This window comes from Ambystoma mexicanum, unplaced genomic scaffold, assembly GCF_040938575.1.
Source record: "Ambystoma mexicanum isolate Mex_15411 unplaced genomic scaffold, UKY_AmexF1_1 Mex_scaf38, whole genome shotgun sequence".
NCBI classification, from domain to species: domain Eukaryota; kingdom Metazoa; phylum Chordata; class Amphibia; order Caudata; family Ambystomatidae; genus Ambystoma; species Ambystoma mexicanum.
The window spans coordinates 2,324-290,681 of NW_027182453.1; the positions used below are offsets into that span (position 1 = coordinate 2,324).

At 46.5% G+C, this 288,358-nt stretch overlaps 1 pseudogene; it reads left to right on the top strand.

Annotated features, from left to right (window-relative positions):
- Positions 1-37,884: 37,884 nt before the first annotated feature.
- LOC138559112 (zinc finger protein 585A-like) lies at positions 37,885-182,930 on the top strand (annotated as a pseudogene).
- Positions 182,931-288,358: the final 105,428 nt, after the last annotated feature.

Below are 288,358 nucleotides of genomic sequence, written 5' to 3' on the forward strand. Positions count from 1 at the left end.
CAGGAGAAAAAAATAAACCCCAAAAATCCAGCAAAGCTGCTGGGGGACTCACTAGGTTTAGGAAATTAGCCTATACAGAGAATTCTCCCTAACCCTGAGGGAGGAAACAGGGCGCCACAGATCCCTCTATCAAAGCATGGACCTTTCCTCACTAAGGAGAGCTGCAGGGCGGCATCCACTGCTATTCTTGGTTATAGTTTCCAGCCGGTGTCTTGCTGTGCCGACACGCCACAGAATGAAATATCCCAGGCCACCCTGGCGGTGAATATGAGAATGCATAGTCATCAGAGCTGCAGGAAAGGAATGAGAGGCCCGGCTGCATCCAGTGAGTCCCAGGGCCGTCAGGCGGTGATTCTAATAGTAAGAGAGCACATTGGAAGACATAAAATGCAGTGCTCTGTGTCGGAGCAAAGATGGAAAGATCCCGGGCCTGATCAGTGGCGAAATAACCAGAAGCGATCCAGGTCGGTGAAATGCCAGTAAATTGATAATGGCCCTCTGCAGATCCCGTGTCCACCGGCAGTGAGTTGTGTGAAATGAGCAGCGCTCCATGCTGGCACAATGCAACCGTCTGTATATGGCCCTCTAACGATCCCAGGCCACCCAGCAGTGAATTAAGCTGGGCTCCAACAGAGAAAGTGAGCGCAGCATGCAGGAGCATGTCTAGTTTCCCCCAACAGAGAAGGTGAGCGCAGCATGCAGGAGCATGTCTAGTTACCACCAACAGAGAAAGTGAGCGCAGCATGCAGGAGCCTGTCTAGTTTCCCCCAAATAGAAAGTGAGCGCAGCATGCAGGAGCATGTCTACTTTCCCCCAACTGAGAGAGTGAGCGCAGCATGCAGGAGCATGTCTAGTTTCCCCCAACAGAGAAAGTGAGCGCATCATGCCGGAGCATGTCTAGTTTCCCCCAAATAGAAAGTGAGCGCAGCATGCAGGAGCATGTCTAGTTTCCCCCAACACAGAAAGTGAGCGCAGCATGCAGGAGCATGTCTAGTTTCCCCCAATAGAGAAAGTGAGCGCAGCATGCAGGAGCATGTCTAGTTTCCCCCAATAGAGAAAGTGAGCGCAGCATGCAGGAGCATGTCTAGTTTCCCCCAACAGAGAAAGTGAGCGCAGCATGCAGGAGCATGTCTAGTTTCCCCCCAATAGAGAAAGTGAGCGCAGCATGCAGGAGCATGTCTAGTTTCCCCCCAATAGAGAAAGTGAGCGCAGCATGCAGGAGCATGTCTAGTTTCCCCCAACAGAGAAAGTGAGCGCAGCATGCAGGAGCATGTCTAGTTTCCCCCAACAGAGAAAGTGAGCGCAGCATGCAGGAGCATGTCTAGTTTCCCCCAACAGAGAAAGTGAGCGCAGCATGCAGGAGCATGTCTAGTTTCCCCCAACAGAGAAAGTGAGCGCAGCATGCAGGAGCATGTCTAGTTTCCCCGAACAGAGAAAGTGAGCGCAGCATGCAGGAGCATGTCTAGTTTCCATCAACAGAGAAAGTGAGCGCAGCATGCAGGAGCATGTCTAGTTTCCCCCAACAGAGAAAGTGAGCGCAGCATGCAGGAGCAAGTGAGCGCAGCATGCAGGAGCATGTCTAGTTTCCCCCAACAGAGAAAGTGAGCGCAGCATGCAGGAGCATGTCTAGTTTCCATTAACAGAGAAAGTGAGCGCAGCATGCAGGAGCATGTCTAGTTTCCCCCAACGGAGAAAGTGAGCGCAGCATGCAGGAGCATGTCTAGTTTCCCCCCAATAGAGAAAGTGAGCGCAGCATGCAGGAGCATGTCTAGTTTCCCCCAATAGAGAAAGTGAGCGTAGCATGCAGGAGCATGTCTAGTTTCCCCCAATAGCGATAGGGAGCGCAGCATGCAGGAGCATGTCTAGTTTCCCCCAACAGAGAAAGTGAGCGCAGCATGCAGGAGCATGTCTAGTTTCCCCCAACAGAGAAAGTGAGCGCAGCATGCAGGAGCATGTCTAGTTTCCCCCAACAGAGAAAGTGAGCGCAGCATGCAGGAGCATGTCTAGTTTCCCCCAACAGAGAAAGTGATCGCCGCATGCAGGAGCATGTCTAGTTTCCCCCAACAGAGAAAGTGAGCGCAGCATGCAGGAGCATGTCTAGCTTCCCCCAATAGCGATAGTGGGCGCAGCATGCAGGAGCATGTCTAGTTTCCCCCAACAGAGAAAGTGAGCGCAGCATGCAGGAGCATGTCTAGTTTCCCCCAACTGAGAAAGTGAGCGCAGCATGCAGGAGCATGTCTAGTTTCCCTCAACGGAGAAAGTGAGCGCAGCATGCAGGAGCATGTCTAGTTTCCCCCAACAGAGAAAGTGAGCGCAGCATGCAGGAGCATGTCTAGTTTCCCCCCAACAGAGAAAGTGAGTGCAGCATGCAGGAGCATGTCTAGTTTCCCCAATAGAGAAAGTGATCGCCGCACGCAGGAGCATGTCTAGTTTCCCCATCCATTCAGCCCATAGCCCTCTGACCGTGGCCATGGGTGGTGAACCTACCAGAATTGAAAGCATCTACACAGCTGGGCATCGATAATGCTATAAGACTATTGCGTCACCAATACACACCAGACAGATGTGCCAGAGCTGAAGTGCCACCCCCTCACACCCTGAATGTCCAGGATAGAGAAACAGAAAGCGCTCTTGAATCAGAACCTACGAAAGAAAAGGAATGCATGTAACATACATTCTGGATGCAGCATTCTCAGCCCAGCAGTAAACGAGCAAACCACCTCCAGGTATACTGAGCACGCCAGACAAAGGTTCCCGGGGCAGGTTGGCGGTGTGAAACGGACCCTACCCCAAGATAGGAGTGGGAAATAGGCAATGGAAGAACTGAACTGGCACATGCCAAATGCAAAAGCGCATGAGGATTGCAGCTCAGGGTGTGAGTGATTGTGGCCCTCCGATGCTTGCAGTGTTATACCAACAGCCCCTGCCTGGGGGAGAGCAAGTAAATGTTGTGCACCTGTACTTGGAGCAAGTATAACAGAAGAAGCAACAACTTTGCTGTGCCACTGCACAAAGGCATTCAAATGTTATGCTCGAGTTGTCAAAAGCCATTGTGCCGATCAACTGACAACTGATCAATGTTTTGCAACGATATCTGTAGAAATGACCGAATCCCAAAAACATGAGGAAGAAATGACCACATTTTTTTGAACGTTTAAAAAAAAATGTTGGGTCTTTAAATTAAAATATAGGTGTAGAGTGGGTAAGGGTATTAGTTAAGGTAGGGGAGTGAGCAGGGGGTGGGCAGGAAGGCTCCCCCCCACATTATTATTATTTTTTTTTTAAAGTGCAAAAGCAAGTAGGAATTTTGTTTTTAGAAAACTAAACAGTAATTTCTTTTGTTTTTTCAAATTCGGTTAAATCATGGACAACCTTTTGCAAACTGCAGTGTTTTCTGACTCTCAGTGTCCTCGGATTCTGCTCAAACATCAAGTGATGAGAATGTGGACAGAAAAGATGGCCAGAAAGAAGTTTGAAAGATCGAGCTCTGCTCAGGATGGTATCAGGTAATATTATCCCCATATATAAGGTCGCCGTATATAATATCGCCGGGAAAAGGTTGTGGCAATATTATATGGGTAACATATATATATTGAGAGAGGGGCAGCAAAAAAACTTTTTTTTAAAAGAAAAGAAAAAAAAAAGGGTTTGGGGGTTGCAGGGGTGTCCCCCGCATGTTCCATGCAATAATGTCCCCACAAAAAACGGCAATTTTTCGGCGGCATTTTTGCATGGCGATATTTTTGAGGGGACATTATTACATGGAACCCTCAGGATAGTACCCAATAATCATCCAATTCAGTAGAGGATGAGAGATGTAGAAGGCACATTTATTGCCGGTGGCAGTATTCTTTCTACATCCAGGGTATTCCTGCCAGGGGGAAGCAGAAGAGTGGCTGGTGGTACTCCAGCAAGGAGACCCAGCAGATGGGTAATTTGAGGGTTGCAGCTCCACAGGAGTGCTTGTGCGCCCTTTGATGCTGGCTTTTTCTTGCCAATTTACCCTTCCTGGTGGAGTATAAGCAGTGGCCCAGACACCCTGTCAACTGTCTCCTGCCAAAGACTCCTGCCTAGGGGATGGAGAGACTGAGGACGGCCTACTGCTGCAGTGGGAAGACACATGACTCCTGCATTGGGGAGTGTGGCCCATACACCATGCCACCATTGTTTCACTACCCCACACCAGCGGCAAGGATGTGACTCCTGCTTGCGGCATGGTTCGGCTTCTATGAGGGCGGCATACCAACATGCCGGCACGGACATTGGTGCGGCCCTCCACCAAGAGGGTGCTTGTGTGGCCAAGTATGGGGGGTGAATAACATGCTGCCACCCCATGCCCTGTCAACATCCAGAGGCATTCCCGCCTGGGGAGCCGGAATATGGAATAGCCTAGACACTGATCTACCAGTTTCTAACTGCCTGCCCCAAAATCAAGGGACTATGCCAATGTGGCCCCCGGTGCGTCTTTGCTCGCCGATGAACTGTGCTATCGACTCTCCTGAGCTGATACTAGTGCAAGTTTGAACTGGTTTCCTGCAGCCCTGCAGATGCTTAAAGAGGACTCAGTAAACATGTATTTAGATGCTGTGATCCTGAACATTGCTTATATGCTTAAAGTGATCCCAGTTAAAATGTATGCAAAGCTGTGCTCCCGCAGTGCGTCGGTATGCTGTGTATGGTGCCAGTAGCTGACAATGGTATTATTTGGTGGTTGAAGTTCTGTTTATCCCATGTGTAATAAAGTGTTTAGACCATCATAGAGATGCCAACAGACTTTCAGCAGTCCACCAACCCTGACTGGCACACGCCAAATGTTTTGCAGCATGCTTGATATGATATATGTTTGCAACTATGTGAGTCCCAATCTATGTGGTCATTCTTTTTCTACAATTCCCAAGTGGTCTAAGTATTGTCATTTTGTAATGGGGGGTAATCAGTTAATAGTCAGTTATATTTGTTTTTGTTCGTTATGAAAAAGGAGGAGTTTTGTGTGGCCCTCCTAAGTGTATAGCCCTTTTAAGAGGTGTCATGACGCAGACATGCTAATAAAAGGAGCTCCTGCACGGACGTGCATAAGAACGGTGGCAGACACCAACAATGGAACTCATGTCTCTGTATCTCATTCATGGGCCTGCAGGCCTCACCATGAGACCACAGTCCTGTGGTCCTAGCCTGCAGGCCAACACCGTGTGATCAGCATGGTGCCCTGGGTCCACACAGACCACTCCACAATCATGGATGCTCCCGGCATCCACAGCGCCTGGGCACTCCAGGCCCGTGCCTGCATGTCCTAGCAGGGTCATCCCAGCAACCAACCAAGGTGCTGGCTCCCCAGCACTGTGGGCCGGCTCCTGTGAGCACGTCATGCCCCACACCTCTGGGAGGGTATAGTGCATGTGCGAAAAATGAGCAAAAAGAACATGGTGCTGATGCGCGGCCATTATGGACACTCACTTCCATTACCGCAATGAAAGCAATGGGACAACATTCAATCCAAAGGAGGTGGTTTAGCATTTATATTTAAGAGTTCTCTCAATCTAAGAGTTGCTAACAATCACCAGCTGCCATCTGCTGAACTACTCACAATTAAACTCCCAATCTCACCCAATCATACCGCCCTTGTGTACCTCATCTATCGGCCACCTGGTCCCACGTCCACATTCATAGAAGACATCTCTTCCATCCTAGCCTCTAGCACCAAGCCTAAATCCCAAATTATCCTACTTGGAGACCTTAACCTAGGATATCTCGACACAAACGACACTAAAGCTTGTGACCTTGCCAACGTTCTATCCGACTTTGGCCTAACCCAGCATGTCAAGGTACCCACCCATATCAAAGGCCGCACATTAGACTGGGTCTCAGACTTGAATTGCGCACTAAACATAACCTCTGTGCTACCATGTGCTTGGTCTGACCATCACAAAATAACATTCTCCCTCAATTCTTGCCCACCTGTGCACAAACCTTGTACTGTGCCACCCACACTTACTCGCAACAAGAAGGATATTACAACTGAGAAACTACTCCCACTCATCCTCCCACTTTTAAACTCTGTCTCCACAACTTGTGCGGACCCTACCGTCCTTGTGGACACTTACAATCGTGCTATGTTAAAAGCACTGGACACCATTGCACCTCTCAAACAGCGCAAAGAAAAACCACGCAACCACCTCAACTCCTGGTTCACCCCACACCTACGTGAACTTAGGAAAGACAAGCGTAAAGCCGAGACCCTCTGGAGAAATTCACCCACACCAGCAAATAAAATCAACCTTCTAACCATCACCCTCTCGTATAAAGAAGCCATACTAGCAGCAAAAAAAGAAGTTTACAATAATAGAATCATGCAGGCTCATTCCAATACCAAGGAACTCTTTAAAATTCTTAAGGAATTAGAGTCCCCAGCTGCTCCCCTTGACACTTGCACCCCGGACACCGAATGGTGCGCCAACATTCAAAAAGCTCTACTCAACAAAATCACCACTCTCCAAACCAAAATCAACACAAAGAAAAACTATCTCCTTGACTCAGTAGGTAATTCCCTTCCCGCCAATCTCTCCTCCCACAATCACCACCTCAAACCTTTCAGTTTCTCTCCACTAACCATTAAGGAAGTGGAAATTATCATCAAGAAGTTAAAGCCATCTAATTGTCAAGGCGATGCCTGCCCAGCTCCGATCGTACAAGAAGCAGCGCTTGAGCTCGCCCCCTTTATCACCACCCTTATCAACTCCTCCTTTAAATCTGGCATAGTACCAGATAACCTCAAGGATGCTTGGGTAATCCCCCTAATCAAAAAACCTAACCTAGACCCTAACATTCCTACCAACTATAGGCCCATCACCACGGTACCATACCTTCTAAAAATTTTGGACCGGGCGGCATACATCCAAATTCAAAGCTATCTTGACAAGAACAACCTACTACGACTTAGGCAATCCGGTTTTCGGCCGAGACACGGCACAGAGACCGCTCTTATAGACCTAAAAACACAAATTGAGGATCTGAAAGACAAGGGCAAACAAGCGATCCTACTCCTCCTAGATTTATCAGCCGCTTTTGATCTGGTAGATCACCAAATCCTTTGCCAGCACCTTATAACGGCTGCCCATTTCTCTGAAGCAGCTACCTCCTGGATCAGTTCATTCCTTGCAAACAGATCCATGAGAGTCTTCTCATCTCATGCCGCCGCTGACCCAGCACATGTTCCTTGCGGTGTCCCACAAGGCTCATGCGTATCACCCACGCTTTATAATATCTTTACGAAACCACTCTTTGATATTCTTGACCATCTGGGTGTCACCTATACAAATTATGCGGATGACACCCAGATACTCATTCCTATAACGGGTGACTACGTAACTGACGTTAAAGCTCTCAATGCAGTTTACACCGTCATCCAGGCGTGGATGGCCCACCACGGTCTCTGCCTCAACGACGAGAAGACTGAGCTACTCATCTTAGGCTCCCAATCTAAACTTGCAAAACTTGGCAGCAAATATGAGGCTTTCAACATTGATGGCAACATTATTAAGGTCTCCAACGTTACTAAAACACTGGGAATCTACCTAGACTCCACCCTCTCACTCACCAGACAAACTAACTCAGTAGCCTCAGCATCGGCTTACACGTGCAAACTAATCACTGCCTGCCGTCCTTTCCTAACTCTGGGCCAACTGCCTGATCCTTGCCAGAACCCTTATTTTATCCAAAATTGATTACTGTAATGCCCTGTACCTCGGAACTAATCAAAGAAACATCGACAAACTTCAGGTAACCCAGAATAACGCCATTAGGGCTGCTCTCAACATTCCTAGGCGCACCCACATCTCTTCCACGAGACGGAACTTGCGATGGCTTTCTATCCCACAGCGTATTGCCTTCAAAACTCTTATCTTAAGTTACAAAGCACAGAACAACGCAGCACCAGCGTACTTGTCAGAGCGCTTTACACAACACACAGCCCACAGACCACTAAGAGCTGCGCAAGCACATACACTAATTATTCCCTGCTTTAAACTACAGACTGCCAGAGGCTCAAGCTTCCCGGTACTGGCCGCTAAGCTCTGGAACTCACTACCCAATGACCTCAGGAACGTCCCCTCCCTCCAATCCTTCAAACACAGAACAAAACAATGGCTCTATGAGCAAGACGAAGAGCTGACCACCATGTGGTAATCATCCATTGCATGCTCTACAACCCCATCCACTGTTGTATTTATTGTGACTACTCTCTATGTATGCTTATTTACTATGCAATTTGTAATCTATCTTTCTGTAAAACTTTGTAACCCTTCTAAACATGCGCCCTGATGCCTTTGGGCTGGTTGCGCAATATAAATAAAATAAATACAAATACAAATACGTTCTCGTGGGCCCAATAAATAGATGTGCATTTCTGCAACAGAGGCAAGGTCACATAATAATGTTAGTTGAATTAACCGTGGAAAATAGTTCTTGTATTGTCTGCTGAAGGACGAGCCAGGAGGGGGGTAGGAGCATTCTGCAGGTGCAGTGATAATGGGACTGGGAAAGAAGGTAAGGGAAAGAAGCCAGGTTTCTCCACTACTAGCTGGAAATGTCCACTCTTGGCACCTCATGCTTATAGTCTGCTCTTTGGCCGAGGGCAGCCTGGTAACCATTGCCGGGCAGGGATTCCCCCATAAAAAGAAGAGGTATTCCTCTTGGGAAAGCAGATAGAATTGGACCCCCAGGTGATGCAGTCTCGCTGAGAGGGAGGACGCTCCACACCAGATCCCGTTAGTACGATTGATCTCTCTGCCTACCTGCTCTGGGACTAAGCAGTGTTGTGCGGGTTGAGATGACGGTGTCTTCTGCAACCATTATAACAGTGTTGCTCTTTTTCTATTCTTATATGTAATAGAGGATATGTTATGTGTGTATGTATAAAGAGTGAATAAAGGGCCTATATCGAGCCACTTTATATTCATATAACCGGTGATTCATGTGTGCTCTGTTTGGCTGTCGGAGTCCAATAATTGTCTTGTTGGGTTCGGGGAGAGCGAGGGGTGCATTTTTGAGGCCCCTACATGTGCCCAGAAGAGTAAAGCCAAAAGCAAGACAGAGGGACATTTTCTCACAGAAATCAGGAGAATGAATGTTTCTGATGGTTTTGCATTGGGGTATGAATTCTTTTAGGAGGGAGAAAGTAAATAATAGCAACATTGTCGTTTACAAAAATCATGTGTCTCCCGCCTAAATTGGGATGCCTGTATTTGGTGAACGTATGCTTTAGCTAAGTAACGTACATGTCAAACCCTCCCGAGTTAGGCGCGAGACTCCCGATTTTTCTATACAAAATATTGCTCTACTTCCTTTTCTCCTGCCTAATATAATTCCTAACCCTGATGCAAGACTATGGGGAAACTCATTTCTCCCAATTTCCATTGCAAAATCTCCCATGCTTTAGAATGTTGGCACATATGAAGTAAGGGTAGCGTCTATTGCAGTTTGGGCCAAACCGTCTTAATCTGCATACTCCACCATTTCAGAGCCCATGCAGGTGAAATCATATTTAGAGGAAACCCGGCCATTGAAATCTATGGGCAGGCACGAGACTGGCCTACAGTTGACCACTGCCCTGTATTTTGCGGGACTGCCCCGATGTACAGGGGTATGTCCCGCATCCTGCACGCAATCCGTGTGGGACAGTAAAAAGTCACGACCGTGTGAGGTGAGAGGTATGGTTAACATCCTGTAAGAGATGCAAATGGTTGTTGAATGAATGGCAAGGGATCATACGACTGCATATTGTGTGAAATAATCACTTGAGCAATTGGCCCCATATTGTGTTGCATTTACTTTCACTGAAGTAAGATTTGTTTAGGTTTATGTGTGTATTCAGGCTGCAGCCATATGTTTCCTTTCAGGATAGGGGCAGGTCATCTATACACATATTCATTGTGCCCGACATGTGCATAGGTTTGCAGGATTTTACCATGATGTTCCTTTCAGGATAGGGACAGTGCATTGTAAGAAACTCTGGAGCAAAGGGCAATGTCCAAACATAAAATGAACTGAGAAAAGCCAATCACAATTCATGTCTCCTGTTGAACTGCACATCTTACTAGATGCCTTGATGAAGTCTTGCCTCTGTAAGATGCGAGGTGCAAATAACGGCGTGCGGACTCAAGACATTTTTTTAAAAGTGAATTTCAAAAGACTGAGAATCCAGAGGGTGTCTAACCTGCTAGTGCCTGGAGATCTCTCTCAGGTGGCCAGGCCACGATCATCGCCTTTGGATCCAGGCCCTGGGGTTGGACCACCAGTGCAGGAGGATCACCTAGGTGAGGGGTCGTCAGGGAGTGGGGGGAGGCAACCGCTGGTGAGACGCGGTATTCCCCCCTTTTTTGTTCATCTACCCCATCCTATTTTGTAGGATTTTCCAAAGTCCCAACTCCCCCCCTTTTTTTACACAAACACTGGACTGAGGAAGAGGGTGACTGAGAGTAACCAGACTAAGGGCCTCAATACACGGAAGGCGGTAAGGGTTAACGGTCACCGGTAATGGTACCGGTGACCGTTAACCCTTACCGCCTTTCTACGAGGTCCATTAGCGGGCTGCGTTAAAAACCAACCCGCTAAGGGACCTTGGTGCTAATTACGGCACCGCAAATTTGCGGTACCATAATTAGCACCTTCCCCATTCGCATTATGCCCTATGGGGCAAAAATGGGAATGGGGAAGGGCAATGGTGGAAGGGGGAATTACCGCCCCGCCAACCTTGGAATAGGGTGGTAATTCCCCTTTCCACCAAGGCGATGCCGTTTTTTTACCGGCATGGACCAAGGTGCTATTAGCACCTTGGTCCACCACCTACCGTGTAATGAGGCCCTAACTCTCTCACATCGTACTGGACATGTCCCATTAATTGGGTCAAGCAAAGTCAGGCACTTTACGCTAAGTGCATACACCTGATACCAGTTAGCTCTTCTCACAAGAATCCAAGGCAACACCTAAAGACACACTATGAGCAAGGCGGAACACAGGTACGAGCAGAACTTTTGGGGTGGAGCAGAGCATCGGACCAAGGGAATAGAGCAGTGGGCTGAAAACCCCAAGGGTTCCCTACTGGAGGTCGTTGCCTCCAACAGACCACGAAAGACACGTGGAGAAGGCCAGATCCCACAAGTGAAGATTTCATTGTGTTTCAAGGATGCCAGCGACCCCCAAGGTGAATGCCAGAGTTGGGGAGGCACAGCCAAGCCTGTGGCACTAACCTTGACACTTGAATTGGAAATAGCAAAACAAGAAAGAAGCACACACAGCCAGTGAGTTGGCAAGTGACATGAGAGACTGGTGTGTGTTAAAACGAATGTAGTAGCAATATTATTTTTTATTTTTTATTTTATATAAACATACAGTTTTAACACTAAAACTTGGGTTTCTTTACCCATGTCCCAACATTATATTACAAGTGAAAGCTGCACGCATGTGGATGAGATGCGAAGAAAGGCAGACCTATGAATGAACTTTGAAGTAAAAGGCAGCTGTGAGATCAGCGATACTAAGTAACAGAGTGGTCCGGCAAAGGGAAGTAGTCTGTTCGAAAGTCTCAGTGAAAGGTACATTGTTTGAAGCTATAAAGTGAACAAAATGCAAAAGAGAATTAAGCAAGAGTAAATGTGAACCTTGAGTCGAAGTGGTCCTCCGGTGGTCTGTAAAAAGAGCCACACACATTTGAAAGTCTTCGACATCCATAAGGGGTCCGAGCCTGATTGAAGGTAAACCGAAGTACAAGCTTGGGGAGGGGAGCCGGCCTGTCAAGTTTGTGTTTAACTGTGATGTGAGAGGTCTGAGCCATCCAGAGGGGGACCAACGTGATCTGTGTGCTGTAAGGTCTGAGCCGGGCAAAGAGGGACCGTTGTGAACTTTTACTTGACTTTCAAAATTGAATTGCAAGGTAGAGACTTTGGGCCTCATTACGAGCCAGGCGGAGGACCATGGTGCTATTAGCACCATGTTCCATGCCGGTGTCCGCCATGGCGGAATGGGGAATTACCACCCCATTCCGAGGTTGGTGGGGCGGTAATTCCCCATGCCGCCATGGCCTTTCCCCATTCCCATTTTTGGAATGGGGAAATGCACTTTCCATGTTAAACATAGCATGTCGTAGCTTTTGATTTCAAAACTTTTGTTTCAAAACTTTGGCTATTTGAAATCTTTTGATTCGAACAAATGACCATAAATCCTTAAATAGAGGAGTAGAAAGGCAAAGCTTATTTAGAATATGTACAGAAAAGATCACAAGTATTCTTAGACAGTGCAGATACTTTGAGTTCACCAGAAGAGTCAATGCAATTCAATAGTTTACGAACAAAAGAAACACATGAGGGGTCACAAGATGATCAGGCATGAAAGTTGCAAAAGTTGTATGAAATTTTGTCGAATGAGATAATTTATCTCGATCGGGTTTTCACAGTACCTTTTAAATGAAGAAAAGGTGCAGCTGAAGATTATTGTTCTTGGCAGTTCCTGCAGATCTCGCTGTTCCTGAGCCTCAGTCGTGGGGACAAGAGGGAGGGCGTCGGGGGACTCCAGCACTGCACAGGGACAAGTCCACAAGCTGGAAAACTGATTCCGGGTAGCTTTTCCTTAAAGCCCACAAGCTGGTGTCCTTCTCCCTGGTTAATCTTAACCAGCCTTGAGAACGGTATCCAGGTGGCTTACGAGTTGATTGGTCCTACCAACTCAAAGGAAAAAGTTGTCCTTGAAGGGGCTTCTCTGTCGAGGGAGTTTCAGGCTATTCGGACCTGCAGCAGGGCTTCACCGGGCAAACCAAAGGTCCAGGAGTTGCAGCAGTCATCTTCCTTCAGCTCGTCTTTGGTTTCTTTCATTCCAGTGGTCGACTGCCTTCCAGGCCTTGAGAATCGCCTTTTATCCAGTTTCCTCCCATTAATTCCAGCCTAGAAGCCTCTCCCCCAGCAGGGTGGCTGTCCTTGCAGGACAGTGAGCCAGCCAATCACGCCAGAGTACATTCGGGTCTCCTAGGAGACTAAGCACAGGGAGTTTCGGGCACCTCCCTCACTTCCTGCCCACCCCAGACACTCCGGCACCAGAGGCGGTCTTCAGTACTGAAGCCCGCCAAAGGCGATGGAACAAAGGGACCAACCCTGGTTTGGCACGCAGAGTCAAACACTAGAAGGACCTTTCCAAAAAGAAATGATTAAAAAAGAAGACCAGGACCTGTTTAGACAAAGGGGGCTCAGACGCCATCTTGAAAAACATGGCTCTGGTGGATTTTAGCTACCGGAGCTACGAATAGTTCGCAGTCGGAAAAAATCATTGTAATACCACTGCCACCAGCCATTCTGAGAGGAAAGGGTAGCATTTGATTGCTACATGAGTTTCTAGACTCGGGGGACAATAGGTACCCCCTCCAGCACTCTGTTGTAGGACAGGGTGTGCTGGATCTAGGAATTTAAAAAGACTAGTAATGCCAATTTAACTTTACATTCTCTGGGAAACAGTAGTTGATCCCAGAGAAGGTATCTAAACCTTGGGAGAGCCTGTAAGGCTTCCCTGTGTCACTGCAATGAGGGTGCTGAGTGACACATGAAGAGATGATGCTTATGGAGTTGTCTAAAACGCCACAATCAAAGAACACACAAATAAAAACACATCAAAATACATGAGAGAGTGGGAAAAGAAGGGTCACACACTCTCCAGGTAAAAAATGAAACCCCATAAAATCCAACAAAGTTGCTGAGGGACTCTAAGGTGAAGGGAATTAGCACATTTTTGAGAATTATCCCAACAATATCTAGTTACAATAATAGTGCTAATGCCTTTTTGTGACTTATTTCTCATAATAGAAATAATTTCACTTTACAGGAGAGTGTGAGAGCATTCATTGAGTTTTCGTAATTTACAATCAAGTCAGAAGCATTAATGAATGCGCGTTAAGGGTTATGTATCTATATACATTATTGTATATTGCCTTAATGTACATGGTGCATGTTATGATAAGGAATGGTTTGGGAGGTGTTTGAACAGTAGACCATCAATAAATTACATGACATTAGTAAATCAGCCCTGTGTAGATGGTGAGGGTCTAACCCACTACTGCAGAGGTTTGTTGCCAACTCTCTTTTGATGCATAGTGACGGGTAAATACTTTCCTCTACCTCTATTCCTACCAGGGCCCCTGCTGAGGGACAGGGGGTCTAGCACACTCCCCTTGGGGTGGACGAAAGGCTCTGTGAGGAAGAGGTGATAAGACTCGCGTCAGAAAGCCATCGCAGAGTTCGCATGAAGGGACCACCTGGGTCCATGTTTTGTAGAAAAAGTGGGCTCCTTTATTGTGTGCAGCCAAATCCAAAGGGCATTGGTAAGGATTGTCATCAAGTGCTGATGCATAACACGTTTCAGAAAGTAGTGATGGAACCCGTGCATGTGCAAATGTGACCACTGGATATCAGGGTATAGCAAAAACACAAGAACATGAGCCTCATTACGAGTTGGGCGGTAAGTACCGGTCATTACCGGCATGGAGCAAATACTGTGTCCGTGCTGGCAATAGACTGCTAAAAGCGGCCTATTACGAGTACGCGGGCACAAACTTTGCGCTATGCCGGTAATGACCCCACCGCCATGCCGTAAAAGGGCGAAAAATCTCCCTTTCCGGCATAGTACAAAGTGCAAATAGCTCTACCGGCATCCAAGCCATCGGCATTAGCGGTGACCGTTAATAGCAGTCACCGCTAATAAGCGGAACCGGAAGTAGCGTCATCGCACAGGAACAGGAAAGAGCACGGCGGCCATCTTTAAAAACACAATCCATTGCCATTCACCACAACTAGGAGCCATCTGACCCCCAGAACTCTACCACACCTCCAGCACTACCTGCTGGATCCTACCATGCCGAAATCAGTGACAAAAAAAAACAGATTGCCTGCGCAAGGAGCGCTTCTCCCGAGAGGAGTTGACCATGCTAGCGGAGACACTGCAGGAACATGCAGATATGGTCTTCTCCACCGACATGTCCCGACCAGCTCTGCAGCGCAAGAAGCAGATTTGGGCTGAAGTTGCCAAAAAGTAAGTGCCGTTGGCACTACACCTCGCACTCCCAAAGATGTCCGTAAGCGCTGGGACGATCTGCGTTTACGCATGCGGAGCATCCTCTCTGCCAACCGCAACCTGGGGATGGCGACAGGCGGAGGTGCGGACTGCCCCATCAAGTTGCAACCATGGGAGGAGATATGCACCAGCACCATAGGGACGGAGGCAATTGAGGGAGTGGGGGGACATGGAGCGAGGAGCCCCGTCATCAGCAGATGCAGGTAGGTGTCCCAAATGAAACAATGCTAATACCAACACGATGTCCACCTGAACTGACAGTGCAATGATGTAGAGCAGGGTCCACCAGACACATATGTACAAGACTGCCTACAGGCAGTGCATAGCATCATCTTGTCCACATGCATAATGTACCCCATTATGTGTCTCAACCCATGCGCTTCCATGCATCACCCACCCAAAAGCCAAGCAACCCATATGACACTACCCCAATGTCAATCAACTGCCATTTCAGATGAATGCAGCCACACCAATGCATGCCTGGTGCCTATAGACCCATCACTAACCTTCTCGCTCTATTGGTCCCCCACAGGCACGCATTCAGACAGTGGTGACGAGGACACTAGGGAGGATGATGCCACACCACGAAAGAAGGCCAGGGGCAAGGAGGGACAACACCGCCCCTCGACTTCAAGGGGTAGAGGCCAACCTGCAACACTGCGGAAGCGCAAGAAAACCCCAGAGGCCACAGTACCAGTGTGCACTACAGCCCCCACAACAGCACCCACACCAGCCACAAGCACCCAGGAGCCAGTGGCAGAAGGCACTGCATCGGCTGCCAGCAGCACAGTGGGGGAGACAGCTGCCACAGCAGCCATGTCAGACGATGAGGGAGATGTTCAGCCGCATGCCGCAACTGCCGCCACAGGCCCCCTGCATTCTCCACAACATTCCCTGTGCAGCATGCACGGGCTGTCTCCTGGGGATTCATGGCCCGGCAGTTTCAGCCCCACACCACCTAGCCATGAGGAACAAACCCAGTTGGAAACCGCTCACACACCCACCACTGTTCCAACCATACAAGAGGGGATCAGGGCTATACAGAAGCGCCAGGAGGAGCTGACAGGGCTGTTGACACAGCATATCATGGAATGTGGCCGGGCAAAGGATGACATTAGGGAATGTGCTGCATCCTTGAAAACAGCAATGGAGACCACCTCGAAGGACATTTGCGCCGAATTGGCTGCAGTGCGGCAGGTCCTTTCCGAAAGGGTGGCAGCAATGCAGGCCATGCGTGCGCCACAGTTGCCAGAACAACCTGGGACATCTTCAAACACAAGGTCAACTAGGACCAGCCCCGTGCGTAGGTCTGGCCAGAACCTGCACAGATCTGACAGGGGTGCTCCTGGTGCAGGAAGAGGGGGAGGGCTATAGGTACGGCCAGGCATACTGGTCCCATGTGGACGAATGGAGCACGTCAGTGCACACCATGTGTGGGGAAGTCAAGGGGGGAGGGGAAGGGGGGAAGAGGGCGTGTGGGTGAGTTGAGGGGGGAGGGGGGAGAGGGTGTGGGGGGGAGTTGAGGGGGAGAGGGTGTGTGGGGGAGTTGAGGGGGAAGGGGGGGAAGAGGGTGTGTGGGGTGGAGGGCTTGTGCACTTTGTTATATTTCTTAAATACACCTGTTGGGAAATCAAAACACATGTGCGGACATTGCTTAGTGTGTACGTGTGCTTGATTGGTGAACAGTCTACAGTGTCCATGTCCCTGACACACCCAGTGCTCTGAGTGCCACCTCCATGTCACACTCCCCATCCATGTGTGCTAGAAACATTGGTTGATCAGAGTCTGACGCATGGCACGTCCCTCCTGTGCATCGCTGCCTCCCTGAACTGCAGCCCCATCTCCACCTTCCTCATCCTCATCGTCAGGTGGTTGCAGTTCAGCATCAGGGGGCAGAGGCACATTCCGTCTGATGCACATATTGTGTAGCATGACACATGCCATGACGATCTTGGCCACCTTCTCATGGCCGTACAGGAGTTCCCCACCAGATCTGCTAAGGAGGCGAAACCGTGCCTTCAAGAGGCCAAATGTCTGCTCAATCACCACACGGGTACGTGTATGCGCACAATTGTAGTCCTCCTCATGCCTGTTCTGTGGGTTATGGACTGGGGTAAGAAGCCACCTCTTCAAGGGATAGCCTGAATCACCTGCATGTGGGCAACAATGTATATGTAATATGGGACCTGTATTAATGACACCATAGCATGCATTTATTTCCTGAATGCAACCACATATCCATGGATGAATGGCGACACACGATGTGACTGCTATGTGTGTATTCCTCTTATGGACAGGGGTGCGTGCCATCGTCTAGTGGGCGCAGGGGGGTTCCTATTCCTTGTGAGTGCTCATGCACTGTGTTAGTCCACGCCGGTTGTTCCCATGATCTGGCTGATGTGCAGTCATTTGTATGCTTTCCTCCTGTCACCGTTGATGGCAGCCCCATGATGATCTCACTATGCACAACAAATGGTGACATGCATTTTTGTTGGACCTCGGTTTGAGTGTAGTGGTGTATTAATGTATTTGGCCCTCATGTGACTCCTTTGTACGCAGTAATGGTATTTGGTGCTGTGTATTGGCCATACTAATAGCTTGTAGCTGCATTGTGTTGCGGGGGATATGGTCTACTTGAGTACAGTGCATATGTTGATGGCTATGGAATGGTTGTAACACTGCATCATTTACATGGTAGGGCAGCTTACATCTTGCATTATGGGGTCAGGTGTCAGGTCTGGGCTGCTTTGAGGTATGAGCATGGTCCATTCTCTAAGGCACTCTCAGCCAGGTGAAGTATGCATCTTCCCCCGGCCCCCATCTCAGCCAGGTGAAGCATGCATCTCTCCCCCCCCCCCATCTCAGCCAGGTGAAGCATGCACCCCCCCATCTCAGCCAGGTGAAGCATGCATCTCTCCCCCCCCCATCTCAGCCAGGTGAAGCATGCATCTCTCCCCCCCCCATCTCAGCCAGGTGAAGCATGCATCTCTCCCCCCCCCCATCTCAGCCAGGTGAAGCATGCATCTCTCCCCCCCCCCATCTCAGCCAGGTGAAGCATGCATCTCTCCCCCCCCCCATCTCAGCCAGGTGAAGCATGCATCTCCCCCCCCCCATCTCAGCCAGGTGAAGCATGCATCTCTCCCCCCCATCTCAGCCAGGTGAAGTATGCATCTCCCCCCCCCCATCTCAGCCAGGTGAAGCATGCATCCCCCCCCCATCTCAGCCAGGTGAAGCATGCATCTCCCCCCTCCATCTCAGCCAGGAGAAGCATGCATCTCCCCCCCCCCCCCATCTCAGTCAGGTGAAGCATGCATCTCTCCCCCCATCTCAGCCAGGTGAAGCATGCATCTCTACCCCCCATCTCAGCCAGGTGAAGCATGCATCCCCCCATCTCAGCCAGGTGAAGCATGCATCTCTCCCCCCATCTCAGCCAGGTGAAGCATGCATCTCTCCCCCCCATCTCAGCCAGGTGAAGCATGCATTCCCCCATCTCAGCCAGGTGAAGCATGCATCTCCCCCCCCCCATCTCAGCCAGGTGAAGCATGCATCTCCCCCCCTCCATCTCAGCCAGGTGAAGCATGCATCTCTCCCCCCGCATCTCAGCCAGGTGACGCATGCATCTCCCCCCCCCCCATCTCAGCCAGGTGAAGCATGCATCTCCTCCCCCCATCTCAGCCAGGTGAAGCATGCATCTCACCCCCCCATCTCAGCCAGGTGAAGCATGCATCTCACCCCCCCATCTCAGCCAGGTGAAGCATGCATCTCCCCCCCCCCATCTCAGCCAGGTGAAGCATGCATCTCTCCCCCCATCTCAGCCAGGTGAAGCATGCATCTCTCCCCCCCATCTCAGCCAGGTGAAGCATGCATCTCCCCCCCCCCCCATCTCAGCCAGGTGAAGCATGCATCCCCCCCCGCATCTCAGCCAGGTGAAGCATGCATCTCCCCCCCATCTCAGCCAGGTGAAGCATGCATCTCTCCCCCCCCCCCATCTCAGCCAGGTGAAGCATGCATCTCCCCCCCCCCATCTCAGCCAGGTGAAGCATGCATCTCTCCCCCCCCCCATCTCAGCCAGGTGAAGCATGCATCTCCCCCCCCCATCTCAGCCAGGTGAAGCATGCATCTCCCCCCCATCTCAGCCAGGTGAAGCATGCATCTCTCCCCCAATCACCTACCCACATCGCATTTCCATGAGGCTGACATGCAACTCACCGAGAAGCCATGATCTCTGCCCTGCATGTCGCTCCATGTATCGTGGAGTTCCGCATGACGATAGAATCATGGGTTGATCCGGGTTATTGGGCACAACAATGTGTGATGATCTTGTTTGAGTCGCATACCATTTGCACATTGATGGAGTGGTATAACTTGCGGTTGCGGTACGCTACCTCCATGGCATGTGGTACCACCAATTCCACATGGGTGCAGTCGATGGCGCCAATGCAACTAGGGATGCCGGCCAGTGAATGGAAACCAACTTTGGTGTTTGAGATCTCCTGGGCTGTCCGTGGTAAGAAAATGTGGTTGCCTGTGTGCTTCAGGACGGCATCAAGCACTTGGTTCAGCGTACGTAAGAATAATGGTTGTGATATGCCATGCATGTGCCCCACTGTGTGCTGGTAGATGCCTGTGCCCAGGAAGTGGAGCACAGACACTACCTTCAGTAAGGGTGGAATGGCGGTGCGTATTTTAATCAGGCTGACAATGTTGTCATGTATCATGTCCACAATGGTGGTGATGGTGTCCCGGTACAGACGGTACAGGGTGTGGATCTGCTCTGGGGTTAGATTGAATGGACTGGCTCTGATGCGAGGGATTGGGGGCTGTCAGCGTGGTACCACTGGCTGCACGGGTGGGGCATGCTGGGCCTGCCTCAACCCCATTCTCCTCCTGCGTCTCCTCTGTGCTGCCTGTTGCTGCTGTTGTTGTTGTTGTTGTAGCAGGAGTTGCACTGCAATCATGTCATCCATCCTCAGCATTGATAGTAGTATGGGAATCATTCTGGTGTGTGACTGGGTGTGGGAAGGGGTGGGGTGTGCTCCTTTTGTGCTGGCCCAGTCTTTATTTACTCCACCTGTGCTGATTGTGTGCACCTGTGGCAGTTGGGATCACTGCACATGGCAGTTTACGGGTGGTCCGCGATGCCGGTATTTGCTCCACGGCGGTAAGGTACTTATCGGCCTTCAGTAGGCCGTTATTTGCATGGCCGCCTGACTTGTGATGTCCTCCTGTTTATGCCATGCCGGTATTGCCGACATGACGGGTCGCGTGCCCGCACCCATGTCGCTATTAGAGTCACTGTTAATTACGGTGGCGCTAATAGCGGATTGGCGGGTCATGATCGCCCGGAGCGGTAAGCGATGCCGGTAATCCTTTACCGGCATCGTTATTCACTTACCACCTGGGTCGTAATGAGGCCCATGTCCTTTCCCGATTTCACATGCCCAGAGCCTTCCTCAATAAAAGGAAAAGCCTCATTGCTGAAATAAGCAGCCCCCTTTTGTCGTAGGTGTGATTCACGCTCTCGCCTTAACCGCAGAAGTTGCATGTGCATGACCCTCCCCCCTTGGTTGGTCAGAGTGGCCATAGATTCACAGGCCACATCTATTCAACCAATGGTGGGAAAGAGGGTTAGAAAGAAGTTGTGGATAGCCACAAGGAAATAGGGGAACAGGAAAGAGGTTGTGGGAAAGTACATTGGATAGGTATGGGAGACTGCAGGGAAAGCACCACATTCACACAAACCTAACTCGCTATCCCTAGACCATCTCTACAAGCCTGTCACCTGATACTCTGAATGCATAGCTCATACTCTTGTAATGATACTTTGAATGCCACCTGTGAAACGAATCAAATCTTATACTCTCAGGACTCCTGCATACATGATGTTGCTTATGCGCTGGTGTAGGTTGGTATACAGATAAACAACACCATCACCCACAACATACCATATGTAACACATCATGGAGCCTCATTACGAGTTTGGCGATGTAGTCGTTAATACTGTACCACCACCTTTTTTGGCAGTAAGAGTTACCAACATTTTTTACCACATCACTGAATTCAGAGTTTGAAGGAAAAGTGAAGGATTACCTCCAGCATCAGGCTAGAGGTAGACGTTCCTCCAAAAATTGCCTGAATTATTGTGGCGGAAATACAGCTTGAAGTAATTCCATCGGAATCTCTATGGAGCCATATGGGCTAAAAACATGGTGAATTACACCGCCCTACCACCACTTGTACTCCTGTGGTAACCCAGCACGACCAAGTGGCAGTAACAGTAAACGATGTTGGTGGCCATTCAGCAGATTTACCACTGAATTACCACCTAACTCGTAATGATGCAGCATATCCCTCATAAGTTAGCGAAACCATGATCCGCAAAGTTTAATCTAAGAAAAGAATGGAAAATACAACAAAAACACAAGGTCATTTTCTCGCTCTTCTTATCTCCCACATATTACTGTACATGGGAAAACACACAATACTTGTAACTGCACTTATCTGTGGCACCTGAACCCACAGACGAGCCCAGAGGCAAACGGTCATGGAAGACTGCAAAACGGGCCAGCAGATTTTCATCTGTGCTTGTCACCAGTTATCACCACTGCGGACTAGGTGGGGACGCGTTGACAATTATCAGGTGTTTCCATCACACCATGGCCGGAGCCCTCAGCTTGTTAATTCACTGCCCGACCGAGGTGGGTGCACAAACAGGCAGGGGAATCTGTGATGGGTCAAGAATGCGAGGCAGCCAACTGCAGGGTTTTCGTTTTGGAACAAGCCATTTGAAAAGGATGGATAAGTGCCCCAGTATCCCTACCCTAACAACAATTCCCTACCTAACATAAACTAACAGAAATGATCTAACAAAAAGGATTCTATCCCCAAACACAACAAGCAATACATGGCATTTAACATAAAATCTTAACACTGATTTTCTCCAACAGTTTGTCGTCCCCAAGTCTGGATCTAGGGATTCAATTGAAATGAAGATAAAGTCTTTACATTGTTCCACAAATAACTCCCTGCAGCCAGCAAGGGTAAGGTTTCAATCAGTTCTTCCAATATGGCAACAACACAAAGGTTTGTCAGGGTGGTCTTTCCCCTTTAGTGGTTCCACAAAACAACTTCTTGCTACCAGCGAGACAACGTTTTTTCATTAATTCTTTCAACGATGTAACACAAAGGTCAGTCAGGATGATCTTTCCTTGATTTCTCAAGTTCACAGTAACAGGAATGTATTTTCACAGTTCAGCAAACTCCTTAGCAATAGTTGATTCTCAATTCAACAATTTCCACAGCAGCAGCTTGTGTTTAGTGTGAGGAATTCAACAACAAAGGTTCCAATGTGACTTGGCTTCAATTACGATATCTGTCTGGTTTACTCCCATGCCTGACCTACTCTAAAGTTCCCTTGCCCTGGTCCACTTCCCTGCCAGGACTGATCTAACACTACAACCAACAATTCAAGCAGCTTGTCTTTCAAAAACGCTTTTCTGCTTCACTCCATAAGACTTCTAATATCCTCTTGGCTTAGCCAATAAAGGTTCATCCTCTGCTTCTGTATAACCCATTGACCTTGCCAACACGTCCCCAGCACTTCTGGATAAAGGCCACAGTACCCTCTTGGCTTGTATAGTTATTTCCCTTCTGTCAGTGACTTTCAGCTCAGACAGTCTTAGATACAATGATTCATTCGATTGTGAATGGGGAAGATTACTCGCGAGTGATTCTGCTTATGAGGGCCACCTTAATTGATTAAACAATGGCCCACTACTTTATTTCAACACGCATATGCGATTCTCAGGTACATATTGCTTTAACAAATGTTTAGCTGCAGATAGAATAGTTTCCTTGACTATTCGTGTTCACGGCACAGGGTTTGCCTCTTTATTGAAACTCACTGGTCCTTCAGCTCAACTCCGCTGGACATGCAAATCCTCGAGCTGCACGCTTCGGTAGGGTTCTGATCCCTGCTGCTTCCAGTGCTACGAAGGGGTTTCAGGCTGCCTCTCAGACACTCTGGTGTCTGCACAACACCCGGAGGTAAGTCCTTTTGGGAACGGCCCAGTTCGGCAGCACTTCCTGCTGCACAATCTTTGTAGAAAGAAGCAAGAGCCCCGTTGCCACTCACAAGGCCTCACAGGGCCAGACCCAGGCCCCACAGGGCCAGATCCCAGCCCCACAGGAACAGACCCCAGCCCCACAGGAACAGACCCCAGCCCCACAGGGCTCTCGGTCTTGGCGCACTCCGCTTCCGCTAAGGGTCTGCCACAGCTGCCTCCACTACCACTCCTGCTGCTGATCTGCTACACCTGCCGCTGCATCACATGACTCTCCTGATTCTCCTGCTTCTCTTCTAGCCTTTAACTGAGGAGGCCTTTTATCCTCCTCAAGTCTCTTCAGGCGTAACTTGTTTACTCCTAAAAGGCATCTTTGTGCCTCTGCCCAACTCCTTCTTGTCATAGTAACACTAGGATTATGGGTCTTGAAGTCTGTTAACAGGAAACTTAGTCTTGTTCACCATTGTAGTTGTGCAATAGCCCATTAATACCTTAGGGTCATCCGGGAAGTTGTTCTCCCACTCCCCCTGGTAGGATTTCCCCCCCCATGCGATTCGCCTCCACAGCGCCACCCCCAGGGACTGGATCAGGATGGGGCTGCCGTGCCCTGGCCACATGAGAGGCATTTTAGAACAGATTCTCTGTGAGAATCAGGTTTGATTCATCAACTCCCTGCACACGGTTTCTTCCTACAGCATGTCTCCACTTGTATACACGGTCTGGAAACGGGTCAGTCTCAATCACATGCACTGGTGAAACTGCAAAACTTCCTTTTCACTGCCTGCGTACTCCTTAACCTGATGCCTAGCCTTCTGCTTACCGTAGTCCCCTTCTTGGTCTTGTGAGAAACCTGAGGGTATTCTCCCAATTAGATCCTGGGAATCCCTTATTCAGGTGGCCAGTGAAGAACTGGCCCTCTCTTATCGAAACCCTGAAGGCAGATGTGCAGGGAAATATCACCTGGGTAGGGGAGCCCAGGGTTATACTGCCCAAAGGGAGACGCGGTATCATACCGGGGAAGAAGGAGAGGAGGGTGAGATCCCTGATACATTTGTGGGCTGTACCACATCTACCCCCTTTCACCCATAGAATTTCTCCTACCCAAATCCATCATCACCTTCGTATATAACCAATCCCCTAGGATGCCACACCCTGTTGCATTAAGAAACCATCTCTCTCAGAATCCCTGCCTCCCGGTCCCCTATCTGAATACTCCCAATCATTCTCCTCCGCATGCCTCTGGTCATTCTGTCGCCAACACCCAGTCTACTTGGACTAAAAACTACTGTTCCTACAATCCGCCCAGTTTCTTTCACAATAACAATTCCGGTCATTTCTATCAACCTCCCCCCTCTAAGGTCATCAACTCTCCTAATACGAGGAGGATACTCTGACGCTCCAACCCTTCCCTTTCCCGAACTAAACACTTATTCACACCATAGAAAAAAAATGGACTAACCCCAAAGCCATTTATCTGATATGCCCCGACACAAGGGTCAGGCAAAGTCAGAAAATTAATCTGAATCACACACATCCGACGGCCCTTTCCTTTCCCTACAGGGATAAAAGGTGGAGCAAGAGAGCACAGTACGAGCAAGGCAGACCGCACTACGAGTAGACAAAATATAAGGGGCGCCTGCTTTTAAGTCTGTGGTCTATCAGGCAAAACAATAAAGCTAATGAAAATTAGACAATCCAGACCAGAGATAACAACTGATTACTCTTTCAATTTGTAATCATTAGCTATTTATATTGCAACAATCCATATATCAAATTACACAATGACAAATGTATTCATATAAAATGGCTCTTTGAACTTAGAACAAACACATCCCTCCAAACAAACTTCATTCACAACTTCTTCATGCATTCATCACATTCACAAACGATAGAAAAATGATATTTTGTTCATATCACAATAACAATAGCAGTTAGGGCATTTCTTAGTTCAACACTTGATCGATTTACAATGTGTCCATCTGTCAACATTCAGAGGATTGAAAAACTGTTTGTCGACATGTTTCGGTTGAGTTCTTAACGTGGGCAATGAATTCCCTTTGTGTATTATATTCAACCTTCTTCAGGACAAGAGACGATCGCCAAATCTGCGTGGTCACATAGAAAAGTGGGGGTGTATAAGGCAAAGAGGCCTTGGGTCTATAAAATAAGGAAAATACAAAAAAGATGTCATCTCTGTTTAATAAAAACCCATTTATTGAATAACAGCTCACTAATAGGGTTGCTGGTCACCATGGACGTGGAAGCATTATACACGTCGATTCCTCAAATGGCATGTCTAGAAGTACTAGCCGAAGTACTTGACACACGTAGTAAACCACATAAACCACCAACAGGGTTTATACTAGAGTGTTCGAGACTAGCAATGACAGAGAACTTCTTTCTCTTCAAAAAACAGCTTTTTAAACAACAAAAAGGGGTAAGCATGGGTGCCACCTTTGCCCCACACGTAGCCAATTTATACATGGCCAATTTTGAATCAAGAAACATCGACGACATCCTACAACGTATAATCCTATCAGCAATGCTATCAAGAAAATCATCAATAAGAATTGGGATTTAATCAAGAACCCGGGTACATTATCAAAGAAACCCATGTTTGCATTCAAACGAAATTGCAATTTGCGACAAAAGTTGGTGCACACCTACTATGAAAAACCCAAAGAGAACTCGATTTTGAACCAATGGGGACTTCCACCCATTATTGGACATTACAAATTGTATGTCCCTTTACCAAGACCAAACATACTTTTCAATATGGGACCAACACATGGACGATGAAGAATCACACTAACTGCCATACAAAAAATGCAATCTATGTCATCTCATGTCCGTGTCACTTACTATACGTTGGAAAAACCACAAGAGAGTTTAAAATACGTATTGTGGAACTCCGCTCGTTTATTAGAAACCATACAGCTGACAATCCTCTGGTAGACCACTTTGACAGACTTCACCATAAAGATACAGACATCAAGTGGTTCGTACTACAAACCATTTGCACCAAGTCAAGAGGCGGGGATATGGCTAGTGCTCTACATCGCCTGGAACAGAAATGGATCTATTCTTTAGATACGGTCCGCCATGGGTTAAATATTTCGGTGGAATGGAATGTCCTGAATAGATTTGGCAATCGTCTCCTGTCCTGAAGAAGGTTGAATATAATACACAAAGGGAATTCATTGCCCACGTTAAGAACTCAACCGAAACATGTCGACAAACAGTTTTTCTATCCTCTGAATGTTGACAGATGGACACATTGTAAATCAATCAAGTGTTGAACTAAGAACTGCCCTAACTGCTATTGTTATTGTGATATGAACAAAATATCATTTTTCTATCGTTTGTGAATGTGATGAATGCATGAAGAAGTTGTGAATGAAGTTTGTTTGGAGGGATGTGTTTGTTCTAAGTTCAAAGAGCCATTTTATATGAATATATTTGTCATTGTGTAATTTGATATATGGATTGTTGCAAAATAAATAGCTAATGATTACAAATTGAAAGAGTAATCATTTGTTATCTCTGGTCTGGATGGTCTAATTTTCATTAGACCGCACTACGAGACAGCTAGCCAGACCCGGCAGTTGAAGAGGAGGAGAAAAGCAGCAAATGTTGAGAGGCCCACGAAGCAAGACACGACCTTGCCCTTCTCGACAGAACCCTGGGAACCCTCCGCTGAAGGAATCGTAAGACCGAGGACAATATCCCAAGTGAGCTGCAGCAGAAGGCAAAGGTACACGGAGCGTATCGACACTGATACGCCGGAGCAAGGGAGACTCCTGCTTCTGTGGGACCAGCCTCGACTCCGGTTAATAAGAAAGCCAAGCGGTTCATCACAGCCTATGAGCCGAGGCGGGAGCCAATAAGAACCAGGCTGTGGTGAATGAAAGTCTCAAAGTGGCAAAATGAGAAAAGTTTAAAGAACTATAAGATTGTAGAGGGGAGAGCAGCTGCAGAAGGGGACCTACCCACGTGGGTGCTGCTCTGAGAGACTCTGATCAATCCCTGTCGGAGTGGAACTACAGATTCCAGAAGGCCCTAGGAGAGCTGCCAAGATAGGTCAAAGTGGCCATACAGTTCTCAGGCTAAGCCTTTGACAAAAGAACTGTAAAGAAAGCAAGGGAAGTGAATCCCGCCACATGAGAAAGCAAGGAAAGTGAATCCCATGAACATTGAAAGTAAATGTGAAGTTGGCAAGAGTAAACCCGGAAGAGGGATGCTGATGAGAGGGGGCAGAGTCTAAAGTCCCATGAAACAGCGGGCCTCATTACGAGTATGGAGGTAGCCATGCCGCTTTCAGCGGCATGGCTACCCCCATACCAGGTACCAGGTCCCGCAAAAGGGGACTTACCGTGCCATTCCGACCTTGGAGGGCCCGGTAAATCCCTTTCGCGGTACCCGGACCCAGTACATCCCCATTCCCATTTGAGCCCCCATAGGGCTCAATGGGAATGGGGAGGATGCTAACAATGGGCCCGTTAATGACGGGCCTGTTAGCATCCTGGCCTGCTAGCGGCGTTCCAGAGCAGGACCCGCTGCAGACCTCATAATAGGGCGGCCCGGAATGAACGGTTCTGGTCTGATTAAGGTTGTGATGAAGGGGGCTAGGTCCCTAGCCGCCTCTTTGATAATGGAAGCCGGGCAGGTGTCACCCTGACAAGTGGATGGTTTGAGGGAGGTTATGATGTTCTCCACCTCCCGGGTAGAGACAGGTGAAAATTTGAGTCGAATAGCTGACTTGATCAGGTCTGGCAGAGTTGCGTGCGGACGAAGCGAGAGTCGGAGGTTTTATTTTTTGTTTTTAATTTCATCTTGTAGAAAGGATATTTTATTGAACAATGCTGACTGAATATTGGTGCACCAGGTCTTGTCATTGATGCATATTTCAGTTATGGGAGTAGGAGACTGCCATCTCACAAACCAAGATAATTTTACACCGATATGGCAAATTCACACTGAACCCAGTTTTATCTTACTGGAATCAGAAAGCTTTTCCATGCATTCTTTATGGCCTTGAAACGCAGCCGATCAGGACTCAACTCGCTCTTGAGAAATTGGAAGCCAAATTTTGGCGAAGCATCTTCTCTTTGCCACAATGTATCCCGGGCTGATGGCTTCGCTATGAACTTGGTTTAGTTTCACTCCATGCTGTCTATCTGTGGCGCCTTTGTGCTCTTTTCCATAAATGTTTGATTTCGACTGATTGTCCTAACATCCTACAAATTTTGTCGTCATACTTGTTTTCGACTACTCATGCCTTTGTACAAAAATGGATGAGGGAAGTTCACTTTGCTCTAGCCAGAGCTGATATCACCATAGATATCTTGGTCACAAATCCAGACAAAGCTAAACATATGTTATACAGCCACACCTGGATTGCGACCCAGACCAGATGTCTAAAATATAAGACCCATTGTAATCTACTTTTCTACCCTAAACACATGAAAATTATGGAATCGTACTTGGTAAAATCCCCTTCATCTGCAATGCGAAGTGCCATCCTAAGGCTGCGTTTCAACCTTTGGCCCACACGTCATTCAAGAAGGACACAACATCATAGATACACAAATTATTTTTTTTTCATTTTTGTGTGAATAGATCCTTGCCTGAATCACTTGAGCATCTTATTTCAGTTTGTCCTGCATTAGCAGAGTTGCAACGCATTTATTTTGGAGACCATGGTTCCTACTTGGGCTCTTTGGAAATGCAGCTATGATGGCCTTATATATTATGTGCCGGCAAAATGCTTATATCCAAGAAGCTTCTGTTAATGTTTTTAAAGCCCTCAAATTGGACTCATAATTTGTCCAGAAGTGTTGTTTCATAATGAATTGGTGTTATTCTTTTTAATTATGAAGTGTTACAAGAGCATACCCATTAATATCCAAAGACAGGTAGAGGAGGAGATTAATAAACTTCTAAAGCAACAGGCCATCAAGCTGGCAACAGGGCCCACCCGATGGGTATCCCCCATAGTACACGTTCCGAAGAAGTCCCTGGACGGCTCCATCAGACTATGTGTGGACATGAGGAGGGCTAATGAAGCAATAGAGTACAGCACCAGGCACCCTGAATAACGGACATGATACACCTACTGCATGGTGCCAGGTTCTTCTCCAAAGTTGGACATCACAAAAGGTTACCACCAGATTGAAATCACGCCAGACTCACGATATATCACCACCTTTGTCACTCACATGGGCCTATTCCAATACAAATGGCTCAGTTTTGGCACCTCGTCTGCTGCAGAGATCTTTCAGGAGGAAATCCACAAGGTAATTCGCCATGTTCCAAACTGTCTGAATTATTTGCATGACGTGCTGGTCTTTGGCAAGTCTAAAGAAGAACACAATGCGGCCCTGCACAAAGTCTGCTCAGCACTGGAGGCAGTGGGACTAACACTTAACAGAGCAAAATGAAAGTTCAGAAAGGGCTTGCTTAGATTCTTTGGAGAAGGACATGAGGCCAAACCAGGACTAAGTAGCAGCACTGAACACGGCCCAGCCACCCCAGAATGTCTCTGAGTTGCGGTCCTTTCTTTGTTTAGCGAGTTACTGCTCGAGGTACTTGCAAGACTACGCCACCGTCAGCAATCCCCTCTGCGTACTAACCCGGAAGGACCAGCCATTCGAAAGGTCATCAGACTGCCACTGTGCTCTTCAGAGCATAAGGAACAACATTTCCAAGGCAGAGGACATGGCTTATCCCGACGAAGACCGGAAGACTGAAGTAATTGTGCCCTTCTGACGCAGAGGGACCCTTCAAACCCGAACGCCCGGTTCATAGTGGCCTATGCAAGCAGAAGCCTCATGATCACTGAAGAGACATAGGGCCTCATTACACAGTAGGCGGTAAGGGTTAACGGTCACCGGTAATGGTACTGGTGACCGTTAACCCTTACCGCCTTACTACGAAGTCCCTTTGCGGGTTGGTACTTTAACGCTGCTTTTAGCAGGCGTTAAAAAACGAACCCGCAAAGGGACCAGGGTGCTAATTACGGTACCGCAATTTGCGGTCCTTTATTAGCACCTTCCCCATTTCCATTATGCCCTATGGGGCAAAAATGGGAATGGGGAAGGGCAATGGAGGAAGGGGGAATTACCGCCTTCCCAACCTTGGAATAGGGCGGTTTTTCCCCTTTCTTCCATGGCGGTACCAGTAATTCACCGGCATGGACCAAGGTGCTATTAGCACCTTGGTTTACCGCCTACCGTGTAATGAGGCCCAAACTCTCAGGCCGAAAAAGTGAGCCTGGCAGTGGTGTGGGCCTGCAAGAACATTCACCTCTTCCATTTTGAGAAGGCATTCACAGTCATCACTGACCATTAGGCCCGCCCTCCTGACGATATTCAACAACACCAAGGTGAGAATTCCCCCGGAATAACCAGGTGTGGACTGCGGCTACAGGACTATACGTTTGAGATAGTGCATCGCCCGGTCAAGGAGCACAACCCCGCCAACTACCTGTCCAGGCACCCCACAGTCTCCCCACATGTGGGCCCCTCCATTGCCGATTCTTACATTAAGTATGTTATCCACCACCTGCAACCCCTGCCAGTGGACTGGGCCACTGTGGGAAAAGCATGCGAAAGCATGCGAAAATGACCCGGGTTTGAAAATCGTGACCCACTGCATCAGAACAGGCAGGATGGCGCATATCAATAATAAAGCCAGACTGGAGCAAGACTCGGTGAGGGAAGACATAAGATCCTTGGAGCAAGTAAAAAACAAAACTGACAGTGGTGGACGATCACATCGTCATGAAGGGCTGCAAGGTTGTCCTCCCTTCAGCCCTGTGAGAACAGACAGTCATGCTGGCACACGAAGGCCACCGGGGAGGTGGTGTCCACAAAAGGGGCCTTGCATCAAAAGATGTGGTTCTCTAAGCTGGATTCCCTAGTAGACGAGGTTGTGGGCAGGTGCGACATCTGCATGCTGGTGGCGCAACCGGCGCTCCCCAACCCACTGCAGATGTCCCTGCTCCCAGAAGGTGTCTGGGAAGAAGTGGCCGTAGACTTCTTTGGACCCCTGCGCAATGGTACCTATGCATTGGTGATAATTGATTAACATTCTCGCTTCCCGGATGTACAGCTGATTGAGTCTACAGTCGTGACACGCGTCACCCACGCCCAAGACTGCATGTTGTTGACCTATGGTATACCAAAGATCATAAAGTCTGATAACGGTCCACCATTCGAGAACTTCACACGGTACATGGAGTTCCAAAAGATAACTCTGCAATAGCCCCAAGCCAATGGCATAGTGAAACTTTTTATAGCTAACATCAAGAAACCCCTGCAGACAGCCAACCTCATCAATAAACTGTTTGAGCAGGCGCTATACCAACTTCTATGGGAATACCGGCACACGCCGCACAGCACCAACAGGGACAGCCCATTGGACCTCATGTTTCGTCGAGTCATCAGAACGAGACTGCCTGAAGCCCCCGTTCCCACTCAGACCACACCCCAAGAACAACTGGTCAAGGCTCGAGATCAGGCAGGAACAGAAAGAATGAATGAATGAATGAATGAAAGCGCTGACGCGCGGCAGGGATCGAAAGACTGCAAAAATGTAACCTGAGACAAAGTGGTGGTATGCCAGCTGATGTCGAGAAAAGAGGACCAACATTCGTGCCTGAACGGCTGGTAGTAACCAGCCGAAAAGGCACCATGATAACTGCCAGTGGAGAACACCAGCACTCCATAACAAGGAAAACAAGAGTGCGGGATAACTAGACAGTGTGTGCGCTGAGATTACAAATTACCACATGTGTAAATTAGACTGATGACTCAATATCCCCTGTAAAAAACAGCTGCAGTAGGTGTGGAACTGAAAGGCTTACCCAGCCAGTCGCAGAAGATGAATTTGTTAAAATGTTGCATTAGTCCACGCTGAACTCTAAATGATATTTCAAACTGAGCACTCTTAAAAAAAAAAAAAATGAAAACATATCTGGTATATGCCTGGAGAATGTTGTAATTTAATGAATATCAGTACATATTAGAGCATTCACTTTAATGTTCAAGAAACACAAGAACTAAAGTATGTCTAAAAGTCAGCCATATTCAAGAACCACCGAGATCAGCCCGGACTAGTGGAACATTTTAAAAAAATTCTCCAAAATAAGTAACTCACCCCAATTCAAAAAACTGGCAGGCACCCCGACACAGAGGTGGGAGCAATGGCCACCATGACAGATGGCCTGTTTTTCGATGATCCTTATCAAGGTGATGACGAGCAGTCAGAAGAAGAAGAGACAAATAGAGGCGACGGGGCATGTGTCCAGGAACTCCCTCTCCCCATAAGGCCTCAACGTTGCTGCATAAAACCCCAGAGACTAATTGAAGAAATGGGGTGAAGGCAGCAGTGACGCTGCATGTAAAAAAGGGGGGGAGGAGTCACGTTGTGACGTACCAAGCCTGCATGCGCTCCCGCATCATTGTGGGGGCGGCCCCAAGTTGGGGCCCGATTGTTGGGGAAGTGACGTTGGGCTGGGGAGGGTAAAGGAAGGGAAGTTAAGTCACAGCTACGGAGAGAAACAATAAAGAAGGTTCTCCATATCATGCTGCGTGTGTTGCCTTTATTGAAGTAGGCGTGTGTTCTGCGGTGGAAGCCCCACTTGTGGGTGAGCGAGGTCCGCTCACACCACAACAGACCCTAAACCTGGATCAGGACACCACTTCCAGGAAGAGGCAGGAGGAATGGAGATAGGACAGGAGAGAAGAGGGGCATGAAGGGTCCAGGAACAGAGGGTGGAAGACAGGCGATCTCAAAAGCAAAGAACAACCTGTGCAGAGAAACAAACTACAGCAGTTATTTACCTTTCAGTGCCTGTGCTTCTTACGTTTTGCAGAGTAGGATGACACAATAGTCTAGAAATGGAAGACATGTGTTATTAATTAAATAGTATAAACACAATACATCATATGATATGGCATTTATAACGTGCCTATACACAAGTGTTTCAAGGCGCGACGAGGCAAGGGAGGAGAACAGAGGGAAGACAGACAATGATCCTACTAGGTCAGGTGTCCGTCAGATCACGCAAGTGCAAGGGAAGGGGGAAAAGGGGAAGGTGCAGGAGGGAAGGGGGTGGGGACAGTGCAGTACATGGGATAAAAAAAGAATAAATAAAAAAATAACAAAAAGTAAAGTACAGCCAGAAAGTGGCAAGTGCAAGGGTAAGTGCGGACATCAGGTTTCAAGTGCTGGTAGTGGGGCTCTAGGGAAACAGAAAACAGTCCCCAAGTGTCGGGGTTGCCAGGAAGGCAGTGCAGGTGTGCTACTGGCGGGGGCAGGGTCCTGGGCCCGAGATCAGAGGGTGGCCAGGTAACCAGTGCAGTATCAGTTTCAGCCAGGAAGTCAGGAGAGGAGAAAAAGCAGAAGCAAAGCGAAAGGTTTTGAGGAGCTTCCGGAACCAGAGAGGATTCTCCTCAAGTTTCAGGGTGGCAGAGAGGCTGTTCCAGAGGGAGGCCCCAGCCGAAGAAAGAGATCTACCACCAACTCGTTGCTTGGAGAAGCGACTGACCCAGAGGGAGTTGGAGGTGGAAGAGCGAAGAGCTTGAGAAGGAAGATTCTTAGGAAGAGAGAGTTGAATGTATTGAGGCCCCAGGCCCCAGAAGGCCTTGTGGACAATGCAGAGGGTTTTGTACTTAATCCTCGCAGCCCTGGGAGCTGGTGTAGAGATTTCAGTCTGGAGAGATACGATCCCTGGGCTTGAGGCCAAGGGCAAGTCTCGCAGTCCTGTTCTGGATGAGTTGCAGAGGGCGGAGAGTAGGAGCAGGCAGATTTAGAAAGAGGCTGTTGCAATAGTCCAGCTTAGAGAGAACCAGAGCTCTGGAGACAGTGAGCTTCTGGGGGAAGGGGAGGAAAGGAAGAATACCTCTGAGGAGGTGCAGCTGGTAGTGTGACTTCTTAGAGATATCAGAGATGTGAGGAGAGAAGGGACGTGTGGAGTCGAAGATGACCCTGAGGTTTTTAACCTCACAGGTGGGAGCAGGAAGAGGGCCAAGAGAGGCCGGCCAGAGAGTGACAGGAAAGGAGGGAGCGGGTGTGCCAATGAGAATCTCTGTCTTACTGGCATTAAGGCAGAGATCATTGGTGGCACACCACTCCTGGATGGCAGACAGACAGTCAGAGATGGGAGAGGGAGAAGAGGTAACTGAGGGTAGCCTGAAAATGAGCTGAGTGTCATCTGCATTGCACTGGAAGTTGGGGCAGACTCAGAGCGCGGCAATGCGGTTGGCAAGAAGTGCCAGGTATTGGTTGAACAGCCAGGGAGTGAGGTTAGACCCCTGGGGAACACCACAGGTGAGCTAAAGATAGAGGAGAGGAAGGATTCAAGTTGAACCTGGGAGGATCGATCAGAGAGGAAAGAACTCGGCCACGGCAGGGCCTGGTCTGTGATCGCCAGGTTATCACAGAGATGGTTGAGCAGGATGGCATGGTTAACCGTGTCAAAGGCAGAAGAGAGAGATCAACTAAGATGAGGACACAGGGGGTGTTCGAATCAAGGTTGGAGAGCAGGTGTTCACGGATGTTCTGGAGAGCAGTTTCCGTGCTTCTGGCGGCTCTCAAGCCATACTGACGATTGATCAAGGAGACAACCAACAGATTCAGTGTGAATATTGAGCTGGGAGATGGCCAGCATTTCCAAGAGTTTGCCCAGGAAAGGAGTGATGCAGATTGGGCAATAGTTAGCCGGGCAGGATCGGTGGGCAGAGGGTTTCTTAAGAAGAGGTTGCCCAAGGGCGTGCTTCAGGGCGGAAGCAAAGACTCCCATGGCGAAGGAGTGGTTGCAGAAGTCAGCCAGGGCAGGGGCCAGGGAGTCAATGTGGTCCTTGATGGTTTTTCAGGAACAGGGGTGGACCTGTAGACAAGACTTTCATAAATTAGACTTGTCTATAGACTGCATCTGGGGAGAACAGGGGAAAGGCAGAGAAGGAGGGGGGCGGGGGAGAGGTGGCCGAAGAGGGGCCAGAGGAGGAGAGAGAGGTGTCCTGAGTTTTAGAGATGAAATGAGAAGCCAGTGCAGTGCAGCGGGACTGGGAAGGGAGAGCAGAGGTAGAGACTGACGCAGGATTGCCCAGTTCCTTGCAGATTTTAAAGAGTTCAGCCGAGTTGTTAGATGCTGCAGAGACGCGGGCTTGGATGTGAGCTCTCTTCTTGGTGAGGACAGAGAGCCGGTATTGCCTTTGGAGTAGGCGGCAGCCCAGTTTGTCAGAGGATGTACATGAAGCACGCCATTTCCTCTCAGCCACCCTGCACTTGTGTTTAAGGGTGACGAGGTCTGAGTCATATCAAGAGTTGCACTTGACTGTGGGCTTCAGGCGAATTCTCATGACAGGGGCAAGAACATTGAGAGTGTCAGATATAGCAGAGTGGAGCATGGAAAGGGCTGTGTCAGGGTGTGAGTTAGCCAAAGGGGGCGGGGGGTGAGAAAATGGCAGCGGAAGCCTCAACTGACACGCGCTTCATGGGTCGGATGACCGAGAAGGTGGGTGGCAGCGATTGAGTTGGCTTGAGATAGTGATCACTCCAGGAGAGAGGAGTGGTGAGAGGGATAGAAAGGGGGAGGTCTGAGGAGAGCAGAACATTCAGAGTGTGTCCTGCAGAGTGAGTCGGGCCAGATGGGAGAATAGAGAGTGAGAGAGAGTCGCAAATGTCACGAAAGAATCCAGAGTAAGGACATGGAGCCTCAAGGTGGATGTTGAAGTATCCGAGAAGGGGGAGTTGACTGGTCGAGACCGGGAGGGTAGAGGAGAGGTCCGCCCACTCAGAGAGGAAGGAGGGGATCTGACCAGTTGGCCGATAGATGGTAGCCACAGTAAGGGAATGGCTAGGAGAGAGAGAGCCTGCAGACGAGTTATTCGAACGAGGAATAGGCCTGCGTAGGAATGACAGAGGAAGGGATCTACTCAGGGAAGATCCAGAGTTGGACCTGGGTGCAGAGAGGATCTTGTAGCCGTCAGGGAGCAGACGGTCAAAGCTCATGACAGAGCTGGCAGTGAACCATGTCTCGGTGAGACCGAGGACATCGAGGTCAAGTTCCTCCAGAAGGCAGCAGATGTCGGAGGAGTGTTCGACAGCGAAGCTAAGAGTGGCAATATGAAGAAGGTTGCCTCCTTGAAAAACTTCCGGGGAGGGGTACAGATCAGAAGTATGCCCTGCGGAGTTGTAAAAGAAGCCCGATGGGGGCGCAGAAAGGGAAGGAGGTGAGGGTAAGGTAGCCAAGGAGGAGGCAAGGAAGCCGTGGATGGGGGAGAGGAGACAGCAGGTGAAGAACATAAATTGATAAGGCGTGGGAAGCCTCTATCGAAGAGGAGAAGGTTGGCCTGAGGGCCTTGGATCAAGACGGTACCATTCAACAAAAAATGTAATGATGACCTTAGAAGAGTGGAAGGAGGACAGGAAGGCCTCCCACCGGTGCTACCATTAATGGGAGAGGAAAAGAAGGGAGAGAGCACAGAGACCATATTTAGAGTCCATAGGTCTGGTGAGGGAACGACAAAGAGGATGTCGGTGAAAGTTTGCCTGGTGGAGGCACTGGTATAGGTGTCAACGATAGGGAGGCCTGGGTTGGAGACCAGGATGTCCTTTTTAAACGTCTTCCTACCAGATTTAGTGAGGAGAGCAGGATAGTCGATAGAGCGCCATAGAATAGGTAGGGAGAGGAGAGAAGAGAAGAGGAAGGGAAGTGGAAAACACAGTGCAGGGTGCAGGCAGACGAGACAGAGAGAGGCGAGACAAGTTGATCAATTGGACAAGGCGGCAGTTACTCAGAGTAAAAGACTATCCCAATCAATATTGAAAGCAGGGGAAAAAAATACACCCAAGTTTGTGAGTCCTAAATAGAGGGGAAAAAAGGCCTAGGTTTCACAGTGCCATTTTAAAAACGTTCACAGTGCAATTTTAAAACTGGTAAAAACACATCAAGGGCAGCCCATCAGGGTGGGGGGCAGGCGGGATCAAGCACAAGGAGGCACAGAGGGGGAATGGAACCGGTTGCAAGCCTCAGGGGAGGCTATATAAAGATATATCAACGAAACAGCCAAAGAGGAGTTGCTGATCCCCTCTCGCCGGCCAGGAATGCATCCTCCAACCCATACACAAGAAGGATTAACTGGAGGTTTATGAAGAACAAGCAGAGACAACTCAACACAAAAAGAGATGTTCACTTTCTCACCAAAAGAGGAGTGATTAGTCGCCGGTCACTCACCTACAGCAAATGATTCCCCAAAAAGATTGGGATGTATTTCACATTTAAAAAAGTAGCGTTTGTGGTCCTCGGAGAGTGACTGCATATCGGGGGACGAAATATAAGCCTCAGCAAAGCCAGTCGCCAACATGAAGAACAGACATGCGCAGTGCTGAGATACAGATCTCCAGAGCATGCGCAGTGCTGAGATACTGATCGCCGAGTTTGCAGTGCTGAGATACGACCTCCAGAGCATGCGCAGTAAAAATATGATGAGTGGGCAGAACAACTAGGCATGAACTGCGCATGCTCAGTGAATGTTCTACGTCGCCCTACTAAACAGCCGGGTCACAAACACATTGTGAAGCACGCGAAAAAAAAAGGCATGAGCCGGGCATGGTTACAACTCAGAACGCCATGCGCATGCGCTGTATTCACGTCCCGTGCAAATGTCATAAACATGGCGGGCGCTAAGAGACTAATTTCCAAAGTATGCGCAGGCATGGCACGTGCAAATGGGAGGTCCAATCCAATAATCGGACCATAGCGACGGCCCGCCCACTCTTTTCCACGTGACTTCCTAGTGGCTGATCCCATCAGAGAAAAGGACCATAGCAACAGCCCGCCCACTCTCCTCCATGTGACATCGACGTCAGTGTGCTTTTCGGAGCAATGACGCATTTCCGGGTTAATTTCACTGAGTGCAACTGACCCGCACTCTGGAACTCCTGGAGGCCCTGGCTGCCGGTGCAAGTGACCCGGACTCTGTGTCCCTCTGGCTGCAGGTGGAAGGAACTCCTGGAGGCCCTGGCTGCCGGTGCAAGTGACCCGGACTCTGCGTGCCTCTGGCTGCAGCTGGACCTCCTGGAGGCCCCGGCTGTCGGTGCAAGTGACCCGGACTCTGCGTCCCTCTGGCTGCAGCTGGAACTCCTGGAGGCCCTGGCTGCCGGTGCAAGTGACCCGGACTCTGGAACTCCTGGAGGCCCCGGCTGCCGGTGCAAGTGACCCGGACTCTGCGTCCCTCTGGCTGCAGCTGGAACTCCTGGAGGCTCTGGCTGCCGGTGCAAGTGACCCGGACTCTGGAACTCCTGGAGGCCCTGGCTGCCGGTGCAAGTGACCAGGACTCTGCGTCCCTCTGGCTCCAGCTGGAACTCCTGGAGGCTCTGGCTGCCGGTGCAAGTGACCCGGACTCTGGAACTCCTGGAGGCTCTGGCTGCCGGTGCAAGTGACCCGGACTCTGCGTCCCTCTGGCTCCAGCTGGAACTCCTGGAAGCCCCGGCTGCCGGTGCAAGTGACCCGGACTCTGCGTCCCTCTGGCTGCAGGTGGAACTCCTGGAGGCCCTGGCTGCCGGTGCAAGTGACCCGGACTCTGCGTCCCTCTGGCTGCAGCTGGAACTCCTGGAGGCCCCGGGTGCCGGTGCAAGTGACCCGGACTCTGCGTCCCTCTGGCTGCAGCTGGAACTCCTGGAGGCCCCGGCTGCCGGTGCAAGTGACCCGGACTCTGCGTCCCTCTGGCTGCAGCTGGAACTCCTGGAGGCCCCGGCTGCCGGTGCAAGTGACCCGGACTCTGCGTCCCTCTGGCTGCAGCTGGAACTCCTGGAGGCTCTGGCTGCCGGTGCAAGTCACCCGGACTCTGCGAGCCTCTGGCTGCAGCTGGAACTCCTGGAGGCTCCGGCTGCCGGTGCATGTGACCCGGACTCTGCGTGCCTCTGGCTCCAGCTGGAACTCCTGGAGGCTCTGGTTGCCAGAGTAGCAGGAATTGCGAGAAGGAAGGCTCCGTGCGCGGCCAAAAGCAGGTGAGAAGCCACGTCTCGCTGCGTAGAACCAACATCCGGCCTGTGGTGCTTTGTCCTTTCATAGAGTCCTACAGTTCTAATTGCCCCTGCAGGCCTGACTGGTGCCTGGGCCTGGACAGCCCACTGCCCCGGCCTCTCCTTCTTCCTATCATACATTCATGCGTTGCATTGTCCTTTCATGGGGTACTACAGCTCTACATGGGACTGTGCTGTGGGCGTCTGTACCCACCCACTTGTGAGGTCCCCAGGAGGCCTGCATGGGCCTGGCTACTGCACTGGCCTCTAATGCATCCGATCATTTTTTTCGCGCACAGTGCTCCCACCATCTGCATCTGCTCTGCTGGGAATACAACCTCAGAAGCTGACAGGGGTGTCTGTACTGTGGGCGTCTGCAAGGGAAGGGGGCAATATGCAGGTCTACATGGGGCTGTGCAGTGGGCGCCTGTGCAGAGGTCTGTTATGTAGGCTTCTGCAAGGGAGCAATATGCAGTGGGCATCTGCGGGTGCTGTACAGTGGGCTTCTGCAAAGGGGGTATGCCGTGGGCAGTTCTGTATGGGGGGCTGTGCAGTGTGCATCTATATGGGGGGCTGTGCGGTGGATGTCTGCAAGGGTGGTATGCGGTGGGTAGCTCTATGTGGGGCTGTACAGGGGGCTGTGAGATGGGGCATTTGCAGCACCCACCTGTGTGGACCCCGGGAGGGCTGAATGATACCTGGACCCGGCCAGGCTACTGCCCCGGCCTCTCCGGCTTCCTATCATTTTTCTCCGATTACTTTTTTGCACACAGTGCTCCCCACCATCCGCACCTGCCCATGGAATACAAACTCAATGGCTCCCCTTTCTAAGCCACCAGGGTCGGACTGGGGCATAATATTGGCTCGGCCACCAATGAAAAAGTGGCCCGTAGTTGCAAATGGCAATTCATTATTTTTGTGACAGGCTGTTTGAATAGTACAGGCTGTTTGAATAGTACCCAATGAGTAGGGTGGGGAGGGGGCTGTTCAAACGTAATGCTTTAAAGGATATTTATTCAGTAACACTGGTCAAAACTAGTAGTTGCATAAAAAAGTAACTCATGAAAGTGACACACTTTGACCAGAAAAACTGGCACACACTAGCATTTAGCGTTTTTGCGAAGTTCTTGAGTCACAATGTAATAAAACCTGTTTAATTTGTATAGCAGTGATTAATTGACATTAGGTAGGAGTTACTTAACCATGGCGTGTAGTTTGGGAGTGACGCGCATGCCGAGAGTGGGGGGGAAGGGTGGCGCATTGTAGTGTTTCGCCCTGGGCACCCAATGGACTAGAAACTGCCCTGGGTGGATGGGATGTGGGCGTTTCCCCTCTGTAGTCTTTTGGGTTCAGCCTCTGGGACAATTTCCAAGTATGGGTGCAGCTGTCCAGCCCAATGTCTATATTACATGCTTGATTCCCCCCCCCACCCCCCTGCTGAAGTGTCGGTATTACTGGTTTCAACTGCTCAGTCTGTGACCCTCCAGCGGTTTTTGAGTACCACAGTCTGGTGTGCTCTTTTATCGCCTTCCCACCTCTGATCACTGACATCTTATTGCTCAGACACTTGGTGCATTGGGCCACAGAGAGGTGACCAGTGCATTGTCGCACGTGGGATGTGTCAATACAGCTCCGATATATCACCTTTTGGGGGGCAAGGATTAGTATTCATGATCAGTTTCTCATCCTTCAGTCCCTATTGGGATTGGCAGGTTCTGCGTTCTCAAAGCACACCAGGGGTCGGTGGCCCTCCACTTCACTCCTTGCCTGGATATTTTAGAGGATAGAGGTGCTCAGCAGGTTCCGGTTGGTTCCTCTTGTAGCCAGTGCCTAGTCTCACAGGTCAATACTGCTCCGATGCGTTGCCTTGGGGCATGGGGGGCCGGGGGCGAGTTAGCATCCATGATCTGCATCCCCTTCTCCTGTCCCCATTGTAATCGGTGGGTCAACACGTTCTTAGCCTTCATAGCAGATGTGCCTCTAGATGCCATTTGCAAGGCTGCCACTTGGAGTTCAGTACACACCTTCACCCAACACTTCTGTCTGGACACAGTCTAGTGGTGACACACAGGTGGGACAAGCGGTGCTGAAACATCTCTTTTTTTTGCAGCACTACCTTCTAATAACCCACCTCCTTCTAGTAGTGCTTGCTAATCTACGCAAAGCATGTGATTTGAAGCAGATCTGCAAGCCTCAGAAGGGATACAGAGTAATCATATTTCTGAGGCTTGGATCTGCTTAGATTCACATGCACCCGCCCTTCTCCCCTCTTGGAGTAGAAGGTGCCTGGGTATTAGAACCATGGGTCTTTTACACCTCATGGTTCTTCTTACACTTCATGCTTACACTTCCCTCTTGTCAGGAACAATCTGAGGGACTTCGACGCGTGGGGGAATCATGGGTACTAGGGATGGTATTAGTCACGCCCTGCCGATGTCCCTTTTCGAACTTTGAAAAACCTCATGTGCATTACTCCACAGCTTCCACTAGATGTCGGCCTATGGAAAGCATGTGCATCTAAGCAGATACAAGCATCAGAAATACAATTACGGCGAGTAATGTATCCCATATATATTTATTTTCACCTACTCGGCCACTGGTGTTCTCCTCCTACCAGGTCCATTGCTCAGGGAGGCAGTATTTACTTGCAGCTCACAGCCAGAGCAGTTGTTGTCTTTCGGTGATGATTATGCTACAAGGACATCTGGCCGCTGTAATTCTCAGGTTTGCAAGCAACCCGCTAACATCCAGACCCACAGTGGGGGTTGGGAGGGTGGGGGCAGTAGCCCACAGTCTGGCACTCCAAAGCAGGGCATTTTGCCTTGGTGCAGCACCCTATAGGACTCTGACGCTTCCACCCTTGTCTTTGGAGGTGGTGCCCCAGGTCGAGTCTCCATTAGAGTGCATCACCTCAACCCCCCCAGCCCCCCTCCCCCTGCTGTCCCACCAGAGGCCCCCAGACAGCCCCTGTTACCACTAACCTGCACACCTCCTGGTCCGCATCCAGTCCTATAAATATTTGTTCTAATTGCAGACATGTGTAGTATCTTTTTAAGAGAAGCATGAATTGCGCAAAGCCTGGTCCCTGTAAAAAAAAAAGAAAAGGTATCCGCACCCCAGAAGGCAGCTCGGTGGGCTAATAGAAATACAAATAAATACTTTCCCGGGGGCGTAGAGCTGAAATGCTGCACTTGGGCCTTCCTGACTTGGGTTTGAGCGCCATTACCAGATCTTCCTTCACCCAAATGTGGTATTTAATGCTGAATTGAAAATAGTTGAGATCAATTACAGGCAAGAGCCCTCTTGTCTACCTGAAGTTGACAATTACCATGCCTACTGCAACACCATACTACATACTTCACTGGTTCTCGTCAGTGCTTCCCAGAGGGGAGCCCTTCCCTGTGAGTTGTGGCCGCCACCTAATAGTCCATTTGTGGGGTTAAGGGCCCCTGTTCTGTGAAGGAAGTCCCTAAACCCTTTTATCCAGGATCTTTTGAATACCTCTGAAACTCAACCTAAGAATACTGTTATTGTAAGATCTCTTCACTTAGATTTGATATAACTGAGACGAGAGAGAGCCAAGAAAACATGCAGAGTAATAACAGGTTGACTGGCAATGTACAGTAATGAGTTGGCCCAAGGAGGCATGAATTACATCAAAGGCACTAAAAGACTTTGACGTTAAGCTGGGGAGGACCCAGCTACACATCATAACTGATGGACTTAGGAGAGAGTAGGGACGGCCTCGCGAGAAGGCAGCGTCTGTCCAGCACAGCCCAGGAGAATCAAACCCAGAGCAGAGTCCTCAGAGGCAGTCTGTCCTCAGACGAGAGGACCTCGTACAGGGCATTGAGAAGCCTTCCCTGAGTGGGTACGGACCCATCTCCACTAGCAGCTGCCAGAAACCAGGTGGTTGAGCAACCTCAAGCAGATGGACTTTGTGGTCCATGAACTGTACTGTGTTTGCCGAAGCAGCAACGAGAAGCTGAAAAAAGACACACTGACGCATGCAGAAGAAAAGCCAACCCTGGAACCGGTGACGTGCCCCAGCCACAATCAAGGTAACGGAAGCCGCAGGTAACCCGAGTCGGTTCTTGTGAGGTACTCTAGTCAAACCAAGAGCCAAGAAGTACTCTGGAGTCATCTCCCTCGTCCTAGTGATAATCTACAAAACTGCGAAAGGCGAGAGTGGGTCAGGAGTCCTCTCCCTTGTCACAGTGGGTACCTAAACAAAGTTGAAAAGTGTTAAAGGACAATAACTGTTGGAGTAATCTTCCAAACAATAAGACTACTACTAAACGGACAAGAAACCCTAATGTATCAGTGCCAATGAAGAGAAGATTGGAAAGGACAGTGAAACAAGGGACTCTTTCAAATGACTCTACAAAGACGGCCCTCAAGGTTGATCCAGACAGACCAGAAGAAGGGAGTAATTCTCCTGGCCGTACCTGTTTTGTCGAGTCAGAACTTACATCAAGACTGTTGCAGAATCCAATAGAAATGATGCACTTTGCTGGGAAAAGAGGAATCTCATCCAGAGGAGAGGCTGATTTTTAGACCAACACAGCGTTTACTGCTGTAGGGGGCCAATAAGATGAAAAGACTCAGACTTAAAAGTACCACAACCTTTGGAAGGAGGTACAGAAGGTTGCATCAGTTTCTGATGTTATCCTTATTTGGAGTATTGGCAGCTTGTTGTATAATGCTGCCAAAGTAAGACTTTGTTCAGCCTTTATCCAAAGATCTGAGGCTAACTATTTCTTAAAGTTACAATGCAAGATCAAAATGTATGCACCATTTCCACTCAGCTCTGCGGACAGTTGCCCACCATGCCCAGAGTTTCGGCGAGAACCAGGGAGCTGAGACGTGCAGTTTTCTTTAACAATTTTAAAGGTGTCAATTCATTTGCAGCTGCTGAGCAAGTAGTAATACGTTGAGACCATGGTAGAGGCAGGGGTAATTTTGAAGTGTTCTGTTGTGCAAGCACCAACTGTTCGATTATGGTGCCAATCTCTGCAATACTTTGGGCTGAGCCTGCCTTTTACTAGGTGAAGTAATCTTAAAAGGGATCAACAAATTATCCAAGAAATGCCCCGAAGAAACAGCATAAATCTGGAGAAGGAAAAATTAGATCAGGAGTATGTCCCTTTATATGTGTAGAGCCTATCCCTAATTAAGGCAGTGATGAACTGTCCATATAAGATAAAATGGAGTCAGCCCAGAAATTGAAATGTCCTAAAATACAGATTGTTATGGGAAAGAGCCAAAGCCGATAAGTTTGGAAAAAAAAAGCCTTTTCAAAGGTCGTCCAGCTAAATGAAGGTGGGCTATATGTAATCAAAAAGTGAAGTGTAAAAGAGTGAGTGGCCAAACTTCTCCTTAACAGATTCCATTTCTATATCCGGAGTCTCAGGGTAAAATCAAACAAATGAGGTAATTTCTTAAAAATTAAGGTGACACCCCCCCCCCCCCCCATCACCAGGTTGGTTGGTGTTGCGATCAATGTGTAAAATGGAGTAGCCTGCAGGTAAAATGTGCACCATATCAGTGCCAGATGGTAAACCATGTTTCTGTTAACCAAATCGGGTGCATAGTCTTGCAGAAATGTATGTTATATACACCCTAACATGTCCATGCAACCTAAGATACATAAGGATACCAGTCAAAAGAATCATCAAGCAATAACCTGTATCGGAACAAAAACTTGTCACCACTGGTAGACCATTTTGTAAAAAGACACACAAGACCAGTTAAAATGGACTTTTTCTGGAAAAGATCCAGATATCAAAGAGGGCGGTAACTTTGGAACCATTCTTCTTAAGGAGGAGCAGAAGTGGATTTTTTCACTGCATACTGACACGCAGGGTCTGACTAATTAATTGGCATGACTTGGCGGCGATCCTACCCACTTAGGATGATGCCTATCTGAGACTAGGGCCCTGCATCTGGAATTCACCCTGTGCTCTCCTGATTCTATCCAGGAACCAGGTGATGGCCCACATAGCCACCTATACTAGATCATGAATTTGATAAGTTCAAACAGATAGACAACAGGAGGCAGTGCACGGTACTGTCTGAACATAGGTCTCCCTACAAGAAAACACAATTGTACTTACTGGAGGACTTTACCTATGATCCTACATCCAGATTTAGACTGGAGGGCATTTTCAACCACCCAAACATGCTCGACCTCATCCATATTCTAGACTGCGGCATTTGCCACTTCCCAGATTACTCGACCGCATGGGATATACTTTGGACATCACAGTAATGGAGCAATATAGAAACTGGTCTGAACTGTTTTATCACTACTGGATTCCACTCCAAGATGGTAAGGCCTCTATGGAAGCTTTTCCAGCGCCTTTGTGAGGCGTGCAAGGGATATACAATATGAAAGCATGACATCCGTCACGTGATCTGTACATCAACCAGGCAACAGCAGACTATTAAACTGAGAGTGGCTTCTTAACTCACACAAGGAGATGCGCACAGTAGGAAGACTAGAATGATGAATTGATGAGGTAATTTTGGGGGTATTTAATGAACCATTGAGCAAAGAGATGTAGCAAAGCTTTCAACTATCTGCTATACACCGGAGATAACCGCAGTAATAAACGTACTTGCAGTGTTTTTTTCATTTTTAATACAGAAATTGCATCGGGTGAAGCAGGTGACTCCTGTCCCCTGTATAAATGATATTCTTGGACACACAAGACTGTTAGGTTAGATTTTCATTTCTATGCTAAATCTCCCTCCACTGTGAGACCCCCAGCACTTCTTGCTGGACTTGGGATTCTTTTTCTATGTTCCCCACTCACCCTTTTACTTTTTACTGGTGCCGTTTTTCTGGCTCTCCATAGTGGTTTTGGATCTATCCTTTCCTATAACTTTGTTGGGCATCTGCAATGTAGTATTGCAGCACACAGCACTTCTGTACAGTGTTGGTGGGCGGCCCCGTGGGCATCCATTTTTATTTTCTCTTGACTTACCTTGCAAAACACATGCTCTCAAGGTAGAGAGATTTCCATCCCAATTACATTTTATTTTGAGAGCAGCACACCCCAGATACACAGTATACCCTTTCTTACTGTTTCTGTAACATTTATGTTAGTGACAAGCTTACTGTTAAAGCTGGTGGCACTGAACATACTTTAGTGACTTTTTGGAATTATTACACACAGGCTGTCAAACCAGCCACGGTAATGCACAGAAAGGTCACCATTCTGCTAGAATGGTGGCTTCTTGGTTTGTTCACTTTCTTTTTTTTTTTTTTGGTGGCATTTTTAATGTGCTTGTCCTTTCTTGGTCCTTATGTTGTCTGCCTGCAGGGTGGGGTTGGGGGTGAGGAGGGCTGGGCTCTCCCATGTGGATGGGGGTGCTTACAGGGTGTGGGTCACGGGTTCTCCCATGTTGAAGGGGCTGCCTGCAGGGTGGGGTCAGTGGTGATGGGGAGGTGGGAGGGTCCTGGGTTTTGCCATGTGGAGGGGGGGGTTGCCTGCAGGGTGGGCTCAGGGGTGATTGGGGCAGGGTTCTGCCATGTGTAGGGGGCTGCCTGCAGGGTGTCACTCCAATCTGTTGTGTTGGGTGCGGGTGCTGATGTGGTGCACCATGCGACTGGCCAGATTGCCCATGCCTGAACCCAGGTCTGCTTGAAAACACATTGGATAGTGGTTCCTTTGGGAGCATTGCCATTTGGTGACAGCTTTACCTGTCATCAGGCCCATCTTTGCTGAGAGCCACATGCTTGTTATGGTCGTTTGGCCAGTGCGTTGTGAGGGGAAGGGTTGGAGGATGCATTCAAACTCATCAGATTTAACTTGGCAGCTGGCTCTAGGGTTCGGTGCTCCCTTGATCCACTCCATGTTGAGGATGGAGCTGGCCTTCTCCCACGAGGGTCAGGTCAAGGGGGGTCCACGGTGCCGCCTCTGGTGTCTAATGATTACTGCTGGTGTTTGGACAGGAGGCCGCAGACGCTGCCCTTTAGGTCATTCTACCACTTCCTACAATCCTCAGCGTCCTGTGGGACGGTGCCCTCAGCTGTGGCATTGTTTCAGATAACTGACCAGATGGCTGCATTCCATTGCACTGATGTTTAAGGTGCCGGGAGCCAAATAGCTCCTCGGCATGGGCCTTCACCTCGCCATCATGGACCTGCAGCTCCACCTCATAAAATGTTTGCTGCCTCTGACCAGTAACGTAATTCCACCAAATATGGGGAGACTTACTGCCATGGACTCGGTTTCGGCGCTAATTCAGCTGGACTGAATTACCGTTGCTGCTAATGGTGAGTGGCCGCTCCCACCACTATTTAATGCAGCAGTGATCTGTTATGCAATGGACACACCTTGTTAACAGGGCACGGTACTGTGCTGTTCTATTATAATTTATGGTGATGTTCCGTGAGTGTATAGACCAGTGCTGTGAGGCAGTATCTTGTAGCACTGTCAGTCGCTTTCCTGCGCCCACACCGTAGTTATGTCCCAAAGACTCTCCCTAAGCTGTACCAGGTCACGGCAGTGCCCAGTAGAAGGCCGCCCACTGAGGGGGGGGGGGGCGGCGCCGCCTTTGTGCACTTTAGCCCTGGTGGCCCTCATGCTAACTTGTGGCATGTGGGTACCAGCACTCTCAGCCTGTTGTTGTCATCTTCACGTGCGTTTTATGAGTTCTTGCGAGAAACAAAAAATTGCTTATTCCTGACACCTCAGGGCCATCCCATTCTCGCATCGTGCCCCGCCTCTCAGCACTGGTGACCATGACTAGGTAAAGGGCGAGAGGCATCCAAACGTGGGAAGGAGTTTCAAGGCACCAGCGAACAAAACGCATGCCAAATTGTGTGAGTACCTCACACATACTAGCAATACCTGATAATGATTTCAGTGCCTTCTATTTGAATTGACCGCCTGATGTCTAACTTTCCATTTGATACCAATACCTGGAAAAAGAATTGTACTACGCAAAAGCTGTTGGCCTTTCTGTACTTGCGATTGGCACACCAAGAATGTCACCCTGCCCTTTTATAGCCCGCCTCAGTCACATCTCGTGCAACGATCATCTTTGACTAATCAATAGTTGTACAACTGAACCGAACCTTAAAGGTTTAGCACCTCATTAGCAAACTATGGATACCATGTTAATTATTGACCAGCTCTCTCCTCCTAAGAAAAATATATAATTTCTCTTTCTTTACCTATATTGAACAATCATGAAGTGAAAACCGACCATCTTATTTCCCCTTATTACTAAAGGAGGGTGACCAGATGATTGCATATTATCTGCACACCCCTTCTTAGATTTGGGGATTAGCTGGTGCTAGAGGTCAAATGTTTTGCCTTAGAATATCGATAAGGGAGATCAGATAGGAGAGAGGGGACAGGCAGCTTGTCTGTGTTTGGCATTTTACCGACCCAATTGACTGCCTATTTCCAGGCCAATCTCTATGGCCATTATCACTCACTACCAGATTCCCATGGTATTTAAATGATATTGTTGGGATTTTGTATTTTTACATTGTTTTGTTCTAAATAAAATATGTATTTTTGTAATAGAGGTGTGCTGAGATATTGGGCATTATTTGATTAGCCTTAAGTGTGTGTGTTTTTGGGAAAGTTAGAGTTGATCTAGCTCATTCTAGAGTGATGGATTAAGGGAGGCTTTCGGGCTGCTCTATTAAAGAAAGATCATTGAATCATTCAGTAAAAATGCAGGTGTCTTGACTTTGTTTTACGAGTGGTTGGACCTGTGGCTTCGAGGTACTTCGAGCTTTGTTCTGAGTTTACCTTTTCTAGTGCATATCAATTAACATGGGTGATTTAGACAGTGAGGTAATGTGGGTTTTTAGGTTACAGGAAATAAGTGTATTTGTTATCTTACATACTTCTAATGTAAACACACAACAGTAATAGATTGTATGCAATCACCCGACAATTTGGTCTTAACAGAGCCAACGGAGAAGGTTTTGCAAATGGGGTCCATCTAATTTGCATAAGAATACATTAATTTGAGACCAACATTAATATGATATGCTCATTAATGTCACCCCAGTTTGGTTTTTAGTTTCTCAAGTAACGTTAGTGCTTGCCACCTATTGTATACTCTGATAGGTTCATCATATACACAGTCTTTTAGACCATATGCTTGCCAAAATGGCATCTGGTGTGTGTCTGCACAGACTCCCACACTTTCCAACACTACCCAGCAGGTGCATGTCGGAAAGGCAAGTGAACATGGTTCATCTGGACTGGAGAGGAGTATGCCTTGTGCCTCACGCATACCCCATGCAGAGGAGGAGGGCGTGTGGAAGGCAACAGAACAATACAACACCTTCGAGGCAGAGGAAAGAACCAAGAAGCAATCCATGTCTGGCCTTCTTGAGTCCTCCCACCAACCAGTTGCTCGGGCCTCCTGCAGGTTCAGCCCTACTATGGTGGGATGGTCCATTGGGCAGACCACCAAGGAAAGGGAAGCATTGAGGATGATAGCCAGGTACTAGAGTACAGAGACATGGGCATGGCTGAAGGCAGCAGCAAGGTGTGGTTTAATAGACCAAGCACGGCAGGCAAAGTCATTCACAGTATCATGGCAGGCTGATGCAATATTAATGATGCAGGGAAGTGGATGGCCTTGGCCATGCACAGCCTTTACTCCTACTAGAATTACATTGCCAACGTGTGGTAGTGTTCAGCTGTAAGGTTCCTGACAGCCCAGCTGAAACAGTTCACCAACTTGTGAAACAATGCAAGGGTCTAGGAAAACCTGTGCATTACATTTGTGGTAGACAAAGATGTCTCATGAATGAGTCTATGGTCTTTGCTATGTCGGGAGGGGTACTGGGTCAAGGGCAGGAATCTGGCTCATTCTGCTTCTTAGTAAAGAACCTGAATGATGGAGTTTTTAATTAGTTTTCACTAAGCGAGTTCCGAAGCGTGCATGTAGAGACTAGGATGGAGGGTGTTGAGGTACAGCAGGGCATTCTACTTTTTATTGCAATCGCTTATTATAGTACATTGTGGCAAAATAAATGGATCAACTTTTGGGGAGCACGGACATTGGATTCAAAGGGGACTCTAGATCGATATGCGCCACACAAGGATATGGTTAGGCCAAGATTGTTAAATATTGTGGGCCTTGAAATCCTAAAAAAGAGTTGTTGCTTCTGGAGGGTGGTTAAGCTCACACAGCCTATGGTGGTGGCTGCACAGATGACGCACCTGAGAACTGTTGAGGGGAGCTTGTCTTCTAAGGATTACCCCCTCAGAACATGGAGCACTCCCAAAAAATGTGTTAATTGTGTCACCTCAAACTGGTATTTTTCCCCCCATACTGGACCGATGAAAGGTACTCTCATATACTGTTGTGATAGCTACCTACACTAGACACACAATAAATGTAGGACTGACGGATGAACAGGTGGACAGTTGCGCATTGTGGTGGGTTTATGCATACTATTCACACGTAAATGCATCTTATTCCAGGGTCGCTGCCATATGGGTTGCAAGAGATGCTGGCAATGAAATTCTCACCCTTTCTGATCATGGATGTGCAGGATTATGTTGAGCGGATTCCCCTGGAGTAGGGTGAGTAGAATCTCCACAGTAGATCATTGGGAATCATGTGTTATCACTAAATGGCAGCATCAATTTGTGGATGTTTGTAGAGATGGGGCAACATCCCCATTGGTTACTAGGGATGTGACGAGAGTAGTTCTTGGTCACAGTGCAGAGGGTACAGGGGCGCGCTAGATTCAACCTAAGGTGCAAGGATCAGAATCCTCAAAAAGGTGTCATGTTATGGAGTTTGGTAAGTAACAGACCCATTTACACCCACTCCTTAACAGTAAAACCTAGGGTGTGCCACCTCCTGAAAACTGCACTGTGGTATTTTGAACAGGGAAACAGAAGTGAAGTGGGATCCCTCTGGCCAATTAAATTTAGTACCTGGAGATGGGGCACTTATGTAAAAAATTAGGAAGGCAAATGGGGTGATGTGGAGTTTGTGGAGTCTCTCCTACACTTTATTCTTTTGGTCTCTTGACACAAAGTCCAAACTCATCCATCATCTACAGGATTGACAGAAAAACAAGCTTATCTAGGTTTAAAGTCGATGTTTGAATGTAGTGGCAGCATGGCCTGTGCCGTTCTCACCATGGGAAGAGATTGGCGCTTTCCCTTTAAATCACAGTTCTGTCCCGGTTTCCTCAATGGTGCTGTTAATTATATTGTTCATATTTTGGCCAATACACCCGTCATCAGTGATTACACAATGGACTGGTCAAGCAGGCACCCGATTGGTGGCAAACTCCTGCCTTTATCAGTTGTGTCTGGAAATTGGGAGCATCCGTGTGCTATTTAGTCATTTCAGAATAGATATATTGGTAGAACATATATACATGTTCCTGATGATTAAAATATGCATTTAAAATGTTTGTTCCTAGTGTTTTGAATGCAAAACATTTCTAAATAAAAATGAATCCCATTATTCCTGCTGCATGTTACCTCTGTTCCACTAAATGTTCACATTGGAGCCCCACTTCTCTGCCCCCTATTAGGGTGCCTTTCCCCAATAGATGGCACTTCAAAGTCAAATAAGTTACTATATGAGGAGTTACTACTGAGTAGTCTTATGACGTGTGCTGCCTGTGATTGTGAACACGTTGAAACTAATAATGTGCGTCTCCTTTTATCTCAGTAGGTGACTGATGCCCCAGAAATGCAACAGTGATTTAGATTCCCTGGACTATCGCAGGGAAAAGCTTCATTGTTAGAATATATTTCCAAGCATCTTAGAAGAGTGCAAGTTTGGTGTCCAGTTGCCTTTTCAGAGTATTCAGGAACTCGGATTGCGAAGCCTGTTGATACATGATGCCTTCCGTCCATGCAACCTCTTTGTGGTAGCATCCAGTAACCAAGCATGTTGATGCTGTAAATCCTGGGTGAGGGGGATATCTAGCATGAAAATGACAATGTGTTATGTGCAGTAAGAAAAGCATTTCTCGTTTGTGCTCTGAATTTGGGAAAAGGTTAATTGAAAAGGCTTCTCTTAAGTCAAGGCACCAACAATAAACTGGCAAGAGACTTTACACGTGAACAACATGTGGGAACAATTGCCATCTTTCAAACATACTTCTTGCCCACATGAGGACATGGGTGACAACACATATCAGTGCACTGAATTTGATGTCATCCATTTGCATGATAAAGTTATCAGTCACCAGCAAATGAATAAAGGTGAGAAACCTTATGAGTGCACTGAATGTGGTAAAGGGTTTGCTGCAAAGGGTGAGCTTACTATCCACCACCAGAGAACACATACAGGTGAGACGCCTTATGAGTGCACTGAATGTGGGAAAGGGTTTGCTCGGAAGGGAGCTCTTATTATCCACCAGCGCACACATACAGGTGAGAAACCTTATGAGTGCACTGAGTGTGGCAAAGGGTTTGCTACAAAGCAAGATCTTACTATCCACAGGAGAACACATACAGGTGAGACGCCTTATGAGTGCACTGAATGTGGGAAAGGGTTTGTTCAGAAGGGAGCTCTTATTATCCACCAGCGCACACATACAGGTGAAAAACCTTATGAGTGCACTGAATGTGGGAAAGGGTTTGTTCAGAAGGGAGCTCTTATTATCCACCAGCGCACACATACAGGTGAAAAACCTTATGAGTGCACTGAATGTGGGAAAGGTTTTGCTCGGAAGGGAGCTCTTATTATCCACCAGCGCAGACATACAGGTGAGAAACCTTATGAGTGCACTGAGTGTGGCAAAGGGTTTGCTACAAAGCAAGAGCTTACTATCCACAGGAGAACACATACAGGTGAGAAACCTTATGAGTGCACTGAATGTGGGAATGGGTTTGCTACAAAGCGAAAGCTTACTATCCACAGGAGAAGACATACAGGTCAGAAGCCTTATGAGTGCACTGAATGTGGGAAAGGGTTTGCTACAAAGGGAGAGCTTACTAGCCACCAGAGAACACATACAGGTGAGAAACCTTATGAGTGCACTGAATGTGGGAATGGGTTTGCTACAAAGCGAGAGCTTACTATCCACAGGAGAAGACATACAGGTGAGAAGCCTTATGAGTGCACTGAATGTGGGAAAGGGTTTGCTACAAAGGGAGATCTTACTAGCCACCAAAGAACACATACAGGTGAGAAACCTTATGAGTGCACTGAGTGTGGGAAAGGGTTTGTTCAGAAGGGACATCTTACACGCCACCAGAGAGCACATACAGGTGAGAAACCTTATGAGTGCACTGAATGTGGGAAAGGGTTTGTTGAGAAGGAACATCTTACACACCACCAGAGAAAACATACAGGTGAGAAACCTTATGAGTGCACTGAATGTGGGAAAGGGTTTGTTCAGAAGGGACAGCTTACAGACCACCAGAGCACACATACAGGTGAGAAACCTTATGAGTGCACTGAGTGTGGGAAAGGGTTTGCTCGGAAGGGACAATTTATTTGCCACCAGAGAAAACATACAGGTGAGAAACCTTATGAGTGCACTCAATGTGGGAAAGGGTTTGTTCAGAAGGGACATCTTACACGCCACCAGAGAGCACATACAGGTGAGAAACCTTATGAGTGCACTGAATGTGGGAAAGGGTTTGTTGAGAAGGAACATCTTACACACCACCAGAGAAAACATACAGGTGAGAAACCTTATGAGTGCACTGAATGTGGGAAAGGGTTTGTTCAGAAGGGACATCTTACACGCCACCAGAGAGCACATACAGGTGAGAAACCTCATGCATGCACTGAATGTGGGAAAGTGTTTGCAACAAAGGGGGAGCTTGCTATCCACCAGAGAAAACATACAGGTGTGAACCCTTATGAGTGCACGGAGTGTGGGAAAGGGTTTTCTACAAAGCAAGAGTTTACTAGCCACCGGAGCACACATACATGCTTTCCGTAAAGCTATGAAAACCATCCTCTTCACATAAGGTTCCACGCAGCACCATGAATACTAATGAAATGTCCCACTGCATAAGCTGCATTGTAATGATCAAATGCATAAACTGTAATGACAACTATGTTTGTAGCAATCATAATGTGCCAACGACTGCTACCATTCCTGTACCCATGTTACTAAGCTCCTGCAAGTAACAGTGCCTCAATGCCCCTGGGCTGTTTGCGCGCTATATAAATAAAATACATACCTGGAACGCCCTCTGTCTAAGCTCACTGGTTTGTCTTTCCTTCATTTTTCTAGATTCTTATGTTTCAATGCCCACTTGCTGTTAGAACCCATAAACCTTTAGGTGAATAAGTGCCATAGGGAAAGATGCTTAATAAAAAAAATAAAAGGCAACTTGTAATGCAACCCTACAGATAAGCAGTGTATTAACCATTTACTCCCCAAGAATTAGCAAACACTCCCTTCAAAAAAGTAGCCAAACTCCCAACTGTAAAATTGGAAGCAATGGACAAATTGGTGCCAACCTTCCTGCTTTCTCCCACTCAGGTTCATGAATATGTTCATCCCAGTGATACCAGCCAGGCAGTACCAGTGGATGGTGGTTTACAGGGATTTCTGCCTGATATGTAGAGAAACTATAAAGTCATGTATATTTTATTTTACATTAATTGCTAGTCATAAAGAAGTGTGAATTAAAAAGTTGCAATTTCTTTCTACTTAAGTAAAAAGAACAAATGACTTGCCTCTCTGTAATGTTTTGTCTGATGGTTATGCCTGTCATAGATTCCTCATCTTTGATATCCATATCCTTGTGCAGCTGTTATCCAGAAACCATTCTGCCAATAGGGGGCGATGCACAGCTCTGTATCAGTCCAACCCTCTTTTCACCTCGCACCAAAATGATATCTGGGCCAGTATAAGTAGCGGTGCTGTGCCCCAGACCTCAGTTCCACCCTCCTTTCCTAGCATTCTTGATGCTGAGGGACTGTAGAACTGATGGTGTACTAGCTTCCCAGAAGAGGGGCAGGAAGGAAGTGCAATGAGGAATCTGTGGCAGGAACATCCATCAGAAGGAGCATTACTGAGAGGAAAGTAGTGTTCTACTAATGGATTCCTTCCTGCATGGATTTCTCATCTATGATGGACTCCCAAAGCAGTACGTAATCTGGAGGAGGGAGGAAAGTTAGCACACAACCTAAACTACAAAATTCTGAAGGACTGCCCTATCCAAACTGGCATCCTGGCCGCAAGGGAATCCAAGCAGTAATTTTTACTGAGCATGTGGAGAGACGCCAATGTTGCTGCCTGCCAAATGTCCAGGACAAGGGACCCCCCCCTCTGCAGGGCAAAGGTGGCAGCCCCTCCTGGTAAAATGAGCCCAGATACCCTCGCCCACATCCTTCACAACCAGATCATAGCATTCTGAGATGCAGAGAATGATCCAACTGGACAGGGTCCGTTTGGTCACAGCCCTGCCCGCACCATCGCAGCGGGGGCAAATATGAAAATGTGGAAAGGTCTGTCGGAATTTGAGGATTTAATTCCCGCTGACAAGCTGGACGATTTTAAGGCTGCCATGTCAGATGCCAGAGTCCTGGCGCAGGATATGCTTGAGGCTGCAGCGCATCATGTTGACACCCCGGCTCGGGGCCTCATGCTTGGCTTGGACACCTCTCGTCAGACTTCGCTTCATGACACACAGTTTTCCAAGGATGTTCAGGATAAAGTTTGGGACCTGCCTTTTGACGACAAAGAACTGTTCCATTCGTCAACGGATGTAGAGCTGACCAAGACTAAGGACAGCACTCAGACAGCCAAGTCCCTGTCCGTTCTGGTGAAACCACCTTTCAGGGCTCAGAGAACGCACTCACATCCTCGGCCCTCCTCTGGTTTTCGGGGGTTTCTGAATCGAAAGACACGTAGAGTCGATCCTGCAGCTGGAAACTCCCATCGGCATCAGCAGCGAGGCCGGTTTTCCTCTTGACCCTCTGCCTCCTCCTCAGGATCAGGTGGTCCCGCCACCAAGAAACCTGCTAAATGAGGGTTTTCGGCGCTCGCATGAGACCCCGGTGGGAGGGCACATTTAATCTCACTGGGAGGCGTGGCAGACTATCACTGAGGACCGGTGGGTCTTGTCCGTTGCTCGGGCAGGCTTCCGCTTGCCTCTTCCCACCCCACCCCACCCCCCCACCTCACCCATCAATCCTCCCTTTCAACAGTCTGGGACGCCCTCCCTCAGAGCCGAGGTCCAGAAGCTTCTGGATCTCAAGGCGGTGCAACCTGTTCCCATAGGGGAGCGAGGGGAGGGCTTCTACTCCCGTCTGTTTACGGTGCCCAAACCCAACCAGGCTGGCCTGCGCACCATCCTAGACCTTTCCCAGTTCAACCTTTCTCTTCCCCAAGAGAAATTCAAGATGATCACCCCCTGTCAGATAAAGTCCTCTCTACAGAAGGGTGACTGGCTCAGCGTGGTGGACCTTCAGGATGCTTATATGCATATCCTCATTTGGAGCCTGCATCGGTGTTAGGCAGAAACCTGTGCAGTTCCCTTTGGGAACACTGCAAAAGATTTAGGACTACAGGTGTTGGCAGTAAACCCACTTGGTAGCAGTCTGTACCACCCAGATTTACCTGGTAGCTGTGGCTGAGCAGTCAGACTTCCCTCAAGAAGAGTTAGGCAGTATGCAAAGTATACAAAATAGGCACTCAGACACAATAATACAATCAAAAACTGACCAGAGCTTTGGTATCAAAGTATATAATTATTTTTTTTAAAACACACTGTTTGAAACACTCCAGCACTCTTATTGTAAAACACTCTAAACACAGTTACTATTATAATATATACAACCCTTATTCCTTATCAGATGAGTCTTAGTTAACACCACTTATTTCTATACAGAGGTGGGCGCTTAACTATAGATGGCACTCCAATAAGTTCATGAAGAAGGGAGGGGAAAAAGACAGAATATGGAACGATACACCACTAAGAATTTAGGAACACTATTAGCAAGGCAGAAGAGCAAAAGTCACTTGTGAGCCAAAGTCCATAGGCTGGGCCCACTCTTAGAGAGAGCAGAGCACAAATGCACCCAAGATCACACAGTTACACTAGGCTTAGAAAGTCTTGCAGAGAGTTCGAAAAGAGTTTAGAGAGGCTCAGAAAAGTTTAGCCAGGGTGTCCCAGGCTAACCCAGGTTCGAAAGCCGGGGGCTAAATCTACCCCGTACAGTCGGTGGCAAGGGAAGCCAGGTGGGACACGGTACCTTAAGTGGGAAGGATCCTCCAGGGTGGCAGTTGTTCCTGGCAGCGGGTGCAAGTCTCGTCGTCCAGGGGAAGAGAAGATTTCGACTTGGAGGAAAGATGAATTCGTTGCACTGCCAGGGAAGAAACCAGCCGCAGAGTTTTCTGGTTAAGGGTATTACCCTTAATTTCGCGGTCGTGGTAAAACGTGGTATTCCGGTTGCCGGGGTGCTTGGCACAGGCAAGGCGGCCACGAGATGCGTCGGGAAGGCGAAAAGACGGTGAAACTGGTTATCCCCACCAGTCAAAGGAAGAAGACTCTCTGGCGGGAGATCTCCTCTGTCGTTGGGAAAAGTGGTGAGACGGTCCAGCAGGGCTCCACCGGTGGTGTCGTCGTGGCAGGTCGGCTCAGCTTCTCCCTCTTCGGATTCTTAGGTCCTGTGGCGACTTCTGAAGTTCCAGTCCCCAAAGCCCTGCTTTTATGCAGAAAACCCCCATTCACTCAGCCTAGCTGTCACTCAAACATGACCGGCTCACCACTTGGGCCAATCAGGACGGAGTGCGACTTGAGTTGCCTAGGCAACTCAGTCCAGGGTGCCTAAATCCCCCTCCACCCCTCCTAAGTACCCCAGACAGAGTGGCACCACTTTGGAGGGCTTCTGTGGAGAAGCCCGCCAAAAAGTGGAACAAAGGGCTCAACTTGGGTTGGAGTCACAGAAGAGAACACAAATGCCATTTTAGAACCGAGTTTTGGCAAAAAATACCAACCGGAGAATTAATAATAATTAAATAAACCGGCGGTATGTTCGAGGCTATCGTAATTAAATAAAGATAGTAGCCTCGAACAATGGGAAAATCCCATAGAGAAATATTTGCGGTTGAATATAAAAAGTAGTATCCACTGCCACCAGCCCAAACTCGATCAGGGGGGATGGAGACATGCCCCCTCGACTAACAGACCCCGGGGCAATCGAATTGCCCCAGCCAGTACGTCCACAATAGGATGGTTTGTACTGGTTCTGTTCAGAATTTAAGACTAGTAAAGTCAATGGTGACTTTACATGCCCTGGGAGACAGTAGTCAGTCACAGGGTATGGAGTCTATATGTACTATGACAACCCTGTGTTACTGCACTGAGGGTGCTGTGTAACACACATCACAAAAACACATGAAGCCCTCTGGAGTAAAAGACCCCATAGCCCATTAAACACATCTAGAGTCAAAGAAACACACTCAAATCATGCCCAAGAGTGAGGGTAAAAGAGTCTCACTCTTGGTAGGAGAAAAAAAATAAACCCCAAAAATCCAGCAAAGCTGCTGGGGGACTCACTAGGTTAGGAAATTCAGCCTAAACAGAGAATTCTCCCTAACAATCGGCATTTCCAGTTTCGTGTGCTCCTGTTTGGTCCCAGCTCGGCGCTGCGTGTCTTTACAAAGATGATGTCGGTCATCATAGCTTATCTTCGGCTACAGGGTATCCATGTGTATCTATATTTGGACGATTGGCTGCTGTCCTTGGCCACTGAAAGCCTCGAGTAACCTTCAGTCTCCCCTCCAGCTCCTGTTCCACCTTGGGCTGTCGGTGAACTGGCGGAAATCCTCCATGATGGTCTCTCAGGACTTGATGTTCCTGGGTTTTTGTTAGAACACAATCGATTGCAGATTGTACCTGACTGGGGACAGAATGGCGGATCTGTTGGCCACGCGTTAGGCGCGTGTGTGTGTGTATGTGTATATATATATATATACACACACACACACACACACACACACACACACACACACACACACACACACACACACACACACACACACACACACACACACACACACACACACACACACACACACACACACACACACACACACACACACACACACACACACACACACACACACACACACACACACACACACACACACACACACACACACACACACACACACACACACACACACACACACACACACACACACACACACACACACACACACACACACACACACACACACACACACACACACACACACACACACACACACACACACACACACACACACACCACCCCACCCCCCCCCCCCCCCCCCCCCCCCCCCAGCATCTTCTATCACATGATACATTTGATTTAAAAACACTATTAATGGTAAACAATTTAAAAAGCAAAATTCAATATGACAATCTTTTCTAAAACACATAAAATTATCTCATAAAATTGCATCATAGGATAAATCAAATTCTCATCGCTTACCACCAACACATTTTCCCAGATAACACTTATACTTTCTACATTCATTGAGTTATCATAGGCATGTAAATATTTAAGTCTAAGAGATAATAAAGAGTCACAGAGAAGATGTTTGGCTGACTCTATTATATTCACACCACATAGTCTACAATATCTCTGTGTTAGAGGTATATCAAATTTGGGTCCCAACACCTCTTAACACTGATTACATTTCAACAATAGATATCTCTGCATACTTTGACTATCAGGGTATGCCATCTGATAAGCTGGTCTGCCTAATGTATTAGAATAAAATTCTAGATATAATCCGCTGTTAACTTTCGTGGATAAATTAACTATATTTTGATCACCATCCAGGTGCTCGAGTAGTGACTGCTATGTTGGCGCAATAAAAAACAGCAAATGCGACTACTGATAAGGTTTCAACATGCCCAAAATGTAGAAATTGGCACTCAGTTTGCAATTCTATTTAATTCACTCAGATTGCTCATTAAAGTAATTTCAGCTGGTGGCAAATTTCGGCATGTGCGCTGCACAAAACAAATGACCTCAGTGGCATCACTTGATCCAGAAGGTTGTGCCAGGTATCGGACTGTGAAGAACTGACCTCAGACTGTTCATCCCAGGACGCAAGCACCCTGGTTCATTCTCACCTGTGTGGGATGCTGCAATGTCCTGTGCTGCCTTTGAGCCTGCGCGACACTGGTGAGCACTACACCTGGTCTTTCTTCTGTGTCTGGAACAGCTTTCCTGTGACTCTACAAGCAAGTTTTCAATAATCATTTTTCCCAGGGTCTCCTCTTCACAACCCCAGCATTAGAAGCCCCCTTCTGTGCCAGAGGATGACCGCAGCTGTTCTGGATTTCCCTCTTTAAGTGCCCGGGATCCACCCTGCACCAATGTTTCTTCGCTTGAGCCTAAGGAAGTACCAAAACAACATGCACAGCAACAGCCTCTGGGAAACACCATCCACAGAACTGCTTTCACAGTCGCAGGGTCTTGCTCTACTGACTCTCTGGCCTCTTATTTCTCATCAATTGGTTCCTATGGCTTGATTGGTCAAAACACCTCCCCCAACCTTGCTCACTGGCACTCCAGAAATGCTCTTTTGAAACAATTTTGCAAAAGGTAGCCCTGCCTTACCAAAGACTGTCCCTATTCGCACAAGTGACCTCCCTTGCTCTCCCTAAGAAATGCTGACCTCGGTAGGCCCTTTGTTTTACGTATTATTATACAGTTATCTGTTCTCTCTTGGCACTGTGCACCTGGCCACCCTCTGTCCTCTGGGCCCAGGTACCTGCTCACCCTCCCGCACTGCCTCCGGGCCACCCCTTGCACTGGGGTTTGTATCTGTACCCATACAGCCCCCCCTTTTCTTCCTGCACTTATCAGACCTACCCTGTCTGCTGCCTTAAACTTGGCACTTGCAAATTGCTGGCTGCACTACCACTGTTTGTTGCCTTTATTATTATTTTTTTTATTGTGTTATAGTTCAAAGAACTTTTCACAAATTTATATACAGTAATATGAAAAAAACATCATATATATATATATATATATATATATATATATATATATATATATATATATATACACTTTATCTCAAAATAACATCAAATTCAGATAAAAGATAAGAGAAAAAAAGGGAAGAATACTAAAATACAAACTTAGGTAGCACAAAGCATACAAAAAGATCACTAGAAGGCACAACAGATATATATATATATATCTCCCAGTAGATAAGAATTATGCCACATAAAAATACAGAACTAATTACATCACTTATTCAACGGTCATATGAGTCATAACCAAGTTCAGGTCCACTCTCAAGATCCAACATAATTTCCGTAGGCGTTCATTAGCCACCTTCCAGATCTGCGTAATAGCAATGACCAGCCTATTACTCCTCCCTGATAGACATCTCAGCCAGAAACTTTCACTTTCAATGTACATCTGATCATAATCAAATCTAGCAAAATACTTGTCATAGATCGATCTCATCCCCTGACAACAGGTGAGAACATGTCTGTTTCCACTCTGGACTCTTCAGCACATATTCTACAGATCCTTCTCTCAGCAGGTACATTAGACCAGGCTCCCCGAACCCCCAATACATTAAGTCGATTGAGTCGAATATCCATGAATATTCTACGATTGGCTTGAGAGGGCAGAAGTTTCAGATAGCTTTGGGGCTCTTTAAATCTTAGAAAAAGTGCTTAGAGAGCTCATAGTAGAGATCTTATCATGACTGGCAACCCAATCCCACTTCTCTATGACATCCTTCAGTGATTTTAATACTGCCCCTTCACCTTTTGCTATTAACAGCTCCTCCTGACATTATTCTTGCATTTCAACCCATGTACTGTAAATTGTCATAGCCTGCATCATTTTCAGCCCATATTTTGCAAATTGAAATTAAGTGACCTCCTTTTGCTATTAACAACTCCTGCTGACATTATTCTTGCATTTCGATCATCCACAAGGAACAACTGGCCATCAAAATGGAAGATCCACTAAACATCGATAAATGCAAATCCTTAATACTACGACTTTCAGTAAACCCCAAAACCAACCTGAAATTCATACTGATATACAGACCACTGACCTACGATGCGACTTTCATAGACTCTTTCACAGAAGCAATCGCTACCCTAACCATCAAGTACAATCATCTGATCATCCTCGGAGATTTGAACATCTGGTTCGACGAAGAAACCGCAACCACACAAAAATCCCTAACCGCCCAACTAGCAGCCATGAACCTACAACAACTAGTCAAAGGAGCAACCCACTCAGCAGGACACACACTTGACGCAATCTTCGCCAACAAAGACCTCATCACCACGGCACACCCAATTCAAATACTTTGGAGCGACCACCTCATTATTCCGTTCATAATCACAACGGCCGCCCCAACAAAAAAACAACAAAAAAAAACAACCCATCATGATGAAAAGAAATTGGAGAACCATAAAAAACTCCAACCGAACTCCTAGAACTCAGCAAACCACAATCATCAACCATGGAAGAAGCAGACCTAGACAAAAAAGTTGCCCTACTTCATACCTGGATCGCAACAACCCTTGACGACATCTCCAAAGAAAAGCCCTTCACCCCATCACGCAAGAAACCTACAGCAAAATGGTTCACCCCACTACTCAACGCCATGAAAAGGAAAAACCGAAAACTGGAATCTGAATGGAGGACCAAAAACACCACCGCAAACAAACTGAAATTCCTACAACAGATCCGCGCATATAAAAAGGAAATACAAAAAGCGAAGAGGAAACATTACGACAACCGAATCTTCAGAGCACCAAACGCTCAAAAAGAACTATTCAAAATCATAAACGAAATAAAAAACCCACCGGCCTGCAACAACACGCCAATCCCATCGATGAAACTTTGCGAGGACCTCGGAGACCACTTGAAAAACAAAATAACTTCCATCCAACACACCATACAAAACAGACCAAGCGTTCACAGCTCAAACCCCACCAACACAGACGAGGAACACGCAAACAAGCTACGAAACTTCCCAGAAATATCAGTTGAGGCTTTCGTCTAACTGGTAAACCAAAGCAACAAATCGGGCTCTCCTGAAGACCCTTGCCCCCCGGACATATACAAAACAATTCTCAAACAAGGAACCCCCATGGAATACCACAGAATCTCAACAGGTAAAGTACTGCAGGCCTTCAAATCGGCTTACATCAAGCTGCTACTCAAAGACACAACAGGAAACGTAGAGGACTTATCTAACTACAACCCATCTCCAACATACCCAATCTGCTAGAAACGTACATCTACCAAATAACCCAAGAATTCATAGAAGAGCATTGCCTACTAGACCAGGCACAAGTTGGCTTCAGACCTATGAGAGGAACAGAATCGGCTCTCCTCTCAATATGGGATGACCTAAAAACAAACGCAGACTCAGACAACAGCACCTCCCTGATTCTCCTTGATCTGTCTGCAGCCTTCGACACTGTCAACCACGCCATCCTCATAAAGAGACTAGAAGGACTAGGGATAACCGACACTGCCCTACTATGGATCAAATCCTTCCTAATAAACAGAACAGAAATAATATGGATGAAACCTTGTAAATCCAAACCCAGAGTCTCCACGTGCGGAGTACCACAAGGATCATCCTTCTCCCCCCTTCTATTCAACACCTACATGTACCTACTAATCAAACTCATCAAAAAACACGGCCTCACATGCTACAACTATGCCGACGATACTCATAATCTTCAACATACAAGACACCGAGAAGAAAACACCACACTCGAGAATTTCCATTCGTGACATATTCAAATGGATGAACCTCAACCATCTCAAAATCAACCCAGGCAAAACGGAGATAATGATTGTTTCAAAAAATGGAGGAGACATCAACTACATCCCCTGGCCAAGAGAGCTCGGCACCACACCAGAACCATCATCAACTGTAAAAAACCTAGGGTTCCTGATGGATAACAATCTCACTCTGGAGCCACAAGTAAACTCGGTAATCAAGAAATGTTTCTTCCTCCTGCGAGCAGCAAAAAGGATCCTACCGTTCCTGTCGTTCGCCAACAAAACACTTGCCATCATCGCTCTGATCATGTCCAGAGTAGACTATGCCAATAGCCTATAGCTGGGCATGCCCGAACGACTTCTAAAAAAACTGCAACGCATACAAAATTGAGCAGCCAGACTCCTCCTCGAGCTACCCAAAAGAGAACACATCACACCCGCGCTAAAAATACTACACTGGCTACCACTGAAACAACGAATAAAGTTCAAGGCCATGTGCATCACGCACAGAGCAATACACAAACAAGGCGCGATAGAAATAAAATATCAATATTATCACATTGTTCCTTCTGGTAAAGGGACTTTTCTGGAACTGAATCGCTCTTGAATTTATCTGTATGCCTGATACATTGTGGCACCTTATTTTTCAAAGTTTACTTACCTGTAAGTGTGGTGTGTTTTTAGATAAAGATTATTGTTAATAATAGTGTGTGGGTGCTCTCTCATATGGTGGTCATTTTGAAAAGTGTGCACTGCACTTGTGAACCACCCACTCGCCCCCTGATAGCCAATCCTGGGCTTCTCTGTCGCCACTCCCACCTTGAGAGCTTGGTGAGCTTGAGGGAGTTCCCAGTAGTACCCAAGTTAGAAAGATGCCCCTAAACGCCCTGGCCCCATGGGCTGCAAGGGAAATCTCTCATACACAAGGTTCTTATGGGTGGTTTTGATTGTGTCAATATGAGGAAGGCATCTTTTTGATCACCACTTCCAGAAAAGACTGAGAAAGGCTTTTTCAGCATTAAGGATTATGGAGCAGCGTTTTTCCTAGCAGATTGGACCTATGTGTAAAATGTCAAGTTGCTGGTGGTGTGCACCTGATGAATGCTATTAGAGGTTTAAAGCAGTTTTCTCAACTGTGATAAAGCAGTAGGCTGCCAATTTTGTTCATTTTATTAAAAAAAAAAAAACAATCTCCCCTCAAGCTTAATTAAGGTTTGCCTTAATTCATGATTCACTTTGAGTGCTATTGGTGACATTTATTTAGTACACATTTTATTAAACTGAAGACTGCAGAAGCTTTATTAATGGCCACTGCCTTCCTGCCTCAGTGCTTTCTGGAAGTGTCCAGGTGTGTGTTCTCAGGGGCCTTTAGATATTGGTTTACATTTCCAAGCAATGCTGCAATTATTACAAAACACATGAGCACATATGACACACCTGTTGGACTCTCCATATCCCATTTATTTCTCTGCTGAGCCTAGAATGGTTGAGGGTTTCAGTAATCCGCATACTCGGGCTTGCAACCGAAGGATCAGCCAGAGGAGCAAGACTGACATCTGGCAGACCCTGGCAGACAAGGTCACAGCTGTGGGGACTGTCCCACGCACACCACAGGATGGCATACTCAGGCTTGCAACCAAAGGATCAGCCAGAGGAGCAAGACTGATCATCAATATCGCTGATACCATAGCACCATTCAAGAAAAAGACACCGAAGGCAGAGCGCAAGTGGAATGCACGGTTCTCACCAGCATTACAATGCATGAAAGCCCTTAGTCTGAAGTATTTCCATACTTGGAAAATCCACAGAACGATGGATTCCCTTGGAACTTAAAAATTACAAACTGGCAATTCTGGAAGCAAAGAAAACTTTCTTTAATACCAGGATTAGAAATGCCCAGTCAGATACTAAAGCGCTTTTTAGCATCCTTAAGGAGCAGGAACTAACTAACCACACCCTCCTGAAAAATGTATAAAAAATAACACTGTCTGGTGTGACTTGATGCAACAAGCGTTGCAGGATAAACTGAAGAAAATCATAAACACAATTACTGAGAAAAACAATAACTCGAGTCAAGAAAATGCAACACCAAAGTGGATTTATGAGAAATCCTCTTCCATTCCTGTTTTTAACTTTACGACAATCTCACTAAAGGAACTGGATACGATCATTAAACAGCTCAAACCCACCAAATGCAAAAATTAGATGTTTGTTTGTTTATTTATAGTGCGCGCCACACCTTAAGGTATCTGGGCGGATTACAAGAATATGCATAATCATGGTTACAGAGTAGGCAGTACATAGAGTTATATATACAAAAAGGCATGGTACATACATAGCGATACACAACTTGAACTGAGGCAAGGTATGTACATACGAAATACAACATTACTGACGATGGATATATACAATTAAATACAAGTGTAAAGGCGGGCATGGGGTATAGGAAAAGAGGGTGTAAGCTTCCCTCGTTATATAGCGCACAGGTGAGTGCACAGTCTGTCCGTGCAGGCAGGGGTGGGAGTTACCAGGTATAGTGTGACTATACATGGACAGAGCTAGGGGTCTGTTGCGGGGTGTCTTTGGGGATCAGCCATTGTATGGTGTCTTTTCTGAATTTGTAAAAGGATTTGTCTGTTTGTAGTGGGTGGAGGAGGGAGTTCCATAGTTGGGCAGCCATAACTGGGAGCTGCTACCCCCCGCTCTTTTAGATTTGTACCTCGGCACCCTTAGGCAGACAGAATTGGACATCATTGTGGGTCTAATGGGGTTGTTTTTGGAGAATGTATCTGCCAGGTATTGAGGGGCAGCGAATTTGAGGCAATTTTAAGTCAGCGACGCTGTTTTGAGCTGGATTCTTTCTTGGATGGAAAGCCAATTGTTATTGCGTTTAGTGGTTGAGATATGTTGCCGTGTGGAGATACACAGGGCTGTGTTAAGGGCATTATTCTGCAGGATCTGTAGTTTGTTGGTGATGTACTTGCTGACACCTAGGTAAAGTGCATTGCAGTAATCCATTTTTGATAAGACAAGCGCTTGAGCTAGAGTGATGCAACTTTTCGAGGAGAGAAAGCCTTTGCAAGAATGAATAAGCTTGCAAGTGTATGATGTTATCGAAGCTGTTGCACTAACCTATTTACGCAGACTCAGGGAGGAGTCTAGGTAAAAACCCAAGGTTTTAACTTCATTAGCCACCTTTATGTCATTACCATCAATGTTAAAAGATAGGTACTGGTTACTCACTTTCTCCATGTTGGCAGGAGAGGCTAAAAGGGGTAATTCAGTCTTCTCATAATTCAGGCACAGGCCGTGAGTGGCCATCCAGGCCTGAATGATGAGGTAGATGTTATTGACCAGAGCAAGGTCCTTGTCCTAATCTCCTGTTAGGGGAAGGAGGATCTGGCTGTCATCTGCATAGTTTGTGTAGGTGACACAATGGTCCAGATTATCAAATAATGGTTTGGTGAACACGTTATACACAGTCGGTGAAACACATGAACCTTGTGGGACGCCTCATGAGATGGGGATAGGATCCGCTGCTGCTGAGGCTGAGAAGACTCTCATGGATCTATAGTTTAGGAAGGATTGGATCCACGCTGTTGTCTCTGTTGAAAAGTGGGCCGCAGTGGATACGTGTCTACAAAGCACCTTGTGATCTTCCAGATCAAAGGCGGCCGACAGATCCAACAGAAGCTAGAGAGCAGGTTTCCCTTTGACCTTCAGGTCATTGATTTGGATCTTCAAATCGATCAGGGCCGTTTCTGTCCCATGTTGGGGTCTGAATCCAGATTGTCTTAGTCCGAGTAGCTTATGGGTCTCTAGGTACATTTGATTCTGGTTGTAGGCAGCCTTATCAATGATTTTAGGAAAAAAGGGGACAGTGGTAATGGGTCTAAAATTAGTGAGGATGCTAGGGTCTAATGTGTTTTTTTTTTTTTAAAGAGTGGGAGTACCCATGAGTTCTTCATGTTAGTTGGAATGGTGCCTGTGCGAAAGGAGGCATTCATGAGAGTGGTGATAAATGGGGCGAGTTCTTTGGCCGCATCTTTGATGACGGATGCTGGGCAGGAATCTCCTTGGCAGTTGGAGGGTTTAAGTGAGGCAATAATGTTAATTACTTCCTGGGTGGACACTGATTGAAGTGTTGCTGTGGTTTCGGAAGGATAGGGGTAGGTTTAGGTGTAGCAGGCTGAGGTATCAGGTTCTGCTTTTTGGCTGCTATTTTCTTTTGAAGCAGAGTGATTTTATTGGTTAGAGCTTCTTAAAATTTGGTGCACCAGGTCTTGTCCTTGATGCAGTACTGGTAGGGATGGGGGATTCAAATTCTCTTGGAATACTAAATAGTTCTTTAGAACTTGAACTTACCTTTTCAATCCTATTGTTATAAGTATCCCTTTTTGCTAGCAGAATTTCTTCTTTGTAGCTGGCTGCGATTTTGAGCAGGATGTCTTTATTGGCTATGGAGGGGTTGTTTCTCCAGGATGTCTTGCATTTCCTTTTTTTCATTTCTTAAAGCTTTGAGTTTGGGGGTGAACCACGAGTTCAGGTGTGCTTTAGGTTTGCTTTTGCGCATTTTTAAAGGGGCAATGCTATCAAGCGCTGTAGTCAAGGTTTTGAAGTACAAGGCCTCCTTCGCTGCACCGTCGGCTGCCGCGTTCCCCAATGAGATAGCATCTGTGTTGTTGGTATGGGCTTGGCATTTAACCACTGCCACTACCGATGGCTCTGCTAAAGCTTCTATTAGTTCGTTTAGTAATGTGGCATGTTGTACGGGGGACCCATCTGCTCTCCTGAACCCCCTTCTCCACCATCGTGATAGCCCTGAATGAACTGTGGTGGTGGCGTAAGCTGAGTCTGAATATATGGTTACTGCGCAGCCTTTGGCTGTGTGTAATGCATCAATTAGTGCAGTCAGTTCAGCTGCTTGTGCAGAGTAATGTGAGGGGAGGCGCTTTTGAACAATTATTTCATAAGTATCTTCTTTCATGCGCACCACCACCATCCCCACGTGTTTTCCTGTCTCTGGGTTTATTGAGGCTGACCTATCTATGAAGTAGATTTCTCCTTCTGTAAGGGCATTTTCAATTGCTTTGGGAATGTCATCGCCCTCTCCCTCATATGTGCTGCAATCGTGTTCCTGTATGTCTTCTGTTGTGCATGGCTCTGTAATGAACGTGACTGGGTTCACTGTTTTGCATCTGACCACGTGCACGTTTGGGCTAGATGTTATTATTTCATAAGCAGATGCTCTCTGTGTTGGGAGGGTCGATTTTGATCGTTCAAGGATTGCAAATAATGAATGTTCTGCATATAGTGTCACCGAACATCCCATCACAATTGTAGCGCTTTTTTCAATAGCGAAGGCCGCTGCAGCGAGGGCCTGTTCGCAAGCGAAGTGTCCCTGCATTACTGGATCTAGAGTTCCACTGTAGTACGCTAATGGCTTGTGGCCTAGTGATGTTTTTTGTGTCAGTACTGCTGTCATCAGCGTTCCATTGCTGTGCGAAAATAAGAAGAATTGTCGTTCATAATCTGGATTTGCTAGGACTGGAGTGTCTGCAATGAGCTCTTTTAATCTGGAAAATTGGGCAATCATGTCCTACATCTATTTTATTGGGGCCCTGCTTTTTTGTGCCTCCTACAGTGCTTGGAGCATTAGTCGTGTATATGCTGCGTAATCAAGGATCCATGCTCGGCAATAGTTACATATGCCAAGAAATTTCTGCATGTCCTTCACTGTTTTGGTATGATAAGGTGTCGAATGGCAGCTGCTCTGTCTGGTAGTATTCTTTTTCCATCTTTAGATATTTGCTGGCCGAGGTATACAACGTCTGAGAGGCAGTATTGTACCTTTCCTTTGTCTACTTTGTATCCCTTGGCAGGCAATACGTTCAGCAGTGTTACCGAGTCTTCTCTGCACTCCTCTTCTGTCTTGCTGCAGACGAGTAAATCGTCTACGTATTGTATAATGGTTCTCTCTACATCTATGTTTCCGATGTCTTCTCGTAGTACTCTATTGAAAATACTTGGCCTTTAACAGCACCCTTGTGGGAGTCTGCGGTGTTCATATCTGTTGTTCCCTAATGTGAAGGCTGTAAGGTACTGCGACTCTGGGGCAAGTGGCACAGAGAAGAAGGCATGTTTCAAATCAATTACAGTAAAGCAGGTTGTGTCTTTGGGTATACTGTACAAGATTGATGCCGGGTTAGGCACTAACGGGAACTCTTTTTGGATGACGTCATTGAGTGGGCGAAGATCTTGAATCATTCTCCACGCCCCTCCTTTTGCTTTTTTGATCGGAAAAATCGCTGTTACATGGGGAAGTTGATGGTTCTATGATACCTTGACTCAGAAGTGCATTTATTGCTTCTCTGATACCTTCCTCTGCTTCTTTGGATATGGGGTACTGCTTCACTCTGGGTGGGAGGGCACCTGGTTTTAATTTTATTTTTATGGGAGTCACCTCATGTAACAGTCCCACATCGTGTGGCCCTGTAGTCCAAATTTCAAGTGCTACCTTGGCCATGTCTTCCTCAAATATTGTCAGCTGGGCCTTTATGTTAGCCATGAGTGGGTTGTGTATTTCTCTGTACTGGATCATAATGTCACATGGTATGCTTATTTCCATTATTATCTCTCCATCCCCCTCGTTATCAGTGAACAATTCTTCATCAGTTAACTCTTTTAGCATTATGTTGGTTTCTATGTATAGCACACTTCTTCACTCGCGTCCTTGCGTGTCCAGACCTATGACCACAATGCATTTGTTTGATACTTGAACTGCCTCAATGTCTATAGATATAATTGTGCCTGGCACTACATCTGTGGGTGGAATATGAAATCTGATGGTATTCTCCACTCCTTTTGTTTTATTTCAGGTACCACTCGGGCTAGCACCTGGATTCCATAGACAAACATGTCCATGTCAATTGGGATCCCTCACACTGCAACTTCGTTCATGGTCGTGCTTATCATCAGGAGTGCTCGTACTGGGCATACCCCTGGCGTCGAGCATACTATACCTCGTTCGGTAAAGGCTATGGTCATGTTTAATCTGCTGAGCAAGTCTCGTCCCAGCAGGTTGATTGGCGTGTCTTCGTAGTACAGTAAGGGTGCGCGCACTGTTTTTCCCCCCACTGTTATATCAAGATCTTTTGTGTAAGGAACTTTTAAAATAGCCCCAGAGAACCCCTGCGTTTCCAAATTCCTGCCCGAGAGCTGAAACCGCCCTTCATTAAGACATGATTTTTCTGCTCCAGAGTCTACCATAAAGATAAACTGTTTGTTTCCTATCTCTGCCGCCACTAGTGGTTCCTCGTCTGCACATAGGGTGGTGGATAGGACTGGACACGCAAGTGCTCCCTGTGGGCTGTCCTAATCTTGGTATTTTTGCTGCCCCAGTGCTAAGAAAACGTTATCACCCACCACTCTTGCATCTTGAAACGGCGCGGGTGCACCGTTTGCGGCTGCTGCAAAAGGGTTATTGTTTACATTCCCTACCGAGTTCTGTCTTGCCATGGGCTGTGGTGCATTGTGCTGTTGTGGCTGCTGCTATTGTGGGGCTGCTGTCTCTGTTGCATTGGGGGTTTATAGCAATACTGATCCTGCGGTCCCCCTCTCCCCATTGTAGCTCCATGAGGGCTGACTGGGTGTGGGCAGCCCCACCCCTGCTCATTGTTCATGGGTTGCTGCCCCTGAAAATACCCTGACGGTCGAATTCTACAATCTCGTGAGTAATGTCCCCACCTCCCGCAATTCCAACATGACCCCTGTTGTCCTCCTCTCGGTCCTTGCCCACCATACCCTCTGTTTCCCATTCCTCCAAATCCTCCACTCTGACCACGGTACCCACCTCTTCCTCGGGCCGGTCTGTCCTGCCACTGTGATCCTTGGCATGGCTGCTCTTCTCCGTTCCACTGTCCTTGTTCCTCTCCTGCCCACAGCGCTGCTATCCCAACCGTCCTTTCTCCTACATTTTCCTCCTCCTCGTTCTCTCTATCTGCTGTTCCACTGGCATTAATGGCGGCGACCTTCACTAACTTTTTCTGCACCAGTTTCGCTTCATCGGCCAACCTCTTTTGTGTAATCTCCTTTTCCTTCTCCTTGATCCTCCTCCAATGATGTACAATTATGCTCTGAATTTTAGGCCACCCCTTGGCTTCTATCCCAGCTATTTTGTCCAAGGCCTTCTGCACATCTTTTGGCAGCCCCTTTTTGATGATAAAATAGAACAAGGCTGTGGATTTATTCCACGCCGTTCCCGTTTCGCTTCTCCACAAGTCTTGCACCCGCAATTTGAATTGCGCAGGATCCTCACTATCCTCCATCGTGCACTGCATCACTGAATGTAAATCTGGAATGTCCGGAAATGCACGCCGCCATGCGTCCCATACTTGTGCTCGAACATTGTTGAATGGTGATCCATCGTGACGATCACAGCTCATTGTTACACCGGGGAACCCTGCTCTTTCCCATATTGTGTCTGCTTGGTCCCCGATTGCTGATACTAACAAGCTTTTTACATCACCTATCGCTAACGGCACTCCTGCCGTGTTTTTCTCAAATGCATGTATCCATTTACCCGCCCCTCCCGTAAGCGGGGGGAGGAGTTTCAATAGGTTGTTTTTGTCCATTTGGGCCCACGGGATATAGTTTGGCCTACCTGCCCCTTTGTATATCAATGGCATCTTCTGTTTCTTTCCTATTTTACTGGCTGTCCGTCTCTTGGTTTTACTTACCAGGATGTTCCCTGTTCGTTGTCTTAATCTACCCTGCCATAATGGTGGTGCCGGTGTGTCTGGGTAATGGCAGTTTGGCAATGGGGATCCTCTCGCAGCAGCTGCCTCTTCATATTCATCTAAATCATCCAATACTTCCTCTATTTCTGATTATTGCTCATTGTTATCTTCCCAGCTTTCTTCGTGCTCACTTCCTTGTCCGTCACCCTGGCCTTCACTTTGTTGGCTACCTGGGGAAGCCGGGCGTATATATCTTACTGGTTTGTCATTCAACTGGAACAGGAACTGCCCCGACCACCACTCTTGTTCCCGTCTTTGCTGTGCTGACGTTCCTTGTGACGCTATAGATTGTCCTGATTCTGAGGCTGCTGGGGTTGTGTTGTTTGTTGTCCTTACCGGAGGTGTGTGATCTGCCATTGTCAGTGGGGGTGTCTCCCCTCCCCCTGGCAGCATTTGTCCTCTGTCGCATAGTGCTCTTAACCGGGTTATTTCCATTTGTGCGTATCCTAGCAGGCGGTCTAAATCGCCTGTTAATTGTGCTAAGTTCACAGGAGGTGCGCTTGTTGGGCCATACAGGCAGGCCCCTTTGTCGTATGGTGGGGGTGCAGGGGCTGTTGCCCCGCACTGAGGAGTGGGGGGTGGGCTGTATATATAGGGGTTTGCTAAACCCTACTGCTGGCCTTGTCATTAAGGGATAGATTTTTGTTACCTCATTCTCAGCTGTAGTTGTTGAGCACTCGTCTTTTGGTGTCCCACTTACTCTTCCAGCATTCTTTGTTTTTCTATCAATCGGCTTGTACCTACCTCTGCCGTGGGGGTAATTTCTTCAAACATTCGCCACAGGTCTAATACTTCCCTTTGGTTCTGCAACTGTTTCCCTTTGTATCGCGCTAGCAAATGTGTTGATACTAGATCCAATACTATTTTATCGAATGACCCTCCCTCTGGCCAAATCGGTATAACACTGTCTCCTTTGATCTCAGTAATCCACTGTTCATGATACTTCTGTATCCTGTCGCTATATAGTGGAAGGTGCTGTCAGATGTGTGCCAATGGTGTCACTCCCCCATGGCGATTTGTTCTTCCTTTCTTTTATGTTCTAGTACCCTTGAGTCTCCTCCCACCTTTCACTTGGTATGCCAGTTACAATATGTAAAATATGCTTTTATCAATACTAGCAGTTATTGTATATCATATCCACTGTTCTTTCTGAGAGGTGTTACCTGGTCACCTTTTACAATTTATTTATTTGCATATAATTCATTAATCAACAAATTGTTGCACTGAAATACTTTGGCGTGTTCAACAAGACATATACACAAAGCAGACCGACAAAACATATAATCATGCAACATGCACATGTACTGCCTGCGCGCGTTTGTTCTCCCCCTGTTCCTGTTACCACCCCCTTTTATTGTTCTTCCCTACTCTGCTTACTATTTCTCATTCACTCACTCCCCACCTCTTTCACCTTTATTCTACCTCAAGATTTCTTACTTCCACAGAAAAAGAATGTTGTAAAAAACTACTCTGAGTCTACTCAATATACGAGACCCCTACTATTTTCTCTTTATCTCTATTCTGCACTTGGTCGGGACAAAAGCTACGCGGCGCCACCTTCTACCCCGTTCGGGCTAGGATACCACTTCTCTTGTTCTTCTCACTTCTCACAAAAACCTAATGGCCATATAAAGGATAGGTCAGAAAAGCCTCGCCGTCACTCACACAGACCCTATACTTAGCTACCTACCCTTTGTTGCTAATTCCCTCCTTCCCGTATTTCCCCCTTACCTTCCCTTGGGGTCTTCGCAACCGGCACTTCACGTGTTCAGTCAGGTACTCCGAGGGTCACCGCTCACGGCCGGACCCCGCTCAGGTCCGTCCCCCAACCAAGCCGTGGCCCGCCTCGGTGAGCAGCTTTTTTCGATCGGGTATTCGTCAACCGAGAACCCTTGACCCTTCTTCGTGGTGTGCACAGTCTGGTCAACTGTGGAGGCAATGGGTTTGCTGGGGGCATCCTGGATCTCGCTGCCGTGTGGTGCAGGCCTCGAGGCACCTCTCTAAATCACGTCGCGGGGGTCACCAAAATGTTAGTGCCTACCCTGACTTGCACGTGTAATAAAAATAAATAACCAACAAAACCCCTGTCGGGGAATGAGGCACAGAGAACCGGCTGCGAGAGTTCAAGGTAGGATTTATTTCTAGGCTCAGAAATATCCCAAAAACACACTGCATCATAAACATTAGTACATGCTTTTATATTATTCAAAATAAATCTAACAAAAAATGCTAAGTAGACGCGATTGGCCAGGCGGTATGGTGCTGTAGGTGTGGGTGGCATCTCTTTCTCCTGGTTGGCTGATCGGCTGATGAGATGATGGACGTCAGGCATCTTGTACTTCACAGGGTTGAAGGTTGTGTTGCTGTGGTCACTACCTAAGCTAATATGTTGCATTTTCTAAATAACAAAATATATGAACATTTTATGCTACTATTACATTTCTTACATAAATCACTCATAGAACCTTATTGTCGGTACACTTGGGTCATTCATGGCTTTAATTGGAGGCCTTGACCTTTATTATGCATTTATTAAAAAGGGTTAGGCTGTGTTGCACATAAGTCTCAAGCTTTGGACTTTTGTTAAGTAAAAACATACTGTGGTAAAATTCTACGGTTAGTTGTGTGTGTGCTGGGTGGGTTTCGCAGCGCAGGCAACGGTCTGGCACATGAAAGGGATACCTCGCGGGGACACAGGGCCAGGATGGCAGTAAGTTACTCTAGGTGGGGGTGGGTGACTGTATGTTTAAGGAGATGGACGAGCAAAGTGCTTAGCTCATGCTGGTTCACACGCGCCGATTCTCATGCAGGGCCATGATCTCAGAGGAAGGTGACTTGTTTTGTATTTGTTAGTTGTTGCAAATGACTTCAGTTTCGGCGTGAGAATGGGATCACAAAGCTTTCCTTTGCAGAGGGGGAGCAAGGGTGGGGGTCTGCAAGCTGCCTGCGCGCCATGTGTATCTGTGTCCTTGGCTGCAGAGATCGAAGGGGAGCTGAGCCTTGCTGTACTATCGCAGTGAGGCCTGTTTACCAAGTTGGAGTCAAAAGGGGGCACAACAGATGGATGCCCCGCGTCCTGCTCAGTGGTCCCATCTATGCAGCTGTCAACCGTGGTTAACATTACATAAGGGCAGGGGGCGAACCCACTACTGGAGGCACGTGGTCCAAGCCTTGTACTGAGGAGTGTACGGTGTGAGGGGCCTGGGGGCCCCTCGCTCCCATACAAGGTCCAATAATTCTGATGGGTCAGAGGAGGCTAAGGAGGGCTTAAGTAGGGGATGGAGGAAAGGCAAACGTTTATCCACTGTAATAATCTTTTTATTCCTGGTTGACATGGAAGGGGCAATAAGATTTTCTTTATTCGGTAGGGTACAGTCTTGAAGGTTAAAGGCCAGTAGGGAGTGGTCGGCCCAGGGTTGTGGTTCAATAGAAGTTATGGTTGTGATACAGTTACGGTCTGCTATCCAATCAAGGATTCTTCCTTTGTTGTGGGTAGGTAGTAAGACTCTTTGAGTGAGCCCAAGTCAGCTAAGGAATTGGCTACCGACACTGCAAGTTGGTCTGAGGGGTCATTGAGGCCTAAGTTAAAATCGCCTTGTGTCAGGATTTGTGATTAGGGTTTTGTGTTTGTAGAAAGAAGCGTATTGATTTCTTCTTCGAAAGGAGCCCAAGGGTCCAGGGGGTCTGTAATTTAGATGCATTTTTATGGTTCAAGAGTTCATGAGGAGGAGTTTCAACAATTATTATTTAATCATGCCCAACCACATTGTTAGGAGCAATATGAAAATGTATCAATACCTCTTTGACAAGTGGTATGGCTCCCAGGATCTAAAAAAGGCATGGGTGATGCCAATTCTGAAAAAAACTGGATTGTCAACCGATTTGCCTAGTAGTTATTGGCCTATTACTAATACTGCCTTTCTACTGAAAATCCTAGATCATGTGGGGTACAAACAAATCTCAGCCCATCTTAAAACCCATCCCTTCCTTAATGACCACCAATCTGGCTTTCGAGTGGGGTTTGGTACTGAGACTGCACTCCTTGAGCTTAAATCTAAGCTACTTACTCGTATGGACAGGAATGAAGCCTCATTACTAATGTTGCTGGACCTATCGGCCGCTTTTGACCTATTCAATCATGTCCACCAGGTTCAAGGAAGTTGCAAACTTTTCACCACTTGCTACTCAATGGGTGTCCTCTTTTATTGGCAATCGCGAAAGTAGGGTTTACCTTGGAGAAACAGAATCAGTACCATTTAATGTTAGTTGTGGGGTCTCTCAAGGTGCATGTACCTCACTGTGTTTTTATATTTTCACTCTCCCACTTTTCACTAGGCTGGTGCATGAGTGCATAGTATTTACGAATTGCGCTGATGACACGCAATGTGTCGTACTCCTTACCGGGAATCATGAATTGGATGAAATGGAAATTAACTAAATATTTGACCTCATTGAGTCATGGATGATTCACAATAAATTAGCACTCAATAAGGACAAAACCGAGCTGATGGTAATTGGGTCTACTCGTATGCTACAGAAACTAGGCATGGCATATGAAGTTTTCACATAGGGACAGAAATGATTGCTCCACTGAAGAAAGTGAAAACTCTTGGAGTAGTACTTGATCAGCATCCTACCATGAGACCATATGTAGGCAGCATGGTGTCATCATGCACATATTATATAAAGTTGCTGGCTCACTTAAGACCCTTGATCTCCCAAGAGAATGCAGACACGATTGCTAGAGCAATCATCGGGGCAAAAATTGATTACTGCTCCAGTTTACTCGTAGCTATTGATAAAACTAGCCAGAACTCCAGGTTTGTCAGAATGGAGCTGTCAGAGTAGTGACAGGGCTCAAACGCAGGGACCATGTCACATCGGCCAGACGCTCTCTACACTGGCTTCCGATTGAAGTGAGGATCCGTTTCCGAATCCTAACCATTGTTCAGAGGTGTAGATCGGGTAAGATGCCAGGATATCTACAACAGCTACTGGTCACAAGATCCTATGACAGATTTTTAAGATCTAATAATCAGAATCTTCTCGCCGCTCCCAAATACTGTACTGTTAACACAGCCTTCTCTGCAATTGCCCCAAAAGTATGGACTAATCTTCCTCCAGAGCTGAGATCCCTGGAATGCACTGAAACATTTAAAAAGAAACTGAAAGCTCATCTGTTCACATAGGCAGCCTTTTTCGCCAGCTGAATATAGGATTCCCCAGGGCCTACTTGTTTTTATGTTGTATATGTCTCGTCGCGCCCTCAAGCCCCAGGGTCCATGGAGGCACATAATAAATCTATTAATGTAAAGTAAAGAAGAAACAGCATGACAAAACACACGATGTAGCGCAAGTGCAATGCAATGCCACAGAAGTGACTCCCAGAAGACTAACAGCATATTCCTCTCACCCCAGCAAGCACAGCCTCTGACAGTGGTGCACCTGGCAGTCAATGTTAGGCTCAGCATGTGCAGGCGGGCCTGGGAAGGCCTCCCTGCCAGCACCACTGCCAGATGCCACCAGCATACCAGCTGTGGTCAGTGGCTCCACCGTACCTCCTGTGACCTCCACACCACCATGGGCACACCAGCCACCAGGCCATTGTGGAAGGTACACCATGGAGGATTACCACCACACCACCTACCCAACCCAGTCTTTCAGCCATGCAACACTGCACAACAGCCCCCTCCTCCACCCATGCCCTGCATCCACGACATGGATGCATGACTATGTGCAATGGAGGACAGGCATGGGGCAATGACTACTCTGGCCCAGCAGCAGCTCACTGAGTTGAGGCTGCTGCGTGAGTGCACCCAGGCCAGCAGCCGCATGGGTGCACAGGCACAAGGCCGTACCACCTCTGCCCTAATCATCCTTCCACAAAGGGTCCATGAGGGAAATGAGGGGCTTTCAGCTATGTCTGAGTCCCTCGTGCACTCCCTGCAAGTTACTCTTGCACACTTGCGGGCCCAGGAGTTTGACCCACCATTGACCACCACTCCCCTGGGAGCTCGGAGCATGGAAGCCTAGGGCACCGCTCCCATCGGCTTTCATCAACATCTGGGCCAGCCAAGAACCATGTGCCAAAGAGGCAGCGCAAATGACACTTGGCCAAACACTCAAATTCACATTGTGCCTATGGGTGTTTGGGCAGGTTGTGGGGGTGAACCTCCGATCTTCTTGCTCAAAATAGACCCACCTCATAAGAAGCAAGTGCAAATTTTTCCGTAAAGCAAGTTTATTGTAAAAACGGCTGGGAGGGGCTAGATGACGCTGTAGTCAAACTAACCCGATTCTCTCTGAGCCACACAAATGTTGCACATTATATACATTTTGCAACATTTAACACACTCTCACATATTTCTCACAAACTTAGAATTCTGAACTTTAGCTTGCGTCGCAACTAGATAAAAATGTGATTGTTAGCATGTGCCACACAGGATCCTTAATGTTAGCTTGCGTCGCATCTAGATAGAAATATGATTGTTAGCATGTGCCACACTCAGGATTCTTAACTTTAGCTTGCGTCGCATCTAGATACAAATGTGATGGTTAGCATGCACCACACTTGCATGGAATTCTTAACTTTAGTTTGCACCGCATCTAGATAGAAATGTGAATGTCAGCATGTACCGCACCTAGATGTAATCCCATAATTGCAAGGACACGAATGCCAACTAACCAACCAACAATTTCATTCTTCTGCATACACATCTGACTCTAACCAAACACAAACCTAAAACACAGCAATCTGCACAAACTTCACAACACTGCAACAACAAAACAAACCACACATAGACATGCACAACAGCACACGATGACTACCGACCGTAAAACACCCCAAGCCCAGCCAACATACCCACCGGGCTGAGGCTGCCAACAGCACACCACTGCTCTCTTGCACTTTTCCAGCTTATTCCCCACTAATCCACCCCCGCCCCTCCCCTTTTTCAGAGCCCCCAGGGGACCACTCCGGTGGTGATAGTGCGCGGTAAAAATATCCTTTAACATTAACATATTTTATGACAAAGTCATCCCTCCAAACATGATTGTTCAAACCTATACAAAGAAATCTAATCCTCCCCAAGTTCCCATATTCCCATATGATACATTCAACTATTTTCAATACATATTTGCATGAACTCCTGTTAACAGCACACCCCTTTTTGGGATCTTTCTGAAGTCAGCAGGGACATCATTACGTAGTTACATATTCACGCACAACAAACCTAATTTATTACAAGTTCCATCTGGTTGGGGGGGACCTCTAAGCCCGGTCGTGATGCACATGGCAGAAGGACACTTCTAAAATATGAGGCAGGGTGAGACAAACACGTTCCCTTTGAACTGTTGGTAGCCATCTTATCTGCCCAGACTTGCAGGCGTCCCTGGGATCTCCTATTTCACGCTAATCTATTATGACTACCATTTCAGCACACATCGCCACTGGCCACATCCTTGTAATTTCTGAGAACCTGATTGCCACCCATAAACCATTAACCAACTCTGCCCTTAAGCACCCTTTGCACCAGGATTATTACCTGGCCTCAAGACGACCCTACCAGGTGGTCTGACTTCCATTGTCACTGAATGACAAGATATGGCATTTATAATGCGCCTATACACAAGCGTTTCAAGCCACGACAAGACAAGGGAGGGGAAACAAAGGGAAGACGCAGACAACGATCCTACTAGGCCAGGTGACATTGAGATTGTGCAAGTGCAGGGGAGGGGGAAGGGGAAAAGTGGGGGTGGGAAGGGCATGGTGCAGTGCATAGGATAACAGTAAAACAATAAATACAATAAATAAAAGTGCGGCCAGCTGGTGACATGTGCAGATATCAGGGGCAAGTGTTGGTAGGGGCTGTAGGGATACAGAAACATTTCCAGAGAGCAAGGGTAGCCTTGGGGGGGGGGCAGTGCAGGTGTGTAACTGGCAGAGAGGGCACCTGGGCCCAAGTTCAGAGGGTAGCCAGGTAACCAGTGCAATTTCAGATTCAGCCAGGAGATCAACATAGGAGAGGAGGAGTGAAAGCAGAAGAAAAAAGGACGGTCTTGAGGTGCTTCCGGAACCGGAGATGATTCTCAAGTTTCAGAGAGAGGCCCCAGCAGAAGAAGGAGATCGACCACCAACTCGCTGCTTGGAGAAGCGACTGACCATGATGGAGTTGGAGGCGGATGAGCGAAGAGCTCGAGACAGAAGATATTTAGGAAGAGAGAGTTGAAGGTGTTGAGGACCCAGGCCCCAGAAGGCAGAAGGCCTTGTGGACAATGCAGAGGGCCTTGAACTTAATCCTCGCTGCTACTGGGAACCAGTGCAGGGATTTCAGTCCTGAAGAGAATAAACTCCAATGTACTCAGGAAGATTACATCTCATCTCCACAATAGCACCAAGTTGTTCACCCTTGCATGGCTGCAAGTGACCATTTTGATGTTCTCGCAAATGCCTGAATGCAGTTTGCCGCCTCCCCTTAGCCTTCATACTCTATCAACCAGCATCCCAGGTCACACAGAGTTCATCTCACCACTCCAGGTTTCTGTGGTCTACACCAAATCCAATTATGGCACAGTATCCAGATTCATGCATTCGCTATGTACCCACTGTTCCCCCAACAGTCCCAAACTGTTTGCATATGAAGTTCTGCGCTTCCCGTCTTTTAGGTTTTGCATTGCATGCCACACAATTACATTATGTTGACATTGTATCAGCAGACTTGTCATTATGTTGCTACGTGCGGGTGAATCTAAAATGTATCAAGTATACACAAAATAACACTTATAGTAGCTCTCCTTTCATTCCCATTAAATACACTATATACGTGCCGCTAACATTGTTTCTACCCCAGTCACCAATATGGCATGCGCAACCCAAACCATTCTTCCCTATTAAACCTTTATCGACCATCCCAACATTTTCCCCTTTAGTTAATTAATTAACTAATACACCAAACGCTTGCACTTCTAAAACATCTTCTTGGGGAAACAAGACCCTACAAACATCTCGCATACTAGTCCCCCTACGGACATACTCCTCCACTGACCAAACCCAGCACGTCCTCTCCCCCGACCAAACCCAGCTCATCCCCTTCCCCCTACCAGTTTCACAATCTACACGCTGCTCATCCCAATTTGGTGGAGGACATAAGGCCGCTCCTGGAGTCCCAACCAACCCTGGATCCATCTCTGACTCTGAGTACCCATGTGATATGAAATTGCAGTGGTCCTAGCATTGCTCCTATCCTTGGACAGTGTCACAGTCATCATGACAGCTGCTGTTGGTATCTTAGCAGAACAGCATCATCAGAGCTTCTGACAAGTATAAAAGATAATCAATAAAACGACAAAAAAAAAATGGCATGAGGATCTTCACAGCTATGCTCATCCATAATGGCACCCAAGAGAAAAGAGAGTCCAACGAAGGGTAATGTGTGATTTCTGCTTCCTTCTCCATGACCCCGCTTAGATGATGTAATACAGCGATTGTCAATGTAAGAATCCTATTTTCTGAATCGTTAGGAGACACGAAGGTACAGCATGTGCTACCAATCTCTGGCACACGCACCCCCCCTCCATAGCTGTGAGGAGGTCATAGGTGTACCTGTTCTACAGAGCCATGAGCCTCATGGCCCTCCGTTCTTCTTTTATTGCACTGAAAGCTGATTCCAAAGAATTTACAAACAGTAAAAGCTTGTAGCGGGTCACCTAAAGCCACTTTATATTTGCAATTGCTTGAACACCAAGAAAAGAACATCTCAGTTCTGTTGAATAGTCGCCTCTTAGATGATACTGCTCGGGAATGTTCATCGGAGCTTCTCTAGATGCTGGGGGGATATGTAATTTGATCTCTTAGTTTAAGTCCACAATTTCACTCCTCCACATTCAGGCAAAGTCAACAAAGTGTCCATGTCTGGTGATGCAAGGGACACAGGGGACAAAACAGACGCAGCATTAGGGGTTGGGCAGGCAAGTGTCAGATGTTTGGAGGGAACAATAAGGACAGGCACGTGTAATGTAGCGAGACTGCTCACCCCTCACCAGGCTGTAGGTAATTGTTGATATGCAAACTGTACACAAGACCAAAACACATCAAGGAGTGCTGATGTACCTCGAGCCAGATCAGTGATGCAAAGCGTGTGGCTCCAGTTCCCATTTTTAAAACGGATGTTTTATTGTGCATTAGTAACATGAGAGGAATTTTTACACATTCTTAAAACAAAACCAAGCATGATACAAAAAATAAAACATAGACAATTACATTCTTGTATAGCAAATGAAATAAAATCCAACTAAATAGGTACACAAACAAGTTCAAGTTTCAACTTTCAATCACACAGATATTTTGATGAAATTCTGTTCATTAAGGATTTTTAGAAAAGTAATAGATAATGGAATCTTTTTCCCAGATGATATCCTTTACCAAAAAGCTTGAGTAATAAGCCAGGTGGGGTCATGGACAAATCGTGCAAAATATTTTACTCTGAGGGGGTAGGTGGCAGAGCAGGATATTGACAAATGTCGAGAATCCTATATCAACCCCTCAGAGCAGAGAGTACGTTCTGCAGCAGAAGGATCTAATTTTTGCCAAATACATTGCATGTCGTTGGTCTTAATATAATTGAATCAAAAACGTAATAATTTGGCTCGCCAAGCTGGATTTGGAACACGTCTGATGTACGGGAGCACATATTTACTAGGTTTTTCCCAGGGTGTGTATTTTTTGGTGTACTTCAGAGTGCTGATTAATGCTCTACTATGAATCCAATCAGCACGCAGCAAGGCACGCTTTACCTTATCTGGATTTTCTGAGAGTGTAATGGGTGCAATCACAGTTTTGAAGAATCATTTCGGCATCATTGTGTAAGGTTGTCTAATACGTATTCCGATGTGTGAAATGTTCCTCATGAATATCTGCATACAGAGAGCAGTCTTTGGAATTAAGATGAGTCTATAAAGAGCGAGAACCTTCCAATGGTAATATGATTGCAGGGAGTGAAGACCCAACTCGTATCTTAATTTTGCAATTGGTAAAGACATTTGTAGCAATAAAGAGTTCTTCCATGTGCGGCCTTCTAGCCAATCCCAATTGATTTGATTGGCATAGGGATTACATTCCATGCAGTTTAACATCCAGGGGAGGATCTTGCACTTGTGGAATCTAATAAAAGTCATTAATGAGAATCTACAGAAGGAATTAAATAATTTCTTCATCTGACAAGTGAATTGTAAAACCTTACTCTCAAGTTCTCTAGTGAGGTCGAGCACCGAATGATTAGCTTGAATGTTAAATTCCAAATACTTAATGTGCTTCTCTATCGAGATTGTCTGGTGAATTAATGACCAGGGTAACTTGGGTGTCTTCTTACGAACTTTGTCAAACACTAGTATGGCAGATTTGTTTGAATTAACAACAAGATCGTTTTTAGTTACATACTCCTCGAGTGCATTAAGAAGATGTTGCAGCCATACAGGAGTATTATCAATGAGGGCAATATCATCAGCATATGCCAAGAAATTGATTTTTCATTTGAGTCTGATTGGGAATACAAATGTGACGTTTTGTAGAAAAGAAGCCAGATCAGATAGGTACAGATTGAAAAGAAGAGCAGCCAAAAGACATCCTTGCCTTACCCCTTTGGCTATGGGGATAGAGGAAGATAAATCGACCCGTTTTGATTTTGTAAGATCTTAATTGTGGTGTTCTCATGAAGGGCGCTTATGATTTGAAATAAATCCACAGGAATGTCCCAAGATCGTGATTTTTGCCAAAGTTTTGACCTATTGACCAGGTCAAAGGCTTTCGATAAATCAGTGTGATGTATGTTGGTCGTGCATTTTTCATTTGGGACTGAGCCTTTAAAGTATTAGTTATTGTACCATTAAACAGTGTGGAGAGGCCTTTGCGAAAACCCACTTGGTGTTTAGACAATATTCAGGCAATCGTTCAGTAGTTTGCAGGATCTGTTCTAAGGCTCTTCTTATAGCTAGGGATAATTATAGCTTGTTTCCAAGAAGTTAGGAATCTCTGGGTCTCAACTATCTGTCTAATAAGATGACTAAGAATGACTGCTCAAATGGTTGGATCGTCTCGTAAAATGACATTTGCGGGTCCGTTGGGACGCGCAGCACGGGATTGAGATGAATGTATGATTATGCTCCTTATATCTCCTTCTACAATCTTTAAGGACCACAGTGTTTTATGCTCATGGGTGATTTCAGAGAAGGAATCTGTCTGTGTATTATCAGTGAAATATGTCTCCCACGTCTATGAAGAAATGATCGTTGTTTGGCATGAACTTTGGGCTCATTTTTAGTATTAATCAGAGCCCAGAAATTCTTGCATGCACAGGCAAAAAAGAAGTTCACATATTTTGCCCATCTTGGATATTATGTAATATTCTGTGGCCATGTGACCAATATTTGTAGTAGTTAGATATTTTAGACTTCTCAGAAAAGTACATATTTTTATCATGCTGTGCAATTTTTAGGTCAGGCAGATTCTTTTTCAAAGCTTTTTGTTGTATATAGGTAATTTCATCAAATGTGTGTATATGAGTTTTTACATCAGTCACTGCAATACATCTAGGTGGATTCAGGTTCCAAATGAAGTTCACAAAATCATCTGAGGAACACATCCTTTCCAAATCACATTCTTGGCCGTAATTTACAATGGAATTCAATTTGTCATTCAGCAACCGACCACATTTTATAAGACGAGCAACTCGATTCCCTTGCATATTCACAGATACTTTATTATCATAAGATGTTATAGGCTCATAAGGGTCAATCGAAAAAGCAGATTGCAAAGAAAAATGGTTACTGTGTGACATAGAAACCACATTTAACTGTTGGCAATGCTGAAACAGGTCATTGCAAACAATGATATCATCTATTGTGGAAGAACTTTTAGAATTAGACCAAGTCCAAGCAGGAGGGCAATCAGAAGGAAGGTTGCCATTAACAATGATTAAATTCCATTCCTTAAACAAGTGGTCCCACATTTCTCCATTACTATTACTGAGCTTAGATTTAGATACACGCCTTACAGAAGGAACACAACCGGCATTAAAGTCTCCCCCAAATAAATAAAAGGTTGTCAGGGAAATGGATTTTCAGATCTGTCAAAATGGCTGAAAATGATTCCATGAAAGAGGAAAGATCACAGATTGCAGGATTCCAGTATATATTTCATAAAAGTAAGCTGCAAGTAACTCAACCCCATCCAACCATACATCTCAGGCTTAAGATACCACAGATGTCATTACTCAGGCACAGAACGTGAGATCCTATTAAATTGCGAATAGCGATCATAAGGCCACCAGAAGGGCGACCACCATAGCACAGATTGCTAATGGAGAAAGAATTGTAAAAGCATCCAGGTACATCTCAGTTATAAGTCAAGTTTCCTGAAAGAAAACAAAATCGAAGTCTGGAAAGATCAGCTCCCTTGTGGCCCCATGTCTGAATGACGGGGGGACGCAAATGTTCCAACTGAACAACTTTATCCGGTCTTTTGCCTAGAGTGTATTGTCAGAAACAATAAGACGTTAAAAACCTCAGTAATAATGTCGGGTAACAAGGACATTAATTTGGACATATCGTTCTTTTCTGCCACTTTGTCTTTGACTTGAGGGTAAACTGTGTCTATAACAGGAATCAGACTACCGGGGGGTACAGTTGATCTGCCTTCATCAAGCAAAGTTGTTGTGCCATGGAGATTTCTGTTATGCAGCAAGAGTGGAAGAGTTGGAGCTATCTCGATTCCTATTTTTTTAAGATCCATTGCTGCAGAAACTAGGGCTTGCACACCGGCATTCGGTTTTAAGATAAATTCCACAATTTGTGTATTGTACTCATTGTGGAATGACAGTCTGTCAATGTCATTTGAAAAGAACAAGTAAAGATCTGAGATCTGTTTGCTATGTGAAAGAATAGCACTTCGATTTAGTGCAGTCTGCCATTTTTTCTGCTTACATTGTTTGAGCCATAATTTGGGGCAGCAGATGGCATTTCACACATTGATATATCAGTTTGTATAGGAGTTTGTATGGGAGACGGTTGTGAGCTATTATTAGATACTTCAGCCAGAGAACAGATGAACGGTATTGCCGTGGACTCAGTTGTTGAATCAGATTTCACAAATGTATCTGTTGACTTAAAATGATTTTTCTACAAAAAACAAAGCTAATTTCACAGGTTTAATAGGAGCTGGATCTTGAGGTGGGATTGTATCACTCTGGGAAGCTGTTGTGGATTTCGCTCTTACATTACTTGAATCAGATGCTGTGGGAAGACTAATACCTGGGTCAGACAACACAGGGGACTGTACTTCCTCCGCCACTTGCTGGCTAACTTTCTTTACAGTCTCTTTTGAACCTTTAGATCTTTTTGATGGCTTTTTGAGAAATGTTATCAAAAGCTTTTAAAAAAGTTATTTTTTCCAGCTTTCTTTTGTTTGCTATTTTTTAACTGACTTTGGGGATTTTGTTTGGGATCCAAATCATCATTAATAGCCGATATCGGCTTGAGATTATTCTTTGTCTTTGTTCTTTTTAAATATTGGCAGTGAGAGAAGGGTGATCATTAACAAGTGCCAAATCAGATTGCAAGTTGGGAACAGAATTTAATAAATCAGTACTTAACTGCCTGATTTTATCTTTCGGTAGAGAGGAAGAAATCAAAATCTGATGACTTCATCTCAGGATCAGGACCTGCCTCATCAGATAAAGCTTGCTCGTCAACCGTCTGAGTCAAACGAATAAACTCTTCCATCACAGTTGCAGATAGCGGTGTGTCATCATTGAAAGATGACACCCGAGGAGGATGTGTCGAATGGACTCGAGAGCTATGTCACAATTATTTTGGGCAAGAATTGTAGATTTAATTTCTGCCCACGTAAGATCAGTGTTTAATTTGTTGGAATTGAAATAATTTGGCAGGTTGTTCATGCATTCTGTGTGCCCCTTTTCATTCACTTGTGAGTGAGAGACTTGCGACTCAATTTGCTGGAACTGGGTGAAAATAGCTCCTGAGCTCTTGACATGGCTCCACTCATGCTGAGCCCTACAGGAACTCTCATGGCTCCCCGCTGGGGTCACCCGCTACATGTCAGCTTCTGGACAGGATGCAGATCTTCTGTGTTGGAGATCACGTACACCTGCTGCCTCCTTTGGCTGGATTAGACAACTAGTCTAGTCCCTTGTCAACTTTATACCAAGATTGAAGTATTGGTTTGGATTAAAGTGCAAGTCCTTCTTCTGTCTCCCGGGTGTGAACTTCATGGTTCCGCGGGGCCAACTCATCTCTAGATCCACTTAAGTCTGCTATGTTCTTATTCATCCCAGTACTTTCAAGATAGACAAGGTCTTGAGTACTACAATAACACATCTCTTTACTAGGTACAGATTTCTCAGGCGATAGGGAGGGGAGTGTTTGGGTGTGTTGTGTTGTCCCGGGGCATACCCTAGATGGTTGTCCCTGTTGCCACGGGGGGTGCCCCTTCGCATGAAATCCTCCCTCATTATACCACCCCCAGGTGGACTATTAGGTAGTGGCCTCACTACCCTGGCATCATGGGAAAGGAGTTCCAGTGGATGCAAGCAGAAATCCATGACATTGCCAACATTGCATTGCACTTATAACACGGAACTGCTAGGTGAGACTAATACTGCAATTTACCATTGAAGAGAAGTTGCTGGTTACATGTTTTGGGGGTCAGTTAAGGAAAACCCTGGAAATAGCCCAACCCAAGTAAATGACACAACACCCTGGCAGTCTCAGCCTATCAGAAGGGGAACACAATACATGCATGGCTGAAACATTATGAAACAGGTTGGGTGATACTAGCAGTGGCAGCAGGAAACCAGGAAGGGGCAGCTGACACCTGGCGAGTTAGAGACTTGCTCCCATGGTACAAGGAGGCCACTTTGCTGGAGATCAAACTCGCATCCTGGGCCCTGAAACAAGGGAGTGACTACTGCCAGTGGTCTAGACGAGACCCTACAAGTGAATGCTGCCAAAGATGATGTCTAGAGGAGACCTGCAAACTAAACACCTGGAAACCAGCGGGATGGGAGAGACCCGAATACTACATTCTGAGCAGCCAGAGGCCTTCCTGAATGCTGAGGATCCTGACATCCAAATAAAGACCCATCTGGGATTCTGATATTGTGAAGTGAAAGATGTTTGGGGAGTCCCAACAGTGCAACAAGAAGTGCTATATGAATGCACAGCTGTCACAGATGCTGAAAGAGCCCTCTAACTCCCAGAGAAGGTTCAAGGGTTTCTATTAAATGTTCAGGCAGAGCGCTAGGGCCATCCCTCGCTCTCGTCTTGAGGAAGCCTTTTCCACCCTCGCCCAGGCATCCTTATCCCCCAGGTTAGTATATAGAGTGTATTGCCCCCCTACTGTCTAATTTCTACAGTAAGAGCCAAAAAGCAGTCGCCTGCTCTATCCAAGCCCCCTCTCTGGCTATCTAAAGTGGTCCTACTCAATCCACATAGCAAGTTGGATCTATCAGAATTGTCATAGTGAACTCTTCAAGGGGGGAATGATAATCCTCACAGGTATCCCACCCTGGGTGCAATCAGAATCCTCATAGTGATCCCTTTGAGGGAGCAATGATAGTTCTCACAGGTGCCACACCCTGGGTGCAATCACAATCGTCTCTTCTCAGGGAGCAATACAAATACTCACAGTGATAATTGTAAAGGGGCAATGAAAATGTTAACAGATATACCACATTGGGTGCAATTGAATTGGAATCCTCATTGTGATACTATTGAGGGGTAATGATAATTCTCACAGGTATCCCTAGATCTGCTATGCAGGGTAAATCACCAGCCCATCCCTATCAAGGCAAGCCCATCCCTATCAAGGGAAGCCCATCCCTATCATGGCAAGCCCACCTCTATCAAGGCAAGCCCACCCCTATCAAGGCAAGTCCACCCCTATCAAGGCAAGTCCACCCCTATCAAGGCAAGCCCAAACTAATCAAGATAAACCCAGTCCTATCAAGGCATGCCAGCCCTCTCAAGGCACCGTCATTAGAAGAAGACACTGAACGTGCAGAGGGCTGAAGACTGTAGGGGAAGGAATCCTCTAGAAACTAAACCAGTCAAAAGAGGTGGCATGACCCGTTAATGATAGATTCAGCTGTGGGTATGAAGAAGAAACTGAAACGTAAGGAGAAGCAATCCTGATGAGGAGTAAAGCCTCGATCCTGAGAGCAGTCCCAGTAACGTCAACCTGTAGGAACAAAGGTAACGGTGACGGCAGAAGACCCGGGTGGAAGGCAGAGAATAAAGAATACTATCAGCCTACCAGTCCCAGGGATGGGGCAGTGATTAAGAAGAGTGGTGAGCACTCTGACTCTCAACCTACTCATCCCAGTGGAAAGAACACAATCCAAGAGAGTGGTCAGCATTTCAAACCTCAGCCCACTCGTCCTAGTGGAGAGATCTGGGTGGTCAACACTCAAGCATTCAGCCTACTCATCCCAGTGGAAAGAACAAGTTCCAAAAGAGTGGCCAGTGCTCTGGTACTCTGCCTACATGTTCCAGTGAAAAGGTAGAAATTCAGAAAGCCATAAACACTCTGGGACTCACCCTACTCGTCCCAGTAGAAAGTCTGAAAACTGAGATGGTGATAAATGCTCAGGGAATCAGTCTATTCATCACAGTAATAAGAAAGAAAGCCAAGAAAGACATAGGTATTGGGAATTAAAATAAGAAGAGAAGAAGAGAAGGAGAGAACAAGAGAACCCTTGTTGTCTACCGAAATAGTCCCGAGCAGAAAAACAGTGGAGAAAAGAAAATCTATATGAAAATGGGTCTTCTGTCGTGAACTCGAGAACCAAAAGAATAAAGAGAAGAAAGATTCAATATCTGTAAGGACATTCGATACAGAGAGATTTTCAGAGACACAGTGAAAAGATTGCAAGAAGGATTACAAATACTAGAACCTGGAGAAGAGGTTCATCAACAGACTTAAAAGGGGAGCCAACGTTGTGGGAAAATCCCCTAAAGGAACTAAACCAACTGGCCCTAAAGATAGCAGAAAACAATTTCAAGATTTGTATACTGAGGCTGGGGAAGCCTATCCAGAAGAAGCAAGTCATTCTCCTGGACTTTATATTATTCTATCTTAGTGGTAGGGTCAGGATAGATTAGTTTTCTTGGATGGAGGACAGACTATTTATTTGGACTTTCACCAGACGACGAGCACACTAGTGAATTTTGGTTAGTTAGGGAAACCCATAGATCAGGGATAGGCTTCTTCTGACCTACCACACAAGGCAAGTTCAGCCCTATCAAGACAAGCTCAACCATATTATGGCAGGTCTATCCCTATCAAGGCATTCCCAGCCCAATCAAGGTGAGCCCAGCTCATTTAAGGTGAGCCCAGTACTATTAAGCCAAGCCCAACATTATCCAGGTGAGCCTAGCACTACTAAGGTAAGCCCAGTCCCATCAAGGCAAGCTAAGCCCTATCAAGGCAAGCCTATCCATATAAAGGCATGCCCATCCATATTAGAGCAAGGTCTGCCCTATTATGGCATGTCAAGTCATATGAAGGCAAGGCCATTCCTATCAATCTCAGCCAAGCCCTATCAAGGTGAGTCCACCCCTATGAAGTCAAGACCATCCACACATCCCTTCTACAAAAGCACAGCCCTATCAAGAAAAGCTCAGCCCTATCACGGGAAGCCCAGCCCTATTAATGGCAGCTCAGACCTATGAAAGCAAGCCCGATCTTATTAATGCAATCCACACTCATCCCAATCAGGGCATGCCCATCCCTCATCCCTAACAATGCAAGTCCAGCCCCATTAAGTCAAGCTGAGTCCTATTAAGTCAAGCTTGGTTCTATTAAGTCATGCTCTGCCCTATCGAGGAAATCCCAGCCTTATCAAGGCAAGCTCAACCCTATCAAGACAAGCTCAACCATATTATGGCAGGTCTATCTCTATCAAGTAATTCCCAGCCAAATCGAGGTGAGCCCATCTCATTCAAGGTGATCCCAGTACTATTAAGCCAAGCCCCGCATTATCCAGGTGAGCCTAGCTCTACTAAGGTAAGCCCAGTCCCATCAAGGCAAGCTCAGCCCTATCAAGGCAAGCCCAGCCCTGTCAAGGCACAACCAGTCATATTAAGTCAAGGTCAGCTCTATTAAGGGAAGCTCAGGCCTGTTAAGGCAAGCTAAGACCAATTAAGGCATGCCCAACCCTACAAAGGCAAGCATGGGCCTACCAATGGCACCTCTTTTCCCTCCAAAAGTATGTTTTGTGTCCTCTACAAGTGGAAAATGCCCAGCCCTTCTTGAAATCTTCGGCACGCCACGTATTCAGCAATGGTGGAAGTTGTTGACGGAGAAGTAAAGCGACTGAAATAATTGATCACATTTTAGACTGGTCAATTCCTTGGCAGTCTCCGTTTCTCTTAAAGATTAAAGGCACTTTCAGGGAAAATAATGAATTTATTTCCAATCCCAGGAGCGCACAGTATTAAAAAATGCTCTGGGCCAGAGATGGACCCCACTGGAAACATCCCAGTCCACCTGTTCTGGTGAGGCCCGGAGCAACCTGCAAATAACAAGGATGTTAATTCAGGGGATGGGCCACGATCTCAAATAAGGCAACGTACACCAGAGGGGAGTTCTGGTGCCCTTACGGGCTTTCATATAAAACACGCCACTTCCCATCTTTCCTTCCCCATGTGAGTCCCATTCATTTAACCATTCAACTCGCTAGAAGATACCATGTGAATCAGCTCTCCCACATATGAACTTTGACCAGGTTCCTAATTGTACAGACTCTGGGTCTCACACCCCCATGCCAACCCTTCCATTAGCCCCTTGCCAACCTTTCATGCATTTCCCCTTTTTTCACAAACCTGGCAGCTGCAGACTGCCATCATTTACATGTAAATCCCAGTCTTCTTGTCAGTCTGTATTAGTCAGTCACATAACGTAACAGCTCAATAGTGCGCAGTACCTTCTCGCGGCAGCATCCGTGCTGCAGTGCCTCTGAGGTTTATCTTCACCCCCCGCTGCAGACTGCCATCATTTACATGTAAATCCCAGTCTTCTTGTCAGTCTGTATTAGTCAGTCACATAATGTAACAGCTCAATAGTGCGCAGTACCTTCTCGCAGCAGCATCTGTGCTGGGGCACCTCTGAGGTTTATCTCCAACCCACACTGCATACTGCCATCACTGCCATCACTGCCATCACTTACATTTAAATCCCAGTCTTCTTATCAGTCTATATCAGTCAGTCACATAACGTAACAGCTCAATAGTGCACAGTACCTTCTCGCGGCAGCATCCGTGCTGCGGTGCCTCTGAGGTTTATCTCCACCCCCCGCTGCAGACTGCCATCACTGCCATCACTGCCATCACTTACATTTAAATCCCAGTCTTCTTATCAGTCTATATCAGTCAGTCACATAACGTAACAGCTCAATAGTGCGCAGTATCTTCTCGCAGCAGCATCCGTGCTGGGGCGCCTCTGAGGTTTATCTCCCGCTGTGGGTGGCTGTCACGGGACACTTATCTGCACTTCCTGGGCTTTGGGAGCACTGTGCCCACATAGTGCTTTGGGAGCCCAGAGTCCCTTTCCTCTGTGGTGGTGGTGGTGTTGCTTCCAGGGCTTTGAAAGACCCTCATTCTGCTCCCCTATGTGTTGGTGGCTCTAGACTGTTGTTTCCAGGGCTTTGAAAGCCCCTCATTCTGCGTCCCTCTGCGGTGGTGGTTTTATAACTGAAGTGGCTTGATGTGCCCTTCCCTTCCTGTGGTGGCACCCTGCCACTTAATGCTTGCAGGGACATTGCTTTCAGGCCCCTGGCACCAAAGCACGAGCCATCGGGAGGAAACCTTGCAGCCATTTTTTCACTCGGGCCACACAGCACACGTGGCCCGGGGTTTCCACCTTCTCTGGTGTGCCTGGATTGGCTACCGTGTACCCCATTCCCCTCAGGCCATGCTCCGGGTCGGGTCACAGTGACCCGTGGCCCCAGACTGGGGCATTATCTCCGCCCACAGGCACATGCGTTACTCTTGGCTGCACCGCACACGCGGCCCAGGGTTTTCACCTTCTCTGCTGGCCCAGCCCGCAGCCCAGCTCGACCCCTTCAGGGGTTGCAGGGGTAGGAGTGTTCAAGGCTGTGACCCCCCTGGGTGTACAGCCTACACGTGCAAGCTTATTAGAGCAGGTAGGCCCTTCCTCTCCAATGATAGCTGTATCATATTGGCTAGAGCATTAATCCTCTCAAAATTAGATTACTGCAATGCGCTCTACAGTAGTGCCAATAAAGCTAGTATCCAAAAACTCCAAATACTACAAAATAACGCCCTCCGAGCTGCACTGGGCATCAATAAAAGAGTGCACATGACTGCAATCAGACGCCAATACAATTGGTTATCCACCCATAACAAAATACAATTAAAAATAGCCTCCCTGACACACAAAGCATTGAACAATGCTGCACCTAGCTACCTAACTGACAAGTTATCTAGAAGAACTTCCAGCAGACCTACTAGAACCGTTAATACTAACTGCCTGCTGGTACCCAGATTCAAATCTTCCAAAATCGGTGGCAACAGTTTCCCTGTGAAAGCCGCTAAACTCTGGAACTCCTTGCCGCATGAGCTGAGAGCAGACCTACCCTACCCTCACTTCAGAAAGAACCTCTTTACCCACCTCAAACTGATTGAGAACTAGCTTCCTCTGACACTATTGCACTCCAGCATGGTCTGCCTCCTAAGATTGTAAATTTCTGCAGACGTCTGTATACTACGATGTAAATAACCCCGTCTTTGCTGTGAAATTTGACCATTTGTATATTGTTATATCTATTGTGAAATGTTGACTATCTGTATATTGTACTTGATACACTATGTAACCTTGTAAGCTGTACATAACCCTGCCGCGCCCTGTTACTCCCGGGTCTGGTGCGCTTTATAAATTCAATAAACAAACAAAACAAACATACAGCTCTTTTCTTTCTTTCTGTCCTTTTTACATTCATCTTTGGTTTCTCTGCCTTTCAACTGTCACCTTCTAATGGTTCTTCCCTCTTCAGGAAATTCTAGTCCCTGTCTCTGTCTGTTGGCAGGGGAGGCCTGCCGATTGTCCCTCAGCCTCAAGGTTCCATGTGTCTCCCATGGTGGGGAACATGGTAGAGTCAGGTAAATTCATGTTACAAACATGCACATTTAATAAAAGCTTTAAAACTCCTTCTTGTGGCTTGTCTTTTCTTATATATGTATTTATATATTTTTCCATAACCCCCTATATCTAAGGGCCCCATTTGGGCCAAGGGATACAATCATCTAATTTTTGCATTATTTTGAAATCCTTTTAAAGAAGCACAAAATGAAAATGTAATTTGTCAAAGTTGGCATTTCCTACTGGAGAGAGTATTGCGCACCTGCTATTTCTCTGCAGAATGGCACTGAAATACCAGCTGTAACTGGCATATCAATTTAATGACACGATAGAAGGCTTTGCATGACAGAATGAAGCAATTGATGGATGCATTATGTGAACATACATTGACACTGTTTAATACACTGCAGCACTCGTGATCCATGTCAGGGGTGGGCCGCTCATCCAGTCCAGGTTTTATTTGCATTCTAATTTTCAGGTTATCTGTACATGTCTCCTCACTGCTTACTCCATGAGCCACCTGGGAATGGTGGGGTATGTTTCCCCTTTTGAATGGATCTTCTGATGACGCCCAAAATCCCACCTCAGAGGCTTTTCTAATGTTCATAAAAGTCACAGCTTGGAGAGGAACTTGTCTTCCATTTCATACGCTATAACAATGTCTGACTAGGAGTGATTGTCTGACAGCGGCATAGAGCAGACCTCTGAGCAGAGTTTTTCTTGCACTTTGTGCTCTGGTTCAGTTGCTCACCAATGTGGACCACCATTTGATGTTTGTACAGGTTAGAGCCCAGAGTGAAGCTTTGCATGCATGTTGTATGCTGTTATAGTTTCTCTTCAGTATGCAGTATGTGATGCCTGTACAGAGGAGAACTGGGACTGAGGTCTTTCTTGCACTCGTATGGTTTCACCCTTGTATACAGCATCTGATGTGATGACAGCGGAGAGCACCGAGTGCAGCTTCTCTCACCCTTCATGCACTGGGATGGTCACTCTCCCGTCTGCAGCTTTTGATGCCTGCATAGATTACAGCTGTAATTGAGTTTTCCCTGCACTTTGTGCATTGGTATGGCCTCTCCCCAGTATGCATCCTCTGATGTAATGACAGATTTGAGCTCCAAGTGAAATTGTTCTCACATACTGTGCACTGGTGTGAACTCCCTCCCCCCGTATGCAACATACGAGTACTGGACAGAGAAGAGCTCTGAGTGAAGGTTTTTTCGCACTCGTGTTGGGGCAGACCCCTAATTGCCTCAGTCAAAACTGAGTTCACCACCTGAGGTACAAGTGCACGTTTTGTACGTAAAGCAAGGTTTATTGTACAAATATCCAGAGAACACTTAGATGGTACTGTAGGACCAAACTAACCCAAATCTCAAAAAATTACATCAATTGATACATTTGTATACATTTTAGCAACAGTTGAATCACTTCAAGATAATTTATGACCACCCACCCCTCAAACATGATTGGAAAAAACATGTATAAAGAAGTACCATCTTTTGCCCAAATCATTCTTTCTCATTGATCATTCACAATCTTTACTACCATCTTCTGATCGTGTTCGAAGTCTGCCTTTACTGGGATTGGTCTGTGATAGGTCGTGACCTCATGCATGGCACAATGAAACATTCACATACAACATTATTCATTACTTGGTAACAACTGGCCTAGAGCCCTTTAACCTTAAGTGTGATTGCACATGGTCCACTCGGATATCTTAGCAATACGAAGAAGGGCTCAACAAACAGGTTCTCTTTGAACTACTGAATGCGATCCCATCTGCCCCAGCATCCCTGTTCCTCTTTAGACATTCTAATTTATGTGACTAATAGTACAACATGTACACCCGCTAGTTTTACCCTGAGAAAACAATTGAACACCGGACACCCTGGCCTCAGGCCCTATCTTTGTTGCTGGCACAAACTCCTCTGCACAACTTCAATGCAATGGGCAAGATTGCATCTGTTACTTGCTAAACCATTACATCCTGCTTGATGGTTGACCTTCTACTGGATTACTAATTCTTCCTCCGTCAACCCCCAAGCAGAAGAAATTCATCTCTGAGTCTTCATCCCAACTCCCCAGTCCTTCAGGGAACTGGGGACTTCCTCCACACTGACCGCAAGTGTAGCACATTCTAATGCAGTACCAGTTACAGCCGCTGCCCGGGATTATCCGTTCTAAGAGGAATCACTGCTGCTGCCTGGGAATGCACGAAACGTCTTCTTGCAACACGCGGTCCGCCCATGCCTCATAGCAATAATTACCAGCACCTGACACGGCACGACTTCTCCCTTATGAAAGCCGGTATGTGCACAAGCTGCGTGCGCACGTTCTTCCCACAGCATTAGGGGATTGTAGTTTCTCGCCACCAGAGCAGTCTGGACCCCAGCGTAAGACACCTCCAGGGCTTGTTAGCCTGTGCTTGGTGGCTCTGGCCACAGGAGACCCTAGATGTGCCCCCATCTGCCTAAACTGTTGGTTGTCGGAGAATGAGAAGTCTGAAAAGTAGCACTCATGTATAAATGAATTTCATCCCTTTCACTTGTGTAACAGTTAAATGCTGTGAACCAAGGCCCTCGGGCAAAGCTTCTCCTCTTTGACAGATGCTTCCCGCGCCTCATCAATTTCCTTTCCTCTCCTGCTGTTCTCTCCCCCACACGGCCTCCTTGGCTACCCCACTGTCTCCTCCTTGGCTACCTTGCCCTCTCCTCCTTCCTCTTCTGACACCCTCAGGCTTCTTCTACACCTCTGCAGGGCGTACCTTTGATTTGTACCCCTCCATGGAAGTCTTTCAAATACGGCAACCTTCTCCATATTGCCACTTCCAACTCTCGCTCTGCTGCCAAACACTCCTCTGACATCTGCCTCCTCCTGGAAGAACTTGACCTTGATGCTCTTGGTCTCACGAGACATGGTTTACAGCCAGCTCTTAGTACCACAACACAGACAGACACTCTTAATTTAACTACTCAATCTAAAGTCACCTGTGACCAGCTAAATATCCCTAATAGCAGAGTATAGATATCCCTCCAGATGGTGCTCATCACCTAGTAAGCGCTGATGTATCGCCTATCTAGGTGAGGGGATAGATAAGAGACTCGCCCTATCCTCTCTTGCTAACCTCTAAAATTAGGGGCACACTCTAAAGTCAATTAATTCCTCTTTATTCGTATTGCTTCCTAGTCGTGTGACTTATCAATTATCATTAATAGTTTTCATTAAAGACCATGCACAATCTAATTTGCAGATTGATAGGATAGTGTGTATATCTATTCACACTTCTAGTCTTACACAATCACACTGTGCTTTTAAAATGATATCATTCACCCAAGCATGCTCTTTGATTAGCCTGTCTTGGAGGTCAGGTCATCACCTTGAATTTGTTTTGTGTCAACCGGTTTCCGCGGGATCTATATTACTATCCGCTTTCTTCAGGACTTGATAATTAATGTCAGAGTTTAAGTTTCTGTCTAAAAAAGACAACATTTTGCTTTGTGTCTTGATCTTGATTTTCTTTTTAGGGCGAGCGTCTCTTATTTCTTTTTACAGGCGTCTCATTTTCCAGGTTCCCTACAAGGGAAATAAATAAAACAGGGAGCCATCATTTAACATCTCTGAGTACATCTACTCCAGGCGTGTTGGGTTGAGCTGGTGTTCAGCCCAGGCTATCATACCGCTCTTAATTGCCTTTTGGTCTTGCTTTCCTTTTTCTGATCTTCAATTAAGTGGATTGCTCCATAAGGTGACCCTGCAAGAAGGTAATCAGGTTCTTAGTGTCTCTAATATAGTTGTGGGTATTGCAACATCAATCATTATGTTAATTTTTGTACTTTACCTCTATACTTCTTTTCTATGGGCCAGACCCCATATTTTTTACCTGTATCTGGTGGTCCACTTGTTTTCTATGTCTGTTGGAAGGACATCTGTTTGTATCTGTTCACGCTTTCCATTATTCCATGTCTTTATCCTGAGTAAGAGTGTGACCTATATGGAAGACATATATATGTCCAAAGTCAGTTGTGCTCCCTCCATTGGCTGCATAATATCAAGCTATCTTTTCCTAGACCAACATCTACTGTGGTTCTATTCCGTGCTGTTTCATGTTTTTTCTCCTAGCACACTAAATGATGCATGTAACATGTGTTGTCTCTTGTGCTGGCTAAATCAGTGGACTCACTCCCACACCGCCATCCAGCATGCTTTACTATACAAGAAAATATTCGTACCTATGATTGTTTTTCTACTGCATTGTATATGTATACCATAAACTCATTCTTGAACACCGTCCAATGTGATGTTAGTGTCACGAACTTCGACACTCTGCTCCCTGATGGCTACAAGATCCTCTCTGCGCCCAGATCCAACCGTTCTGGAGGGAATGTAGCCATGATCTTCCCTGAGTATTCCCTGCCTCTGTCATTCCTACACAGGCCTACTCCTCCTTCGAATGCCTCATCTGCAGGCTCTCTCTCTCTCTTGGCCATGCCGCAGAGGCTCTCTCTCTCTTGGCCATGCCTATTCTGCGGCTACCATCTATTGACCACCTGGTCAGATCTCCTCCTTCCTCTATGAGTGGGCGGACCTCTCCTCCACCCTCCTGGTCTCGACCACTCAACTCCTCCTTCTTAGAGACTTTAACATCCGCCTGGATGCTTCCTGGCCTTCCTCTGGACTCTTTCACGACCTCTGTGACTCTCTCTCACTCTCTATTCTTCCCTCTGACCCGACTCACTCTGCAGGGCACATTCTGGATGTTCTGATCTCCTCAGACCTTCCCCTTTCTATCCCTCTCACCACTTCTCTCTCCTGGAGTGATCACTGCTTCCTTTCCTCCCAGCTCACCCTCTCTACCCCTCAGGCCAAGCCACCTCCAGCACTGCCACCTACCTTCTCAGTTATCCAACCCATAAAGGATGTATCAGTCGAGGATGTTGCTGCCACTTTCTCACCCTCCCCTCTCCCTTTGGCTGACTCACACCCTGACACAGTCCTTTCCATGCTCCACTCTGCTATATCTGATACTCTTGATGTTCTTGCTCCTGTCATGAGAATCCGCTTGAAGCCCAAAGCCAAGTGCAACTTCTGGTACGACTCAGACCTTGTCACCCTCAAACACAAGTGCAGGGTGGCTGAAAGGAAATGGCGTGCTTCCGGTACATCCTCACATCCTCTAACAGACTGACCTGCCGCCTGCTCCAAAGGCAATACCAGCTCTCTGTCCGCACCAAGAAGAGAGCTCACATCCAAGCCTGCATCTGTGTGGCATCTAACAACTCGGCCAAACTTTTCCTGCTGCAGTCTCTGCCACTCCTGTCCACTCTCAGGCCCTCTACATGGCTCTGGCTTCTCCTTTCATCTCTAAAGCTCAGGACATCCTGCCCTCTCTCTCTTCCTCTCCCACTCCTCTCTCTACTCACTGCTCTTCTTCTGGCCCCTCTTCATCCACCTCTCCTCCCTCCTTCTCTGCCTTTCCCCTGTTCTCCCCAGACAAGGTTTCTAGACAAGTCCAATCTGTGAAAGTCTCATCAAAACAGGTTCACCCTGTTTTTCCAAAACCATCAAGGACCACATTGACACCCTGGCTCCTACTCTGGCTGACTTCTGCAACCACTCCTTCACCACTGGAGTCTTCCCCTGCCCCCTGAAGCACTCACTTGTGCACCCTCTTCTTAAGAACTGTCTGCTGACCCTGTCCTGCCCGGCTAAATATCGCCCAATCTCCATCACACCTTTCCTGGGCAAACTTCTCGAAAGGTTGGCCATCTCCGAGCTTAATCTTCACACTGAATCTGTTGGTTGTCTCCATGACCATAAGTCTGGTTTCAGAGCTACCAGAAGCACGGAAACTGCTCTCCTGCACATCCATGAAGACCTGCTTGCTAACCATGATTCCAGCACTCCCTGTGTCCTCATCTTACCTGATCTCTCTTCTGCCTTTGATACGGTCAACCATGCCATCCTGCTCAACCATCTCTGTGATAACCTGGGTATCACTGATCAGGCTGTGGCATGACTGACTTCTTTCCTCTCAAATCGACCCTCCCAGGTCCAACTTGGGTCCTTCCCGTCCTTTATCTCTATCTCTACCTATCTCTAACTCCCAAGCTGGACGGCGAAGCAGCACGTCGGAGGAGAAGGTCCTTGGACAGCCAGCGGATCGCTCCGGGCAGACCCTGCAGGGGGAGCGACAACGCCTCTCAGCACTCATCCTCCATAGCGGCATACGAGGTGAGGAGGGGCAGAGGGAGGCAGTGAAAAACAGACGTGCAACGTGGGGGGGCGGTCCACTCATACTAGACGTGGATACAGCCCCGTTCCCTGAACCGCCCACAAGCCAGCAACAGTTTCCAGCAAAACAAGCCCAACTGGCCTGGGAGATAAAGAAGACAGCCGTTTGTTTATACCAAAAACGTGCAGAGACTTTGTTTTCAAGGTGTATTAGTGACATTCTAGCAAGGTGGTGTCACAGTGCTGGAAGGTTGTGTTTATTAACCCCTTAAGTGCCATGGGGATTTCTCCCCAGTGCCAAGGCCTTTTTTGGTGATTTCGGTATGTGGCCATTCAATGGCTTGTAACTTTTTTGTTACATGAGGAATCTCGGACAAATTTGGCTCCTTTTTTTCCCCACATGTAGGCGGTTGTAACGCCACCCAGGAATCCTAGGTTGCTGTAGGGGGGTGAGAGAAAATAAGCAAAAAGTGTGAAAATGTTGTGTTTTTTCAAAAAATGCCAATAAAATGATGTACAAAGAGGCCTGTGGTTTTTTCCTTGTAAGTGCTAGGAACAAATGGTTTGCTGTGTTAAGTTCCCCAATTTCCTGGCTTTCAAGAACAGGTTGAGTGGAAATGAAAAAAAAATATTTTGATGTTGTTATCAACCATTTTGTGAGAGGTAGGCGATTTTGGCCATTTTTGCCAATTGGACATGCATGGACGGAATGGATGAAAAAGGTAGGAAAGCCGAATTGGAGGACAGAAAGGCATATATTTCTGAAAATTAGACAAAATTCCAAGTTTAGGAAGGGGTGATTTGTGTAGGTCAGGCAACAACTAGGTAGGGGAAACTGCCATAGATTGGGGGAAAAGCGGGAAAATGACCGAAAAAAAAGGTATGTGTTGGACATGGTTGGCTTGGTACGGCAATGGCTTCTATGAATTTTGTGAAAAGCAATGCTCCGCTACATTCCCCCGACTCTTGCAGTTAGGAGAGCAAACATTTTTTATAGTGTTTTACAAAACAAGCAATACCACAAGCCACACACTGAGCCATGGTACACGGGAGTTTTATGCTCACGGCCTGAACAGACACACTTAGCATGTGTAAATCGGGAAAACCAATGTGGTGAGGAACGGCAAGCATACATTTTTTGAAAGAGCACAGGCAGACCTTTTCAAGGGTAGGTGACTTGTGCAGGTTTCAAAAGAGTATGGTGCCTAAAGCAGCCACTAAATGAAGGTCTCAATTGGGAAATGAAAGGGTTGTGTGACAAAGGGCACCAGCAAATGGGTCAAAACGTTATGAAAACCACACAAACACAACACATGGCCTACTGTCCCGCGTTCCCACAGGTGTCCCGATGAAAACGGTACCTCACATGTGTGGGTGCACCTACCTGGCCGCCAAGGGGAAAGCCTAAAACGCAAGTAACCACAAGTCTGTTTTCACACCGGAAATGTCACACTCTCACATCATACAGATATGGGCCTCGGGTGTCCAAGCCACCAAGGAAAACAGGGAACCCCATGCATTTCTGAAAAGAGGACATCCGTAAGAATCCGCAGAGGTATGATTTGCGCACATCGCCCCAGAATTTATTACCCAGACACCCCCGCAAAGTCCGAAATGTGGGAAAAAAAATGCATTTTCCGCACATTTCGCTCTGCTCACCCATCGAAACACGCCCCCAACAACACATGGCCTACTCAATGTGGGACTGTGTCAGTAGGGGACAAATGGCCATGACTCTTCTTTCTGCTCTTGCTGAGGGTAGGTAACACCCTCACCCAGAGTTAGCTGCACCCCAGTCAACTATGCTGGACCAAGCCATCAAAGGAGCACACCCATTCAAAGGGAGTATCCTCACAACAGGCTGCTTCCTTCCTTTCTAAAGGTATTTTCATCCTAGTGAGCACGAAGAGGGTGGGGTTAGAGTAGACAGGATGGCTGTGTACCGTGGTGTAATACTTCCACCATCTTGTTTTCCTCTCCCTCTCTCTCTCTCTCCTTCTTGTACCTTCCTCTTCTTGTAGAGCAAAGCACTTTGGGTTTGATGTTACAAAGGCAAAGTCAACTGATTTCACAAACAGAGTTTGGACCACTAAGGAGGGCTAGCTTTAATCCAATCACCTGCAGATGCTTACCTTTAAGAGAAGGGGTTTCCCGCCACATCTTTGATTCACTTTTGAACATAAACCTGACATAGAATTAATTTGACATCTGTTGGGAGAGTTGATCTCTCCAAAGTCTTCTGTCAGTGAGGTAAGGATTGAGCATCCAATGCAGAGGTGAGCGCTGCCCTCTAACCAAAACAAAGAACCATTGGGGATGATATGCTGCTGGGATTAGACCGGCATCTCTTCCAGCCAAGACAGTACCCATGACCTCACTGCATTGCAGGACTCCTGAAGTTGTTGACCAGTATCCCTAGTGCTTGGATGTACAAAAACAAGGTCCTAACCTTATCCTTGAGCCATGGACTCACAGAAACCAGTGGAACAAGACAGCCAGGAAACCTGCGTTCATAATGTGGAACTAATTAGAGCTGTGACTCAAGACCGTTCTATTTCCTCAAATCCATACAACCCATCAAGCTGCTGTTGGCACTCTACCTCATTGAACCACTGTCCCACATGTTTGAATCTGTTAAGTGCCACACCAAGTTAGCCAAGTGTGTCTTTTGCCCGTAATTGCATCTGCCGCCTTTGAACCACTGATCAAACCATAAGCATCTCCGCTGCCAATTGCCTTCATCATGGATCCGACCCTGGTGGCTCATCGAGTCATGACCATTGTACGCTGCTCAAAAAGTACTGTGAATCCAGTCTCCAGCATCTTTGCCGACAAACCAGCCATCAAACTAACCCTGATGGCCCTTACCATCCACAGCTCCTCAAGTGCTTGATCAAACTGATCAAGCAGAAATGCGGATCCAGTCCCTAGCATCTTTGCAATAGAACCAACTGTTGAACCTGCCCTGGTGGCACTTCCGATTCGCCCTTCTCAAGCATTGTGTCCGAAATGCAGAGCGCCCCTGTTCAACTCCAGCTGAACACCGCTCCTTGCCTAGAACAATGTGACTGCTGCTACTGAACTTCTGAACTGCGTCCTCGAACCAGTTCACCATCGTACTTTGCTGGTTGAGCGTGTCACGGCCCGGCTAGAACATGGAGCGCCTTGTTGTACCCACTTTCTTAAAACCTCCTCCTTCAACTGCGAGCATTTTCACTGCAGATCTTCATAAGCAGATGACACCTACGGCCGGACTGGAACAAAACCGCCGAATCAGTCGAACACAGGTTGAACTGCTGGAACAGCACACAAAACCTGGCTTGATGCTATTGAAAAGACAGACAATAAACCTTAGAAAGTACTATTGACTCTTCGGTTTGGGCCCTAGAGACTGGTTAGGTCACTAAATTCCTTATTACCATGAAAACAAAATTCCCTTTTACAAGAACATTGTGGTCTTCACTTACCTTATGCCCGTGATTCATTAGTAGTAGAAGTAATAGTTATTTTATTTTTAAAAGTATTGTAAAAATGTTTTTTTACAAACCTTATACAACTCGATCCATGATAAAACACATAATTCATTATCTAATCTCATAAAATAGTGTTTACATTTTAAATTTATAGTTAATAATTGTAACCAACCACCTAATGATAATGTCATCCTTTTAAATACAAGTTTATAATACAACCATAAAAAATCAAAAGAGAACATTGTCACTTTCATTCTCAGACACTCATTCAGTTCAGTTGCCTCCCAAACATTGTTTGTGTTCATAAGATTTCGATAATCTTCAAAAAATGAACTACCGTAATGACAAGTGTTGAGATTGACCCTTGCTTTTTAAAAAAAAAAAAAAATTATTGTAAATTTCAGTGTATTCCAAACTTTATTTTACATTTCCATACATGTGTTTCCTTACTTCTACCTGTTTCAATTTCATTTTATCTTTTTAAAAGTGTATACAAATAATCATCTACTGCACAAATCAATATAAAGTTCTTGCCAGTCAAGAGAGCATACCACCACTCTTCCATGTTTCCATTTAAGGGAGAAAACCTCCCCGAAAAGACACTTCTTTGGGTTTTTGAGACCACACATTCGATAACCAAATGTTTTAAAGTCTCAACTAAGATGTTACAAAACCGGTAATGGTTGTCTAAGGTGTTCTCATCCTGTTTCAGGAATAACATTTCCTTAATTGGAAGCGAGTTTCAACGCAGTCGCAAAAATTGATCTCAATGGTATCTCGATGGGAACTTAGTCAGATATTTGGAGATATGATTTACTCCATGGGCTTCGCCAGCAAGATCTAAACTGGAGGCAAGTTTAAATCTGCTGTTGACCGTGTTGATGCAGTCACTGTATGTGAACCATTTCTTTACAGCACATGGATTAGTACAGAGTGTCTCTATATTGGTTCCGGCATACACCAAGTAAGTGGAAATCTTTTCTGACTATTCCATCAGAAGGCGTTGATAAGGCTTTCCGGGAGTTGTGTTCAGGATTTGATAAGGAATAGCTGATGGCTTCAATGTCATTCTCCTCATCATTGCCACTGATTTCCAAACTACTGTGGCGAACAAGAACTGCAACCCGAGTTTGTAGCGGACGGCAAAGATCGATATATTTTTTGGCAAGAAAAGAACATTACGCCAGAATTGCCCTTCTAACTCATTCCAGGTGGCTCTACTGATGTAAAAGCCAGCTTCACCCCCAAAGGTTATCGCAGCCACTACCTTTTGCCGGTAGAACATTATCACTGGTTTAAGTGTGAATTTGCAAAACTCTGCATGTAATTTTGCACCATGTAACATTAGGGTCTTCATTCTTCTTTTCAGGTCTTCAGTCCACTAGCATTCTCTTATTGATTTATTAAAGAGAATGGCCAGATATCTAACAATATCTGTGCTTTCTAGTTGTTTGCCAGCTGTATACCATTTATAGTTTTTATCTTTCTTTCCAAGATGCGAGCCGAAGGTGATAATTTTAGACTTTTCGACCAGATCAATTTTTTGCAAATATGCCTCGAAGTTGTTCAACAGTCGCTGAAGGCCTATTTGGGTGGTGTTGACAAGCACCAAATTGTTGGTGTATGTTGCCCAGCTTATTTGGTGTCCATTTTCTCTGGAGGAACAAAGTTATACTCCAGTAGTGCTGCTGGCAGATCCGCAGTATACAATTTGAAAATGAATGCTGCCAGTGGGCATCCCTGCTTAACACATTTTTTGGTTGTTATTTTATCTGTTATATTCACCTTTGGTGTTAATTCTCACTCGAATTGATGTGTCAGAGTGGAGTAATTTAATGCTTGTGATAGGTCCAAGAGACAATGCCACTTCTTTAGTTTTTTCCACATAATGGTTCTGTTCACACTGTCGAAGGCCTGACGTAGATCAAAGAATGCCATGAATAAATTTCTGCCCCCTTTGATCGTTTCAAGTTTCAGAATATTCAACAGAGTCAAGTTCAACTCAACCCCAACTCCCTTAGTGAATCCTATTTGTCTGGCGTCTATAATTCCAACCTCATTAGCCCATTTGGCTAATCTTTTTTATAAGAATGAGGTGAAAATCTTGCTGGTGATGTCGAGCAGGGCAATCGGACGGTAGTTGTTTGGATCTGTATGATCTATTTTTTTGAAGATCGGTACAACTACCACCGATTGCCAGGACAAGGGAATTTTTATCGCCGTAGAGATATGTCGGAATAGAGTTTCTATAAAAATGGCACAATGGTCTTTGTTCTTCTTTAGCATTATATTAGATAATCCATCTGGGCGAGCAGCCCCTGAATTTTTTAGTTTTAAAATTGCTTGCTTTATTTTGTCTTTGGTGACACAGGCGTCCCAGGGAACTTTCTCCTCTAAACATTCATCGACGTCTAAGGGTGTTACATTTTTAAACACGATCATGAAATGTTTCACCCACACGTCTGCATTCACTCCGCTACTCATGTTTGCTTTCTGTGTTAAGGAGCCCTTGTTTATTATTGCCCAGGTTTCTCTGCTCCATCGGGCACATATCAATTTTAACATGTCTTCTGCTCACTCTTGGTCTCAGATCATTTTAAATGAAATGAGCCAATTACAATATTTTTGGTGGCGCTTCTTTATTTCAAGATTCGACGGCATAGAGTTGTGTGACTTTAACATCTTGATGTCATGCTGCATTTTGTTCCTCTCATCAGTGACTTTTTTGTTATAGGGATATCTGTTCTTTTGATGATCGGCTCTAAAGCCACTTCTTGCTCTTTTGAATAGTGAGAGTAACGGACCATAGTCAAGAATTTGTACGCCATGGGGATTGCCGACTGATAGTTTTGCTGTCAAGTCGCACTCGTGACGGTCTCCAGCTAGGGTTTGCTTTATTTCCCAAGTCAATTTTACGGTGTTTTGGTCGCTGTTTTTCATCTCAATTATTACCAACTTTTACATTTTGTGAGAAAAGTTTCCAAAGTTTCAATTACATTTGAAGACCAAAGGTAATCAAGTGTTTTATGGCTTCCATTCCTGTGCCGAGTGTGCCTTGCCGGAATATCGCCTCTGGTCTGGCTGTTCAACATTTCACAGCTCCTTGTGGCCAATGCATGCATCCAACGTTTACCACAAACATCTTACTGGTTTCTATTCATATCTTTTAGAAGCCTGTTATTGTCGACCCATGAAAAGTTTCTGCATACAATAATATGTGGATTGTGGAATTCCAGCATGCAATCGTCGATCAATGACATGACTGCAGAGATGAACTTCCCAGATGATATTTTAGCTGGATTCCAATAAGTGTTCACCACCAGAATCTGTTCAATTTTGATATTACCCTGATGGGTGATTTATATGGTCGTTCCTGGGAATAATATGTTTGGGTTTGACAATTAGATGACTACCCTATTCACGTTATTTTCTGTCATGGTCAAGAGACCAGATAAGGGATGGCCGGTCATGTTTTTCATTGCTGCATTAAGGAGGACTGTGTAACCATCACAGACAGGAGTTTTGCACAACCAAGTTTCCTGGAGGCATATTAGTGAATAGTTTTCTTTCCTTAATTCATCATCATGAAATAAATGCAAGAAACCTTGCTTGTTACAGGATATTAGCGAACACACATCATGAAATATAGATGTTTTTGGCTTATGTTGGTCTAATCGTCTTTGTTTCAAGACAGTTGATCTTTGCAGCTTATCATCATAGAAACTGTCAACAATGTGCTCAGTCCTTTTACTCTCATACCTATCCTTGAGATTTTGCCTTCTTTGTTCATTCTCAGTCGACCTGTTCCCATTTAATGCTCTGGTGCGCGGAAATGTTATTGTTTGTTGCTTTTCAGGCTCAATATAGCCACTTAGCTCATAAACGAATGTTAGCAGTTCGTTTCTGGCAGCTCTTAATGCATTCCCAATCAATTGAGAGTGTATATGAAGGATCACCCAGTCAGACCGATTTACAGACCCGTATTCCGCTATGTCGATGTCTTCCATTTTGATTGTACCCAATGAAGACACGCAATGGAGAAGTCTCATGGTGTCTCTTATTTTAAGATTTACCTCATTGTTTTCACGCAGGACATTTTCCAGTTGTAATTTCCTGCAAGAATATGGTTTATCTCTTCTTGAAGAATTCATGTGGATGTTTTTTACTCCTTTCTTCTGCGCCTACGCTGAGGTAAATTTAGGGTTCTGCTTTGAGATGAGATCAATCGTTTGAGCTTCCTTTGGTGATCTTGCGGCTTTTCTTTTGTTTTCGGGTGAGGTCTTACCGTTGAAGACTTTAATGTCAAGTTTACGGATTCCAATCCCAAACTTGGTTTCTGGAGGACTATCCACCTCCTTGTCCTTACCAAAGTCAAGTGAGGCTTCCAAGGATGTAGGACTTTTCTCAAGGCCATCTCGCAACTCATAAACAGAGGTGTTCCACTCATCGTCTTCGATGAAACATGGAGACAAGTTGACCAAGTCGGCTGATGTAATCGTGTCACTATGTTTTGGCTCATTGATGTCTACTCTTGGATGTTTATTGGCATTACTAGTCAGTTTTTGTGACACTTTTGACGTTATCTCTATGTCCTAAGGAGGCTTGTTTTTGTTTTTTTTTTCATTTTCTGAGTAGCTCGTTCAAATATTGACGTTGGTGGAGTGGTCGTTAGGTTTCTAATGAATATTTTTGAGCTGTTGGACTTGCACTTTGCTCTTGCATCTATTTTCCCGGTCCTGGCCTTAGTTGGACCTTTAGTTTGCGAGGGAATCTTGATATGAGTGCCTTGAATGCCTTGAATCGCAGGTGGCTTTTTTGATACAGTATAAATTCCAAACGCAGTTGTTTTTGTTGTCACATTTGACGGCAAAGGACTTCTGGACTTCGTTTGAAGCTCTATGTGTTTTCCGAGGTAAAATATGTTGACTATTTTGGGTGATTTAATTGCCTTGTGTTTGTGAAGAAACCTTTGATGTTCTGGCTGGATGCAATCCAGCAAGTTTTATTGCATTTTCTACCACCTCCGGCATTGGTTGACATAAACTTCCAAAAATGTCCTTTGTGGAGTGTATCTCAGCTTTACATTTTTCTTTGTCTCGCGGCTCCTCCAAGACCAGTTTGTCAGATGAAAACATTTTGGATATTTCATTGGGGGGCTTATTACATTCGGCCACTTCTAGACTCGCCGCCTTTCTGTAATTACAGGAAATTGTCTCAACATTTGGCAACATTTTGTGGAAGTTATGCCTCATCCACTTTGTACAGTCAATAACAGCTTCCCTTAGCTTGGATTTTTTGACTGTCACATTCCTTGCTAGGTCGCTTAATCTGTTCTGCCCTTTAGAAGAAGTTTCGGCTTCGCAGTCAAGCCTTTTATGGATGTGTTCGGTAAATGTCTCCAATGCACTAAGTTTGGAGTTGATCGTCACGAGCAATGAACCCTGATCCTTCAGTGTTTCATTGAGCGACTCATATAGTTTAACCAATGGTATCATAGAGGTTGATGTGGCTGCCAACACGTTGTTGTGAATTTGGTGACCAGCTGCCATCGACAAATGGGGTTTGTTATTTGGTTCGCTGTCGTCTTCAATTGGCAATTGTGTGTTTGAATTGCATAGACAATTTTCGGCACAAGGACACTCCTCTCTCTGAGATCTGCCTTTTGCGATGTTTACATTTGCTTTTGTAATTTTATGAGGCGATGACGCCTGTCTGCACGTTTTAGCCGCATGAATGAATTTCCCTGGCTGCGGCGTACTTGCCAAGTCCTTATGTGGCTGTGATAACTCTGGCTTATTCCTATTCAGCATTTCTAGCTCTGGTATTTTTATGCCTGATGAAAGTGAGATACTGCAAGCAAAAGCACTGTGTTATCTTGCGGCAGCTGAAATCTCGCGACTGGCATTGAGCTTCTCCTTTAAATTCAGGAAGTCGGACTTGAGGCTTCTCTTGCAGCCAGATCGGAATAACTGTGACGAGGAGATGTCAAATCAAGTCCGACTTTCGCCCTTTGTTATTACAGCAGAGGTAGCATCTCTCTCAATGAACCTATCACTTTGCCGATGCCTGGCATTTCTGTCCATTCCATTCTGCAGCTAGTCGCTCATTTTAGACTCAACTAAGCTTCTCCTTTCTTTCTGTGACAATTCATGACTGGGTTTCTCATTATCAATATTTTGAATCGTTTTAACCACTTCAATGACTTGATTGTTTTCTTGATCTTTTGTCAGGACATCAATCGAGGCTTTATTCATTAGATTTGTTATAGTAGGTCAAATAGCTGTATCCATATCCAATGTATCGACATCTCGATCAGTCCTTGAAGCGTTTGCTAATTGTGAAATTGAGGAAAACACGATCACCTCAGCATTTGCTATTCACTTCATGGCCCCTGTTCACCGCCTCTGCTTTGATTTGACTCAGCAGGCTCACCCATTTCCATTAATTCTAAATCGGTGATATTGAATCTTGAGTTTGTTTCTACAAGAAGAATCTCATTTCTGTTGTCGTATGATGGATTAAACAACTTCTGTTCTTGTATGAGCAAAGTGATTTGTGAAGGAACTAGATCGGACTTAATACAGGGTGCCAACGTGGGCAATGAGGAAGGGGGAAACACAAAAGCGGCGGGGGTTGGCACAGACTCGCCATCTCGGTTAATTAGTTCGAGTTCAGATTCCAATTCACACTCACTTCTATTGATGCGTGTTACGGGGGCTGTAAATGTGTCAGGTTCCAAGCGAAGACGCTGATGTAGTTTCTGCCGGGTACGTGGATCTGCAACATCAGGCATTTTCTTAAACGTCCTGAAATGCTTAATTAAGGCTGGTAGTTTTCCTTGTAGCTGCGCTCCTGCAGACTCGAAGACCCAAAGATTTGTTGTCCAATGCTAGGGCCGCTCCACGGCGGGCGGCGATATTTAAAGGTTAATAGTCAGCAAAAGAGGACTGTTGCCAAGCACTCGCTTCACAGGGTTCAAACAGCAGACTGAGACTCCCAAAGACTCGTCATCTGACACCTGCTTTATATATTCCCAATAATGTTCTGAATTCAGTGGCGCGGTTGCATGAACAAATCCACCAAAAAGCTCTTCTCTCGACTTCTGTAGAGCCTCACAAGCAATGAATAAGTGCTTAAGAGTTCCTTCTGTAGAGCCTCACAAGCAATGAGTCAGTGCTTAGGAGTTGCTTCTGTAGAGCCTCACAAGCAACGAATGTGTGCTTAAGAGTTCCTTCTGGGAGCCACAGAACCGACACAATGCTGTTTCTCTAAGGCCACGTGCCAGCCTGACCTCTCCAGTCGATAACAGATTAAATCAAAACCTTACAAATGCTTCCCTGTATCGGCTACCAGGGCACTGTGTAAGGTACTTCTGGAGTGTTCCACTCTTTGTGCACTCAGCACTTATCTCCAATCCATATCCAGTCTGTTTCCATCATTTGCTTCTTTACTTGGCCTGGATTTTGCAACAGTAATTCTATAGGCACCTCATAATTCTCCATAATCGACTCACATTTCACCTTGATTACCTCCCACTGCACAGTTTGTCATCTGCTTTGCCAATATAGCGCAGATTGAGATCCTTCCACCTACCAACAATTTACAAAATAATAGGATATTTGACAACTGTACAATGGCCGGGAGAGAATTCAACCCTAGTTCGAAATTAACAAACATCAGGGGGACAGAATTTGGTAATCTTAAAGCTTTTATCCATATTAGGCCTTCTAATTTGTCTAGCTTCCATTTATTTATGGCCAAAAATATATCTAGGCCATAAACTATAACTGGAATCACCTTTCTTTTGTAGAACTGCTCAAGAGGCTTAAGAACCAGCAGTATTTGTTCGCGATGAAAGAGTTTTCACCTCTTTTGGTCTTGTTAGAAGAAAACCCAAATATTTAGTATTAGACACTTCTTGAATGTTCTGCCCATCCAATAACCACTTATTTCCTGTTATTTTGTCTCTGGCTCCTTTGTAGCACATAATATTTGATTTTTTTGGGTTGATTGTCAGGCCATTTCGTTTTGCATATGCCTCAAATCTCAGACAGTAGCCTCCGGAGACCCACTGGACTTTTATCTAATAACAACATATCATCAGCGTAGGTCACACAGAGGCATCTCTTGCCATTCAACTTTGGTGGAATAAAAGCTACTCTCTTCAAGAAATCCCACAAGTCGGCCATATACATATTAAAAGGGCAAGGGGCCAGTACACAACCCTGCCTCAGCCCAGAGTATGTACTTCACCATTTTGATTTAACCTTACTTTAACCACAGTATGTTTGTGCATTTAAATGAATATGTCCAACATGTGTGGAGGTATACTCCAATCCCATAGTTTATTCCAAAGTCTTAATCAGTCCACAGAGTTAAATGCCAGACTCAGATCTTTACAGACCACATACCAGGGATCTTGACATACCTTGCACACCTGATCGATTAAGGATTGGATAAGGAGCCCACTCGCATCCGTTCCTGTGCCGCACCTAAAGCCTGTCTGGAATTTTAAGAGTATTTCCTTATCTTTACACCATGCCTCTAACTCTATGAAGATACATCTTGCAAAGATTTTACTCTCAATATCCTTCAAGGCTATCGGGCGGTAGTTTGTTGGATCACATTCCATTTTTGTATGTTGGGACAATTATTGATAAGGTCCAGGCTGGAGGTATGATTTTATAATGGAAGACATTTTGGAACAAAATGTTGAGAACCTTTGCCCATACTCGTGCCTCATATTTCAGAATTACATTACACAGACCATTTGGGCCAGGAGCACGAGAATTCAATCCCGCTTTGATGATGGCTACAAGGTTCTCCACCGAGATGTCTAAATGCCATTCTATATGTATCTGTTTACTCCCTCTCGATTGTGTACCTCCATACAAATTAGAAAAATGGTTTAGCCAAACCTCGTCCTAGATAGGGTGTGACATGGGTTGGTCTTGCTTCCTCGTTTGTTGATTTATCAGGGTCCAAAGGTTTTTACTATTTTTTGTCAGTACTTCTTTTAACATTACTTCACCATCTCGTTGCAACATCAAGTATTTGTTGCATTTCAGCCAATTTTTATATCTTTGATTTACTTTTTTTTATTAGGCACTTTTTAGTGATGTCTTCTATCTTGGAGGAGGAATTCATTTTCTTAACCATGCTTCTCTTTGCTCTTTTTTCCAGTTGTATCTCATCTGCGGTCGGTTAGAGTGCCTTTAGAGTGCCCACCTCTCCCTAGTTAGAGTGCCCCCCTCTACCTAGTTCAAGTCCCTGCCTCTCCCCGGTTAGAGTGCCCACCTCTCCCCGGTTAGAGTGCCCACCTCTCCCCAGTTAGAGTGCCCCCCTCTACCTGGTTCAAGTGTCTGCCTCTCCATGGTTAGAGTGCCCACCTCTCCCCAGTTAGAGTGCCCACCTCTCCCCAGTTAGAGTGCCCACCTCTCCCCGGTTAGAGAGCCCACCTCTCCCTGGTTAGAGTGCCCACCTCTCCCTGTCGGCTGTAAGCATAGATCTGTTTTTTATTATAGGGAAGCCCTTAACTCCCAATTCTTGGAATTTCGTATCCAATGTGGTAGAAACCCATAAGTCCCTAATAAGACTGTTCAGCCACTCCATGCCCCTATGGCTCCACCCTAGCCTGTTCGTTTGGGTGTTGACTACTATGTTCTTATAATTATTCTTATCTGGCAGATGGATCTTTAAGTTGATTTTTATGGTTATTTTATCGTAGTCACTAACTCGGCTACTGATTACCCTTAGCCTTGTGATCTTACGAGCTAAGCCGTCAGAATCTACGCCATAATCTAATCACGATATCAGGGCATTTCTGTGCCATGTTGGTTGTACTGGAATATCTCCCACTTTATGTCCATTTAGAATTGACAAACCCCAACCTTTCCAGAAATCTCTCCATTAAGTACCATGTTCCACCTGTAATGCTGCATGCGGGTTTTCCAAGCTCCACTTCCCCTCCACCTCTACGGGTCGGGGCAAGTAGTGAGAGTTCAAATCTCCACCCATTAGTACCTCGGAGATAGTATGTTCAGCTTTGAAGGTTCCTATCATGCGGTCCAGGGCTGACATAATTACAATGATATCACAATGGGATCACAGCCAATATACATTTATTACTAAAATGTTCTTACATTCCACATTTGCACAGAATTCCAAAGGTCTCTCTGATCATTATTGATCACAGTTCCTTTAATGGCCACCCCCTGCTTGATAAATATGCACAATCCCCCCAATGGTCGGCCGGCATTGGGCCGCGAGGCCATTTGCTGAAAGCAATGGTAGCCATCCCAACAGAGGGCTTCCATCGCACACGCTTCCTGTAGGCAGACTATTGTGTAGCCTTTCAGGAGTCAGTTACATTTGTGCTATTCATTAGTTTACTGAAACCCCTAACATTCCATGTCACTAACGTTAGGTATAACTGGAATGACCCAACATTCGACTCCTTTGAGCTACGGGTTCTGATTTCGTCCTGAATCCTGATATCTACCCCCTGCCCCTGCTCTAGGGCTTTAATCCCCCTCAGCCAGTCAATTTGTCCAAGCTCTCTCTACTCCTAGAGGGCCCATTGCCTCCATTTTCCATATCTCCATCTAATTCCCATCTTTCTATCTTTCTCATATCAACCTGGATCACTACAAATCCTTGGTTACGCAGCTTTTCACTCTCTGAGAGGACTAACTCAAAACCTAGTTTTTAGTTAAAGTGCACTATTGAGCAGTGAACATCCTTTTTGTCTGGTAATTCCACCCTCACAATATCTTTCGTACATATTGCTTTCAAATTCGGAATCTGTGCTAGGATCAACAAAACGTTGCCTCTATTTAAACATAGGTTCTTTCTCCTTCAGACGTGTGGGTGAACATAAGTTGCAAATCATTGTTTCCAGAGCTCTCTCTCATCTCTCTCATACCTTCGAGGGTAGGGTATCTCCCATGTCGCGTCTCATTGTCTCTTCCATTTCTCCAGATCCCCAGTCTATTCTCTTCCTTTCTGGGAGTCTGCTGTTGAATTCCCTGGTGCCCATGTCCTTGGACTTTTTTATTGTCCACCTCTGCAGGTTTATACATGTTATTCAACACCTCACCCAGATTCATGCTTTCCTTTGTATGTTGGGTCCACCCACCCAGGGAAGGGGCTCCTCTTGATTCCTCTGTGCTCAACCCTCTAGACAAACACTCTCTTCTCCTATTTACATGTTGAACTTCAGACCATCCTCGCCCCCTTCCTTCTTCCCTCTCCCTCGGGCTTCCCATCAACTGTGTCCTACCTTCCTTTATCTGCTTTTCCACCCTCTCTTTCCCACCAAACCTCGCCCTCTAATCATTTCCATTGTTTTCCTCTGCCCACCTCCTCATATGTTGAGAAGGTTGTCCACTACACTCCCCCTCCTCCCTTGCACATTCTGTTTCTTTCAACTTCTCATTTTGCACCCCTCCACCTCTCTGGCTCTCCCACCCGCTTGGTTCTGGGCATCACGCTTTGCAATCATCTGAATGGTATCAGCCCTTATCCCTGCTCCATCCTGAACAACAGTTTGAAAGTCTTGCATGCTTCGATCAAACTGGATCAATCGATAATGCAATGACTCCATATCCTATATTTATACACGGCCCCGCGCAAAGTAGAACACTGCCACAACATATGAATATCAATCCACTCTTGTATAAGACCGGCGAAGCCTCTGTAGCACTGAGTAAAACTTTTTTTATGGACAACCAGAACACAAACAATTATAATAAGATCCCATTAAAACAACCTAATAATTTACTAATCAATCCTGCTACCGAAGCAGGAACTTCAGTTGCCTCAGCTCCAATTTCACACAGGTCCTTGCACTCAGACGAAAGGAAGGAATACATCATAGGATTTGAAGGAAATGCCGAGGACTTGGTAGATAAACGTATTAATCGCTCATTTATCTTCTCCCTTTTCTCAAAAATACCTCAATTGAGAATGGTTAAATCTAATGATATTACCAGAGTCTCCCTGGCCAGAATTAACAACTTCAGGGCCCTGTGTTATCTTGGTTCTGAAGCAGTAATGAAATTCATCTGGTCCAACCGAGAGGAAATAAAAAGAGAAGGTTTGGTTTTACTTACCTTTGGATCCGAGGACGATGCTTCCCTATTCCTAGATCCACCAAAAGTGACTGATGGAAATTGTATTGATATGACCATACCCACTGTTAAAACAAATACGGGTTCTGGACTTGACTTGGCTGAGATTCTGAAAGTTGTAGCTCAAACCAACGGCCTTCCTTGGCTGGAACCTATGCTCTCGGCCATTTTGTCTTCTAATACTACTTCATTACCTACAAAACCAGTCACATAGCTACCTAATCACAAAGAATTTAAAATCATGTCCTGGAATTCGTGCGGCTTTGTGAATTTAATGAACTGGCATCTCAATCTCAATAGTGATGAACCACCAACTATAATTATAATTCAAGAATCGATGAAAACAGTACCACTACTTATTCCTGGTTATGTTACTTTTAACTCATTAGCTAAAAGACATCTCTCAGGCCGCCCATCTGGGGGCTTATCGATTGCAATAAACACTTCATTTAAAGTCCAACCTAATGTAGTGTGGAACTCTCCGAGTCTATTAGGGGTCCATCTTAATATACCCACAATCAGATACCCATCATTAATTATCATCTCACTATATTGGAACCCTGCCAATTCTACTATTGAAGAGATGCTTGATGATCTTGAAGCATGCTTGGAACTCTCCGCTAGTACATATCAGAAATGTGAGATTATTCTTGGTGGCGATTTTAACTGCGACTGTAGAAATGTGAATGAAACTAGTACATCCAAACTCGCAACCTTAGCATGCACTAGAGGAGCCAAGTTTAGAGAACTCTTAACCGATTGGGACATGGATCTCTTGGCGACACACGACATGAAATCTAAATTCACATGGGAAAGAGGAGTCAAGAAGTCAATGATAGATTTTATCTTTGTATCTCGCAATCTTATAGTCTACATGGCCCCATTAGTAATAGACCCTATATTGATCGGTGATCATGCACAACTTACAACATCATTGAAATTGAAATGTCAATTGTTAGGGGCAAATAATTCATTAATAGCAGTAGAAGTCGATCGCCCTCAACACTCAATTAGGTGGAACAATGGTTTGTGCGATCAGATTGTTAAACACATATCACGAGAAACAATGCGAGTTGATCAATATGGTACCAATTTAAGAATAAAACTATCTGATAGGGATTACTCCGAAATAGTTGACACTGTCTTGCTCAAATTTTATAAAAACCCCAGTAGTGCGAAACACACACACATTTACGATCAGAAATGTAAACTATTGAAAAGGGAAAAAAATAAAGCATTAAGACAATTAAAAAATAAAGTCTTAGGCACTGAAAGACTCAGAGAAAGGCGGAATCAAATCATTTCACAGTATAAACAAAATTTAAGATTCGCCCGGATCTCGAGACACAACGAAGAAAACTGTACTTTAATTCGTGCCATCACGTCACACGACACTCGAGTCATATGGCGTACTTTAAAAACTGACCCAAAAAATGCCGTGTTACCAATGCCGAATTGTATTACTGATCAGACATGGCAGAACTATATATAACTGCAAAATTTCAACTACCTTATAAGTTCCAATTTCTTCCTGGTATAATGTTAGACTCTACCACAATCCCTCGTTTTAACTGGAGCATTAGAGATATAATTTGGGCAATTTCGAGGCTGTCGTATTCTAAGGCTGCAGGACCAGACGGGCTCCCCCCTTGTCTTTATAAAGCGGACCCTGCCATGTGGGCAGAAATTATAAATACCAAATTTGAAACCATCTTCAATTCTGGGGAAATCCCACCATCTTGGTTAACTGCAAACATAGTCCCGATATTTAAGAGGGGTGACCCTTCTTGTCCTGAAAATTACCGCCCGATTTCTCTAATCGATACTGAGGCTAAAATCTTTGCGATTCTACTTCTTCACGATCTGGAGAAGATTATTGAGTCCAAGGGTCTTTATTCTAAATTTCAAACGGGTTTTAGAAAGAATATGAGCACCACTTTAAATGCAACTATCCTTGCGCATGTCATTGCTGGTGCCAAGAATAAGAACTCCAATCCGGTCTATATCGCAATGATTGACATGAGTGCAGCCTTTGATAATGTTGTCCGCAACTTATTGTGGATGAAAATGTTGTCTTTTGGAATTCCAAAAGATTTAATGTATTGGATCATGAAATTGCATACTAACACATCTTATAGAATAAAAATATCACAGGACGGGGGCACCACAGCTCCAATAGGAACAGCACTGGGCCTGAAACAGGGCTGCAACCTTGCACCAACCCTGTTTAATCTATATATGGCGGATCTGGATAAAACCTGGGAAAAGATGAATCTGTTCTTTGTGAAGGTTGGGAGGATATCCTTACAATGGATTGCCTTTGCAGATGATATTATTTTGTTTGACCCCACTCCTGTAGGCTTACAAACTAAATTAACACTCTTTGAGGAATTTGCAAAGGGCCACAATTTGACTCCCAACCCGGCAAAGACTGCCATTATGAAATTTGGAGTGATGCAGAAAAAGGGCAGTTTTAGATGGCATATTATGGATACGCAGATATCTTGCATTAACAACGCCATTTATTTGGGGTATTATCTCTCTGATCAGAATTCTATCAAAGTATGGACAGACCTAATCAAATCCAAAACCAGGACACTCCTTTCGCAAATGAAAAGGATTTACACCCGGTTTTGCAAATTTTCACTAACTCCGTTAATTGAATTTATGTCCCTGAAGACGGAGAGTATTATTCTTTATGCCCTAGATATATGTCTGTGTGATATGTCTAATATGTTGGATTGTGTACAAGGCTCACTTTTAAAAGCAGCAATGTTCTTGCCTATGTCCATTCCAAATGCCATCATACGCCATGAATTGGGATTGGTGGCACTATCGACTAGATGGAAATGGAGACAGTTATCTCATTTTGCAAAAATGAACTATCCACCGAATAACTCGCTATATGCGGATTTGCATAAGATGCTAGGTACCCACTGTCCTCCTTCCTTTTATAATTATCAATTGAAAATGCAACAACTTTTAAGTGAAGTGAATATTACAGTGAATGATATCCATCTTCGCCCGTGCTATGCAAAAAAAAAACTTTTTGATTTAGACTGGTGCGTAACTATTGATTGGATTATGACTTATAAATCTTATGAAGAATATGGCGCCTTTGTTAAACAGCGCATCCCTCGCTATGCACATATCACTTTATTTCCCTGTGAAATTACCAGGAAGACCTATATTCGATTTAGATTTAATCTTTTTCATACTAGAGATAGAATAAAGAATTGGCGAACAAATACCACCACATTTGCTGTGGGATGTCGATTTGATGAGTGTAACGAACCATATGAAACAATGAAGCATCTCATTCTCTATTGTCCCCATTTTAACAAAATACGTACAGCAAGATTTATGAAATTTGTTGATATAGGGTTTGAAGATTGTCTTGAGTTTTTATGGTCTCGTATGATGCAAGGAACTCACAACCGTTTAATCTATGAACTAGTAAGCTTTTGTAAGCATATTGAAAAAGAACTTATTTTGACTGGAGAATGAATTGCTGAGCCGATAAACTGATTGGTATATTTTTTCTCTCACTTGTATTTTAAACTGTATTTTAAAGCATTTTAAAGTATTATGTGATAATGTAAAACAATGTAAAAATCAAATGTCTAAATTTTCTTCTCTTTATACATGGATTTTAACTTGTTCTTTTGCAAAGGTTCTACTTGAAATTATTCTTGTAAATGAACTAAAAGCAAATAAATAAAAAAAAAAAAAAAAAAAAAAAGTCTTGCATTTTTGGGTTTAGTACAACTCTGCCTGGACCAAGCAAGCCCCACAGATCTAGACCCGTTGGAGTCGATATCGCTACTGTACTGCTTGCCTGAAGAGCACTAGTCTTTTTGCTCTCAGCCACTGCATTAAGGCCCTTAGATTGTGCCCTCTTAATGCTCTGTTTTAGTACATTACCGGGTACAGCATCTTCATTGTCCTGTTTCCTACTGTTAGGGCCAGAATTTACCTTTGGTCTCAGTTCTGCAGATGATTGAACCCCTGGCATTAAGTGTTCTACCAATGGGGGAAGATGGTCCGCTTCTCTTATTCCTAGGCCCTCCTCCTTTCTGGTGTTCTACCAATGGGGGAAGATGATCCGCTTCTCTTATTCCTAGGCCCTCCTCCTTTCTGGTGTTCTACCAATGGGGGAAGATGACCCGCTTCTCTTATTCCTAGGCCCTCCTCCTTTCTGGTCTTCTACCAATGGGGGAAGATGATCCGCTTCTCTTATTCCTAGGCCCTCCTCCTTTCTGGTGTTCGCTGCTCTGTGTGTCGTGGGTTTGTGCTGTTTTTAACTCCATGCAATGCAAACAGGTGCCAAAGCCACTTCTCCAGTCAATAGAAAGTGAAAAAAAGCTCCACCACTGACCACTTTGCCGACGCACTTAGCTGCTCTGTGTGCCGTGGGTTTGTGCTGTTTTTAACTCCTTGCAATCTCCTCCAGCCAATAGAAAGTGAAAAAATACTCGACCACTGACCACTTCACCGACCCACTTTGCCGTAATAGTAGTAGTTGGCATTTTTATAGCGTCTTTTCCCATTATTACAATGTCAATGCGCTGGTGGTGGGAATGCCCTCAGGAACGGAAGTGCAGAGTGCTTGAGGTCACGAAGTAGGATTAGAATGCATGTGTGCATTTGGCCAAATAAGGCTTAGCTGGGCTGGCCAGACTCTGGTAGATAGCATCGCATAAGGTCAGGCATGTGGATGGGTGCTGAGGGGAGTCAGGAGATGGCATAAGTGCTAGAGGCTCACTATGTGTCCAGCATGCCCGAATTTGCCATAGGTCTTTACTGCATACTGCTGTCAGGTTTTGAGGCATAGTCTGGTGTAAGTAGGTAGAACAATTATGTGACCAGTAAAACCAAATTTGTGGTAGTCGTTGCTGTGTTCTAATGTGTGCGGGTAGCCATGCCTGCAGCCAGTGTCCACTGGAGTGGTGTGTTATACGTAATTTGATGTTGATTTGATTTTTTACATTTATAGCGCGCACCAAACAAAATGAACCGTATATCAGTGCAGATGACACAACTGAAAGTAGATAAGAGAAATCGATAAGGATCCCAGATGAAATGGGACCATCTACCTAAAAAGGATGGTCTTCAGTGCCTGGCGAAATTGCCGGTAGCGGCAGAGAATTCCACAACCTGGGACCAAAGACGGAGAATCTTCTGTCACCTCTAGTTATAAAAACCGAGTAAGGGATAGTTAGGAGATGTCCTTCGCAAGATCGCAGTTGTCTCATGGGTTGATATGGCTGTATTAGCTCTTGTAAGTACAGGGGAGCAATGCCGTTAATACATTTATAGACAATACAAGCTGTCTTAAATTTGATGCGATCATCGACTGACAGCCAATGCAACTTCCGGCGAAAAGGCGATACATGATCAGTTTCCTCAGCCTAAATATTAGTCTGATGGCTGCATTTTGTGCCCTCTGAAGCCGCTGAAGCTGTTTGCTAGGAATACCCAAATGTTGACTGTTGCAGTAGTCTAAGTGGGCACTGGTTAATGCTCCTACCACAGATGCGTGATCTTTGGTTGGTATATAGGGGAGTGCTTGACGTAGCATTCAGAGGACAAAATGTACTACTTTAGTCTTGGCTCCCACCTGGGCTTCACAGCCCAGGTCTTCTTGCCACATACAACCCAGATTTTTTACTTTGGATACAAATTTGAGACTCTTGCCCAAAAGTGATGGAATAGGCTAGCTGTTTGGGTGGAGAATTGTTGTATGTGCACCCAGTCAGGTTGTATCTTCCTGTGTTGATTTTTGCGGCGCGATAAAATGTTTAGCGACAGTCTATGGATCAGAATGTGCGCTGGAGGCGAACAGGCTATACTTCCAGGTGCTGTGCATGGCGAATTTTATAGATATAGCGCACATACTAAACCTTCACAATTGTTACCTTTGACATTGGAAGTTAACCTTATAGCCCACCCCTCCCTCAAGTCCTTCCAGTGCTATTCCAGACTAGTTCTCCATTGCCTTCCCAGAGTAGTGCACAAAAACCCCCACTTTGCCTTCTTTATTTTATTGCAGTACGGGGATCAATGCATTTCTTTGTTTTGAAAGATACATTTCTTTAGACCAGAACTGTCGTCACATGCGGTTCCTCTTCGGTTCCTCATTAGGCAATGCAGGTGCCTTTCATAAGAACGGCATTCTGTGGGTTAAGGAACTCAAGGTCTCGGCAATTTCATCCCTGCATCGATGGTGCATGAAGAATCTTGGCTCTACTAGAAGGGTTGGTTTTGTGGATTTGGTCCCTTGATCATAAGTATTCTGCTGGTCCTGATGAAGACCCACTAATAATTTACATTAAGGAAGCGTTATTGGATGGGCCTATTCCATTCTTATGGGCCGAAACACAGAGTGTTGACACAGTTTCCCTTTTTGCATCCAAAGAAATGGGCACGAAGACAATCAAGTTTAGTCGTTCAAGAGATTAGATGGACTTGTTTACTTCCTGCATACAATAGATGATGACTTAAGTCATCTTCAGTCTAATCATGTGCTACTGAATCTATGAAAAGAAATATGAGAATGCGTGTACATCAGTCTAATCATGTGCTACTGAATCTATGAAAAGAAATATGAGAATGCGTGTACATCAGTACAATCATGTGCTACTGAATCTATGAAAAGAAATAGGACCATGCTTGCACATCAGTGTAATCATGTGCTACTGAATCTATGAAAAGAAATATGAGAATGCTTGCACATCAGTGTAATCATGTGCTACTGAATCTATGAAAAGAAATATGAGAATGCTTGTACATCAGTCTAATCATGTGCTACTGAATCTATGAAGAGAAATAGGAGAATGCTTGTACATCAGTCTAATCATGTGCTACTGAATCTATGAAAAGAAATGTGAGAATGCTTGTACATCAGTGTAATCATGTGCTACTTAAAGAAATATGAGAATGCTTGTACATCAGTATAATGAAACAGGAGCAACAGACCGCTTCTCATAAAAATGAAGATTCGTTTTGTACTGTCAAAAATGGAGTACTGTATGCACTTGAGCACTTTAATAACCCATAACAAAACACATAAAACCAACGTGGTATGCATGTTTTGAATTTGCCTGTACGTTTGTGTACGAGAAATAATGTTGCATTTGGATATTATATTTGGTAATACTATACGAGGCGTAGATGCTTATTGGACAGCGGCTTAGGATCACTGTCCTACGCCTTTGTGTGATGCGGACAGTGGTTCGCCACTGGCCTTACTTTCCTCCTGCCATCGCCTATTGCAGGCTCTGGGCATCGCAGCTTGGGGGCCTTGCACAAAGGTGACCCAGTCCTGGAGAAAGTCCATCTTATGGGATAACGGCCCTAGAACTGCCCACGCTGCTTTCTCCATCAGCTGTCCCAGAGAGGGGTCCTGCAGAATGTTTGAAGGACCTTCTCTGCTTTACTCGCTGTCAGAGGATTTTCCACCCACCCAATACATATTGGGCCTCATTTTGAGTTTGCCGGTCCGGTAACAGCGCTGCTGGTAAGCCTACCGGCACCGTTATTACTGGACCAGCACACTACGAATCTGCGGCCGGGTGCTGTACCGCCGGCCAGGGGACACCTGGTGGGCGGGACAGCACCTGCCCACAGAGTTTCACTGAAGCACCGGCACCATGCCAGCGCTTCCTTCATCCCCATTCCCATTGAGTCTTATGAGACTCAAAAGGGAATGGGGATTAACAATTTTCCAGCGCCTGACTTCCAGGAACACTGGGGTCGTAATGCCCCGGTATTTCCGTGGAGCCAGGCGCCGGAAACCTTCACAAGTCCAGCGGCAGCCTGCCAGTTTTACCGGCACTGCTACCTTCGGACTTATAATGCGGCCTATTGTGTAATGAGCAAACGACAGATGGCTAGCTGCCGCAAGGTGATTCACAGTCTTACTTGGGGCCTGTACTTGTGCAGTAGTTAGTCTTGGGCTTCCACCCGTATTAATAGAATATTATATTATAGTCCCGTGTTGAGCAAAGCTTGTGCGCCTGACCAGCCTAAGGAATTCTTGGGTCTGCCACATTCCACTTATTGAGGTGCTCGCCTACTGTTCACTACAGACAGCGCCTGCGCACCACTTACCGCATGGAACACTGTAAGTACACTCAGGACTGCCTGTGAGTCCCCTCAATGCTATCAGCGTTGCCAGCGTGGTATATTTTCTGCAGCCAGTAGGTGGCACTGTCACAGAGACACAGAGATTCCTTTCATCAAGGCTGTTGTCCAATACTTTAAAGGCAGACGGTCTGCTGTATGAGCGATCAACTGGCTCCCTCGCCAAACGCAGGAAGACAAAACTGCGATGTATAAAACTGTCAAGAGATTCCGAGTGCATCACCGTGTCGTCATTTCCGCAGCTATGCGCTGCCTCCTGTGAACAAACCAATAACCAAGAACAAGAAAACGTTCTCTGCAATCCTAACTATGCGTACCCTGCGCTCTAAATGACGCCACTATCCAATCAGTCAGTCACACATAAGACAATCAAAATAGTACTTATCTGTTGCTGGGCAGTAAGGAAAGGGAAAGTGGGGAGGAGGACTCGCGAGGTTACAGGAACGTAATGTCATGATTGGTGGAGTAAGACACGTGTCAAGCCTGACTGAGGTCAATAGAAATTCAAACTGCGAAGACTACATTGTCACAGAACACACACACACGCACGCACGCACGCGCACACACGCACACACGCACACGCGGATTCATCAACAAAGGGATCCACTGCAGGGTCCAAGCTGAAGGGTTTAGCTCCAAATATCCCATGATAACAATGCAAAATAATCCTGAAGTAACAGCGGGTAACATGTGACCTACACACAGCACATGGGATCTCAGTACAAGAAAACACAGCGACCAATGAACACAGGATAGAAATGGCAACACGTGACCTACACACAGCACATGGGATCCCAGCAAAAAAAACACTGCGAACACAGGATAGAAATGGCAACATGTGACCTACACCAGGCACATGGGATCACAGCACAAGAAAACACTGCGACCACATACAGGAACACAGAATAGAAATGCCAACATGTGACCTACACACAGCACATGGGATCCCAGCACAAGAAAACACAGCGACCAATGAACACAGGATAGAAATGGCAACATGTGACCTACACACAGCACATGGGATCCCAGCACAAGAAAACACAGCGACCAATGAACACAGGGTAGAAATGGCAACATGTGACCTACTCACAGCACATGGGATCCCAGCACAAGAAAACACAGCGACCAACGAACACAGGATAGCAATGGCAACATGTGACCTACACACAGCACATGGGATCCCAGCACAAGAAAACACCGCAAACAATGAACACAGGCTAGAAATGGCACAAAACAGAGTAAGGGCCGACAATGTCCCCCTCTAGAGCCGCCAGAAAAGCCCAAACCACGAGCAAAGGCTGAGCTAGGAGCACACCTGTGTGGGAATAATAGGATGTGTTTATATAGCGCCTGCTACTGCTGCACTGCAGCTAGTGTCATATAGCGCTGTACATAATAGCTGCTAGTATTACCCCATGTACTGGTACCTGCCTTAAAGGATAAAATGCTGAGTCCCACCTGCCACGACACTCACCTGCAATCATGAGCTCAGCAGCAAGTGCTTCACTCACTGAGCTATATGTCCGGCTGGCGACGTCCCCAATGAAAACCTTACACGGGATCAGGCCATACACGGAAAGGGTTAAACCTCCAAACACCATTTGAGCCCCATTCACAGGTCATTGACCGTGGGATAATTAAAGGACACCCCAAAAGTGCTCACATACAGAGGTGAGCAGGCGTGTGTGTGTGGGGGGGGGGGGGGGGGGGAAGGGGAGGAGGATGCGCTGCCCCGGTGGGGCAATCCCAAAGTCACAGCTGTTTTTAATGAACCTCTGGGTAGTTTTAAGGCAGTGTCTGCTATGTAGCGCCCACTTGCGCAATGGGCGCTATTCGGCGCTGGAGATGAAAATGCCGTTTATCCTTCAAATGTCCCGAATTCTAGGGTATAAATGTCCTCAGACTGACCCCCCCAGTCCAGAATTTAACTTCACGTTTTCTTTGGCAAAACTTCATTTTAAGGGCCTTTACGTATCTTTTTTTTACCAAATTAAATACTTAGAAGTCTATAGTGATAACATCACGGGGTTCAATATTATCTTTCAATGCAATGTTTATTGTATTATGAGTTAATCCCGAACGTGACGGCCCCTTAGTGACGGGCATGGGCAGGTGCCAGGGGGGGGGGCAGGAACGTGAGGATCCTCTGGTGATGGGCATGGGCAGGTGGCAGGCTGTGAGGCTGGGCATGTGCCAGGGGAGGCAGAGATGGGGTGGAGCAAACGGGGAGGGATCGGAGGGCGGGGAAGCATCATTGGGTAAAGCCCGGAGTGGGAGGGGGTGTCCCAGCCCACTTGCGTCGGGAAATGGGTGGGGGCCCAGAGTGCTGGCAGCAGCTGCACGCAGAGGAGGGGGGCACTGGCCGGGAGTGCAGGAGCCCTCCACGTGGATCAGAAGGTGAGGGGCAGAGGGGGAGGTCTGGGGTCCTTCACCTCCATATACTCATATTATCTGGATGTGTGACTCCGTGCTGAGTGTGTGTGTGACTCGGTGCTGAGTGTGTGTGTGTGTGGCGGACTGGCGGTGTCTGTGTGTAGATGCTGAGTTTGTGAGTCGGGGCCGAGTGAGTGAGTGACTGTGTGTGTGAGTGTGTGTCGGTGCGGTGTGTGTGTCGGTGCGTGTGTGTGTGTCGGTGCGTGTGCGTGTGTGTGTGTCGGTGCGTGTGTGTGTGTGTGTGTGTGTGTGTGTGTGTGTGTGTGTGTGTGTGTGCGTGTGCGTGCGTGCGCGCGCGCCGGGGCTGAAGATCTGTGTGTGTGTCATGGCACTAGATGCTGAGTTTGTGAGTCGGGGCCGAGTGAGTGAGTGACTGTGTGTGTGTCGGTGCGGTGTGTGTGTGTGTGTGTGAGTGTGTGCCGGGGCTGAAGATCTGTGTGTGTGTCATGGCACTAGAAATCACTACTAGGGGTGGGGGACAAATACAATAGGGGGGCGATGTGGTGGCACATCAAGTAAGGGTCAACAGGCCACGATGTTGTAAGAATACCTATATCTTAGCAGGCTGGTTAACACACGTGGCATTAAGCATGTTCTGAGTGGGTTCAATGCAATACAAGTTAAATGCATCATAACAAGTTAACTCATGTTCAAAAGTTGCAAAAATGCCCGTGCAGTCAGCAAGCAAGAATCAGTCCCAGCACAGCCAATGGGCAGAAGAGACATCACTTCCAGCTGGTCTCTAAATAACAGCCAGCCATAAAGAGCCTGTGTAACAGGAGAGATATCACTCAGACCTCAGTAGTCAAGGACAGTCTGTGCAACAGGAGAGATATCACCTAGACCTCAGTAGTCAAGCACAGTCTGTGCAACAGGAGAGATATCACTCAGACCTCAGTAGTCAAGCACAGTCTGTGTAACAGCGGAGATATCACTCAGACCTCAGTAGTCAAGGACAGTCTGTGTAACAGCGGAGATATCACTCATACCTCAGTAGTCAAGGACAGTCTGTGTAACAGGGGAGATATCACTCATACCTCAGTAGTCAAGCACAGTCTGTGTAACACGAGAGATATCACTCAGACCTCAGTAGTCAAGGACAGTCTGTGTAACAGCGGAGATATCACTCAGACCTCAGTAGTCAAGGACAGTCTGTGTACCAGGGGAGATATCACTCAGACCTCAGTAGTCAAGCACAGTCTGTGTAACAGGAGAGATATCACTCAGACCTCAGTAGTCAAGGACAGTCTGTGCAACAGGAGAGATATCACTCAGACCTCAGTAGTCAAGCACAGTCTGTGCAACAGGAGAGATATCACTCAGACCTCAGTAGTCAAGGACAGTCTGTGTAACAGCGGAGATATCACTCAGACCTCAGTAGTCAAGGACAGTCTGTGTAACAGCAGAGATATCACTCATACCTCAGTAGTCAAGGACAGTCTGTTTAACAGCAGAGATATCACTCATACCTCAGTAGTCAAGGACAGTCTGTGTAACAGCAGAGGTATCACTCATACCTCAGTAGTCAAGGACAGTCTATGTAACAGGAGAGGTATCACTCATACCTCAGTAGTCAAGGACAGTCTGCGTAACAGAAGAGGTATCACTCATACCTCAGTAGTCGAGGACAGTCTGCGGAACAGGAGAGGTATCACTCATACCTCAGTTTCAAGTGATAGGAAAGTCTGTGTAACAGAAGATATATCACTCAGACCTCAGTAGTCAAGGACAGTCTGTGTAACAGAAGAGATATCATTCATACCTCAATAGTCAAGGACAGTCTGTGTAACAGGAGAGATATCACTCAGACCTCAGTAGCCAAGGACAGTCTGTGTAACAGGAGAGATATCGCTCATACCTCAGTAGTCAAGGACAGTCTGTGTAACAGGAGAGATATCACTCATACCTCAGTAGTCAAGGACAGTCTGTGTAACAGGAGAGATATCACTCAGACCTCAGTAGTCAAGGACAGTCTGTGTAACAGGAGAGGTATCACTCAGACCTCAGTAGTCAAGGACAGTCTGTGTAACAGGAGAGGTATCACTCAGACCTCAGTAGTCAAGGACAGTCTGTGTAACAGGAGAGATATCACTCAGACCTCAGTAGTCAAGGACAGTCTGTGTAACAGGAGAGATATCACTCAGACCTCAGTAGTCAAGGACAGTCTGTGTAAAAGGAGAGATATCACTCATACCTCAGTAGTCAAGGACAGTCTGTGTAACAGGAGAGATATCACTCAGACCTCAGTAGTCAAGGACAGTCTGTGTAACAGGAGAGATATCGAGAGATATCACTCAGACCTCAGTAGTCAAGGACAGTCTGTTTAACAGGGGAGATATCACTCATACCTCAGTTACAAGTGATAGGACAGTCTGTGTAACAGGAGAGATATCACTTATACCTCAGTACTCAAGGACAGTCTGTGTAACCGAAGAGATATCACTCATACCTCAGTAACAAGTGATAGGACAGTCTGTGTAACAGGAGAGATATCACTCATAGCCGACAGTCTGTGTAACAGGAGAGATATCACTCATACCTCAGTTTGAAATGATAGTCAAGGACAGTCTGTGTAACACAAGCGATATAAGTCGTACCTCAGTTACAAGTGATAGGACAGTCTGTATAACAGGAGAGATATCACTCCTACCTCAGTTACGTGTGATAGGACAGTCTGTGTACTAGATGAAAATCACAGGAAGCCGCCTGGTCCAGGGGAAAGGAGGCAATTGCTCCCTTTGCTCTTTTGCAATGGTTGCAGGAATCTCACTCCACCCTCCCTCTTTCCCCCCATAGAAATGTTTACAGTTTTCAGTTTCCGGCTGCACATCCCAGTGGCAGCTTTTGAATTTTTTAATTGGAGGGGCATAAATATTTCCCCTAAATGTGCCAGTGTGATGGAGTATAGCGGGGAAGCCTGAACCAAGAAGTGTTGAGGAGCTCCCTCCCATCCCCGAGAACATTTTTGAAATAATGGCTAAACGTGGGGCATTTTATAGCACACCTTTAAAACAAATTGGGTAAAAAGCCAAACAGTTTGCTATGCCAGTCACCAGTAGGGCACAGGAGCATTTCTCCAACACATTTTCAGAATGGATTTGCCCATATATATGCCAGTATAAAAACATTTTCACACTAGCTACGCCCATAAATTTCAATGCTGGCTGGACCAATATATGACAGTATTCTCATAGAAGCACATATTGACGTTTGCCATAGATGCTACTATAAGAAAACACGCTCATGAATGTTCTGCAAAAATATGGCATTATCCCCACATAAGATCATTCTCCAGTTGACTTTACCATTCAAAATGCCATGCCACAGTATGAAAACATGTCCAAATGACTGCATCAAAGTTCCAGTCTAGCTACATAATAAAACTTATCATGATTGCTTGATCAAAGATGTCCAATGCAAAATGTCATGCCACAGTAAGTTGTGGCCAGACTGGCTGCACCAAAATGCCAGTCTAGCTACATAATAACACTTACCATGCTTGCTTTATCATAGGTGCCCAGTAAAAAATTACACGCTTGCCCTCTGCGACCCCCAGTGCCTCGCATACACACAATATGATTATGTGTGCATGCGTGGCCGTGGGGTGCTCAATGGGCAGGCAGAGTATTTTTTACTAGGCATCCATCATATATGCCCAGTAAAAAAAAAGCATGTCTACCCACTGTTTCTCCCCCCATCCCCCACCACAGTGCCTCGCACAGGGAGCTGAATTTGGCTTTTTGGGGAGACCCTCCTTCTGCCAAAATCAGCTCCAAAGCCCAGTACAAACACACGCCTGCAAAAATCTGCTGCATGGCCCAGTACAAACACACACACACACACGCATTCACGCAACCTTCACATGCAGCATGCACTCACTCATTCACATTCATACCAATCATCATACACTCACTCATTACACGCAACACATGCATACACACATGCATATTTAAATAAAAAAATAATTACCTTCTGTCCTAGTCCTGATGTTTCCTCCCAGGGCTCCAGCTCCCGTGCAGCATGAACAGGAAGCAAAGAGCGTTTCCTGGTTCGTGCACATGCGTGCAAGAGCCGGATCGCTGATTACGACGTGCCCCGCTCCGTTTGTATGTGCGAAGAGGTTCAGGAGCACCTCCCTCGCACATACACACATGCAGTTCCTCAGCCAGCATCCCCAATGGGCCATGCGAGGTTGGGGAAGCAAAACACCCCGGCTTTGCATGGCTATTGGCCATGCAAAGCTGAGGAACTTAACTATCAAACGGAAACCTTGTTTCCGTTTGTCAGTTCAAGCCAGCTGAGGAGCCCTCCCTCAGCTGAAAAAAGCAGCTGACAGAGTTTTCAGTGTGTACACTGGGGTGGCTCTTCGGCTCCTCCATAAAGGGCGAGTTTGCCCCTCGGTCAGCGCCACCTCGCCATTATGGAGAAGGTTGTCACTGGTACACTGTCAATGAATGTATGCACAGGGATAGTGTGGCTGGGGATTAAATACTGTTGACTTATGAAATCACGTACACAAACTGCACTGTTGGTAATGCAGTGATTTTGAACATTAAGGGATCTGTAGAAATGCCCTAAATTAGAAAGCTGCGGGGGTAGCTCAGCAGGTCACAGTTGCTAAGATGCTATATATTTAAAACTGGCTGTAAATCTTAGGACTTTTTGCAATTCCTTATAAATAACAAGTGCTTTCAAATGTGTTTGGCCCGGGGATGGGTTGGGCTGGTACTCTGCTTATATTCAGGGAGAGAGTCCTAATAACTGCTGTCAGCACAACAGAAGCATTTATTTGCATTTAAGAACTTTGGCAAACATATAAGAGGTTTAGAAATATATCCTTTGACAAAACACAAAGGAAGTGACTGAAAAATCACTGGGTGTTTGTGTGGTAATATTGTAAAGAAAACTAGTGAATGAAAGTTTAAAAAGCCTGTTTCAGATTGGAAATGTGTTTTTTTTCTAGACAAGTGTAAGCTGCACATTCGGAAAACAATAGTGTTCCCAGCATGCCGATAGCCTGCTTTTAACGTGATGTGCCCCCCCCAAAGCCCCTCACCCCGCAGTGATATTCATCACATTGATTCCCGTGGTGTCCCTTTCAGGCTCGGCAAATAGAACCTACAAACGCGCAAATGAAGGCTGGGTGAAGGAGCACCTTTTAGCTCCTGGAACGAGCTATCTGCCAGGAGGGTCTATCAATTGGGGGGGGGGACAAAGCAGCCAATAGGGGACCAATTGTCTCCTTTGCCCCACTCTAGGGATGTCTATGGTGTCAGGGTTGTGTGTGGTGGTGGTGTGTCTGGTGGGGGGCTGAGTGTGGGGAGCAGCAGCCTGGGTCTGTGTTTGGTGGGACTGAGTGTGTGGGGTGCCAGCCTGGGAGTGTGTGTGGGTTGGGGCTGGGTGCAGAGTGTGTGTCAGGGGGATAGTATGGAGGACTTGGGTGAAGTGTGTGGGCATGGGTCTGAGTTTTTGAGTGTGGGGCGGCTGTGTGTGTGGTGTGGTCTGTGTTTAGTGTACTGAGAATTGATCTGTGTCGGACTGTGGGTGTGGGAAGTCTTATTGTGTGGGTAGGTGATGGGGGTCTGTGTGTGAGCGGGTGCAGGGGTCTGTGTGAGGAGGGTCTGTGTGTGAGGGGGTCTGTGTGTAAGAGGGCCTGGTGTGTGTGTGTGTGTGTGTGTGAGGGGTCTGTGGGTGTGTGTAATGGTGCTGAGTGTGTAGTGTGGCTGAGTGTGTGTATGTAGTGTGGATGAGTGTGTAGTGTGGCTGAGTGTGTGTGTGTGTAGTGTCGATGAGTGTGTTTGTGTGTAGTGGTGCTGAGTGTGTAGTGTGGCTTGGCTGAGTATGTGTGTGTAGTGTGGCTGAGTGTTTAGTTTAGTTTATTTACTTAAATAGCGCACCAAACCCAGGGGTATCTTGGCGCTTAAACTTAGGTAAGGTGGGTTACAGAGAACCTCACAAACAGTGACAACAAGTTTTTACAGAGATACAGGATTCAGCAATATTCATATTTACAAGAACAACAAGTTTTTACAGAGATACGGGATTCAGGAATATTCATATTTACAGTAATTATACAGTCATTACAATACTCCAAGGTACAAACGCATAGCAATGTGTACAGTTTGTCAATACAGATAAAATACCTTTAGTTGTGTAAAAGAGAGTTAGCTATGCTGGGTGGCTGTTTGGGCGAAGACCCAGGATTTTTTCTTGGTTCTGAAAGACCAAAACGATGGTTCTGCTCTGATGTCAGGAGGGAGGGAGTTCCAGCATTTGGCCGCTAGCACTGGGAAGCTGGCAACTCCTGACGTTTTTAGGTGGTATTTGGGGATGATAATTTGGTTGAGGTAGTTGGATCTGGTAGGTCTGTTAGACTGATGTCTCGAGAATTTGTCTGTCAGGTATTTTGGGCCGAGTTAGAGAGACACTTGTGGGCGATGACTAGCGAACGTAATGTAATTCTGTCATGTACGGGTAGCCAAAGTGTGTGTGTGGTGGGGTGGAGTTTATGTGTGGGGTGTGGTTGTGTGTGTTATGCAGCTTAACATGTGTATGTGTGGGGTGGGGGCTGTGTGTAGGGGGCTATGTGTGTGTATGGGGTGCGGTTGTGTGTGTGGTAAGGCTGGCTGTGTGTGTGGGGGGCTGTGTGTGGGGATGTGTGTGGAGAGGGCAGTCTGGAAGTGTGTGTGTGGGGCTGAGTGTTTGTGGTGTGGGGCTGAGTGTGTTGAGGAGGCACACTGGGCGTTGTGTGGGGTAGAGGCTCGGTGCATTTTGTGTGTGTGAGGGGAAACATGGGTATAGTGTGTGGGCAGGGGGCTGAGTGTGCTTGTATGTGGGGGACTGAGTGTCTGTGTGGGGGGATGTCTGTATGCGTGAGGGGGTCTGTGTGTGTGGGAAGGGATCTTTGGGTCCCTGTGTGTGTTGTGGTGCTGTTTGTATGGTGGGATGAGTGTTTGTGTGTCATGGGGCTGTGAGTGTGTGAAGGGGATGAGTGTGTGTGTGGTGGGACCGAGAGTGTGTGTGGTGGCACTGTACAAATATGTTTTGTGGGGTGGGGCTGTCTGTGTGGGGTTTTGTCTGTGTGTGGGGGGGCTGAGCATGAGGGAGGCAACCTGGGAATGTGTCTGCATCAGTGCTGTGTTTGTGTGTGTGGTGGGGGGCTGAGTGTGGGGGCAGGCAGCCTGGAACTGTGTGTTTGGGAGGCTGAGTATGTGTGTTGTGCGGCTAAGTGTGTGGGGGCCACAGTCTGGGTGTGTGTGAGTGGGGTCTGGGTACAGAGCATGTGTGAGGGGATAGTGTGGAGGGCTTTGGTGTAGTGTGTGGGCACAGGCCTGAGTGTGTTTCTGTGTGCAGGGGCTGTGGGTGTGTGTGTGTGTGTGTGGTCTGTTTGTGCCTGTGAGTGGGGGATCTCTGAGTGTGTGGGAGGGCAGCTGATTGTGTGTGTGTGTGAAGGTGTCTCTGTGTGTGTGAGAGGGTCTCTGTATGTGTGAGGGGGTCTCTGTGTGTGTGAGGGTCTGTGTATGTCTAATGTGACTGTATGTGTGTGTGGGTGATGTGGGTGATGAGGTTGTGTGTGTTGTGGGACTTTGTATATATATATATATATATATATATATATATATATAAAACGGTCCTGTAGTTATGGTTAGTTGCTCAACCCATAAGAAGAGCACTTTTTGGTGGGCTTATAACTTTGGCTCCCCTGGATGAATCCTCACAAAACTTTGCAAAAACGTATATGGCCCGTCAGATTGATCCTGCAAAATTTGGGGAGGTCTCGTGCAGGGGGTGCAAAGTTTTATGAGGGCCCCCAAAATGTGTGGTTTTCCCATAGACACAATGGAAGAAAAAAGTTGCTCAAACCTACAACCCAAACCGTTTGAAGTTTGAGGCAGGAGTGGCGGCTTGGTCCCGAAAATGTGTTTTTTTTAAATTTGGTGGAAATCGTGCCAATCGTTTTTTTTAAAACAACCAAAAAGTAGGTAAATAAAATTAGTGATATCTGGGTTCAGTCTGCGGACTCATCTCCCTGTTCGGTCTGCTGACAGCCCTACGATTGGCCCAGAGGCCATTGTGAGGTCCGTGAACATCGCAAGCGCCCGCTGATTGGATGGTGAAGACGGGAGGTGTATTTTTGGAAACGCCCGTCATGTTGGATCCGCAGACAGTCACGGGTGTCCGTGGAAAGCGCACTGGGGAAAAAGTCTGGAAAACACATTTTGTGTCATTTGGTGGTGGAAAGACGGGCTGGGAAGGGTGGGGGAGTGGAAGAAAGATGATATAGGGCTGTTTTCGTAGGTTGAAAAAGGTTGTGCAGGTGTCGTAGCTGTCCACGGACAGTGCAGTATTTCACGGACAGCACTGTGGACCGACAGCTTGTAAAAGACATTTGGGGTTATTTGATGGTTGGAAGAGGGCATAGAAATGGTAGGGAAGTGGAATGAAGGTAAAGTGGAGCTGTTTTTATAGGTGAAAAATGCTTTGGAAATTCTGCTGAGTCTGCGGTCAATTTTGGTGTCCGTGGACATCATTTCGATTGCAAGGGCCAGGGAAAGTTTTATTAGTTGACAGTGTATGGTACATTTTTGTAATATAGTTAATTGTATTGTGGTGGTTGAGGCCAGCGGCCAGATTCTGGACGATATATTCGCAGGCCATGGCCCCAAGAATATGTGCACATTGCACAACCACCACAGTAGTAATATGTGTGTAGTAATTACAGGTAATGTCGTAGTATGGCTAAGATCACCATAGTAGTAATACGTGTATAGTAATTATAGGTAATGTAGTGGGAGTACAAAGTGTTTGTAATATGGAGGAACTATGTAATTGGACTGTATATTATACTTATGATTTTAGTACAATTGAGGATAGTGCTCATAGAATATGTATTTGACTATAATTGCTGTGGTTACTTAGTTTTGTAGCATTATGAAGCTGGAATCTCCGGTTTATTTTCTGTGGAAAGGAAACAGTACCATTCTTTAAGCAAGACAGTTCAAAAGCTCTAGTTGTAAACACTTTTACATATACATTTTCTTTTTTAGACCCTCATAAACAGTACATTCTAAGTACTATGTTTGGTACAACATTAGTGTATGACACACTGCTGTTGGTTTGACATTAAATAATCATTGGGAAAGAAAATCTGTACTGGATTAAAAAACAGTGATAGTATGTTTCTTTGAAGTATGTTGTGATTAAGGGAATGCTTGAAGTAGTTACATACCTGTTGGCATATTCTAACTACATTAGAGGTTAGAAGATGTTTTGTCATATAAGAATTGAGATGGCGTGTTGAAGTGTTTTGGAATGAAGGGTGTTTTTCAAGTAGGTGGATACCTGTTGGCATATTCTAACTAGATTGACTTTCAAAAGTACTATTGTAGTATTATGGATGTAGTTAGATACTGGCTGGCGTATTCTAACTGTGCTATAGTTCAGTGACACAATTTGGGTAGAAGGAATATTAAGTAGGCATTTGTTAAATGTTGCTGGTAACCTATGTTTTGGAGTAACAGACCTATTGTTACATTCAAACAAACCACTTATTTTTTGACGTATGCAGTGTAGTGCCCTGAAGTGGTTGTAGCACCAGTGTGGTATACTATACCTACAGTTGTGAAGGTTTTTTATCCAAGAGATACTTGACCGTGTGTGAAGCCTGTAAGCTTACAGTTATTTTTGGTACTATATGCATTGTACCTTAGAAGCATTAGTATGACATATTGGCTATGTGAGCTTATTTGTATGGTGGATGATAATATGCCATTATTTCCATTCTGCAGAAGCTGGTGAAATGGAAGGGATTCAGAATTTGGTATGGATACATATACACATCGTTTATTAGGGATGTTGTCTTGTGAAACATGGTTGCAGAGAGTGCATCTATGTTTCCACGAGTATGAAATCTGGAAGATTTCATTTATAGGGATGTTTTTGGTTTCCAGTACTTGTAGTAAGTACATTAGAAATTATTGTGGATCTTCCTGTGTGTTTATGGTAAATGTTACCATTCCTGTACAGTAGTCCAATTCTTTCCTTATACTGAGGCACTGTCAGGGCTGTCAGGATTATTTGTGGCATTTCTGTGAAGGATGAGCATTTGCAAACACAACTGGTCTGACCCGTTTAAGTAAATGTTGTGAACAATTAGTGGCAATTGAAAGAGACGATTCATTGTCACATTAGCATAACAATTTACTCCAGTTGTGTTGCTGAATTTAAATGGACCAGAGAGTTATGTTTGTGGATCATTTGATGGGCCTGCATATATTTCTGGAGAAGAGACATTTGTGTCTTTCATTTTTGATGGATGTGCAGATGACTTCCACTAGACAGTTTTGTGGATGTATTGTTTGATGCAGAAGGAGGTGGTCATTTGTTTGCAGTATCATTGGGAGATCTGCTTCTGTTTGTATTACTTGTCTTTTAAAAGATTTATATTTTGGAGGTACAGGGTATATATCTAGATGGGGTGTGTATACTGCCCATAGCCTGTTGTATTCCAGGATGCATGGAATGTCAGTATTCACTTTGTGTGCATCAAAGTTAACTAGGAGTGTACGTAGACGTGAAAGTGATACACAATTCATACCTTCTTTAAAGACTAGACTGCCAATGTCAATCAATACTTGATCTAGGGTTAGATCTTGCGATTTGTGAATAGTGACAGCATATGTAAGAGAACATTGCTCTCTGCATACGTACATGTCTTTGAAAAGAAGGAAATGTGCTATTGTCCGGCAAATTTATTTAACTTCTGCAAGTTTGTCAAAGTGGATGTTGACAAACTGAGTGTTGTCATGTGGATATGTTTGGAAGCCATCAACTGTAACAATTGCTCCATAGACTATACCTTGTTCTATGTCACGGTTATGTTTTAGAATTACTCTGCAGTTTAGAGACAAAGGGCCTCATCACGAGTTGGACGGTATCCAACTTTATTTGGGGTAGCACCCATCCATCCGGCGGTTCATGTGTTGGGCATTAAACATTACTCCCCATTCCCCATTGGATCCATTAGACCCAATTTTTGGTGCAATTACTGTGCGGTAATACTTAGTTGGGTTTAATGACTTCTTACATTCTGTGATGAATTAAAGCCAACAAGAGGTCGGAAAACATGCTTACTTCATCTATCAGGAGCACCTTCATTTGTTTTAGAATTCTGCATACTTCAGTAGAAGCTTCTGCTGATAATTTGTAGTATTATAATTTGTTTTGGTGTTCTTAGGGGAGGAGTAGTAGTTGGTGTGAAATTACACCTTCTATATTTTAGGCAGCTAAACCTCTGGGGGTTGTTACTACAGCCGAAAGGTTGTTGTTTGTTATGTTTTGTAGAAATTTGCTGATTATTTTAATTAAGAATGTTTTACCAGAACCAGCTCCACCACTTACATAAAGGAGCAGAGGTTTATAATTTGTACAGCTACAGGTTTTCGTTTAAAGTTTAAAACCATGTTCAATTTCTTGAGTGATGTTGAGATAAATGGTGAGTTGTTCATCATGTAGCTGTGATTTCATCACTGACAAGTCTTCTTCAGATGGTTTATATTGATACATGGTATTTTCTACCACAGTCATGGCTATTTCTGCTTCATTTAGAAAGGGTGGTTCTCCAAGTGGTTCTTGGCTTCCTGTAAGGGAAGATTGACTGCCCTCAGGAGTGTCTTTGTCTAGTTGAGATTCAATTTCTTCCTTTTGTTGGCATTCATTGTCCAACATTTGTTTGTATTGTTTGAAATTGTCATTTGTTATACTGCTTTCATTTGCTTTGAATGCATCTTCTATTGAGTTATAGGGACTCATTATAAGTGTTGTGGTAAGGCAACATCGGCGCCGGTAGTGCTACCGGCGCTGTTGTTACCTCGCTGCAACAATAAGAGTCCAGACCAGACGTGCAGAGCGGCACCCGCAAACAGTACCGAATGATAGCAATGGCCCGTTATTAACGGGGCCGTTGTTAACATCCTCCCCATTCCCATTGAGCCCTATGGGGGCTCAAATGGGAATGGGGACGTACCGGGTCCGGGTCCCGTGAATGGGCATTACCGGGCCTGCAAAGGTTGGAATGGCCCAGTAATTCCCATTTTGTGGGACCTGGCCCAAAGTTTGGGGGTAGCCATGCCCTTATTAAGGCCATGGCTACCTCCAAATTCGTAAGGAGGCCCACAGTCACCTAATAATTTGTATTCTTTTCTCCAAGGTTTTAAAAGTCAGAGTAGGGCCATGTAATGCAGTTCTCTATGTTGCAGAGATTTAAATGATAACGTTATATGATTAATTAGACTGGGTTGTCTCATTTGGTGTGACATTGTATTTGTAGGTGTAGTTTTGGGGAATGTTGTACAGGCACATGTTTTCCAAAGCAGTACTTCTGTTTGGGTTGTATGTGTCAATTTAATTGCTTCTTAACATTTCCTGGCTGTTGGCATTATTTGTGGCTATGTTTTCTATCACTTGGTAGGATTTTAGAACTCTTTTTTTTGGGATGAAGCTGGACCAAGGTTCAGCCAGACAATGGGCCTCATTATAAGTCAGGCGCTAAGGGGTTAACGGCGCTGGTAAAGGTGCTGGCACCGTCAACCCCGTACCGCCTGATTACAAGGTCCCCTTGCGGGATCCGCTCTGCACGTCTCGTTTCACCAGACATGCACAGTGGGTCCCGTGAGGGAAAGAGGGAGCTAACAACGGGCCGGTCATAATCGGCACATTGTTAGCTCCCTCCCCCATTCCCATTCAGCCCTATAGGGGCTGAAATGGGAATGGGGAAGGTTCGGGCCCGGGTTCTCAGTAGGAGGAAGTACCGGGCCCTCCATACTCTCAATGGCCCAGTACTTCCCCATTCTGGGAACCCCCGGACCCGATTTTGGTGGCAGCCATGCCGCCAATAAAGGCATTGTTACCGGCAAAATCGTAAGGAGGCCCAATGTGTTCAGATTTGCCATATAAGGCTGTACCTGTTAAACAGTCTGTAGCTTTGTAGCACCCGCATTTTCTATGGGAGAGCATTTTTATACCAAAGCTGTACAATTCTTGTGCTAGTCTTTTGTCAGATGATATGTCATCCCAGACGTCCTTCAGCTCTGTTTTCTCAGCTTTGGTGAGATAGGCTGTGACATATCGTGCAACTGCAGTGGAATAGTCTGCAATGTATTGTATAGATATGTTTGCATTTCACAAGAGGGCAGTGATTGCATTGTAATCATTGATGTACTTGAATGCCTCGTCCCTTTTAATGTTGTATGTATTGTTTGGGGATTTGCCTTTTACGCTGTATCTAACCGAAGACATCAGTCTATTTACTTGTCCTTTTATGCAAACTGGTCTAGGGAAGCCAATGCAACATTTAGTTATAAATAGTTTAGGTATAGTATCTACCTTTGTTTTTATATCTACGTCAGCAGTATTTGCCACATTTATGTTTTTGGTAGCATAACACTTGTGTATGTAGGTTACTATCTGTGGCTTCTGAAGGGATGTTACAGGTAATGTATTTTTCACTAAACTGTAAAACAGTGGCGTCACTTTCATGACCAAATTTTGGAGCACCTTTTATCCACAAAAGCATGTGGATGAGTGGTGCTCGTCTGGATTCCTCCAAAAGAAGTGTTGCACTTCTTCGAGTGAAGTGGTTGTTTTATTGCAGATAAAATGCAGCATGGCAATGAAGCTATGGTGAAAGTACCTTGATACATTGACAGAGTCCAGAGAACAGAGTTCTCCTGGTTTTACATCTTTTCTGTCTTTATTTTAGTTTTCCAGGCGTAAGAAGTCATGCAAGTCATCCCATACATACTCTGCACAACTTAAAGTAACATACCATGTGGGTGGGCCTAGGTTCCTTAGCATACAACGTACATCAGAGTGACATCGGAGCCAGTATTCCTTTATACCATGCATGTTTGCCAAGAGATCAGTGATACTTGACAGCAAATCTTCATCTTTGTCTATTATGTTTTGAAGCAGTTGGGAAGCGGATATGTTTAAAAAGTTAGAGCCTGCTTTTAATGTGTGTGCAACTCCATAACATAAAGTTCACTTTCGAAGAGGAGGTGGAAAATATGTTCGACATTTTGTCTGAATCTGGGGTCTTCAGAATACATTCTTAAAGAGCAATATTCTGATGCACTAATTAGCATGGACCTTTGCTCACATCTTCCTCCTTTTCCTGCAGGAAAGAGTAGAGGAAAAGAACGTGCTTCTACTCTTTTTTTCCCATATGCTCATTGGGGATCATTTGGCTTGATGCATTTGATATGTTTCTAATGCATTGTCAATTGTGTCTTTGGAGTGTAGTGGGTGAATTGTATACTGGTCTAAAATGTTGGCTGCAGTAACAGGATCTACACGTTCAAATTGGCCAGTTGCTGGTGAATCTTGAATAATTTGGGTGATTCCTCTTACGTTTTTATCTATGTTTATATCTTAATAGTATTCATTTGCGGTCATTACGAGTTTAGCGGTAGCTGTGTCGGTAAAAACCTGCACGGCTGCCGCCATAGTTTGCTTTTTTCTGGCTCCCGGCATTGCGCAATTACTGGGACATTACAGCCCCGGCAGACACAGTAATTGCCCATTGCCGGGCACCGGAGAAAATAACTCCCCATTCCCATTTCAGTCCAATTGGACTCAATGGGAATGGGGAGGATGGTAGCACCGGCACCATTCAGAATAGTGCTGGTTATACCGTCAACGTCTGCGGATGGGTGCCGCTCCACCCACCAGGTCTGACCTGGCGGGCAGAATGGCACCCGCCCACAGAACACGTAGTTTTCTGGTCCGGAAACAACAGTACAGGCACGCTTACCGTTACCGTTGTTTCCAGACAAGTAAGCTTGCAATGAGGCCCATTGTTTTCTTTTAGATATTGTAGGGCTTGTCTAACTTTGTTTAAGTCGACTAGTTGTTTGCAAATTGTTTTGTCTCTTGTTGGCACACCATTATCTAGCACAATCAAAGTTTGATCTATTGGCCTTTGTACTCCTAGAGTTTGTACATTTTCTTTTAGTTCTAATGGTAAATATACTACTTTGCCCCGGATGCCCTTTAATAACTTGGATGGAGGTAATTTGGCTGATTTTGTTTGAAGGCGTATTATAGCTTGAAATGGGTGCACTGTTTGTATTATAATGCTCTTGTACAAGTTAACCTGCTGGAGAGCTTTTGGAAGTGGGAATATTTCTGAGTTATTATTGATAGCATGTGATGACATTTGGTTATTGTCAAGCTTTGTGTTGCAGAATGTGCAAGCTGTTGAGAGGTCAGTTATCTTGTATTTACCTTCTGCTGTTAGATATAAAGCTAATTGGAACTATTAGGATTTTGCATTGTCTTCCATTTTGTAGGCTACATCTACTATGTTTGTGCTCTTTTTATAAAACATTCTGTGATGACAGACACAACTATTTGGTCTGGCATTTCAGCAGATGTGTTTTGAAACTTAGCTATTTCTTTTTTGTATGTCTTTATTAGGACGTTAGTGTTTATGACGTTTTCGGTAATGTTTTCTAAAGGTACAGAGTTTTCTAAGTCATCTTCAGTTCAAAAGTATTTACGTTGGATGTGCTCTATTTCTTGAAGCAGTTCTTTGGCTGTTCCATATAGGAGTTATTTAAATTTTGCAGTTCTAGAGCAGGACATTTTGCATAGTGTAGTCGATGCACAATATTCCATATAGTAGAATGGTGTGTCGCTAACATTTTGATGTGGTGGAAAGTGCTTTTGCAAGCAGTTCCTGAAATGCAGGCTAATGAATGTCCTCGCAGACCAGTGTGGCTGCGCACTAGACAGGAGTCTATGGTTTGTACAGTTTTCATTTTACTTTTGTCTTTTAGTTTCACATAGTGATTGAGGAATTTTTGTAAAGATTTAAAGGATTGCTGGTGTACATTACACATTGAGCTGCATGTCCATTTGTACACTGGATGGTTTGTTTGGTTGAAAGGAGCATTTGGTTCAAAAATTGTTGGGGACATTTTTTCTATAAGGGTTTATTTTGCCATAATGCTGTGTTCCACCATTTTATACCCTCGACCATTATTTTCTATTGCAATTAGTTGTTCATGTTCTTGCTTATAATCTTCTTTATTGAAGTATGATTCTGTGCTGCTTGTGTGAATCCCTTCACCATCACATACGTTTGAAAAGGTCTCTATATTGACACTGTGCATTTTTAGAAGTACTTTGTGTAATTTATTGATTAATTTAGTTAGTGGTTTCATTCTCTTTAAATATAATTAATGTTCTCTTCAGTAAAAAAGTGCTGTCAATTAGAGGTTGCAGTATTAGTCTCCTGCACTAGTTTTTAAGGGTAGATTGGGAATGTTCAGATGTTTTTATAAGATTGTTAAAAATTCAACTGTGTAACATTATCTGTAACAATGTTTCTTTGGATTGCTTTACTGTGACTATTTTAACACTAGTAGATAGAGAGTTAGGTGTGTTAGTAGGTCTGCTTTTCTTTGTACATCATGTTTTACTTTTTGTTTTTGCAAGAGGGGCCTTAACTTCTTTAGTTGTGGCTGTGAGTTTTGTTGAGTGAGGCTACTAGCTCTTTTGTTTTAATGTTTTCTATAAATTGTTTTAGAGGTGGATGACTATATGGTGTGGTTTTAGTCTTATCTGCTGTACTCTTTCTTTCTTTCTTTCTTTTCTACAGAGTTGCTGTTTACTAGGCATTTAGTTGTGTCTGTTGGGAAAAGAGAAAATGTGCATTGGAAAGTTGTGCAATGTATATGCATGTATGGTGCATGGGTGTGTGGGTGTGATTATACAGATGGGTAGAGTGCTGTTTGATTGTGAGGTGGTATATCAGGTGTGGTTGGGAAGGTTTTGAGTGCAAGAGTCTACAGAGGTGTGATGGAGTTGGGTTAGTGAGTAAGGCAGTGGTGGTGTGATGGAATCCTTAGGGTGAGTGTACTGTTTGAGCAACAGAGTAGGTGTTGAAATGGAGGTGTGTAGATGTGAATAGTAAGAGTGTGAATGGTGGAATATAATGGGCTCGAGTGAAAGAAATGTTGGTTTTAAAAGGGTATTCTGGAGTAATATATAGTGGAACTGTGCTTCTGTAATTACATACAGATACATGGTACATGGATCTATGGATTGACTATGACGCCCATAATTGCGACGGCTGAATATGTTTTTTTTAAACCCTTTACATGACATACATATGTGGCGGGAGACCCCCAAATGCCCCCATATTACTATTATATCATATACCACCCCACATATATATGTGGCGTAAGGGAATAAAAATAAGTCGGAATTTGCCCTTACCTGGTACATTAATGTACTTAGTTTGTTGGATGCAAAGGGTATGTGCTTTTTGGTTGTTGATTTCAGTGATGTGCTTCTTTCTTGTAATTGAAAAGAAAGTTATTTAGAATATTTGGTAATGGCGAAGAACTATTAGTAAGCTAGGTTCATATTTATAAAGGAAGGAGGAGAGTTGGGGAAAAGTTTATAAAATTGGTGGATGGTATAAAATGGTTGCTTCTGGGAGCATTTTCACTGAAGTTAAGAAACTCTAACGTTTTGTAAAAGAGAAGAAACGTTGATGGAAAAGATTTGTAGTACACTTTTAAATGGCAGTTGGTGTGTGAAAGTCACAGAATGTAAGGAAATAAGTATGACTGTAAAAGCAGCTGAAGATTGGAATGGGTTATGTTAGGAAGTATACAGTGGTGGTAGATCTCTTTCTTCGGCTGGGGCCTCCCTCAGGAACAGCCTCCCTGACTCCCTGAAATTTGAGGAGAATCATCTCCGGTTTAGGAAGCACCTCAAAACCTTTCCCTTTGCTTCTTCTTTTTCTCCTCCTCTCTCCTGCTGACTTCCTGGCTGATACTGAAACCGCACTGGTTACCTGGCCACCCTCTGATCTTGGGCTCAGGTCCCCTTCCCCGCCAGTCGCACTCCTGCACTGCCTTTCTAGCAAACCCCACACTCGGGGACTGTTTTCTGTATCCCTACAGTCCCTACAGTCCCACTACCAGCACTTGACACCTGATTTCTGCACTTACCCTTGCACTTGTCACCTGCTGGCCGTACTTTTATTTATTTATTTATTCAAATTTGTAGAGCGCCCGTCAGCCCGGGGGCATCGTGGCGCTTGTTACAGGCATATCTTAGTTGCAATAATACAATAATAACAAGGAATACATTATTTACAAAGGCAATATGATATTTGTACAAATAGCAATGCAGAGTATTTACATGGCATGGTGGGGGTCACGGATTATTGAGCAAGGAAGGAGGTCTTCAGTTTCCTATGAAAAATCGGGAGCGAGTGTTCCGCTCTAATGTCTGCAGGAAGAGCGTTCCAGGTCTTGGCTGCAATGTAGGGGAAGCTTAGGCCACCGGCTTTGGCTTTTTTGATGCGTGGGATGCAGAGTAAATTGGTGTATTGCGTCCTGGTGGGTCGGGCGGAGGAGGGTTTGGAGATGGTCTCTGATAGATAGGACGGGGCGGAGAAGGAGAGGCATTTGTGCGTGAGGGTGAGGATTTTGAGAGTGATCCGCTCTTTGACAAGGAGCCATTGGGCTGAGTGCCTGGCATGGGTGATATGCTCTCTTCTTGGGATACTAAGAGCGGCCCGGAGAGCATTGTTCTGCGTGACTTGGAGTCTGTTTAGGTTTTTTTGCTGAAGTGCCCGCTAGGAGGGCATTGCAATAGTCCAGTTTGGCTCCAATGGTTGCTCTGGCTATGGAGAGGCAGTTGGGTTTGGAGAGGTATGGCTTGATGGTGTTTATGAGTTTGGTGGTGTGCGCAGAAGAGGAGGTGATTGCGCTGACTTGTCTGTTCATGGATAGAGAGGAGTCTATGTATACTCCCAGTGTTTTTACCGCTGTGGAGACGGGGATGATAGAGTTGTCAATGGAGAAGTTAGCGTACAGTATGTCCAGTTTGTCTAGGGTGCTCTGTTGACCTAATATCATGATTTCAGTCTTGTCTTCATTAAGGCAGAGGCCATTTGTAGCCATCCAGGCCTGGATGATGGCATAGATCGAGTGGAGTGCCTTTGCGTCGTCCTGGTATGAACCTGAGAGGGGTAGAAGTACTTGTGTGTCGTCCGCGTAGTTAGTGTATGTAATGCCGTATGAGTCGAGTTTGTCAAAAAGGGGTTTAGTGAACAGGTTGTAGAGTGTGGGTGCAGTGCAGGATCCTTGAGGGACCCCGCCGTGGATTGTTGTGGGAGTGGTATTGGGTATGTCCGAGAAGACTTTCATGGCTCTACCTTCTACAAAGGAGGTGACCCATTGCGCTGATTCTTTGGAAAATTTAGCAGAGAGAGTGAGGTGTGAGGTGAGGGTCTTGTGGTCAACTAGATCAAACGTGGCTGAGAGATCTAGGAGGAGTAGGAGAGCTGGCTTGCCCTTGTCCATGATTTGGGTGATCTGATTCTTCAGATCCACCAGAGCTGTTTCTGTGCAGTGTCCTTTCCCGAAGCCTGATTGCCTCGACCCAAGGATGGAGTGGGTTTCCAGAAAGTGCTGGATTTGGCAATGTGCGGCTTTGTCGAGTAGTTTCAGGAGGACTGGCACTGTGGTTATTGGTCTGTAGTTGTTAGGTTGTAGGGGTTCAAGGGTGTTTTTTTTAGGAGGGGCCGGACCCAGGCCTATTTGAGGCCAGCAGGGATAATGCCTGTTTTTTTTTCCCAAAATATATTTATTGGTTTTAGTACAAACATTGCATCAGGTGTTAGCGAATACATAGAGAGCGCTGCGAGCAGCGACGTTGAGCTTCAAGATACAAGTAGTAAAACAACAAGGACTGTGTCCATTATAACAAAACAACAGTAATAACAGGTCAGGGGACAGTTCAAGGGGAAGGGCAAACGATTAATTTAGCCCTAGTGGGCTGTGATAGGTTACAAGTGGGCGGGAGGGGGTCCTTGAAAGTACTATAGGCGCTGGGTCATGAGTGGGTGGCAGCGAGTGTCAGTTTGTCCGGGCCTTGATGCATTATTCCTGGGTTTAATCGCCGACGGGGTCTTGGGCCAATCTAGACCTCTGCTACTGCATTGTCCCTTCTGTATTTATTAGGTTTTGTCCATCCATCGCAGGGAGGGGGGTTGTCGTGCCAACCCTGGGAATTTCTGGGTGTAGTCCAAAAAGGGAGCCCATGTTTGGGAGAATTTTTCTCTGTTTCCGAATCGGAGGGCAGTTATCTTTTCGGCTGCAATTATGTCCCAACATTTTGTCCACCACATCTGTACTGCTGGGCCCTCTGGGTTTTTCCACAGCCTAGCTATGGAGATTTTCGCGGCCGTCAACAGGTGGGAGCATAACTCTGCTCTGTGCCCGGAGAGGGGGAATTGGCCCTCCCCGCTTGATCCCAATAAAGCGATGCCCGGGTCCCATGGAATGGAGAGACCTGTGATTTGCTTGATGTGGTCCAGCACTGCTTTCCAGAATTGGATAGCTTTGGGACATGACCAAAACAGATGGAAGAGAGTGCCTTTGTCTGGGCATCCTCTCCAGCAAGCCGGGGGAATCGTAGGGTTGCATTTATTTAGTGTCTCTGGGGTCCGATACCATCTGAAGCATACCTTGAATGCTCCTTCCTTGTTGGAAACGCACTTCGAGCTTCTGTTTGCTCTTGTCCAGATGTGATTCCACTCCTCCAGCTCAATTGGCCTCCCGATGTCATTTTCCCACTTCAGCATATATGGTTCTTTGCGGGGTGGGTCTGATCTGTCCAAGAGCTTGTAGAGGGTGGAGATTCTACCCTTTGGCGGGGAGCCTGTGAGGGTGAGTTCCAGGGCTGTAAGGGCCCTAGTTCCGTGACGCTTCATCTCTCTGCTCGAGAGCCAGTGGCGGAGCTGGGTGTATCTGAATCTTTCGCTCTCCGGCACGTCGAACTTTGACTTACAGGCCTCGAAGTCTAGAGGGCTTCCTTCCTCATAAAAATCTTGTACCTTCTCCAGCCCTCCAGCTTTCCATCTCCTGAAGTTACTGGGGATGCAGCCTGGGGTGAATTCTGGGTTTCCCCAGACCGGGGTGAGTGGGCCCGTCGTGCCGCAGACATTCCATAGTCGCGCCGCTTTCTTCCAGCTCTTTACTGTGTTTTCAGTTGCCGACAGAGGACCCATTCCCTTGTTTGCGTTGGGGTCCTTCAGGTGTGGCAGTGAGGATATAGGGACTGGACTCCAGGCCTCCTCCAGCTCCAGCCAGCAGGGCTTGGAGGCGGCGGGGAGCCAAGCGAACGCCGATGAGAGCTGAGCGGCCAGAGCATATCTTGCAACGTCGGGTGCTCCCAGTCCCCCTGTCTCCCGGCCCCGGAGCATGATCTTTCGCGGGATGCGCAGCTGTTTCCCTTCCCAGATAAAGCTCATGATGTTCTTTTGTAACTTCTGGATCTCTTGCTTCGGGATTGTAGTGGGTATGGCCGCACACTGGTACAGGAGTCTGGGTATGAGGTTCATCTTTACGGCCGTGAGTCTTCCCAACCAGGAGATCTCCTGTTTTTGCCAGCGTGAGAGATCGGATTTGAGCTCTTTCAGGAGTGCCGGGAAGTTGGCTTTGTATAGTCTTGCTAGATACGGGAGGTTCTTTCTGGCCCGGGGGATCTGATATTCTCTCTCCAGGTCCGATAGTAGCTTGCTGGGAAGGTTGATGCTTAATGCTGTGGACTTGGTGAGGTTGACCTTAAACCCCGAGGCTTCCCCAAAATCTAGCAGTTCTTTCCACAGGGCTTTCATGGAATCCTCTGGCTTGGTTAAGGTGAGGAGGACGTTGTCGGCGCACAGGGCGGCTTTATATGTTTGGGACTTGACTGCCAGACCCTGGATCCCTGCATTGTGGCGAACCCTGATCGCGAAAGGCTCCATGGAGAGGGCGAAAACCAGGGGGGACAGAGGACACCCCTGCCTAGTGCCTCTTGAGATTTTGATCGGGTCGGACTTAGCTCCATTCATTCTGAGGCTGGTAGATGGGTGTTGGTAATTTGCTAGTGTCCATTTTATGAAGTTTGGGCCGAAGCCAAAGTGTGTAAGTGAGTTTCGGATATAGCCCCAGTCAAGCATATCGAAGGCTTTATGTGCATCCAATGATAGTACCATCAATACCTGCCCCCTTCTATTGGCAGATTCGATGACATTGATGGTTCTTCTTATATTATCGTGGGTGCAGCGGCCGGGTAAGAATCCCGTCTGATCCGGGTGGATGATTGAGGGAAGCAGGGGGGCCAACCTGTTCGCGAGGGATTTGGTGAAGATTTTTGCGTCATAGTTCAGAAGGGTGATAGGTCTGTAGGAGGCACACTGGCTCCGATCCTTTCCAGACTTCAGCAGGAGCACGGTTGTTGATTCTTCCATTGAGGGGGTGGTCGTGCCTGAGAGGAGGAACGAGTTAAATAAGGTAGCCAGGTGGGGCGATAGGATGTATGAGAATTTTTTGTAGAATTGGGCTGTAAACCCATCTGGGCCAGGGGTTGAGTTTTTCAATTTAGATATGGTTTCACTGACTTCTTCTGCCGAGAAGGGGGCCTCCAGGGCGTCAAGTTGTGGGGATGGGGCGGCAATATGTGTTTCTGCAAGATATTTGGCGTGCGCTGTTTCGGCCGTGGGAGCACCCGACATGATCATTCTGTGATGGGAGGTCATGATTTCAATTTTCTCCTTGATGGAGTAGCGGAGGGTCCCTTGCGCATCTGCGAGGCTATGGATGAGGTTTCTCGTTCGTAGCTTTTTTAGTTTGTGGACCAGGAGCCGGTTTGCTTTGTTGCTGTGGACATAGTAAAACTGTTTAGTATATGTTAGCGCCCTGGCCGCTTTGTCGGCTAGGTGCATTTCTAAGGAGCGTTTCGCCCTTTGTAGCATGCGGCTCGCTTTCCTGTTCGGGCCTCGTTTAAGGATATTTTCCGCTTCTGCCACCTCCGCTTCAAGTGCGTCCTGTTGCAACTTGCCAAGTCGTCTGAGTCGAGCTGTGCAGTCATTTGCCGTGCCCCTGATGACAGGTTTCATAGCGTCCCATATCATTGCCAGCGAGGAGTCTTTGGTGGTGTTTTCCCTGAAGTAATTTTTGAGGGCTTCTGCCATTTCTGTTCTGATTGCGATGTCAGATAGGATATGGTCTTGCAGTTTCCATTGTCTCTGGGGAGGTTCCGGGAGGCCTGATACCCTCAGGTTCAAAATAACTGGAGCATGATCCGAGAGGGCTCTGAGCCCGATTTGGATGGATTCGACGCAGGGTATGAGGATGCTTGAGATTAGAAGCAGATCGATCCGTGAGTGGCCCAGGTGAACGTGGGAGAAGAAAGTGTAGTCCCTTTCCCTCTCGTTGGCCAGTCTCCATACATCTATAGTGTCAGTCTCCCTTAGGAATTCCGCCATGGCAATAGCTTTGCTGAAATCCTCTTTTGATGGAGGGAGCGATTTGTCTAGGTTTGGGTCGGGAGCCAGGTTGAAATCGCCCCCTATAAACACGCGACCTTCTATGAAGGCGTTAAGTATTGGGAGGAGGTTCCGGAGGAAAGTGCTTTGCCCTGTATTTGGGCAGTATATAGCGGCTATCGTGATGGGAAGTTCCAACAGGAGGCCTTTTAGTAGGAGATAACGACCCTCGGGGTCTCGCTTGGTGGTGATATTGGATAAGGGTAAGTCCCGGCCTAGCAGAATGGCCACCCCTCTCTTCTTGAGGTCCGCGGAGGCGAAGAATCTTTTGGTGTAGCGCTGAAAGGTTATGCGGCGTTCGTCACTCCTGAGAAGATGAGTCTCTTGCAAGCAAATGATGTCGGGTGCCAGTCGGGAGAGCCTGTGCTCCACGGCCTTCCTTTTCCTGGGGGAATTCAGACCCTGAACGTTCCAGGTCAGGAGCGAGAGTTCCCTATCCAGTTGAGACATCATTGGGTGGGATTGATAGAGGCTTTTACCCTGGGTATTTTGGATTGCGGAGCTGGGGACCCCTCAGAACTGGTTGGCCTCTTCGCCACTGCCCTGGAGACGCCGGGCAGAGGGGAGCGCGCATCGTCAGCTTGCATTTTGGCTGTCCTTTCCCTCTCGCCATCTGCTCGAATTCCAGCCCACTTCCCCCTGACCAAGGAGAACCGAAAACCTAAACTAGAAGAGAACCTAAAACAACAAACAGATAAAGGTATCCAGGCCAGCCTTCTACCAACAGGGCTGTCGGCTGGGCCACAGATGCCATCCGTGTCGGAGACCAGGAGGTCTCATGCTATAGTGGTGAAGATCCTGCAGAGTGAGAGATCCTGCCGCCGGCTGTCCAGGCCAATAGGCTTGTGTAGTTGGAGGGTAACTCGGTAGCGACGTTGCTGGGCTAGGAGGTTGTAAGGCTCTAGGTTTGAGGACTAGGCTTCCAGGGGGCGGTCAGGAGGATGCTGTGTGACTTTGATGAGGAACAGCATGGAACTGAGCCATTCGGGTTCTCAGTGAGTGTCAGTGTTTTTCCCCCTTGCCAGAGGGCCGCGTATCCTGCGTCGACCGACCACCCGGGACCAGGGGCGGAGAGATCCCCCCACAGCCCCCTCGGGGTAGCGGGCCGGACCCTTTGGGACCACCTCCTCCGTGTCTGGGTCCATAAATGCTGCCGCTTCACGTGGAGATGGGATTTGCTGAGGTTTTCCCTCCCAGGTGAAGGAGAGGCCCGAAGGGAAGCTCCAACGATAGGTGATCTTGCGTTCCCGTAGCCAGTCAGCCATGGGTTTCAGAGCTCTTCGTTTGGCTAGGGTGGAGGCGGCTAAGTCTTGAAATAGGGCTATCTCTGAGTCACGGAAGTGGATTTGACCCATGGCCCTGGCCTCTTGCATAATCTCCTCCTTGAGTTTATAGAAATGGACCCTGACCAGGACATCGGCTGCCCCGTTGGATCTCTGCCTGGGTCTAGCCCTGTGTACTCTGTCCAGCTCCAGGGGGGAGTCATCTGGGAGGGTGATGATGTGGCGGAGGAGATCGGAAACGTAAGGTGGGAGATCATTCTCCGAGACTGCCGACGGGATTCCCCGGATTCTGATGTTGTTCCGCCTCGAGCGGTTTTCGGCGTCCTCTTGTCTAGCTTCCAGCGCCTCACACCTACACTCCAGGGCCCTAATCCTATCCGCCCCCTCCCCGATCTCAAAGTTCTGCTCGCATAGTGTAGTCTCAATCTCCTCGGTTCTTGCCTCCACCTCCCCCACTCTCTTGTCCAGCTGGGCAATTTGGGACTTGACTTCTTCAGTGCCCTTATGGAATTCCCTGGTGAGGGCCGATAGAAGGTTCTGGAGATCTGCCTTCGTGACCGCTTGTGATGCTTGGTCCTCAGGGTGGCCGTTCCCGGCCCCAACCTCATTACGTTCGCCCTTCTTGCTTTTTTCCCCCCCAGCGGGCATGGTTAAAAGTGTAGAAATGTCAGATTGCTTGGAGGTTTTGCCCGATTTAGACATGTCGCCCTGGAGCAGCCCCTGCAGCTAGGACAGGGGCGAGAGGGGGCAACCAGCCAGGCCCGGAGGGCAGCGGAGCGTCCAGGTGGGATTGGGTGCGGCAGGTGCCGCCTTACCTTGTGGCGGTGGTTTAGAAAGTCTGCCTCCCCCCTCCGGAGGTGGGCCAGAAGCGTGTTTTTGCGAGAGAAAGTCCAGGAGCCCTGGGGTGCGGGACAGGCGGTGATGGGTGCCCCGATGCGTGGAGAGTCCTTCGAGCAGTGAGGCCCCAGGGCCTCGGGCCGAGTCTCCTGACTACGGTTTCAGTGCGTTGAGGGGGGGAGCGGCGAGGTCAAGGGCCACCGCATGGGTCGCAGCAGGCAACGATGGAGGGAGAGCCTTAGATGTGCTGCTGAAACAGAGGGGGGGACGACACGTGAGAGGATCGCCTTGGTTCCAGAGATGGGCCCCCACCCTGGAGGCTGCGCTGGAAGATGCGGTCTCCGCGGGCCCACGAGGCGGGCCGGCTCCGTCCACACCAGAGCGGGCGGCTCCAGGCGCCAGTCGCCAGCTGAAGCCGAGGGGCGGCGAGAGGAGGGCGGGGGTCGTAGAGCGGGAGGATCAGGCCCCGGGCCGTCTCCCTCCGTTGACAGGAGCAGGAGGGGAGCAACTGGGGGGAGGCGGATATTAACTTAAGGCCATCCGGGTTCGGAGCTGGAGGCTTCTCGGCACGTCCCGCAGGGTTGCTGGCTTGGGGGCCGGGGCCACGCTGACTCGCCGCGGCCGGCCCAGCCCGCTGATGGACGCGAGTGCCGCCCCCGCCGAGGACAGGGAGAAGACGGGAGACGCCGCCGAGATTATCCGGGGGGAGGGAGGGTGGAAGCGGGGAGGCCCACGGTCACGCAGCGGCTCAGCTCAGCGGGGAGGTGGCAGCTCCGCCCGAGTCCGCTCCCGGCTCTGTCTGCGGCCGGCGCCGCCGAGGCAACTCAGGGCTGAAGGACCAGCCCCAAAACCCCCACGGGCGAGGCTCGGGGTGGGCAGGGCGAGGACTCCCCACAGGCCGGCAGCGGCGCCGAGGTCAGACGAGGCTCTCCCCCTCCTCCCGGCGCCGTCCCCGGGACGGAGGCAGAGAAGACAGCCGAGAGCAGGTAGGAGAAGGCACCGCAGCAGGATCCCAGACAGCTGCTATCTTCTGTTCGGAGCCTGGAGGGGCTCCGTGCTGATCAGTAGGCGTGCACTCGGCGGGCGGGCTCCGCTCCCCGGCCCGGCCCTGGAAGAAGCGCGGCGCTAGCGCCGATCAAGGCGTCCCACGCCCGATAGAGCCCAGGAAAGCTGGCGACCCGCTCACGGGTGGGCGGACAGCCCCAGTCCGAGTCCGCGACCCGGGGTAGCCGCGGGCTGAGCTTGAGTCTCCTTCATCGACGGCAAGCCTCGGCTGCAGTAGGGTCCGCCATTTTGAATCTGCTCCGTGGCGGGCTCCCCGTCGCCTCGAGCCTAAGAAATCAACCAGATGCAGCGCCGTAGCTGGATCGGAGAGCACCTAGAGCGTGCCCCTGCTTCTGTGCATCGCAGCAGTCATTTTTTAAGGTAGTAGACTCAGGCTTCACCGGGCATTGTGGATGGCAGCGTGGCACCAGCCGGGAGCTCCTACAGAGCCGTTCCGACCGCCATGGCTCCAAGCCACGCCCCGATAATGCCTGTTTTAAAAGACGCGTTAATGAAAGCCGTAAAGAGCGGCGCAAAGCAGTCTGCACAGTCCTTGATGAGTTTTGGTGGGCAAATATCGCCTTTACAAGGGGAGGGTTTGAGATTAGTAGATTGACAACTTCTGTCTCAGTGACGTCCCTGAAAGAGAAGTCAGGTATGGTGGGCTTGGAGGTGGAGGATGGGGCGTTAGAAGGCTTGGAGCCTGTCTGTTGAGGTAGTGCTTTGCAATGGTCTGTGATTTTCTTTTGGAGGAGGTCAATTTTGTGCAGCATGGCAGTTTGAATGCTGGCACACCACGCTTCATCTTTAGTTATTTCATCCGGTGTATTGAGGAGAGGGGGAGATGAGCTCGTTGAAGATGGCGAAGATCTCTTTAGTGTGCGATTTGGCATTGGAGATTCGTGTGTTGAATGCGTTGGCTTTAGCAGCAGTGATAGCTGTTTTGTATTGGTTGGAGATTAAGTTGAACTCATTTTTGGTGCTGTCGCATGGGTCTGATTGCCAGCTTTTTTATGCTGCTCTTTTGTGGGATCGCATTGAGTGCAGTTATTTTTTCCATTCAAGTGGTGCTATTTCATTGATAGGTTTAGTGACAACATCTTTGTAGATGTCTGCCAAAATATTGGGGTCATTAGCGAAAGGTGGTGCAAGTTTGGGGGTGTTGAGGACGGGGCGCAGGTTATATTCTTTGAGTTTTTTGGAACTTCTGACTTGTGTTTATTTATTTTATCATCCCATGTACTGCACTGTCCCCTCCCCTTCCCCCTGCACTTTCCTCCTTCCCCTTCCCATGCACTTGCACAATCTGAATGATACCTGGCCTAGTAGGATCGGTGTCTGTCTTCCCTCTGTTCCCCCTCCCTTGCCTCGTTGCGCCTTGAAACACTTGTATATAGGCACGTTATGAATGCCATATCATATCATACATGTACTGTCAATATATTAAACTGGAACCCACTTAGTGGCAATAACAATGGTGTACAACTCTATTTGTATCTGCTTTTACTTTCTATTATAAGAAAAGTGACACAGTGCTGCTGTAAATGCAGATATGCATTTTTTTACTTTCTCAAAAATGCTTCCCAAAAACATTTTGAACAGCACGCATTTTATATGTTTATTTGATATACATATCACACTATTGAGTACTGAAGTTCAGTCATGTTTTTTACTTTTCATTCTGGGACTTGCACCCAAGACTCTAGGCCCTGGCCACAACCACCGCAGCATAACACACCCATGCTACCAAACATTTTGATTGTGGTATGTGGGCTGATTAGGGGATGTTTTGAAAAATTTGAGTACTGATTGGCAGTAGTGTAATAGTGTTTATAGGATAGTGAGATGATGTGTGTTAGTTTGTTTGTTGGATTGTGTTCACTGTGTTGCGGCATGCCCGGCGTCAAGCGATAAGCTGCCATGCTCGAAGTTGGCAGGGTTATTGAAGTTGGCAGGGTTATTGCTAATGTTAGAAGAAAAGGAGATATAAGGAAATGAGGTGTGGAAGTGGTTTAGTGGGGGCATGGGAGTTGGCACACGGTGCACGGACCAGCAGGTTCAGCAGACAGCACTCGCCCGTGCACTCTCTGATGCTGGTTAAATAGGAGGTCACGTAATGAGTGGGTGTGGCTTGCTCTACAAGAAAGAAAAACTAAATTAGCTGTGCATTATATAGCTTGGAAGGCTTGTAACGTCCATACATATATAAAGGTTATAAAGTTCAAGTACTCTGAAGGTTATCCAAGGGTAGACATATTGAAATTAAGGCTGTGTGGCTTTCACAGCAACACAGTCATTCTTCAAGACAGCAGGGAGGGGGACCAGCAGACAGCACTCCCTTGTGCACTCCCCGATAGTCTCTTATTACAACCTGCTGGGGAATAGGAAGTAGGAATTACCCATCAATAGTCTTTTATTACAACCTGCTGTGGAATAGGGAGTAGGAATTACCCATCAATAGTATTTTATTACAACTTGCTGTGGAATAGGAAGTAGGAATTACCCATTAATAGTCTTTTATTACAACCTGCTGTGGAATAGGGAGTAGGAATTACCCATCAATAGTATTTTATTACAACTTGCTGTGGAATAGGGAGTATGAATTACTCATCGATAGTCTTTTGTTACAACCTGCTGGGGAATAGGGAGTAGGAATTACCCATCAATAGTCTTTTATTACAACCTGCTGGGGAATAGGGAGTGGGAATTACCCATTGACAGTCTTTTATTACAACCTGCTGGGGAATAGGGAGTAGGAATTACCCATAGATAGTCTTTTATTACAACCTTTGGGGAGTAGGAATTACCCATTGACATTCTTTTATTACAACTTGCTGTGGAATAGGGAGTAGGAATTACCCATTGACAGTCTTTTATTACAACCTGCTGGGGAATAGGGAGTAGGAATTACCCTTAGCTAGTCTTTTATTACAACCTTTGGGGAGTAGGAATTACCCATTGACATTCTTTTATTACAACTTGCTGTGGAATAGGGAGTAGGAATTACCCATCAATAGTCTTATTACAACCTGCTGGGGAATAGGGCGTAGATATTACCCATCAATAGTATTTTATTAAACCTGCTGGGGAATAGGGAGTAGGAATTCCCCATTGATAGTCTTGTATTACAACCTGCTGGGGAATAGGGAGTAGGAATTACCCATCGATGATCTTTTATTACAACCTGCTGGGGAATAGGAATTACCCATCGATAGTCTTTTATTACAACCTGCAAGGGAATCCATCAGTCACCATTTGGACTCTGTAGATAAAATACCTGAACCTCACACCTGAATCCTCAAGTTACTGAAGCCATTGTGGCAATGTACGGTGATATACATATGGAAAATCACATCAAAGCCGGGACTGATATCATTTTTCCGGAGATGTACATGTGCAAACTGTACAACTGTTTTATGCCTCCTAGATTTATAAAAATTCACATCAATGTTTTCATTCATATACCTAGACACTTACATAGCAAACATGTATACACCTTATACCACACACGCTTATGACACCCTGTGACATGGTCAGGGACCTGATGTCACGATTCACTCCCTTGGCTCCTGCCACTTGGTGTCCATATGTGGGGTTTGTTCGCTATTGGACTTTCCTTCCAAGCCGTATGAGACAGGGATGTGGTCATTTGGAAGCTCTAAATCCATATTTTCCATTCCGCCTCCATTTCAGGGTTTTGCCAGCCAGTATGCTGCTTTAGCCAAAAGACTATGCTTCCCAGAATGCCTGGCCCACTGTTTCATCTCCACCCTTGCAGCTCAAGGCTGGGTGTCTGATAAGGACCACCACTGGGTGGCAGTTGCAAGCAAACATAGGCGTGTGTTTGTTAGCTAGCTTTAAAAGCCTTGGTTTGCTTCAGTCCAGAGCTAGTCATTGTTGCAGTGTTCCTGTTTCTGACCGGTCCTTTGTTCCTGGTTCTTATGCTTAGTGTCTAGTTCCTTGTTTCTTATGTCTTGTTACTCAATCCCTGGATCTGGAATTTAGTGTGTTTATTAGTATGTTCTGCTTCCTGGATTCCCTTTCTGTCTTCCTCTGTTTTGCAATCAGCACTTTCCAGTTCAGCCCAGTTTGTCTGTGTTCTTTATTCTGCTGGGCCTTGCCCTGTTCTGCAGTGGGACCTTGATTCTTTAATCTCACCTCATTAAGAGATTTCATATGCTGTACCCTTTTCCATTCCTACCCTGGGCACGGAGGGCAGGATTTGCACTTGCAATTTAATTTTCCCTGCTCCGGTTCCTTGACTACCTCCTGGAGTCTGTTCTTGGTTTCCCATACACTTCACTCTCAGTTCCTTATACCTGTTAGGTGTGTTGTGCTGTTGTGTCCAGCCCCTTTGTGAATGCCTGCATTTTCCTCACTATCCTGTAAGCACTATTCCCCCGTGTCCCTTGTCAGGAGTCTTATGTATTAAGTTATCCTCCCTTTGCTGTTACAGCCTTTCTTGCACCCTGTTTCATCAGCAGGACGTGTGGGCTTCACTGGCATTACAGGTAATGTTTCTTGCACGTGGGAGTATTGTCTTTAAGTTACCTTCTATAATACTGTCAAAGATGTTAGTACACAGGCCCTGTCGCTGCTTGCGCTCTATGCGGGTACCTGTAACAGCAATTGTGGGTGAGGCGCTGGCTGACTTTCCTTGTAAGCATAAGGAGCTGTGAAGTGCTTACCCCAAATCCCTTTTCATATATTTGTATTCTTATCAGGGTTTTAGTGTACATGGATATGCTCCTGAGTTGTTTGACACAAAGCTATTCACTGTGTGATCTTGTGCACATTTCCCTTGCCATAATAACTGCCATTGTGCTCTCATGACACCTGGAATTGTTCCCGACCTGGGACAGGGGTCTCTAACTGGGCAGGAGCCAGAGCCAGCCTAGTCCCAGAGGTGGGGTGTGGCATTTAGGGGGGCTCAGTCCTTAACCCACTCATTGTGCCGTGACTGCTAATGCCATTACCACTCAATGCCTCCCAGTACTGTTTCCGGCGGAAGTACCCAATCTGATCATTTTGAATTGATCGTATGGTACATCTGGCCGAATTAGGCCAGTACCATTCAATCGATTTGAAACAATCAAATTGGGTAATCACTACCAAACATGGGGAGCGGGGGCTGCAGGGGTGTCCCTTGATCCCCATGTTTGGTAGTGATGGCCTTTGGGGGTAGCAAGGTTGTCCCCCGCTTCCGGAGGTTTGGAGGGGGGGAGACGAAAAGGCGACCCTGCAGCGTTAGATCCAACCCGTGTTGTTGGGACATAACTGACGCTTCAAGGTCAGAATGAAAGCAGAAGTCAAAAGGTAAGTAGGGGGCATGTGGGGGGGATGTATTTGGGACCGTTGGGGGTTAAAGTTTGGCCGGATTTGGCCGCGTCAAAATTGTCTTTGCGGCCGAATTGACCATGGTCAATTCGGCTGTGAACAATTGTGCCACGGCCAAATCGTATACATCCTTTCCAGCCAGTTTTTCCCTTTTGTTTTTCAGGACAACAAGGACCAAAATCCTCATTGGCAATGAACAAGCTAAATGGCCAGGTAGAAGAAAGGGCTGGACATGAAACAACCTGCACGCCTTATTCTTAAAACAGTTACCACTCAACATCTAGGCCCACAGCATGCAGAGAATCCATCAGTGACGGCAAACAAAACCATGTTGGGAAAGAGGGAGGGCCTTTGAGTTTTTTTTTTAGGCTTTTCACTGTGTAACCTAGTCACTGGGGGAAAAACAGGTATGAATTGGCCCATTGAGCCACGTGCGCAATGGAAGCAATAGAAGGAGGGGTATTAGAATCAGGAATCACACAATGGGGGTCATTATGACCCTGGCGGTAGCCGTGCTGGTAAATTCCGGCACAGCTGTCGCTGGAGTCATGAATTTACTGGCACCTGGCAATGGGAACTTACCAGGGCATTACAGCCCCGGCGGACCCGGTATATCCCCATTGCCGGGTGCCGGTAATTATTACTCCCCATTCCCATTGAGTCCCACTGAACTCAATGGGGATGGGGAGGCCAGATGCACCGGCACCATTCAGGAATGGTGCCGGTGCATCCGTCGAGGGCTGCTTGGCCGGCGGAAAGGCACCAGCTCGCAGAACTCATAGTTTGCCAGTCTGGTAACAACGGTGCCGGTAGCTTACCGGCACCATTGTTACCGGACCGGCAAACTTGTAATGAGGCCCAGTATATAAGGGAAATTAATGTGAAGCAGAGTGTGTGTTGTATGGGTGAGATCAGAAGACGTGAAGGTGGACCTAGAAACCAGAGGGAGGACGGACGGTGGAGCAGAGAGCTGAGAAGTTGCTAGCCTAGACTGGTGCAGATGTGCAGGTGACGTATTGGTAGTGGGGGAGAGTAGTACCCATTTATGAAAGTGAAGCAGTGAGTGAGAGCCGTGAGTGAGAGAGTTTGCAACATTGAGGGTAGTAGTGATTTAAAAGTAGGAGATGGGGATATTGGAATTAGCGTAGTAGGTACAGATGAGGGAGTTGATGCTGGAAGAGGGTGAGGGTAGTAGAGAAGGGTGTAGGAATGGGCTGTGAGTGTAGGTTATATGAGAGAAGTGAGGGGTGAGAATATTGAGGGTGAGTGTATTAGAAGGGTGAGCATGACACCATATGCCTTGAAGGAAGAGCAGGGTACCATACCCTTGGACGGGTGAGTAGGGCATCATATCCCTGAGTAGGGAGAGGGGGAGAGTAGTCGGGTGAGACAGCCACTTGACGCTTGGACATGGATAGTTACAAACATCCTCTTACAGACACTAAGAGACAGCCATTTAAAGCTGGGCATGGAAACTCAGAAAGATACTATAAGACTACTCCTTCTAGCTATTTTTAACATTTCTTGGACATTCAGAGGCAACCACTATCTGCTGAACATTGACACTCACAAGCACAAAGAGACCATCTGAGGCAACCACTGAATGCTGGACATGGATACTCACAGACAAACATTTTCATACAGACAACCATATAATGACAATCCTAAACCTAACTGTTAGCCACTACCCCTAGCCGCTAGTGCATTATAATGCCCCATGACAACTACCCCTTTTCCATTAACCAAATCAGTAACACATACCGTACCACTATGCACTAAAACAGAACAATAACCCTATCCTCGATCCTTAGGTACTAATGTCTATACCAATGCCCTTAGCCTAGCCCTTCACCACTAAGCCCTACCCTACCCCTACCACTATGTACTAAAACAGAACAATAACCCTATCCTTGATCCGTAGGTACTAATGTCTATAGCAATGCCCCTAGCATAGCCTTTCACCACGAACCCCTACCCTACTCCTACCACTATGCACTAAAACAGAACAATAACCCTCTCCTCGATCCTTAGGTACTAATGTCTATACCAATGCCCTTAGCCTAGCCCTTCACCACTAACCCCTAGCCTACTCCTACCACTATGCACTAAAACAGAACAATAACACTATCCTCGATCCTTAGGTACTAATGTCTATGCCAATGGCCTTAGCATAGCCCTTACCACTAACCCCTACCCAACTCCTACCACTACGTGAGGACCTGCTCTACATCCCCGACTCTAACACCCCCTGTGTCCTCATCTTGCTTGATCTCTCTTTTGCCTTTGACACTGTCAACCATTACATCCTGCTAAATTGTCTCTGTGATAACCTGGGTATCAATGGTCAGGCCCTGGCATGGCTGACTTCCTTCCTCTCTGACCGACCCTCCCGACCCTCCCAGGTCCAACTTGGGTCCTTTCTCTCTGCTATCTTTTTCTCTACCTGTGGTGTCCCCCATGGGTCTAACCTCTCTCCTTGGCTGTTCAACCAATACCTGGCACTCCTTGCCAAATGCATCGCCGCTCTCTGCCCCAACTTCCAGTGCTATGCGGACGACACTTAGCTCATTTTCAGGCTTCCTTCGGCCACCTCGTCTCCCTCCCTCATCTCTGACTGTCTGTCTGCTATCCTGCAGTGGTGTGCCGCCAATGACCTCTGCTTAATGCCAGTAAGACTGAGATTCTCCTCATCGGCACACCCGCTCCCTCCATTCCTGTAACCCTCTGGCCGGCCTCTCTTGGCCCTCTTCCTGCTCCCACCTGCTAAAACAGAACAGTAACCCTATCCTCGATCCTTAGGTACTAATGTCTATACCAACGCCCCTAGCATAGCCTTTCACCACTGAGCCCTAGCCACTAACTTGTAACCACAATTGGTAAGGTTACAAGTCATTAAACGTTGATCGGGTTTGGATATATTTGCATGAAGTTATCAATCAGATTACTACTTTACAACTAAAGCAAAACAAAGTACACACATCTGTCAATACAACCTGTGAGGAGTCAGAAATGTGATGGAGACACAGTGGACTCATGTTTTGGCCATAAACCTGTATTCAGAATCAAAGGGGTTAAAAACTGCCTCACTGTCCCTACTCTAAAAGGTATTTCCCAACCTCAATCAAAAGCGAAGTGTCTGTCCTGTGTCAAGATGTCCAAAGCAAAATGTACTGTGTTGAAATCCTATCCTAGCCATCATACTCTAAAAGTAATTCTAATGTGATAAGGATAATATCTTTGGGCTTGAAAGTGCACATATGTTCAAGACAAAATGAAACATGTAACTCCTACACAAAATGTCACAGTTCCAGGGGGTGACTCCCTTCCCCAGGTTTCTCTTCACCAACACAATGAATCAATGACAGTTCCAAAGTTCTTTATGACCTCAGAGGATACATCTCTCCGTTTGGTGTTGCAGTACACTCCTGGGGGCTGTCTCCCTTCCCCATGTCTCTTTAAAACATTTAGAAACTCATAAGGGCATGAGTGTACCTTGGGGCTCTCTGGTCAACAAAACAAATTAGACATGGCTTTGCCTGGTGTATACCCCTGACAGGACCTTCTCGTGTGGCTTCACTTTTCACAATTGCAAACTTGACATTGCCGGGTATACTCTCCTGCCAGGGCTTTTTCTCGTGTGACTCACTTTACACACTTGCAAACTTGACTGTGTCTGGTATACTCTCCTGCCAGGCATTTTCTCGATCACTCACTTTACACACTTGCAAACTTGACTTGGCATTGCATTCACCTTGTATATTTCTTGCATTTACTTTGTTTGCTCTTATCCGTCTTTAATAATGTTTCTGGAGCACTCAAGTGTCCCAGTTTCCCTTCTCAGGACTCACTGGCTTTCCTTGGTTTTCTCTAGTTCTTACGTGGTAAACAGGTTGCAATGCTCCTGGGTCCTGCCTCACGTTCACGGCTCGTTGGCTTCACTCAGCTGCTTCCACATGACTCCTGCCTTACTGTGGAGCCCTTCACCGTGTTCGGGCGGCTTCGGTACTGCTGCTCAGCTTCCTTGGCCACCACAGAAACTTTCTTCTTCTTCCTGTTGCAGCTCTGAACCAGCATCTGCAGTCTTCCTTCCTTCACCGCCCCCCTGCGCTGGCTGGCTCCCTGGTCTGCTTTGTGGCTCGGTTGTCCTCTGGTCTGACCGAGAGGATGAATCTTTCCCAGGCAGCGTCTCCCCTCACCATGCTGGTTGGGATTTTGATGGAGTATTGAAAAGTCTTTAGTCGATTTGGTGGAGGTTTGAAGACAACAATCACATAAAGGCTTGAGATATGGAGGGAACTTCCCAAAAAGGGAAAGGGGGTATATGCTTTCACCCAACAATGCTGTGTCATACCCCTGAGGGGTGTCTCCCCCATGTGGTCCTCCCTCATATAGCAGCACCCAGGGTCAGGACCAGGTCTTGGCTGCCATCCCCTGGCCAGGGAGAATTCTCTCTTTAGGCTGAATTTCCTAACCTAGTGAGTCCCCCAGCAGCTTTGCTGGATTTCTGGAGTTTGTTTTTTTGTCCTGCCAAGAGTGAGACTGTTTTTCTCCCTCTCTCGGACATGATTTATGGTGTTCCTTTGACTGTTTATGTGTTTTATGGTCTATGGGGTCCTTTACTCCATAGGGCCTCATGTGTTTTTACTATGTGTGTTACACAGCACCCTCCGTGCAGTGACACAGGGGTGTCATAGTGACACCCCACCATAGACTCTGTTAGGCAGAAACCTGTGCCGTTCCCTTAGGGAACACTGCAAAAGATTTAGGACTATAGGTGTTAGCAGTAAACCCACTTGGTAGCAGTCGGTACCACCCAGATTTACCTGGTAGCTGTGGCTGAGCAGTCAGACTTCTCTCAAGAAGAGTTAGGCAGTATGCAAAGTATACATAATAGGCACTCAGACACACCAATACAAGCAAACACTGACCAGAGCTTTGGTATCAAAGTATATAATTATTTATTTAAAAACACACTGTTTGAAACACTCCAGCACTCTTGTTGGAAAATATTCTAAACACAGTTACTATTGTAATATATACACTCCTTTTTCATTATCAGATAAGTCTCAGTAAAACACCACTTATTTTCATACAGAGGTGAGCGCTTAACTAGATGGCACTCCAATAAGTTTGTGAGAAAGGGAGGGAAAAATACAGAATATGGAAAGGTACACCACTCTAAAATTTAGGAACACTGTTAGCAAGGCAGAAGAGCAAAAGTCACTGTTGAGCCAAAGTCCAAAGGCTGGGCCCACTCTTAGAGAGCGCAGACCACAAATGCGCCCAAGATCACACAGTTACACTAGGCTTAGAAAGTCTTGCAGAGAGTTCAGAAAGAGTTTAGAGAGGCTTAGGAAAGTTTAGCCAGGGTGTCCCAGGCTAACCCAGGTTCGAAAGCCGGGGGCTAAATCTACTCCGTACAGTCGGTAGCAAGGGAAGCCAGGCGGGACACGGTACCTTAAGTGGGAAGGATCCTCCAGCAGTGGCAGTTGTTCCTGACAGTGGGTGCAAATTGCGTCGTCGTCCAGGGGAAGAGAAGATCTCGACTTGGAGGAAAGATGAAGGTCGTTGCACTACCAGGGAAGAAACCAGCCGCAGAGTTTTCCAGTTAAAGGTGGTACCTTTGTTTCACGGTCGTGGTAAAACGTGGTATCCCGGTTGCCGGGGTGCTTGGCACAGGCAAGGCGGCCACGAGGTATGTCGGGAAGGTGAAAAGACGGTGAAACTGGTTATCCCCACCAGTCAAAGGAAGAAGACTCTCCGGCGGGAGATCTCCTCTGTCATTGGGAAAAGTGGTGAGACGGTCCAGCAGGGCTCCACCGGTGGTGGCGTCGTGGCAGGTCGGCTCAGCTTCTCCCTCGTCAGATTCTTAGGTCCTGTGGCGACTTCTGAAGTTCCAGTCCCCAAAGCACTGACTACTGTCTCCCAGGGCATGTAAAGTCACCATTGGCTTTACTAGTCCCAAATTATTAACAGAAACCAGTACAAACCATCATATTGTGGACGTACTGGTTGGGGCAATTCGATTGCCCCGGGGTCTGTTAGTCGAGGGGGCACGTTTCCGTCCTCCCTGATCGAGTTTTGGCTGGTGGCAGTGGATACTACTTTTTATATTTGACCGCGAATATATCCCTATGGGATTTTCCCATTGTTCGAGGCTACCAACTTTAATTATTTAATTCTCATGGCCTCGAACATACCGCCGTTTATTTATTTAATATTAATTCGTCGGTTGGTATTTTTTGCCAGGACTCGATTCTAAAATGGCGTTTGTGTTCTCTTCTGTGACTCCAACCCAAGTCGAGCCCTTTGTTCCACTTTTTGGTGGGCTTCTCCACAGAAGCCTCCAAAAGTGGTGCCACTCTGTCTGGGTACCACAGGGGGTGTGGGAGGGGGCTTAGGTACCCTGGACTGAGTTACCTTGGTAACTCAAGTCACACTCTTGTGTGATTGGCCCAAGTGGTGAGCCAGGCGGCTCACCACTTAGCATGTTTGATTGACAGCTAGGCTGAGTGAATGGGGGTGTGCTGCATAAAAGCAGGGCTTTGGGGACTGGAACTTCAGAAGTCGCCACAGGACCTGAGAATCCGACGAGGGAGAAGCTGAGCCAACCTACCACGATGACACCACCGGTGGAGCCCTGCGGAACCGACTCACCACTTCCTGACAATAGAGAAGATCTCCTGGCTGGAGAGGCTTCTTCCCCTGACTGGTGGGCACAACCAGTTAACCTTCTTTTCCTCGCATCCCAGGACGTCTTGTGGTTGAATTGCCCGTGCCAAGCACCCCGGCAACCGGATAGCCACTTACCACTGGACCGCGAATAAAAGGACCGCTCCTTTTACCTGAGAACTCCGCGGCTGGTTTCTTCCCTGGCAGTGCAACGGACTCCTGTCTTTCTCCCCGACGAAATCCTCTCTTCCCCCGGACGAAGCACCGACTTGCATCTGCTGCCAGGAACAACTGCCCCCGCTGAAGTATTCTCACCACTTTAAGGTACCGTGTCCGCCAGGCCTCCCTTTCTAAAGATTGCTACAAGGTAATAATAATCCCTTAACCTTCTGGACTGGGCTGGCCGCCTTGACCATCTAACTGGTCCCTTTCTTTGGTCCAACTCTTTCTGAACCTTTTCAAGACTTTTGTGCACTTCAACCGTGTGACCTTGGACACATTTCGTTCTGATCCTCTTAAAGTGGATCCGGCCTTCTGAACTCTAACTTCACGGTTTTACTTTGCCTTCCTCCCTTGTTGTCAGATTCATCACATACCCGTCCCCTAATGTTCTGGCTTCCCGCCCAAGGGCTCTGTTCCTTGCTTTGAGTTGAGATTTCCCTCAGGAAAGGATTCTCTCCCTCAAACTTAGTTTCCCACCTTCAGATAGGGTACCAATTATACTCTCATCTGAGAGTCTGGGAATTACAGCAGAGTTTATCTGAGTTGTTTCCCCCCTGGACTCAGATGGTGACTGGGCTCTTGTGATATATCACTACATCTCCAAAAACACAGGTGATTTTTACAGGCTGTCCCCTCCCCAGTTCTCCAGTCAAGATTAAGTCGCCTCTCACTGCTGTCTGCTTACTACCAGAATCAATGACAGCTTTTACTGGCACCCATTTACTCTTGGCAGAGTCGTGGGTTTTAAATGAAGTAACCCCACAGATGTTATTGCTCGTGGTTTCTAAAAACTCCTCTTCAGGGAAGTTTAATTCCTCCTACTCTCTCTGGTCATATATCCAATTTTCCATGGGATCCTCCTTTTTATTTAAAGGGCACTGCCTAGCCAAATGTCCAGGCTGTCCACAGGAGAAGCACATGGTTGAAGTTGGTTTAAAGATTCACCCTTCTTCTGACTTTATAGCTTTATAGTTTATAGCTGGGGGTAAATGCGGCAAAAAATGTCTGATTTTCGGCGCAATTACCACGTGGTAATACCGCTGGCTGTAATTGCTCTGAAAATGCCCCATTGGGTCCAATGGAAAATGTGGAATACCCATTACCGGCCAACTCTTGATCCGGCACTAATAGCGCCGGACGGGTTTGCGGTAACATTATTAGCGCAGGCGTTATCCTGGCAGTAATACAGCTGGAATACCACCCAACTTGTGATGAGGAGTTACTGTATATATGTTTCCTAGTATAGTGTTGTGTTAGTTTTGTTAATATTGCAGAGTTTCATCTTGTGTTTGAGTTAAAAGGCCTTTAATAACTGTATATGTATTTTTGATATATACACCTGACGGAGAGTGATTTGTAGGGACGTTTGCTTTGTGTGCTCTTTGTGGACCTTCAATCACCCTCAACCCTCCTGAGACCTAGGGCCTCATTCCGAGTTTGGAGGTAGCGATGGTGCTATTAGCACCATGGCTGCCTCCAAAATCGCTCCGGGTTCCTTGGATGGGGATTTACCGGGTCATTCCAACCTTGGAGAACCCGGTAAGTCCCCATTCAAAAAACCAATCCCCATTCCCATTTGAGCCCCCAATAGGGCTTAATGGGAATGGGGAGGGAGCTAATAATGGGCCCGTTATTAGCTCCCTGGTCCCTTAGAGGGACCCGCTAAGGGACCTCAGAATGCGGCGGTAAGGGGTTAATGGCACCGACATCCTTACCGGTGTCGTTAACCCCTTACCGCCAGGGACAGAATGAGACCCCTTGTCTTGACCGCCACCAATACTGCCTTGATTGTTCTGGCTTGTCCAGAAGATTACCCTGTTCCAAGAAACTAGACTGGCCTTCTGAAGCTCAGCCTACTAGGTCAGAGTTCAGAAATCCATCTTAACATATTTCATGGCAATTACCTAAAAGGAAAGATTTGTTACAATGTTACAAAGTGTTGGGAAGGGGGCAGCCTCGTCCCTCGTCCCACACCCCGAAGTGCTTTAGAGTAAGGTGAGATGCAATCGAAGCACTATGAGAAGTGACTGGGCTGCAACAGTGCAACCTGTAATTTAACTTGCTTAGATTAGTTTTACTTGTTTTTAGACTTATTTCGATTTTAGGAAACCTTATTTTAGAGTTTAGATTCTGATTCTGATTTTAGAACATTCATCTGTTTTTTAGGAACAAAATTACGGTCATCTTGTTTTTATTTGAGGAGGAGTGCTTGATTACTAAACTGGTTTGAATGTTACCATCTACATTTTGATTGCTATAGAATGCCGCTTGTCTGCCGAGAGCACAGCATTTTTTTGCGTTGTTACTTGAAAGGATCTACATAACCCAGCGGTTTTGCAGTCCCAGAGACCTATATCTAATCCCGACAGGTGCGTCAGCGCTGGCGCACCTTGGAGGTGCCAGTCTGCACTAGTTCACACTGGGACACAGAACACGATCACTCGGCTGCTAGTTGACAACAGGATTATTACTACAAGATCACTGTGATCTTGAAGTAAGTGATCTTTCTTGGCATCATCGCCAGAACGAATTTCTTGTTGTGCTTGCAATTCTGACTAGCACAAGTCCGAGCTGTTGCTCCACTATTATTGGTGTGTCTGCTTCACAACAATGTCAGATTTGGCCACTACATGTCAAGTACACCTTAGGACAAACAAAATATCGAAATGTGCTTGCTAAGCACTCGTTCACTAGAGAGGCATGCTATTAGTGTAGCAGATTATATCCAGGATGAGCACATCGATGTAATGTGCATCACTGAGACATGGCTCAGGGAATCAAGTGGCCCACACATTGATCTCGCTACACCCGCACACTATAACCTTTATGCCCAGCACAGAGAAAAGGGCTGAGGGGGGGGGGAGTGGCACTAATTGCCAAGCAAGACTTACATTTCTTCCAAGCCCCCATAACATGCTCTGCATGTGAAATTATGTTATTAAAAATCAAAAGCTCACCTAATGACTGTATCAACTTCATCCTGGTTTTCCGTCCACCGGACGAACTACCTCTGTTCCTGGATGAAACATCAGCATCCTATCTAAACTTCATACCCTTAATAGTCACTCTGTTACACTAGGTGACTTTAATACATGGCTGGGATTCACCAACGTCCCCCTGTGGCCGGGCGAGGGTTTCTTCCAAGCATTGACACACAGCGTCAACTCTTTTTTGTGGCATTCGGGTGCGGTCAGACTCAAGCTCGGGACCTTATCTACCCCGATGGCGGACGGCGGCTTTGGGGCCCCCGATTTTCTTAAATACTGGTTGGTTTCTCAAATCCAATACACATCCTACTGGTTTAACACAGCAGACCCTCCTCCACATGTTAGACTCGAAAAACTGGCGGTCAGCGACCGGGACATCCGCTCCCTGGTGATACAACCCATTCCTTTGGCACGGGATACACTGAATCTGGTGGCTTGCACCTCCCTGGCGCTAACGAAAACATGGAAATTGTTAGATACTCCTCATCCATTTCATGGTAATCTCCCACTGTGGAACTTTCTCCCCGGGATCCCACGAGTACCGCCGTCGACTGTGCGCAGATGGGCTGAGGTGGGATACGAGAGCAGGGTAGCTTTGTTGAGTGGCCCAACCTGCCGCTGCCCTTGAGGGGTGGCCCGAGTGCATGGCTTCAGTATTCATCTCTACGTAAAACCTTTAAAAGAAACTAACCCATGTTTCCAGCAATGCAACCGGACGATCCCGCTATTGAAGAACTGACTTGCCCCAAACCTACCAGAGGGAAAATATCTAGGCTATGCACAATGATACAATCCAGATCCACTCCGAAATTCACTGGGCTAAGGCGGGCGTGGGAGGAGGACCTCGGGATGGAGGTGACGGATGAACGCTGGGCTCACATGTGTGCCCGTATACACCAGGTGTATTTCAATTCCCGTTTCAAACTGATTCAACTAAAGGTGTTACATAGGTTTCATTATACCCCGAGCAGGTTGCATCGTATGCTTAGTGATCACTCCCCAAGATGCCCCAGGTCTGGGCAGGATGGCGCCGACTATATGCACATGATCTGGGCCTGTCCCTGCCTCTCCCAATTTTGGGAGATGGTGTTCACAACCGTATCTGCTATACTTGATCAACCTATCTACCCCTCCCCAATGAAGTGTCTATTCCATGACTTTCCAGGGCTACCCCGAAATTCCAAGAAACTGGCTGGCCTTTGCATGCTCCTTGCGGTACGAGCCATTCTGCTCTGTTGGCTTCGCCCCGCACCTCCCACGCATGCGCAATGGCTCAGGGCTCTCACATGGGCCTCACACACTGAGGAAGCGTGGTCCTGCCTACAACCAGCCCACTCGAGGCCTAGGGATGTTTGGCTCAAGTTTCGCTCCTATATGTCAGATTTAAATGCGACACCGGATACAACTTCCCCAACTAATACACCCACTCATGCAGGTTGTCTATCCTGAGCTGAGGGCTCTCTTACACTGTGTTCACACTGTATGCGTTCTTGATGGAAAATGTTCATACTAGATGCACTGACTGTATGCCTGTACTGTTTTAACTGTACCTAACTTGTGCTTGCCTTGTGTATTCTTCGCCAGTGTTCTGCTGCCAAGCTGTTCAATAAAAAAAGGTTTAAAAAAATAATAATAAATGGCTGGGCAACCCTAAAGACTCTGAAGTGATAGAGCTAGAACAACTACTGCCCAGGCATGACTTTACTATTCTGAGCAGAGAAACCACTCATAATCAAGGAAATGTGCTTGACTGGATAGCAGTCAAAACCCTAAGAGCACAAAATATCGCTACAAACCGTGTATCTGGTCAGATCAACGTATGGTAACTTTTGAACTTACACTCCCTATACAAAAACCTCATAAATCAAATAAAATACTACTAGCTAAGAATAGGAATTTTAATAAACTCTCACCTGAGAAGTTACAGACATACATTCAGGATTTAATGATCTCAACATCAGATCTAGATACACCAACTACGCTTGCTTCAAAATACACTAATAAGATTAGTAAACTAATAGATCAAGTGGCCCCACTAACAGAGAAGAACATTAGAACAAAGGAAAACAAACAGAAATGATATACCCCCCAACAAGAGAAGAGCAGAACGAGTATGGATGAAAACCCAGTCAAAAAGTATTTGCAGATCAAATACTTTCTGCACAATCCTCTATCTCTTCTGCAAGGGACATACATAATACCTGTGATGACCAGATTTCTACTACTCAACAAACTACGTTTACTAACTGTCCTTGCTCTTTTAAACCCATAACCACTGACTCCTTGATTAAAACCTGGAAAAAGATGTGCCCAACCTCTTGTCAAATGGATATTTTACCTTCTAGGATTGTTCTGCAACACCTGGAGATTTTTGTGCCGTTTCTAACTCGTTTTTATAAAAGCCTCTTTTTTACAAAATGATGTACCCGACCTGTTGAAAAACGTCACAGTAACACCTCTGTTGAAAAAATCTAATCTTGATCCTACAGTGCTTTCTAACTACAGGCCAATCACAAATACACAATTCTTACTTAAGATTGTTGATAAAAGCGCTGCGAGTCAGTTCCAACAAGATATTGAGACATCTGATATCTTAAATTGTCGACAGTCAGGTTTTAGGACTGCACATGGACCTGAAACCACCATGGTTGACCTGCAATCTGAAATGCTGGAAGTAGTAGATGGCAGTAAAGCCGGTCTACTGATGCTTTTGGATCTTTCGGCAGCGTTCGGTCTTATTGATCACGCTAAACTTTTAATATATATACAGGAAAATAGAAACTGCTCTTCTGACACTGTAAAATGGTTCAATCCTTTCTAAGCAATAGGAAATCTAATATTATTTGGCAAAATGCGTCCTCTAGCTTAGAACAGACCACATGTGCAGTTCCGCAGGGAGCCTGCTTGTCTCCTCCCTTGCGTATGTCTTCTGTAGATCCCTAATTGACCTTCTGAGTCCATGGGTCTTTACTTTACGAATTATGCTGAAGATACTCAGCTCGTGTTTAGGTTAAGCGGAAACTATGAAAAAGATGCAGGTACGATCGCATCTGTCTACGAAAGTGTTCATACTTGGATGATGAACAATGGACTGTCTAAACAGTCAGAAGACAGAACTTCTGATCTTTGGCTCTGACAAACAAGAGAAAAATTAGGAACAGCATATACAAAATGTAACATTGACCATCATGAAATTGCAGTAGTTGACAAAGTAAAACCACTCGGGGTCATTACTGAGGCATCACTCAAGGCAAATGCTCAGGTTGCTAGTGTGACTACGAGTATTCATTATCACCTCAGGCTAATACGCCTGTTAAAACCTTTATCTTGACTGAAAATGGTGCTACTCTGGTCAGGGCATTGGTTCTATCAAGACTGGATTATTGTAATGCCTTACCTGGTGGAGCTAGTAAAGGCTGTATCAAGAAGTTACAGATCCTACAGAATGACGCTGCCGGAGTAGTTAAAATCTACCAAAATATGAGTATATTTCGCAGCATAGGGGAGACCTTTATTGGCTTCCCGTGCAAACAAGAATAGAATTCATAATCAACGTTCTGACACACAAATGCCTGTTTGGTGATGCACCTGGCTATCTTAAAACCACATTAAAGTCCGAACATCATCTCGGAATACTAGATCTAAAGACACCCTGGACCTCATTCCGAGTTTGGAGGTAGCCATGCCGCTGTTAGCGCCATGGCTGCCTCCAAAATCGGTCCGACTCCGGTCTGGTGAAGGGAAAACTTACCGGTCCACTCCGAGGTCGGCGGGACCGGTAAGTCCCCATTCACCAGAACCATTCCCCATTCCCATTTGAGCCCCCATAGGGCTCAATGGGAACGGGAAGGAGCAAATAACGGTACTGCAAATTGCAGTACCGTTATTGGCCCCCTGGTCCCTTTGCGGCTCCCGCTAAGGCCACCTGGTAAAACAAGTCGGCCTGAACGGGACCCACAAAGGGACCTCGGAATAGGGCGCAAAAGGATTACCAGCACCAGTGTCATTACCGGTGCCTGGTATCCCTTTGCGCCAGCCTCGGAATGAGGCCCCATGCGTCTACAATGCCCCAAATCTCGTAGAGTCAATGGGAAGGAAAGCTCCTTCCCCGTGAGAGCAGCTACTACAATGAACAAGCTTACCGCAGATCTGTGATGTGAAAGAAATGATCTTACGTTTTAAAAAATCCTGAAAGCTACTCTTTTTTCATAATTCAGACCAGTGCAACTCCTTCACTGCATTGCTTTGTTATCCATGATCCCTCTCCGTGCCTCCGTGCCCAGATGCCCGTGGCCTTTGGTGCGTAAGAAACATATGCAATAAAATAAAATAAATGCTGGGCTAGGGGGGATGGTGAGAGGGACACCTCCCAGTTTAACAGGACTCTACTCCAATATGACCAAATATAGTCTATCCGCATCGTACAGCATAAGGCACAAGCAGCATTGCTATGTTGCGTAGATATTAGTAACCATAGGTATAAGGGAAGGCCTGCAAGGTACACACAGAATTACATGTACTGGGCCCAAAATCGCAAGACAAGGGAAATTTCCAGCCATGCCCGAGCTTTTATGAGGGTAGGCCACACCCCCTACCGCCACAACACCTATTCATTGTTCTAACAGTGTTGCAAAGATGTTCGAGAGGAATGTGCCCTAAAAGGCTGCGATCACAGACCGGTGTCTGGAGTGCATAATATATCACACTGGCCACAGCATGACATGGCCAGGCAAATACAAATCACATCCCATGTAACTGACTAAAACTCAAGACCTCTGAATTCCATGGCACCAAGTGCCCTTTGACCACCGACCCCAAAGTAGCAACTCCTGAGATGTTCAAATAGGACGGACACGGGCATATTGTTGAAGTGACAATTGTGTGAATTGTATTGCAAAGTGCTGGGAGGTATACATTATAGCTCAGAACAAGGATGGAGACCTTGGAGCCACAATGCGCAGAGGGGAGTGAGCGAAATGTGTTATTCTGACCTTCAACGTGAGAAGATGATCGACGCAGCACCTGCATGTTGGAATATGGACCGACTGGCTGGAACCAATATCCCAGCATCCCTTCCCTTATGCGGCAGGCAGATCCTGTATGGGTGCACACCAACCAGTCGCACAGGATTTGACCCTATGTATTGCATCATGTATGACGATGCCTTGCTTTATAAGATTCTGCTTGTACTACTTTTCTGCAGAACCTTCTTAGCAGCAGAGATCTTTGCTGTTGCTCTCATCTGCGTGTGAGATTAAAAACTTGTTATCCTTACAGGATCGACTTGGGCCTTTCTTCCCTAGTGGGTTGTATTCTCTCTGGTGTGAGCGTTCAGGGACTTGCCTTCAAAAGTCAAGACAAACATGTTGGTTTAGCCCTTGACACTTAAATACTAATTAACATTTTGTGGCTGGGTTCTTTCGAGGCGTTATGGTACAGATTTAAAGTGAAGGTGTTACCACTTTGTCCGTGCCTTCATATGTCCCACTTAAAGAAATCTTTGGCTATGCCTTTCACTTTGTGTCCTCCACTGGTAAGATACCTAATCAAGTTAAGCACTCATCTCAGACATCAGACATTGTCCAACTGTAGCCAACCAGGTTCTACATGCCTCATTAATCATTATTTTACACCTGTCTTGAAGGCCACTTAATTGGGTAATAATAAAACACCTGTTTTTTTTATAATGCTCAGAAGTAAGAGGAATGTATGAAGCTCTATTAGAAAAGTGATGTGTCCATTATTGCTGGCCTTGAAGATCTCTGTCCACACAGAGCCACAATTCCTCTCAGAAAAGCAACTCCTACTCTTATTCCCTGCACCAATTCCCACTGAAATAGACTATGGATATAATTGCTGTGCACTGTTTATCTGGTGTATTCATCATCTGTTGCTTTCACTCCACAGGTGGACGTATGACGAGAGAATGCAAAGCTGCAAGGCAGGGAAATTACCTGAAAAATGAAGACCCGGGAACGGTTTACAAGGAAGAAAACTGAAAGTGTCCCACAGCTCTGAGACTGAAAGTGGTTTCCTTCCATTAAACCTCACCCTGTGTAAGGGTTATCAGTGGAATCAATGCACACAGGACTTCTGCAAGTACTATCTATAATATACCAATCCATTAAAGAGGACAGCTTGTTTCTGCACGAAAATAAGTATAGGACAATCGCTAATCAACTCAATGCAAACGTGAAAAACGTTAGTTTTATGTTTGTTCTCATGCTATATTGGAGAAGACGCCGGTGGAATGTATTGTGCTCACCTCATTGCAAAGAAGTTAATCCTACTAAACGTTTCTACATTCACCCATCAGTGTGGGGCCTGCTAGAAAACCTTTGGTCATAAAATCAGTCTGGCTCATCATGAGAGAAAGCATGTGGTAGAAGTTGTCAGAATTGGGAACTGGGGTGTTCAAGAAAATGGTACAGTACAATGTCGAGTGTCCATAGGGGTAGCTGCATATACACCCATAGAAAGAAGCTGCTGTAAGTAAAATCAAAGGCCCCATGGGAGGATTATAGTGAGAATTTCCCAAGTGTCCTGACTTTGAAATTATGTGAATTCTTGCTATGGCATCTTTGCTCAACAAAACCCAATCTGGAGACACTTGCCTCCAAGAACAATTGTATCAGTGTTCTGAATGTGATAAACAATTCAGTCATGAAAGACATCTAACTCTAGATCAAACAACACACACTGGAAAACAACCTTATCAGTGTCCTGAATGTCAGAAGAGATCCAGTCAGAAAGGCAGTTTAACTCTACATGAGGGAAAACCCACTGGAGAACAACCGCATCAGTGCTCAGAATGTCCGAAAAGATTCAGATATAAAAGCTCTCTGACTGAGCACTCGCGGATACATACTGGAGAAAAACCTCATCAGTGCTCAGAATGTCAGAAACGATTCAGTAATAAAAGTCATCTAACTATACATAAAAGAAAACACACTGGAGAAAAACCTTATAAATGCTCAGAATGTCAGAAAGGATTCCGTCATAAAAGCTCTCTCACTGAGCACGATAGGATACATACTGGAGAAAAACCTTATAAATGCTCAGAATGTCAGAAAGAATTCAGTAATAAAAGTGGTCTAACTAAACATAAAAGAACACACACTGGAGAAAAACTTTATAAATGCTCAGAATGTCAGAAAAGATTCAGTCAAAAAATCCATCTGACTGAGCATGAGAGAAAACATACTGGAGAAACACCTCATCAGTGCTCTGAATGTCATAAAAGATTCAGTAATAAAAGTAATCTAACTATACATAAAAGAAAACATACTGGAGAAAAACCTTATGAGTGCTCAGAATGTCCAAAAACATTCAGTCAGAAACACAGTCTCACTATACATGAGAGAAAACACACTGGTGAAAAACCTTATAAATGCTCAGAATGCCAGAAAGGATTCAGTCAGAAAGTCCATTTAACTCGACATGAGGGAAAACACACTGGAGTAAAACCTCTACAGGGCTCAGAATGTCTGAAAAGATTCAGTTATAAAAGTAATCTAACTATACATAAAAGAAATCATACTGGAGAAAAACCTTATGAGTGCTCAGAATGTCCAAAAACATTCAGTCAGAAACGCAATGTGACTATACATGAGAGACAACACACTGGTGAAAAACCTTATAAATGCACAGAATGCAACAAAGAATTCAGTCAAAAAAGCAATCTGACTGAGCATGAGAGAATACACACTGGAGAAAAACCTTATAAATGCTCAGAATGTCAGAAAAGATTCAGGCAAAAAAGCCATCTGACTGAGCATGAGAAAAAACATACTGGAGAAAAACCTCATCAGTGCTCAGAATGCCAGAAAAAATTCAGTAAGAAAAGTAATCTAACTATACATAAAAGAAAACATACTGGAGAAAAACCTTATAAATGCTCGGAATGTCGGAAAGAATTCAGTGATAAAAGTGATCTAGCTAAACATAAAAGAAAACACACTGGTGAAAAACCTTATAAATGCTCAGAATGTCAGAAAGGATTCAGTCAAAAAAGCTCTCTGAAGGTGCATGAGAGAACACACACTGGAGTAAATCCTTATGAGTGGTCAGAATGTCTAAAAAACATTGTCAGAAACGCTATCTGACTATGCATGAGAGACAACACACTGGTGAAAAACCTTATAAATGCTCAGAATATCTATTCTAGTATATTGATATTTCGTATTGCGCCAACACGCCCATAGGCCTTGGGGCGCTCACAGAGCATTACAACAATTAACACTGAGGGCAGAACACAATAATGTGTTTCACCATGGAGTTCTTAGTCACCTGCCTTGTCGAACAGATAGGTCTTCAGGCCTTTTCTGAACTGTGCGACTGAGGGGAGCTGTCTGAGTGACTGTGGGAGTGCACTCCAGATACTTGGTGCCAATGAATTAAAGCTGGATCCTCCCAACCTTTTTAGCAGATACCGTGGCTGCACCAAAATATACTCCTTGTTTGATCGCAAGTTGCGCCTGAATGGTGTTCTCCTAATTCGTGACCTAAGATAGGATGGCGCATCACCAGCCAAACATTTATAGGTCAAACTTGAGGCCTTCAAATGAATTCTTTGGAGGACAGGGAGCCAATCAAACTCTTAGCGCGCATGGGTGATATGCTCTCTGTGCTTCATGCAGCCCTAACAGCCCCATTCTGAATAACCTGGAGCTTGTATTTATTGTTGCGGTTGCAATTAATGCTCTATTCGACTCCGACAAATACAGATGTTTTTGCCAGAGGAGCCGGGTTATATAAGCGAGGTGGAGCTCAAATAGGAGACATGTTTCTTAAAGGTTAGTTTGTCAGAAAGGATTCACTCAAAAAACAATCTGACAGCATGAGAGAAAACATACTGGAGAAAAACCTTATGAGTACTCGGAATGTCCAAAAACATACACTCAGAAACACAATATGACTATACATGAGAGAAAACACACTGGTAAAAACCTCATCAGTGCTCTGAATGTCAGAAACGTTTTAGTAATGTGGCGTTATTTACCCATTCCACGGGCAATACTGGGCGGCAATGGCCCACGGCCCCAGTTAAAAGCCTGAGCAAAGAAAGGGCCATTAACGTGGGCCCAAGGCCATTACACCCAGATGTTGCATGTGGAATGAGTACATAAGGCCATAAGCACCCTGGGTTACCAAAGCGGCAACCCGGGGTGCTAAAGAAAAAGGATTTTCCTTCCTACAACGGGATACCTCATGCATCCCATTGTAGGAAGGAAAATCCTTTACCAACATGGCCACCATGGAAGGGAAGTGGGGCTCCGTACGGTTCAAGCCTGCGTTCCTAGCCACCTGATTGACTGGCTCCCACGCCCAGGGTGCTAATAAAAGTGATCCAACTAAACATACAAGGAAAAATCCTTGAGAACAACTTCATCATTGCTCAGAATGTCTGGAAAGTTTTATTTGGAAAAGCCAACTGACTGTACATCAGAGGAAACACACTGGAGAAAACACAAGTCCTCTGAACAAGGCCCTTGAATACTAGCCTGTGTGCCTGCCTCCTGCTCGTCTTAAAGAATGCAGCACTGACTAGTAAGGCACCCCAATCACATATCAATAATTATTCGATTATCAGCAATACTAAGTCACCTGGCTGCGCCCCTCCACCTACTTGTGACATACAGCCACTACTCCCCACCAGCCTCCCCCGCTCCACCTCTGACAGGAATCTAGGACTTAGAGCCAGATTAGCTCAAGCTTACGAGCCCCTCGCCCGCTCTATGCCCACCTCACAGAGACTCAGAACCACGACTGCCTGGCCTAGCCCACCTACTCTCAAACTTAATTCATCCCAGAACCCCAACCTCATACCTAAAATGACAAATACTACAACCACCACGAGCCCCTAAATCAAGGGAGCCCTAATCAATGCTAGATCGCTAGTAGCTCACGAAACAGAAATTGCAGACTTGATCCTCAAAGAAGACCTCGACCTCCTCGCCATTACAGAGACCTGGCTACATCCGGCAGCTGGCCCAATGCTCATGCTTGCAATCCCAGATAATTACACTATCTTGAGACATGACCGACCTAACTCTAGAGGAAGGGGCATTGCTATCATACACAAATGCAGCCTCACCATGAGAAGTGTAACCACTATAAATCTACTCTCCTGTGAACTACTCTCTGTTAAAGTTCCTCTTACCAAATCCCAAACCCTCAACATACACCTGATATATCGTCCCCCAGGCCCAATAGGCACCTTCGATGAAGATATCAATACTATATTATCTTGTAACCACAAAAGCTCTACCCAAGTACTCACCCTTGGAGACTTCAACTTCGGATACAATGACCCAGAAGACCAAAGTGCCAATACTACACCCAGTACCCTTTCCGATCTAGGATTTACCCAAAGATGTATGAAACCTACACATGTCAAAGGTAGAATACTCGACTGGGTGGCTGACTACAATTGTCTAGCTAATATCACCGACATCTCACCATTAGCCTGGACCGACCATTACTTGGTATCGTTCACGCTCTCCACTAACCAACCTCTACCCATCAGTAGGGCCCCACCTACACTTACGAGAAATAAGAAGATCATCACTGTGGAAAGACTCATCCCGAACTTACTCCCCACACTAAACACACTCCCCGACAACCTGGACCCTGAAACCCTGGTTGATGAATATAATAAAATCATGTCCACATCGCTGGATTTAATCGCTCCGCTCAAGCAAGCCCAAAATGCATCTGAACAAATGGAACACACCATTCCTCAAAAACTTAAGACAGCAAAAAAGAAACTGTGAAGCCACTTGGAAAAAACACCCTTCAGCACCCAACAAACTCAAACTAACCAAACTAGCAACCCTTTACAAAAGAAAAATCTACCTTGCTAAATGATCTTCCTTTGACGTCCGCATAGCCCAAGCAAAATCTAACATGAAGGAACTATTCTCTATCCTGAAAGAAGTAGAAACCCCTATTGCACCACCGGATGCCTGTACTTAAGATAAAAACTGGTGCTCAGAAATTCAAAAGGCTTAGCCAACAAGATTACTACACTAGAAAATAAAATTTCCTGCAAAAAAGCCTCCTTGAATGATACTCCGACCTCCAAACCACCTGAGAAGCCCACCTCAAGGGAAACTACTTGCTTCAATTTCTCTAAAGTCACCATACTTGAAGTAGAAAAAATCATCTTGTCGCTAAAACCATCCAACTATCAGGGCGATCTGTGCCCTGCACAGCTCATTAAAGATGCGGCCCGCGACCTCTCCCTTTTCATCACAACATTAATTAATGCCTCCTCCTCCACTGGCTCCATCCCCACCAACCTAAAACAATCTTGGGTATTGCCATTACTAAAAAACCCTACACTCGACCCAGCCATGCCCCCAAACTACAGGCCCATAACGACTGTGCCATTTTTTTTAAAAATACTGGATAAGGTTGCTTATGTGCAAATACAGAAGTATCTGGAAGAACACCACCTACTCGAAGCAAGGCAATCAGGCTTCCATCCCCAACATGGGACCGAGACTGCCCTCATTGACCTTAAAGCCCAGATCGACAAGCTTAGAGATAATGGCCAAGCTGCCCTACTCCTCCTCCTAGACCTCTCCGCAGCATTTGACCTAGTCGATCACTCTGTCCTATGCACTCACTTGCATACATCAGCCCACTTTTATGTTGAGGCCATTACATGAATTAGATCATTCCTCAACGGCAGAACTATGAAAGTCTTTTCACCCACAGCTGCAGCAGGCCCCATTCCCATCACCTGTGGCGTGCCACAGGGTTCCTGTGTCTTCCCCACCTTGTACAACATATTTACCAAGCCCCTTTTCGATGATTTGGACCATCTCGGTATCACCTACAATAATTACGTGGATGATACCCAGATCCTCCTTCGGCTTTCTGGAGATTATGGAAAGGATTTGGCCTTGGTGAATAGAGTGTATATCATCATCCAGGCATGGATGGCCACACATGGACTATGCCTGAATGATGATAAAACTGAACTCATAATTCTAGGTACTACCACTAGTCTCAAGAAACTGGGTTCTGCCTACTGCTCCTTTATGATCGACGGCAACTGCATTAAGGTGGGACAAGAGGTCAAAACCTTAGGTTTTTACCTGGACTCCACCTTCTCTTTCCTCAAACAGGTGAAATCTCTAGCCTCCTGAACAGCCTACACCTGTAAATTGATCCGTGCAGCTAAACCTTTCCTGTCTGACACCAGCTGTTTGACCCTTGCCAGAGCCCTCATACTATCCCGCCTGGACTACTGCAACGCTCTCTATCTTGGGTCCACCAAAGCTATTACCAGCAAACTTCAAACCCTCCAGAACAAGGCTCTTAGAGCGGCACTGGGCATCTCTAGAAGAGAGCATATCACAGCATATCGTCAACAGCAATATTGGCTTACTGTCAATGACAAAATTCTCCTAAAAACTGCCTCACTTACGCACAAATCACTTAATAATGCTGCACCCATCTATCTTATCGACAGATTCCATAGACAGACCTCCCTGAGACCAACAAGAATATCATATAAAGACTGTCTTTCTGTCCCCAACTTTAAACGCTCCACCATAGGGGGTAATAGCTTCCCAGTCTAAACAACAAAACTGTGGAACTCCCTACCACCACCCCTCAGAATGGACTTGCACTATCAGAACTTCCGAGCTAAGGTCATTTCATGGTTGAAAACGTCGGCCCCCTTTCATAGCCAACTGCCTAGTCTTATCACACTCAGGCTTATTGTACCCATTGATGCTTACTTGTATATATTCCTGCTGTTACTGTATGCTACATATCCTGTTTTTGTTGTAACCAAGTTTCGCAATCTCTTGTAAATGCTGCGCACTGTTACCCGAGGGTATGACGGCGCATTACAAATAATAAAACAAACAAACAAACATCGGAACAGTATCAGTACTGAAGAGAATTGGACTAAATATTCTGAAAAAACCCTGTAGAAAATGCTTATAAGTGCTCTGTCAGAACAGCCTCAGTGTGACAGGGGTTCTGACTAAACATGAAACTAAACATAGTGCAGAAAAACATTATCAGTGCACAGAATGCCCACAAACATTCAGCCAGAAAGACGGTCTAAGACAAAAGGAGAGGACATGCACAGTCATAAAACCTTAACAGTGCTTTGAATGTCACACAAGGTTCAGTCAGAAAACCAGTCTGAGTTACCATGACTCAGTAGAATTATAGAAAACGGACTGCAGTACCAACAGGCTATGTCAACACACCTGATATAAGTACCAGAGCAAGTGATTCAATGGACAATTACACACATGGCTGTTGTAAAGGCGGCTTCATTCTCCACTGCCGTGCGAATATAAAGGCAAAATATGATGAAATATCAAATGAACGTCAAAGTCTTGAGCAAATCAACAACAACAGCCCCAATTGGCACAGGTGCAGGATGATGTCTTTGTTTTATAGGGTTTTGTTATTTACCCCATTCAAGCATTGCTGTGTCAGAGTGCACTGAGCACGGGGGAGCTGTGCTGCCTTATGAGATCAGCCACAAGTAGAAATCAATAAAGTCACCTTGAGCAAGTCCGAATCTTACAGGCAATGGAGAACAGTTACTAGACAGTCTCTTTGGTTGGCAATGTGATAATGATTACACTCAGATATATGTGACCATAAGGAGTTAGTGGACGATTAGTTAATTATGGAATTTTAATGATATGTATTCGAGTTAATTATTCAGTGAAGAAGTTGAAAATGGATTGTTTTATCTTTTTTAAGCGCCACTTAAGTATGTTGTATGGTTTTGTACATATGAACTGTTTGTTTTTACTGCATGCATACATTTTATAGAAAACATTGTGAATTCCAAATAAAGTTAATATTTGAAGTTGACATTAACTGTTAATTGTTTTTTTAGCCCAAATAGTAATGGTGTACACTTTTTAGTTTGATTTTGAAAGCGCAATGTTCTTGAACATAGATGTTACCTGGAGGTATGTTTTTCTTACTCAACCTAAGGTGGTTGCCTCCAGAAACTGCACGGAGACCCAGAAAGGTAACCCCCTTCTCAAAGAACAGTTACAAATAAAAGACCATTTTGAATACCCACTAAGCAGAAGAGAGGGGTAAAGAGGGTGCAATTCTCCTTACCTGTGATATCGGTTTGGGGAAACCTGTAACCCACATTGCCACCAGCCAAGAGACTGCCATGAAGAGTTAAAGGGGAAAAGAGGGCACAATTCTCCTTACCTGGGATATCAGTTTGGGGAAGCCTGTAACCCACATTGCCACCAGCCAAGAGACTGCTGAGAAGAGATAAAGGTGAAAACAGGGCACAACTCTCCTTACCTGGTATATCAGTTTGGGGAAACCTGTAACCCACATTGCCACCAGCCAAGAGACTGCTGAGAAGAGATAAAGGTGAAAAGAGGGCACAATTCTCCTTATCTGGGATATCAGTTTGGGGAAACCTGTAACCCACATTGCCACCAGCCAACGGACTGCTGTGAGAAACCACAAGTTGTCTCACCCACTAGTCTCCGGGGATCTCTCGCTCTGGTTGCCAGAGCACGCCATCGCCTTTGGATCCATACCCTGGGGGTGATCCAGTGCAGAGAATCACCTGGGTGAGGGGTCTTCAGGGAGTGGGAGTGGGACGCCTGATGTTGAAACACAGTATCCCCTTTCCTGCAACATCTTTACCCCCTCATACTTGAGATCTTTACCCCCCTTTCCCTTCACAAACACTTTCACACAGACAGCCTGCTGTGGGAGAAAGCAGACTCGCACCGGAGCATTGTACCTGACATGTCCCACTACTATGGTCAGGCAATTAATGGTTACCACTCACACCTGGATTCCATTAAACTTCCCCACATGGATAAAAGACGTTCAAAACTTCAATATCATGGCCTTCTGTGCCAAAGTCTCTTTGATATTTAAAGTCTCTTCTTTCTGAGGGCCTGATGCAACAAACAAACAATAAAGTTCTGTTCCTCTTGTATTTTACATATAAACAACTTTCTTAGGTGTTTTACTATTCACCCCAGATTCCCCTCCGCCGGGCTCAGATCCACTTTTACACCAAATCTTATAAGTCACCTTCCGCCGGGCTCTGGCCAAATGATCTATTTTAACACAGCTTGTTTTAACCCAAAGCTTTCAATTGATCTCCCTCTGCCGGGCTCAGACCAACTTTATCTACTTTTCCATAAACTTTCTTTATCAACATCAGGACCACTTCGATTCACAGTCCTTTGCCACTCATTCACTTTTGTCAACTCTCAGCTGGATACCTTACAGAGACCTTTGATTGAGTACACACGCGATTCCGGACCACTCTGTCAAAGGTATTGTATCTTGGTTTCAAAGTTCAATCACTCATCTGCCTTTCAACTTTACTTGCATTGTTTATCACACACGTTTCAAACAAAGTTCATTTCAGCCCTTACCATACAATGGTGCCGCTTGCAACCTTGGCTTCAACACAGACCGGTCCTGTATCGGTCTCCCCAACACACCCGCTGTGCTGATTTCACTGATGCTGCTTTGTTGTTGGAGCCAAGGACAGTACAATGGCAGATGGCGATTCTCCCCGCCTTGATTATCGATGTGGGAGGGCCCCAGGTACCTCTGACACATAAAACTGGATTCTTCAGCTTGGCTTCCTGGTCTTATGTCTTCGTGCTCCAACATTCATCCGTGTCGGGAAGTGTAATGGAAGTCAGGTGTGTCTGATAGTAATTGCCTGACCTTGCCTGACCATGGTATTGGGCCACATCAGGTATACAGCTTGGGTGTTAGTCCATTTTCTCTCATAGCGGGCTGTCCGTGAGAAAGTGTTTGTTTTGTAAAATGGGGAGGGGGGTTGAGTTCCTAAATATCCTACCTGGTATGATGGACTAAATGTGTTACAGGGAAGGTTGCACTGCGGCTCACTATCCAGTGTCCCACTCCCACTCCCCAAAGACCCCTCACCCAGGTGATCCTCCCACACTGGTCCACCCCCAGGAACTGGATCCAAAAGCGATGGCTGTGTCATGGCCACCTGGATGACAGATCCTCAGGGACTAGTGGTTGAGATACCTTCTAGTTTCTCACATGCCCTTCCTCTATGCGATATAGCCGCCTCTGTTTCACAAGGTAACCGAGAAGGGAAATCATTGTTACCCTGGTCTTTACCTTTTCGGTGCTCCACTGTGAAACTGTAGGGTTGCAGGTCTAAGAAGTATTGCTTTACTCAAGGGTTCGAGTCCTTTCACTGGCTAATCCATATTAATGGAAAATGATCCGTGACGAGTGTGAACTTCCTTCCCAGGAGATAGTATCTAGGGTGGGTGATGGCCTACTTGATGGCAAAGGCCTCTAATTCCAACACAGAATAATATTTTTCAGGTGGGAAGAGTTTGAGACTAGTGAAAATAGGATAGCGTGTTCTAATCCATCACAAATTTGTGACAAAACTGCGCCTAACCCTTTTAGGGAGGCATTAGTTTGTGACACAAACTCACCCCGAGAAATCTACTACCTTTAGGATTGTGTTCATGCACAGGGTTTGTTTTAAGTTGTTGTAAAATACATCGTCCTCATCAGTCCAATTAATTTTCTGGGGTTCAGCGTTCTTTAATTTGTCTGTCAGCCTAGCTGTTCTGTCCGAGAAGTTAGGGATATGATATGATATGTTATTTATAACACGTTTAATAACCAGAGGTTTGAAGCGTGGACCCAGGAATGGAACCTGTATCGCTCAGTGTCGTCTTGCTTCCAAGGCGAGCATGCTACTGTTGAGCTATCCTCCCGGGACCTATGGTAATAACCGATTACCCTATGAATGCTCTGAGGTCTGTCTTGGTTTTAGGAATGGGGGTCTCTAGAATGGCTTTCACTTTTTCTCATCGAGGTTGGACACTGCCATTCCCTACAAAAAAGCCAAGGTATTTCACGGCTGATTGGGCCAGCTTACATTAAGATGGATTGGCAGTTAAGCCGGCTTTTCCGAGGGTGCTCATAATAGTAAAGAGATGGAAAACATGGTCTTCCCAAGTCTTACTATAAATGACTATGTTGTCAATAAAAGCTCCACAGAAATGGGAGTAGGGCTTTAATATTCTGTCCATAAGCTGTTGGAAAGTGTCAGGAGCCCTGTGTAAGCCAAAAGGGAGGACTTTGAACTGGAATAGTCCGAGGGGCATCAAGAAAGCTGTTTTTTCTTTATCAGGTCCATGTACTGGGACCTGGCAGTACCCTGGGATAAATCTAGGGTTGATAGAAAGGTGGCGTTTCCGAGTTTATCGATCAATTCATTGATGCGTGGCATAGAATAGGCATTGAAGTCGGAGATGGCGTTGGCCTGTCGGAAGTCTATGCAAAACATCCAGGAATGGTCAGGTTTTCTGACCAACACAATAGGGGAGGACCATGGGCTTGAAGAGGGTTTGAAATTGCGGGTTGAATATTTGCATGTAGCATTTTGTTCACTTCCTCAACCGCTATATGTCTCTGGGCTTCCCAGAGTCAATATGGATTCAAATGTACCACTCTTCCCTTTGGGGTTCTGATATAATGATATGTGCCATGCATTCTGCCTGCTTTCACACAGAATACAGCAGGAATGTTGTGACTAAATCGTTTAAGTCCTCTTGTTGTTGACTAGATAGCTTTTGGGGAATTCATTCAAAATTATCTAATTCTTCTGGTACTAAACAAGACAGTATACGAGGCAGTGGCAGCAGAAATATTTTCTTTCCACTCTTTTAAGAGATTCACGTGGTAGGGGTGGGTCTTTTGTTTCCTGTCAGGTTGAGCCATTGTATAGGCACAGGTCCCTGTCTGCTCTAGCAGTTCATATGGCCCATGCCACTTTGAGACAAGTTTATTTTCAGAGGTAGGTAAGAGGGCTAATATGTTTTGTCCTACTGAAAAAGATCTCAAGTTTACTTTCTAGTCGTAGATGGACTTTTGTTGTGCTTGTGCTTTTTCCATGTGAGTATAGACCAGATTTCGAACAAGTTTCATAGACTCCTGCAATTGGGTAGCTGTTTGTGAAAGGGGAATAGGTGCCTCTCTCCTTTCCTCCCAGCTCTCCCGGAGCATCACAAGGACATCTCTTGGTTCTCTACCATAAAGTAGTTTGAAAGGAGAGAATCCAGTAGATGCCGGAGGGGTCTTTCTCGCTGCAAATAGGACCCAGGGAATCATACGATCCCAGTTTTTCCCGACCTTATCTACCAACTTTCTTAGGATCATTTTAAGTATCTGGTTAAATCTTTCTACCAACCTGTCCATTTGGGGTTGGTACACTGAGGTTCTTAAGGTGGGAATATGGAGCAATCCCTTAGCCTCACACATGAGGTTGCTCATAAAATTGGATCGCTGATCCATTTGAATTTCTTTGGGGAAACCAACCCTGGAAAATGATGGTAATAGATGTTGTAACATTTGTTGGGTTGTGTTATTTCCACATGGGGAATGCCTCCAGGTATCGGTTAGCATAATCAAAGATTATGAGGACATATTTGTTACCCAGTCTAGAGGTTTCCAATCGTCCAATGATATCCATCCCAATTCAGGAGAATTCCTCCTCGAAATCAAAGTCCTCCGTGGCCCCATTTCCCAAGGGATCCCCCCTCGCCTCTGGGGTATCCTGCCGATCTTGCCGAGAAATGGGTGAGGGATTCAGGGCATGAGGAAGCAAACTAGCTTTCTCCGGGTCAATTGAAACTATCACAGTCGGGGAGGGTCCTGCGGACAAGAAGACAGTGTTCTCTCATCTCTCCCCCCACACCCTCGACAGGTCTCATCTCCAAACTCCCCGCATCGACCTTCTGGGTTGTTTGAGTGGCGGGCTGGATGATTACTTCTTGTTCTTTAAAACTGCTGCTTAGCAGATTGGCTTGAGGTAGCGATTCATTCACCAGGGACGCTGTTTGCCCACTTAGCATAGAGGTTGCCATTTCCTCTCGTAGCTTTCCCTGCTGTCTGGTGCATGGACTGGCCGGTAGCATACTACTTCACCACTCGTACAAACTCGAGACATCACTACAGATATATCAAAGTCAAAATTCTATACAGGCACAAGACAGTTCTTTAGTCGCACGGTGGCCGGGTTCTTCCTTTTAGCCCAGAATCCAATTTGTGCGAGAGCTGCAGACCAGAGCTGAAAACCAAAAGCTACACCGGGCAAGCTTTTTCCCCCACTTCCAGCCTGCACAGCACTGCGGCGTGCTCCGTGCTGCATCCCAGTTATAGAAAGCAAGAGCAGACTCCCTCCTCAAAACGACTGCACACCTCAGCTGCACAGCTCCGCCAATAGCCTATTCTAACACCTTCCCTCTTTCCCCCATGGAGAGTAGTACACATCTTTTGTTAAACCCTGAAGACCAACTCTCAAAATCTAAATGGCCTTGTAAATTTACAAAACACTTTCCAACTCCACCTACTCTTCTCACAAACCTAGTTTGCCTTCAAAGCCCATTGCAAACATGTATACAGTGTTTTCAGGAAGAGACTACTATTCCCACAACACTGGGATGAGGAAGAGGTGTGGAGTAATGCAGAGCACAGGAATCCACGAGCACAGGCAGCGCTCTAGTGGCAGCAAGCGCACACCTGTGTCCCGTAAGGAAGGCACCACTATTCCCACAACACTGGGATGAGGAAGAGGGGCGGAGTAATGCAGAGCACAGGTATCCATGAGAACAGGCAGCACTCTAGTGGCAGCAAGTGCACACCTATGTCCTGTAAGGAAGGCACCACTATTCCCACAACACTGGGATGAGGAAGAGGAGCGGAGTAATGCAGGGCACAGGTATCCACGAGCACAGGCAGCGCTCTAGTGGAAGCAAGTGCACACCTGCGTCCTGTAAGGAAGGCACCACTATTCCCACAACACTGGGATGAGGAAGATGAGAAGAGTAATGCAGAGCACAGGAATCCACAAGCACAGGCAGCGCTCTAGTGGCAGCAAGTGCAAACCTGTGTCCTGTAAGGAAGGCACCACTATTCCCACAACACTGGGATGAGGAAGAGGAGCGGAGTAATGCAGAGCACAGGTATCCACGAGCACAGGCAGCGCTGTAGTGGCAGCAAGCACACACCTGTGTCCTGTAAGGAAGGCACCACTATTCCCACAACACTGGGATGAGGAAGAGGGGCAGAGTAATGCAGAGCACAGGTATCCACGAGCACAGGCAGCGCTCTAGTGGCAGCAAGTGCAAACCTGTGTCCTGTAAGGAAGGCACCACTATTCCCACAACACTGGGATGAGGAAGAGGAGCAGAGTAATGCAGAGCACAGGTATCCACGAGCACAGGCAGCGCTCTAGTGGCAGCAAGTGCAAACCTGTGTCCTGTAAGGAAGGCACCACTATTCCCACAACACTGGGATGAGGAAGATGAGAAGAGTAATGCAGAGCACAGGAATCCACAAGCACAGGCAGCGCTCTAGTGGCAGCAAGTGCAAACCTGTGTCCTGTAAGGAAGGCACCACTATTCCCACAACACTGGGATGAGGAAGAGGAGCGGAGTAATGCAGAGCACAGGTATCCACGAGCACAGGCAGCGCTGTAGTGGCAGCAAGCACACACCTGTGTCCTGTAAGGAAGGCACCACTATTCCCACAACACTGGGATGAGGAAGAGGGGCAGAGTAATGCAGAGCACAGGTATCCACGAGCACAGGCAGCGCTCTAGTGGCAGCAAGTGCAAACCTGTGTCCTGTAAGGAAGGCACCACTATTCCCACAACACTGGGATGAGGAAGAGGAGCAGAGTAATGCAGAGCACAGGTATCCACGAGCACAGGCAGCGCTCTAGTGGCAGCAAGTGCAAACCTGTGTCCTGTAAGGAAGGCACCACTATTCCCACAACACTGGGATGAGGAAGAGGAGCAGAGTAATGCAGAGCACAGGTATCCACGAGCACAGGCAGCGCTCTAGTGGCAGCAAGTGCACACCTGTGTCAGGGACATTTATTTATTTATTTTGACATTTATATAGCACACCTAACCCTGAGGTATCTGGGCGCTTTTACTTAAGCAGGTTGGTTACATCGGATTCTTACATATTTTACATACATTCATATATTGGCGTGGCGTCACCTTCTGTTGCGGGGGGCTGCATCCATTAGCATACAAGTCAAAATGGGTGGTGTTACATATACTGGCACAGCCTCGCCTCATGTTACAGGGGGGCTGGAACTGTTAGCATGCAAGTCAAGCTACGTTACATATACTAGCGAAACCCTGCCTCATGTTACGGGGGGCTGAAGTTGTTAGCATACAAGTCAAAATAGGTTGCATATGCTCGCGCAGCCTCACCTCATGTTACGGGGGCTGAAACTGTTAGCACAAGTCAAGATAGATTACATATACTAGTGAAACCCTGCCTCATGTTACGGGGGCTGAAGCCGTCAGGTTGAATATTTGAGTATGCCGATCTGCAAGAAAAACAAGCAAGCTGCTGGCAGGAGCGGGATGCTCGTCTCCGTGCAAAGGGACGTCTGGAAGGAAGTTGGTGGAGCTCACCCGCTCAGGAACCTTAAGGGAGAAGGCTGCTGGAAGTGGATGACGCTCCTGGGCACTCACCGGCATTGGAGCACAGCACTTTGCTCACAGGATTCCCATGAGAAGCAGACAAGCACAGAGGAAGCATGAAAACAATGGAGAAACTGTTGCCTAGCAGAAAGCAGCAGGAGACCAACGGTGGACCGCAGAATAAACAAGACTCCACCAAGAACCGGTGTGTACTGGCGGCTGCAAAAAGCTTAAACTACTCATAGCGAAACCAATAGAGAAAAGGAATGGCTTTTAAAACTGGAGAAAGAGCAGTTTTCTAAGAGGAAATACTTTCAAGTTTGTCAATGCATGCTGCAAGCATATAAGAGACAAGGCAACCATATATAAGAAACCAAGTATTTTAGCCAAGGAGACTAACAAGCGGAACCATCAAAGGTGGGAGAGTGGGCAGGAGGTCAGATATGAAAATCCCTGGCAGGAGAGTGCACCAGGTATCACAACCACACATAAAAATGAAGACAACAAGTTTGAAGATAAATGTTGCTGTTGACCCAAGGGAATGTCAAGAACTGTTCTTCGCACCCGGGAAAGGTGGTCTCACCAATCAGAATCTGCCTTTCCTGGTTGTCATTCTGCCTTCAACACTTGTAGGCGCAAACGAAAAAAAATAAACAAAAGGAAATGGCTACCGCCATTAAAATGAGGACAGTCGCCATTTTTGAACTTATTTTCAGTGGCTGCCGTCATCTAAAAAGAGACCTAGTCCCTTTTCCATTTTAATGGCAGCAGCCATTTTGTTTTCTTTTTTCCCCCCGACAGGAAATGCGTTCATGCAGAGCTCCTCTCTGGTCTGGGAAAAAAAATACAGAAAACTATCGGCACTCCGGGAAATGCCATGGTGCGACTAGTTTTCACGGCCCGCCCCGGACATGGCGTTTAACAGCCTGCAGCTGAACATTTATTAAACACTCAATGCCAAAGACATTATCCTTTTCACCTTAGAATTCAATTATTTAGAGTGTGAGGGTCAGAATAGTACTATGGATACAGGATGGTTTTGTTTTGGACATTCTGACACAGACAATTCCTTAGTTTTGAGTTTAGGGAGGGAAACTCTGCTAGTGCAGGGACAGTGAGAGCTTTTCCAAACCCAGTTTGTGTATGATGAAAGTCTTCAGCCAAAATCATTTCTAAATTGTTTCCCAGTACCATACCACCTCATTCTCTTTACCCACCTCCCGTCACTACCAGCTCTCTCCATGATCACCTCTTTCCCACTCCTCCAATGCACCCATTACAACCTTCTCTTGACCCCCATCTCCTCTGTCACGACCCACTCTCTCCTTGTTCATGACAAAGTTTAGAAAGTGGACAATAACATTCATTCCAGCATAAAACTGGAATAGAGGTGGTCACCCCAATGTGCCTTGAGGCCTACGGGCGATGTGGCGCGTTACAAAGAATTAAAATAAATACATAATTATAACACATGATTCACCAGGAGCAGTTATTACTAGCATTTTATATGTAATGTTAATACAGTGACAAATTGGCTGAAGTTCAATATTCATTTCATTAGCATTTCATTTAGTGTATGAATCGCAGTGGGAGACTTTTACATTAGACTTATCTAAGATCAGCTTTATTTTGTAAACATTTATTCCACTATTCCTTCTTGGAATTTAGGGAACAGCTGTGATATCATTACACCCACAACTCTCATTTCAGACAGAAAGGCACCATTTCATTTCCAAATTTGCATGAGTTTTATTGTCTCACAACACAGTGCATATTTCTATTCCATTTTCCATTTCTACTCTATTCACAAAATGTCACTTTTCTAAAGTCTGTATAATTTAACAAACACTTGACATCTTCTCTGAGCCCTTCACATCAAATCCATTTCTTATAAGATAGTGCTTTGATAGTGGGCATGCACCTGCCCTTGTGCAATTGCACCTCCACCTGTCGATCCCAGTCTAGGGAATCATCTACTAATCCTAAATGCTCCAATAGAGACAGGCAATAGTGTAATACACTAGAGGGGATCCTGGGGAGAAAAGGAAACTGTAGTGCTGTAGAACATGATACACAAAGTCAAAACACTGCAGCATTCAGCGAGGATGGCAGTCCTGGCGACGCAAGCATTTCTTGGAAACGGACTTCTGGAGTAATATTGGAGATTCCAGTTTTATGCATTCCATGCTCCATGTTTTCCCTTTGAAGAACAGTCTTTGCACTTGTGTTGTGCCAAGCTTAGTCTAATTAGCCATAGGAGAATATAGCTTTCTCCATTTTTATTATTCAGGTTGGTATTTTAATCCCTATGTTCTGATGCTGAAAGTAAAACTACTTTATGCGTGTGTTCAAATGTAATTACTAGTAGAGGCATTTCTAATGGATTCCTTCCAGCCACAGATTCCTCATCTATGATATCCATAGACCAGCACAGTTGTTCTCTGGAAACATTTCCGCCGCCAGGGGTGTCCCATGTCCGTCCAAAGCCTCTATGCGCCTTGCGCCAGAAAGGACATTGAGGACAGTATAAGTTGTGGAGCCACGTCCCATGACCTCAGTTCCTTTTTTCCATGAATTCATGCTTCAATGGCGGCGCGTCATCGACTCTGCGGCTCTGTGGGAATACATACCGCTTCCAATCAATACTTTCATTTGGAACAAATATGACATTTACAATGAGGAAGGCGACCAGATCCAATGAGTTCTAGGGAGGAGAGGGACTTCCCTGAGGAGTTCTATGGCAATGGTGACATGCTGGACCTGGCAGCTGACCTGCCAGGGGCCAGCGGTATGGAAACTTCCCTGGAGTTGAACATTCCACCAGCACCAACACCAACACCAGGTAAACCTCAAGCTTCATTTTAAGTGCCTGAGGGCAAAGGGGGCCGATACCCTGGGTTTCACTGTGCCGCTCAGGTCCAGAGTGCAACACAAACTCTGCAACATTCTAGACAATGCACCAAAGAGGCGCTGCTGCCCTTCAACGCGGTGGTAGAGGCATCAGTGTTGGAAGCGTGGGAGAAACCTGCCTCTGTTGACCCCAATGGACAGGGATCTAGCATGAAGCACTGTCCTGCTCCTTCAGACCCAGCTTTCCTCTCCTCCCACACATCACCTGAAAGCCTGGTGGTACAGGCCACTACGGTGAGCATGAAAACCTCTATCTTTCTGTCACTTCCACCGAAGAGGGAAGGCAAAAGGCTGGGCACATGGTACATCAGGCAATCTAGCAGTGCGAGGCATGAATGCATCCTGTGCCATGGCGAAGTTCTCCTTTGGCCTCTGGTCGGCTGTAGTCGGTGCGGCAGAGCACGTTCCAGAGGGAAAGATGAAAGAGGGGGTTTCTGTCCTTGGTCTCGGACAAGGAGTCAGCATGGCAGATGCTGCAATCTGGCCTTGACACAGTAGACTGCGTGAGCACGTCCATGATCACTAGCATGGCAGTCAAGCACCATTCATGGCGAAGAACATCCAGGTTAGCGGCCGACATCAGTCAAGGCTGTTAGAGATGCCTTCTGACGGCATCAGAGAGGCAGAGGGAGAATTTCGCAGTGAGGAGGTCTTGCAGCAGCTACTATCCACTCAGTTTCCCAGGGCACTAAACCTCAGTGACTGGCTCCAGCACCTGTCACCAATGGGGAGAAGGCTGTCCCTGTTCAGCCGGTAGTGGTCAGAGCCCAGGTTCAGAGCTTGGGCCCAGCAGCCAATCAATCAGGGATATTGGGCCTCATTACAAGTTAGCCAGTCCGGATTTAACGGTGCCGGTAAAACCATACCAGCACCGTTTTCCAGACTGGTTAACTACTAGTTCTGTGGCCATGTGGTCTTACACCCGCCAGGTCTGACCTGGCGGGCGTACCGCCACCGGCCGCAGAAACACCAGCACCAGTACCACATGGAGCCAGTGTTTCCACTGCCCCATTCCCGTGGACTCCACAGGAATGGTGATTTGCAGAATGCCGGCTGCTGAATTACGGGATCACAAGGCTGTAATGCCCCAATGCTCCAGTCCGGAGCCGGTAAATCCCTATGGGTCCGGTGGCAGCCTGCCGGTTTTACCGGCATGGCTACCGCCAGACTCGTAATGAGGGCCATTGTCTCCTTTTCTCCAATGCCCACCGGACCACAGTGCTTGGGCCACCCTTCTCTCTCTGGATTGCATCCTTGCATCCTTCATTCTGTCTTTCGGCAGCACCCAGAGTTTTCACCAAGCTGCTTGCAGTGGTAGCGGCTCGACTCAGGAGTAATGGCATGCATATCTTCACCTACCTGGACTGGCTCGTCTGAGCGTACTCACTGGAGCTAGTGTCGGAGCACGGACAAAGTACATGCACTCTCTTGCACAGTTTAGGCTGTTCCCTGATCTTCGAAAAGTCTCCGGTTCTGCAGTCTCAGTCTCTGATTTAACGAAGATGGAGTGGCTTTCATTTTATGGATGGTCAATGTCCTTCTATTACAGACACAAGTCTGAGCCTCTGCCTTCCTGTGCCTGCTGGGCATCCTGCAGCCTAGTGGTGCTGAAGTCAAGATTGTACATGAAATCGCTTCAGTGGCTTCTTTATTACCAATGGTTGCAGTTCTAGGGCCACATATGGGACCTACTGGAGGTCTCAATTCAGTGGCTCAGGACCTAGCATGGTGGACCGGGCGAGAATTTACTGAGACACACGTTGTTTCGGCAATCTTGCCCCAGGTGACAATGGTCACAGACGCATCTGACCGGTTGGGGTGCTCACTCGTCAGATCTTAAAGTGAGCGGACTGTGGTCTCCCACATAGTCTCTGGAGAACATCAACTTGCTGGAGTTGGGTGTGATCAGCCTGACCCTGGTAGCTTTCCTCTCCTTCGTAAAACACAAGACTGTTGATCCTGACAGACAACACAGTGGCCATACACTACCTCAACAAACAAGGTGGAGTGGAGTCCTTGCCTCTGTGCAGAGGAGCTAGGAGGAGGTAGGAGACTGTGCGAGTTGTTCGGCTGCAGGGAATTTCCTCATCAGGGCTCTTTGTGGGGGTGCATCGATGGTCGAGTGGACTTTCAACCTCCTTCATGAGTTCCCACGATCCCAGTCATCATGCTGGTCCTCAGATCCTGTGTGTTCAGAACCCTGGCCCTCAGGAGATCCCGTGTGTTCAGAACCACACTGATCCTGATCACCCCAGACTGGGCCAAGAGAACGTGGTATACGGAGTTGCTGGACATGTCCATCTGCTCTCCCTGGCACAAAGGAGAGTAGAGTTGCTCTCCCAGTCGGAGGGGCGGGTCATCCATCTGAACCTCAGCAGCCTGAACATTCATGCTGGACTAGAGAGGTTGAGATACAAGGCGTGGGACTTGTCAGACAACATCCTTAAAGTGCTCCTTTCAGTTCCAAGGCCAGCTACAAAATCAATTTATGCTTGCAGGTGGCATAGATTTTCAATTTGGTGCCAGGAGAGGGACCTACTTTGTCCCATGTGCTGTATTTATTTCTGCTTTCCTTTGGCCTGCAAATTGGCACTGTGAAGCGGTACCTTGCCACTATTTCTGTGCTCAAGAGGTTCCTAGAAAAGGGCTTGTTTTTCAAAATCTCTACTGTTATGCAGTTCTTGCAAGGTTGGTGTAACCGGTTTCCTCCTTACCAGTTGGTATTTGAATTTAGTTTCACCTTTTCTTATGGGTGCTCCATTTGGGCCCCTTCTTTCCTGGTCTACTAGATTGTTCACCCTTAAAGTGACATTCCTGGTTGCCATCAAACCTGCGAGATGGGCGAGTGAGGTCCAGGCTGTGTCTGTTTTCCTCCCTATTTGTTTTTTTCCAAACCGAAGGTGACTTTGAGAGTGAGACCCTCCTTTCTGCCAAAGATGGTCTCAGATCCATCTTCCTGTGTTCTTCCCTCTGCCTCACCCTTCCAAGGCAGAGGAAGGATTTCATGTATTGGACCCAATACGGGTCCGTAAGTTCTACATCCCTCATACTCGAAAACTGTGCGCCGGCACTGATATTTACACTCAGAACCCATTGAAAACTGTATATGTCCGGGTTAGGTTAAAAAGTGGGAATTTATCTTTGTATTTTTGGTTTTTTTTTTAGTTTTCTTTTGCTGAAGTCGTATATTTAAACTCCTTTTTTGGTTATTTTAAGGTGTCCCTTTTGGAGGTTGGCCCTGCCCCCTGTATTGTGCAACGACCCACCCACTTCCATAAATACCTGCACCCTGGCGCACCCGCACCGCGCACTGCGAAGTACAAGCTAAGTACTGTTGGCTGTTCGCAGTTTGCGGTGCGGGTTGCCAGGTGCTTACCCCCCAGCATTTATGATCTTTGACTGGGGATCTCTGCAAATAGATTGGAACGCACCGAACAAGTCCTGTTAAGCCCCTCTGTGCCTCTTCGCCTTGGAGCTGCGGTGAGGCGGGAGAGGTGTTATTCTTTCATCCCTTGTTCCTATCTTGCTCGTGTGAGGGTGCGTGCAGTTCATGGCTATGTCTTTGAAGACAGGCATGCCAAAGGGAATATGTCCACTTAGCGCACCTTGTGTGGCGAGTTGGACGAGTAATAATGTTGTGAACTGTCATTTGAGGTTTTGCGAAGGGAAAAAAAGGTGAAAACCGTTGTAATCCATGGGACGGATATTAGAAAATTTTGCAAAGATCCATTACCGCCAAGGATGCAACCGTCGTTGGCCGGGGTGGCTGGTACAGGTACTCAGTCAATTAATATTAATGACTCTAATGTAAATGTGATTGATGCCTTGCCTAGGAGAAACGGGAATCATGGCAAACTACCACAGCAGGAAGGAAATGTAGGCCAGAAAAACAGCATGTTGGGCATAGTCCCGAGGCCCATAATGGCTAAACTGAATATCTCAATAACGGACACTAGTTTGTTGAACTCGGTGCAATGTACAGCCGTTGATAATGCCTCTAAAGTGGTAGTGGTTGGTGGTGAAAAAGATGATGCCATAATTGACTTGAACTTGTCTAACTCTGGGTTTTCTGCACATTTGCTCACAGACAATTTATCGAAAACACCTGACATGTTCTCTACTATTGGTACTGATTATTCGAGTGTAAATGTGTCATATTGTGCTCCAACTCCGAGGAAATGTGTTATTCCATCGGTGTGTGTAGATGATGGGGTTCCAAGAGGCGGGGAAGAAGTGCAGGTACCAACAGTAGCCACTGATGTGGAACCATCGCAGAAAATAGAGACAGGTAACCCGGTCCCAGATAGTGTTGTACTTATGGAAATTGCGCTAAAAGCTACTCAATTTTCACTGGCTGCGCTGTTCAAATTATATGATACCATGAATGAACAGGTTCGTAAGCAAGCCCATCAAATTGAGCATCTGCTTTCATGGCAAAAGAAAGCTATCCATAAACTGAAATTGAAAAGTGGTAATCCAAGTATAACGCGCCCTTATCCAACTACATGTTCAACAGTGGGGAACATGGATGTTGGGGTGGTGTACAAACTGATTCCGCAAATGGATTGTATTATAGGTGAGGTTTTGGAGTGTAATGTGCTTGATAAAATTGTTAAGTGTGGAGAAAATGAAGATGTGGGGAGCCGTACCTCTGGGGACATCGTGATGAAGAAAGACAAAGTTGCCTATACAGTGTTCACCAAATAGGCAAAAAGTGGCACAAAGCAGATTAACCTTATGAGTAAAAAGATACCAAAAAAATCAAGCAATGCCCATAAACAAGAAGGGAGCTAAAATACGAACATTTATCAAAAAGTTAAGTATCCCAACTAACAATACAATCATAACTGCTGAAGCTATTGCAAAACAATATCACATGCGTACTTACTCAAAGGCTGATCGAACAGGAAGTGGCCTATTGCAACCAGTACTAGCATATGCCCCTCTTGATGCTCTGGTTGATGAGGTAACAGATCATAATCTCCGGACGGGGTCTAAGAGGGAGAAATCCCCAGTTGAGAAACTCTCCGACTCTGGGGAAGTGAGGACCACTGTGCCGGGCCTAAATATAAGATTTTCACCGTCAAGAGATAAGAAAGGCGGTAGATGCTTACATGAGTAGCCAATTGGTGGTTAACATGGATAAGCCGGAGCCCATGCCCGCATGCAAAAAGGTTAAAAGTGTTAGTTTTAAAGAACAAAGGGTGGATACAAATTCTTTGCCATCCATAAACATACCCACAACAATAGAGTCAAATAATTTACCATTGGGACAGGAAGAAAAACATATGGTGAATCCAGAAATCTGCCAAAAGGCCAAAGAGTATTTAAGTCCTGTAATACCTCAAAATTCCCTGATCTCACAGATTACTCCAGAATTTCTAAACATAATACAAAATGCTTTGAGTACAGGTGGCAGACAAGGAAGTTCCATGCCCGCAATGGCAGCTGTGACAAAAGTTGGGTCGGTGACTCAACCCGCGACCTCTAAGAGGAAATTGCCGGCAAATTATTAATTGAGGCTGTCTTATAATGCCTCTCCGGCAGTGCAATATGAACTAAATAGAAGAGATATTTTAGCCATATTCTCCGATATACCAAGTCTTGAAGACATTCTTTCCACGGACTTGGAGTTGGTGGAATTCCCGGATAAAGGGAATCGCCAATGTGTACGAATATGGATGAACTCGAAGTTGGTGCAAAATACAATCTGGCTTGCTAAAACGGAATTGACATCGTTGGGCTTTACATTAATTGCTGAAACAACGGCAAATGTCGAAATTAAAAATGAGGTACCGTACAATTACAATCACAATGGTTCTAACCTTGCTTTACGGAAAAGGAATATTAAACAGTGTGAAGTGTGTAATTGTAATCAAAGAAAAAAATCGAGCCTAACTAGTACGATCAGCCGCAATTAAAAATCTTGAATTAATTAGTTGGAATACAAGGGATTTTGCCCATCTGTTAAATAATGACAACAATGATCTAGTGCAATTCGACATAATTATGTTACAGGAAACATGGTTAATGTCGGTACCGGTGTGGGATGGTTTTGATCTTTTTTTAAATCCTGCATTACGAGCCTTGCACGGAAGACTGACGTCTGGCCTACTCATAGCTATTAAATCTAAAGAGGGGATTAGTGCGCAGGCATGGGAAACGCTGAATGAATTTCTCCAACTGGTTAAAGTAAAAGTTAATAATGAATCGTATGGGCTGATAAATGTCTATTGGAATCCAGTGGGAATATCGGACGGGTCCTTTATCAAATCACTTGGAGACCTATGTAGTCTCATTGCAATGGACTCATCAATTTCACGAATTATAATTGCCGGAGATCTTAATTTGGATTGCACTAATGACCAGCCCCTAAAGTATAATCCAAGATTGAATAAATGGGCTGAATTTGTCTCATCAAACAATCTGATACGGTTGAATGGTGCTTTTCCTTCTGATACCCCCCCCCCATCCAACTTGGCATCGTGGTGGTAGTGTTTCTACAATTGACTTTATTTATGTGAATATGAACATGTTTGAGGGGATCACTAAGTTTTGTATTGTGAAAAATATACACAGTGATCACAACCAACTTGTGATGCAATGGACAGTCAATTGTGAACCAACAACTAGACAAAGAAACTTAATGAGAGAAAATCTTGTTGTAAATAATAATGGTAATAGGCTATGATGGTCGGAGGGATCGTTAACATGGCTTAAAGATCGACTTGACAGTCAAAGGTATACAGAGGGGAATGATAGGCAGCTGTGTTGTGCCGATATGTTACAAACACTTTCAAACCAACGGGAGAGCCAAAGGAGGGCGTAGGATCACCTAGAACGTCCCAAGTTACATGTGTATGATGCTGTCACTAGAGAAAAGAAGTCTGAGTATCGGCGTCAAATAAGGGCAGTTAATTGTTTATCCTTGAATGAAAGAGGACCTGCGTTGGCCCATATCAAAACAACATATAAAAATTGGCTCAGAGCCACTAGAGGACTCAGACTGCAGCAGGATGGTGAAAACATGCTGGCAAAAAATACAGTCGAAAAATCTAGCACAAATCTGGGCTTTATTGAGTAAGTCAACGCATTACAAAACATCATGCAAGCGAATAATGTTACCGAGCAGGTGTGGTGTGCTCATATTTTGGAGTATTATGCAACCCCTCCCAATTCGATAGCTATTATTCCGCAGGATCTGGGTGCTTTTATCAAAAGTTTGATCTAGAAGATATTAAATTCTTCATAAATAAGATCAGTAATTCAGGTGCCTGTGGACCTGACGGGTTATCAAAAAGGACACATTCTTTGTTGAGCCCGTTTAGTTATAGACCCATTGCGTTGCTTGATGCGCCTGGCAAGATTTTTTACTAGATTGGTGTAGATTCTGTAAAAAACAAGACATATTAGAAACAACAAGACATGTCCTGCTGGGGGGTATGTGAGTGCTGGCGGAAAGGAAAAGGTGTTTGCAAACCTATATGACAGCATTTAATTCCTTTGACCAAGATGACGGGTGGAATTACTTTGTAACAGGAACAAATATGCGCTTTACAGGAGACGGAATACATTTCTTGGATGGATTAATGAAAGATCAAGAGATGGAAAACAGAGAAGATAAAGTACTAAGAACTGACGGATGAAATATCATGGAAGAACAAACTAAAAAAGATGGATGGTATAGATGAGAAGATTGTCTAGGTGGAGCCCGAACCTGGAAATAATTGACAATAAGGAAACGATGGACATTGTCTTTGGAACTAATATGAGAGATGTGTTAAAAGTTTAATTTTAAACTATATTCACAATAAACATTAAAATAAATTAAAATAACGATATATAATCGAACGTCCAAAGAGGAGCTGCCAGTCCACTCTCCCCGCCCAGTAATGCATCCTCCATCACAGACACAAGACTGGATTAACAAGCTGGATTAATGGGAAGTTTATAATGAAAAAGCAGAGACAACTTTGAATTTGGCCAAAAACGATGATCACTTTTTCACCAAAAGAGGAGTGAATAGTCGCTGGTCACTCGCCTACAGCAAATGATTCCATAATTATTCCCTAAAAGACATACTTCACATTTAAAAATGTAGCATTTGAGGTCCCAGGGAGACAAAAAGGGAACCATCCACCCAGGGCAGTTTCTAGTCCATTTGGTGCCTAGGGTGAAAAACTACAATGCGCCCCCTACGCTCGGCATGCGCGCCACTCCTAAACTACACTCCACGGTTAAGTAACTCCTACCCAATGTCAATAAATCACTGTTATACAAATGAAACAGGTTGTATTACATTGGGATTCAAGACCTGTGCAAAAACGCAAAAGGCTAGTGTGGGGCCTTTTTTTGGCCAATGTGGGCCACTTTGGTGAGTTACTTCACTATGCAACTAGTAGTTTTTACCACTGTTGCTGAATAAATATCCATTACATCACACAATTTGCATAACATTTGATCAAACACGTAACGCAAATCATGCGAGCCATTTGCAACTATGGGCCACGTTATCATTGGTGCCCGAGAAAATGTTGTGCCCTAGTCCGACCCTGGTGGCTGTCTAAAGTCAGCCATTGAGGTTGTATTCCCAGGGCAGGCGCGGGTGATGGGGAGCACCAGGTGCAAAAAAGTCATCATAGAAAAAGGATCGGGAGCAGGAGAGGCCGGGGCAGTAGCCTGGCCGGGCCCAGGCCCCATTCAGCCCTCCTCCCAGGTGGGTGCTGCGAATGCCCATCTCTCAGCCCCTCTTACAGATGCCCACTGCATATTGCCCCCTTGCAGACACCCACAGCACAGCACTCGTAGATGCACACTGCACAGTCACCCCCCCCCCCCTTGTGAATGCCCATCTAACAGTCACTGCACCAGTGGTGGAGTGGCCTACGGGGAACTCTGTGATTTCCCGGTGGGCCTCTCTACCATGGGCCACTTTTGAGTGGGATGAAGTCAAGAATGTGTTACAAAACTTCCAATATATGTTAACATGGGGCCACTTGGAAACACACTTCCAGGGCCACTTTTGGCTCCAGAGCACAGCACCCTGTGCCGATGCCCACTACACAGCCCTTGTGTAGATGCCGATTACACCCCCCACCCCATGCAGATGCCCACTACACCCCCACCCCCTGCAGATGCCCACTACCCACTACATGGCCCTTGTGCAGATGCCCATTACACCCCCACCCCGTCCAGATGCCCACTACACCCCCACCCCCTGCAGATGCCCACTACACTGTCCTTGTGTAGATGCCCAGTAAGCCCCCACCCCCTGCAGATGCCCATTGCACCACCACCCCCTGCAGATGCCCATCGCACTCCCACCCCCTGCAGATGCCCATTGCACCCCCCACCACGTGCAGAAGGCCTTTCTAACACCCAGTGCGTGTGGTCTGATGTTTGCATCGGAAGCGGGAGGGGAACCCACGGATCAGAGCGTTGCTAGGGAATGACCCGTTATTAATAGTACCTGCATGGTGTAGCGCTGCGACACAACCGTGCTGCTTATAGGCGCTGTAGGGCAGGTTTCCCACGCCCTGTTCTCAGGGGGTACCTCCTGCCACTGTCCCTTACCGGAGTACTTGAGTCGGTTCTTCCATGAACAGGCGAGTCCATGGTGGGGACATCTCCTCCACTATCGTCGGGTAGTTCTTCGCCAGCCTCTACTCGATTCGCTCCCGGGTCACCCAGTCTCCTAAAGAAACTGGCATTTCTGGTCACCGACGATGTCCCATCTGATGCAGTCACCATAGACCCCTTCACCGCTACAACATCCAGGGGGGCGGGCTCGTATGTGAGGGAGAGCTTGCCCTGCGGATGACGGTTCCTCACTAATACCTCATCCCCTGGGGCAATGTTAGGTGGCTTCAGACCTCTTCTCATGTTCTCCGCCCGAGTTCTTGCCAGCCGATCTTCCTCCACCTGCTCATTGTCAATGATGGCGGGCTCTCGGGCCCCTACCTCAGGTACGACATCCCGAGGGCACCTCTGGAAGAGGGCCTCCGCCGGTGCTACTCCTGTCGATGAATGGGGAGTGGTTCTGTATCCCCGTAGGAATACATACAGGGCCCTCTGCAGACATTCACCCTTGCCTTGGGCGATCCGGAATACCTTGTTAAGGGTGCGCATCATGCGCTCGGCCTCCCCGTTTGCCCTGGGCCAGAGGGGTGTGACCTTCCTGTGCTGAATGCCATAGTTCTTTAAGAGTTCAGCAAAGCTCTCACCCTGATACGGTGCGCCATTGTCAGTGCACACAACCGATGGAAGGCCATGGGTGGCGAAGATCTTTTCCACGGCGATCACCACGTCACCAAACGCCAGCGACTCCACAAATTCCACCTCCGGGTATCGCGACCACTCGTCGACCATCACTAGGAAGTGCGTCCCTCTAGATGTAGAGCCGAAGTCAGCATGCACTACTTCCCATGGCTTGGTTCCCCTAGGCATTGTCTCAATGGATGGGTCCCGCTGGGCTGGGGATGCGGCCTGACACCACCGACACGAGGCCACAAACTCTTATACCCTCCGCTCTAGCTCCGGGAACCACACCTTCTGGCGAAGCCGAGCCTTTGTTTTGGGCGCCCCTTGATGGCCCTGGTGGGCGAGAGCGATTATCTGTGGGATCTTCGTCTGTGGCACCACTATTCTGTCGCCTCTCAGCAGGAGTCCCGATTCCGAGAATGCAAGTTCTTCCCGCACCTTCCAGAGCTGTTCCAGTGCCACCCTGGCTTCGCATGTTCGACGGTCAAGCGCTTCAAGCACCGTCTTCCACGCACCTTGTTGCATGGCCAGTCTTAGAATGGCGAAGCACTCGTCATCATTCGACGCCAGCTCCAGCTCCTCCACCTGCACGGAGTTGGGGGTGGCAGACTCAACGACGAGACGAACGTGTTCATCAGCCTCCTCCGCGGACACAGACGCCCAGGCATCCCCACATGGGTGACGTGACAGATAGTCTGCAGCGTTGCTTACGCCAGGCCGATACACCAGCGACACGCCGTATTCAAGCAGGGCAAGCATCCAGCGCTCTATCCTTACTGGTGGTCTGGAGGAGGAGCCTGCCATGATGGGTAGCAGTGGTTTGTGGTCAGCGATGACAGTCACAGGACGCCCTAGAATGTATAGGCGAAAATGCCTGCAACCCCACAACACCGCCAGGGCCTCCCTCTCGATTTGCGAGTAGCGTTGTTCAGTGTCCGAGAGTGCCTTGCTCGCATAGGCTATTGGCCGAACTTCCTGCTCGCGCCCCACTTGAGTGAGGACCGCCCCCAGACCATAGGGACTGGCGTCCACGACTATTTCCGTCTGCAGGCTAGGGTCAAAGAACGCCATGGTGTCTTCTGCCGCTAGGGCACCCCGGATGTCATCAAATGCCGCCTGCTCGAGGGGCCCCCACTGCCACACGGAGTCTTTCTTGGTTAAAGATCTTAGAGGCTCAGAGCGGGACGCTAGATTCCTGATGAAGCGGCCACAATAAGTGACCATGCCCAGAAAACTCCTCACCTCAGCGACGTTTTCAGGTGGGCGGGCCTCTCTAATGTCCTTCACCTTACGGGGGTCGGGTGACACCCCATCCGCTTTAAACACGAACCCAAAGAACTCGATTGTTGTCCTGAGGAATTCGCATTTCTCTTTGTGTAAGGTGAGTCCCAAGAGACGGAGGCGCTCAAATGTCTTCGCAAGGCGGGCCATGTGTTCTGCCTCTGACTTGGAGTGTACTAGAATGTCGTCACTGATGTTGATGACCCCATCCAGATCTGCTAACGCCCCTCTTATGATATTTTGAAAAACTTCCGCTGCAGAGGACACTCCAAAACTCAGCCTCTTATACCGATACAGGCCCCGATGGGTGGTGAAGGTGGTGATGTATCGGGACTCAGGGTGCAGAACCACCTGATGATATCCTGCCCTCAAGTCTAGCTTGGAGAAGAATCTCGCCCCCTGTAATTCTGCAATGATGTCGTCCATGGTGGGGGTTAGGTGTCTCTCTCTTTTGATCGCCTTGTTGGGCAGGCGCATGTCGACACAAATCCTTACTGCATCTGGTTGTTTGGGCTTCCGTGCGACGACAATGGGTGAGACCCAAGGAGTGGGGCCTTCCACCTTCTCAATTATGTCCAGCTGAACAAGGTTGTCTAATTCCTGGTCTACCAGATCCCTGAGGTGAAACGGTATGCGCCGGTGCTTCAGAGCCACCGGTTGTATGGACTCATCAATGTGCAAGCGGACTGGTTCCCCCACCAACTGTCCAATGCCTTCAAAGAGGGATGTGTGCTTCTCCAGGAGCTCCTGGATGTCGTCAAGATATACGTTGTATGCGAATGTCACAATCCCCAAAGCTTCAGCAGCTGCGCAGCAGAGGAGCGTGTTGGTGCTCACCGGCGTGACGTAAAACCTTGCCCGAATGCCTGAGTTGCCATATTGAGTGTCAGCCACAAACACACCATCCAGTGGGATTGGATGGTTGCCTCCAAATGTGAAAATGCGCTCTCTCGGTGCCGCCAGCGGTGGCGGTGCCTGCATTGCATCATAGTGTTGCCTGGCCATCACGTTCACGGACGCCCCCGTGTCCACCAACATGGGTACTGAATCCCCATTGACCAGTACATCGCATCTCGGCTGTCTCTTGGAGTGCGATTTCGGCATTCTTACGCATGACACGAAGAAAACATTCTCTTCATCATCTTCTTCCTCCTCACCTTCTTGAGGGGGGCCATCGTCGGCCTGGTCCACCTGGGCAACATTGGATGTTCTCTGGGGGCGGAAAGAGCCAGCCCGGACAGGTCCCCTGGGGACCATTTTCGGGACCGTCGATCTGCACACTCTTGCAAAATGGTCTGTGCCCCCACATCGTCCACACTTCACTCCCGCTGCTGGACAGTCTGCTGGGTGCGGGAGGTCATATCCACATTTTAGGCACGAGGACTGCGCCCCTTGGGGCCGTGGACTTTGAGTATTCATGGGGCGTCTTGATCCGCGACCTCTTCCGACTGCGCATACCTCTTCCACCCTACCAGGGCGCACGCCCGCTTCCATCCTTGATGCCCGCAGCTCCGACACCTCGTGGCACCTCCCCAGTTCTAGGATGCGGGGTAGTGTTATACCAGGCTCACGCAGGATTTGACGTCTCAGCTTACCAGAGGAACAGCCCTGAATGAGGTGGTTGCGAATCATCTCATCAGGGTCATTCCAAGCACAAGGTGCCGCCAGCCTGCGCAGCCGCCCATAAAACACATCCAAAGTCTCGTCATCTTTCTGTCTGGTGCTGCCCATTAGGAACCGTTCGTAATCCACATTGGCCATGGGCAGGAAGTGATTGTGGAGCGCAGTTTTGGCGGCATCAAAAGACCCATCCGCTGGTTGCAAGGACAAGAAGATCTCGTGCACAGCAGGGCCTGCAGAATACAGGAGAGTGGCCAACTTACTGTCATCACTCGTCTCCATCGTGGCCCTGAAGTACATTTTCAGCCTGTCCATCCACATCTTCCACCTCTGTCCCAGGCTTGATGGCGTGCCCGAGACATCAAACTCTGGCATTGGCTGTAGGGTACCGGGAGGTCTCTGCAATGGCCTTGGTGGAAGGGCAGGCGGGGGTTGGGCTGGAGCAGCAGCCTGCTGTTGGGCCACGGCGGCCGCTGCACCTTGATCCATGGTGTAAAGCGCACAGGCACCCCGAGATGGGGCCGCAACTTGGACACCAAACACAACCAGTACCTTGATGAGGATCCCAGCCCCTCAGATGATTCAGATGATGTCCAGGTTCGAGAATTTTCCAGGCAAATGTAGGACCACCAGGTTCCAGACTTCAGCCGGTGTAGGATTGAAGAGTCCAAAAATTGAGCAGGGTAGGCCCCAGTGTGCATCCAGTAGGCCTCCAGGTAGCTCCACCCTTAAACTCGATGAAAAACAGTGAAAATGCAAATGACTTGCATTTCCACCAGCACGTGTTGCAAGCAGTGACTGTCCGCCACTGGATTCTCCAAAAATTGGGTCCGGATCTCTCACAGATGCTTCGTTATGAAGCCGTGAGTTTCCGAGGCCTTGTCGTCAAAATGGCCGCCGGCCACGCGTGTCTCTCCCCTCTCCGCGGCCAACCTTCCCGGATGCGCTCACACGCGATCATCTGCGCATCTCGGAAACGTTGCCACCTGTCCCAGGGATCGATCCGACTTCGTCGCCATTGTTAGCGGGCGATCCCGCCGCCCCCGTGAGCCCCCACGCCCCCGTTCACACAGAGACACACGGAGACCGATGCTGTTCGTGTGGGCTCCCCGGTGGCTCTGCTGCCGCCGGGCGACGCCCCTTTATTTATATGGCACGCGACGGAGTGAACGTCACTCCGTCGCGTGCTTGCCCTTAAAGGGGCCACGCCACAGAGTGGCACGAAAATCGTGGCCCTCGGGGCAATTTGAGCTCCAGCAAAGAAACGACCCACAGTCTCCGCCGCTCGCGACCTCCGAGAGTGACTGTGGATTGGCCAGAGCCCGAGACGCAAAACCAAAGAACAGAGATGCGCAGAGGTGAGACACTACTTAGGAGAACATGTGCAGTAGAGCATGCATGTACCACGGAACACACTGCTCAGGCTCAGTATTGTGTCTGAGAGGGGTGATAAACATGCCGGGTGCTCACTGAGCGACCCATATACACGTCCCAGCACTGAGACATGAACCACAAAAGTCTGCGCAGGGAAAGTCTGATGAGCTGCACATGCGCATGCTCAGTGGTCGCCAGTGTTGCCAACTCCTCAGTGAAGAAAGTAGCTATTGGCTCCCCTAGAAGTCACCAGAAGTAGCTAGATGACGTCACAGCCTAATTTGCATAATTACCTCCTCTTTCCCCCTGCGATTTATGGCTTTTACTGTGGCCCCCTCCCCTTTTAACGCCTCCCTTTTAAGTTATCAGTGTGTTTTTGCATTACTCCCGTTAGAAAACGGGCGAATGACCACACTTTTTTCAATTGTTTTGGAAACTTGCATAAATGAGCAAGTCTCCAAACCAATTGAAAAAAGTAGCTAGATTTCTCGCTAGCCGCTTTTTAAAGAAAAAGTCGCTAGGGGGGCGTACTTTCTCGCTAAATATAGCGAGAAAGTCGCTAGGTTGGCAACACTGGTGGTCGCGTACTAAGCAGATCTCAGAGAGAAGAATGGAGTGCGCATGCTCAGTGGTCGCGTGCTAAGCAGATATCAGAGAGAAGAATGGAGTGCGCATGCTCAGTGGTCGCGTACTAAGCAGATCTCAGAGAGAAGAATGGATTGCGCATGCTCAGTGGTCGCGTACTATGCAGATCTCAGAGAGAAGAATGGATTGCGCATGCTCAGTGGTCGCGTACTGTACAGATCTCGGAGAGGAATCACTAGAGCATGCGCAGAAAAGGATGAGAGGCGTGCTCTGGGACACCACCAGCACAGACAGACAGACTACGAATCAACAGAGCATGCAGTAAAAAGATACTCAGCATTCATGCCTTAAGGCTTAAGCAAAGGTGATACACATGTCGAGAGCTGAGACACGCTACTTGCCTGGGTGTCCCAATTTGAACTCCGGCAAAGAAACGGACAATATTTACAAAGTTTTTTGGCTTTGTCCCCCTGGTTTCTTCTAGCCAAAATCTCCCCCGAATGGGCTATGTTGAGTCTTAATCTCATGAAGTTGCTTCTTATAGTTCTTTCTGGGAATTTTCTGAGATAGCCGGGAAGAGAACCAAGATTTCTATCTGCCTTCAGGAAAAGGTTTGGAGGGTTAAGATTCCTTACTCCATCAATGGTAGTGATCCAGTCTCTTGTTTCCAGTAGCTTTTTTACTTTCATAGGGTTACAGCAAGGGTTTCTGATGTTGATTGGAGCCTGAGCAGAATGCCTCCCACTTTTTTAGCCAGACCATTAAGTTGCTTTGATTTAACTTTTTTTAGATGTTCGTTTACATCGAAGTAAAGAGTGGACTTTCCGGCTGTTATCATTTCACGACAAAGGAGCTTCCAATCTGCACGACAACACAATGATGTCAGGCCCAACTGGAACCTGAGACTCACTAGTGGAGTACACATTGGGAGGTTTAGAGATTTTTTCCACAAAAGGCCCTCAATTTTATCCCAGTTGTAATGCCATAGTAGAGTCTTTGCTTCCAAACCATATAAGAGAACTGGGACTGCTTTGGCCGTGTAGTATTTGATGAGGGGGACAAGTGAGAATTTGCAGAATTTACCGTTCAGTTTCTTCATTTGCGAAGTGATCTTGGAGGTTTTGTCCAAAATGGCCGTAGAAACTTTATTCTGTGCCGGAGAGGCTACGATTTCATAGCCAAGATAAGTAAGTTCTTCGACCCGAGGGACTTCTTTTCCATCCAAAACCCGCTTTCTCACGCCTAGATTCTTTTTGGGGTGTTTGAAGATGAGAATCTTGGATTTTAAAGGGTTGATCAATATTCCATTTTGTATGGCATATTCACCTAGTTTGGACAAAAGCCGCTGCAGACCAATCGCCGAGCTGTCCAACAAAACTAGGTTGTCTGCGTAAGCAAACCAATGAATTTTCCTTCCATTTATCCTAGGGCTGGACAGAGATGAAGAAGCCAAAAAATCTCCTATATCTGACAGAAATAAATTGAAAAACAAGGGTGCTCCCAGACAACCTTTCCGCACCCCTTTAAAGACCTGTATTGTATCTGACAAGTGACCCATGTTGTCCAATCTCAATCTTATAGTGGTGTTCCTGTGGAATTCCATAAGCATTGCTGGTAGAGAAGCTGGAATCCCCCAACTGTGGAGTTTCCGCCACAGAAGGGATCTATCCACTAGATCGAAAGCTTTGGACAGGTCGACCCAAGCACAATAGAGGGGAGCACCCTCTTTCTCATTTGTCTTTTCACTGAGTAGGTTCAGAATGAGCCCATTGAGGCTGGCAGAGAGCCCTTTTCTGAAACCTGTTTGGTGCTGTCAGAGGATCTGCCTGGAATCCACCCAAAGTGCAAGGTCTTTTAGCAACAGCTGCATGAAGAGTTTGCTGTCACTATCAAGGAGGGCGATGGGGCGATAGTTTGCCAGTCTTAACCGATCGCACCTCCTTGAAAAATGGGATGACTAATGAATTCTTCCAAGATGGAGGGAAAACCCTTTTTTTCAGAATTTCCTTAAAAAGGCGGTTTAACAGCTTGGCCCACATTTTCGGATTGTTTTTGAGAACCTGATAGGGGAGATCATTGGGACCTGCTGCTTTCGATGTAGAAGAAGATAATATAAGGTCCATAACATATACTGACTTCCCTGACATGGTATCGGCTCTCCAAGTTGACCACCCATATCTATGGGTGTTGAGGGATTTCAATCTGCCTGCAAACTCCACTTCGGCTAGCCAGGTTGAACACTTTCTCTCTCTTATGAGGGATCTCAATCTCCCTCAACTGATTCAAGCGCCCACTCATCAGTTGGGTAATACACTTGATTTTATTTGTGCCCCAAGTCACTCATTGCCATTATTTCCTCTTGCCCTGTACTCTGGTCTGACCACTATCTGATCTATTTCACTGCTGTTCTTCCTAACCCTGTCCGGCGCCCCCGCAAGCTGGCCACCTTGAAAAGGAACTGACGCAAGGTCGATCTCTCTACACTATCAGCCTCACTTCTCTCTCCCTGTGCCCCCCTAACTCTTGCACGTTGCAGAATCTAGGCGCGTCCTTCCTGGCCGTTGCTGACCAAATTGCGCCAGCCATGCTCGGTAAGGAAAGAGCCCATGTGTCCGAACCCTGGTTTTCGGATGAGCTCAGAGCACTCAAACTTAGCTGCCGCCAAGCTGAACGTAAGTGGAGGACCAGTTATACGAAGGATACAAGAGCAATCTTTCGCTGTGCTCTAACAACTTACCAAAAAGCTATTTTAGCCGCAAAAAAAATCTTTTTTGGCGGGAAGATCGAGGATGCCGTCAATAAGCCTAAGGTGCTTTTTGAGCTAGTGCAGTCTCTTTCCACGCCTACCAATTCTGGCCCTTTGATCGAGCCCTCACAAGCTCTTTGTGAATCTCTTTCCTCTTTCTTCCATTCCAAGATCATAGCTATATGCAAAGACATCAAAGTTAAATTGGATGCTTCGGCGAATAAAGACTCTTTCCCTGACCCTCCTACTCCTAGTGCTTCTTGGGTCTCTTTTCCTGTGGTCTCTGAGCAGAATATTCTGAAAGCCATTTATGGCCTCAAGTCAGCATCTCCTGCTGATGCTATCCCTCCTGACATGCTCAAAGCCATCTCCCCTGATATCATCACTGAAATTACAATAGCCATTAACGCATCTTTTCAAGAGCGGCTGATACCAGGCTCCCTAAAACACGCTCGGGTGCTTCCGCTCCTGAAGAAGCTCTCTCTGGACCCTGCTGTCCTAGTGAACTTCCGTCTCATCTCCCTTCTCCCGTCCCCGATGAAAACTTTGGAGGCGTTGGTCTCTCCCCTCCTCTCATCTGATATGGAATCCTCAGGTTATTTTGATATTTTCCAATCGGGATTCCGCCCCTGGAGAGGCACTGAATCAGTCCTTAATTCTATATTCGATGGCCTCACGCATCTAGTTGATCAGGGCGGGGTGGGACCCTTGCTTTTACTTGACCTCTCAGCCGCATTCGACACGGTTGATCATTCTACACTGATATCCCTTTTGTCGGACGCAGGTTTGGGGGGCCAGGTGCTGAACTGGTTTGCAGATTTTCTGACCGATCGGTCTCAATCGGTTTTCCTGCCTCACTACTGCTCAGAATCAGTCACACTGTTCTGTGGAGTTCCACAGGGGTCTGCTCTGTCTCCCATTCTTTTTAATATCTACATCCGTCCGTTGCTCCTTCTCAATCTATCTCACGGTTTTCAATTCTATTCCTACGCAGATCCTGGTACGTCTGGATCTCACCCGGTCTGACACTGCAGCCAGTCTCAGGAACTGCCTTAAAATCTTAGGTGTTTGGATGGCTACCAATTCTATCAAGCTTAATGGTAGTTCCGCTGTAAAATAGAAGTCCTGGTGGTAGGGACGAATACCCCCCTTGACTACTGGACCCCGGACTTCTGGCCCACGTCTCTTGGCCAGTTCCCCCTACCTTCTCTTACGGTGAGAAATCTGGGAGTTAAGTTTTCATCCTCTTTGATGATGACTGAGCAAGTGGGTGCTATCTGCAAAGCAGGCCATTTCAAACTGCGGACTCTGAGAAAGGTTCTCCCCTTCATCCCGGGCCATCTTCATGCCCCAGTGGTTGGAGCACTGGTTCTTAGTATAGTGGATTATTGTAACTTGCTGTACTACGGCCAACCACACTATCTGATCAATCGGATCCAAATGCTTCAAAATGATGCTGCCCGCGCAATACTACGCCCTCCGGCATGCTCGCATATGACACCCCTCTTGCGACAACTACACTGGCTCCCTATTGAAGAACAGATCTTATTTAAATCTATGTGCCTTGTTCACCGGGCCTTTTATAAGGCTGGAGCAGAGTATTTGCAGGAGGAATTTGTCCACTATGTGCCTACCCGCTCCCTGCACTCCCAGACTGCGCTACTTCTTCTGGTTCCTCGCTTCAAATGGGCTTGAACTGGTTGTCACGCTTTCTCAGTGGGCGCAGCGAAAGCATGGAACCAACTTCCTTTGGCTCTCCGTGCTACTGCTAATCATCTGGCCTTCAGACTTCTCTTCTAGTACTCTTTTATCACCTGCTACCCCCTAACGCCAATATGCCTTTAGCGTATGCTGCATTTTATAAATCTATATAACATATCATAACATAACAAGAAGATTGGGCCCAGTGTAGTGGGGCCTTTTCCACGCTTTTGGATCGTCCATTTGAAGGCCCATGCTGATCTTGGTAATTAGCGGACCCGAGTGATTTTTCAATGGAAAATCCACATTGGCAGTGCTGTCATCTGCTTCTTTCATTACTTCATTCATGTCTGCTTCTTGAAAAGCGGACTGATTTAATACCTCCAGTCTGATCTTATTCAAAGCTTTATTTAACGTTTTAAAAATTGCCCTTTCCTGGAATTGCTTTGCTTAGTTTATTTTATGTTCTTGGTTTTCTTTGATTGAGATTTGACATTTACTTTGGTGATTGCTTTCCTTTGTTGGGGTTCTCCCCTTTTATTACTTTTTACAATTTTTATTGGTTCTTGTTACTTGCCGTTACTGTATTCGATGTAGAAGCCGAGTTTCAGGACTCCCTACTACTTAAGTCCAGTGACTGCTGAGCAATAGCACTCGATGTGGAAGCAGTTTTAGAAATCTGGTTCCTTGATGGATTCGCTGGTTTGATGGCAGGGTCTGTTTCTTGATCCAGATTGTCGCTGCCGGACCATCTGTTTCATATGGCACTCTCTTAGGAGGATCCAAGAGAGCGTCACCAGATTGGGCAAGTCTTATGAATTCTTCTAGTGTTGACTGAGACAGATGGGTAGCGTCCAGCGGAACATCCATAATCTGATTATTCCTTTCATTTAGCCTTCTACCCAGGATTGGTACCTCTGATTTCATTGATTGGAATTCCTGTTCCAGGATAATCAGATATGACTTGATGTCCTTAGATATCATTGATTGCGCCTGACTTTCTTCCTTTCATGAGCACAAGGCATTAGAAACTGATGAGTTAATCAAGCTACTAAGGCCCACCACCAAGGATTCACATGCCCGACTTCCCTAGTTAATTCAAGCTGGGTACCTAGATGCATTTGAACTTCGGTCTTCAAAAGTTCAAATATATACATATGTATATATGTATTCAAAGCTGGTCTCGTAATAATCCTGAGAACTATCGATTAATCTCATTATTAGATTCCACGAGCAAGATCTTTGCAGCAATTGTCTTGAATCAACTCGAAGACTGGTCTAATTCTAATAACATCTTACATCCCTTTCAAACAGGTTTTCGTGTGGTTTCCAATACACTGGTTAATATCAGATTACTAGATGCTATTTTTGATAGAGCTAAACAACATCAGAGTCCCTCGATCTATGTAACATTTGTAGAGTTCAGTAGAGCCTTTGATAATGTTGATAGAAATAAACTCTGGGAAGTATTGCGCCAACAGAAATGCCCAGAATGGCTTCTCGAGATTCTAGTCAAGTTGCATCAGAACAACAGTGCCTGGATACGCTTGGACAATAGAGGCTCCTTGTCGCGCCCAATTTTAATTAATAAGGGCGTTAAACAGGGTTGCCTCTTGGCAGCACTTTTATTTAATTTATATATTGCCGAGCTCATACGAAGACTGGAAAAACGGGCCCTCAATCCTGTCAGATTTGCATCTTCTAATGTCACGGCTTTATTATACGCTGACGATCTTGTTATTGTGGATCATACCATCCACGGAATTAAGGCTCTACTTGAAGAGTTGAGATGTTTCTCTAAGGAATATGGAATGACTGTTAATTTAAAGAAAACTAAGGTCATGCTTGCTTCTGCCAGAAAAATCAATCGGCTTACTATGTGTACCAGCTGGGATACTATTGAATACACTAACTCCTATAAATATCTGGAAAATCGAAATGGATAGTAAATTAGGATACGTTTCCTTAATAGATAGTAGGATCATGTGCACGAGACAGATAACAATGTTAGTGAGAAAGTTTGTTAAGGACTACGCTGGTTACACATTGAGACAAATAATGAGATTGTATACCCAATGGTTTATACTGGTTGTGTCCTATGGCTTAGAAGCATTTACTATGGGTTGTCTTCAATGGCTAGATAAGGTAGAGGGATACTTTTTGAGGACTGTGCGGTGTTTACCGCCATCATGTCCAGTTAACTATATAACAGCTGAATTTGGCTTGACATCTCTTAGAGCATTGATACAATAGAGTTGCGCCCTTCTCCCTTTAAAAGCTCTTTGTCACCCTAAGAGCTAATTGCTTTTTATGATAGGCAAGGCTGTTGATCCATTGGAATCCAGTAAAAAAACAGTTTTATCCTATGTTACTAGCTGTCTTATTACGTTTAGTTGAACTGGTCATTCAAACGCTCCTTTTTGTGAATTACCAGTTTATAAAACAAGTATTTAAAAACAAAGCTAAGCTAAAAGATTGGGAAGATAACTTTAGCTGATTAAGTTTATTACATAATTACCAATATCTTGCAGGAATTTACCATAAGTATCTCTCTCCTCAATTTTATCTAATAAGATGTCCATGCCCTAAAGTACGCAGGTTTCGCTTAATGTTGCGCCTTAACCAATTGCTGGTTAGAGCCACCTATGGAGCAAGGTGGAAAATGTTCCTTGATCAGCGTACCTGCAGAACTTGTGAGATAGAGTCAAACTTTGAAACTGTACAACACATCCTTACTGCATGTCCCAAAATGGAGGCTGTTTACCGTTCTTTGTATGGACAATATTACCATTGGTTTGATGCTATTGCCTCAGTGCATTGTTGATTATTGTTCTTTATAATGTATGGCAGATAGCGTTACCCCTTCTTATTCCATGGGGAATGCCTAGTGATCTTAGGGTAACAATATTGGATTGAGGACATGTGCCTTTGTCACAGTTCTGCGATGTTGCGGCTTGTAGTTTGTGTAGGAGTTAGTCAGAAAATTCAATTGTAAAGTGAGTTAAAAAAATAAACATGATATATTAGTTTGTTCTTAGTTTATGATATCAAATGTATAATGAAATATGGAAGTTTACACACTGTATAGTTGAATGTGAAAGTATGAATTTTTATGGAAATATTAAGAAAGATTGATATTTTATGAAGGTATTTTGTTGTAAAAGTTTTATTATTAACTGAAAACAACAATAAATAAAAATAGTTCAAATACACTAACCAAGGAGTTCAGGACGCAAATCAAAGCTGATAAAGTTGAGTTTGGCAACGTGTTATCAGAATGAATGGTTGATGAAGTGGGGGCCGGTCCTTTCCATTCTCGGTATCTGTTGATGAATGCTCCTTCTGAGAGGTGGATGGACCTCCATGGTCAGTTCCGACTAGTAGACCTGCCACATTTGGTGTTATATTGACCTCTTCTCTCATATCCAAATCAGCACCGACCTCCTCCAGGTGCATTTTATCTATCAGTCTTCCTACGTACAGTATACTAAACACTGAGTGATCCTCTCTTATTTGACATCCCCTATTTTATTACACGCTTCATGGATGATGTTGACAGTGTCTAATCGATGCCTTTCCTTATTGTAGCACTCATGGGATGTGTTGCTGGGCATGTACCTGATGTCCATGATGGTACTTGATCATGGCTGGATTGGCATTGTAGTTGTTGGGGAACTCCCAGGGAGATGGACAAAACAGATGCTAGTTCGATCTCACTCGGCATATTTACTGGTTCTGGTCCCTTTAAATCGCCCTGCTAAATTGCACTGCTACTTTTCAGATTGTAGCAATTTGGCATCGACTCACTCCTGATAACAACCCCACAAATGTTATTAAACAAATTGTTAGGCAAGTAAGAAAGCAGGCCTATTTTGGCACGATATGTTTTTCTCGCACTAGTGAGGTGTGTACATGACTCTTACTGAGGAGTCAATGCGATTTTGATGAGGAATGCGAATAGCAAGAGCAGAGTGCGAGTAGTACAGGAACACGTATTTGCAATGAAAGGAAAGTTCCTGAAATCTATGTCTGCATCACAGAAATATAAGAAAAATAATAGGTCCACTTGACCTGCCTTCTAGCTTGTTTTAACATTCAATTTCCACTTCTTTGTGGTTCCTTCACAACGTTTCTTGCTTGTCATGATTTAGGGTTCCCTGGTCTAGGCGCAGTTGTCAGACCACGCAGTCCACCCATCACAGGTCACACAGCCATACATTCACCCTTGGTTGACTTTCCACATTTGTTTTCTCTTTAAATGCTGCAACACTCATGTACATCACTCTTTTGCTTTTCCCATCCATTTACAAGTGTTCTCCACATTAGTTTATCAACCTATTTACTTTGGTTCTGTTCACAGGGCTGCTTACACCCTGCCTGACATTCCTCTTCAGTTTACATTACAATCTCCGTTCTTTATTTCGTATGTTGTGGTTTTAATTCACATGGTACGTTTCACTCCATTCGACATTCGATATTGTGTATTTTCATTCAAACAATGCTTCTTATTAAGTTTAGTATTCAATATTGCATAACTATATTCAAGCAGTACTTTCCGATCAGTTCGGTTTTCAATAATGCTCACACTTACTCAGTTCCGTGAACCACTACTTGCCTGTGGTTCGCTGGGAGCGATCCAGTGTCTCTGTGTCCTGTGATCATCAACGGCTCTTCGTGTCTGCCCCTCGGCGGTCCCTGCTGTACCGCTGAACTTCCTGACATCCGGGATGCAGAGTGTCTTACTTCGCTTTCTCGTTCGGCATTTCTCTACACACGCCAGTGATCGGAATGGCTGCCACTTGCAGCCATTCTGTTTTGCAGTTGCTTGGCAGCTCCAGCTTTCGTCCTTCAATTTCACAGGCTCCCGGTCCTGCACTCACAATGCAACTCATTTTGTTTCGTGACCTGACGGTCATCCGGGATAATTGCCAGTCTCTCGACCTCCTGGTCTCATCCACCAAAGCAGATCATTCTCTCACTACACTGATTTGGGTACCACCTTTTATACACCTGAGCCTTGTAAAGGGGGCTCAGGTGAGTTTTGTTGGCTGGTATTGCCTGACCATAGCAAACTCAATTACTGGGACATGCCTATCCTTCAATAGTGGATGCCTGTATACCCCTCTTCTTCGTCCCAGTACTAGAGTAGAGTTTCATATAGGAAGTGTGCATTACTCCCAGTCTCCTATTTTTCCTCTCAGCACTAGGTAGGAGTGAATGGGGAGGTATAACCCATAAAGGCTGAAGAAGAGTAAGGGTAGGTCAGTGTTAGGAAGGGCGGATACCATGTCTCGCACTCAGGAACTCTATCCCCAAGGACCCTCCACCCAGGTGATCCTCCCGCGCTTGTCCGCCCCCAAGGTCGGCATCCAAAAGTGATGGACCTTCCCTGGCCACCTCAATAGAAGATCTCTGGGGAGTGGTTGTGAGAGTACCTTCAGGTTTCTCACATACCCTTCCCCTATGCGGGTTGGACAGTAATGCTTCACAGGGGAACAGGGAGAGGAAGTCCACATTTCCTTGCACTCGTCCTTTCCGATGTTCCACTGAAAGGCAGTATGGTTGGCAGAGGCATAGTGTAAGGAACTCATGGGTGGAAAAACGCCTAATCTAAACCTAAATCTAAGATGGGCGCAAGCGCCGACCATCAAAAGAAAAATAAGGCAGTCCTAGTGCCGTCGAGTCAAATAAAAAGGCCTATACTAAGAAACCTTTTGCCAAACCTTACAGCTCATACCAAAAAGGGTGTGGGACAGTTTTCAAGAAAAGAAAGATGTGTTCTCAAATAATATGTCAGGATGCAGTAGCCTGGTTCTACCTTCCCAATGTTTTGAGCACAGGGTAAAGTGGGATCTTGGAGCACAGTGCTTTCTCAAGTTTCGCAGCCTGCAATGACAGTTCGTTTCAGCTATCAGGGCCATCGATGGCAAAGTCTTGGTTCTCTTGAAAAGTATCTTGCCTTCGAGGACCTGACATATTCAAATAATCAAACAAACAAAAGTTCCTTCAACAACTGAAAGTTTGTATCTTTGTTTAACTTAGGGTGAGCAGTCTAAACCCTTGGGTCCCGCTCTTCTGGGCGCTGGCCCCTCTTGATTCTTTCAGCCTCCCTCCTCTTCTGGGCTCACTATGGCTCTTCTGCTTTCCGCAAAGCTTAATGTCCTTTTTTTAACAGTTCAACATGGACATCCCTCATTCGGGTTCACTCTTGTCAACACACAGTTCCCTGGGACTTTGGACTTCCCCCTCTTTTCTGGCATCCCTCGTTCAAGTTCACTCTGGCTCTCGATTAGGGTGATAGTAGCTCACCCCTGGGTCCCCCTCTTCTGGGTGCTGACCCCTCTTTATTTTTAACAAAGCTCTTTTACACAGTTCAATGCTTGTGGGATGTGCTTCTCTTGTTTTCTCTCTATGTGGGATTCACTTCCCTTGCTTTTCAACAGTTTGTAGATCAAAGTGTTTCGATTGTACGGGGATTTTGCTTGACCTCGTGTAGGAGCACTTTGACCTATCTTGGCAGCCTTTCTACAGCCTTCTGGTATCTGTAGTTTCGCTTAGACGGGCATCTCAAGTTAGTACCCATGTGGTGCTGGTTCCCTCTGCAGCTGGTCTCCCTTTACACTTTTACAGTTCTTTGAACTTAGTTCAATTTGCCACTTTGTGATTTTCACCTCACTCTTATCAGTTCTTCCCTCGACTCATCGGCTGTAATAAACCGCTTGGCTTTCCATCTTTCGGAATCAATGCCAGTACCACGGTGGCAAATATCTCCTCTTTCCTGCTTATCAGCGTTAGCTTGCACCGTATACCATTGACATCTGCTGTAAGACACTTGTTCTATTGTTCGCAGCCTTATATCCTTTTCTACGAAGGTTGAGCGGCCTGGGACGGAAAAGGGTAAGGTGACTTCTCTCCTCAACACCCTCTCGCTTCCCACTGCCTTTCTCCTTCTCTTGAACTGCAGTGCCTGTTTATCCATCTCGTCATGCTATCTGCCATGCTCGTACTGTGCTCTCTGGCTCCACCTTTTATCCCTGTGGGGAAGGGGAAGGGCCATCAGGTGTGTGTGATTCTGATCAATTGCCTGACTTTGCCTGACCCTGGTATTGAAACATGTCAGGTAAACGGCACTAGTGTTAGTCCATTGTCCTTCATGTTGTGCGAAAGTGTTTGTGTCTGAAAAGGTGTGGGGGTAGTGTTTTTGAATGTCCTACGTGATATGATGGAAAAAAGGTGTTAAAGGAAGTGGCATACCGCATTGCACCCGTCGGTGTCCCACTCCCCGAGGACCCCCATTCTAGGTGATCCTCCCGCACAGGTCCTCCCCCCGGAAGTGGATCCAATAGCAATGGCCATGTCCTGGCCACCTGGATGACAAATCCCTGGGGACTAGCTAGGGAGACACCTGCAGGTTTCTCACAGTAGACAGGGTAGGGTCTGAGCGGGCAAGGCCCACCCAAACATTCCATATGCCTGTATTGCTCTGGATTGGGGCCAGCAATTTACTTTGAGCGCACGCCATATGCTCTTTTTTCAGACAACAGCCAACCATGGCTGTACCTCAGCACCTGCACTGGCCCACCCCTTCTGGGGTGCACTGGCGCCTTGGGTTGCTTCAGAGGAGAACGAGTCTCAAGGCCCTGCGTGCCTGCCTGCTTCTGTGGCATTTCCACTGCTATCTCTTATAATAGTTTTGATGTTCTGAATCAAGTGTGTTTGTATATTTATTTATTTAAAAAAATAGTATTTACATTGGTGAAAGGCACCCCATCTTTCAGATCAGCTCTGATGATGCATGTCACGTTAGCCCCCCTACATCGCCCCTTATCACAGTACTGAGCCGAATACATCTCTGACAATCACCTCAGTCATGACCTGTAGGACCCTGAGTCATTTCTATGCACCCAGATTCTGCTTTGATTGTTCAGTACTCTTTCCCACAGAAGGGTCTAACGAAGGCTCTCTAACCCGGTACTCCAGTACTCAGAGGATCTACAAAGGTCTTCCAGGACCTCTGTCCATACTCCAGTACTCAGAGAATCTACAAAGGTCTTCCAGGACATCCGTCCGATACTCCAGTACTCAGAGAATCTACAAAGGTCTTGCAGGACCTCCGTCCATACTCCAGTACTCAGATAATCTACAAAGGTCTTCCAGGACATCCGTCCGATACTCCAGGACTCAGAGAATCTACAGAGGTCTTCCAGGACCTCTGGCAATACTCCAGTACTTAGAGAATCTACAAAGGTCTTCCAGGACCTTCCTCTGATACTCCAGTACTCAGAGAATCTACAAAGGTCTTCCAGGACCTCTGTCTGATACTCCAGTACTCAGAGAATCTACAAAGGTCTTCCAGGACCTCTGTCCATACTCCAGTACTCAGAGAATCTACAAAGGTTTTCCAGGACCTCTGTCTGATACTCCAGTACTCAGAGAATCTACAAAGGTCTTCCAGGACCTCCGTCCATACTCCAGTACTCAGAGAATCTACAAAGGTCTTCCAGGACCTCGGTCCGATACTCCAGTACTCTGGAACTAACACACTGCTCTGCCTATTCCACTTGAAAAGGTTTCACTCACTCTCGAGGAACTGCTTGGACTGCTCGTTTTCAGTTGCATTTCCCTCCACCTCCACAGACATGTTAATTCAATGCTGTGCCCATTACATGTTTTACGCAATATGCCCTGAAAGTGGCCACCATCTCCTTGTGGACAGGACCGGCCGCAGCACACTGCATTTCTGCTGCCCACAGCTCTACTGAAAGGAAGTAGGGACAGACCTGATTATGCTCTTTAACTTTGTGCCATTTCATACTAGGGGACAAGGCGTGCGTGCGTGTGCGTGCGTGTTTGTGTGGCATTGCAGCATGAACATTTCTGACTAGGGTACAATGTGCTTCACTGCTGTTCAGGACAATGCAAAGCCAACCTGAAGACTGTTATGTGGAGGAGGGGTTGGAGTCGGGGAGGGTGTCCTTTACTAGTATCCAGGTCAAAGGCAACATGATGAGTGTTCCTACAGTGGGGAGGGAGGGGGGAAACTTGTGCAACCTTCATGGCCCCACTTGTTGGACAATCCTGGCTACGCCTCTGATGGTTGGAGGTCCAGAAACCATCACATAACCCTAGGGTTTGATTCCTTTCTCTGGCTAATCCAGACTAATGGAGAGTGGACTGTAATAAGTCTGAATTTCCACCCCAGTAAGTAGTATTTAAGATGTAATATTCCAGTTCAATAACTGAATATTAGTTTTTTCTGGGTAACACCACCTACTGATGTACAGTATGGGATGTTCTAGGTCATCATGATTTTGAGATAAGACAGCACCTAATCCTGTCAGGGAAGCATCCATTTGTAAAATGAACTCTTTGGAAAAATAGGCCACTTTTAAAATGTGGCTCTGGCATAGAGTCTGATTTAAAGTATAATAGCAGATTTCAGCCTCCACATCCCATTCGACCCTCTGGGGCTCTGCACTCTTTAGTTTGTCTGTAAGCCTAGAGGTTTAGTCTGAAAAGTTTGGGATAAGCCTGTGGTAATCGCCTATTATGCCCAGGCCCCGGAAAGCTCTTAAGTCCTTTTAAGTTGAGGGGTGTAGGGGCTTCCAGGACAGCTCCTTCTTTTTCCTGTTGGGGTTGAACGCTACCATTCCCCACAGAAAATCCCAGGTATTTCAATTCTATTCTATTGGGTTTTTGTATAGCGCCAACACGGCCGCAGGCCTCAGGGCGCTCACAGAACATACAACATGGAACACAAAAATAGCACAAGATGATGTGGTTGCTCCAATATTCCTAATCTCCACCCCCATTGAAAAGATAAGTATTCAGTGCTTTCTTAAATTGTGCGATTGATGGAAGCTGCCTGAGTGGTTGTGGTAGGGCATTCCAAACCCTTGGAGCCCATGATTTGAACTGCAGCCTCCAAACCTGTCATGGTGCGTGCTCCAAAACCCCTGGAGCTGTTGGGCCCACCCCAGTCCCTGTCACCCAGAAGGACTTTTCAGGCCCCAAGAAAGTGCCCCAGAGCCTCATGGACTCAGTCCTGGCGCCGCTGGCACCAGGCTCATGAAATGGGCTGAACTTATGGAACTACTTAATCTGCCTAGTGAGGGTGAGTCTTCTGTATATCCAGGGTGTGGAAGAGGGACTACTTTTCCTGAGAGAAAGGGTGTGGTAAAGGGACTAGTTTACCTGGAACTACTTGCAAGGCTATATAAGCCACACCGTGCAGGCAGAACACGCTTTGCGTTATTCTGCACTCCTGCAGCGTAACGCTCACCGTGTCTGCTCTGACCTCGAGTTTCTACAGCCACGCCCGTCTGAGATTCCCATCCATCTGTGCCTGGAAGAAGAAAAGGAGAACAACAGGGGTTACTACAGGAACAAAGGCCTTACCTGCAATTCCATCCATCGGTCTCGTCTCCAGCTGGTCTACCGACCGCCGCCCCTGTTGGAAAAGGACTTCTTCGCAGGCATCCAGTACTCACCCGGGATTCTGCATTCCTCCAGGTTACTTCGGAACAGTTCTTCCATTCTTCATCTTGGGGCCGTGCCGCGCCTGCAAAAAGGGAACAGAAAACTGCAGGTAAGTCGCGCACAATACGAAAACGAACAATTGTTCAGCCATCCAGTGCCACTCATCCGAGCTAATACTTACCTGAAGGCAACCAGTTCAGCATCCTAGGAGAGTCAATTCTTCTTCTAACCTTCTGTACGAAACCGTGTCTGCAAGAAAGACAAAACACGTTTAAACCTTGTAACAATAAGACTTTGAGCTTCTATACCAAGCTGTCATTGGGATAGAGACTTACCTGATTAATCCAAGCATTCCCAAAACACAGCAACAGACACTGAGGGACAGTGAAGTAACTGTGCCCAAAGAAAGACTGAGTCTACTGCGCCCCTGCTGAAGGTCAAGCAGGACGGAGATCCAACCTCAACAAACTCAAAGGTGAGCAGAAGAGGAGTTGGGCATCAGGAGGTTGCAGGAAGTGGGACCAATCCATGCCACTCATTCGCTAATATCTTGTTTCAACATTGCAGGCTAACGCCTCCTGGGGAGATAACTGGGGAGAGGACACCATCTACCATCAAAGCTACGCCAGTACAGATATCGGTCATATGACTACGTGCTACGCCCCCGTGGAGACCAGGTGAGCGTGACAGAACGCAAAGCCTTCTACAAATTCTCTACCTGGGTGTCATGGAAACCTCAGAGACAGACCAACTAGCCCAGCTTTTGGGGGAACTCAGGGCCGAGGTACATTCGGCCCGGCAGGAGACCAATGCTTTAAGGAGGGAATTGATTGTGGCTAAAGATTGTACCAATGAGCTTGCTAAACAATTGCTTCAATCCCAGGTGGGGCAAACTCTGTTACTTGGATTGGGGTCAACGGTCCCAGCTAGACCCAGCAATCCAGTTCAAGTGGTCCTTCCAGGAGCCGTACCTTTGGCACCTCCAGAACGCTTTGCAGGAGACCCAAAAAGGTATGCGGTTTTCATGAACCAGTGCCGACTACATTTCCTATGTAGGCCAGGGGCCTTTCCAAACGACCAATCAAGGGTAGCCTTTGTGTTGTCTTATCTCAGTGGCAGTGCTGCAGACTGGTCGGTACCTCTAGTCAATTGGAACTATCCCATCTTGCGAGACTTCCAGAGGTTCCAAATAAACATGGAGAATTTGTTTGCCCGCCACTCTCAGGGTCAGGCATTGGATAATGAACTCTTGTCCCTGCGCCAAGGCAATCAAGATCTGTTGACGTACATCGCAACTTTTAATAGACTGATAGTAGAAACTGATTGGCCAGACGGCAAAAGAACAACTCTGTTTTACCGAGGCTTAAGAGGGGAGTTGAAGGATGTTTTAGCTCAAGTGGTCAACCCTCCTAGTGATTGTGCGGAATACATAGATCTGGCGGTTCAGCTTGATCATAGACAACAGAACCGTAAGGCAGATCGAGCTAGAATGGACACTCTGGTTTTTGTACGCCCAAAGGAGAATGCATTCAAGACTTCCGACTTGGCCGAACTCATGCAGATTGGAGGAGTGCGAGGGCCGTTAACCAAGGCTGAAAGAGATAGAAAAAGACAACAACAGCTATGTTTGTATTGGGACTCAGCCGGCCACTTCTTTTGAGACTGCCCTGTAAAACCACCCAAGAAGGCAGTCTGAGTTGCCGGCAAAGTGGAAATGGAGCCGGAGTCGGAAAACGTGCTCGCCCGACAAGCGTAGAGGTCCACTTGTCGAGCGAAAAGAAGGACTCTCAGACCTCGCACCTTGTCTTGCCAATGATCCTCATAAATCACCAACAGCCGTCTCAAATGCATGCAGTCAGAGCATACATCAATAGCGGAGCCATTGGAAATTATATGGATCACGATTTGGCTACAAGGATAAATCTTCCTCTGTGCGAAAAGGCAACTACAGATTTAGTCACCACTGTCGATGGAACTGAGATCACTTCGGGTCCAGTGACGCACTCAACAACAGAAATGACACTTTTGTGCCAAGATGGACATCCGGAAGACATCGTGTTCGATCTAATCAAGGCTCCACAATTTCAAATAATTCTGGGAATGCCATGGCTAGAATCACAAAATCCTTGCATCGACTGGCGTGCTAAGAGGCTGACCTTCTCAGTCGAATGTGCTCATATCTGTTACCAAACAAAGGAACCTTTGGCTAAGGAAGTCACAACTATCATGAATCTGACTAATCCGCTACCTCCAGAATACCAAGAGTATCAGGATGTTTTCCAGAAGGACCAAGCGAATACCCTTCCTCCCCATAGATCGCACGATTGTCAGATCGACCTTATACCTGGCGCACAGATTCCATGTGGCAGAATCTACGCATTTACGGAACCTGAAAATCTGCATTTAAAAAAGTATCTGGCCCAATACCTGGCTAACGGCTTTATCCGCCCATCCAAGTCCCCAGCAGCCTCGCCCTTGTTCTTCCTGCCTAAAAAAGAAGGAGACTCTAGGACTTGCATCGATTACTGTGCATTAAACCAACTCACAGTTAAAAACCGTTACCCCTTGCCACTAATTCCTGAACTTTTGGACCAAGTTAAAGATACCCGAATCTAAACCAAGCTAGATCTTAGAGGGGCATATCATCTGGTACGAATAAAAAAAGGGGACGAATGGAAGACCGCCTTCTGCACCAAATACGGATTATTCGAATACAAGTGATGCCCTTTGGCCTTTGCAACGCCCCAGCGGCGTTCCAGTATTTCATGAATGACGTCCTGCGTGAATTGATTGCTGTGTTTGTCGTAGTGTACATAGACGACATTCTGGTATATTCATCGTCTGAATAGGAACATGTGAAACACGAACTTGCAGTTTTGGACAAACTTCGACAACATAGATTGTTCGCAAAATTGGAAAAATGCTTCTTCCATGTTATGGAGGTCCAATTCCTTGGGTTTGTCCTAACCCCACATGGTGTACGCATGGATTCACGGAAGGTTGATGCCATTCTCAACTGGCCTTCCCCAACCTCGATTAAAGGAGTTCAGAGTATGCTCGGATTTGCGAACTTCTATCGCCGCTTCATTCCGGGCTTCTCGCAGCTAGTACATCCCATTACCTCTCTTCTGCGAAAGAACAAATGTTTTCAATGGTCAGAGGAAGCCGAGAAAGCCTTTCAAGAGCATTAATTTTTGCTGAATTTGACGTAATTACTTACCGACCTAGTTGTCGAAATGGCAAGGCAGACGCTCTATCTAGCATTGGGGTAGAAGAGGAATCCACCAACCCAGACCCAGTGCCCATCATTCCCGGAGAAAAGATTTTAGGAGTGACAACGTCTCTAACCTCATCCACAAAGAAATCACACATCTCATGGATACAGACACTCTGAGAGACTGGTCTACCAAAAGTGCTCATTATTCTGTCTCAAACCACTTACCATATTTTCAGGGACGTCTCTACCTACCCAGCAAAGAACTTCAGGAGAGGGTTATCTCGAATTACCACGAATCACTGGTTGAAGGTCATCCTGGGATAGCTAAGACCGAAGCCAAGATCAAGCGATACTATTGGTGGCCAACATGGCGTAAAGACATCAAGCAATTTGTATTATCCTGTGGAATTTGCGCACAAAACAAGGCCTTGAAGAAAAGATCAGCAGGTCAACTACAACCACTGGATATTCCGCCTACGCCTTGGCATACGTTGTCTCTTGATTTTATAACTGACCTTCCTCCTTATAACGTGTTCAACACAATTTTGGTGGTGGTGGACTTGTTTTTTAAAGATGGCTCATTTCATTCCACTGAAGGGCTTACCCTCAGCTTCAATCTTGGCTAAAGAATTCTTAGAGCAGATAGTCTGAATACATGGATTCCCTTCCATCCTAATTTCGGATTGTGGCAGTCAATTTATCTCACGATTTTGGAAAAAGTGTTGCGACTTAGCGCAAATCGATGTAAGACTTTCCACAAGCCACCATCCCCAGACTGATGGTCAGACTGAGAGGACCAACCAGACTCTAGAACAATACCTCAGATGTATGTTACATCAAACTGAAAGCAGTTGGAAAGACATTTTATGGATAACCGAGCACACCTACAACAATTCCCTGCACTCCAGCATCGGACAGACTCCCTTCTACACCATTTACGAGTTGCATCCACGAACCTCCAATCTTGACTCGCCTCAACCTTTGGAAATGCCAGCAGTAAGACGTTTGCGCACTACTATTACTCAAGACTTCAAACAAGCAACGGATGAGCTGAAACAAGCCAAGGAAAGATACAAGAAGTCAGCAGACATCCATAGGAGTGAAGCTCCAAAGTATCAAGTCGGAGATGAAGTCTGGCTGGCATCGAAGCACATACCAATGAAAGGAACCCGAACCTTCAACCCTAGATACATAGGTTCATACACCATTAAGGCCATCATCAATCTGGTAGCTGTGAAGTTGAATTTACCTTCGCACATGAAAATTCATCCCGTGTTTCATGTCTCACTTCTGAAACCAGTGCAACCAGGAACCCGAGTATTGAAACCACCAAAACCAATCATGGTTGACGGGGAACCCGAATTTGAAGTCAAGGATATCCTAGACTCGAAAATCGTCAAATCAAAATTGTTTTATCTAATAGACTGGAAAGGATATGGACCACATGAAAGATCATGGGAACATAGTTGCTGCGATTTGAAATTCTCCTTAGCATCACTTGCCCTTCTTGGTCCCAGAAAGGATTTAAAACAGTTAACAGCTAGACCTGAACAGTTGCCTACCTTATGCCTCATGTCCTTCCTCTGGACTCTTTCGCAACCTCTGCAACTCTCTCTCACTCTCTATCCTCCCCTCTGGCCTGACTCACTCTGCAGGGCACACTCTGGATGTTCTGATCTCTACAGATCTTCCCCTTTCTATCTCTCTCACCACTCCTCTCTCCTGGAGTGATCACTTTCTTCTTTCCTCTGAGCTCACTCTCACCATCCCTCAGGCCAAGCCAACTCCAGCACTGCCACCTACTTTCTCGGTTATACGACCCATGAAGCGTGTGTCAGTTGAGGATTTTGCTGCCACTTTATCACCCCCTCATCCCCCTTTGGTTGACTCACACCCTGACATAGCCCTCTCCATGCTCCACTCTGCTATATCTGAACCTCTTGATGTTCTTGCCCTTGTCATGAGGATATGCTTGAATCCCAAAGCCAAGTGCAACTCCGGGTATGACTTAAGCCTTGTTACCCTTAAACGCAAGTGCAGGGTGACTGAGAGGACATGGTGTGCTTCCTGTACATCCTCTGACAAACTGGTCTGCTGCCTGCTCCAAAGGTCTGCACCAAGAAGAGAGCTCTCATCCAAGCCTGTGTCTCTGCGGCATCCGACAACTCTGCTGAACTCTTTAAAATCTGAAAGGAGCTGGCCAATCCTGCTGCAGTCTCTACCTCCCCTGTCCCTGCCCTCTGCATATCCTATCCTCTCTCTCTTTCTCTCCTCCTCCTACCTCTACTCCCCTCTCTTCCTCTGACCCTTCTGTGGCCACCTGTCCTCCCTCATTCTCCGCCTTTCCCCAGTTCTCCCCAGACGAGAGTTATAAACAAGTCTGATCTGTGAATGTCTCATCAAAACAGGTTCTCTCCTGTTCCTCTAAACCCATCAAGGACCACATTGACACCCTGGCTCTTGCTTTGGCTGACTTCTGCAACCACACATTCGCCACTGGAGTCTTCCATTCCCCCCTGAAGCACTCCATTGTGCACCCTCTTCTTAAGAAACCCTCAACCGAACCCTCCTGCCTGCTAACTACCTCCCAATCTCCATCACTCCCTTCCTGGGCAAACTCCTGGAAATGCTGGCCACCTCCCAGCTTAATCTTCACTCTGAATTGGTTGGTTGTCTCCACGACCATCAGTCTGGCTTCTAAACTTCCAGAAGCATGGAAACTGCTCTCCTGAACATCTGTGAAGACCTACTCTCCAATATTGACACCAATACCCCCTGTGTCCTCATCTTACTGGATCTCTCTTCTGCCTTTCACACAGTCAACCATGCCATCCTGCTCAACTGTCTCCGTGATACCCTGGGTATCACTGATCTGGCACTGGCTTGACTGACCTCTTTCCTCTCCGATTGACCCTCCCAGGTCCAACTTGGGTCCTTCCTCTCCTCTATCTCTATCTCTACGTGCGGTGTTCCCCAGAGGTCTAACCTCTCTCCCTGGCTGTTCAGTCAAATAACTGGCACTTCTTGCCCACTGCATTGCTGCTCTCTGACCCAAATTTCAGTGCTATGTGTACGACACTCAGCTCATTTTCAGGCTCTCTTCCGCCACCTCTTCTCCTTCTCTCATCTCTTACTGTCTGTCCGCTGCCCAAGAGTGGTGTGCCGCCAATAATCTCTGCCTTAAAGCCAGTAGGACTGAGATTCTCCTCATCAGCAAACCTGCTCCCTCCTTTCCTGTCGCTCTCTGGCCGGCCTGTCTTGGCCCTATACCTTCTCCCATCTGTGAGGCTAAAAACCTCAGGGTCATCTTCGGCTCCACTCTCTTCTTCCCGCCTCACATCCCTGACGTCTCTAAAAAGTCACACTACCAGCTGCACCTCCTCAGAGGTATTCTCCCTTTCCTCTCCTTCCCCTAGAAGTTCACTGTTTCCAGAGCTCTGGTTCTCTCTAGGCTGGACTAGTGCAAGAGCCTCTTTCTAAATCTGCCTGCTTCAACACTACGCCCTCTGCAACTCATCCAGAACAGGACTGCAAGACTTGTTTTTGGCCTCAAGACCAGGGATCGTATCTCGCCAGGACTGAAATCTCTGCACTGGCTCCCAGTGGCTGCAAACATTAAGTTCAAAACCCTCTGTATTGTCCACAAGGCCTTCTGGGGCCTGGGGCACCAATACCTTCAACTCTCTCTTACTAAATATCTTCCCTCTCGAGCTCTTCGCTCATCCGCCTCCAACTCCCTCAGGGTCAGTGTTCTCCAAGAAACAAGTTGGTGGTAGATTTCTTTCTTCGTCTGGGGCCCACCTCTAGAACAGCCTCCCAGCCTTCCTGAAACTTGAGGAGAACAATCTCTGGTACCGGAAACACCTCAATACCTTCCTCTTTGCTTCTGCTTTCTCTCCTCCTCTCCCCGGCTGAACCCCTGTCCTGGAAGCCCCTACAACCCTCAATTTAGAAGGATTTAAGAGCTTTCCGGGGCCTGGGCATAATAGGCGATTACCGCAGGTTTATCCCAAACTTTTCAGACAAAACCTCTAAAACCTTTCAGACAAAACCTCTAGGCTTACAGACAAACTAAAGAGTGCAGAGCCCCAGAGGGTTCAATGGAATGAGGAGGCTGAAATCTGCTATAATATGTTAAATCAGACTCTATGCCAGAGCCACATTTTAAAAGTGGCCTATTTTTCCAAAGAGTTCATTTTACAACTGGATGCTTCCCTGGCAGGACTAGGTGCTGTCTTATCTCAAAATCATGATGACCTAGAACATCCCATCCTGTACATCAGTAGGTGGTGTTACCCAAAAAAACTAATATTTAGTTATTGACTGGAATATTACATCTTAAATACTACTTACTGGGGTGGAAATTCAGACTTATTACAGTCCACTCTCCATTAGTCTGGATTTCTGAAACTGCACTGGTCACCTGGCTACCTTTTATCTCAGGCCCAGGCCCCCTCCCCCACCAGCCTCGCACCTGCACTGCCTCCCGGGAAACCCCTGCACTTGGGGGCTGTATATGTATCCCTACAGTCCCCACTAGCCCTTGACACTTGATGTCTGCCCTTCCCCCTGCACGTGCAACAAGTGGCCACACTTTTACCTACAGTTTTATTTATTTTATTTATTTTTACTGTTGATCCTATGTATTGTACTGTCACCTCCAGCCCCGCACTTTCCCTTTCCCCCTTCCATGCACTTGCACAATCTCAATGTCACCTGGCCTAGTAAGATCATTGTCTCTGTCTTCCCTCTGTTCCCCTCCCTTTCCTCATTGCGCTTTGAAACACTGGAGTATAAGCGTGTTATAAATGCTATATCATATAATATCATATTATATGTTACGGTTCACCAAGTCAAAGGCTGCAGATAGATCTGGAAGCAACAGCATGGCCATACCACCCTTATCTATAATGTTGGCTATGGATGACTTAACATCCACCAATGCTGTTTCAGTTCCATGCTTTTTCCTAAAACCCAATTGGCCATTGCCCAGGATTCCCTCTGTTCCACAAAAGTGTCATACTGAATGCATGCAACTTTATCAATGACCTTCAACAAGTAGGCACATTTGTGATAGGCCTGTAATTAGCCAGATGGTTTGGACTTAGATTCTCCTTTTTTAGAAGAGGGGCGATGCATGCTTCTTTGATGCAGTCCGGGAATGGATCCTTTCTGGAAGGATCGGTTGTTGAATGTTACGACCGATGGGCCAATAGTGGAGAAATCTTCTTTAAAATATGAGGCCGGGCAAATTTCTATCTTGCAAGGCATGGGTTTCATTTTGGCCACAATTTCTGAGACTTCGCCAACTGTTACTGAGTGAAAGGCAAACATGCCAACAGTAACCTCTGCCTTGGTGTTAACAGTTTTTAACTTGCATCCTAAGTCTACTATATTGTGTGTATCGACTGAGATATGCATCTGGTGTTGGCTGGTTTTCTTGGTGAACCCGTCATGAATGTTCTGACACCCAGCACCATCAATAGTCACAAAGGAGTTGGGAACTACGCCCCTGAGTTCCTTCAGAATTAAGAACAACTCTCTGGAGCTGTGTTTTGCTCCCATGATCCGTTCCTCTAATTTATCTTTTTGGCTTTAAGAATAATTCTTCGATAGCTTTTGGCTGCCTCCTATTGTCTGAGGGAGATTTCCTCTAGTTTCTCTCTGCCATACGCTTGAGCTTTCTGGCTGCTATAACTTCCTGAGAAAACAATTGATTTATACTTGGTTTGGATTTAAATGTTATCCTTGAGGGGGCTAGTTTCTCAAAGGCCTCATTCCGTGTGGTACGGAGCTGTGCAACTTAACACTCCAGAGGGCCTTGATCATCTAAAGAAGCGAGCCCAGGGACGTACACTAGTTTTAAATACCACATAAGAGATATTGCAGGTACGTCTGATGAAGGTGGGTTTAGGCATTACACGTACCCTTGTACTTGATGTCTTGGGTGTCATGATATCGAACTGTATAGTGTAGTGATCCGACCAACAACAAGTTTGAACATCCATGGGGAGATAGCTAGGTTTCTGGATAGTATCCAATGGAAAATGTTACTCCCTAGCTGTGTTGGCACCCTTACATGTTGTTTTAATCCGATATTGTTAAGAAGTTTCAACAGCATATTAGATTCATTATCCGCAGGGTCGAATGCCCATAAGGTATAGTCTCCAAGGACTAATAACAGAGCTTGAGTCTTAGAATGGGATCCTAAAAATGCAAGTGGTTGCTCTTCAAAGAGAGGAGTGGTGATAGGAGGGCGGTAGCGAGTATGAATGCTATGTGTAAATGTGAAATTCAGGGTAATTTTCGCCAACATGGCCTAGCAGGCATCAAGTACCAAGAGGCTAGAGAGAAAGATGTTAGACATTCCCTGAAGATTATAGCCCCCCTCCCCTCTGTCCCACTCTGTCTGTATGAAGAGCCTTATAACCTGGGGGTGTGGCTAATTGACAGAATGCAAATTCGCTTCATGTAGCAAAGTTTTTGTCAATATAGCAAGGTCCAACTTAGCAACCAAAATATAGTCAGACACTTCTGCGGCATGACCTACCAGTGATCGAGTATTCATCTGCATTGTCTTAAGAACAGTGGGCGTTGCTAATTTGCTGCAGACATTCGTCCTGATCTCTCATTAGTTCTCTATGTTAGGGAGTCCCTCTGTGTTTGATAATGTTTTGTCATGGTTATATTTATCTGATCGTTCGCAGTGGGGAAAATGCTGGTGTGAGTCAGCACTGGGACCACATGTACACCATCTCGTTCTAAGGCTTTCAGCCTGGCTTTTCGATTACGCTGAATTCTCATGATCAAATCGATGCGAGACATATTATCTAGTATAGGTAGTGTTTTTAAGATCCTAATGTGTATCTGTGTTACTTACAAGAACGCGTAGAAACCTATGGAGACAATGGAAGCTACATCAACCACGATACTCTCAGTGGAATCCAAGATGGCGGCTCCTTGATAATGTTTCTATCAACTAACAATGCAGGTCTAGTCTTTTCTTCCACCTTAGTCCTTCCTCTCTTTCGACCATTTGTTTGTACTTGTACACCGGGAACTTACAGGTAAACTGCGTTGCTACTCTGCTCTTCAGCTTTCCCTTGTAGCTGCTCGCTCGTAAAACTTGCCTTCGCCAGTTTTTTCTCCTCCGGAGCACTCCCTCGCTCCCGCCTTCCTTTTCCGCATCCGCGGCTTATTTATTTTCTGCCGCTTGCGGCTTCTTCTTCTGCTTCACGTCTTGCCGCCCTCGGCCTTTTCTTTCTTCCGGCTTCGGTCTCCGTAGGCCGGCAGCTTCTGTTACTAGCAGCCGCTCGCGGCTCTGCTACGCTTTCCTTTCACTCGTTCTTGCCTTTACTTACCCCTCCTCTTTTCCTGGTTCCAGCGGTCCTCTGCTCTTTCTCTCCTTTATTCTCCTTCGCCTCCTTTCTCCTTATTCCTGGGCACTCACTGTTTGCTTTCGACTGTTATTTCAGTACCTCTTCCCCCTGTTGGCTTCAGTTGGGAAGATCTCCTTTATTCTACCTGCCACAACGAACTAGGACTCCATTCTACACAAGACCTGCAGGATCTGGGTTTTCTTCCCCAAGAGGGTTTCCCAGGGGGCGGCCCCCTGGGAGCACAGAGCACAGATTATCTGGCCTCTGGACCTCTGGGGGGACGCCTCTTACATCTTCACATCTGTCGTAACCCGAAGAGCCGTGAGTACCCCATCGGATCACAGAGGTTATAAGAGATAGCAACGCCCAAAAAGGATAAAAGAAGGAAGCATGGATCAACAAGTCCAGCAGCTGATGGATGCCGTGCAGGCTTTGAATACTGAAGTACAGGGATTACGAAACAAAAACACCCTGCTTCGCCAAATGGTGCACTCCAGGACTGAATTACCGGCCGGACCTTTACCTATGGGGAAGTACGAAGGTAACCCTAGGAAGCTTAAAGAATTCATAGATTCTTGTATTGTACAGTTTACGCTCAAACCAGTGTTTTTCCCTACTGAACGGTCCAAGGTTAGTTTCATCATATCTAACCTCTCGAGCAGTGCTCTGGCATGGGCTACTCCATTAGTGACCACTAATAACCAACTCTTAGACTCTTTGGCTGGGTTCCTAAATAGTCTACAGGCCATGTTTGGTCGCAGGGAGTTAGTGGTTACAGCTCAGGAGGACCTTCTTGATTTAAAGCAAGGAACCATGGAATTAATGTCTTTTATAACACAATTTAAACACTTGGCTAATGAGACAGCATGGTCCGATGATGCCCTTTTGACCATATTCAGAAGGAATGTCAATGAGGAATTAAAGGACGAATTATCTCGTGTTCCCCGCCCACATAATCTTGCAGAGATGATCACCCTTGTCCTCCAAATGGATTATCGCATCCAAGAACGAAATTGGGAAAAGAGGAAAGGAAAGGCAAAGTGGATACCAACTTCTTTTAGAAGTGAAACAAGACATCCTGTGTAGACGAAGATGAACCTATGCAAGTAGGCACCACCCGAGGCCCTCTCACCATTGAGGAAAGGAACAGGAGACGTACTCTGGGATTGTGCATGTACTGCGGATCCAACAAACATGTGCTTAAGGACTGTAACCTGATACCTCCACTGCGATCGGGAAACGCCGCCACCCGTTCATAAAGGGAACTGTGAATGGGTCCATTTTGAAGAGTTCCCTCAACTGCGTCATAAACGCCCCTCAAATGGTAGTGGTACCATTAACCATTCAATTTCAAGACTCTGTGATCGAAAGGGTACCGGCTCTGGTGGATTGTGGAGCAGCGGGTCTTTTTATGGATATTGATTGGGCCTACAGACATAAGATCCCTCATCTATCTAAGACCACCGCTATACCTGTCGAAGGAGTTGATGGAGAACCATTATCCTCAGGGTTCATCAAAGAAAATACATCGGTCCTTACCATGAAAATAAACTCACATAAAGAAGAGGTGATCTTTGACCTTATCAAAGCTGCTCATTATCCTATTATCGTAGGAATGCCTTGGTTGCCTAAACATAACCCCTACATAAACTGGAAGGCCGGAACTATGTTTTTAGGATCTGAATACTGCACTGCTACATGCTTACCTAACTCTGATAATGGTGTACACATCCCCCAAACTCAATTACCACTGCAGAATTCCTCTTCTGTAGTGTTGAATCTAAACATGCTACCGGAGATCTATCATGAATACCATCGTGTGTTTTCCAACGAAGAATTCAAGGAGTTGCCTCCCCACAGACGAGACGACTGCGCCATTGATCTATTGCCAGATGCACAGATCCCTTTTGGAAGAATGTATACTCTTTCTAACCCAGAGAAGGAAGCTTTACGAGAATATTTACAAACCAATATACGTAACGGCTTGATTACCGAATACAAGAGCCCAGCTGGAGCTTCATTATTCTTTATACCAAAGAAGGATTGTAAAGATCTCCGACCCTGTATTGACTACAGGGGATTAAATAAAGTTACCTATAGAGACAGATACCCCCTGCCTCTTATTCAAGACATTCTATAAGCAGTAAGAGGAGCCTCAATCTTTTCTAAACTAGACTTACGTGGTGCATACCATTTGATTCGGATAAAGAGCGGAGACGAGTGGAAGACCGCTTTCCGCACGCCATTCGGCCACTACGAGTATCGGGTGATGCCATTTGGATTGGCTAACGCTCCTTCTGTCTTTCAGAGGTTCATTGATCATTTGTTCTCCGATCTACTCCTCCATTCATTAATCGTCTATTTAGACGACATATTGATATTCTCAAAAGATCTACAAGAACACATGGGTCATGTTTCCGAAGTCCTCCTCCGTCTCCAAGACAACCACTTATTTGCCAAGCTGGAGAAATGTTCATTTCACCAAACCAATATCCCCTATTTGGGCTTTATCCTTTCTGCCGAAGGGGCTTCCATGGACCCACAAAGAGTAGCAGCCATACAGCAATGGAAGGCTCCTCAAGGGGTAAAAGAGGTCCAAAGGTTTTTGGGATTCTCAAACTTTTACCGAAGATATATCCCTAACTTCTCAAAGACCATCAAACCTTTGACCTCTCTTCTTCAAAAAGGTAAAAGGTATGCATGGACTACCGAAACACAACAAGCCTTTGACAAGCTCAAGACTGCCTTTTCCACTGCACCTATCCTTAGATTACCAGATCAAACAAGACCTTTCATTCTCGAAACTGATGCCTCGCATTCGGCAATTGGAGGTGTATTAAAACAAGCATCCCTGTCTGGCGTCGAACACCCCATAGCCTACATGTCCAAAACTTTACTTCCCTCGGAACAAAACTACACTGTCCTTGAAAAGGAATTACTCGCCATAAAGAAAGCATGCCAAGAATGGAGACATTTGCTGATAGGAACAAGACATCCAATCACCATCCGAACTGACCATAGCAACCTGAAAGTACTCCAAAATTATGAATGTCAAAACAGTCGCCAAGCCCGATGGGCCTATTTCTTTTCCTCCTTTGACTTCATAATCACTCACATACCTGGCACTAACAATCGATTGGCGGATGCCTTATCCCGAAATCTACAAACAGAAGAAACTTGCATTCCGCAGAAGTTATTGCCTCAAGCTACATTCATCTTTTTGATATCCCCTTTTCTTCAGGACATTCGCAAACAGCTCTCGGGAGTCAATGAAATAGACACCAAGAGATACAAACTCCAGGAAGAACAAGGGTTGTTCTACCACAATACAGAGCTATATGTGCCTACCGAAAACCTCAGGAAACAAGTATTGTACATGTGTCATGACCATAAGACTGCAGGACATAGGGGAATTGCCAACACCCTCGAATTGGTCAACCGCCACTTCTGGTGGCCATCTGTTGCTTCGGACGTCAGAGACTACGTCACTGCATGTCCTGTTTGTCTTCAGGAAAAGGTACCAAGAAGACTTCCGATTGGAAAGTTAGTACAACCTCCCCTTCCTAATCAACCTTGGGAAAGGATTTCGACCGACTTTATAGTGGAGTTGCCTCCTTCCAACCGCAACACCACGATTATGGTGACCATTGATTCTTTAACTAAGATGGCACATTTCATACCCCTGGTGAAGCTTCCTACGGCATCTCAAATGGCATCCTGCTTCCTACATACAATTTTCCGCTTACATGGTTTACCTAAGGACATTGTCTCTGACAGAGGGCCACAATACATTTCAACCTTTTGGAAGAATCTATGCCAAGCCTTAGGCATACACCGGAATCTCACCTCAGGTTACCATCCACAGGCCAATGGCCAAACCGAAAGATTAAATCAAACATTGGAACAATACCTCAGATGTTTTGTTTCCGCTACACAGGATAACTGGACTGAGTTGTTACCATATGCCGAAATAGCTTACAACAATGCGCGACATTCCGCCATCAAGATGTCACCTTTCTATTGTAACTATGGTTTTCATCCTGAAATATTACCCATCACAGCCACTCGAATAACTAACTCCCCTTCAGTAGAGGAGTGGGTGGCTCACGTTCAATCAGGACATAACGTTGCCCGTGCCATCCTGAAAGACACTCAACAAAGAACCAAATTCCAAGCTGATAAAAGAAGGTCTCAAGAACCCACGTATAAACCGGGGGATTTAGTTTGGCTATCGTCCCGCTATCTCCCCAAAAGATTGATACCTTCCAAACTCTCTCCTAAATTCTTTGGTCCTTTTCAGGTGCTCAAGGAGATCGGAAAGGTATCATATCAGGTACAACTACCGCCTTCTTGGTCACGGATACACAATGTGTTCCATGTCTCCCAGCTAAAAACTCATGTATCTGACAGGTTCTGCAGACAAGGAGAGATATCACCTCCCCCTATTGACACACCAGAAGGTCCTGAATATGAGGTTTCCGCCATAGCTGACTCCAGGTATCACCGAGGAACCCTACAATACTTGGTTGATTGGAAGGGGTACAGCCCATCCGACAGAACTAGGGAACCAGCATCTGCTGTGCATGCACCTGCATTGGTGAGGAGATTCCATCGATGTCATCCCTGGAAGCCCGGACCTTTCCCCCCACGGGGAGGGCATACTGTTACAAGAACGCATAGAAACCTATGGAGACAATGGAAGCTACATCAACCACGATACACTCAGTGGAATCCAAGATGGCGGCTCCTTGATAATGTTTCTATCAACTAACAATGCAGGTCTAGTCTTTTCTTCCACCTTAGTCCTTCCTCTCTTTCCACCATTTGTTTGTACTTGTACACCGGGAACTTACAGGTAAACTGCGTTGATACTCTGCTCTTCAGCTTTCCCTTGTAGCTGCTCGCTCGTAAAACTTGCCTTCGCCAGTTTTTACTCCTCCGGAGCACTCCCTCGCTCCCGCCTTCCTTTTCCGCATCCGCGGCTTATTTATTTTCTGCCGCTTGCGGCTTCTTCTTCTGCTTCACGTCTTGCCGCCCTCGGCCTTTTCTTTCTTCCGGCTTCGGTCTCCCTAGGCCGGCAGCTTCTGTTACTAGCAGCCGCTCGCGGCTCTGCTACGCTTTCCTTTCACTCGTTCTTGCCTTTACTTACCCCTCCTCTTTTCCTGGTTCCAGCGGTCCTCTGCTCTTTCTCTCCTTTATTCTCCTTCGCCTCCTTTCTCCTTATTCCTGGGCACTCACTGTTTGCTTTCGACTGTTATTTCAGTACCTCTTCCCCCTGTTGGCTTCAGTCGGGAAGATCTCCTTTATTCTACCTGCCACAATGAACTAGGAGCTCCATTCTACACAAGACCTGCAGGATCTGGGTTTTCTTCCCCAAGAGGGTTTCCCAGGGGGCGGCCCCCTGGGAGCACAGAGCACAGATTATCTGGCCTCTGGACCTCTGGGGGGATGCCTCTTACATCTTCACATCTGTCGTAACCCGAAGAGCCGTGAGTACCCCATCGGATCACAGAGGTTATAAGAATCTGTCCATACTGCGTGAATCCTTGAGTCAATGCTGCTGAAGGAATGTTCTGCAACACTGCACCCACACCGCACATGAACCGGCACAAACTCGCTTAGACACGCCAGCGCTGACGTGCCTAACAATGGGCCTCATCACGACTTGGGCGGTAACGTTAACGCTATTAGGGCGGGCGGTATTAGCCCAACCGCCGAACTCCCCGGCGCTAATAGCGCCGGATCACGAGTTCGGCCATAATGTAAGTCTCCATTCCCCACTGAGCCCATTCGGGAATGCCCCATTCCCCATTGGGCTCAATGGGGAATCTTCGCGCTAATACCGCCGGCGGATTTCCCGTCGGCGGTAATAGCGCGAATTTTCAGCGGATTTCCCCCCGGCTCAGAGCTGGGGCAAAATCCGCCGAAGCCCTGATTCGGCGGACCCTTATAACCGGCGGTAATAGCGCTACCGCCGGATTTAAGGGTTACCGCCGAAGTCTTGATGAGGCCCAATGTCTAAAAAGGGGGGAGAAACTACAAAGCTTCTGGGAAACGGAGTTCACCCAGTCAAACACAATTCATGAAAGGATCACAAGTCGGAGCATGCAGGTGCAATTAATGAAGTCATTTAACAGCCGACTGGGCTAGCTAACACTGTTTAGGGTTGGTAGTTAATCCGACCTTTCTTAGAGTTCTCATGACTGTATATAGATGGTATAGGTGGTCTTACCATGTTTTACTATGGATTACAATGTTATCACTGCAAAAGCCTGATAAGGATGTCAAATTCAGTCCATCATTCCCTGGAGTGGTGACAGGAGCACCATGTAATCCAAAGGGCAAGACTTTAAAATAGAATAGTCCCATGGGGTTGGCAAATGCGGTTGTATCATTATGAGGTTCAAATAGTGGAACCTGATCAATAACCTTTTGTGAGATCTAGGGTTGACGAGTAGATTGCATTACCCAATATATCTATAAGGACATCCGTACGAGTCATTGGGTAAGCGTCAAAAGCTGAGATCGTATTCACTCTCCTAAAATCTATGCAGAATCTCCAAATTCCATCAGATTTAGCCATCCGCACGATGGGTTAGGACCAGGGACTGTTTGAAGGCTCTATTATTTTGGCTATGAGCATTTGTTCTACCTCCTTAACGATGATATCCTTTCAAGACTCAGGTGGTTGATAGGGTTTTACGTGTACTACCTTACCTGGAGGAGTATGAATATGGTGGCTACATGCCTTTCATGCATCCCGGTTTTTCACAGAACACATCTGAGAACTGACTCACTAGTTCTGCTTGGACTTGTTGTTGATTATCCTTGAGATCAGAAGGAATTAAGGGGGTGTTTTCTATTGATTCCAAACAGGGCAATATTGTAGCATTGACCTCAGCAGGGTTCTCCTTCCATTCTTTAAGTAAGTTTATATGATAAACTTGTGTTTTTAAACAGCGGTCTGGATGGGAGATTTTGTTATTGCAAGGTCCCATCTGTTCTATGACCTCATATGGCCTGTGCCACTTAGAGACCATCTTCTTATCGGATGTAGGTAGAAGTACTAGGACCTTTGGTTTGATAGAAAATGATCTTAATGTCACTTTTTGGTCGTAGGATGTTTTTTGATGTTCCTAGGCTTTAATCATATGAGTTTGCACCAATTATCTAAAGTCTGCCATATGCGCTTTAAGTCGGGTCACCGTTTGTGAGAGTGGTATTGGAGCCTCTTCCATTCCCTCCCAGGTTTCCCTCAGTATGTTAGTCTTAGCAGTTCATGGCGGTGGCACGATTTATAGTTGCATAGCTTACCATAACTGGCAAATTTCTTGGGTATTTTGATTTTACCTTGTAACCATGACATTCCTTTAACAACGTCTATTCACTGCATTTCATAGGTTTTTACCAGTGCGCCCTCATTTCCTAGAAGATCCTTATATCTATGTTCAATGGTTACACTTAAAATCACTCTCCTCTACAATATCACATCTCTACTATCTGCGGACAGTATAGACGTCTGCAGACCTGCCTGAGACCAGGTAGCATCAACATAACCCAAAAGCAAAGGACCCAATACAATAGTGTGTACCTTCTAATGACAAAAACATATACATGAACCAACATTACCAATATTTTATACACCCCAAATAAACCTCTATATATAATTAAACCTTTAGAAATGTAAAAAATAATTTGTGTTTCAGCACACAATATTATGGAGTATACCAAACACAAATCTTTACTGCACACCTCATGTCATCAGTTCACTGCAACTCTCCACACACAGAGACACAGCAACCGAACAGTGCAAACAAATCTCTCACAAAATAGTAAGTAAACTTTATTTATTTTTGTATTGTAATCATTCATTATATAAACATTATTCATCAGAAAATATAACCATTCTAAATTTTGAGAGAATTGGCAAGCACGCTTGAGTGGCTGGAGGAGTTCCTACCTGAAGATGAAATGAGTGATGAACAAGTCACTAACGGTGAACAATATATGTTAAAAGCAAGCAGATAATGTGACTTGTACATAACTTATTTAAATATCAATCTCACATTTTCTATACTGCATAATGCAGAAGAAACCACACCGAAATCTGATCATGAAGAAGCTGAACTACTACAAACAGAACCCCAATGACTTAATCTACAAAATCAAACCACGACATGTCTTGACAAATAGGAGAACATAGTAAACAATTTAAAGAACTTGCGGCATATAATAAAAATCATGTAATTAGAAATATTGATTTTCACGGCCCTGCTTGTACCTTTCCCCCTTTACCCAGCAACCACCTGAATCAATTGAAGAAAATATAAATTACAGACGTTTTAATGAAACGTCACTCGCTGCTTCACATGATTATGACAATCTACAACCCCCAATTACTCCTATTTATGTTTCCCACTCTGATTCCCCATCCCTTTCTTAAATTAACTTATTGTTGATATTATGTACATACATGAAAACCCCCTTTTTTTTAAACACCAATTAATAGTACGCGGACTCCACACATGTTCGTGTCCGCATACATCTGTCACTGTGATGTCACTCGGTGCCCAACGTTCACGGACGTCCGGCCTAGTAAGGGCATGTACGTTCCAGCATGACACACTTTTAATTAGACCGCAAACTCAAGGCCCCATTGCCGACACTGCCGCACATGTGCACGTCAGCTTTGTCTTTCGTGGTCCCCAGACGCAACACAGTCGCTGTGGATGGTTGCATCATCATGTGAGCGTGCAGCATAATGACGTGTCCGCGACCACTGTTCATGATCCGCTGAATTTTTGAAACCACATTTTTGGCCAATATAGGAACTTTGACCTGGGACAATTGAGCAGTGGGAGAACGCCTCAGTTTTGAGACACGGGGCCTCATTACAACTCAGGCGTTAAGGGTTAACGCCGTCGTTAACCCTTAACGCCTGATTCCGATTTTAACGGCTGCTTTTAGCAGCCGTTAAAATCCATGGCGCTAACCCGCCATGATGCTAATTATGCCACCGTAATTTACAGTGGCGTAATTAGCGCCTTCCCCACTCCCATTATGCCCTATGGGGCAAAAATGGGAATGGGGAAGGGAAAATGGGAAATGGGGATTTACTGCCCCACTCACCTTGGAATGGGGTGGTAAATCCGCCATCCACCATGGTGTAAACATAGTCCCAGTACTAGAGTGGTATTTGTAATAGGAAGTGTACACTACTCCTTAACAAACAATAGACTAATGCCAAAACTGTTTACCTGACATGCCCAAACCCAAGGGTAAGGCAAAGTCAGGCAACTGTCTAGAAGCACACACACCTGACAACCTTTCACGTTGCCCACACGGATAAAAGGTGGAGCATGAGAGCACAATACGAACAAGGTAGACCGCACGACGAGACAGCTAACCCAGCATGGCAATTGAAGATGAGGTGAATGGCAGGGAGGGCCAAAGGGGCATCAAGCCGAGACGAGACCATGCCCTTTTCAGATCTAGACAGACGAACCTCGCTGAAAGGAACTGTAAAACCGCGGACAATAGCTAACGTGTGTAGCGACAGATATCAGTGGTACACAGAGCATGCCTACGCAGAAAAGCAGAACAGAGGGAGATGCCTGCGACTGTGGTACCGTCCTTGACTCCAGATACAAGATAAACCAAGCAGTTCATCACAGTCGGTGTGTCGCGGGGAGAGCTGATAGGAAACCAAACTGTGTTGAATGAAAGTTGCAAACAAAGGGATGTTCAAACAACTGTATCCATTAAGGGAAAACAAGCTGTATAACTGTCCGGTACCATGTGGGTGTGCACTCAAAACCACTCTGATGAATCCTGATTTTGGAACTACCGATACCATAAGGCCTTAGGAAGGCCTTCACCCGAAGGTCAGAGTGGTCATACAGCAGTCTTGCAAAATCCTCTGTACAGTCGAAAGTCTTTAACCAACAGAGTAGGGGGAATGAAGAAAGAACTCTGTGTGATTGGCCGTAGTGAACCCAAAAGAGGGAGGCGATCAGTCAAGGAGGGTCTGAGCACAGCCAAGGGGGATCCTAGGGTGAAAAGTCATCACTCAAAGACTGGTGAATACAAAAGGAGAAAACGTGTAATGAAGAGCCATTGTGAACCTGCCTGAGAGAGGCTGAAAATCTGGCCGGAGTGAACCCGACTGAGGGAGGCTGAGAATCGAGAGGGGTCCAAGCCAACCAAGGGAGATCCTGAGAGCAAGTCTGCGCCCGTCTGGGGGAGACTGGCTGAAACCTGAAGAAGAGGGCCCTAGCCAGGCAGAGAGAGACCCCAGAAGAAATAGATCTGAGTCTTGTAGAGGAAGATCAGGGGAAGTGGATTGTTCCCCTTGGCATTCAATAGACCAGAAGATCAAGAAAAACCAGGGTAAGAGGATTGTCTCCCCCCGGCACTTCTGGAATAAAAACCGTTGTGAACCTGACTGAGGAGGCTGAAAATCAAGAGGGGTCTACACCCAGAAGAGGGAGAACCAGGGGTAAACCACTGACACCCTAACTACTGTTTGAAAGGAACTTTAAGTTGTTGTGTGATACATCAGGTCCTTGAGGGAAAGAGACTATTTGTGTGCTAAGAGACTCAACCATCGAAGATCCTGATAACCGAAAGCAGAACTGTCTGCTCGTGCTGGGAATGCTCGAGCCTGTCCTGTGCTCAGAAGTGCCACCTTGTCCCATGCTCAAAACATGGGGAAGGGATACCCCAGGCTTATTATTTGTGATCACTTCTTTTCTTTATTGATATTGATATTGATATTTTATTTTCATCGTGCTCGTACACAAGTGTTTAAGAGTGAAACAAGACAAGAGAGAGGAGGGGAACAAGGGAGAACAAAACAACGATCTTACTAGGCCCAGTGACATTGAGAACGCTCAAGTGCATGGGAGAGGGAAAAGGGGAAAAGTGCATGGAAGAGGGGAGAAGTGCAAGGTATAAGGCAGCAGACAAGGCATGTCTGATAAGTGCAAAACAAAAAGGAGGGGCTGTATGGTTACAGATACAGACCCCAGTGGAAGGGATGGCCCAGAGGCAATGCGGGTGGGTGAGCAGGATGAGCAGGTACCTGGGCCCGGGAGACTGAGGGTGGGCCAGGTGCATGGTGCAGAGAGAGAGAAGACCAACAGGCGAGAGTAAGGGTGAAGGCAGAAGCAAAGAGGAAGGTCTTGAGGTGCTTCCGGAACCGGAGATGGTTCTCCTCCAGTTTCAGAGTGGAGGGTAGGCTATTCCAGAGGGAGGCCCGGAGGAAAAAGAAAGATTCTTGTACACCTTATCCCACACTCTTTCTATATTAGTTGTAAGGACTGGCAATAGGTTTTTTCTTTTTAGTGTAGGCCCTTTTACTATGACCAGACACCACAAGGACTGCCTTATTTTTCATTTGATGGTACAAGCTTGCTCCCATCTTAGATTTAGGTTAGATTAGGCACTATCCCATCCTGCATACTGGTAAAATCAACACCCTTGAATCACAATCACTGTTGTCTGTCTTTACTCCTGCCACCATGTGTTCCTTACAGTTCTTATAGGCACGGATGCATGGACGTAGCGAAGCAGGCTACATGTAGTCGGGCAGCGTCTCCTGTGCACCTGCATGGCTCAACACCACAGCCTTGTCCTGCGAGGACTTTGCCGCAGAGGGTCCGTGCCTCGGTTCTTATAGGCACAGATGCAGGGATGTAGCAAAGTGTGCTATGTGTAGTTGGGCAGTGTCTCTTGTGCACCTGCGTCGCTCAACTCTGCAGCCTTGTCCTGCGAGGGCTTTGCCGCAGAGGGTCCGTGCCTTGATTCTTAAATGCACGGATGCATGGATGTAGCGAAGCATGCTATATGTAGTCGGGCAGTGTCTCCTGTACCTGTAGTCCATCCTTTATCACCTATATGTTATTTGCCTAAAACATAATTATTTATACATTCTCCAGCTTGATACGTAAAACTGTGTGTCCCTTAATGAAGCCCCCTCTCTTCTTAATGGACTAATCCCCCAGTTGATTAGTTCATACCTTTCTACCACGTTGAACTTACATTTTTACCACATTATTCCCCCTTTTATTGATGCATCAATAACTAACTCTTCTCCTCCTCCCAGTGCCCATTTCACTGCGGTCTCTTAGGGATCCACAACTATCGTCTTCTCATGTCACCCCATCTTCCTCCAGTCTTCCAATGATCCATCTATCAACACACACCATTGGCCATCTTTGCCACATGAGATCCAATAGGTGTCCTCATTTTCTATAACTCTGGGTTGTGTTGTAACCCAGTCAACAATATCATCAATTTTGTTAGCCTTGATTAGTTCGTTAGTAGCCTTATTTTTAACACTTGCCCCGTCAACATTCAGGGGCAACATACATGTTCTCAAAATACTTTTGCCAATGCAGAAGGTGACGAGCATGAGGACCAATGCATGGTCATTCACTTTAAATATTCATGAGAGCCACCCAGGCAACAATGTTGTCCAGTCAATTGGTTGATTGCACTCCATTCACTTTATTTGTCATCTTCTCATGGAGTGCCTGTATTTCATTAATGCGCTCAATGTTCCATTTGATGGTTCTCCATCGGCCACTACAGTGTAACAGCTGCTCCATATTTTGGCGCAAACTCCTCCCTCTATGGCAGTGAGAAGGTCCAACAGGTATCTATTCTGGAGTGTCACAAAACTCAGTGCCATTAGCTCTTCCTTTAAAGCGTTCAGGCCTTTTGCTGTTGAATTGGCCAGTCACAGTAACTCATATCTAGTTAGCTGCAGCCACTTGGCATTAGCTGCAGTATACTTCAGGTAGCAGTAAAGAAATGAAAAAGGGGGTTGCTTTGGACAAGAGTCGATACTTAGCTTTCATGATTCCTGCCCCTCTTGTCCCCAGCCCTCCAAGATGTCAGGCTGGAGCCAGGCCACAATCACCTACATGGCGCTTTAGGGCCTCTCCATCCCTCCAAAGACTCACTTGGAGTCAGACTTGGTGCTTGTGGCATCAGACCCACTCACTCCCATAGGATAACATTGGGGATTGGACTTGTAATGCATTGATGGGGACAAGATGGAAGCCCCCACATATTTCGGTTCCCAGAACTGCATGTGCGGTCTAGTCTTTTGGGTGTGGTTCAGCCCGGAGGCACCTGGGATACCCAGAGACTATTTAAGCCACACCCAGGCTGAGAAGCATGCTTTGCGTTTTCTGCACCTGCAGCGTGACACTCACCGTGTTCCGATTGGTCTTCAGTTGGCCTGCATCTTTCTTCTGTGCTCAGCTCCTGCAAGAACAAGAACACTGTTAGGAACAGCCTTACCTTGCAGCCCTTGTGCCCATCATTCAACGCTCCTTCTGTTCTGCGGGCATCTTCGGCGGTGTCATTCCCATCCCGGCACGCCGCTTCCTAATGAAGAGGAAAAGAACAGAGAAAAGGCATTAGTAAGCATTTTACAGCTCTTTGCTTATTTTTTCAATTACAGTACGAGCTTCAAACGCTTACCTGAATCCCAGCCGCTCTGGAGGAACTGTGTCTCCGGAACTTCTCATCCATCTGCGAGGGGGAAAAGACACTCCAGGTTAGCGTGGAAACATCTAGAGGCGCTGCATACCGCACTTACTCACCGCATTTGTTCTTCATAACCGGCATCCACGCTGACAACGTTGCAGCACCTAAAAGACACAGAAAAAGAACTCAGTTCAATACAAATACAAAAAGGGTGCATCGTGCATTGCGCTCTCACTCACCTTCAGCCCCACTCATCTCAGCAGCACACCGCCATCCCTGGACGCCGGCCATCATCTAAGAAGGAAAGGAACGAAGTTTGAGAACTGTTCAAAGACTCATTATACTTACCAGTCGGACTCTCACCAGTGAAGTAACTAGGCACCAACGAGCCTGCATCAATCAACGTGCCCCTGCGCTGAAAGCAGGATGGAGAGCACACCATCCAAGAAAACAAGGTGAGCTGTGGATCAAAGGGAAGGGTTGGACCCCGGGGAGGAAGGGGTTTAAGCACACAGAGACAATAGGGAGTTAAACTCTACTAATCCTGTGTTTCAGGCCCAGTCGCCAGTCGAATAGCCTCCAGGGAAGGGTTCGAAGTCGTAAGAGGCCAGGACCGGCTGAGTGACGTCCCCGTGGATACCAGATGAGCATTACAGAACGCAAAGCCTCAAATCAGAATCCACCTGGGCGTCATGGAAACGTCAGAAACCGACCAGTTAGCTCAAATGTTGGGACAGCTACGTTTCGAAGTACATGCAGCCAGGCAGGAGATCAACACCCTGAGAAGGGAGCTGATAGTAGCCAAAGAACATACTGATGATTTAAGCTGACAACTTCTCCAGTCACAGGCAGGGCATGCACCATTGCCGGGAAGCGTGCCCTCGATGCCAGCGCCATCAGCCAGTCCCGTTCAGATAACCCTTCCTGGGGCAGTTGCCTTGGTCCTGCCTGAACAATTTACGGGGCATCCCAAGAGGTTTGCAACGTTCATGAACCAGTGCCCTTCCTTTGTAGGCCAGGGGCCTTTCCGGATGACCAATCACAGGTCGCTTTTGTGCTATCCTACCTGAGTGGTAGCGCCACAGATTGGTCTGTACCCTTTGTGGCCCATCCTTTGCCACAAAGACGATCCTTTGCTCCATGACTTCAGGGGCTTCCAGCAGGAGATGGAAAAGCTGTTCGCCTGGCGTACTCGTGGGCAGGCATTAGACAACGAACTTCTGTCCCTATGCCAGGTGAATCAAGACTTATTAACATACATAGCCACGTTCAATAGACTCGTAGTGGAAGCAGAATGGCCAGTGGAGAAGAGAACCACGTTATTTCAGCAGGGACTGCGGGGGGAGCTCAAGGATGTTCTCGCACAACTAGTGAACCTCCCGAAAGACTGCTCAGAATTCATTGACCTTGTTGTTCAACTTGATCATAGGTTGCAGGACCGAAGAGCAGATCGAGCCAGACCGGACCCTCGTCCTATGTATGTGCGTTCAAAGGACAATATTACCCGAACAGCGGAAGGTTCAGGAGAACCAATGCAAATCGGGGAGTCAGGTCCCCCTTGACTAAAGCGGAAAGGGATAAAAGGAGACAGCAGCAGTTATGTCTGTACTGTGGAAGGTCAGGTCATTTCCTTAAAGAGTGCCCTGTGAGGCCACCGAAGAGGACGGTAGGGGCCACAGACAAGGAAGATACCATCAAGGAATCAGAAAACTCCCAGCCCGGCAAGTGTAGGGGTCCACTTGTCGAGCGAAGAAAGTGAACTACAGACCTCCCATTTTGCACTACCTGTGGTCTTGATCAATCCCCAACAACCATCTCGGATGCACGCAGTAAGAGCGTACATAGACAATGGGGCCATTGGGAATTACATCGACCAGAATCTTGCAGCAAAGATGGAGCTTCCGTTATGCCCTAAATCAACCACTGACACTGTTACCACTGTTGACGGCACGGAAATATCTTCTGGTCCAGTATCCCAATGCACTGCAGCTTTAACCCTTCAGTGCCAGGATGGACACCAAGAATCTATCATTTTTGACCTCATTAAGGCACCACAGTTCCGGTTGATTTTGGGAATGCCATGGTTGGTAGCTCACAATCCTCGAATCCGATTGGCGAGCAAAAGAATTGGCCTTTCCCGAGACTTGCGCCCACACATGTTATTGCCAAGAGAAACAACGAATAGACACCAGAACCTCCAAGCTTGCGATGGTAGCAATCGGCACCCCCCCAAGTGAATACCAGGATTTTCAAGATGTCTTTCAGAAAGAACGGGCTAATACCCTGCCACTGCATAGACCATACGATTGCCAAATCGATCTGATACCCGGCGCACAAATCCCTTGTGGGCGAATTTACGCACTCATTGAACCAGAAAACCAGCACCAGAAGGCATATCTTGACCAATACTTGGCCAACGGGTTCATCCGTCCCTCGAAGTCTCCAGCAGCCAGTCATCTATTCTTCATACCGAAAAATGAGGGGAATTTGAGAATGTGCATCGACTATCACGCACTGAACCAGATTACCGTAAAAAACCACTACCCCCTGCCACTGATCCCTGAATTGCTTGATCAAGTCAAAGATGTCCAAATCTACACGAAACTCGACCTGAGGGGTGCGTATTACCTTGTTCGCGTAAAACAGGGGGACAAATGGAAAACCGCTTTTCGCACCAAATACGGCTTGTACGAATATCAAGTAATGCCCTTTGGCCTTTGCAACGCGCCTGATGCATTTCAATACTTCATGAACGATGTCCTACGGGAATTGATTGATGTCTGCGCTCTAGTGTACATCGACAATATCCCAGTGTATTCCGCATCAAAGCAGGACCACGTTAAACACGTCCGTTCCGTATTGGAGAAACTCTGTCAACACCAGCTCTACGCCAAGCTTGAAAAGTGCTCATTCCACGTCTCTGAGGTGGAATTCCTGGGCTTTATTCTCAGCCCGAATGGAATACAAATGGATGAACACAAGGTAGATGCTATCCTGAACTGGCCATCCCCAACTTCATTCAAGGGGGTTCAAATTATGCTGGGTTTTGCAAACTTCTACCGCCGGTTCATCCCATCACGTCATTACTAAGGAAAAGCAACAAAAAGTTCCAGTGGACAACTGAAGCCGAGGAGGGTTTCCAGAAACTGAAAGCAAGATTCACATCAGGCCCAATCTTACGCCACCCTCGCCCTGATCTCCCATACCTGGTGGAAACGGACGCTTCAAGCATGGCAATGGGAGCCGTCCTCTCACAAAAGGACCCCGAAACGGGCCAGTTACACTGTTGCCTTCTGGTCATGTAAATTCACACCCCCTGAACTCAATTACGCTATTACAGACAAAGAACACCTAGCCATTAAGTCAGCCTTTAAGGCATGCAGGCACTATCTCTTGGGCGCCAGACACACAATCACCGTAAAAACTGACCACCGGAACCACCAGTACCTAAAAACGGCAAAGACCCAATCCTCACGACAACTACGTTGGGCTCTTTTTTTTGTTGAATATGACTACATGCTTACATTTCGACCAGGGGTGAAAAACGGGAAGGCCGATGCCCTTTCCCGTATGGGGGTGGAAGAGCAAGGGTATCAGACTCCTGATCCAATAGCAATCATCCCGAGTGACAAGCTCCTAGGAATCACAGCAACCATAACTCAGAAAGAAATAAGTGAAGAAATCCAAAACGTGATGAGTCCGGAACAATTACAAGCGTGGGGTGCGCAAGGAGAACATTAGATGATAAAAGATCAGCTGCCCTACTTCAGGAATCGTTTATTCTCCAAACCAAGAACTACGAGAACAATTCATGTCCGGTTATCATGATTCCTTTCATTTCCTTGATCGAGGGCCACCCCGGAATCGCTAAAACCCTAGCCAAGGTAAAACGAAATTATTGGTGGGCCACGTGGCGTAAAGACATTATCCAATTCATCCTGTCTTGTGGAGTGTGTGCTCAAAACAAGTCATCCAAGCAGAAACCGGCTGGGCTATTACAACCATTGGAAATCCCACCAGCACCCTGGCACACGTTGTCCCTCGATTCTATTACTGACTTACCACCCAGTCAAGGGTTTAACACTATTCTTGTGGTCGTGGAATTGTTTTTAAAAAATGACACATTTCATTCCTCTTACGGGGCTCCCAAATGCTTCCACTCTGGCAAAGGTGTTTCTTGAAGGCATCGTACGGCTCCATGGGTTCCCTTCAGTTTTGGTCTCAGACCGAGGTACTCAGTTCGTATCAAACTTCTGGAGAAAATGCTGCTCTATGGCCCAGATTGACATCTGGCTATCCACCAGTCACCATCCCCAAACGGATGGTCAAACTGAGAGGACAAATCAGACGCTCGAGCAGTATCTGCGTTGCATGTTACACCAAGCTGAAGGAAGCTGGTTCTACCTATTATGGATTGCTGAATATGCTTATAATAATTCCCTACACACCAGCAACAGGCAGACACCCTTTTATACCATGTATGGCAGGCACCCACGTACTTCTGAGTTGGACATTCCTACAACCCTGGAAATGCCAGCAGTCAAAACCTTGCACACAACCCTTTCTCAAACCCTTAAAAGGGCAGCTGAACACCTACTTCAAGCGAAGAATCGCCAAAAGAAGTTTGCTGATCAACACCGAGCAAAGGCCCCCAACTACCAAGTGGGAGACAAAGTCTGGCTGGCGTCTAAACACGTGTCCATTAAAGGACCCCAAACTTTCCGTCCAAGATACCTGGGTCCATTCACCGTCACCTCCGTGATAAATCCTGTGGCGGTCAAACTAGCTTTGCCGTCAAACATGCAGATTCATCCTGTGTTCCACGTGTCTCTCCCTAAACCTGTTAAACCTGGGACCAGGGTAGCAACGCCACCGCAGCCAGTAGTAGTTGCCGGGGAGCCAGAATTCGAAGGCAAGGACATCCTAGATTCAAAGTACGTCAGATCCAGATTATACTACTTAGTAGACTGGAAGGGGTATGGTCCACACGACAGGACATGGGAGCCTTGTGAGTACACCCATGCACCTCGCTTGCTTAGACGATTTCATCAAAACCATCCAACCAAACCAGGACCAAACAGAAGAGCCACCTTGAGAGGGGCCTTGGGGGGGAGTGCTGTCATGATTCCTGCCCCTCTTGTCCCCAGCCCTCCAAGATGTCAGGCTGGAGCCAGGCCATGATCACCTACATGGCCCTCAAGGGCCTCTCCATCCCTCCAAAGACTCACTTGGAGTCAGACTTGGCGCTTGTGGAACCAGACTCACTCACTCCCATAGGATAGCGGAGGTGCTCGCAGTCTACGGCACCCCCCGGCTCTTTCCCTGCTTTCCTGCAGTCTGTCTACAGTTGCTGTGCTGTGTGGAGGAGGGGTAACACAGCCTACATAAACTCATTTCAGCCGTGGAGCGGCCGCGGAGCTGCTCGCTGAGGTGCTCGCAGTCTACGGCAGTCCGCGCCAGCTCCGCGGTCTACCCAACACTGAGATGCTAACTGACGAAACAAGCGGTGAGGGGCACTGGCTCCGAAGCCGAAGCCAGAGGACGAGAAGTGAAGATAATGGCTTGGAGAGGCGGAGTCCCCTGAAGCGGGCGAGCCGTGCCAGAAAACCGCACTCCTTGAAGGAGCCCACAGCCCGCAAAAAACTCAAATCACCTGAAGCCCTGGTGCCACCGGCCCTAAACAAATGCAAAGAAGCCCTGACAAAAAACTCACTCGGCCTCAAAGACTTCCCCGCAACATCATCATCTGAGAACTCCCCTACCGGAGGGGGGGGGAGTAACCAGCTGGACATGGAAGCCCTGACGGAGCCTACTTCCGAACAGACCCCGTTGGATGATAACATGTCAACATCCCCCCCACACCGCCTTGCAGAAAATAAGCTATCGAGACCTACCAGCACTCAAGCTCCCGAAGAAGATGATCTGGCTGCTCGAGCTGCAACAGGCGCTGTCGCTGAAAACGTAGCTGCCGAGCCTATGGACGGGGCTCACTGCTTTGTTTCTGGAGATCTGCAATCCCCGCCTGACTGTAGTCCGCCTCCTCTTGTGCAGGGTGCCACCGCCGGCCGGGAGCTCGTCGCGGAGGCGGCGAGCCCTGTTGCCGATGAGCCGCGCCCCGAGCCGAGTGAGCTGAAGTACACGGAACGGATTAGCGCGGAGGAAGGGTCCACCCCGCAGAACTCGCAGCCCTCACAGCCCTCGCAGGAACAGAGACCAGTAAAGACGCAACCGGCCCACATGCATCATCAAAGTACAAATACATTGCCCACTCAAACACAAGGACTCTCTTAGTCCCGCAAAATACAGAGTGGTGGACAAAAGTACTGAAGACTGCTCGTACTCCACTATTGAGTATTCGGAAGACGAGCTGGACGAGGGAACCAAATCCCCATCAATTCCTCTAAGACTCAACTTTTCTGATACACACTCAACGCCGACTGAAGCTGAACTCACAAGACGCCTTAATCCCACGAGTGCAAGCCTCATTAAACGCCAGTCACAACCGCGTATAACGACTCTTATAAAGGATACCACGTAGCTGTCTTGTAAAAAACCACTGACGAAAGAAAAAATACCACCACGGTTTTGCAAGGGAAAAAAATCACCAACAAAGGGATCCATATCGAATTTCTTTGCGACCAAAAGCAAATCCCTGCCAGAAGAAGACAAAGCCGAGATATCAGATGCAGAACTACTGGAAGGAACGCACCAAGACCAGAACCAAGAAAACGATAAGGATTCCCTACGCAAACTTGCTTTCTTGAAATGATGGCACCTAAAAGTGGAAAGATCCAGGCCTGAAACCTCTTCCAATGTTACAGACCCCAATCGGACACGAAAGATCGGCGCAACTTTCACTGACCAAGTTCTGTGTTCTCACGATCTGGCAATCAGTAAGTCAGCAGCGGACCTGCCGCCCCGCGGCAGGGCAAAACACACGAAGAACATGCATCAGAAGGAACTTCCATGAAAAGCACTCAATAACCACACCACCCAAGACGTAAGGAAGGAGACCCTACCCTCTGACAGGAGCCCCCAAGAGAACCCTGTAAGCGAAAGCCTCATCAGCGACTTACCGCAACCTTCGCCGAAAAGCAGAGACTCAAACCAAACTCTGATCTCCAAAGCCACACCTGGCCCTCTATCTTCATCTCCAAAAAGGAAAACCGATCTCTTGGCCCTCATGTCATCCTTAACCATAGCCCTTGCACCCTTTACTAAGCTATATGAAGCACTTAACGACTCTGCAAAAGATCAAGTAACCCTGCTGGCTCACGTTCAGACGCAACTTTCTTTCATTGAAGGTTACATCACAGCAAAGGACCGCAACAAACCACCATCAGGACCAGCTCCATCGCAATCAGGTAACCTCGCGGCCTATTCTAAGTGCTCAAGGTCCACCCAAACTGACGTCCCCTGTGAAGTTAAAACCTTTAACTTCACAGGGGACATAGTGAAGCCGCCTACAACAAAACCAAAAGAAAAAATAAGAGTCTCAAGCACTAAATCCCTGCGGTCCAGGCAAACCAACCTGAACAAAACTACCCAGAAAATGGGGAGTAGACTCCAACTGAAAAATGGATGTGCAGCTTGGTCAGTTGACCAATCCATCCAAAAAGACGATCTTACATTGAGAGGTCCCGCAAAGACGAAGACGAATAAACCCTCAATCAGACTCAAAATCAACGAAGACAGCCAGGCATCCTCTTTTAAGCAATCTTGCTTACCTTTCGAGCCCAAATCTTACTCTCCCTCTTCCATCGAAGCCTCCATCTACAACCACTAAAGAAAAAAGGGTCACGGATGATACCATTTGGTCAATTACGGAAAGCGAGCTGATGGACGCAGCTCTAAATGAAACAGGAACTAAGGAGGACTTGGATGCGGACGACCGGAACCCAGCTCAAAAAAGGAAGAGAAACGCAAACAGTCAATCTCCTGTTCCATCTGTCGAACTCCCTGATCACAAACAAAAAAATGAAAACAAAAATAAACCGCCTACCCTGGAGCCAACAAGTCCAATCTTCCTGACATTGGAAGAGAAGAAATTAAACCTCTTGGCAAAAAACAAACATAGAACACTGTCTCAGTACCCACCAGCCAAGAAAACGGAAAAGTCCCCAGAGAGGGACAAGCCCAGGCAACACCCTTCCAAAGGAACTCAACCATTGAGACCAGACTCTCAAAAAGCAACACAGTTATGACCAACCGAAACTGCAACCCACTGGCGTTCCAGAGTCCACAAAAGCTCCCACAGGGTGGAGCGTGCATCTCCCAGAACTCGAAGCTCAAAAAGGCATCACAAACTAGATCATGCAGCCAGACCCTCGTCTACATCAAACTACCAACGGATGTCAAAATCCAGAGGGTCTCGCAATTCGAAGCACTCCCCAACACCTAGTGGCAATAGTAAAGACCGTCAAGCAAAAAGAGACCTTATAAGACGCTTGGCTAGGTCCACCAAGACACGCTCTTTCACCTTGAAAAGCATCTGGAAAGAAGACTCCTCTTTTATTCTCAATAGGAAAACCATCTTAAAAATATTGCATCTGGTCCCAGCACTGAAAACCTTATCTACAGAAGACCTCACAATCGTGGAATTCAGGGACAAAAAGCGAGTCGACAGTGTTTACTTACACATCCAGTCTGAAACCATTAAATCTGCCTTAACCAAAGAAAAAAACAAACTGAGAGCCCCAGGATACGACCTCACAGACTACATAAGCACCAAAGGACATAATCCCCACAAAGAAGAACCATCTAATCGCTCTGAGAGATGCTCTCGAGAAAGAAGGACGAGAGCCCACGGCACAAGTGAGCCCACACAACAGAACGATCGGGCGTCGCCAGAGCCTAATAGACGCCATCCAAGACCTCCCATACGGAAACAGAACGAGGACCATCGCCAAAGCTCTTTAGAACTGGAAAGAGTGCCGCCGGGCCCCCAAAAAAACTGGAACATCACCATTGAACAAGATATCTCAGCAAAAGGAAAGGAAGCTAAATCCAGACAAGAAGCAACAAAATTCAAAGGAAGAGGTCAACCGCTGGGATTGGTTGCCCAAAGCCTTATCCACAAAACACAGATTTTAGCAATTAAACAAAAGCCAGATAAACAAGGAGCACTCTGGCCAGTAACGGACTACGGAACCGACCATCAATTTAACTCTGGGCTCTTGGAACACGCGAGGTTTCTCCCACCTGACAAATTCCTCGGATGTCAACTTGGGATCTTCTGATATCTGGTGCTTCCAAGAAACTTGGATCCAAAACAAACCATCAATAGAGGGCTACGCAATCACCTTCTCATCAGCCTTGAGAGGAGCATTTGGCAGACCAAGAGCGGGACTACTGACAGCGTTGAGAATTGGATCCGACCTTTATTTCCTCAAAGTTATAAAGGCGGACCCACACATACTGGCAACCCTGATCCAACGGGGTAACAATCAACAAGGCACAAGCAAACAAAAGAAAACGACCTACTTGCTGGTAAATCTGTAATGGAACCCGATAGAATGTGCAACAGAGCACTTTCTATCGAAAATCGAAAACATCCTGAAGGATGCCTTATCAAATGAACTAGTGGACAGCATAGTCATTTGTGGTGACTTAAATGTTAGGATCAAGAGGAACGGACAAGAAAACTGCCAAACAAAAACAAAGACGCTACAACTCCCAGAAAACTCTCGAGAAAGAGGAATTAAATGGGCTAACCTTATGGATAATTACGACCTACATAATGCCCACTTCTTGGGCAAAGCTTCTCAGCCGGTTCTCCCGACTTGGGAACTAGCAGGAAGGTGTGCCACCTTAGATCACGTCTACCTGTCTAGACACCTCCTGCCGTTGGTCACAGGCTTCGACATCATCAGAACACGCAACAGTGACCATAACCTTTTGAAAATGACATGGTCAACTCCATGCCTCAAAGCCCACGAAAGTGCAAGAGCCTTGAGAACGACCAACATGGAGACCTACGCTAACTCCACCCGCCTAAGGTTGAAAACCTCAACAGTTACGACACTAATCTCTAATTACTGTCAAGCAAAAGCATTGGACAACTTAAAAGAGGCCAGCCACCTCACGGATTACTGCCCACTACTTCAACCATACCAGATTAGAAAAACTGACAACGGAAAAAAAGTAAAGACCCACCACCACAACAACGTAATCCTCAGAGAAAAAAGGCTGGTGATGAGACGAGCGTCAAGAATGGCCAGAAGGTTCCCCACACCCACCAACATTGAAACAGCCGGGACAGTTACCAAGGCCTATAAGAACTGGCTAAAAGGGTTTAAAGTCCAGTTATATCAAGATGATTCCGAACAAATGCTGCGAGTGTTGGCCGGCAAGCAAACAAAGTCATTCTGGTCACTAGTCAATTCTAAAAGCTCATCAAGTGAGGACGCTTTAACATCCAGTGTCCCAGAAGAAGCCTGGATCACACACTATTCTGCCCTCTTTGGTTCATTGGGCAATGACTCGAAACATGGGAAACATCGAAGCACCCGGTGGGCCATAGAGCCCGACCCAATCGGCATCGAAGCCAAAATTAAGAAACTCAAATCATCGCGAGCACCCGGCCCAGATGGCCTTTCAAACATGGACTTAAAATCTAACTCAAAAAGCTGGTCAATTCTGATAGCTGAAATCTTCGAATAATGTACGGCAACCAGATCCGTTCCGAAGTCTTGGAAAACAGCAAATGTTGTGCCTATTTACAAGTCAGGAGACAGAAGTGTTCCGAACAACCATCGCCCGATAGCACTCCTTGACTGTATCGGTAAACTTTTCGGATCCTTCCTACTGGACAACTTTAAAACCTGGGTGGCCTCTTCAAAAGGGTGGGACAACTTTCAAAGAGGTTTCCGAAAAAACCTGAACACCATGGCAAACATATTTACCATCAACATTCTGAAGGCCAGAGTCCAGGAAGGGGCGCCTCCCTATGCATGGCCTTCATTGATTTTTCCAAAGCATTCGACAAAGTAAACAGAGAGAAACTTTGGATAAAACTTGCAAACTGGAATTGTCCCCCGTCTCTGCTAGATCCAATACAAGAACTTTACTCTGAAACATCGATGAGAGTGAGACTTAACGGCACAGGGTTACTCTCGTCTGCAATTGGAACATCTAGCGGAGTAAAGCAGGGATGCCCTCTGGCACCGGCACTTTACAACGCCTATATCGGCGACTACCAACAGGCCGAAATGAACGTAAAAGCCTTCCCGCCCTCCTTAGGATCCGAAAAAGTCAGTAGATTGCTCTATGCTGACGATATCCTAATCGACCAAACAAAGATAGGGCTACAGCGAAAATTAGACAACCTGAACGAATACCTCCATACCAATGATCTGGAAAGCAATGCAATGAAAACCAAAGTGATGCGACTGACAAAAGCGGCCAAACGAAAAACCTCAGAGGCATGGTTTTTCAACAACACCCGCCTCGAAGAGGTAGATGCCTTTAGATACCTGGGCACCATGTTCAGTAACAAACGGAACAAGCAATCCATGCTAGACCTCCAGCAAAAACAAAACCCTGTCAAACCAACTGATCATCATGGACAAAAAATGTGGCTGCTTTTCAATAAAAGCGGCGACAAACTTTTACAGGATGAAAGTAGTCCCAGCGCTCACTTATGGTATAGCGGCCATGTTCGGCATCCCAGACTCAACTTGGCCTAAATTGGAGGGCTCACTCTGGAAAAAAAGTGCTCCGACTGCCCACTTCGATCCCAATTGCCTTTGTAAGAAGAGAACTTGGTCCCACCTCGCTCCAAGGAACAGTATCCATCAACAGTCTGATGTTCTACAAAGAAGTTAGATCATCCGTGGAGAAAATGTATACATTGATCCAAGAGGAAATTGAGAAAGGATCAAACAAAACGCTTAAACTCTGGCTAGAAAAAAATCAAACTCTCCTGAAATCAATAGGTAGCTCAGAGGAGGAGCTCTTGACAAACCCGAAAAGAACGGCACAAAAACTGAAAGACTCAGATTGGTGTGAGACTCAACAGATAGCAGCAAATTACAAATCTGTGGGCCACCTTCCGTCATTTGCCCAAAAACTAAACAAGCCCATTAACTACCTATTGCAATTTCCGAGCAAGACACACCGCTCGACTTTTCTGAGAGCTAGATTGAATATTTTAAAGACCAATGAGGTCCTGAAAATCCGTGGTAAATCTGCATCGGACGTCTGTCGATTCTGTCTGAACCCAGACTCAAAGGAAAGCCTGAAACACTTGATTATTCATTACCCAGGAACCATTGGTAATAGAGAAATCCACTTGGGCCACCTTTATTCAAACTTTTCAAGAATGGACGAGGACTACTGGTAGTCATACCTAATGAACGGACTAAGTCAAAGACCGGTAATCGCAGTGGTAAACTTTCTTCATAGTTTGAAGCTGGACGCCATCTGCGAGGGATTAGAAAGCCCCCCCACCCTAAAAGGACTTAGCCCCTTTGACAAGCATCTGGAACAAATGCACTCGGAAAAAGGACTTCTTTTCTTCTTTTGTAAAAAATGTTAACAACAGTTAAACACAATAAAAAAATAAAAAATAAATAGGATAACATTGGGGATTGGACTTGTAATGCATTGATGGGGACAAGATGGATGCCCCCACATATTTCGGTTCCCAGAGCTGCATGTGCGGTCCAGTCTTTTGGGTGTGGTTCAGCCCAGAGGCACCTGGGATACCCAGAGACTATTTAAGCCTCACCAAGGCTGAGAAGCATGCTTTGCGTTTTCTGCACCTGCAGCGTGACACTCACCATGTTCGGATCAGTCTCCAGTGGGCCTGCATCTTTCTTCTGCGCTCAGCTCCTGCAAGAACAAGAACACTGTTAGGAACAGCCTTAGCTTGCAGCCTTTCTGCCCATCATTCAACGCTCCTTCTGTTCTGCGGGCATCTTCGGCGGTGTCATTCCCATCCCGGCACACCGCTTCCTAATAAAGAGGAAAAGAACAGAGAAAAGGCATTAGTAAGCTTTTTACAGCTCTTCGCTTATTTTTTTTCAAATACAGTACGAGCTTCAAACGCTTACCTGAATCCCAGCCGCTCTGGGGGAACTGTGTCTCCGGAACTTCTCATCCATCTGCGAGGGGGAAAAGACACTCCAGGTTAGTGTGGGAACATCTAGAGGCGCCGCATACCGTGCTTACTCACTGCATTTGTTCTTCATTACCGGCATCCATGCTGACAACGTTGCAGCACCTAAAAGACACAGAAAAAGAATTCAGTTCAATACAAATATGAAAAGGGTGCATTGCGCATCGCGCTCTCACTCACCTTCAGCGCCACTCATCACAGCAGCACGCCGCCATCCCCGGACGCCGACCATCATCTAAGAAGGAAAGGAACGATGTTTGAGAACTGTTCAAAGACACATTATACTTACCAGTCAGACTCTCGCCAGTGAAGTAACTAGGCACCAACGAGCCTGCATCAATCAACGCGCCCCTGCGCTGAAAGCAGGACGGAGAGCACACCATCCAAGAAAACAAGTTGAGCTGTGGATCAAAGGGAAGGGTTGGAACCCGGGGAGGAAGGGGTTCAAGCACACAGAGACAATAGGGAGTTAAACTCTACTAATCCTGTGTTTCAGGCCCAGTCGCCATTCGAATAGCCTCCAGGGAAGGGTTCGAGGTCGTAAGAGGCCAGGACCGGCTGAGTGACCTCCACATGGATACCAGGTGAGATTTACATTAGCAGGAATTGCTGTCAAACATTCTGCCCTCTTTTCGGACCAGTAGTTGTTTGCTCTCTTTTTTCTGTTCAGTACTCCTCACATTGTTTGCTCCTCGTCATACTTCACCACTTTTTCCTTCAGCACAATCGACCGCTCCTTTAGAAAAAGCCTCATGTTGCTGCTTTCTTGGGACACCACCAGGGCAGGGCTGTGCAGTGTAACAATTGCACAAACACTGCTCCAGTAGGAGGAAGCTGGGCGCAGACTTTCGATCCACATGCCCACCACAGGTCCATTATGACAGGTGTCCCCTGCGTCAGTGCCGCACTATTCAACACCTTGGCACTGTCGGTGTTAGTTCCCCAATGAATGGACCCACTGGACCTGAAACACTAAGGGAATCGTGTAAAGATTTTAATGGTAGCTGGTTGATGAGTTTCACTTATCTATGTTAATGCATGTACATCTTTTCCTCATACTGCCTTGCAGTTATTGTCTATCTTGGACACCACATTTTGTTCAAACCCCACCAACCCTTCAGCACGACATTGCATTATGCCCCCCTCTCATTGGCCACCATACCACACTGCCCCTTTATTCTCATTAATGGTCTTGTTTGACACAAGGGAATGCTGCGCTCTTCTTTATCTGTACACGGCAGTCGTTTGTGCTCACTAATCATTTGCTCCCCCTTTTAGAGCCTTCTGTGATATATTTTCCTATCATCTTTCTCATTTCCCTTTTTTCAGCCATGCTGTCAAGTTGCATGTAATTATCTGCATAAACCTCTTCCCCTTCATCTAGCCACTGGAAAGAAACAAGTGCTCCTTGGAAAAGACCCCTAGTTTTGCAGAGGGATGGGTGCTTTAGGCATCCTGCTTCCTCATATGGTATAGCATGAGGTTGGAAAAGCTTGGGTGTTCCTATTATGTGTGGAAAGAGTGAAGAGATATAGCATGTGCCGTTTGTAGCATTTTATCGTACCGTACCAGATATTTCTGGATGTTATTTCCTACCCCCTTTCAGTGTCACGATGGAACTCCGCTAACACATTTATTTTTGCTATGTTCACACTAATGTTTGAACGTATACCGTTTCTTTCTTTGAAAAAATACATAATAGCAATATAATCCTATACTAATGCATAATAATACTATGACACTCCATACGATATAACATTTTTGCCATCTATTTGTAATCATATTCTCCTGAAGAACACCCTCTCCTCCTTCCCTTGTTGGTCTTTTATAAAACATTATTGCAGAGAAAAAAGTGAATGAAAGCTGATGTATGCTACCCATCACGTTGTGTTTTGCCCCTCTTCTCCGGGGGAGCTGGTACTCTTGTCCCTGCACACCTCTGTGATGTGGACCTATCCTCAGCGACCGCTGATTTTTACTGCTGTTGGTGCTGAGTAGATCACAGTATGTGGACCAGTGAAACGCTTGTCTTTCCACTTTCTGACGTGATTCATTATAAATATTTTGTCCCCAGGGTAAAGAAGTGCTACTTGCAGAAAATCTCTTGCCTGCTCGCCACTGTTTATTTCACCTGTTTGCTCTGTCTGTATCATTGGATTTGTCTGTTGAGATATATAGGTAAGCAATTTAGTAAGTTCTGTGAGGTACATGTGAAATCCCTCCCCCAAAATATTAGAAGAGTTAGCATCAGAAATTGTATGTGCCAAAGAGATACGTGCATGCATTCTCCGACCAGTAACAATTTCACGTGGAGTGAGATGATGATCTCCTCCAGGTGAATTGTGCAAAGCAAAAAGAGCAAGAGGTAAGCAGTATAGCCAAGTCTTACCAAGCGCCAGTGTTAGCTTAGCCAAGAGCTCCTTTAATTGATTCAGCCATACCGTTGGCTTGTGGGCAGAAAATGGTACATAGATTGTGCCGTATTCCCAGAAGGACAGTTATTTCCCCAATCAAAATCATTTACAAAGTGCTGACCATTATCGGGGCAAATTTGATCTGGGATCCCCCATCTCGGGAATACCTCCCTCACCAAAAATATGGTAGTTGAGCGGGACTCATTATGGGCACAGGGACCAGCCTTAAACCAACGTGAAAACGGACATATCACAGTAAGCATGTACCTATAAGAGGTACATCTGTCTTTCATATCGACATAGTCAATATGCAAGTGCCGGAAGGGTCCTTCCGCTCACTGTGAAGGTCCTCATACCACTTTCAAGGTATGACCACATAAAAACCTTTGACAAACTATACAATTGTTCACAAATAATTCAGACACACATTCATATAAATATGGCACAAGACAATATTGATCACAAATAAGTATAAAATCAGATGATTTATTTATGATATACATTGTAAATAGGGTGAGTTCTTATTGGAACCAACATTAACCTAATGGTGGCATGTGCTATGTTTCACTCTGTTCTGGGCTTTTTCCAAGGCATAGGAAGCTCAATAATTCGCATTTTGAAACAGTGAGTAATGCTTTTCAGAAACCCCTGTTCAAAGTCACAGGTGGTACTGGGTTAGAAGCATTGAGTGTGTCATTGGTCAGAATTTCACATGCATTCATTGATATGATATAATATGGCATTTATAATTATAATGGGCCTGTACACAAGTTTTTCTTGGCATGGCAAGACAAGGGGGGGACCAGAGGGAGGAAAAAACAACGATCTAACTAGGCATTGTGTCATTCACATTGTGCAAGTGCCGGGAAGAGAAAGGGGAGAAGTGCGAAAGGGGGTGGGGGTTGGAGAAGTGCATGTAATCAAACGTTCAGCCAGTTGGTGGCTCAGTGCAGGTAGAGGAAAGTGCAGCCAATGGATGGCTCTTAAGCGCAGAGAGAGGGGACTGTAGGGGTACATATATAGACCACAAGTGCTGTGGGAACCAAGAGGCAGTGTGAGGTGGAACTGGACATGTGGGGACCTGGGCCCAAGTTTAGAGGGTGGCCAGCAGACCAGTGCATGGACCAGATGGGTCATCAGCATGGTAGAGCAATAGAGAAAGTGGAAGCAAAGAGGAAGGTTTTGTGTTGCTTCTGTAACCAGAGGTGGTTCTGCTCAAGTTTGAGAGAGGCAAGGAGGCTTTTCCAGAGGGAGGCCCCAGCCGAAGAAAGAGATCTGCCACCTACTCTCTCCTTGAAAAAGCAACTGACCCTCAGAGAGTTGGAGGTGGATGAGCGGAAAGCTCAAGAAGAGAGATGTTTAGGAAGAGAGCGTTGGAGGTAGTGCGGTCCCAGGCCCCAGAAAGCCTTGTGGGCGATGCAAAGAGTCTTGAACTTGATCCCTGCTGCCACTGGGAGCCAATGAAGAGATTTCAGTGCTGGAGAGATACGATCCTTGGGCTTGAGGCCAAGCACAAGTCTTGCAGTCCTGTTCTGATTAAGTTGTAGAGGATGTAGAGTAGAGGCATGAATACTTCGAAAGAGGCTGTTGCAGTAGTCCAGCCTAGAGAGGACCAGAGCTCTAAAGACAGTGAGTTTCTGGGGGAAGGTGAGGAAAGGCAGAATACCTCTGAGGAGGTGCAGCTGATAGTTTGACTTCTTAGTGACAAAAGCCTCAACTGACACACGCTTCATGGATTGGATGACCGAGAAGGTAGTTGGCAGTGCTGGAGTCGGCTTGGCCTGAGGAGTAGAGAGAGAGAGAAGGGAGGAAAGGAGAAAGTGATCATTTCAGGAGAGAGGAGTGGTGAGAGGGTTAGAGACGGGGAGGTCTGAGGAGATCAGAACATCCAGGGTGAGCCCTGCAGTGTGAGTCGGGATAGGGAGAGAGCGTCGCACAGGTTGCGAAAGAGTCCTGTAGAAGGACAAGAAGTATCCAAGTGGATGTTAAGGTCTCTGAGGAGGAGAAGTTGAGAGGTAGAGGTGAGGCGAGAGAAGGAGAGGTCCGCCCTCTCAGAGAGGAAAGAGACTACCTGGCCAGTAGATAGTGGCCACAGTGAGAGACAGGCCAGGGGAGAAAGAGAGCCTGCCTACCATGCATTCAAAGTAGGAGGAGTCCTGCATAGGAATGATAGAAGCAGGGATTCACTCCGGGAGGATCAAGGCTACACCCTCACCCAGATAGAGAGGATATTGTAGCCATCAGGAAGGAGAGTGTCAAATCTCATGACAGAACTGGCAGTGAACCACGTCTCGGTCAGACCGAGTACATCTAGATCGAGTTCTTCAAGAAGACGGCAGATATCAGAGAGTGTTTGACCGCTGAGCAAAAATTAAGGGTAGCAGTGTGGAGCAGGTTGCCCCCTTTGAAAGACTTCCAAGGTACAGGTCAGAGGTACGACCTGCGGAAGTGTAGTAGGCGCCCTAGGTTGGACAGAGGAGGAATGAGGAGAGTACAAGGTAGCCAAGGAAGAGGAGGTAGGCGCCAAAGGGGTGACGGAGGAAAGAGGCAACAGGGTGCCAGAGAAGCAGCAAAGATATCCATAGAGGTGGCAGAGGATGGAGAAGGTAAAGGATCCTGAGAGGGAATAGAGGGAATAGAAGCGACAGCAGGAGAAGAAAGAAATTTGATAAGGCACAGGATGCGTCTATCAAAGAGGAGGAGGTTGGCCTGGGGGCCTTGGACCAGGATGCTGCCATTTATGTAAACATTAATGATGGTCTTAGAGAAGTGCAAGGGAGCCACGTGGGCCTCCCCGTCGGGTGCCACCATTAATGGGTGAAGAGGAAAAAAGAGAGAGAACAGAGACCATATGGGGGTCCATACGCCTGGAGAGGGAACAACAAAGAGGATTTCGGTAAAAGCCAAAACTATTTACCTGACATACCCCAACACAAGGATAAGGCAAAGTCAGACAACTGACTAGAATCACACACACCTGACAACCTTTCACGTTCCCTAACCCAGCATGGCAATTGAAGAGGAGGCAAACAGCGGGGAGGGTCAAAGGGGCATCAAGCAGAGATGAGACCTTGCCCTTTTCCGATCTAGATAGACGGAACCTCCCTGAAAGGAACTGTAAGACCGCGGACAATAGATAATGTGTGTAGCGACAAATTTAAATGGTACACAGAGCATGCCTACGCAGATAAGAAGGACAGAGGGAGATGCCTGCTACTGTGGTACCGTCCTTGACTCCCATACAAGAGAAACCAAGCAGTTCATCACAGTCGGTGAGTCGAGGGGAGAGCTGATAGGAAACCAAACTGTGTTGAATGAAAGTTGCAAACAAAGGGAAGTTCAAACAACCATATCCGTTAAGGGAAAACCAGCTGCATAGGGGTCCGGTACCATGTGGGTGTGCACTCAAAACCACTCTGGCGAATCCCGATTTTCGAACTACCGATACCAGATGGCCTTAGGAAGCCTTCACCCGAAGGTCAAAGTGGTCATACAGCAGTGTTGCAAAATCCTCTGTACAGTCGAAAGTCTTTAACCAACAGAGTAGGGGGAACGAAGAAAGAACTCTGTGTGATTGGCCATAGTGAACACAAAACAGGGAGGCGATCAGTCAAGAAGGGTCTGAGCCCAGCCGAGGGGGATCCTAGGGTGAAAAGTCATCACTCAAAGACTGGTGAATACAAAAGGAGAAAACGTGTAATAAAGAGCCATTGTGAACCTGCATGAGGGAGGCTGAGAATCTGGCCATAGTGAACCCAACTGAGGGAGACTGAGAATCGAGAGGGGTCCAAGCCGACCAAGGGAGATCCTGAGAGCAATCTGAGCCCGTCTGAGGGAGACTGATTGACACCTGAAGAAGAGGGTCCTAGCCAGACAGAGAGAGACCCCGGAAGAAATAGATCTGAGTCTTGTAGAGGAAGATCACGGGAAGTGGATTGTTCCCCTTGGCATTCAATAGACTAGAAGATCAAGAAAGACCAGGGGAAGAGGATTGTCCCCCCCGGCACTTGTGGAATAAAAACCGTTGTGAACCTGACTGAGGGAGGCTGATAATCAAGAGGGGTCTATGCCCGGAAGAGGGAGACCCAGGGGTAAACCACTAACACCCTAACTACTGTTTGAAAGGAACTTTAAACCCTTAAGTGTCAAGGATGAGCTATCTCATCCTTGGAATTACTTTCACAGTGCCAAGGACAAGATAGCTTGTCCTTTTTGGCACTTTGTTTTGTGTGAACAAAACTGTAATCCAGCCCCCGAGCTATGTGAGGGGGAGGTCCCCCCTCAGTGCCAGGGGGCTGGATTACCTTCAGTTTCACATCGGCGTGCGTAAAGAACGCTGATGTGAAAGTGAAAGTAATTTTCACAGCAGCAGCCTTTTCGGGCTGCTGCAGTGAAAATAGAAGGTGAGTCTTCACCTTTCTCCCCCTCGATCTCCGGCTGTATTTCAAGCCGGAGATCGAGGGAGGTGTCATTGGAAAGGGGAGATTCTCCCCTTTCCAACGACATCCTGTGTGACCGCATTGCTGGGTGCAGAGAGGGCGCAGAGCGCTCGATCCGCGCCCAGCAATGCCACTGGACCACCAGGGATACGTTTGTGAGAGTAAGCAGCCCTCTCCCCCCCTGGCTCCCAAAGCATGGGGGCACATAAAGACCCCTGGGGGCAGACAGGTGACCATCTGCCTCCAGGGATGGGAGCATAACAAAAATAAAAAAACGGCTAAAAGAAAAAGTAATGGGAAGGGGGGAGCAGGTTTGGCGGCCCTAGCCACCAGGGATTTTTCGGGAATGGTGTAGTTGGAAAAGGGATATTCTCCCCTTTCCAACGACACCCTTTGTGACAGCATTTCTGGGCATGGAGAGGGCACAGAGCACTCGATCTGCACCAAGCAATGTCCACTAGACACCAGGGATGTCTTTGACTGCAGGGGGGGAGGTGGGGACTGCTTATAAGTAAGCAGCCCTTTCCCTCCCCCGGCCCCCAAAGCATGGGGGCACATATGTGCTGAACCCTGGGGGCATATGGCTGATCATCTGCCCCCAGGGAACGGGGCAAAATAAAAAAATATACAAAATCAACTGAGGTAGGGGTGGGTGGGCCCTAGACTCCAGGGATTTTTTGCCCCCCTGAAAGGGTGGTGACCCTCCCACACCAAGTGGAAGGGGGGAACCCCTTGTAGCCCTCCCTGGGGGTTGATTTATTCCCCCAGGCAGGTGTACATGAGGTGGCACCCCCATCCAATTGGAGGGGGGGCACTAGGCATAAGTGTGCAGGCCCCCCAAAGGATGGGGCCTGCAGGTTAGGGCACCCCAGACAAAGTGAACATTGTGTTTTTCCCCACCAAATTTCACACTTTGTCGGGATTGTGGCTAATAAAAACTGGGGCAATTTGTGTAAGGCAGACCTCTGTGGATTCCCACGGGTGTCCTCTTTTGGGAAATGCATGGGGTTCCCTGTTTTCCTTGCTGGCTTCGACACCCTAGGCCCAAATCTGTAGGGTGTGCCCGTCTGGACAAAGTGTGAAATTCAGCTGTCACAACAGACTTGGGGTTACCTGTGTTTGAGGCTTTTCCGTTGGCACCCAGGTAGGTGCACCCACACATGTGAGTTACCGTTTTCACCGGCACACCTGTGGGAGCGCGGGACGGTAGGCCATGTGTTGTTGGGGGCGTGTTTCGATGGGTGAGCCGAGTGAAATGTGCGGAAAATGCTTTTTTACCCCCACATTTCGGACTTTGCAGGGGTGTCTGGGTAATAATTTCTGGGCGGATTTGCGCAAATCATACCTCTGCGGATTCCCACGGATGTCCTCTTTTCGAAAATGCATGGCGTTCCCTATTTTCCTTGGTGGCTTGGACACCCGAGGCCCATATCTGTATGATGTGCCCGTGTGGACAAAGTGTGAAATTCAGCTGTCACAACATTCTTGGGGTTACCTGTTTTTTAGGCTTTCCCCTTGGCGCCCAGGTAGGTGCACCCACACATGTATGGTACAGTTTTCAATCGGGACACATGTGTAAAACATGGGAAGGTATAACATTTGGTGTGTTTGTGTGGTTTTCATAACGTTTTGACACATTTTCTGGTGCCCTTTGTCATACAACCCTTTCATTTCCCAAATGTGCCCTACATTTAGTTGCTGCTTTAGGCACCATACACAAGTCACCTACCCTTGAAAAGGTCTGCCTGTGCTCTTTCAAAAAATGTATGCTTGCCATTCCTCACCACATTGGTTTTCCTGATTTACACATGCTAAGTGTGTCTGTTCAGGCCGTAAGCATAAAACTCCAGTGTACCAATGCTCAGTGTTTGGCTTGTGGTATTGCTTGTTTTGTAAAACACTACAAAAAATAAGTGCTTTCCTAACCGCAATAGTCGGGGGAATGTAGCGGAGCATTTCTTTTCTTAAAATTCATAGAAGCCATTGCCGTGCCAAGCCAACGATATCCACCACATACCTTTTATTTCCGTCACTTTCCCGATTTCCCCCAATCTATTGCATTTTGCCCCTACGTAGTTGTTGCCTGACCTATGCAAATCACCCCTTCCTAAACTTGGAATTTTGTCTACTTTTCAGAAATGTATGCCTTTCTGTCCTCCAATACGGCTTTCTTACCCTTTTCTTCCATTCCGTCCATGTATGTCCAATTGACAAAAATGGCCAAAATCGCCTACCTCTCACAACACGGTTGATAACCACATCAAAATAATGTATTCTTGTTTCCACTCAACCTGTTCTTGAAAGCCAGGAAATTGGGGAATTCAGCACAGCAAACCATTTGTTCCTAGATTTTAGAAGGAAAAAACACAGGCTTCTTTGTACATCATTTTATTCACATTTTTTGAAAAACACAACATTTTCACCCTTTTTGGTTATTTTCTCTCACCCCCCCTACAGCAACCTAGGATTCCTGGGTGGCGATACAACCGCCTACATGTGGGAAAAAAAGGAGCCAAATTTGGCTGAGATATCCCATGTAACAAAAAAGTTACAAGGCATTGAATGGCCACATACCGAAATCACCAAAAAAGGCCTTGGCACTGGGGGGAAATACCCATGGCACTTAAAGGGTTAAGTTGTTGTGTGATACATCAGGTCATCGAGGGAAAGAGACTTTTTGTGTGCTAAGAGACTCAACCATCGAAGATCCTGATAACCAAAAGCGGAACTGATAGCTCGTGCTGGGAATGCTCGAACCTGTGCTGTGCTCAGAAGAGCCACCTTGTCCCATGCTCAAAACATGGGGAAGGGATACCCCTGGCTTTATATTTGTGATCACTTCTTTTCTTTATTGATATTGATATTGATATTTTATTTTTATCGTGCTCGTACACAAGTGTTTCAGAGTGTGACAAGACAAGAGAGGGGAGGGGAACAAGGGAGAACAAAAACAACAATCTTACTAGGCCCAGTGACATTGAGAACGCTCAAGTGCATGGGGGAGGGAAAAGGGGAAAAGTGCATGGAAGAGGGGAGAAGTGGAAAGCACAGAGCAAAGGAAAAAAGGCATATAAATAATAAAATGAATAAATAATAAAAGGAAACAAAAACAGTGGAAAGTGCAGCCAGCAAGTGGCAAGTGCAAGGTATAAGGCAGCAGACAAGCATGTCTGATAAGTGCAAAACAAAAAGGAGGGGCTGTATGGTTAAAGATACAGACCCCAGTGCAAGGGATGGCCCGGAGGCAATTTGGGTGGGTAAGCAGGTACCTGGGCCCGGGAGACTGAGGGTGGGCCAGGTGCATGGTGCCGAGAGAGAGAAGACCAACAGGGGCGAGGAAGGGTGAAGGCAGAAGCAAAGAGGAAGGTCTTGAGGTGCTTCCGCAACAGGAGATGGTCCTCCTCCAGTTTCAGAGTGGAGGGGTGGCTATTCCAGAGGGAGGCCCCGGAGAAAAAAAGAAAGATTCTTGTACACCTTATCCCACACTCTTTCTATATTAGTTGTAAGGACTGGCAATAGGTTTTTTCTTTTTAGTATAGGCCCTTTTACTTTGACCAGACACCACAAGGACTGCCTTATTTTTCATTTGATAATACAAGCTTGCTCCCATCTTAGATTTAGGTTAGATTAGGCATTATCCTATTCTGCATACTGGTAAAATCAACACCCTTGAATCATAATCACTTGTGTCTGTCTTTACTGCTGCCACCATGTGTTCCTTACAGTTCTTATAGGCACGGGTGCATGGACATAGCGAAGCATGCTACATGTAGTTGGGCAGCGTCTCCTGTGCACCTGCATGGCTCAACAACACAGTCTTGTCCTGCGAGGGCTTTGCCGCAGAGGGTCCGTGCCTCGATTCTTACAGGCACGGATGCATGGATGTACCGAAGCATGCTATGTGTAGTCGGGCAGTGTCTCCTGTGCACCTGCATGGCTCAACACTGCGGCCTTGTCCTGCGAGGACTTTGCCGCAGAGGGTCCGTGACTCGCTTCTTACAGGCACAGATGCATGGATGTAGCAAAGCGTGCTACATGTAGTTGAGCAGCGTCTCCTGTGGACCTCTGTCTCTCCACACCACGGCCTTGTCCTGTGAGTGCTTTGCCACAGAGGGTCCATGACTCGGTTCTTATAGGCATGTATGCGTGGATGTAGCGAAGTGTGCTACGTGTAGTCAGACAGCGTCTCCTGCGCACCCCGATCACTCAACGCCACGGCCTTGTCCTGCGAGTGCTTTGCCGCAGAGGGTCCGTGCCTCAGTTGTTATAGGCACAGATGCGTGGACATTGTGAAGCATGCTACGTGTGGTCGGCAGCGTCTCTTGCGCACCTGCATCGCTCAACACAGCGGCCTTGTATTAGCCAGAATTACTAGACTTTTTTTGTATAGATACAATTGGTATTATTTCACAAATACATTGTTACCGATACAAGAGTCTTTACCCTTTCAAGAGTTTCCTGTTGGAGAAAAAGTAGGGACGGGGGGAGGAAAGGAAAGAAGAGGAGAGTTTAGGACATTTGTAAAAGGATTCTCTTTTGATGCCAGCGTGATCTTAGGGTACCCATGCATTCATTGGCTAATTAAAAGCTACCTGGTGGTGGTGTCATACGTGATTGTATCCATATTGTCTTGGTGATTGTTATTATTGAAATAATATGTTATTATATACATTTGGCACAAACCAATCCTCACTTATCCCTGCAGCCACTTGTTCTTTCGATACGTGGCAGGGTAGGGAAGCTTTTCCAAAGCCACATTCAACAACTTTTTAGGCAAATCAAATCTGTTTGAGACAGGGAGCACCCCCTTTTCATCATGTGGTGCTTCTCCCTGTAATTATATTATCTGCACTATTTGTGTTGCATTGAAGCCCTCTGGCAGTACATTTTGCTCTCTAGTCGTTTTCATCAATGCCATAAGCAGTATTTTCTCTTTCTCGCCAGAAAACAACATGTGTTCCTTCTGGCAAATAAGCTGCTTCTTTTGCTGCTCTGTCTGCACTTTCATTACCCAATGAGATAAAGTCTTGCCCTCCAATATGGGCTTTGCACTTAATTATTGCCAATTTCATTGGGAGTGGTAACATTTCCAATCATTTACACACAAGTGCTGCATGTAGTACCTCTGTGCCATCACTTCTCTTGAACCCTCTCCTTTCCCATCTCGCCAGTCCAGAATGTACTGTAGATGTTACGTACGCAGAGTCCAAACATATATGTACTGCTTGTCCTTCTGACATATTTAGTGCCTCTATTAATGCCAGCAATTCTGCCACTTGTTCAGAGTAGTGTGCTGGCAGCTGCATTTGAGAGGAAACTATGAACTCCCCTTCCTTGTGTACCCCATGTTTGTTTCCTACCTCTGTCCTGGATAAGGGTCAATACTTGAAGACCCATCAATAAAGATCATGCCACCCCCCTCAATTATGTCTTCTTTTACTATATAGTTCCCTTTGTTCCTGTCCATACATGCCACACAGTTGTGTGCATAGCCTCCTTCCTCCTACTGGTTCTGCAATAAACTCTGCTGGGTTTACCGTCCTGCATCTTACAATTTCTATTGCAGGTTTTGTCACTATAATTTCATAACCTGAGTTGTCGATGTTCATTTGGACTGTTCTAGTATTGCCAACAAGGCATGTTCCACGTACAAAATGACTGAGTGATCGGGATGTTCTCTCAGGCAGCCCTTTAAGATGAGTAGTGGTAACTTTAAGATGGATGGGGATGCAGATTTTATTCATACATCAATAATCAAGACGACTCAATAGTTTGGCAAAAGTGAATCGATTTTATTAACAAGTCTATAAAACGGGGAGCACAATGCACATCAGCAATTGCTCAATCTTCTTACTCTCAATACTTCATAAAAAAAACTGGGCTCTTATACCCACAATTGGTCAGCATTGACATTTTGACCTGCGTCATTACCAACGTCATCCTACGTGGCAAACTACACAAACCTAACGGAGGGTGTGATTGGGTCTAAGTAAGAGTTTTATATCTATGTAGAACAGTGGGGAGAAGGTGGTAGGATAACTAACATCAGGTGGGGCAACAGAGCCCTCCCCTCAAAATGGCCACTATGAATGTCACTAATTGTACAACGTCCCATTGGCTGCACAAACTATAGGACCCTTAATTACGCGGTCCTCTACAATTGGTTGTCTTCAACCCCATTTGTTCTTTTCCACCTATGTCTTAGCAGCACGCAGGCTGAACAACCAGGTGCGGATGAGCTCATCTTAACACCAGCTTCCCACCAATTTCTGTATCATCCATCATCACCTCAATGGTCCTATGGCAATTAGTACTTTGAAGATTGGGCTTAAGTTTGTACTGTGCTCTGAGAATTTCAGGGAGTGTGGGCACCAGCTGGCTTCCGTGCGTAGGTGTGACCACCTCGTTCGTCCAACTTCCTTCTACCACATGACTGGACACCATGAAATCAAGCTTTTCATGTATTTGATTTTATTGTCCAATAGTCCTCTGACATCTTTTGTTTTTGCTTAACCTTTCTGAATAGGAGCCTCGGTTGCTTCTCGCTTATTGTATCCAATGTCAGCCCATTCCAGTTTGATAAGACCTTGGCTTTCTTGGCCCAGTCAACTCCTTAGCTGAGCTTGTTATTCTGTTTAATCCAATTGCTTGAATTAAACTGAGGTCTTCTTGTTCTGCCTAAACTGAGACACTAAAATGAGGCCTTCTTGTTCTGTTCAGCACTGCTTCATAACGTATAGTGGAAACTTCCACTACTTGTCCATATATATCTCGATAAATGTATATGTTGGTGCTTTGCTGCGCTATATCTATTTAAATCATGTAGCTAGCTTCACGATTATTTTGCTGCTTGCGTTTCAGTTGCATCTGTACATGTTTAATCTAACTAAGTATCTTCATCTGGTCTGTGGCATAACTTCTTCACCTTGATCTCAAGTTGTCACTTATCATTGGTGCTTCTTACTGTGTTGTAGGTTTTCTGCATTCTCTGGTCTGTTTATCTTTTATATGGGTGTCGATTTGGTTTTCTATGACATCACCATTCACCTTCACCCGTCATCTTTTTTGATTCTTCAGGGATTTCATTCAAATGGCCATCATATTGTCTTGAATGCACGTATAGTTTCCTCAATGGGCATCTTGCTTCCCAGATTCTCTTAGGTATGGATATTCTTATGGGTACTGCACAGAGCCCACGCTCTGCTCTCTGCTGGTTTAGCTGTTCAGTATGTGTCACATACTTTGGTTCCCATTTTTCAGGTACTAGAAGTGGGGCAGTTGGAGTGGGGTACTTGGCTCCTCCTCTACACTCCCCCTCTGGGTGATTCATCAACCACTCTTATATCATCTTTTATCTCCAGACATCCTGTTTTAAAGTAAAGTTTCTTAGGGATCCATATCTTTATGACTCCCTTCAGACATCCTGCTGATTTCACATGCTCATCCTTGTTCCATGTCATGTTCATGCACTTTCCTCTTGGACTGCAGTAAATCCATTTCCCCACATATTTCCTATGGTGCTTTGGGTACAGGAATTTTGTTTCCTCAGGTGCATAGATGTTGGCCATTACAAAGTCTCTGATTTCTTCATCAGTCAGATTTTACGGCTCCATCCTGGCTCAACATCGATCATGATCTTCATCCCTAAGGCTTTCTTTGCTGTCTTCTTGCATTGTGAGATTATTATCTTGATCACACAAAATCCAAGCAATATCATCAGTTTCAGGGCTCCAAGGAATTTGAACGTGTCTGCCGGCCATTGTGGAACACAAGAGAAAAGATTTCCAAACCAGCTGTCATCAATAATGCCTCCTACTTCGTCTATCATCTGGTCATGGAGTTTCGTCAGAATGTCTATGGCTTCTGTCAAGGTACCATTCTTGTCATTGAGAGAAGGTATGAACGTGCAACATGATTCTCTAATTTTTGCACAAACACCTCCATCCATAGCTGTGATCAAGTCCAAGACATATCTATTCTGGAGGGTCATCAGTCTTATAACTCTCAACTCTTCCCTGATTGCATTTAATCCTTTTATAGTTGTGTTGATCATCTGCAGCAATTCCCATCTAGTTATCTGTAACCATTTGGTAATTGCTCCAACCTGGACTGCTGGTAGAAAGATTAATGAAAACACTGAAGAGGTCTGGCTGAACAATCTGTGTTCATATGGAATAGCATCAAAGGCTTCAATTGATTTTCCTGAAAAGTAATTCTCTCTCTCTTCTCATCCTCTTCATAAATTCCACAGATCTCTTCTTCCTCAGATTAGCATCTGCTTTTGGAAAATTGTCAAGGTTCAGATCACTTTTTGGAATCACCAATGCTGGAACATCGAATTCACCAGTGTGCAGATTCCTCTCCAATCTTTAGGTTGTCACAGGTTTCCCCCCTTCTCACCTGTCTGTGTTGTTTGTTCGAGATCTTCGAAGAAGTCTTCTTTCGCACAGTTCGGGTTTTGTATAACCCTGTGCGTGGGTCCTCGGGTTACAGCGTGCGGTTCAAGACCCGTCTCCAGAAGCGTTCAGAAGTCCTGGAAAAAAGTCCAGGAAAAAGGCAAAGAGCGCACTCGGAAGACGAGTGCGAAAGAAATCCAGGAATGCAAGGTGAGGCCAAAAAGGGGAGGATGAAGGAGAAGGAATATTAGGGGACCGAGAACCAGGAATCAGTGGAAATCGGTGTACGAACTATGGCAACACACATCTGACTACTGCCAGCGGTAGCGTTGAGATGCGCCGGGCTGCAGGGGCGTGTCTGCTTTGTAGAACGCAGAGCGTACAACGTGGAGACTGGCAAACAGCGTTTCGTGTTCAGCGGCCATGTTGGGAGTTCTGCTGAGTTCAGTCCCCTATGGGTCAGGAACCGCAAAGTCCAGAAGGGACAGGTCCGGTGGTTCATGACAGCATGCCTCCTCTGAAACCCAGTTCCTCTGGGTTTGCCCGGGTGTATAAGGTGGTACCTTTGGAGCAGTCTGGGGGCACTTATGTTTGAGACTGGTTCCCAGGTGCGTTCACTGGGAGGCTACCCTTTCCACTCGACCAGATACTGTAGCTGACCACGTCTGTACCTGGAGTCACATATTCTGGACACTTCATATTCTAACTGATCATTGACAACCACAGGGGTAGATCTTGGAGCAGTCCGGAGGACTGGATGTATGGTTTCAATAAAGAAGTGTGAAAAACTAGGTGGATCCTCTTCCAGGATTCTGGTAGTTTGAGTCGAAAGGCCACTGGGTTAATGATTTCCTTTATGGAAAAAGGGCCATTGTACCGGGGAGCCAACTTATTTGGTCGTAAGTGCCGAGGTAGTAGTTTCGAGGATAGCCAGACCTTATCACCCACTGAGTATGAAGGTCCTGGTCTTCTTTTGGAGTCTGCATAATGCTTGGGATTTGTTCGGGCCTTTTCGAGGTGTTCTTTGGCTTCTCTCTGTACGTTGATGAGGGTTTCAATGTAGGAGTGAACTGTAGGAACTGGGGTAGGATGTGGGAGTATGGATGGTAGAACCGAAGGGTGAAATCCTTGGCTACAGAAAAAGGGGCTGGTTTTGACAGCCGAGTGATCCAAATTGTTGTATGCAAATTCAGCCACGGGTATTAGAAGGGACCAATCGTCCTGGACCTTGGTGGCAAAGCAGCAAAGATATTGCTCCAGGGTTTGGTTCACGCGTTCAGTGGCTCCATTGGTCAGTGGATGATAACCTGAGGAGAAGGCACGTTGGATCCCTAGTATACAACATAAGTGTTTCCAGAACTGAGATATGTACTGAGGTCCTCTGTCTGATATGATCTTAGAGAGTAGTCCGTGAAGTCTGAATATGTGTTCCAGGAAGATTCCAGCGAGTTCAGGGGAGGATGGTAGTTTATATAAGGGTGTAAAATGGGCCATGTGTGTGAATAAATCAATGGTAACCATGATAGTTGTGTATCCCCTGGAAGGTGGTAGTTCCACAATAAAGTCCATAGCGATGAATTTCCAAGGTCTTGTTGGCAGTGCTGGTTGGAGCGAGAGACCCGCCGGTTTCTTGTTATCATGCTTGTTTTGAGTGCAGACTGCACAGGTTTGGATGTAATGCTGGACGTCTTCCTTCATCTTCGGCCACCAAAACTGCCTTTGTATTAGACAGAGAGTATTGGTGATGCCACGGTGTCCTGAATGAAGGGTATCATGACATAGGCTTGTTATCTTTTGTCATAGTCTCGGTGTGCACTTAACTGAGGCCTGGGGGGGGGGCGATGGGACCTCCCTAGGCAATGCTAATCCAGCATTGAGCGGTCACACCATCATCAGTCTGCTTCGTTCCTCTGTAATGGATGAGGCTCCCCATAACACCTATCAACTTGCCAGCCGTGTCCTGCCACCTCCTCACCACTGGGGCCAGGTTCCCCGATTTCCATCACCTGTCCCCCCCCCCGGCCCGTGCCTGCCACACCAACAATCACCAACAAGCAGCACGGGCCAGAGAAGGGATTCAAGTAGTGCGTGTGAGTGTGCGCATGTGCCGGTCCATGAAAACCCATGTCCTCATGGGAAATTGAGACCTCAGGCCGTCTTAGCCTGCAAATGCAGTCATCAGGCCATCTTAGCCCGCAAACAACGCCATTTCCTAACAACAGGACCTGGCTTACCCGGATATGACCAGTGAAATAGAGTTACCAGACGGCCTGCATGCACTGCCTCTGACAGTTCCCAAGAATCATCATCAGGACCACAACTCATCCGTGTAATTAAATACCAAAGTTTCTTACCACACCACTTGGAGTACAAAATGTGCTGCACATCAAAATCTTCTTGACCTTCCCGCATCACGCTCGGAGCCTTCTGTGTCACACCAGGAGCTGCGGGTTTAACCAAAGAAACGTGAAACACAGGATGGATCCTCATATACCACATTTACTGACACACATTTCACAATCGTATAGGGCCCAATGAAGAGGGGCAAAAATGTTAGAGACACAGACAGCTTAATATGATATGATAGCATTTATATATAGCGCCTATAGACAATAGGCCTCATTCCGAGATTGGAGGTAGTCATTGCGCTATTTGTGCCATTACTGCCTCCAATAATGGGACCGAGTCTGGTGTGGTGCAATGGGGACTTACCGGTCTAGTCCGACCCTGGCGGGGCCGGTAAGTCCCCATTGCACCAACCATTCCCCATTCCCATTTGAGCCCCCATAGATTGGGCCATTTGCTGTGTCTGACACATGCTCGACCTGTTCCCTTGCCCATTTGGTGTTTCTGTGCCTGAGGATGCATGTATTTGGACTCAACATTTGCATTTACATGGTGTTTGTTGTACTTGCCACCATTGCCTTAGATACATGATGGAACTACACGTCTCCACCCAGGGCATTTGGATCAGGGGTACCACTTTCCCTCCTCCTCTGCCAGTTGATTCCCTCCTGTGGGTGGCCAGGAGGTTTTGGAACCTCTGCCGCAAGTTGTCCCACTTCTTATGGCAGTCCCATGGTGTGCGTGGGACAGGCCCCGCATCCGTGACCGTGCCTGCCAGATGTCCATCTTCCTCCTGTGGCTGATCCTCTGGTTGCAAGCCCCACAGCGGGCCTCGGCATGCATCACAGATGTGTTGGTGAGTTCAGTCAGCTCCAGCTCAGCATACTTTGGCTTCCTTGTCCAGACCTAAGGGACTCACAATTTGCCACTCCCTGGCATGTCGCACTTCCAGTTCTGGTGGATGGCAGCACGAAGTGTGGGATTTAAAGTGGATTGAGTTTTCAAAATGACCACCAGCGAGCTTTCCGTTCCTGCACTGATGCTATTTCCAGTGCTGTAAATACCAGCACCAGTGATTCTGGCAGTTTGGGTGCCAGTATCGCTTTTTCTGGCACATTTCTGCTGGAAACACCAGCGTGTTGCTGTCGACGGTGGTGTTTCCAGCGTGCAGGTATTAGTTTCCAGCAGGGATGTGTGTGTGCATGCCCAAGGACCTGTAATGTACTAGAAGGAAAGTTGAAATGAGGGCCATCGTTCCCAAATTAATAGTAAGCACAGTAAGCTCTCTAAAGAGCACTTGATCTAAACAGTTGCTCTTTAAATGAGATGATTAATTTCAAAAACTATGAAGACATTCTAGGGCACATATTTTAGGTTGTCTTTCACCAGGGCCCCCCCTTAATGCACCCCCCCCACTATCCATCTATCCATACACGATAACTGGCCTGTCACCATGAATGCTGCTCTACCCCAGTGCCAGACCGTTCCATCATGGTAAGGCTGATGGTTTGAGGTTGTTTGTTAGCCTGATAATTGCTTGCAGTGAACTGTCTGCAAGAAAACTGCTCACATGCAAACAATTATCAGAGGAACAAACTGTTACCAAAATGCACCCACCCCAACCCTGACCTCCCCTCCCCTACTTACCTGTTTGCTTGCTGCTGCGTTCCCTTCACCCCTGTGGAATCAGATCTGTCCCTCTAATGTGGGTCGGATCCGACGCCGCAGGGTCCCTTTTTCTTCTTTTTTTTTAGGTTCCCGGCCTCCCATGCTGAGGAAGTGGTGGACACCCCCGAAGCTCCTCCTAAGGCTTATACATAACGAACATGGGGCACCCCTGCTCCACATGTCTGTTATGTATTAGCCTAATTGTGTGTTTTTAATCGATCGAATGGTACTGGCCGAATTTGGTCAAATGTATCATCCGATCAATTAAAAACAAACAAGTAGGCTAATACCAGCATGACCTGGCAGGGAACCTGAGCAACTGGTTGGTGGGAGGACTCAGAATGGTGTATGGGAGGACAGGTCTTTAGGACCCCCTGCCCCCACATTGCCCACCCACGTGAGGCTCATGACTCGTCGGCAGCCCCCCATGCAAATGGGCCCGGGAAGCAGGGTGGCTGCGAATCGACACGTGATATTGCAAGGCCCTTAATATAGCATAACATAGACACCATTTTTGTCACACGAAAAGACTCAATTTTAAATGTACTGAACTCAGGCTCCAGCAGAACAAGCCTGCATACAAAAGCTGCAGCTCTGCCCTCACTTGACTGCATGCAGAGAGCCCTGCACTCCCCCCAGCCTCCGCCCCATGGCAGATCTGCTGCAAGCCCGTTCTCACGAGCAACTAGACACAAACAAGTAACAGAACAAACACTGTATCATTCACCTTCCACAGTACATCATTGCCCTAGAAGTGACCTGACTCGTAGTTGGGGTTTGGAAAATAACAAAAGCTATCCCTATCAAGCATACCCGACCCCGCACCTAACCCCTGCACGGGTAATATATGGTGCCCATAACCCTCTGCCCAGATCCCCCAGATGACATGTTAAGCCATGAATGTAAAGATTTGAGTTCCCCAGTCCTATCCGTGCTACCAACATATTTGTCAGAAAGTGTTAAAACATGTAATGTTCTCTGTTTGTACTGAAGCAAAGTGACGCATGCCCGCCCCAAAACCCTGTGCGCTACATAAAGATACTCGAAACCCCACTCCACGCCAACCATTGTTTGCTGCTATTGTAACGAGGGAAATTGAAAAGCAATATATAAGATGTGTATGTATGATGTGATAGAATACGATTGTATCACATGTAGGCCCTCATGTGCATTGATCCAGTTGCTAGTGTAACCTAAATGTTAGATTAACACATTGCTTTCGTGCTAAATAATCCAACCTGACGCTACCTCACGTTTGTTATATGTTCACCCCTCCCATGAACTGCAAGTACAAGCCATCTAAGAAGCTGTGTAATGTATCTGCCAGAGAAAACCTTCATTAGCATGAACCTTGTAGAAATAAGCATATGTAGCTTGTAGAAAATGTGTAAGTTCCCTTATGTTCCCCGTGCTAACATGTATCCCCTCTAACAGTATATTGTGCATCGCAGTGAATAAGAACCACACAAAGTTACAAGGCCATCTTCCCCCTCCTCCCGCCAAGGCCCGCCGGGGCTCGCTGGCATGAAAGCAGTTCAGCCTCACATCCCCACATTCTTGCTGGACCCGCTTCAAGTATTTACCTCTCCCATGACAGAGGCTGCCACACAACCACTGTGTACCGCCATGGCCAGACAAAGTGAATTATGAGTTAACTGGTCCTAAATCACACCGACTTTGAGATGCCAGCTAGGTGCCCCCTCTGACCTAATGGTAGTCCTGTTCACCCCAAATTCAACAGACCACAAAGACAGTTATCCGTCCTTGAGCAAACATCCCCCAGGGCCATCATTTACTACATGTACTGCTCCCCTGTGTCCCGACCCAGGTGTTAGATTGACGTGTTAGAAATTCTGCATAACAACCTAGTATACATGAGAGTGACGAATGAGTATGAGTGACCACAAGGGCAAGTTTGTAGAACCAGCATGGTGAATCTTCGCTGACAAGCAAGTGCCCCGGTGCTCCACCCCGACAAGGCCAGCTGACCTCCATACCCCACGATGCCACCACGTGGCTCTCTACCAATCAAGGAGCACCAAGAACCAATGCCGTATAATAGCCAGGCATCGTCATCCAATCCCCAACGACTGTGTGGCCCCTATAGCTTAGATTATGAATGACATGTATCTGTAATATAATGAACTGTCTTTGCGATTGTCAGACAGAGCGTTCTCGGCGTTTGCAGAGTCCTTTGCATGCCGTATACTTAGATAAAAAACCTTTTTGACTTCACCCACACTTGGTCGTGTTCTCATTCCCTCCTGGGGTGTGTCTTTTATTGCCTCTCATAAGGGGGGTGTACTGCCCTTTTAGGGGACGCTTACTTTCAGTGGTGACTCCTTAGACGTGATTCATCTTTATTGCCCCCTTTTGGCACGACATGGAGACGCACAGCGCGCCCGCTGAACAGAGCTGCCCGCCTACGGCAACTGGTACGCTTAGATGTGCGCACACAGTAGGGGGGAAAGGGTACAGGTCCCGCTCCAAAAAACCCTTAGTACTGCTCGCCGGAGCTGGGGCGGCCATTGAGTGTGAGGCAACGCTGCCTGGACGGACCAAGTCCGGAGAGTCTCGGATCAAGACGGGCACGTGAGTATTAAGTGCGAGTGACAATAAAAGGAAGGGTATAGAGATAGGAGTGCACAGGGTCAAACAAGGTGTAGAGGGGATCTTTCTTAAGGGTAGAACGACTGAAATTTTCTGGTACTGTAATACGTTCCTCTTTCTCTGCATATGGCCATTAGGATAATAAACTGAAAAAAGGAAGACGGGAAACTAGCTCTGCAAGGGGGTAGAAGGCGGCACCGCATAGTGTTATCTTGACTAGTTCTGGGAATAAGTAAAACAGTGGAAAATGAGATAAAAGGTGTCTGAGAAGTTAGAGACACGGTGTATACATTAGAAAACGCTTTTTTCTTCTCTCCTTACTCTGGGTGAACATTAGTAGGGAGTGTATTATAATCGCCAAGGATCAAAGGGTAAAAGTGGGTAAGGGACGGAGGGTCTTAGGAACGTCACAGAACAAGTAAAGGGAGGGTTTGTGTTATATGTTGTACGTTAACGTTTGTTGAATGCTCATTGTAAATTGAATATGTTATGTTTTCCCGAGTAAAAATTTCATACTGCAAAGTGACAATGGTAAAATATATGATACTAGAGACGTTGGCGAGATGGTCATTGTAAGTGTGACCTGGGAAGGTTAAAGGCAGAGACATTGGGCCTCATTACACGGTAGGCGGAGAACCATGGCACAATTAGCGTCATGGTTCATGCCGGTAAAATACCTGCACCGCCTTGGTGGAAAGGGGAATTACCGCCCCATTCCAAGGTTGGCAGGGCGGTAATTCCCCCTTCCACCATTGCCCTTCCCCATTCCCATTTTTGCCCCATAGGGCTCTATGGGAATGGGGAAGGCGCTAATTACGGTACCGCAAATTTCAGTACCGTAATTAGCTCCCCTGGTCCCTTTGTGGGTTGGTTTTTAACGCCTGCAAAAAGCAGGCGTTAAATTCCCCAACCCGCAAAGGGACCTCGTAGTAAGGCGGTAAGGATTTACCGGTACCGGTAAAATACCAGTACCGGTAAACCCTTACCGCCTACCGTGTAATGAGGCCCATTGTGTCAAAAGTATTGAAGTGTTTAATAATTGCTAGCACTAGAGTACACGTGAGCCCCAGCAATAGAGACAGGTGATTCAAGAAGGGGAACAACAAAAGACTAACATGGGGGCGGAGACACCCCTGGCTCACATTTGTGAAATTGACCAGGCTACGCATAACGCATAACCAAATACCATGACCAGTGGGTCACGGAATTAAAGGGAGAGGGGTTGCCACAGGTCTGGCGTCAAGGGGGGTCATTTGACAAAAGTGTCCTGGACATGGTAGCCACATGCATATTTATAAAAAACAAGGGAAGACAATTCCATAATAGAAGGGAGATAGTCGATCTGTGGAGGGAGGCTGTTTGAAGAAGTGCCCCCACTCAAACAGAAAGACATGATGTCAGAACAGTCCGCCAATAGCACCACTCCCCTGGCATTGAATGAGAGCGAAGGCGAGGGTGGAAAGAAAGAAGGGTTAGTAGAATTAATACTGTTGTACCCACTCCTAAATAAGCCAGCGCCCGCTGAAGGATATAGTGATCCCGTGTATGTATCCACACCTACCCCCGCAGCTACCCCACGACCCACTGTAACGCCACAGAAGATTTTGAAAAACTAACAGAAGACTTAGACTCCCGACTCTCAATGGCCCGGAGTGAGCTATCTTGAATACGAAACATAGGGTATATTTCTGTAATACATATCTTTTTACAGTGTTTATTGTTTATTCCTGTAACTATATAGGCCATTTTTACTCTTTGCCATTATTTTGTACATTGTGTATATCTTGTAAACATGTAAATATTGTATCTTGTGCTCATGTTGCAACTTTGTAAGCTTTGCATTTCCATACTGCTGCGTCCTTTTACTTACGCGTCTGCTGTGCATAACAAATGAATAAACAAACAAACAAACAAGGTGGGACAAGTGTTCCAGAGCAAAGCAAACATCACAGACACAAGCGCACGACATGTACTTCGAGGAAGGGTGGAAAAAGGGAGAAATACTATTCCGAATACAGGAGAAACCAACTAGAATAATAGAATTGGAACACCATGATCTGGGAGAGAACGAAGGGGAGGAACAAATGGCTACCGGGGAATGGAAGAGCTGTAGTGCGATATAGAAGATGATGAGCAAGAAGCGGGAAGATTGGGGGTAGCAGCAGGAGGAAGGGCAGTAAGGCTAGATGAGACACCTCTTGGGAGGGCCATGGAAGAAGAATGGACAGGAAGGCTTAGAAACAGGATGGGAAGGATGGCCACAGTAGGGAGGAAAGGGTCAAAGGTGAGTACTGGAAGAGGGATCAAAAATAAACTACAGCTCCCATTAATACATAGAGGAGGTGGAAGGCCAAATTACATACCCTGGGCTCAGATGGACAAGGCAAACTTGTTGAATGCACGGCCCCCGCTGTCGGGAGGCGCAAGCAAGTGGATATATGCATTTGAGAAACACACAGACAGCAGTGGGTGATGTCAAAAATGTGTTAGTATCAGCAGTGGGTGACCAAGCAGACAGGGTCTGGGCAAAGGCTGGTTTTCCGGGAATAACGTTGGATTGTGACCGTCACGATGGAGCATCCTTCAATACAGTGCATGCAAGGATTTGGGATGCCCTAAGAGACACCTTCCCAGACACCCCAGATTTGCAGTCAGTAATGCAGTGTACAATGAATGATGGGGAGGATGCTGTGGATTTAATTTTACGGGTGCAGGAGATGTGGAGAGCAGAGACGCGTACGGCCTGGGATCAATCATCTTCCCTATTTTATTTTATAATAAAAAGGGGGCTCCCAAAAGAAGTGCAGAAAGCTCTCGACAAAATAGCAGGGATTGAAGCAAAAGGCTGGCCCGAGATACAGAGCATAATAGTGCACCATTGCAAAAGAATAAAAGAATGAGAGAGGGAGATAGCACAGAGAAGGTTGGCAGATGAGGCAAAGTTAGTACAAACAAAACTGGTGAAGGTCGCTGCAGTGGTAGCAGCCCTCCCCACAGATAGAGATGTGGAGGAGGAGGAGGGATCGGTAGTGATACAAGGGAGGATGACAGCAAATTGGGCTGGCAATGGGCAGTTGCAGTGGAACGGGCAGGAGTAGTACGGAGGACCGCAGTGGCAGGCTTGGAGGAACCGGGGAGGAAGAGGTGGGTTCCAGGGGCTCAGAGGGGGAGGCCCGGGGTATGGGGGAAATGGCGGATATGGGGGACAAGGACGCAGAGGAGGACAAGGAAATTGTTGGAACTGTGGGAGATGGGGACACTTTTCACTAGAAAGCAGGAACAGGCCAAACAATACTTACCAAGATGAACAGCATTATGGCCACCCACATCCAGGAAGCCCTTACGGGTTACCGATGTGAGGTGGGCAAGGACAGCAAGAACAAAGGTGCCCAGAACAACACAGAGAGCAACCACATAGTGCCCAACAGATCCCACAAGGCCACAAGGCCGCAAACAGATCCCACAAGGCCACAAGGCCGCAAACACATGCCATACACACAGAATAACCCCTTCACCACAACAGCAAATGGAACACCTGCGCCATTTGGGGGTGTGGCGATGGTGCCAGGAAATGTTTTTAGTGAAGGGGGGAGAAAGAAAGGACCTAGGCTAAATAGCCATCGGTGTGGGCCGCACTCCTAAATTTACCCAATAGGGTTTAAAACATTTGGTTGAGATTATAACATGATAGTAAAATCAAGTTCCATAGTGTTTCTTCAAAAAGTGCTTTTATTTAGCAAGTTAATCCTTTGTACTTTCTTTATTTGGGTTAACAAATGATTAAACTTCACCAAATCGTTATTTGCTGATACAATGGCAAAGGAAAAATAACCTAGGGCTAATGCATTTCGGAAGGGTAACTTTCCTTCTTCAGAGCCAGGTTAAATGCACAAAAAATCTTGCTGTTAGAACATTTAGAAAAACATCAGGTATGCATGCATTCAAAAAAACAGGGTACCCACAAATAACAAACACATACATATAACATACATATAACACAGAGAGAAGAGAACATTGAATAGTCAGTAAATTGTATATATCACATTGCGCATATATAATGCAGAATTATTTAAGCCAGGTTAACTCAAAAACATAATAATAATAAAGTTGTGTTTAAGTAAAATCCTCCAGTAGCTCTGATTCACGTATTAATTCACTAATCCACCTAGTGTTCTATGGCAAAGTCCTCAGTGAGATATTGCTTGCTCCTATGTCTAAAGAGTAAAGTGGTGTCATATAAATCGAACAACTTCGCCTTGTGGTGTCACTAACCTGAAAATGTTAGAAGCGAGCGTTCAGTGAAGGGGGGACCACGAGTCATCCAGCATAGGACAGCCCACAGAGAGCACTTGCCTGTCCAGTACTATCGGCGACCCTCGATGCAGCAGAGGAACCATTGATAGGGGCGGATATAGGGAACAAACAATTCATTTTTATGGTGGATTCGGAAGCCGAAAAATCATGCCTACGTGAGGGCATGTTTCCGCTATCTAATCGTAAATTGGAGATGCTGGTGATTTCTGGGGCGGTGGTCGAAGTTCCTTACACAGAAGACTTGGATGTAACAGTGGGGGGGGAAACAGTAAGAGCACCCCTATCGTACTACGAACAATCCCTGATTAACTTATTGGGAAGGGATCTCCTCAGTAAGCTTAATATGACTATATCCTTTACAGAGAGAGGAATAGTTTGCTCAACACCAGGGATTTGCCCCATGTGTGTAAAGCTGGTAGTGCACGCAAGAGCAACAGCGCCAGAAGTGAGCGGCATACCAGTGGACCCAGACATGTTCATCCAGGGGTTAAAAACATTGGCACGGGTGGTCGCAGAATTGAAACGCCTAGAATGGAGGGTGCCTGCAGAGTTTGTTTTCCGCCCCATAGCACGCCCAGAGATAGCACCCTGAACAGTGATGTCATTGGATTTACACGCAGTTCATGTCAGCCCCCAAAGAAAAGCAGTAATTGCAATGGACATACGCGGCTGCGAGTGGCGCACAGTGTTATGTATCAATGCTGACATTGCACTGTGAGACTTATCAGATGAGGATCTCTTCACAGACTCTGATAGTGATGGGGAAATAATAATGGAGATAGCAATCCCCTGTGATATAATGATACAGACTAGACAAGTGCCAGTACAGCTAATGGCAGTGGTGGGAGCACCACTGTCACTCTTTGAAGATGACATGCAATCAGTGCCAGGTGACCTGTGGACTTCAGGGCCCCATGATGTGGGATTATTGCATGGAGTAACACCAGTTAACATAACGCTCAAACAAGGAGCCATACTGCCCAGAGTAAAACAGTACCCCTTGTCCCGGGAAGCAGAAGAGGGGATAAAAGAGACAATCAGAGCATTATTAGCACAAGGAATAATAGTGCCCTCAAACTCGCCATGTAATACCTGTATTTACCCTATTAAAAAAATGAAAGGAGGGGCTTGGGGGATGATCCAAGATCTTTGCCTAATCAATGACGTCATCCAAAAAGAGTTCCCCTTGGTCCCCAATACTGCATCCATCCTATGCAGCATCCCAAAGGATGCATCTCACTTCACAGTGGTGGATTTAAAAAACACATTTTTCTGCAGATATCTAACAGCATTCACATTGGGAGGAAAGAGGTACGAGCACTGTAGATTACCCCAGCGGTACTGCGAAAGCCCAAGCATATTCAACAGAATTCTACACGAAGATCTAGGCAATGTGACAACAGACAGCCCTGTTATTCAATACGTGGACGATC